At 40.6% G+C, this 244,217-nt stretch overlaps 14 protein-coding genes and 2 long non-coding RNA genes across 28 annotated transcripts; 10 read left to right on the forward strand and 6 right to left on the reverse strand.

The window, feature by feature from the left end:
• Window positions 1–1,075: 1,075 nt before the first annotated feature.
• Window positions 1,076–12,298, reverse strand: popdc2 (popeye domain containing 2). 2 transcript variants are annotated; one of them, XM_037110598.1, is made up of 4 exons: window positions 11,396–12,298; window positions 7,814–7,922; window positions 6,247–6,832; window positions 1,076–2,393 (listed from the first exon to the last, which is right to left on the reverse strand). In XM_037110598.1, the coding sequence occupies exons 1-3, from the start codon at window positions 11,887–11,889 to the stop codon at window positions 6,296–6,298; spliced, it is 1,140 nt and encodes a 379-aa protein (XP_036966493.1). In that variant the 5' UTR covers window positions 11,890–12,298; the 3' UTR covers window positions 1,076–2,393; window positions 6,247–6,295. The 2 variants fall into 2 exon arrangements, with proteins under 2 accessions (XP_036966493.1, XP_036966494.1); XM_037110599.1 differs by having other exon boundaries at window positions 6,388–6,832; window positions 11,396–12,295.
• Window positions 12,299–13,997: 1,699 nt separating this feature from the next.
• LOC119025469 (cytochrome c oxidase copper chaperone) lies at window positions 13,998–16,626 on the reverse strand. The gene is made up of 4 exons (XM_037109043.1): window positions 16,480–16,626; window positions 15,423–15,547; window positions 15,231–15,335; window positions 13,998–14,169 (listed from the first exon to the last, which is right to left on the reverse strand). The coding sequence occupies exons 2-3, from the start codon at window positions 15,533–15,535 to the stop codon at window positions 15,251–15,253; spliced, it is 198 nt and encodes a 65-aa protein (XP_036964938.1). The 5' UTR covers window positions 15,536–15,547; window positions 16,480–16,626; the 3' UTR covers window positions 13,998–14,169; window positions 15,231–15,250.
• A 5,724-nt stretch (window positions 16,627–22,350) lies between these two features.
• hcn5 (hyperpolarization activated cyclic nucleotide-gated potassium channel 5) lies at window positions 22,351–31,659 on the forward strand. The gene is made up of 10 exons (XM_037109037.1): window positions 22,351–22,765; window positions 23,741–23,927; window positions 24,569–24,673; window positions 24,960–25,097; window positions 27,262–27,423; window positions 27,674–27,767; window positions 27,896–28,023; window positions 29,086–29,232; window positions 29,418–29,655; window positions 31,245–31,659. The coding sequence occupies exons 1-10, from the start codon at window positions 22,581–22,583 to the stop codon at window positions 31,415–31,417; spliced, it is 1,557 nt and encodes a 518-aa protein (XP_036964932.1). The 5' UTR covers window positions 22,351–22,580; the 3' UTR covers window positions 31,418–31,659.
• Window positions 31,660–33,741: 2,082 nt separating this feature from the next.
• On the reverse strand, window positions 33,742–43,756 carry LOC119025468. Of its 4 annotated transcripts, none has more exons than XM_037109040.1 (5): window positions 43,634–43,756; window positions 41,524–41,593; window positions 41,164–41,353; window positions 38,883–39,086; window positions 33,742–34,649 (listed from the first exon to the last, which is right to left on the reverse strand). In XM_037109040.1, the coding sequence occupies exons 2-5, from the start codon at window positions 41,574–41,576 to the stop codon at window positions 33,894–33,896; spliced, it is 1,203 nt and encodes a 400-aa protein (XP_036964935.1). In that variant the 5' UTR covers window positions 41,577–41,593; window positions 43,634–43,756; the 3' UTR covers window positions 33,742–33,893. The 4 variants fall into 4 exon arrangements, with proteins under 4 accessions (XP_036964935.1, XP_036964933.1, XP_036964937.1 ...); XM_037109038.1 differs by lacking the exon at window positions 43,634–43,756 and adding an exon at window positions 42,787–42,857; XM_037109042.1 differs by lacking the exon at window positions 43,634–43,756 and adding an exon at window positions 42,731–42,753.
• Window positions 43,724–51,148, forward strand: ska3 (spindle and kinetochore associated complex subunit 3). Its single transcript, XM_037109033.1, has 11 exons — window positions 43,724–43,972; window positions 44,077–44,138; window positions 44,672–44,843; window positions 44,978–45,416; window positions 45,547–45,608; window positions 46,247–46,437; window positions 46,672–46,875; window positions 47,133–47,324; window positions 47,497–47,576; window positions 48,222–48,361; window positions 50,345–51,148. The coding sequence occupies exons 1-11, from the start codon at window positions 43,855–43,857 to the stop codon at window positions 50,500–50,502; spliced, it is 1,818 nt and encodes a 605-aa protein (XP_036964928.1). The 5' UTR covers window positions 43,724–43,854; the 3' UTR covers window positions 50,503–51,148.
• A 307-nt stretch (window positions 51,149–51,455) lies between these two features.
• Window positions 51,456–61,921, forward strand: LOC119025465. 3 transcript variants are annotated; one of them, XM_037109035.1, is made up of 2 exons: window positions 51,456–53,169; window positions 55,587–61,921. In XM_037109035.1, exon 2 carries the CDS (start codon window positions 55,661–55,663, stop codon window positions 56,942–56,944), a length of 1,284 nt encoding a protein of 427 aa, XP_036964930.1. In that variant the 5' UTR covers window positions 51,456–53,169; window positions 55,587–55,660; the 3' UTR covers window positions 56,945–61,921. The 3 variants fall into 3 exon arrangements, with proteins under 3 accessions (XP_036964930.1, XP_036964929.1, XP_036964931.1); XM_037109034.1 differs by having other exon boundaries at window positions 51,456–52,401; XM_037109036.1 differs by having other exon boundaries at window positions 51,456–51,914.
• Window positions 61,922–62,377: 456 nt separating this feature from the next.
• Window positions 62,378–94,715, forward strand: lats2 (large tumor suppressor kinase 2). Its single transcript, XM_037109754.1, has 9 exons — window positions 62,378–62,618; window positions 68,758–69,478; window positions 81,598–81,730; window positions 81,899–83,499; window positions 85,185–85,412; window positions 85,637–85,991; window positions 87,115–87,297; window positions 88,345–88,451; window positions 89,622–94,715. Exons 2-9 carry the CDS (start codon window positions 69,113–69,115, stop codon window positions 90,183–90,185), a joined length of 3,537 nt encoding a protein of 1,178 aa, XP_036965649.1. The 5' UTR covers window positions 62,378–62,618; window positions 68,758–69,112; the 3' UTR covers window positions 90,186–94,715.
• Window positions 94,716–96,629: 1,914 nt separating this feature from the next.
• On the forward strand, window positions 96,630–153,701 carry xpo4 (exportin 4). Its single transcript, XM_037108735.1, has 24 exons — window positions 96,630–96,719; window positions 102,150–102,255; window positions 103,009–103,150; window positions 104,033–104,171; window positions 107,216–107,332; window positions 107,505–107,658; window positions 117,408–117,520; window positions 130,250–130,407; window positions 137,971–138,145; window positions 138,345–138,521; window positions 138,817–138,959; window positions 139,227–139,372; window positions 140,532–140,709; window positions 145,117–145,276; window positions 145,455–145,624; window positions 146,378–146,552; window positions 147,901–148,107; window positions 148,385–148,471; window positions 148,922–149,102; window positions 149,239–149,360; window positions 149,472–149,602; window positions 149,982–150,099; window positions 150,772–150,864; window positions 151,945–153,701. The coding sequence occupies exons 1-24, from the start codon at window positions 96,630–96,632 to the stop codon at window positions 152,140–152,142; spliced, it is 3,480 nt and encodes a 1,159-aa protein (XP_036964630.1). The 3' UTR covers window positions 152,143–153,701.
• Window positions 153,702–154,775: 1,074 nt separating this feature from the next.
• On the forward strand, window positions 154,776–158,721 carry eef1akmt1 (EEF1A lysine methyltransferase 1). Of its 2 annotated transcripts, none has more exons than XM_037108738.1 (5): window positions 154,776–154,925; window positions 156,163–156,355; window positions 156,594–156,676; window positions 156,833–157,122; window positions 157,608–158,721. In XM_037108738.1, exons 2-5 carry the CDS (start codon window positions 156,209–156,211, stop codon window positions 157,739–157,741), a joined length of 654 nt encoding a protein of 217 aa, XP_036964633.1. In that variant the 5' UTR covers window positions 154,776–154,925; window positions 156,163–156,208; the 3' UTR covers window positions 157,742–158,721. The 2 variants fall into 2 exon arrangements, with proteins under 2 accessions (XP_036964633.1, XP_036964634.1); XM_037108739.1 differs by lacking the exon at window positions 154,776–154,925 and adding an exon at window positions 154,933–155,073.
• On the reverse strand, window positions 158,432–161,158 carry il17d (interleukin 17d). Its single transcript, XM_037108740.1, has 2 exons — window positions 160,108–161,158; window positions 158,432–160,003 (listed from the first exon to the last, which is right to left on the reverse strand). Exons 1-2 carry the CDS (start codon window positions 160,428–160,430, stop codon window positions 159,685–159,687), a joined length of 642 nt encoding a protein of 213 aa, XP_036964635.1. The 5' UTR covers window positions 160,431–161,158; the 3' UTR covers window positions 158,432–159,684.
• Window positions 161,159–161,415: 257 nt separating this feature from the next.
• ift88 (intraflagellar transport 88 homolog) lies at window positions 161,416–185,126 on the reverse strand. Its single transcript, XM_037108736.1, has 24 exons — window positions 184,968–185,126; window positions 184,660–184,722; window positions 184,472–184,531; window positions 184,175–184,228; window positions 183,796–183,859; window positions 183,388–183,457; window positions 182,931–183,021; window positions 181,919–182,023; window positions 180,671–180,773; window positions 179,851–180,197; window positions 178,864–178,934; window positions 178,570–178,656; window positions 178,189–178,288; window positions 175,558–175,644; window positions 175,168–175,354; window positions 174,410–174,518; window positions 174,095–174,245; window positions 173,878–173,993; window positions 173,368–173,420; window positions 172,971–173,036; window positions 172,758–172,864; window positions 169,644–169,716; window positions 163,819–163,926; window positions 161,416–162,332 (listed from the first exon to the last, which is right to left on the reverse strand). Exons 1-24 carry the CDS (start codon window positions 185,046–185,048, stop codon window positions 162,211–162,213), a joined length of 2,475 nt encoding a protein of 824 aa, XP_036964631.1. The 5' UTR covers window positions 185,049–185,126; the 3' UTR covers window positions 161,416–162,210.
• LOC119025314 lies at window positions 184,159–184,595 on the forward strand. Its single transcript, XR_005076779.1, has 2 exons — window positions 184,159–184,241; window positions 184,338–184,595. It is a non-coding gene; the product is annotated as an uncharacterized LOC119025314 (long non-coding RNA).
• A 106-nt stretch (window positions 185,127–185,232) lies between the features above and the next one.
• Window positions 185,233–216,065, forward strand: cryl1 (crystallin, lambda 1). 2 transcript variants are annotated; one of them, XR_005076930.1, is made up of 10 exons: window positions 185,233–185,573; window positions 186,405–186,512; window positions 188,225–188,351; window positions 191,672–191,833; window positions 194,121–194,216; window positions 194,717–194,815; window positions 205,152–205,212; window positions 207,826–207,934; window positions 212,480–212,586; window positions 214,931–214,966. XR_005076930.1 is itself a non-coding variant. In XM_037109804.1 (9 exons), exons 1-9 carry the CDS (start codon window positions 185,533–185,535, stop codon window positions 215,033–215,035), a joined length of 954 nt encoding a protein of 317 aa, XP_036965699.1. In that variant the 5' UTR covers window positions 185,235–185,532; the 3' UTR covers window positions 215,036–216,065. The 2 variants fall into 2 exon arrangements, 1 of the variants encoding a protein (XP_036965699.1); XM_037109804.1 differs by lacking the exon at window positions 205,152–205,212 and having other exon boundaries at window positions 185,235–185,573; window positions 214,931–216,065.
• Window positions 216,066–218,501: 2,436 nt separating this feature from the next.
• Window positions 218,502–223,446, forward strand: gjb8 (gap junction protein beta 8). Its single transcript, XM_037110849.1, has 2 exons — window positions 218,502–218,645; window positions 220,475–223,446. Exon 2 carries the CDS (start codon window positions 220,508–220,510, stop codon window positions 221,315–221,317), a length of 810 nt encoding a protein of 269 aa, XP_036966744.1. The 5' UTR covers window positions 218,502–218,645; window positions 220,475–220,507; the 3' UTR covers window positions 221,318–223,446.
• Window positions 223,447–225,238: 1,792 nt separating this feature from the next.
• Window positions 225,239–232,025, forward strand: LOC119026419 (gap junction alpha-3 protein-like). 4 transcript variants are annotated; one of them, XM_037110798.1, is made up of 3 exons: window positions 225,239–225,595; window positions 226,178–226,239; window positions 227,584–232,025. In XM_037110798.1, exon 3 carries the CDS (start codon window positions 227,619–227,621, stop codon window positions 229,044–229,046), a length of 1,428 nt encoding a protein of 475 aa, XP_036966693.1. In that variant the 5' UTR covers window positions 225,239–225,595; window positions 226,178–226,239; window positions 227,584–227,618; the 3' UTR covers window positions 229,047–232,025. The 4 variants fall into 4 exon arrangements, with proteins under 4 accessions (XP_036966693.1, XP_036966694.1, XP_036966696.1 ...); XM_037110799.1 differs by having other exon boundaries at window positions 225,239–226,239; XM_037110801.1 differs by lacking the exon at window positions 226,178–226,239.
• Window positions 232,026–232,425: 400 nt separating this feature from the next.
• Window positions 232,426–236,078, reverse strand: LOC119026420. Of its 2 annotated transcripts, none has more exons than XR_005077143.1 (3): window positions 235,678–236,078; window positions 234,311–234,365; window positions 232,426–232,856 (listed from the first exon to the last, which is right to left on the reverse strand). It is a non-coding gene; the product is annotated as an uncharacterized LOC119026420 (long non-coding RNA). The 2 variants fall into 2 exon arrangements; XR_005077144.1 differs by lacking the exon at window positions 232,426–232,856 and adding an exon at window positions 232,875–234,044.
• Window positions 236,079–244,217: the final 8,139 nt, after the last annotated feature.

The following is a 244,217-nucleotide window of genomic DNA, read 5'->3' on the forward strand; positions in this document are numbered from 1 at the left end:
GTGCTGTGGAATCTGGCACACATTATAACAGCATCCAGTATGGGGCCTGTGTGTGAAATATGGGTAAAATTATCCAGGGGTCCCTTCTTAGCCTTGGGCTTAGAAAACGAAGTGTGAAAAGCCGTTTCGTTGCAGTTGGTGCAGGGCTGAATGGGCAGAGCACTCCGTCATCCATCCCCTCTCAGTTTCCCTGATCATCAGGCGGTTGTAGCTCAGCAGGTAGAGCAGGTCATCCAGTAACAGGAAGGTTGCTGCTTCGAATCCAAGACTCCCTGCTGTCCAAGACCCCATGGCAGCCTATGCCATCAGTGTGTGAGTGAATGGATGGATGTAAAGCGCTTTGAGCCGTCAGTAGGCTGGAAAAGCGCTGTAGGAATGCAAGTCCATTTACCATTATCAGATGGAGGGATCTGTATTTCGGTATGTTGTCATAAGCAAACGCTGAATGTGTTTTCAAGGCATGTTTTGTTTGATTTGTATTTTAATTAAATGATTTATTAGCAAGTTATGTTAACCTTACACTAGATCTATTGCAGACTGGTGCTTCTGGCTGAGGTTAGTAACAGATTGACATGAGTAAGGTAGCTGACCGTGATATTAATCCAACTTCACTAGCTGTGGGTAACATGATCCACAGATATTGACACGGTCACCCAGTTTAAGGTCATCACAACATGTTAATTTAATCGCTGCAGAGGTTTCTTCATTCATAATAACAATACATCATGATTAAGATGTTAAAAGTTTGTCTGCTCTTTTTTGATAGCCATAATGTATAGCTTTGTTGTTTTATAGCTTAAGCTTTTTTTTTTTATAGCACAATTAATAATCAGGGGGGCAAAACAACAAATAAACTACAGCACCCATTTGGAGAAATGATTAAGTTATCATCAAGTCTTTAGCCTATACTCTGAAGGGTGAGCTTTCATTTTGTAGTGGCAGTAGTGTGCAGTCTGCTTGTCCATGCATCTCCCATAGACTACAATAGAACACCATAGTGTGTCGGTTCTATTAATGGATGCTGCATAAGCTAAGTGTTTAAGTGGAAGCCAACAGTAACAGAAAACAAACTACATTTTCACTGCACACAAAGAGCTTTATGGAGAAATCTTGGCCCCAAGAAAATACTTTTTTTAAAACATTTACTTCTTCATTTTAGTCCCATGTCTCTATTTGGAAATCAATGAACAGACAAATAACACAATTCACAGTATACATGTGTGTATTAAATACTAAGTTAATTACAAAAATGAAAAAAAAAAGTGGTTTACAGGCATCCAATATCATCAACAACGAAGTGAGTGGTTGTCCTTGGATTTGGTATCATGCTCTGAAATTCAGTATGACAAGCTCACCTCTAAGGTTTCTGACAGTGAACCAAGTCCTGGTGCATTCAGATAAATCCACAAAAACATGCCCAACAACACATGAAAGTTCAACTGAAAGAAATCTACACAGCCAGGTTGCAAGTTTTGTACCCAAGTTGCTCATCCACTGGTTTGGAAAGTTCTGTAAAATATGCAAATACAAATGTTTTCCAGATCTTTGAATGGTTTAAGAATTGGTTTTGTATTTCAAGCAGTTGTTACAGCCAGAAGAACGTGTAGTAACATTACGGGGTCAAGTCAATTAGTCTTTGTGGGAAAAGTTTAAAGTCAAATTTCACAACAAATCACATGAAGTCAAGTCCAAATCAAACAATCGTAGCTGTAACATCAAATATAAGTGAGATGAAACACAAATTCATCTGTTTCTGTATCACAGAATCCATTCTTATAACATGACATGAAATAACATTTCGTAACATTTAATGTGCTGGTAAGTAACGAGGTGAAGGCTGTCCCTGTCCTCAGTGTTCCAGTGCCATTAACATGATGGTTTCATTAATGTTGGATACAGAATCTGTAAGTCCATGTGTAACTGGACAGATGCTTGTCTCTGATAGCAGCTGCAGAAACACACTACACAATGTAAATGTCCTTTAAACATTTTATTTTTTCACATAGTTGCTAAATTATAGATTTTGCAAATGCAATCCGCTAAATTATCTGTTTATTCAATCGGAATAGATTCGGCAGGTCTGCCTGTCTGTGAGGGCAATTAGTCTCACTGCTGCTCAGAGACCAAGTGAAATGATTATGGTGATAAACATCAGCCTCCAATATTGATTGCTAATATTGGCTGTCTTGTTACTTGAAGTGAGGTGAGAACAGGGACAGGGAGCGAGGAGACAGTGTCCTAACAAGTGACATGTGACACATTCATACTGCTATACTGTAAATGATATAGTGTTTCCAGGAGGGACTCTTCTCACAGTTTGGGAGTGTCGGTGGGAGCCAGCGGCGCTCTGCCCCTCTGGAAACGAGGTGGCAGGGTCCTGTCACTGTCGCCTCCTGCAGAGTCAACATGGAAGCTTAGGTTAGGAACGTCACGATCACACATCAGGCTCACAGTGTCTTCATACCGATATCTCAATATCGTGACAGCCAAGGAAACCAAGAGGGGTATTACAGTGCAACTTCAACAGATCTGTGTCTGTTTTCTTTCTGCACAGCACAGTTTCTCTTCCCCTGAGATTAGTTACAGAAATAAGTGAACAAAGTATGATATGCTTCACAGCTAAGTATTCATTCATTTTACAATTCAGCATCATTGGTTTAGGAGATGTGTTATATTAAAAACAAAGCCCATTTGTCAGTTAAAAACACACAACACAATGATTTCCAAAAAACGAAAGAAACACCAAATATTGACTCTCTCTTACTGTTTAGAATGTGCTGATGGTGCAAATAGCTGCTCTTAAGTGACACCCTGCTCTTTAACTCCATGGGCCTGATGCCAAAGCTAACCAGCTGTTACTTATAGTTTAGATGATTTAAAACACTTTCTGCTGACATTCAACTGTAACTGCTCACAGTATGCTGGTTATTAATAATAATCATACTAATAATAATTCATTTTATTTATATAGCGCTTTTCAATGACCCAATGTCGCTTACAGAGTGACACATATGGACCAAGAAAAGCACAGAATATCATAGTTATCTGTGTTTGATAGAGAGCTTTTCATCCAAGATTGATGTTGAGACATATTATAGGGGAATTCAAATATTTCTGAACGTGGGCCCCACTGTCTTCATGTTTTGGTGTGTAAATAATTCATACAAGTTTCAGGGATTGGTCCAGCTGGCAGCCGCAACTTGGCTGCAACGGCTGCAGTGTAATCCTTTGGGGCAACTCCAACCAGGCTGAGGTTGTTATTCTAAGTGTCTGACAACATGGAAACAATTAATTTTGTTTTACAATAACATCTTTTTTGTAACCAGAGAAGAGTCTCGCTCTGAAATCTAACAAGATGAGTGGCGACAGTTGAAGCCTCACCTAGATCATCACAATCAGTTCCTCAAGGTAAACTCTGTACTCTCCTCTCCAACTCTTACTCGTGTGTTTGCTGTCATCTTCCTGCAACAACACCTCTCACGAGAGTTCAGAGCGAGACTTGTGACAAAAAGGTCTCTCTCTGGAGGAATCGTTTCTGTAATGATGTCAGACACTTAGAATGACAACCTCAGCCTGCCAGTGCCAAAAACAAGCACCTTTAGCACACATAACTTTGACAGTTGGAGTTGTTCCAAAAGGATTACATGGCAGCATTTGTAGCTGTGTTGCAGCTGCCAGCCGAGGCGGTCGGCTGGACCCATTCCAAAAGCTTGGGTAAGTATGAATCATTTACACACCCGAACTTGTAGATAATGGCCCAGGTTTAAAAATACAGCAATTCCCTTTTCAGGATATTTCTTGACTCATGTTGTGGGGATTGGCTGTGTTGCCTTCTCGTGCAGTTCTACCCTTTCTATTCCACTCGGTCAGAGTCACTGGCCTGTGGACTGAGACTTTTATATCACTGTCCAGGATAGATTCGACCTCCCGCTTTACAACCGCCCTGCAACCCAACCCGACACTGACCCCACTATCCAGCTATGAAATATGATCCTCCAACTATGATTGGCCGAATGCTGTTTGTGAGACGGTAGGAGGGCAGGCTGGGCTGCAGGGGGGATGAACAGATGAGCAGACAGACAGACAGACAGACACGGGATTATTAGCATTGAACTGAATTATTTGGACATCCCCTGAATTTCCAAGCTCTAATCCTGATCAGATAGGAACACAGCTGCTGCCCTACCGACCTCCTGCTGTCTGCGCTACAGTATCGAACTGATACACGCAAACACGCACAAAGGGCAGGCACACACAGTACCCAATCAGCTGTCTGATGAGCACACTGAGCTCATTTGCCATTAAACTGCTTCATCTGAGTGAACAAATTTAATTCTGCTACTGTACCAAAGACAACTGTAAGCTTGTGAGTGTCAGCGCCAAAGCAAACACTAATACAGAGCAGCTGGCAAGGGAAGGAATTTTAATCTTAAAGTATGGTTTGAAAATAGAATAATAATCCAGATATCCCAAAAGCTGACAAGGCCAGCGGCAAATAATTCTGGCTGCCATTTAATGTCAGTCTGTAGCTACAAATAGTCCAGTTGTTCACTGAGCACCATTTAATCAAAACAGTGTTTTGCAGAGTCATTTTTGCAAGTTAACAATATGTGTGTTTACATTGTACATTGATCATAACGTGTTTTTTTTTTTTGTTTTTTTTTTTTTTTTTTACAAAATTCAGTTCTGTTAATTGTTACATGAGTATTTGAAGTTTTATTGTGTTGAACATGAAAAAACAGTCCCGTCACAGGCTGTTATGTAACATGAGCGTTTGATCATATCACATGATTCTCATCAGCAGATGGGGTTTGCCCAGTTGTCACGGATCTGCAGATGTTCATATTTTTATGTATTTATTTATGAGCACATTTGTGGATCGTGTGTTCCAAGTTCCGGCACAAAGAGTTAGGGTTAACCCTAACCCTTTGTACTAGAACTTGGAACACATGATCCAGATTTCAAAGTAAAAAAAAACCCCATTATGTAAAACACTTTGAGTGTGTTAAAATATATCCTTCATTATTATTCACTCATTAAAATGAAAGAACACTGTAGGCTGAATCATTTTGGCCTTTTTTCAATTTAAGAATATTAGTCAAAACAGTGCCTTACATATGAGTTTACTTCATTTAGTTTCAATAATTAGGTCAAACTCTGCTTTGTGTGGAACCAGTTGTTATGTTGAAGTGGCAAGAGACAACTTTCCCACCACCCAGCATTTCCAAGTGGTATCGCCATCTGCACAGTTGTTGCACTGACAGTTAAACATGAGTTTATTTAATCATTTAGTCTGTAATATAAATGTAAAAGCAGACAGAGGCTGACAGAGGTGGTGCCAGGCTGCCAACCCGACGGGATCGCCAGTTAACCTTCTTATTCCCGGGATATCGTGCCTGGTGGCAGACAACATTTTATGGTGATAGTGAGATTTATAGGAAAGCAAACTCAACGCTGATGATTTCATTATTTTACAGCAATGACATTATGTAATTAACTTAATAATGATACATTACAGCATAAAACTAAACTAAACTTGAGAAAAGAGGTTAAATAAACCTGAATTATTCAGTTGAATCAAAATTGCTCCATCACATGCATCAACATTACAAACAAAATGGATTTCCTTCACATTTTCTCATGTTAAAGAGTGCAATCTTCAGTTCACACACACACAGAAAAATGCAGTTGTTCCTGCTGGAGCAACTTTGTTTCAGTATTTAGAATAATAACAATATGTTAAGAGCTCGAGGGGAATCTTTTTAATTGTGACTGAACTCTGTACAGTAAATTCATCCAACTCATCATTTCAAGTTAAAACTTGTGTTTTTAGGTTTGTCTGAAAATAAAAAACAAACAAAATCTTAAGTTTAACTAACTTACAATAACAAAATAACACTTGCATATATATGTTAAGTTATAAAGGTTTAAGTAGCTTTATGCATATGTGCTGGGTAGTTTAATCTACAGTGTGTTATTTTATGTTTTCAGATAATCTGATGTGTTGTGTTTAATGTCATAATTCTGTGGTTACTAGAAATTACAGCTGTCTTAAATCTGTATGTTAATGTAAATGATACGTGGAGGGGAAAAATATTCACATCAGTGCTGTACTGCCTTCAGCCATATAGCCCAGACCTCTACTGTATCTTGCTATGATGTCAGGTTAGTAAGAATTGTGCACCGCAAGCCACCCATGCACACACACCACCCCCATGCCAGTCTCCACCCAGGTGAGGTACTTACATGTAGCTTAAGTGGTGACCCAGTGTGTTAGCTCCAGCACCCTGCCCCTCTACCTCAAATAATCCCTCTCATTGCCATAATCCATTAAGGAGCCCGCCACATCAGCAAAGTCCTCCAGGACCAGGCTGGTGGAGTCCTCACCAGAGGGCAGCTCCGGGTCCGACGCCCAGGGGTGCTGGTAGCGGTCGTGCTGGGGGGCCTGGGGTTCATCCGCAGTGGTCTTTCTTGGTCCCTGCAGGAGGGGCTGAGACTGGGCTGGATCGGACCTCTGGTAGGCCGGTGCTGCATCTTCCACCTGCTGTTCAGTCTGCTGCTCCTTGGCGGGGCCGCCGTCGCTGCCGCTGCCGCCCTCACTGCCCTGCGAGGAGGGGGCCAGCACATGGTAGAGGCTGGGAAGGCGAATGTCCAGGAGCACGCCGCTCTTAATGTAGAGCTTGTTGTTGAGGTTGTAGAGCTTCTCAGCGATGTCATAGCCCAGCATGACGGAGAAGAGACGGGCGATGTAGCGTTCCTTTGATATAAGCATGTAGAGTCGCCGACGCCGCCAAGAGATGTAGCGGGAGTCTTCTTCTGCTGTCAGGGTCACCTGGGGAGTATGAATGAAACACCTGAATATCAACGCCTCAAAGGTACTAGGGCACTCATGTACACCTTCAACCATACAGATCACAGTATTTCCATATGGACAGTTGGAGACGTCAATGCAAAAGGAAATGCTCGCTCATAACTTTGTCTAGGGAAATGTCAAAATATTCATCATTTGCCCATAATGTCATGTTGAAGGAATAGTTTGACATTTTGGGAAGTTCTCGTATTTGCTTTTGGGGGGGAGGGGGTTGTTGAGGGTTGGATGAGAAGATCAATACCACTCATCTATCAATCAAGCGTGAGGCTGTAGCTAGAGGGTGGTTAGCTTAGATTAGCATAAAGACTGAGAGCTGGGGGGGGATGTAAACCTGGTTCTGTCCAAACTTTTAGAAATCTGCCGCTATCTACTAGAATCTATGTATATATACAGAATATATCTATATACTATCTGAGGACTGGATATTTTGCACTGGAATTTATTATAGTAATATGAAGATCTTCAGGTTTTAGACTGTTGTTCCAGTGATATAAAATATTTGCATTAATCACCTCTGGCTATTGGAAATGAAAACAGTCATTTGCTTCAATTTTCTGATGCTTTATAGACAAAGTTTAAATGGTGGATAAATGTTGATGAAAACAATCATCAGCTGCAGCTTGACCTTTGTTTGTACACCTCACTGATCCAGCAGCCAGCACAGCCTTCTTGTTTGCAAACCCTGCATGTCCACCGTGACCTCCGGGCCTCGTTCCTACTTTAACCGAGCTAATCTTTAGCAACAGGATATGTGAAAGACAAGAGGACAGCTGCTTTCCCTTGTTCATCTTATCGGCCAGAAGCGGAGTCCAATAGAAGTCCACAAAAGACAACCTGATATACAACCGGGGTTTCTTGTTTCAAATCGAACAATGACTGTACCACAAGGTTTAACATTTTACTGCCAGAGTTCGCAGCTGACTGAACTGCCGAAACCCATACCTGAAACTTTCCCTCTTCGTTTGGCCTGAGAGACTCCCACTCCGGAGAGTCGAGGAACTGGTGGCGGTGGATGTAGTGCAGGAACTGGCCCTCCAAAGACACATTGATCCTAAAAAAGGAATAGAGAGTAAGATACGAGGTTAAAGGGAGAGACAGGGATTAAGTAGTGATAATGAGAGCCGGGAGGGAGCTGGAGGTCACTTTGCCAGTGCCAGTCCAAGATCTTGGAGGTAAATATTAACATGAATATCTCTGCTAGAGAAGCCGTGAACAGACTGAAGGGTTCCTTCAAGTTTCGCCTTCAGCCAGGATCCCCTCTGCACACAGGAATCATCGTTTAAGACATTCCTCCCAGAGAGGGAAGCTTTATTTGAAAAGAACGACTTCCGCAGAGTGAGATGACCCAGCACACTAAACACTGAGCCGTCATTGGATTACGTCAAAGACTTATCCTTATTTCAACTTGAGCTGAATGTTGTCATATCAGGGCTGCTTCGTGTCATTCAAGCTGACATCGACAGAGAGAAATACATAGAAAAGCAGCTGCTCATACAGCTGGATTCGCACCAACAAAGGATACCACTGTTGCTGCTGCATGCTGCTCCGTCTCCTCAGACAGAGTGCCTCTGAGGAGGGTTTGGTGCTCTGCGTAACCAAACAATAAACCCTGACAGCACTCTTTATGAACGGTCCAGTTTGTGCGAGAGTACGCTTCAATATTTATGAATGCACTCTAGTGAGTTCCTCACGTCATGTACAAGCAGTGCGCTTTTGACGTCTTGACATTGCGCACAAAACTCATGTATCATATCATGTTCAAAAGACGGGGTTTTCATCATAAAGCAAGCAAAGGAAACAAAATGTATTAGTCTGGCTTTAATAAGGCGCCCCTAGTGGCTGGTATTCATATAAATACTTGGTATAGTGTTAGTTCACTATCTTTGTAGCAGTTTAAAACTAGGCTACTACAGGACTATATTTAGACTCTTCATGGGTGTTAATTAATAGCTATTTTTCTGTGTAGTGTGGTAGGTATTAATTACCCTGTGTGGCATGGGGAGGAATTTCCACTGGAAAGTCCTGTGCATAAAATGCCACTGTACTGATGATACGGTACTTTGTGGCACTAGCACTATATGACCAAAAGTGAACACCCCTGTCTTTAGTTTTTTTGGGCTGCTTGTCTCATTTGCACCCCAAAATGTGTGTGCCTGTGGAGAATACACATGATAACGCTATATATGAAATATACACAAAAGCACTGTATGGGCTTCCTCTTGTGGTAAGCAGCTGTCCGACTACTCAATTCATCCTCAGCATTCCACCATGAAATTTAAGTATAAGTATCTGAACAGTAGTCGGTATTATATATAACTATAAAGAAATGGCCAATCTTGCGACAGATAGTTGTGTTTGCCTCTGTTGGTCGTTGAGGTACAAGTATTAAATTGAGAGTGTTGAAAACTACTTGTGGTATGTTCAAAGGTGTATCTTAATGCTAAAGTTGCGATATGACAATAACCTTGCTCATACAGCCAGTTCCATCAAGAAGCCCTGTCACGAGTTTGGTGTGAAAGATCCCTGACCTCAACTCCATCCAACAACTTTAGGATGAACTGGAGCGTCAACTGAAACCACACTTTGGTGTCCAAAATCAGTGTTGAGCATCACTAATGCTCTTGTGTCTGAAACGGGAGCAAATCCCTGCAGCCAGATTCAAAATCTGATGATCAGTCTTCCGAGCACAGCGGAGCAGATTAATGCCCGTGGTTCTGGAACGAGATGTCCCAACTATCACGTGTCCACATACTTTTGGCCATGTAGTGCAGTCACTCCAAACAGGAGGCTGTGTTGATTAATGAAAAATGACTTCAGTAACATGTTTAGTAGTGGCACATACAACAGTCATGAAAGTCTTTAAAACTGAAAGAAAAATGATGCACATTGACAAACATATCCAAAGAGCCAAAAATCAAGAACTGTGCTGAAAAAAAAAAAACATTATTATCTTTTTGTTTGTTTCTTGTCCCACATTTGGCCTGAACACTGAGCTGGTCTCAGCGTGGCCAACATTTAATTTAAGGTAAGAGGACCACAGCGTCCACTCCTCTCCAAAGTACAAAGATATCATTTGACCAGCTGGCAGCGTGCAGAGGCACGGCACGATGGTGAGTCACGGACAAAAATACTTTGTTTACAACATTTCTCTTGTGTAGCCTCCAGGACTGTGAAATCTAATGCAGTTCCACTTTGAGGATGTTTGGATGAAGAGGATACATTTCCTGTGACGGTTACACTCTGCCAACAGCATGAAAGAGACAGAAATAGGGACCCAGCTCCACAGTTAAAATAGAGGATTTGTTTAAAGCAGTGGGTGCTAGTTTGTCTATCACTAAAAGAAGAATTTAAACCAATAAATACTACAAAAATGCCTCTGGACAAATTAGTGACCACCGTCTGATTAAGTCTTACATTCTGTGATACTAGAACCTGCAACAACATGCTATCAGCTGTGTCCAGATTTCCTGATGAGGCGTAATATACTAGGCTTGATAACTATATACAATATATATTATTATCTTGATATGAGACTACATATGATTGTGGATATTGTTGTAAGTGTTGTCTTTTTCTGGTTTTAAAGGCTGTATAACCATAAAGAGACGTCATTTTCAGACTGTACTACTTGTACTAGCAGTTACCCACTCAGTCATTATATGCACATTACTGATGATGATTGAGCACAAATGTCAAAGTGCCAGTATTCATCATTGCAGTATTGTCTCAGTATCAGTATCAAGGTATCTGGTCAAAAATACAGTGTTGCTTCATTTTGTTGCTCAGTCTAGTCCTAATCACGCAGGCAGAGGGGGCCACAACCAACCTGACAAAAGGCTGTAAGGGTGCAGATAAAATTACCTTTATCTAACAAATATATCATTTTAAAAAAAGATAAATAGAAAAACTTACAGAAAAACATGTTTTGGTGACCTCCAATGCTTTAGCTTGTCACCAAAGTGTACAGGGTGTCAGTACAGGGTATCACTGGTGTGGTTCTCTGCAGCTATGATCAATGTTTAGATTTTAACAATGGATCAAATGACATCATATGTAGTGTGAAAGATATTGTCCACAGGGATAATACCCACAGATAATTATATCCTGACCCTGAGCATTTAAGCATCTTTCAGCTTGTCGTTTTGGTTTTACAGCCACAGCTTGACTGGTTTGACTTACTGCACTCTACCTGCTCGGCACTGGATGAGGGACAAAATGAGTGACTAGATAGTGGACACAGTGACAAGTTTTAAGAATAACTATTGTAACTGTACAGAAATATCTTCTCGCTGATGAGCTTGTTTTCAAAGGTCATATAGAAGCTTCAGTACTAAACTGAAACTTTAATCACCAGTTTAAAGTTCCACGTAGTACGTTTGAGTATGTTTACATTGTGGTATCACCACTACTTCTCGAGTGTGTTGATCGTGTATCGTTGGAGACAGTAAGTGGTGCTGGCTTGCATTATGTAGTACAGGTGTGTAGATGTGCACACACACATGCCCAAACGCACACAGTCCCCACCTCCCAGACAGCAGAAAGGAGAGCTGGTCGATGGGCGTCTTGCCCTCCACTGCATACGTCTCCCCTGCTTTCAGCTCCACCACCTTGTTCTCAAAGGCACCTGAGATCTCCTTGAACACCTGGATGGGCACGCCCAGCGGCAGGTACACCGCCTGGTAGAGGGAGGTCAGCTCATCGCTCCTTATGCCCTCCTGGTGCAGCCGGTAAAGGAGGTGGCAGATCTGAGCGAAGCACACCAGCAGCAGAAGCAGGTTCCAGGTGAAGACGTCCAGGCCGCACATTGTCATCCAACCCCACAGGGTCAGGCACCCAAAGGCGGGGGCCAGGAAGCCAAAGATGAAGAGGCACCCGTAGGCCCCACTGCCTCCCATGTAGCCCAGGAACAAGATGGTGTTGCCCAAATGGTATATAGCCCCCTCTGTGTTATTAGTCCAGCCATCGCAGAGAGGGGCAAAGAACAAGCTGTCCACCAGAGTCACGTTCTCAGTACTCATGGTTGAAACTCTTCAACTGACAAGTGGTAGAGAGGCTGCTGATGCACAAAAGACCAAAAAAAGACTTCTTATCTAACTGAACTTGGTGCTATTTCAGTACCATCAACAGTTGCCACTCGAAGTTTTGTTTGAGTAGAAGGTCGATGAAAAATAAACAACTAATACTGACCAAAAATGTCAGAAGTAAATGTTTGTTCCCTTGGCTTGCAGCAGAAAAATTCTTCAATGTGAAGAAGTTCTCACGGCTCTGTTTGTTATAGAAACACAGCTGGAATGGGCTTCTTTTCTCATTATGCGTCCCTTCCCCTCTCCTCAGGCTTCTCCCACCGTCGCTCCCTCCAGAGTCGTCTTGCCGTTTCTGTCGGTGGGCTTTTCTGCCGATTTCCCTCAGCCACCGGCCTGCACTGTAGAGCCAACAGCTGGAAGAGAAGGGACAAGGGAGGAGGGGGGCGTTGATAGAGCCCTAGAAGGATAACCATGTTTGGAATTGAAACCCAAGGAGGAAAGAGTTGTGGACAGAAAGCAGGCCTGCTACTTAACATAACAGAAAGAGAGAGGGAGAGAGGCAGGAAACGGGAGGGAGGAGAGGGACTATGACAAATATCTCTGAGAGTGTCACACACCAGAAAAAAAAAAAAAAAAAAAAAGAAGCAATCCCGAGCTACAACACAGCTTCACCTATCTTCACCCAAACTTCATAAGTTCAGTTTACTCTCAGGGGAGTCGCTCAGCTGGTGCATATTTAGAGACACTGAAATAAGTAGGATGACAGCGCAGGTCAGATTTCAGGTATAAACACCGACCACCACCACCACCGCCTCACATATCAGACTGTCCTCTCAGCCAGGATGACTCACGGCTCACAGGGAAAAGTCCATCTCCGCTCATCAGAAATCTCCCTTCTCTTGCTCTTGCTTTTTCTTTTATTATTAGAGCAAGACAATAAACAGACATGTAATAATGGCAAACATACTGTCAAAAGAAAAATACAAAGATATAAATGTATATTAAGCAAATTTGCGCCCATTTCAGGAAGCAAAATAGTTACACTAATGAGGCAACAGGAGCAAAAGTAAAGATGTCATTTTGGAATATGACTATGGTATAAGTGAAAATCAAATAGTAGTTGGGACAAATCTTTTAGAATCTGATATTAAATGAACTTCAGTAAAAACAAGTTGGCAAAAAATGTAGAGAAACTTAAAATGTAGATGCATGTTTACATTGTACACTAAGGTTGACCAATTATCCACCTGGCAGATTGTAGGATTGGATATTCATATTTTTTTCTGATTAATGGAGAAAGTTTTTATTTAACTTTTTTGATCCAATTGCCAATAAATTCATTGTATTAAAAAAAAAAGTCAAAGTCAAAATAATTAAAATCCTTATTTTGCTCTGATGCGGCATGTAATCTGCAAAGTAACAACTAAAGTTATCAGATAAATATAGTGGAGTAAAGGTATATTTGCCTCCACAATACAGTGGAGGTATGAAGTAACAGAATAGGGAACTGAAGTGAAGAATAAATATCTCAAAATTGTACAGAAGTACAATATTTAAGTAAATGTACTTAGTTACATTCCATCAATGTTTATATGAAGCAGTATTCTTCTGGGAATGGCTGAAGTTGGCAGACTTAAAAGGGAGAAAGATACATGAGCTGTGTGTGATAACTAAAAAACATTTTGCTGAGTTCATTAATTTGCTTGATTAATTCATTGATCTTGTAGCATGAACTCATAGTTTTGAATTTAAGAGCAAAAGTCATTCTTTGGACCAGCATACCCAATGAGAAATTTAAAATGTCACTTAAAGCTGGCAGCATGAAAAAGGTGGACCAGTTCACACTTCTGCAGAGTTGAAGCTTAGCATTTCAGGCAGCTTTGTGAATGTGGCAAACTAGATGTCCACTGCCAGGCACACTTCAGTACAAGTGACACACTACAGCGGAAGAATGCAGATATGCCAAGTATTGACTTTGCAGGGGCAGAAGTTATTTTTAAGCCTAAGTGCATACCAGGGACAGCAACTGTGGCAAGCAGCCGTTCACTGAGAGAATGGGACTGTCAAGAACATTAAGATGAAGACAAATATTGACCAATGAGAAGTTATTGCATAGGACTTTTATTCAGTTTCAAACAGTTTAAATCACACATTTTCAAATTCTGAAGACTTTAAAAGAGTGCTTCATCGCAACAGTTCCCTTCCAGGTGGAGGTATAAATAAGAGGGAATGAAGGGAATGTCCAGGGTTGTTTTTCACTTTCACAGCAATACACTGCAGGAGAGAGAGAGAGAGGGAGAAACAGTGAGCAGGTCATTACTAGTGAACTGGGACAGAAATTAAGGAGCAATTGAGAACCACACCGATGTTTCACAAAAAAAAAAAAAAAAAAAAAAAAAAAGTTAAAGACCAAAGATCATATTTAAGGCCAAGGCCTGGTTTTATAATTCAGCAACAGGAAAATCATTATTTAGCATGGGACAAACACAGCAAAGTATTAAGTTCATATTTCCTGCTTAACAGCCAGACCCTTAACCTGCTGAAACATGAGCCACAAGGCTTCGGGCATCTTTTATGTGTAGTCATGCAGGCACAAGACAGTTGCTCCACCCCCTCTTCACCACACACCCCACCCATCTCTGCCCAGCATTACATGTTCTAGTCTGAAAGTGCAGTTTGCGCACAATGAGATCAGTTATAGCTGAGAGAGACAAGTGACCCAGCAGGAAGAAAACTGAAGCAATGAACGACCTGGTGAACACAAATCAGGTGTTGGGCATTTACATAGTTCACATAAAGGGCAGGTACTCATTAACACACCAGACTGACTCAATACAAGTGGGGCCTTAGGTTGTCAGAATGCATTTGGCTGCGGCCCACCAACCAAGTAGTGTCTCAGTCTTTTCCTGTAAAAGAGCGTTCAAGCTTCCTGTTCCCAGTTTTAAAAAAAACTGGATAAGCAGTGAAAGTCAAGTTAGTTGTCACACCAGAATTAGGATGTTTGAATGCTCACAGGCCATTGTAAACAAAATGCATCCCTTTTATTACCCCATGTGTATCATGTCAAAGGGGAAATCTTTCATTTGAGCCAATTAGACTGTCAGACAATTATATGCAAAGTGAAGGTCAGATTAATGTTAAGGCCAATAGGAAATACAGCAAGTCTCATTTAAAAAGCAAAAACTTTGCATTGCTGATTTTCCCTCAAGCATAAGCGCACCGATGGTCCAGTTTGTACTCAACTGAACATCTCAGCACCAGCTCAGGATACAGCAAAGACACTGAAGACAAGCTAATAATCAGCTACCAATGTGTGGAGTGCATGTGATACTTACCACACAAAAAGGGAGTATTTTTAAATCTTGAAGCCAAGCGCCCTCATACACTCCTTATGTGCCTCAATCAGGTCTGTGCACATTCCCTCTCCCTTTTCAATGATGCTACAGGAAACAAGGGGAAAAGAAACATAAAGCAAATATTCTCACTTGTGACAAGCAGAGGGTTTCAGATTCTGATCAAGTACTTACCAAGCATCCCTGACTTTCTTAGTCTCCGGACAAGCGCAGCATGGCTTTAGGGGCTTCTTCTCAGCGCCCTCAACAGCAGCAGGCTCCGCGCTGGCAGCAGACACAGTCGGCATCTTCTGGCTGAACTGGAGAAATTACATCATTTTAACAAATTTGGCATCAGAGCACAATACCTGCGCTTGTCCAGTCACAGGTGTTTCCAATTGTCTGAGTGGACAAGCACTTGTCATGGAGGAAATGCACAGGTGCAAATATGCAAGTGATTTCAATGTTGTTGCTTAAGTTTCAAGGCCCTGTTCTAGGTAAGTGGCATCGTTGATGTTAAACATTTTGCAATGACAGTAAAAGTGCAAATGTAACAAGTGATGAGTCAAATATCACGCTATGAAGGCTAATAAGTTAAATACAGAGCCTGCCAATTTTTCATGCAGAGAAAGCCAATTACAATCACCTGTGATTGATTAAAGCTTCTTGGTCTCCTATTTAACTGGAGTTTAAACTTTTTTAGTTGATCGATTAATCAGGAAGTTAATCGTTTCATTCAAGTCAGTTAGGCAAACATGATCATTCACTGGCTTCCAAGCCAAGCCTGCAACTATGACGTCCTTAATCAGTCTGCAGATCATAATTACTTGAAGCGGTTGCATTATAACCATAGACTGACACGGAAGGAGGCTGAACCAATGTACTGTTATCCAAGATGATCGTAGCAATACATCGACACACACCAAGCAGCACAAAACAAGTCAATGACAGCACGAGCGCTGAAATATATGTAATGTTTGAGTTTTAGAAACGCGGAAGCAGCGGAACAAACCTGAACAAAAGCGTGTAGCAGATGTGGTTAGCTAGCTTTAGGTAACAGTTTGGAGGCATTGCATAATGCTCACGCTGGCTAACATAAAGTTAGCTAACGATGGCTAACAGTGACGCGCTACAAACGCCAACATGAGCTGTGTCGCGGCTAAATAAAACAGGTTGTTTAATTAACAGAAAAATTAAACGAATGGCTTTGAAAACCTGCTGACTCTCGCACTTTCTGTGTTATGTAACTTACTTGTATTGGGGTTGGCGGCGCACACTCACAGGCTGTTCACCTTCAAAAGGAAAGCAACATGGTGAGGGTGAGCTCACGTGTGCTTTTATACAATATCACGTGATTACAGATGTCAGCGGGGGCTTCTGGGTAATGTAGTATTTTGAAAGAAAAGGCTGTTGACAAGGAAGCTAATACATTAGCAGACGAGACAAGACCCTCTATGGACAAATGGTAAGGCTGTTAAACGCATATTGTGATATTTATTAGTCATATATTATATATGAGTCTTTATGCTGAATGTCACCGTCAAAGTTTATTTTTGACCATGAAAAGAAACAGTGGTCCTCTAACTTATTCAAACTAGCTAAACACTAAGAGACAAGTTCAAGTTGTTTTTATCTCAGACTTGCTATCACACTCTCGTTTTTGGTCATATTTTTCTAATTCAAAGTGATAACAGGCAAATAAATGTGTCCAAATGTCAGAAATACAAGCCTAAGGGAAATAATTTTTTTTTAAAAGACAGTTTATTGAGAAAAAAAAAAATCCTGTTTTTTGCATTTCTTTATTTTGATTAGCAAAAAAACTTTTAAAAGTGGCATTATTTTTTGTAAGTTGTGGTAAGTTCAATACAGTAGGCCTATATAGGTCAGAAAACACATAGTAACAAGGTAGTTTAATATGTCAACAATATCTTGACATCACATAGCACCAGGACTTACCAAAAAAAACTCAACCAAAAGTCTTTACTTGCATCGTTTCCCATTTAATGATGACGGTTGATTTGTAGAGCACATGAGGGTCAGTTTCAGCGTGCCTTGACGCAATTACTCAAATGCTCACTTCCATGCCTACCCAACCAATAAACACACAGCCACACATTTTCTCTGACCTATAAAAAATTCATACAATGAAAATTCATCATCCCACTCACAAAAAATGATGAAGTTGCTGCTGCTGCTGCTGCTGTGGCTGCTGCTGCACCATTATTCATGTATCATAATATGGAAATTCGTATAAACTTTTTTTAAACTGCCAGATGAACTGGGACTGAATTCCTCACTCGCTCCCCTGTTGTTACAGGTTACTTTACTGTGGTGTATAATGGTAGTGATATGGTTACTTTACAGACTAAGATTTCACATCAAAACATATGAACAAATATAATAAGAAATGTAATAAGAAGATTATGAGCCGAATGATGGATTGATGGTTTTAGCCCTCCATTATGTTTACATGTCGGGTCTGTCAAACATCTCACATGGCTTCAGAAATACTTTGTTAATATCACATTAATTGATAATTAATCATTTAATTTATTTAAAAAAGCTTTGTATTACTTTTTCACATATGCAGTAGTACTCCCCAAGACCATAAACAAATTTTAATGTGTAACATTATTTGAGTGGCATTACCCTTTAACAATCTAATAGTCACAGTAAAATGAGTATTTTAATTTTGACATTGTATACATTTTCATTCAGTGGTGTGCGCAGACTTTTTGAAGGGCAGGGGCGAAAAGAAGGGCACTTTATCGCGCATTTTGGCTCCCAAGAGGGCAGTTTATCATGTTTTAACCAGCCAAGGGGCGGTTTAGTGTGTTTTGCCAACCAAGAGGGCACTTTGGCATGCTTTTTTGGCTCCCAAGAGGGCACTTTAGCACATGTTTTGGCTCTCAGGAGGGCACTTTAGCATGCGTTTTTTTAACAATTGGGCCACAAGGGGGGGACAACAGTGTCACACCACTGTTTACATTTGTTGGTATCATTTCAATCATTTTCATTACGTAGGCTTTTGGATGCATGCTCTACTTGTTATTGAGTATTTCTACATTGTGGACCAGGTATTTTTACTGCATGAATCTGAGTACGCATTCCACCAGTGGTTACACATTAAAGTACAAAGTGATGAATGGTGAAACACATCTTAATCCTACTTTTCTGTTTGCCCTGTTTTGCTGAAACATCAACACCATCATCATTCTCAAAAGCATATTTTATTATATTTTATCTTATTTAACTGTTCAGTGTCCTTGTTGTAGGGTGTTTGGTTTAGTCTTAGTCAGCAGAGAAGTACTGCTAATATGACGTTGCGTCAGTGTTTTGTACAGCGTAACAACAAAAGTACAAAACTATTGACATTTCTAGCTTTTACTTATAGCTTTTGCTTTTGCTTATATTATGTATGTATGTTCACATTCTAACTTTTCCACTGGTTGTCACACAGGTCAGTATACTAGCATAATAAATTGACTGTAATAGTGTTGCAACCTATTCAGTTTGAATATGTATAATTTTCAGCATTGACTAATATGTCCAATATTTTTTAGAATAAGTATTTAGTCTATTAAATAATACATCATTTCAGTGTCCTAAAGCACAAGAAATTTAGTTTAAAGGTATAAAAAAAAGATCAGCAAATATTCCCATTTGAGAGTACTGAAACAGAAAAAAAATTACTTTTAGAATCACTTTTGTTTTTTATAAAATCACTTGTCAATTGTTTGTAATCAACTAATTAATGTATCAAATGTATCAATTGTTTCAGCACCATGTCTTGTGTGTTCCTGGGAAATATATGTGTCCATGTGCTTATATTGTACTGATAATCAAAAGACAAAGAACTGTATGATTTGAAAATTTGAACATCAGCCACCACACAGAATTATTATTTTTCCTGCACTGTCAGATTTGATATAATATTCTGTGCTGTGAAATATAGGTGCTGGTGGGTAGAATAAACCCAGTGACTTGGGAGTTTTGTAATAAGTATGTTGATCTTCTTTCCTACAGTACTGAAGGTATGTGTTTGTTTTCACATGTCTTCTGGGTCTATAGTGCGTCAGCACAGCAATGCAGTGCGTAAGCAAAAGCACTGAATCACCTATTCTAGTTTGAGGGCCAGCTGTGTGCTAGATAAAACAGCCAGTAAGCATATTGTTAATTTGCTCTGTACTGTGTGACAGATATGCACCTCCATCTGAAACACACTTAGCTGCATTCACTGTTGTGCTTTTCACAGGATTATAATCCATAACGTGTGGTAGCTAAAAATAGTTAATGCCAAATATACAAGTGGCATTGAAATTGTCTTCAATTGACTGGATGATGTGAATCTGTCTTTGTGTTGGTGTCCCCTGTAGAAATCTGCCCCCTGAAGGAGGAGAGGTGAAGGGCCACAGTGCTGTCCGTCTGCCTCCACCTCCTCCTGTGTGCACAAAGCCTCCAGCAGCATCTAAGAAAGCAGAAAGTTAAGCTCTCTGTCAGCTTTCCCTTGATCAGCATTTTCTATTCCCCCATGTACTGTATATCCAGATAAACCTCTGCTGTTGTTAGAACGCAGTACTTGTCACATACCAACAGTGAAGTATATTCGCTCAAGCACTGTACAAATTCGATGTCCTCGTACTCAACTTGAGTATTTCCATTTTATGCAACTTTCATATTCATGTCAGAGTCAAATATTTTACTTCTTACTGCACCACATTTCTCACAGCTTTAGTTACCAGTTACTTTTCAAAACTACTTTTTGGAATTTCATCCAGTGAAAACCACATATCTTCAAATTTTGTGCTTTTAAATTGATCTGAGGATCAGAAGGATCAAAGTGTTCCTCTATGTGTTAAGAAAACCGTCCTACCTCTTTAGCAGAATAAACCTTTTAGAATCCCTCTTGGATTAGCCGGAAAATGCAACACGACGTTGACAGCAACTCTGTAAATGTATGATGATTTTAAAGAATTTGGTGCGTTGCTGTGGATTACCAGCATAGCCTAGCCAACAGTGTATAAAAAAAGTAAAAATGAGCTCCACTTTAAACATCTTCAGCAGTAAAATGACACATACACTTTAATGCAGCATTAATATTAATGTATTAACATCTAATTTAATAGTAAAACACTGACAGGGAACATTTAACTGCACAATATTAGTATTTTACTGATAAAACGTACATACTTTACCTTAAATAAGCTGTTGACTGCATGACTTTTACTTACAGTGGAGCATATGGAGCCAGTAATTAAAGGTGGTGATGGAAAGTAACTAAGTACTCAGTAACGTACTCATGGTCTGTGTTTTCTGGGACTTTACACTTCCACTCCATTCATTTATAACTTTAGTAACTAGTTACTCATAAGATTACATTCATCAAAGCCAAATTAGTGCATGTTTAATTTATCTTATTTTATCACCAATCAGATTTTTAAAAAAAAACACTGATTCCAACAATTGTGAAAGTACTAAATATTGGATCTGATAATTGGCCAGGCAGTTATCGATCGACCCATAGTATACAATTTGTGCATACATGTAAATGTATATATAAATATTTTACTTTACTTTTACTTTTGATAATTTTGTACATTTATTAACAGATACTTTAAGACTTTTACATGAGTACGAGTATGAGTGACACTTGGACCAAAGTAGTATTTTAACATTACACCTCAACTAACTCAAGTATGGCCTCTGGGTACTTTATACAACACTGCATATTATGTTACACGCAACAAGGCAGACAGACCTGTGACTGCAGTTCGAATCTGTGTTTTGTAAGTGTGAAACGACTGGTTAGGTTTGACCAGGGGAAAGCAGCGTTTCCACATTTGCAAACACCAGTAGCCAGTGGTTTTGAAGGAGAACTTGGGACTTTCTAGCTGTGTTTGTGGAGATAAAACTGGGTGTTTTTAAGGAGACATTTTGACATCAGACGTGTTTGTAGCGACAGTAAACAGATATTCAAAGCCAATTCATGATATTTTCCTAACAGAAACCAAGTAGTTTTTGTGCCTAAACCAAACCAGAGAATAAACATGACAATATGATTAGAAGGATTAGAAAAATCAACATAAACAAATACGAGCATTCATTCATTTGTGTTTTGCAGAAACATACTTAGCTAAGATTTATTCTGGCGATCGGGTTGGTTTTTTTTTCCATCATGCAAAGTAATGGAAGGCAGCAGCGCCAAAAAAAAAGAAAAAAGTGACCAATATTATTGGACAGCATTGTAGCATCATCAATAAACTGGGATTACCAACGTTTTGTGTAACAACCAAAGTCACATCATCAACCACGCAGAATGGCCTGAGACAGCGCTGATTGTTTGTTCAACAAAACACACCTTTTCCAAAACCAACTGATTTGACCCCAAACTCCTCCAAACTGTCTAACAAGGGAAAAATGCTTAAGTTTTTAAAAAAAAAAAAAAAAAAGCAACAATCCCGTTAGATGTCTCGCCACATTATTTGAAACCCTTCCTGCACTCAGCTGCCAGTTGTTCACCTTACCTACTAACATGACCCCTCACTTAATCCCATCAGCTGCTATAAGCTCAGCTCCTGTAATATCAGTGCGTTATTCTTTTTGTTGGACTTTCCAAGAAAAATGTTAATATATCTCGTTCAATAACATCCCAATCACCTGTAGTCTAATCCTTGGAATGAAATGTTTCAGCTTCAGTGTGTGGTCATTGAAGTGGAATGTGCAAACAAACAACACAGGAGCTGGCTCAGAGCTGCAAGCATATGTAAAGCATCAGGTAACACAGTACAGTGTTTAATTACATCCCTCGTAGAGATGGCCCAGACTGAACTTGTCCCCGGCATAGTGCACTGCCAGATGTCATTGTCGTGTCACATGACAATAATTGTGATCCCATCCACACACACGCACACACACAAACAGACACACACGCACAGACACACACATGCCATCATCTTCAGTATTAATGCGAGCTGGACCTTACCCTCCTGACGTGGCTTGATTCATGTGGGGATGAGACACAGATACTGAATAGTTGATGAGCTGGGAGAAAAAGAAAAGGAGTGGAGGGACGGGGTGGGGGCAGAAATAGAGAGAGGCTGACGGAGAGAGAGGGAGGGAGGGAGGGAGGGAGTAGAAAGGCGGGTATCCACTCGCCTCACTCCACGCAGCTTCAATAAGCCCGAGGTTGGGAGCCTTGATGGAAAATTACCTTGTGACCAAGAGGGGAGGTCAGGACTGGTAGAGTCAGACTCCACTTGTCCAGAGCAGAAGAAGCAGCAGCAGCAGCAGCAGCGGCGGCAGCAGCAGAGGGAGCATGGCCTGTGGCTGATCATAGGGGAACCAGGTCGGACCATGGAGAAACTAAAAGGTCCCACCGCGGGATGCACCACAGCCACCTGTGGATGGAGAGCCTTGCTTCTCCCGCAGCTGAACAGACAGTCCCTGTATGTGTACGGCAGCGAGATGGCCGTGGAGAAGGAGTGCATGCGGCAGCTGGAGAGCGGAGTCTTTGTCATCCACCCGTTCAGCCTCATAAGGTACTCAATATGTTTTGATAGATTCAGGCCAGTCCTGTACTGAGACACCACTTCCCGTGTTAGCCTGTTTCTTTAAAAGTTGTGTAGTCGCAGCAAGTTTTTAAGGTGAAGTATTGTCTGATCTCTCATCTCCAAAGTCAGTCAGTTATTAGTAGAAAGATAATCTGCAACTATTATCGTGATCAATTAAGAAATAGCAAACATTTCTAGCTCCAACTTGTTAACAGATTTGCTGTTTTTGTTCTCTTTTTCTGCAGTAAACCTAATATTTTTAGGTTTTGGGGTGGTATTTAGGGAGAAACAAGGAGCTTGATGGCAGCAGTTTGTTAGTAAAATTGTTTGGGGGCATTTAACAGTATTTTCTGACATTCTATAGACTAAATGAGAAATCAGAAGATGAATTATTAATGAACCATAGGCTGCAGCATCACTCCCTTTCCTTGCATTGATAACTGGTATTAAGCATATGTCAACAATGTAATAATTTATAAGGATTTAAAAAAAAAAAAAAAAAAAAAACCTTTACAAATGTGAAAAGAATGAGAAAATATAATAAGTCAAATGTAAAGAGCATGTAAATATTGAGTCACTGGGAAGATTCTAAAGACGATAGCAGAGGATAGGAAAGAAAAAAGTAGGTGATAAAAATGACTTCTTTAAGTGAAATGCTGACACAGATGGCTGGTTGTGCAGTATTGCTATTAATAGTTTTGTAAGGTGATCAGATGAAGTGAAAACAGAGAGGGAATCAACAATCAGGATCAGAGAGCAGAGTTATTTGAGCCTGGCAATCGAACCCCGGCTGAGAAGATGTGCAGTTACAGTATCAGTATTTAGTTTGCATAAATCAGCATGCCTTACCGGCTGCAGCATGACTGTCTAATGAGTCCTTCTGGCAAAGCAGTCGAGACTTTCCACTACAAACCTACATGGAGAGCAAGATCTGAGGCACACATATGTTTTGTGACCCTGTAGGAGTTACTACATCATGTGCATGATGGCTATCACATTTCTGAACCTGATTGGGATCCCCATGGAGATAGCGTTTCTGGACGGCCACAGCGGGCTGGCTTGGGAGGGATTTAACGTGTTTTCAGACACGCTGTTCCTGATAGATGTGGCTCTGAATTTCCGAATGGGCATCATAACAGAGGACGGCGAGGTGAGAGTGGCTGTACTCTATTTTTTTTTTTCAGATACAATCTGAAGCACCGTAATCCCTGCGCAGACAAGCACACACAATCCATCTCTGTCCCATCTGTAATCTACTCAATACACGAAAGGCTAGATTAGCAATCCTCCCTCCCCCCTGCTCCTGGACACGGGCAAAATTGGCACCTGCTGTTTGATTTTATAACCGGGATTACGATGTATTGGATGAATGAGAAGTCTAACATTTCCAATTAAGAGCAGACTATATCCTGTTTGTTTTCATCTGCTCATGCTTTGCGACTGCTATCTCGCCAATCACAAATGGCCCATCTGTGATGTTCTCCCTGTCCGTGATGTTTACTCTGGGCTGCACAAACATCTGGTTTCACCAGATTTATTCTCACTCGCTTTCTGCCGCTTTAAAATATTCATGTCCGAGGTTCTGCAACAATTCAACAAAGCTGTCAGATTAATGTTGATTTTATCTGAGCACACTGCTACTCATATGACACCACTGTCTTCCTTAACTTTTCAACAAACTCCAAAAAACACTAGTTCAGTTCAAGTGTTAAATTATACATGTGATGGTGGCACGTGCTGCGCAGCATCTTCATCCATCTGCTCAATCTGCTGCTCTGCTCTCTTTCACAGGAAGCTATTCTGGATATCAAGCGGATTCGAGTCAGTTACCTGAGGACATGGTTCATACCGGACGTTATAGCAGCTTTCCCAATCGGCTACATTCTGCTGTTTGCGGTAATAATGAACAGACTGTTGAAGCAGCAGCAAACAGCCGGTGTGCTGCAGTTCATGTCAAAACAGTTATGCACTTGGATTCACTTTATTTCTTCACGGTTTATTATTAGAAAGCACTCAGAGCAGTAAGACGCTGTTTTATAGAGGGTAACTACTGAGGAAAAGGCAACACAGTAAACTCATCAAATGTTCTGTGATGTGAATTCAGTGATAAGGAGATTAGATAAATCAAATCAAACAAAATTCATATCACTGATAACTGAGCCTCTGTAACTTATTATCCCAGGACTTACAATACCACAACGACGACAACCCCTCCAAGACCAACAAGATGATGAGGATACTGATGTTTGTGCGGATCCTCAGCTTGATCAGACTCGCGCGAGTGTCCAGACTGGTCAGGTTTTTCAACGAGGTGGAGAAAGTAAGTTTAAACGCTAGATAGTCTTCAAAGCTCTCCTTTGAAATTCAATCGACCTTTCTCCTGCCTGCAGATCCCTTACCAGACCTGGTTCCGATGACTCATCTGACTTTGAAACACCTACAATGTCATTTGTTAAACAAGAGCCGATACTATCGGCAATGCATTTGTTTCATTTTTTGACTTTTAACAGAATTTGCCTTTTTCTAATTGCATGTATATTGTGCTCAAACAACAGAGGTGTGGCAAAATAGAAAGGCATAGGAAACCTCATACCAGTTATGATGATGTTCACAGTAATCTCATAATGAAACACAATATCCCGAAACAAATCTCCATATTGCATAATGTATGTGGTGTGTAACTCCAAGCCTTTGAGCAGCTACTAGTGGCTGAAACAAATACTTTCTGGTGTTATTATTGGTGAAGTTGATGCTCTCACTTTGGACAATTGAAATGTTTTTTATCCTCACTGATTTATTGATTGAAGATATAAACCTGTTTACTGAATTGATCCTCTTTGTCCCATGAGGTACATAAGGCCACAGAGAGTTCCTTACATCATTTTTTGTCTTAGGCAAAAGGTTAAGCCTCCCCCAAAGAAAAGTTCATCTTGGCTAGCTTGTTCAGTTCAGTTCCAGGTCATTCTTGGTTCTCCAGGTTTTTTTTTTTTCCTTGATTCCATCTGGACACAATCTGCCTCCATCACATGGTCCAGCTGTCGCAGTTGGATTGGCCTTAATTCAGTGATGATGTTCACAGTTTTGGTTTTAAATTACAATTCCAAGTTTTTGATTTTATCGGGCCAGAACACATCAACCTGATGCTCTACACCAAGATCGACATGACATTGCTGTCACACAGATGCCCCTTTTACACTGTATTGCTTGGACTTCCACATGTTGGGGAAACACACTGTTGACTCTCTCCAGTCTTACAGTGATGTCCTTAGTGTTAGTGAAGTCCCTATTTCTTTGCTGCCTAAACAAGTTCTCAACAAAGTCAAGTGCCGAAATCATTTCCTAAGACTGGTTCAGTGTGGTATGAATATACAGCACCAGTGTTTTGGAGATGTTGATATTACTGTTTGTTTACTTGGATGCAACTAATCTGTTCACTTGCTTTTATTTAAAGCACCATTATATAGAATTAGCATTTTGTGTGAGTGCACCACCACTGTGGTAAATACAAACCCTGGATCTGTCAGATGTAATGTAGGTGCTAACTACAAACTAAACTCATAACCTCATAACAACGTTGTCTTAGAAACTTGTATGTTGAAGTAAACAACATGTCCAGGTGTTGCATAAATATGGTGAACGCTCACTCAATCCAGAGTAATGCACACAGCACGTACTGTACGTAGAAACTGTGCTTTTAAACGACCCATCGGGACAGCTGCAAGGTTGCGATGACACAAGTACACAGTCACTGCCCACGGACCCCAGTAGAGCCCTGTTTGCTGAAATATTGAGATCCAGAAACAGTGGGCAGTGAGAGCTGACCAATCAGAGCAGACTAGGCTGCTGGGTAGGGGGCCCTTAAAGAGACAGAGTAAGTATTAAAACAGAGTATTCAGACAAGATGAATAGAGGTGCTGCAGTGAACATGTAAACATTTTCTGGTAGAAAACAAATCTCCATCATCGTTTTAAGACCAGCGTCCCACCTCCATTTGACCAGCTGTACTTACATACTGTACTACTGTCTGTGTAATCATGGGTCATTTCCATCATTCCAGGCACTGTCATTTTCTGATTTCCCTGAAGATGAAGTGGTTTAGATCATGTGGCTAAATAGTTGCCTTGTTACAGCCTGTCCGATCATCTGCCCATGTTTCTTACCCCATCTGACTCTGCTGTGATGATGTTGTTGGGATCCCAGATCCCAGCATTTAATTTGGTGAATATAATATTATCACCATGTCACCAAGGCTGAGAACATGGCTGTTGTACTGAGAACAGCAAGAACAACCTTAAAGAAATCAACAGTTAAGGAAGTGATCTTTATTGACTGTCATAATCTGGTGCTGTTAATGTCCCTGTGTGCCAGTGAGTGAGTGAATGAATATATTTTTGCAGAATATACAATACAGGCTGATCCTAAGCCAGGTTAAAACCAGTATGCTGCTTTAATGCACGTGTTTTCTTGTCATGTTTTCCTGACAGGTGTCAAATGCAAACTTGGAAGTGGTCCGTCTGTTCTTCCGCATCTTGTCTCTGTTCATGATGATTTTCCTCCTGTGTCACTGGAACGGCTGCATCCAATACTTCGTTCCTATGCTGGAGGAGTTTCCAACCGACTGCTGGGTCCGGAAAGAAAACCTGATGGTGAAATTTATTTCACAAAACTTTACACTCGAACTCAAGACATTATTTCAGTTATTTTACATGCATCAGTCGTGTACTTGTTCACAGTATATAATTGCTGTAGTGCATATAAAAAAGAGTTACTGCTGTTATGAACATCTATACCACATGTTGTAGTTTAAGTTCTTGTAAAGATTTCTTGTTGGTGCTGTTGCTGTTGGGAGGCTCCAGATCTACAAAAAGTCTCACTAACGATGCAAAACATTTCCAGAACGCCACAGTGATCGTGAAGTACTCTTGGGGAGTTTTCCGAGCTCTCTCTCAGATGATTGCCCTCTCTTATGGCTCCATGGATGCACCAACGAGTGAGAATTATAGATTTTCTTTTTCCATCACTAAAAAAAGCACAGGTGTATCAAATTCTCCCCTCAAAGCTATAAATACCTGACATTTCACACTAAACAAGGTTGTGTGTCGGTGTCTCTCTCTCCAGATTATGTTGAAATGTGGATCGTCATGGTCAGCATGGTGTCCGGGTGTCTGATGTACACAGTCCTCGTGGCCAACGCAACAACCATGATCGCTAACATCGACCCAGCGGCCAAGGAGTACAAGAGCAAGGTCATGACACTTTCATTCTTCCGAAAATACAGCTCATTACAGATCAAGTTACTTTACTCAGTGGGACAGAAATAGGTCATGAGCTGATGTTGGTTTTACAGCAAGATCTGTATTATTTTTATATATTTCAATTTTGCAACCCATCAGATATTGTCTGATTATAATTAGTCAGCGGGGCCAATGTTTCAGTGTGGGCGGTGGATATCACATTATATAATATAAATAAATATGTATATATATATATATATATATATATGATATCGTCCATGTGCTGGTCATTGTTTATAATCTGATTAGCAATAGCTGATCATTATAAACGGATATCTGCATTTGAATTTCAGTGTCTAATGCTTTGTCTTCCGACTATCAAGATAGTTTACTGGCTGCAGTTTCTGTGGTAGTAACATAACTTGATTGCTGTGAATGCAGATAATATAAAATAGAATAAAGAATAATAAAAAGCGTAATTGTTGTCAGATGATAGGCGTTTTCTCTCCACATTGACTGTTAACCTGCATGCAACCCAAGCACAAACCACAAACGGACACCAGAAAGCTTCTGATACAAAAATGTTGTCCCTTTACTTGGTGATTCTGCATTCACATGCAGATATCTTTTTATAGAAATTAGTCATAATTCAATTTTTTGATTTTAGATTTTTCATGCTTATTTTTTTCTAAGTTCTTATTAATATATTTAATTGTTTATTTATTCAAACAATAATTTACCATTTAGTCTTTCATAAAAAGAGTACCATGTTGGAAAGCACATGGCAAAAACTCCTACACAGTTGCCACTACAATGATAAATATGTTGTTGCATACTATATACTGTAACATTCACTTCAACTGTAGCTCTTTTTCTTGAACATGTTATCTTTGGCCTCAGGTCGAGGCTTTGGTACGCATGCCTGTCAGTTTTCTAGGATTCATTAATCTGGGCGCTGGGCATGCACAGTTACACAGTTGTAGAACTATGCAATTAAGATACATGATAAAATATGGAGCTTGTGTATTATGTGATGAGAGATAGATCCCCTGAAATCATTGTGGCTCTCTACAGATGAGCCGTTTGGAGCACTACATGGCCTTCATGAAGCTCCCACCGGAGCTGCAGCTCCGTATCAGCAACTACTACCAGGCTCGCTACGGAGGGAAGTGGTTTCAAGAGAAGGACGTCATGGACACAGTGTCGTCAGCGCTTAAAGAGGTACAGCTGTGGTTCATCTGAGAGGAGGTTCTGCTTGGAGCTTAATACTGTTGAATTTAAGCCTTTGTTCATCTTATTGCTCTTTTTAGGCAACATGTCATATAATAATCATATGTTTACTGCTTTTCTGCCCTTGTATTTTCAAAATAACATTTGTAACATGATATGTTTTTATTTATTTTCAGCAAATCCTGATGGTGATGTGCAGCCGACTGCTAAGAAACGTGCCGTTGTTTCAGAACAGAGACGAGAACTTTATCAACGCCGTCCTCCTCAAGCTGGAGTACGAGGTTTTCTTGGAGGGAGACGCCATCGTCCGACAGAACGTCCCCGGTGACCGCATGTTCTTCATTGACCACGGGCAGGTCCTCATGGAGACCGAGTCCTACGACAGGGAGCTATGTGATGGAGACTATTTTGGAGGTGGGTTGGATTCACATTAGAGACTTTCAGAAACATCGTTCAGGGATTTGAAAAGTGATATCCAGACAACAAGAGCTAAAGTGTGAGAAGAGAGGGCCCAGTCAGCTGTATAGCGGAATTTTGCCTCTAGAAAAATACTAACAAACCAGGATGAAATCCTATTTTTGACCTCATATTCAGCCACTTATAGAAAACTCTCAGTAACGTCTGTATTACCTGAAGCAAAGTACATCGAGAACACAACAATGCTGTTTAACTGTTATATAATGTACTGAATGCACAGACACAATCAAAAGGTGCTACAGGCTAATTATGTAATTATGCTTATGTTGTATTTTTAAATGTATTTAGGTTCATCATGACCCACAACATTTTTTAAGGAGAAGGTACAATAAATACTCTGGGATTAGATAACTTTGAATTTGAATTTTACCACAAAAAAAAGTCATTTAAGCATGTAAACCTATACTACTATTCAAAATCCAAAATAAAATCATTAAGCTGAAAATGACTTTTAAACAATGGAAAACAGGTCAAAAAGTCCTCTCAAATCACAAAAAAACATTTGTTCTTCCATTTCTTTTAAGAAACAGTGTCCCTGTGATCCATAGAACTGTGAACTGCTTTCTGCTTTCATCAAACCAATCAAACCTCTTCAACAGCCCTGCTATCTAAAGGTGATTCAAATGAGTGTTCCAAGATGAAAACTATTTCAGAGAGGTGTCGACACATGTAACAACAGGGCTAATGGAGAGCATTGTATGCTTCCTTTTCTCTTAAGGAAATCAGGCCAAACTCCTATTAAGAACCTGTTAATATTCTGTCATATAAAACCATATAACAGTTGTACTCGAACGATCCAGGCTTCTCTGTAAATAGTTTTCACTGAACTGCTCTAGACCAGCTGACAGCTTGTTCACCAGAGTGTTATTAGAGTAACAGACAGCAGTTTCCAGGGAAAGATGTTGTTGTTGTTATTTTTGGCACTGTGATCCCAACAAACACTCCATTGCATTGGAAAAACTAGTAAAAAATTCTGCATTTAATTAGTTTGCATCAACTATATTGTAATTGAAAGGTAATATTACCACTGTGAATTTCTGGATTTAGATTTTATGTTTAGTGTGAAGGCTTCTATGTTTGCTCCAGGAACTACATGGTGCTGCATCCTACAGGGCCTGTTCAGATCACCACATCCAGCCCATGTATCTTAATAGAATAAGGACAGTGATGATTCATTGTTTAGTAGTCATTGTTTTTTCACATCATACATTCAAGCCCATTATGGACATACCCGCAAGCATCTGTTTTTTTGCATTAGTTGAGCAAGTCATAAAATCAGAGTCAAACTAAATGAATCTATCTTCTCCAATTTGGAGGATTTACTTAATTCTCAGGCTTTAAGTGGGAACGGGTCCTAATCTTTTTGGCAGCAAACCTTGCAGCATTTAGAGCTAAGCAGGCTTCCCGAAACAACTCAGCTCAGTCTGGTTATTTAATTTAGGATTAATTGTCAGATCTCATCCCCGTTATTTGGATTTACTCACTCATTAACCATGCTTTTGTGGTTCCCTCTGTGTGTCCTACAGAGACATGCATGCTAACCAAAGGCAAACATCTGGCCACAGTGAAGGCACTGACCGACTGCCAGTGCTTCTCTCTGTCCTGGGACGACTTTCAGAACGTGCTGGAGGGCTTCCCAGATGTCAAGAAGGACTTAGAAAAAATGATGCAGCTCAACTCTGATGGTGGACTAGTGTAAGACCAAGGACAGTGCTTGGACATTTTTGCTGTATGGAACGGACAGGAGATGTGGATATTTCTGGGACATTTTACAGAAAGACTGATTCCTAATGTGGATACGTGTTGGACACTTGATTAATGAGATGGACAGTTTTAGAGCTTTGAATATTTTCATTCTGACTGGGAATTTTTCTGTATACTGATTCATCAGTTATTAGCAATAAACAAGACTGTAATATTAAAGACGGGTCAAACATTTGATAGCTTGTTGATTTTGCAATTTAGCATTGATTTGTTTGGACGGTCAATGCCAATCTCAGTGACAAATTAAGAAAGATGCAGCAAACCTTAAAGGAAATTCTAATTTCATAAAACTTGGGCTTTATTTTTGTTGTTTTATTTTTACATATTTTTACACATTTATTTTAGACATTATGCTCACTGAATTCATTGCTGAGATCTGAGAACACTTGTCTTGTAAAGGGGCTAGATTCGCAAGATCACATCATCTTGCAAATCATAGTGGTTCAGCCAATCAGCGTCCTTTGAGGAAATACTGGCAGCTACAGCATTGTTTAGCAAGAGACACGTTTGGTAAAAGTTTGATTTACTAACTGGCTCTGCTGGTGGCAGCACTCTCTGCTGATTTGGATCGGTTGAAGTTAGCCTGTGATAACAGACGGTTCGCCCAATAACCTGCCGAGAATTTTTTTGAAAGTGCCTGCCATTTTCCACACTTCATAGTGGCACCTTACCAGATGTTCCTATGTAACAAACCATCTGCTGCGTCTGATGAGCATGAGCAGTCACAATCACCCAAGAACTTATTGAAACAAAAGGCAGGAAAATGATTCCCCATCTGTTTAATCATCCATCCACATTATGAAAACTGACCTCTGGTTCAACTTAACAGTAACTCTACAGCACTCAGCATATTTTGCCTGTGCAATGAAGAATGTCACCACATGTCCGATTGTCCAGCTTCTTGTGTTCTATCCCTGTTCTGACTCTGCTGTGGCCACCGTAGTGGCTCGGTGATGCTCCCTCTACGTGAAGCATCGTTGCCTGCCATCCTTCTATACTTCCATCCCAGTTCCATCCCACCCAGAGTCTAATCGGTCTTGAACCTTCGCTACCATCTAACTCCAGCTCCTGCCAGCTGTTCTATTGTAACTGTTTGTCGCTGTGGCCGAGCAAAGTAACATCATACATGTGTTAAAAACTTCTCACCAACTCACATAACCTCTCCTCAGGAAGTTACACAATTTTTTAAAACCTTGTCCCTCTGTCCTGTAGTCGTGTGTCAGCTGAATAATTGGCTGCGCTGCCCCATCCGAGAGTACCAAGTTACTGCTCCAGTGGTCTGTACCAATGACCTTTCAGAAATTTGCAGGAATATGGGCAAAACAAGGATGTTGCATTAAACACTGGATACAGTGTTGGAGGCAGAGCCCCATTCGTTCCTATAGAAGCTGCTCACTTCTAGGCTATGAAAATACCCACATCTTCCACATTGTGGGGCCCAGACTTCTGCCAAGCAAGCCAGCTTCTGGTCTGTCATCCAGCTAACTTGTCTAGAGATTTAATCTTGTGGCTCTTTTAAATTTTATTGGACCAAATGGCTTAAATTATGACTGTGAAAGGAGTCACTTCACCGGGGTTGTGACGCTCAATAACATGAACCATCGTTTTACAGACACTTCTTTTGCAGTGTGCATCATCAGTGCGTCCTGTGACGTTGTAATTACACAGTCTGGCCACTATGAAGGTTGGCTTCAAAGCATGGTGCTGTTCCCGAGGGCTTGGGACGAAATGACTGCTGAGTGCGGACAGGAAGCTCCATCTGTATTTGTTTGCATGTCTAACGTTGAGCATAAATAGCTTCAGCCACCCTGTTCTCAGACCTCAGCAAGCAGAGGCTGTTCTTACGCACAACTAGATGCTAACATTGGCATGCTAACATGTTTGTGTGGATTGTTTCAGCAGTTGCAACGTTCACCATGCTCATGATCTCAGTTTAGCACGTAAGCATGCTGAGATTGACACATCTGTACAACGCAGCACAGCTTATTAATCATCAAACCACTTTTGACAAAGTGACATTTTTACCTCATAATGGCGCTAGATAAAGAGTCATACAGTTTATCCCTTTGGAGCCCATGAATGTACAAATTTCATGCAATGCATCCAGTAATTGCTGAGATAGTTCAGGCCGGCTGTCTGACCAACTGACCGATGGTATCCTCCCTGCTGCACTGCCACTGGCTTCTCTAGGGATGTCTTAGATAAGACCCAAGCTGTAGTTTTGCCGATGATATAATAAAAACTCATGTATGTCATTGCTCCTTTCCCCCAAAATGACGTTTATTTGTAAGCAATATTACACAAGACATGTCAATGCCACTGTGAGAGCAACAAAAATAAAGCCGATACTCCAATATGATAATGAAACATCTGTGTGAGAACAGCGTGTTGTTTTCTCCCCCCCTCCTCTTTCATCCAAACACACACACGGTGCCCGAGGCCAGCCGGTGTTTGTACTCGTAGAGGTAGTAAGAGGCTGGAGGGAAGTTGCACTTCATCTCCATCCTGCCCGGCACCACATGAACCGCCACACCGGATCCCAGCCCTTCCTGCAGCTTCTTCAGCATGCGTGAGGCCAGGTAACGCCGCGCCCTGCCCGGGTCTTCCTCAATGGAGGCATACACCTCAGGTGGTGGGTTGGGGATCTTCCACTCCAGGTCCACGATGAGCTGGTGGATGCGACTCTTGTCCAGTGAAGTCGGTGTGTCGCGGTAGCACGCCACCACGTGGGGAATCGGTGGTTCAGATGCCACAGAAAGGAAATTGTTGAGCGGCTGTTTTTCCGGCACTTCTTCCTTATCTCCCTTATCTGCCTTTTCCTCTTGTGGCTCCTCCTCCTCCTTCTCGTCATCCATGGCTCCCACAGCAGGGTGGAGCATCACCGCCCAGCGCAGCCAGTCGTAGTTCTTCTCCAGGGTCTTCAGGATGTTCGACGCTGCCTCCTCAGGAGGTGCACGGTCCTGCACGGCCTGGTGGAGCTGCTGCCGTACATCTTCCTCCGCCTGCTGCAGAAAGTAGCCTAAGCAGCGGCCTCCTGTGTTCTTCATCTTCCTGTAGAGGGCACCCATGCGGTCAGACCAGGTCTTCATCAGGAGAGCCTGGTCTCTGCCTGTCAGAGAAGCCTGCGTGAAGAGGCACAGCAGACCGGTACCCAGGACAAAGTTAACCTGTGGAGAGTAAAAGAAGAAAGCATGAGCTAACGTTAATGAGGGCTGCATTCTATGCTGGTTCACTGGAACAGCTAACTGGGATGCTTAATGAAACTGAGCCATCATTAATGTTCTTTATACAGATCAAAATTGGGCATATGAGGATATTTTAATGTTTCACTTGATTGTTTATTCTGTGACTTTTATTAAAAAAGGTCTTTAAGGCTCCCTTTAAATTAACGACTTTCTTCGCAAAGTGTGATTCCACCCTGCTCAGATTATAAAGTATTATAATTAGGAATCCTGCATATTTAAAGGATATTTTACCACACAAATAATAAAATACCATACACTGCAATTTCTTTCTTTTTTTACGCTAGAGAGCAGCTTAAATTGAACCCTCTGGTGAGCCAACTTTGGCTCCACTGTCGTCAGCCCTGATCTGAAATATTACATAACCAGGATTGGCCTCTGGTTGACTTAGCCCATGGTTGTCTAATCAAAAAAAAAAATAAATCAGTGCAGACACACTAATGAAGAAATAAAGTCATACAGTGCGTAGCTGTTCTACCAGACAGCACTGGGCAGCCCTGATTTAGAACATGTGTTTAAGCCTGCGTGAGTACCAGATGGGTTGTTTTATCACATGAGTGCTTTTCAAATAGTGTTGAGTAAAATTAAAGCTGGGCTTCACAAAATTTCAGACTGTCCATTCAAAAGTAGTCATTTATTTTAATAAACGGTTTAAGTAATCAGAAACCCCGCTGTGCCTTTTTGACCAAGTAGTCTGAGGACAGGAGCCTCGGGTTCCATTAGCACAGCGCCATTTTGGTTTCAATGACATCAGAAGAATAACAGAAAATATGCAAAAAAAGACTAACATGCTTTGTTTCGGATCGGCCATTTTGCGTGCAGCATAACCAATAACTTGTGTTACTCTTTAAAAGTTGTGTTGCACTACTGTGTGAAATTTGAAATCAAATCGATTCATGTGTACAAAGTGGACAAAGTAGTGTTTTTGTCGCGTTATTGTTCTGCTTTTGTACGAAGCCAGCGAAACCCATCGGTCTGACAACCGGTCATTATTTACAGTCTGATTAGCAAGTTGAGACACCAGAATTGAGTTGGAGAGGCTGTACATGAGTGCAGATACATTTTTGAAAAGCTTAATGTGTGTTGTCAGGTGGCGACCTGTAGTAGCTTCAAAGGAGGAAATGAGGAGAGGGGGAAGAAAGAGTGAAAACTCTGTATACGGAGGAGGTCTGTTCATGTCAAACATGAAACCAGACGTTTGTGTTGAGTTTGTTTAACTTACTAACAAAGTGAAGTAATGTTACATATATATTATAATTATAGTATTTAATGCAGGTACGTTTGTAACAGAGAGTGATTTCAATCCAAACCGGATGTTTTTTTGAAACCTTACCAAAACTGCGACAGACAGGATGGAGGTCTGATACACTGCAACAGCCATGGTGTTTTTGGAACGGTGACATAATGTTGTTGTAGGAGTCACTGAAAATCAACATTTCAGTCGTGTTGGTCTGACAATTTGTTGGTTTACCTGCCTGTTTAAATGCAATCGGTCATTACTATTTGGACTACAAATGGAACCCAGAAAACTTCCACTCGTCCCCTGACAGCTGCATTCATGTGTCATTCCTCTGCTGTCTCCACTCTGATATTTAGAGTTTATAGAGTGGTGTCGTGATGACATTTGGAGGCTAACCTGGAAGCAGGCATCTCCCCTGTTCCCTCGACAAAAGAAAAGTATAATTTGTATCTACAGTGGACCTGTAAAGACGGACTAGTGGGCAGATGAGTTTCTGTGTTTGCTGTGATGACTTATTGTCACACGTTTAGAGCTTTATAGTTAAACTGTGGCACATTAATCACATATTTGATGTCATAGAGCAAAACGTGTAGATATCTTCAGCCTGTGGTAATGTCGCACCACAGGCGATACTGTGACCTGGGTACGTCAGCGTAAAATCACCTACCAATGGTAAATGAGTCTTTTCTGAACAGAATGTGTGTCGCTGACAGCATTATATATATATATGAAAAGTTCAGATTTCAGGTTTTGGCGTTCCCTTCCTGTGGGCAGCGCCAAATCATGTCATTTTTAACGTTTTTGTTTTTTTTTTGCATCTTAGAATTTCAGCTGATAAAACAGTGGTAGTTTGTATCAGAATTATGCTTAACGCAGCTCTAAAGAATTATTTATGACACTGTGTTGTCTTCAGCTGTACATCAACCCATCTGGGATTTTCACTGACTATGCTGAACATTAAAGTGTTTCTAAATCGCGTCCTTACCACAGTGCAGAGCCTGGTTCTAACTGCTCTGGCGCGTTCTCTTAAACTCTTGGCTCTGAGCGACTGTCCAAGCTCCCCTCTGTGCTCAAAAGAAACCGCACACAGGAGATCCGGGTGTGATACACAGAGCCTGTCACTGTCTGTGGATCTGTAGGTGAAGCTACGGACGATCTCGGCAGTTATTCTTGCTCTGTATTCCTTTATCATGGAACGCATTTTGTCGGATTTACAAAAGACGCCATTTCATGTCCTCTTGTGCCAGCGGGGAGAGAAAGAGCCCAGTACGACACATAAACGTATCGCCTGCAACATATTTACACATGATACGTTCTTCAAGGTTAAAGAAACATGGCTGCGGTTCCTTTGTTTAACAAGGTCAGGCTCTCCAGTGTGGACACATGATTCACAGCGGTGACTTTGATTCCTGGTCAGGGTTAGGCAGGTCCTTCTCTTCAAGTGAAACCTTCTGCTGTGCACTGTAGATTCCTCAGCTTGTTACAGAGTATAAAGTATTAGTTTGGTTCTATCAAAGTGTTCAGTGCACAGTTTCACTGTGATCGACTGTGACTGCACAGTGAGGGCACATTTAGGAATTACTTGCGCCTCCGTGAAAGCGCTGGGCTTTAATTTAAGTCAGAGTATTTATGCAAATCAGGTCGGCGGGCAAACAAGTCCTTGAACGGCGAACTACACAAACAAATCGTCCGTTCGGCTCCGGTTTCAAGCAGAAATCACTTCAGCATTAAGGCTAATCCACCGAGGCTGGCTCCCTCGCATCCTAAAGCCCCTTGATGAGTGAACTCTGGACCTGTTCGAGTTTCTAGGATGTAAACCCTGCCTGTCTTCTCTGAAGTAACAACAACAGCGGCTGTGTTGAAGACAACCTCTGCACACACTGTTTAGGCCGCCCTCAAAACAATCGTACGTGTTGCGTGTAACATGGGCTAAACGCTGGTCCAACCTCGGTCATGGCTGCGAATGTGTTTAAAAGATGATTGCGTAATTAGTTTTACGTAACAAACAGCCCTGTTCCTGCTGCAGAGTCTGTCAAGGTCCACTTCTAACCGCGGATGGTCATTGCGTGTCATGCTCAAGGGCACCGGGGCAGATGGACGAATGGACACATGGTTTTTCATTTGAAGTGACATCGACATTTGTTGTTTATTTTTCTACATGAGAAACAGGAAAGGAACGTTCTATTTAAAACTCTGCAGAAAGAGGAAATGCTCGCACTCACGTTGGCTTTCGTGGGTCTCAAACATTTTAGTGACGTCACAGTTATGTAATGTCGTTTCGCATAGAATACAGTCTTTCCGTTTTAAGTTTGAAGTCAGAGAGGCTCCGCCATCGCAGAGCTCTGTTGTTTCTCCTTTTAGTGGATAACAAATGTTTGTACCAACGGTGCAGGCAAAGGGGAATTTGCCAACTCAGCTTGCAGAAAGACAACAGAAGGTCACAGCTCTGCTGAATTAAAGATTCAGTTTGTTTCCGCTGCATGAGGATAAACGCGGCATGCTTCATTTCCCTCAAGACCGCCATGTTTTTCTGTCAGATTCAACTTTTTGGTTTTGAAAATGAATTATTAATCTTGTGCAGCTGTGCTCCTGAGTGACTGTTTCATATAAACTTCCACACGGAGATTGAGTATATTTGCATTATTTTAATGAAATGCCATCTGAAAAGCTTCTTAACAGATTAGTTACAGCTCCTGTTCTAAAATAGTGTCTTGTATTAATATCCATTTTCTTTATGGGTGTGTGTGTGCATGCATGTGTGCGTGCATGTACGTCCTCTGCTGATGTTAAGCAGGGGTTCGTGCCTCTGTATACTGACATGTTTAATGAGAGGAAATTAAACTCTGGGGACCCCTGCAGGGAGATTTGTCACTACACCCACCCCCCCACCCCACCCTGTGCCCTGCACCTTCACAAACCTTGACGCAGAACTCCCTCAGCTCCCAGCGTTTGGGCTTGCGGCTCAGTATGACCTCCTCCAGCAGCGTGGGCTGGTCGGTCAGCGCCGACACTCCCATCAGGCGGTTGTAGAGCGCCGTCAGCTGCCTCTCCAGCCGGTAGTCCTGCACGTACTGCAGGAACACCTCTGTCTCCTTCTTGGTGAAGTCTGACTGGGCCCTCACCTGAAAAAACAAGCAGGGCGAGAGGAGTTTAACTTGAGATGAAGAGGTCAAGCGAGCGGACTCAGTCACACATTCAGAGAGTCGTTTTATTTCTAAAAATGAAGAAAAAGGCAAGTCGAAACTGCATCATCAAAAGCTACATTATTCATTCAGCATACTAAACGAATGCGAAATTACTTCATCACAAATGTGTCATGTTAAAATATTTAAAGTTATTCTAAGAAGAAACAGAATTAACAAATATCTATCATTTGTTACTCCTTTCTAACTTTGTTCAAACAACCTACAACCATGGTCAGAATATTAGACAAAGCCCCCCCACCCACATCTCATTTTGCATCTCTTTGTGGTTGTCTTACATCTCTCTGAGTCTTTTTGTGTCTTTGTTCAGCCTGAAACCATTCAGTGCCTTATAAACCAACAGCAGGATTTTGAACTCTAAAATTTGACCAACAGGAAGCGAGTGTAAAGATCTAAGAAGCGGAGTGATGTGATCTAGTTGTTTGGTTCTTGAAAGGACTCGAGCAGCAGCATTCTGAATCAGCTGCAGCTGTCTGATGGATAGACAGCTTTACAGCTTCCACAGCTTCGAGATAAATGCATGGAGTTTTTCCAAATCCTGCCGAGACAGAAGTCCTTTTATCCTGGATATATTCTTAAGGTGATAGTAAGCTGACTTTATAATTGTCTTGGTGTGGTTGCTGAAACTCAGGTCTGAGTTCATGATTACACCGAGGTCTCTGGCTTGGTTTGTAGTTTTCTAAGTTACAAACTGAAACTGAGCAGAGCCTGTTAGTTGTTCTTCCGTGGCTCCAAATATGTCCAAAACACAACATTTCAATAAATATTTACTGTTTGGGTTTATTTGAAGCATTTCTATAAACTATCACAGTGAGAATATGTATACGGATGATTGTCTTTTGCTAGGTAGGTTTCACTGCCCACCATATTTTTATCCTCTTACCAATTCATATGATATCAAACAACAAATGTCACGGCCTCTCGAGACGAGGCTCACAAGACATCTTCACTGTGCCAGGATTCACACTTTCTTTTGTATTCTCACTCCAGAAACAACTTGTTTTGTTTTGGGGGGTTTTTTTTTCAGATTCTGTTGCTTGAAAAACCTATGTTATGAAATGGTGGCTGTATTTAGCTCATCTGAGAGATTTGTACTGATAAACACAGCAGTTCCTATTAGCATTATGGAATAATTACACCGGGGGGAAAAAAGGCACAAGCCAGTTCATATTCAGTCCGGTGAAACTAAACAGATGCTTCAATATATCTGTATTTAGGCCTACATAATACGCTTAACATGATGAGTTCAGCCACAGGTCAGTGGAAGTCACACAGCTGTTCAGGAAAATTGGCCGAGCACTTGTTACTCTTCAAGGTCAGCTCCACCTTCAGAGTCCTTTGACCACGTTGATCTAGAAAAAAAATGACCCGATCTGGTTGCCGGAGTTGAATACGTTCTATATTCACGTCCTCTCTTCTCTCAGCTATCCATCTGTCAGCAGGCAGCAGGCCACAGATCAGCGTTCAGTTTTAATTGCAACCGAAATCTTTCGCCTTTTATTTCTCATCCAATTTGATGTGGGAGTTAGAGAGTCTATCTCAAAGCTGTTCGAGGACTGTCTCAAAATTTGGATACTGGCATCTGTGTTTTTTAAACAAGACACATGTAACAAGGTAGAAGCCATGTGTCAGTCACTAGTCAAAAGAGGGACTGCAAGTTGAGAATGTATCTTAAATATATTTACTTTCCAAATACAACAAAAGTTGCTTTCACCTTCAAGAGGGTCAGGACACCTAAGTATGATGATGCATTTAGTGTGATGGTAGGTGTTTATAGGAGTGTTTTCCATTTGTGTCTTTAGAGCAGATGTCCAAAACATGCATAACTAGAGAAGTGTTGTTTTAAAGTATTCACATGAGGAGAAATTAATAAAAGAGTCAGCTGTTACCATACAAGTTAGAGCTCATGTCTTCAATACCCTCCAAAACACATCAGCAAGTTGTTGGCTCTGCTAAATATAACTGCATGTTTGAGCTCCGGGGACAGTGTCCTCACCGCGGTGCCCAGCTGGTAGTAGACCACGGCCAGATCGTCCTCCAGCCGGTGGACCTCCTGGTCGTCCAGCAGGCCGTGACCTGATGCTCCCAGCTCCTGGTCGATGCTGTCCAGGTTCTTCTTGGCCACCTCGGTCTCCTCTGCTGTGGCACTGCCACCCAAATAAGAGCAGATCCCTTGGACCTGGACCCTGAGCATCACATACACACACACCACTGATTCACTTTATAAAGACTTCTGACATGCTACAATTTCACCAGATAGGGCTCTTCATATAAAGGAGTGTGCATTTAAATGAAGCATTATGTAGAAATGAATGAGATATTCACATGCACAATCTGGTATAAAGGAAAAACTGACCTCACAGTTTGCATGTAGCCCACAGGCTCCAAAACCTTTCCAAACATCGCCATGGTTCCTGAGCTGCGGTCTGAATAATAAGCAATGGAGAAAGGGAACAGTGAACCCCACAATCCGGACAACAGATAATACTGAAATTCGTATAAATCTTGTAAGACAATCAACTTGAGACCAAATAACACCTGTGCATTTCTTATTACAACTCACCTCAGTTGTTCAGTGTGCACTCTTGTACTGACCTTCACAGATTGTCCAATATTTATACACTCTCCTGAACAACCAGTTAATCTGATAAGAGTTCTCCACCCACAGCTCTCTTTGCAAATGAGACGAGGATGGAGCATGAAAAAACGATGCATTTAAGGGGTAAATATAGAGCTAGCTTTATTCTACAGTCTGACTGTGGAGACGTATATATCCTCACATGACCATGTAATCTGTAGGGGTGTAAGACAAAAAAATGCAGCCTTTATGATCAGTCTTGCCATTCAGTGTTGACTTTATTTACAGGTTCATTTTGATTAATGATGAAAAATCTCAATTGATTACACCTAAAATTCTAAATATTAAAAGAGCACTATGTAGTTTTGGAGAAGAAATTTAAACTCAGAATTTTAATATTTACGGTATAAATGCATGCACCATTAAACACAATTAAAAATTGAAACTACAAATTGATATCATGAAATGGAAAATTGCAAAGTCAAAAGGGAGGGAGGAAAAGTGAAAATTTTATTTATTTATTTTATTTATAAAATGTTAGCAATTTATCTTTAAACTAGATAATGCAGGATTTTTCTGAGAAAATACGATAGACTGACACCAAATTAATGTATTTCAATCATCACTCATGATCTACTAGAGGTGTGTGGTCACGTCTGTCTGCAGAGACCCTGCCCTCCACCTGCATTTTCTTATATTTTCATTATTTTGCTGTGTTTGGAGGCTTCAGGGTGTTGGCCTGTGAGTGGTGGTGTGCACCCCCCCAGCCAATAACACTGCCAGTTCAGGACGCAGCAACCGGGTCGTCGCTCTTCTCTGCTCTCAGTCCGTCATAAAGAGCTTCAGGTCTGTGTTTCTGTTTGACCGAGGGTGGGACGAGCTACACAGACACAAACACAAACAGGTACTCTCTCTCTCTCTCTCTCTCTCTCTCTCTCACTTGAGCTATTCATAATATCAGTACTTCTTGTCAGTTTTTAATTACCATTTTCCGTTTAACATTAATTTGTGGCCTGATTATCTTGAATACTAATATACCACCTGCTGCCGCCATTTGAAAAGCCTGCATTCAAGAGCACAAAGCGACAGTTCCCATTTCATTGACTTTCCTCCGGTTCTGCCAAGGTGTTGTTCAAAGCCAATACACACTCGATCTGATGTCAATTTACCTGACCTGTGTTGCTTGCTGAAGAGCTCCATCTCCTGGCAGCAGGGCCTCCTATATTTACTTCTCAAAGTATAGTGGTTATTTACCTGACATGTGGAGACAACGGTAAATAGTAAAAATTGTAAATATATTGTACTTATATAGCACCTTTCTAGTTTTAGCAACCACACAAGTGCTTAACAACACAAATCAGCTTTCACCCATTCACACACACATTCATACCCTGGTGACAGAGGCCAGAGACCTGCAATTAAAGCAGAGAGGAACATGACAGAAACTGCTTTGTATGTCCACTCAAATACCACAGTGCAAACCAAACCTCCACCCTTCACCTGCCGAAAAACAAAATGTTTGTTCCCTGTTTAAACCTGAAACTAGTGCAATTACGCAAGTGCAGGCTTATCAGTGTGTGGAGTCTTGAAGCATGGTAAGGAGAATGAAAGAAACAAGTGATATGGAAGCAGCTAAGAGAAAAGGTTCAAGGGAAGAGAAAATTAGGTAGGAAGCATGAGGAATATTGTTTTTTGTTCTAGTAAAGACTAGATTTAGTTGTAAGTATTTTGGCCATGGTGGTTGCCTGTGTTGCTGAATGGAAAGGAAATCTGAGAGAATAAAAAAGAGCTGTTAATGTTGTGAGAAACTAGTTTTTGAATTGTTGGTGTAGGAGAGGCTTTCATTTTTTTTATTATTATGAATGTGACAACGGTTGGGAAACTTTACTTTTTAAAATCTGGATTAGATGGTTTCTTTTCTTTCCTGTAGATGGCGATAATGTGGTATCTTGCGACACCAACGAAGAAGAGGAAGCCGCTTCCGCTTCTGGCGCCAAAATCAAAAAGCATCTTCCTGTTGGAGGAGAGCCGAGGAGGTAAACAAACGCCAGTGTGAGTGTAGGATTGGGTTTGAGAGGATTGCTGTATAGTTTGGACTCTTACCTGAAAATGGACCCGACGTCACGGTTCTTTAACAAGCTGAGAAAGCTGGCGGTGACTCTGGAGTCAGAAACTAACAAGCTCCAGCACACATTTGACAACCGAAACAAAGACGACGATGACAGCGGTGAGTGACACACTGATAAACCAGCCTGATGGTGCGACACTGTTCAGCATGTATATAATAATGGACAGTGCCCAGGTGTCAATACGAGTTTCTTGTCATTGCAGAAGCCACAGCGAGAGGGATGAGAGCGTTACACGAACTGAGCTCTGAAGTCGGAACCCTAAAGGTACGGTTACGTCATGACCTGTGCACCAAACTCTGTTCATTAAACTGATAAGTTACTTTATGGGAGCTTGGTTTGACGGCATAAACAAACGTGACGCTGACAACTTATTACAACACACTGGCTGTCTACTCACCTGCAGTCTAACACTATAACAATATGGTTATTTAGAATAGAATATGGATCTTTTTAATGACTGCTACCAGAGTTTAACCAACACATTCATTATTATTCTTAAGGTTAGCAGCAGTGGTAGTTGTCGTTGGACTTTTAGGTAAATACATTGTTTGTTGCAGTAAAATAAATGGCATAGATTGTTTGTAAAGAATACATATTTCCTCCTAAAGCATGTGTATATATATATATATATATATATATATATATATATATATATATATATATGTATATGTATATATGTATATATGTATATATATGCCATGTCTATTTTAAGGCCATAGCCACATGTACTTTAAATCTGGTAGCTTGTTAACTTTTGAAAGGAGGGCAATTATCATTTCTGGTCTGTCCTCACACAGGGGCAGCTACAGGAACAGCTGGCTCAGCAGAAAGCACGGGATAATGAGGTGAGCAGCTTCATTAAGGCCTGTAGAGTGATGCAGCAGAGGGTCACTCAGGACATTCAGGCAATGAGGGAACTCTGCGAGAAATATGGTTACCAACCTCCCCGAGACACCCAGGCACAAACCAGTAAGTAATGAATGTAGCTGTCACACACAGTCAGCCTATTTGTGAAGGTTAAATCTAACTAAAAGAAAATCAGATGCATTAAAAAAAAGATTTTTTATTATTTTTTTTTTTTTTATTGTGACTCACCTACACAGGGGCCACAGGTCAGCAGTCAGATGCTGGAAATGAGGCAGCAGATGAGTTAGAAGAAGGAGAAGGGGAAAGCCAGGAGGAGGTCGGAGATGATCCCTCTTTATCACCTCCTAAAGCAGGACCGCCTCCCGTCACTGACGTTCTGCGAACCCCGCAGCTCTCTGACTTCGGCCTGTCTGAGATGCATCTGAAGAGAGCTCTGGCTGGGGCGGAGTGGTGCTCTGAAGTGCCCCCTATGCCGGAGATGAGGCTCCCTCCCCCATCACTCAACATGCCTGCATCTCCACCTATGCCCATAACTCCTAAATGTGCCCTGCGGATGGATGAGGAGGAGGTGCAGACACCCCAGATGCATGACTTTGGCATCTCAGAGCACACTATGTGTCTGCTCAACGACTTCACTATGGATCTGTTACAGAAGAAAATTGACAAGCCTCCAAGGTAGAGCATAATGTGCTTTACAGAATCCATACAGTATATGACATTTATTGACCCCTTCTGGCAACATGCAGCAGTACTGTAAGAAATCTTTCAAGAGCTGAGTCTTATTATGTGTATTCTTCTTAAACAGACCATCACAAGACATACCTGCACCACCAGTGAACTCACTAATGGAGAGTTTGCAGGCTAAAGGTATGGAATTATCACAGCTCATGGTTTTGCCAGCCAGGAATATAAGCAAATTTTTCTGTTCCTCTGATCTCTATCCATCCTCTTTTTGTTGTTAAATTCAGCTTAACCAAGGACCAGGTGCCTCATCACAGAAACTTCCTAAGCCTGAAATACAATCTTAACTCAGTTTAGGTAGTTTAATTCCAGTTTATGTATTACAGAAACATGTTAGAACTGAAGAATTTCTTTCTTGTTATGAGGCCCCAGTTTCAGCTTAAAACATTCTTTGGGTTTTATTTTCATTTTGTTCTTCTTCTGCATTTACAAACTGCTCCTGGGTCTTTTTGTAATTGGCTAAATGTTTTATTAACTCTATTACATGACATTGAGAAATTAGTTAACAAGACTATAAAAAGGCCTTGTGACAGCAATCTTTTCCCCATTTTATCTGAATGCTCTTAAGTATGAGAAATGCATATTAAATGTACTAAAAACATGAATAAAACATGAGTATTATGACACAGCTGCTTTTAGAGGATTTTCAGAAAACCATAATCATAAAACAACATTAAACATAATACCACTAATACATTTACATAAATGCCACATCCTCCTTGCAAAAAATATGTTATTCTATCCCTTTATATCACATTGTCCAGACAACTTGGAGTCCCCCGAGCTGCCTGTGTTTTGCACCCCTGGGCTTAAAATAAAAAAGACAAACGTTCACTGCTCGCCACCCACACAAGGAAATGGTGACCACAAACCCTCCACAAGCAACCAGCCAACCACCCCAGAGGTTCCAGTTTTTCAAACCCCATATGTGAACCGAATGGTCAGCACCAAAAAGGTACAATCAATGTGTGCACGTGGAACATTTACTTGATGATACAACTTCTCTCTTAACTGTGGGTCTTAATAGTCAAATGTCCCCCCTGGGTGATCAATAAGAATGATCTAATCATCAAGTTGGTTTTAAGATATACTATTGTGAATAAAATGTGTTTCTTTATTTACTTATCCAGACTGGCTGATCAGAGAAAATTTTAGCTCAGATTTTGTGCCTTTCTGCATGTCTTCACAGAGTGCTCGGCAGCCTGACCCCATCAACATACAAATGGACGACAATAGCCAAACTTTCAAATTTCAGACGTCTCCTCGTAACGGATCGATCAACTCCAAGCGCTCCTGGGAATATGATGTGCCAGAGATGTCCGTGTTGGGTGTGGAGGACCAGATGCCAGAGATGCCAAAGCTAGAGTTTGCTTTGGACAATTATTTACAAAATGTAAGACTAAAATTCACCACTGTTTTGTCTGAGGGTTTTGTAATTTCTAAAGTAAAGTATGCCAAATCACTGTGTGATTAAATGTGGTTTACAGACCATCAGGATACTCTAGTGGAAAATTCAGTCAGTAAATGGCAAAATAAGAAGTCAATAATGACTTTTGACTTCTGTTTAATGATACAAAGACTTCATATTTAAAGATAAACTCCTTTATTTACTGTTTGCCTGCAGTTTTACTTGTCTTATATTCACTCCAGAAAAGTTCCAAAATGCTGAAGAAGACCAGTGAGCTTGAAAAGGTGACTAAGGAGCCCACTGTTAATAGTCTGGAGCTGGACGGACCAACCCAGGAGTTCAATTTAGGGACACCTTGTCTCAGGATGGACTTTGGAGACCCCAGCACACCAGAGATGCCAGAACTCAGCTCTGTTACACAGGACATCTGTAAAGTGTGTACCTCGAGTTTTTAGATTGATTTACATGCCTTCAAGTTACTTGACCAAAGTAAATCAACTTGTCTGACATATTACCTAAAACCCCCAAACAACTTTACAATATGTCAGATTCAACTTTCCTGCCATACTCCTTCAGTGTTTTTGTGATTCTTCTTTTCTTTTGTAGCTTGTGTCTCAGGCTCAGTTGAAAAAGCATGCCATGGCCATTGTGCATCCAAATGTCAAGGCTGACAAATATAAAAGCAGGTAAAGTATCGCAGAAAAACACTTATATCTAACCAGGGACTGACCCATTTTGAAGAAACATTCAGTGTAGAAGGCAAAACCTTTGCTAAAGAAATGTTTGTAGAATCTCCCCACTAAAGTTGCAAGACTCAATGCTCTTATTGTGACATGCTCAGGGATACAAAAAGTAAAACCGGCAGTGAATTGAAGAAGTAACTGTGCAGGAATATCGTGATCATAAATTGAATAAAGTATATATAAATGCAAGATGAAACCATTTACCCAAGGCTTAAAGATCCACCTGCGGCCAGACAGTGAGGAAGTTGTCGTCCCAGTTACATACAGTGGGATGTTTAGTTCTCAGGTCCTTCTCTTTGTGAAGATCAGACAAGATCAGACTGCTTCTGAGTCGAAGAAAAGAATAATAATTATGACATTCAGGGATATTTACTTATATTTACTTCTTTTTTTTAACATTTTGGGATAGAGGGATAGTTTTGTCAATCCTGTCTGTTTCAAATAAGAATAGATGTTTATTTCTTTCTACATAGTGATTTTATTTGTGCTGTCCTGAAAATCATACGTCTTTTTTTTTAATGTTGTTATTGTTTAATTAATTTTTTTCCCAGTCAGGATTTTAATTGTGCCATATCCTCTCCCATCCAGTCCTCCTGCCAATGCCGTGAGTGTGTCCGTAGTATCGGAGACTGAGTTCCAGAGTTTACCCAGCTACCTGAGGCAGATGACTCTGCACAACCTCAACCAGACAATACACAACATCAACAAATTCATAGCAGAGTGGCCAGGTCAGTGCTACAGTTCACTGATGATTGAAGTTAATTAATTAGTATATTGAAATTATATTTATGTACTCAAGTACAATTTACAGGTACTTTTGCAAAACTTGAGTGCAGTACTTGAGTACATGTACTTTGTTTACATTCCACCCCTGCTTGCTACTAAACCACTCATCTTCTGCCAAGCTGGCTAGGACTGCATCTCACCACCTAGGTCTTAGGTAACAATAAAATGTTAAATAAACACTCATTACTTGTCTCAGATGCAAACCACCGAGAGATGCTTGTCTTTCAGTCTGCGTTACTGACTGACATGATTGTACTATAGCTTCCTAGCTACCTACCTTTGCTAATATTAGCAAGCAGATGTCATATAAGCATGAATAACAGGGTAGTTGGGACAGGCTTAACATTACATTGAAAAGGGAAAATAATGGTGTCATTGCTTATTAATGTTCCAAAATCTATTTCACTCACAAACCATATCGATGCATATCAGGACACATATATGGTGATACCAACCTTTTTTTTTATCTGTAATATGCACATGTAAGGACCATATCGGCCAATGAAATCAAAAGAGAGATAAATTGGTCGTCTCTAGTTTCCACTTGCATAAGCTCTAATTGAACACAACCAGGTCTTCAATCTTGGTTATGTTTGCACTATGGAACACAGTGTTGTATAGTCCTTAGTACTGACTGACTGTAGGCATATGGTATTAAATGCAGTGGGCTGCCCACGTCACTCAGTGGCCAGTGCTCCTCCACAGCCGGAGTCAAGCCGTAACCATGAAAGTAGAATACGCAGTATCTCATGTAGTTCATTACTTTAAAAGAATCCGATAGCAACACATGACTATTTAAAAGGAGTTAATTTACACCACAGGGCTGTATCACATGGTATCTGTGATATCACACTCACCGGTGTAAACTCACTGCACTCATACTCAAACTCCAGTTGTAGTAACAGGCATTAACCACATCAACTGGATCAATAAACTACTAATGCAACCTGTGATGGCCCAAAGAGGGCCACCTACACTTGGTTACAACCTTTAACTATAGTGCAGGGGGTAGGGTGGGTTGTCCAATAATCAGAATGTCGCTGATTCAAATCCCCAGCTGTTGAAGTATCCTTGAGCAAGATACTGAACCCCAAACTGCACCTTGAATAGCTAGGCTCAAGTGGCGAGGTCATTTTACCTTGGGATTTGGTTTACATCTAACAACAGTGCAGTGCAAGAAGAATGCATGTGGTCTTGTAGATTGCTGTATTTTCTTCCATATGGTGCATGCTATAAGTGGTATCATATTATTAACTTAGTGACTGACAATGAGTGGCCCAAAGGTGCCAGACAGCAAGTAAATGCTGCCACTGAAATAAAAACTGTGACACCATTATAAAATAAGACTGAACAAATGTAATTATTACAAATTAGAAAAGGATGACACACAGTGGATAAGATTTACTTTTGTATGATGGCAATAGTTGACCATAATAAATTGCAGTTAAAACTTTTTTTTTATCTCAAATTACAAACTGTCACGTAATGGCTATAATTAGTGGGGTACTGACAGATAATGGCCCAACAAGGACATCTGGAGTAGATAAGTGGTCCTGCTGTCAGGTGCGCTGCTATGGAACTGTCTCAGCAGATGTTGCCCATAGCAACAGAACGTACACCAGAAATTGGTAGTAATTTGAATGGTTTCCCAGTTTGACATTTATTTGGTTTTATTATGCCTTCTAAAAGAAAATGACCTCCTCTTACTCAAAACCCAGTCAAGACACCAAAAACAAGGGGATGCCTCTAGCTGAAGCACATGAAAGCAGATATTTGTTTTTATTCTGCTGGTATACCCACAAACGAGCTCATGAACAAGAAATACGAAAAGAACCAAAACAATATAGGTCCTGTTAAGAGCACTTTTAAGCAGCTGTCTGATTCATCTAACCAGTCACTGTTCTGTTCTGTGGTGCCCTCTGCAGGAGAAAAGACAGAGCTTCGGATGGAGGAGCTGAGGAGGATTACCAATGTTGGAACCAAGACCCCTGTGTACCTCCTCTGTCTGACCGAGCTCAAGAGGATGACGCATGTGGGAGGGGCCAGGGACACCTCTGTATACAAACTGTGCACACGCAGCTAAAGTTTTGAATTTGAGTTTGTCCGATTGTCCAAGCATAGTCACCTTTGGACTCAAAAACCTGCCTGTACCTCCATCTTTGACTTACTGACATGCAGATCAGTGGTTAATCAATATATCAACACTGCAAAAAAAGAACACTTAACAAGATAAATCTTGACTGATAACTTTACCAGAAAAAGTAGGCATGCAAATTGTTGTATTTGGATTGTAAATAGTTCTGATGCATGGCTAGTCAATAATTTGTCCTCCTTAAGTGTTATTCTGGTTTTACACTGACCTGTATATGGAAAAATCATAACACATTCCTGCATTTAATGTATGAATGAGCTCATTAAAGACTATTGATAGTGTAACATATTAAAAACACATTAACATATTAATTTATTGCATACTAAAAGTTCAAAGGGCTCAGTGTAAGTGTGTGACCTGAACTCTATGCAGAAAAAGCCCTCTGTGGCCCCAGTACAATTGACTTCCAGCAACCAGAGGGGACCCTGACTTTAAACATTCTGCCATATAGATACGTAAATATGCACACAATAGTTGAAGCAACAGATATTTGATATTTGGAAATGTGAACTTCTACAACTCAGTGATGACTAGGCAGCCTCCATCCATGAATAAAGATCATGTTGTACATTGGAAAGCCTCAGAGCAGCTGCTAATCTATTATGTAGTAGAGGTTATTTTATTAACCTCTGTTTACAGTCTTAATTGCTATATGACATAGCAGCAAGACTGTCCTTTGATGGGCCCCGCTGAGGACGCTGGTGCAGAACATGAACAGACTATATAAACTTTGGTCTTTAAAGGGGCACTGTGTAGTTTTGGAGAAAAACTTCAAAATCTGAATTTTAATATTTACAATATAACTGAGGTAACAATACAAACTCAGACATTTTGAATCCTCAGTAACTTAATAAACAAGCTGTTCTCAGAGGAAAATAAGGTCCCAGAGCACTGTTTGAAGCTAGAAAGTTGGCAGGGTCTGCCACGTAAAATAAAACAGTATGAAAATGTATCATCCTTTAAGGTCACATTGTTTATTCAGTTTAGTGTGTTTAGGCATAAAAATCTAGGCAATGGAGATCTTTTTCATCTGCTTAAAATGTATTTCACCTTAAATAAAGTAATTATACAGCTGCAAAATTGATAAAAATCTAACATTAAAAAAACTTACATTCCTCCTTGCATTGCATTCAAAGTTGTGTTGGTGCTTTAGTTAATGAGCAGAATCACTGCTGTGTGCTGTGACTGAAAGCCAGATATCTGTAAAGTCGTTAGCTCCACTCGGGTCCAGCGCTGTCATCATCAGGTAACCAGGGTAACGTCAGCGAGTTGTAGCATCCAGCTAATCATCTACGTTATGCTAGCCGAACCGCTGTGCTAATATTTCCTGCCCCCGTGACCTCGTAAGTCCTCAGACTCCTGAAACCAAACATGCTTCACATTAGAGGTGTTTTCACGGTATCTGCGTTGGTTAACTTTTATTCCACACCGTGTGATCTGATGCAGCACCGCGTGAGTGAAGATCGCATATCAGTGACGTCGCCCTAATGTTATCCAGTTAGATCGCTGGATGCAAACGACCGTTGATGACGCTACAGCAGGTTTTTTTTTTTCGTTTTTTTTTCTCCCACCCACTGGTCGTCCACCATTTTGGGAGTCAAAACAGCCAACAAATAGCAGCGCACACCTCCACGCTTCTCCGTAGCCTTACTATGGTTCACACATGTGTGGTGGCAGGCTGTAGGAACAGAAGGACACCGGGCACCACCTTATCTTTCTACCGTTTCCCCCGGGACCCCGACAGGAAGCAGCGCTGGATAGCTGCTGTGAATCGAGAGGGCTGGGTGCCGAACGACGGCAGTCGGCTGTGTAGTACTCACTTCATCTCAGGTACCGTGTGAGTGCAGAGCAGGGCTGGAACAAGAAGTATCTCACGGTTTGTTGTGATCCGGGTCAGACCAATGTTGCTGGAACTTCACATAGAGATATTTCATTAGAGATTCGACATGCGCTTTATTCGGTTTTGATATGGGTACATTAGTAGTAAATATGTAATTTAGAGGGTACAGTGGCGTCACTGTGGCGTAATTACAATGGGTGGTACATTTCATATGTGAATGTTTTCGTAACTATCAAGTTGTGCTCATTATCGATTCCAGTTATTATTATTTTATTAGTCAGTAATTAACTCTAAAGTTATCAGAACCGAAGTGACGTCATGAACTTAGCCAAGCTTACGTTGGCGACCAACGAAAAACCTCAAAGCGGTTACTTCAAGTAAGAAAACCAAAATGTACTTGCAGCTGTGAGCTCTAAAGTATAACGATTAATTGATAATCGAACTTGATGCAAAAGGTATTTGTATTTCATTAGTGCAAATATCCGTGACTGTGTCAGTTCTGCTTTCAGTTTATTCGGGCAGAGGACGTTAAAAAGCTGTGTGGTTAAAGGTGGATGATTGCGTCACACTCCAGACAAATAGGGGGCAGCAAATCAGCGGTCTAGCAGCTGACTGTATTTTCTCTAAGCATCCGTGACTGTAGCTGCCAATCGCTAGTTAGCTCAGTTTGCCATGCAGTTAGCCGACTAGAGGAGGAGGGGGCCGCCTGGAGGTGTCATGGCACTATAACTGGAGCTGGACAAGCAGGCAGCAGAATGGTTTGAACTGAAACTCTTACACATTGCACTTTTTTTTAAATACTTTAAAGGATTCATAGCCCAAACATATTGAAAATGTGTTCTTGTTATGATCATACCTCTTTATGTCACAGTTTACCATGTCTGGTGTATGCCAGCTTTTAGAATCACAGTTTTATTTGCTGCTGTGGCTGTATTATTGTTGTGTTCTGATTCATAACATGAAGATATTTCGATCAGGGGTAGACCGATTGCTGGCCCTGGATGATTATCAGGGCCGATATTCAGCATTTTCTGATTCTCTGTATCTGTGATTTATTATTATTATTATTATTATTATTATTATTATTATTGTTGTTGTTGTTATTATTACTATTATTTGGCAGATTGGCAATAAAAATGTACAAATTTAAAAATCTGTTACTTTGGTTCTGATGCAGCATTCTCTCGCACAATGTCCACAACACTATCAGATTGGTAACACATCACAATGAATAGCCTATAAACACTGAGTAATCCGAATCTGCTAGTAACTAGTAACTAAATGTATGAAACTGGAGCGGAAGAAGAAACATAAAGCAGCAGAAAAAGCGATTAGCCAAACGTTGTCATTGTATTTTTCAATAATGCATTATATCGATTTTTAAGCCGTTAACCAATAATTACCTGCCTCTCCAGATATGTTTACCAATGTTTTCACACTTTTGTATTTAAAAAAAAAAAGTTAACCAACTCTAGTTTATTTACACCAAAAGGTACAAAAGATTAAGAAGTAATGAGAAAATATGGATGATTTAATATCCAGATAAGATGTACTATACCTTTACTGATTTGAAATTCTGTTTGACACAGCAGCACAAGGGAATAAACAGTGTGCCAACAACAAGAGGGAGCAGCAGCGTGTGGTAGGAATCGACTAAGAGAAGAACAAAAATCTACTCAATTAGATGAGATGAGATGAAATAGAATAGAAATACAATATACACCAACCCAGAGGATCTTTGGTAAATTGCAATTGTGTTGTCTTCCTCTGAAACTGTAAAAAATCGACCACGCCAGCAACACCATGTTCATCTCTCGTCTCTTACCACTGACTGTACTATGCTTGTCAAGTCAATGAACGCAATTTGGCTTCATGTTATTGGTTCTCTTTATCAACAATAATTTCACTGATAACCACATACAGCCAAGAATATACATTTCCCAATATCGGGCAGATACTTTATCTGGCCCTATGTATCCTGCATCCCTGAATTTGTCTTGATTCAAAGTAGGGATGCACCGATCCAACTTTCTCAGTCCCAATACCGATGCCTGGGCTTTGTGTATCTGTTGATGCCAGATACCGATCCGATACCGTTGTTGAATTAATAATAAACTGTATACCTTCCACCATGTGGAAGAGACTAAAGGCACAAACTAAGACAAAATAATCAAAGGGTTACCAAACATTGTAAACATGTAAATAAAATGTGAATTCTTATTTATTTGTGCATTCAAATAAAAAACACAATGTAATCAAACTACCTAAAATAAATGAAATGTAGCCGCAGAAACAAAACAGTGTATTGATTGAACATACAATAGTAATCACACAGTAATCAAACATTGTAAACAGGTAATAATTATATTAAGTGCAAAGTCCCGTAAACAGGAATTCAAATTAAAACATAGCAGCTGAACCTGAGAATAAACTAATAAAAAGTTGGTCAAACAACAACTTTTGCTCTTCCCGCATGCAGCACACATGCTGCTGATGAATGATGTGCTGTGACGGAGGAGAAAAAAAAAACCTGAATCGTCCCGTGGATCTGTTAATTTTTCCAACTCCCGATCCAGCTATTTTGTCAATATCGGGGCCGATATCCGATCTTGATATCGGATTGGTGCACCCCTAATTCAGAGTGAAGAGGAAGCTGTGCAGGAGTTTTTGTGTAACTGAGAACAAGAAGTTGTGTGAGAGTTAATCTAATGACTCTGTCCTGTTACGATTAGTTCTGTGTCACACTACTGCCTGTTTCATCAGTATGCTGTTAGGGTTAGGATTAGTGAGATTGCGTAAGATTGCGTTGCTGCAAGATCATACTTGTGTATAGTAACTTATCAAACAGGGGGCTTTAATTTTCCATCAGAACAGGCTATAATTTGTCACACCCACAAGAACCCTCATTATACAGATCCTTATCCTAAAACCAGCTCCTAAAAGTCTGTTGCTATTTTAGCTGCTATCAGACTGCTCACTTTGCTCTTTTTGGGTGGGACAATGTACCAGCTTACACAGGGGAAAAAACATGGCTGCTTGCCCACATCAGTTTGTCCTGAACTTCTACTGACTGGAGTAGACTGGGGTAGTGCCATAAACAGACAAGTCATTTGTTATTTTTTTCAGATTTTAATATCTCCTCCCCATTTATTGCTTTATTTTCTGCTTTATGCAGGTAAACAGGTGAAGAATCCACGTTCGCCAGATTATGTTCCTTCTGTGTTCACGACAGCTCCCTTGTCCCCAGAGATGAAAGAGCCAGGTGCCTTGGAGGTCCTGGACAAGCAGGAAGCACGTGTGGAGGCAGCCAACGCCTTGTTGTTCCTGCAGGGCCAGGGTCGGTCTGTGGTGGGGGAGCAGGGCCAAGAAGAGCATCCAGTGGAGAAGGAGCAGGAAGCCATAGTGGAGGAAAGCGCATCTTCTTCCCTCAGCACTGATGAAGATGATGACGAGGATGATGAATCTATGAGTGACTGCAAGAAGGGAAGGTTCGCTCAGACGTCTGATGCACCTGTTAACTTTGACGACATCCTGAAAGCCCTGAAGAAGGAGAACCAGGCCCTCAGGGAGTCTGTGGAGAAAATGTCTCTTTCTGAGAGCTCCTTGAGGAACGATGCAGAGAAAGTAAAATTTTACACCGGTTTACCCAACTACTTCGTCCTGGAGACAGTCATGTGGCTGCTGGCACCTCACATGGACTCGATGAAAAACGTTAAGCTCTCCAAGTTCCAGCAGTTGCTGCTGACACTGATGCGACTCCGTCTGGACCTCCGCAACCAAGACCTGGCCTACCGCTTTGGTGTGAAAGTCGGCACAGTAACCAGGACAGTGCACCAGATGGTGAGTATCATGTCTGCCAATCTGGTGCCGACGGCCGTCTTCTGGCCCTCTCGAGCCGAGCTCCGGAAAAACCTGCCAGCAGCTCTGCGCGCCTCCCACCCCGACTGCGCTGTCATCATAGACTGTTTCACTGTGCCCTTTGAGGAGCCGGTTTCCCGGGGCAACCAGCAGCAGCAGCAGCAGCATAGGGTGGTGGCAAGCTCACAGGGGGCAGGGATAAGTTATAATGTGTTAAAGTATCTAATTGGTGTGGCTCCACAAGGTGTCGTCACCTTTGTTTCTAGGGGCGTGCTTGGAAACGTCAGTGACAAAAGCCTGGCTGAAGGCTGTGGCCTTCTGTGCAAGCTCCTCCCAGGCGATGTCGTGTTGGCAAGTCGGGATCTTGACATTGCAGATTCTGTGGCTGCTCGAGGAGCCCTGTTTAAAATCGCCGGCCGTTACCAAGGAACAGCGTACGAGGGCTCGGAGGGCTCACCGCCTGCTGATTGTTCCCCTGAGACAGTGAGTGTGCAGAGGCATGTGGACAGGGTGCTCTCCATGGTGAAGCAGAGGTACGCCATGCTCACAGGCCCAGTCGAGAGCCCCTTCACCACGGCCTCTGAGCGCACGTCCAACGTCTCGACCTTTGATAAGATTGTGCAAGTTGCCTGTGCCTTAAACAACCTGTGCATCTCTGCTGCTCCACTAGAGTGACTCATAGACATGCCTAGTTCTCCTTAATGCTGTCAGGCATTTAAGTTCCCTTTACTGCTTTGGACCTAATTCCATGTTCTCCCTGTGTCAACACTACATGGTTACTGTAGAAAAATTGATTTATCCTAATCCACTTCAATTTACACATCCAGTGTATGTGTTTGGCTGTCATCTAGGCCGGTGTTTACTCGGAGATAAGAGCACTTCTCGCAAATCCACAAACCACATTGCTAAGATGTGATGTCATCAAGTTATGCAACTCAGCTGGCAAAGAATGGCAGGCCTGCAACGGATGTTATTTTCTTTAATGTGGGCTTTGAATGACAACTGTGTGATTACAATGTACCTTTAGCCATTTACAAATACTGAGGTATGTAAACTGTTTGGGTGGTTCAGACGACTTTCCCACTAATCCAATCCTGTGCCATGCTGGAGTCTGCAGTTTTGGGGTTTTTTTTAGAGCAGCTGACTTCACTGATTACTCCATAAACATGCTCTTTTGTTGCTTTCCTGCTCACAAATCAAGAACAATACCAAGTCAAATAAAACAGGTGAAAATAAGAACAGCATGCATGGGAGAGCAGCACACAGATAAGAGTTTTTTCTGCCCATTCGCCATGCAGGATAGAAACACATCATGGTTAATGAGGGCTTTGAGGGATTACTGGGTGTAAACCAACCCCCTTTTTTGGGCACTTTAACACGTTTTTGCCTGCCAGCTAGATTTTATAACAATAGAATACAATCACTATGGGATGATTAGCTACCTGTTACCACCCACAGAACAACTTTACTACCATATGGCCGGGGCCTGGTGTTAATTTATCTGCTGTGTTCGCTGACTTCATAGAAACAATTTCCAGGAGTTTTTTCAACAACAGCTTCCTGGTTTACTGCAAGGAACATGAAAAAGAGGGAAGCGTCAATACGTCACTGAATCTCGCTTTGGGGCCAGTCTGGTGACAGCTGTGTTGATGTCAGGCGGAGATCCATGGAGAAACACACTTCAACCCAACATAACTCCATCGTATGACTTCTGATGAAGAAATGTCTTCAGGAAAAGGAAAGAACACACTTCAGAGAGGAGTTTACTACCTGTTGTGTTTTATTTTCTGGGGACATTTCTTCATCAGAAGTCATACGATGTAGATATGTTGTTTTTTAGTGTTTCTCTATGCATCTCCCATAGACTTAAATACAGCTGGCAGCGCAGCCTAACCCCAAAGAAAGATTCAATGGCATAATGACCCTTCCTTCCTTTTAGGTTCCTTGGTTTACTGCTGCTTGGTTGTGGATTGACAGGAAGCCTTGCTGGTATTAATGACTTTACACAAAATAGACATCCCTTCTTGTAGAAACTTGTCTTAAAATGACTGAAATGGGCCAAAAAACAATAAAAACTACTTCACCACAGGTCAGGATTAACTATAATACTGAACTGATCGAATGTCAGGCCAGGTGGATCCACTCAGTTGTTCCCATCTAGGCTGTATAATTAACAATGATGTCAATATTTACCACGCCACACTAGTGTTTCAAGATGTCTGCAGGATAAGTATTCCAGTTCAGTGTTTTGCCAATATGCCTTCCTATTTCATACAAAGTTTTAGATTAGGGGTGGGTGAAAAACATCTATTCAAGTTCTATCTATCTTCACTGAAGCATAATATTATATGAATATAATATGAAGATATCCATCAAATGAGTACAGCATCTAGTTGGCTACTGTTGTCATTTTCATGCAGCGAGGGCATGCTAGTGTATGTCAAGTTTGGAAACAGAAGTTGGGGCATATTAAATCACAATCCCTCCCGTCCATCTGAAAAGTGTATGTGGACACCTTCAGGACTGATGTATGCTAAAAAGTGACAGATTGCCCACTCCTGCTCGAGATCTCAAAAAGACGTTCTGTTGTCCTCCCTGTTTCCAGGTTCCAGTTCCGTAAATCTGTTTTTGTCTATTCTCACACAGCAGGGAGCAGGACAAACTCATAATGTGTTCTCAAAGAAAAACTTGATAGTCAGGCATTTGTGTGCTCAAATCAAGCCCCATTCTCTTCTACATGCTTCTGCAATTCTCTACAGTCACACTGAATCAAAGTATCATTACAGGTGATTGAAAGAGGTGTGTTATAAAAGCAGAGCTTTCCCAAAGGCCACCAGTGATTTTTTTTCCCCCCTACAAAGACACTGAAGTGTTGTTGATGAGGTTTAATGAACACTCGTGTCCACTTTAGCATCCAGAGAATGTACATTTACTTTGTGACTGTGTAATTCTCGTTGACTCTGTTCAGTACGTTCACTTCTAAATGACTTTAGCTGTTTTGGACCATGAGTACATACCACAGAGATGTTTCTGTTAGAGTACAGGGCTGGAGGCTATTTTAATGAAGCATTACCCAGCCACTTAAATGCATTTTTGATGTTTTTAACAGATTGCCAAATTTAGCTAAGATATGGGCTTACATATAGTCACATAAACTGAGGAATCTCTGTTGATCTGCATTGTATCTTGAGAAAACATCTGATGATGATTGAAGAGTTATGTGCGTAAAACAAGACCCTGCTTATTGAAACAAGTCTTTTGCTGTCCTGCATTGCTGGTGCCTTAGTTTGTAAAGCTGGTACTGCTGTTACAAATCAGCCTGTGTTTTCTACAAATATTTATTTTTACATCGTACAATATCCTTTAGACCCTTCCTGGTTGGTTAGTAAGCTTAACGTGCAAAAATAGTCGGCACTCAAATGTTAAATCAAAGCATCTCTTATCATAATTGATTTGTGTGTACAGTAGATGTTCCCATCAATTGTTGTTTATATTAATCACCCATGTATCATTTAGTGTGGATAAATTCCAAATGATGTGATTAAGTAATGATGTGTGGATTGTTAGTCTCTCTTAGGGGGGGTTAAACATTTCAACAGTGGTTTGTGCTTTTGGCTCAGGGTCCAGAATTAATTTAGAACGGTCTTTCACATGATGGGAATCTTGTTACAACAGAGACTGGACAGGCTCAGTTCTGGTACCACATGTTGCTTCACAAGCTGTGTGAAGTTCAGATAGGTCTGCTACGACAGCCTGAAGTGATGTGCCTTCTGTTCTCAGGCCGCTGGATGTTCCCCTCCAGGGAAGGCTGTGTGTCTTTCCTGACCATTTATGTTTTGTCATGAGCTCATAATGTATGCTCTTGGGTTTCCTACCACTGCTCACAAAATCAGCCAATGAGGATATTTCTCTTCTGATGTAAAATGTAATCCCCAAAACTACATAGTGCACCTTTAAAGGGCAACTCCACCAATTTCCCACATTAAAGCATGATGACAGGTTTGGGAGAGTACCACTGTGTGTGAGTTAGTGAAAGCTGCACGTAATCTGATTAATTGTCTCCAGTGAAGTCACTCTGCGGCTAAGTTGCATTGTGGGTAATGTAGTTGCCAGCTTTTAAAAAGCAGTCCACTGGTCTAAAATTGCACTCCTATTATGGATGGTTTAAAAACACCATCAAGTGATACAGCAGGAACAAAGATATGCCTTTTTATTCCACACATTCAAAAGGGGGGCTCTTACAATATACACAATGTAACTTAGCCACTGAGTGACATCACTGGAAGAAATGTATCAGATTACATGCAGCTTCCTTTGGAGCCACAAAGAGCTTTGTGCTACCTTTTTCACATGGGTGTAGTACTCCCTCAGCCCTGTAAACACACTTTAATGTGCAAAATGTGTGGAGTTACCCTTTACAGGACCTCTTTCAATTTGTCCTATTGCTGCTTCTGAGAGCATAAAAGGCAAAGTTAATGTATACTAGAGGATTGTTACCAGATGAGACCTGCCAAATATTAGTGTTAGGAAACCTTTGTGAGATGAACGGTGATTGAATCTCTGTCACGATCTAACAGAAATGACATGATGTTTCTTTCTTTTCTTTTTTTTTCATAAGAGAGTTATTGATGGTGATGATCCTTCCAGAAAGCTGTCAATGATGGATGTTACATTTTCATTTAATTCAACTCTAAAGTAAACACAGAGCTTCTATGCTGAGGTGAACACAGCAAGTTAAGACAAACTGGTCAATGTCCATGTTCTGTGTGTTTTTTCTCTGTCTTTCTTGCACCTCACACTACACCCGTCTTGCCATGCTGTTTGCCTTTATTGATATGGGTGCATGTGCTTCCATGATAGATGTGTAACCTCTAAGGGTTTCATTTCTTCCTCTGTTTTTCCCATGATTGCCTCTGTGACTAAAAATTAAAGTTTGGGAAATGCAACAACTTTCTGATTCTTTCTCAATACTGTGTGAATTTTGTGTGTGTGTTTTTTTTTTTAACATACTTATGTGGGTGTTTATATGTATTTAGACAGACCCTGTGGAACTTCTGTGTTCTATGTTTGCAGAGCCTTCACAAAGAAATCCACAGGCCAATGTCGTTAAACAACTTCAATAAATCGTTTACAGGCTTGTATAGACAACCGAGAGATGAGAATGGTCTCATTTTTGATATCACCTTAAGATATTATGAATAAAGATACATGTAAAGTGCTACACATTCTTACATAGAGCCCATTAAGTTTCACTGTACATGTGCTCTGTCCCCAGTTGTATCCATGTGATGACAAATTGTAAAGAACAGGTCAATATTTGCATTCACACTGATTTGTGGTCTTTGGCTCATTGGTTGAGTTTCCTTCCAAGGCCAGAGAGGAGTGACTGAATGTACTGATATTTTCTGATGTATCAAGGAGAGAAATGCATTGGAGGAAGCCCCTCCTAGAATATGTGCGGTCAGAGAGGAGGAAATATGAAGACGTCTCACTCTGTTTTCTTTTTTAAAGTCACTGTAAAGAGTTTGAGAATGTAAGCCGTTGGTGCCCTCAGCGGCCTTGTGCAACTTGTGCCAATTTAAAAGATGATGTGTATTCACATAAAAACATTACTTGCAATGTCTGTAAACTATGGGATCCTTGTGTTGTTGATTTTTTTTTTTTGTTGTTTGTTTTTTTTTAAATCAGGATCTGTCCTTTGGGTTGTCTGAGGTATAAAAATGACTTTAAGAGTTGAAAAATGATGATAAAACTTCATCAAAACAAATGAATTGAATTCAAACTTGTCATTCCAGTAAAATTTGTCAATCATTTAAAAAATGTCAGCATAGTGTTGGTTATTAACATAAAGAGCACAGAATAAAATGCACACGCTCATGTTAGCTAGCAAATAAGTAGGCTAAGCACACAGTTACGGTCGCATTTCTCTCCATCAAATCTTGATGAAACTGCACTTTACTGATCCCCATATCACATTTAATGAAACATGTCTGCTCAGTTAATTGGCTGAACCCAATCAACAGTTGTTTCTGACTTCAACAGAGCCATCGAGTGGATCATCGTTTCAGTAGACGATCTTTGGCTCCCTGCTGACGTGCGTCGGTCCGTCACGTGACCCGTGGAATGTTAACAATGCAGCGAGTGTCCAACTTTGTGCTGCATTTCTGATCCTGCTGGAGTCTGGGGAGAAAATGGAGGCTCATTTCATCATATTTCCCCACTTCGTCTGTCTTCACTGAGCTCTTCAGCTCCGTCGACGCGCTCCGTAACCGAGAAAGGAACTTTAAAAGTTGTCGTTTGACGGGATTTACTCTCCAATCTGAGTTATTCTTGCTGCTTCTATCACATGGTAAGTTGAGACTCACTTTTTTTGGGGAGGGGAGTGGTGCTGTAATTTATTTCCACGACTTGTTGCTGAGGAAAAAGTTCCGTCACGGGAGTGTTAAAGTGAGGGGTATGGAGAAGGGAATGTTCCTTTCCTCTCACTTTGAGCCTCTTTGGGTCTAACAGGGGAACCTCAGTTCTCCCTGCAGAGGAATGTGGAGCTCCTCGCAGCCCCCAGCCCAGCCCGGGTACACTTGTGAAGGCCACAGGACGTTAAAACACGGCTGGCTCTCTGAACGGTTTCATGTCCATGGCCCCCAGGCAGAGGCTGTAAACTACACAGACACCATTTTGTAACGGTTTTAAAGCTTTGGCACAGATGTGGAGGGTCAACAGAACAGTCTGTTTTATACAGTACTCAGTGGTGGTGTGCTAGGGTTAGGGCTAGTTATGCTGAAATTGCAAAGTTTTTGCTTCAGACCCCAACTGAAGGACCTCTGTCTCCATGTTGGGGGCCACTGAGCTGTAGCAAATGGGACCCAGGAGCTCTCCAGCTGTACGCAGATTTAATTTATCACAACACCCTGTGCTCATTTTAATGTTTTAGTAGAGCAACACTTTGTGCATAGCTCTGTAATAAACATACAATTGTGACGTAGTTAAAAGCAAGCTGCAAACAGACATAAATATCTCCAAACAAACCCTGGATAGTTTTTGAAGGGGATGAATAGGGCTAAAAGTGCAGAGGTTCCCAGGATGCAAGTATGCAGATCATTTTTTTAAATGAGCTATTTTCACTCTGTCCAAGGCTGAAAGTCTGCATGGTTAGGCACTGATGTAAACATGTGTTTCATTCAGGTGTGCTACTGCTCTGCTCTAACACAACTTCTCTCTCTCTCTGGTTGACACACTCTTACTACATTTACTACAAGCTGAACTTGGTCAGTTCAATCATCAGTTCAGGTGTTCGGCTTGTTAAGAATCAGCCTGGCAGCAGGGAGATGGTGCCTACAGAAAATCCTGGTCAGTCCCAAGTTGTGAAATCTTAACACAGTTTAACGGAGACACTTAACGTTCCTGACAGTGTGTTTCCTAATGTGAGAGGACACACTTTTCAAACAATTAGGCCTCATGTTGTGGTTGTGCAACGGTAGGTTGTCAGGTATGAGGCCACAGCTGGATTTCATTCTGTCACAGGCAGCGCTAAGGCATCTGTCAGGAAAGAACCACAGGGATGACTGTGGTGGGAAATCGCCAGCCAGATGCTGGCAGATGTTGGCTGTGGTCATTTAAGCTGTGCTGTGTGTTTTATTGTACGCCAGCAGGTAAACTAGAAAACTAAACAAACCAAATAGGTGGAGAGATAGCAAAGAAGTGTGGTGATGTTGGGGATGAGACAGACGCTTGTGGATGTAATGCAATGCAAGGGTTGCACAAAGACAATTTTGTTTGTTGACTATTTTCTTGATTTACTGATTAGCTGTTTGGTCAATAATATGTCAGAAAATTGTCAAAAATGTTGATCTGAGTTTCCGAGAGCCAACTATGGCATCCTCAAATGTCTTGTTTTGTTGACCTAAAGATATACAGTTTACAGACCTAGAGGAGGAAGATATCAGAAAATATTCACATTTAAGGAGCTTTAGTTCTTAAAAAAGATACACAAGGGTGCAAACGTTGAAGGTGGATTGACCTTCTTTTCTGTTAAGATAGGCTCAGAATGAAATGTTTCTACAGTTCTTCCTGTTTTTAAATCTACTCACACATTTGGAGAAATCCTAGTCTATACACTCTCTCATACTGACACATGCTCTCTCTCTCAACGGCAGTGAGTTTTCTACAACTTTTAATGTTGTCTCAAAGAATATGTGAGCTGCAGTCCATGCCACTAGCTTTTCCCTCATCTCAGTTGTTTATTTTATCTATACACTACACCAGCTTCACAGTTGCCCTTTAGGAAGCTCATTTCTTTCCCCTCTTGCCGATTATCTCCCGAATGCAGCAGAGATGCTACATGAGATCTATCAAGCAGAGGAGAAGTTATCAGGGCAAGACTGATAACATCTGGCAGCAGCCAGGAAAGGTTAGATATGATCTGTGATTTGTTAATGTTATAGAGCATTCTGTGTTGAATACTGGTCGACCAAGATCTCAGAACACATTTCCTCAGATTTTATCTCCAACATTTTGTCAGAATTGGGGGGAAAAAAAGAGTGACAGTACAATTTTGGAAAAGAGGAGGAAGTCAGAGTTGAGCTGGTGTGTGCTGACTCACCTGCGCAAGACAGTTTGATGGGCTCAGAGATCTGTCCATGAAGACACAACCCAAAACTTGCATCCCTTTTCCCTTTCACTTGAGTGAAGTCAGATTTTTCTTGAAGTCAATATGAAGTCATTTGAGGAACTGCAGGTTACAATTTAGGTTCATTTGGTTTGTTGAAGGTTATTTAACTTATTTCCCTGTTTCATGGAGTTGTTAAAGGGACATTCATATGAAAACCCTCACTACTTTGTGAAAATTGTTAAAACAAGTATGTCTTGACCCACTTGCACACATGTTTTAATTACGTACTAAGTAGAATTTGAACACTTGATGAAGATGGAGTACATTTCTTGGCACGAGGTGTGGATATTTTATGCTGAACGTTTCTGCCCATTTCGGGTGGAATGTGGTCCTGAGTCAGTGGTTAGGTCCAAGTAGAGATAAGGCTTCGGTACGAATTGGTGAAGATTAGGGTTAAGTATTGGAGAATGCTGGGTGTTTTGGGCTGTGTGTCTGAGCAGAGATTTGCAATTTATTTTCACGTTTTAATTCTGGTGAAAAATAGATAAATAAAAAAAGACCTGCCCTAATACCCCCCTAAAGCCAGTTTCCAGACAGAGATGATCCATAGTTCTTCTTTTTTTTTGTGGGGGTTTATTTTGGTCAGCATAGTCTGTCTCATGATTCAACAGTGCGATGAGTTTACTTGTAGTTACTTGTGGAATGGAATGCTCATTGGTCAGACATGGTGCCTAAAGCATCACAGGAATGGAGGCAAGAGATCCCAGTGATGGGGCAACATTCATACAGCTTGGCACACTTGGCCCTGCCCTTACCCCACCACCCACCAATATAAAAAAAAAAAAAAACAACAACAACAAAAACATGTTTTTGTCTATACAAAGTTTTATCTGTCCAAACAGTGAGGGCTGTGTCTTTCTTAGAAATGGCCCAAAGGGATACAGTCTGCCAGAGAGGGGGTGGGTGCGGGTGTAGTTCAACAGATTCTTATGTGTGGATCCTTTGATGTGAATGCCATGATCCCTGTTCTGTTCTGCATCTCCTGGAAAGTAGCTCTGGGCAGTATAATTGAGATTATTATCACACTATTAATAAGAAAGTATTTTTTAAAAATCTAAATACAGAATTTAACAACGTGGTAAGTGAATGCGAAAATCACATGAAACAGTAATTTTTTTCCCACTGCAAATTCCCATTTGAAAGCTTTCCATTAAAGATATCCTCAGTGGTCCTTAACACAAACACACAGAGGTTATGTCTTCACCTGTGTTGGTTGGTCTGGATGGAGGATGGGTTTCAGCTCATAATGGACACCATTCAAATTTGGTGCTGATCCGGTTAAAGGGACAGATCCAGGAATGTTTTCTTTGTTTCTTTGATATTGCAATATAGGGTGGGTTTTTTTTGACATTTTCTCTGGGAATAATGAAGCATGTTTAGGTGGCTGTTATCTATGAGTGAGTACAGTTTGATGCAGATCTGAGATCAAGCGAGCTGAAATCATGGTTGTCGAGGTATGCGCTCTACTGAGTGCCAGTCTTCAGTTGGTCTATGTTATGACCCATGTCAGTTTGGCATGGTGGATAGCACTAAATGCCACAAAATCCATGAGCTTCAGATGTCCTTTGCTAAGAGAAAAGCCTGTCAGAGGTACAAACCAAAACATTTAAATGTTGGAATTATGTAGTTTCTGAATTCATCCAAAATTGACCCAAAAAACCCCCAAAATATTTAAGCTGCTGAATATTCCCCCCCCCGGATGACGGTGTGCTGCTACACTACAGATTTCTGGGGAGAACCCTGAGTTGTCTGATGTCTATCTGTATGCGTATTGTAGTTCGCACCACTTTACGATTCAGTCTACAACAGGACGATACTTAACCTTCTTCCACATTGTGCCACTGGTACAATTAAGATAAACCAGCACTGTACTTCATGTCAGCTAATTCTCGCTGCTGAAGCAAACACAGCCATGGGTTAAAACGATTAAAATATTTTTTTGAAATGAATGACCACAGCTAGTTTTTGTCTGAAGTACATGGGAATGGTGTAAACATGAAATGTTTTCTGAAATAGAATTTAGAAGATTTGGTGGAGGAAACACCTTCAAGTTGTCAGTCATGTTATGTGTCAAGATGATAGTTGCTCACATAATCAGCTACATTTCCTTTACTAATCTACCTGCCAGTCAGACTCTTTGTAATACAACCAGATCAATTAACGGTTGATTCATGCTTTACAAAATGGTTGAATAGCAGTCAAGAATTTCAAAGCACAGCCATGTTGAAACCTGCCAAAAGGCTGATTCTGGCAGTATTTTCATGAAGGTAACAAACCAGATTGGTATCTGAAGCCCAGACATCACCTGCCAGCCAAACTGAAATTTTCTCTTTCTCTTCTTCGGCTGACAAAGATATCTGTGGCATGTGAGCTGCTCATAAACATAAACATGCTAACATTGTGAGCATGTTAGCATTTGGCTCAAAGCATCTCTGTCCCTAAGTATAGCCTCAGAGCCGCTAACGCTGCAGAAGATTCACAGTCTTGCTTTCATCTGTGTTTCTGTCACTGGGGAGTTTTATTGTCTGTGGATGGTCGACATCTTTTCCATCCTGGCAGCGTTAAATTCCTGTGGGATACACTGACTCATCGGTTTTTAATAGTGTGAGTGATGATGGTAAAGATGCTGAATAGTGGCGATCAGCAGTTTTCGCAGATATGTATGTAAGGTGTAACTTGTGCCAGAGTCGGTCAGTGTTTGATACAAATGTTGTGGTTACTATCCTTAATAAAATCGCTCCCTGTCATATCTCCCTCTGTATTGATCGCAGCAAAAACCTTCCTAACGCCTCACATCTCATCCTGTCTCCCCCGATATAAGTGTTTGACACTGAACTGCGGCTCCTCACGTGAGCCTCCTGACAGTAACATGTGCATTCACTCCAAACGTCATACCATCTGCCCCAGAGGAGTATTGCTGTTGTGGTAGAATTCAGAGTATGTTCCTGCAGATAAGACTGTCAAACGGTGTTAAATGTCTGATCACAGGGGAGCATCACAGGCAGAGAGGCTGAGGCAGGGAGGGCTGCTGACTTGTTTTGACCCCATGCTGGAGCCCTGCGCTCTCACATGGGTGTTTACCAATGACCACGTAGCAAAAGTATGCAGTGACGGGGGCTGACTCTTGCAACCGCAGCTATGCATTGATGGGGAGGTGTTTCATGACCCCCAGCATTCCTGAATTATGCATTAGGTATGCACCAGCACTAATACTGAATCTGACTCAGGTTAAACCGGTCTCAAACTGGTTTCATGTGATGTGATGTCTTATTTTGTCAACATTACTGAAAATCTGTCAAAACATTTTTTGACAGTTTTTGAAGTTGAGGTTATGCTATCACCTGAATTTGTCATCCACCTCTGATGTAACACCACAGAAAAACAGTATGAAACCCTATAGTGGGTCGGTTTTTCAGCACATTTATTCTTCATAAAAGCCTGCTGTATCCCAGTAACCTTTGATACTTGTTGACATTAAATGGACAGTGAAAATCCACTCATAATATCCACTGTATATGATGCTTACATGAAATTTAAACAATGTGACACATCAATATTGGTATGTTGATCTATACCATGCTGCAGTCCACTGATACCATGGTAGTTCTTGCTTTTAATTGCTAACTTATTTAAAATTCCTCATCCTTTTACCTTCTGTAATTCTGGTTCATTTCCACCCACTTGTTTTTTTAATTGCAAGAACAGCTCTCCTGTGCTTAAGATGTAAACTGCCTAGCTTTAATTTTAGAAAAGGAAAAAAAACATGCCTACTATGCATGACCACAGTCTCCATGCTCTAACTCCATATCTTCCTCCACAGGCGAAGATTGGCAGCATCATGGTTTGGCTCCGTGATGCCCTCGTGACCAGCTGCATTTCCTGGAATAAGCTGGAACCTGAGCCTTGAAAGCCACACCATGGAATGCCTGTAGTACCACACTTCACCTTCATCCAGCCCACCAGCATCGGCAAGAATCACAAACACAAAGAGAGTGAAAAATAAATAAGGGACACGGGGGAGGACTCCCACATCTGTGCCTCCAATCTGCTCCTGGAGAATCTTTATCTATTTAGGTCAGCCAGCTTGAAGGGATCTTTTGGAGGGTGTAGGGTGGGAGTGCCAGTTGTGTGCGTTTCCCTTTTTAGAGTAGGTGCCTGCGCTGGGCACTGAGGCCATGAGGCCCAAGACTTTCCCAGCTGCCCCGTATGTGGGCAACACACGCCAGAGACTTCAGGAGATCAAGGAGGGTCTGAAGCAGCCGGCTAAGTTGGTGAGCCAGGCACTTCATGGGAGCAGCTCCCGGACAGAGGGCGGCAGAGGGGCCGACTGCAAGAGTGGGAAAGACACAGCCAGTCGACAGCAACAACTCCGACCACCACAGAAGTTCACCAACTACCAGAATGCCTTGCGGGAAATCCGCAAGTCTCTCATGCCCTTTGCCAATGAGTCAGGTCCGTCTTCTGGGTCAGGACACCCTGCGGGCGCTGGGGAGGTCAACAGGCAGATGCTTCAAGATCTGGTCAATGCTGGCTGTGACCAGGTAAGCCAGTGAGAATGTGTGTGTGTGTGTGTGTGTGTGTGTGTGTGTGTGTGTGTGTGTGTGTGTGTGTGTGTGTGTGTGTGTGTGTGTTTATGTGTTTGTATCTTGACTGTTTCCTGTAGGAGTGTGTGGTCTGGTCCTGGGTCTGAAAATGTGTTTGGATATTTCACATTATATAATGTGATAACTTGTGATAAAATGTGATAATATTTTATGATATCTATGCTGTTCTGTAAGTTCTAATACAGGGTTCTTTACAAGTCTTGAAAGTTTGGAAATGCGTAACGTTAAGTGTTAATGCTTGAATTCAATAATACTTCTTGGAAAAAAAAGCAACATTTTCAGAATAAGCACCCGTGTACGCCAGAAATCTCTCTTGATTTGAAACCCTGTTGTCCTATCTTTTATCCATAAACATAGTCTCAGCCGAAGTGCCAGAAAATGTACAATGTAGTGAAAGTTCATACAATGGTAAAGGGAAGTTCCGAAAAATAGTTATTTTTTGAATAAATCATAATCTCCATTAAACATCAGTAAAACATAGATTAATGAAGATGTGGATTGATGAGAATCTCCTCATCAAGACAAGCAACAAATGTCAACTCAGTTGAACACAAACAAAGTCAACTCTTTCACGGCTGCAAGCTTATTAAAGGAGAATTCTGGTGTTTTAAACCTGTGCTGTACATTTATACGTTTTGGTGTGAAAATTATTCATACTACAAAAGTTTGGGAATTTTTCCAATAAGTTAAACCAATGGAAAATTGCTCTGAAATCTCACGAGAGGTGAGTTATTGTTGCAGGAAGAGGTGTGTGTGTGTGTGTGTGTGTGGAGAGAATTTGTTTCCAGTCATTGCTGTATCTTAAAATGATTTGACAATGTAGATGAGCCATCTACTGTAACAGCTCACCTTGCATTGGTCTCTTTCTGGAGGAATCGTTTCTGTAATGGTGTCAGACAATTACAATAACAGCCTCAGCCTGTGAGTGGTGAAGAATAACATTGCAGCTATTGCAGCTGTGCCAGAGACACCAAAATATGTAAGACATAGGGCTCAGGTTTTAATTCCATTTTGAAATTATCAGGAAGCAGTTGAGACTTCTGTCAGTGTTGATGGGTAAGTTTAATTTCATTTCCATACAAACAAAATTAGTGACATTTAGGAGTCATGACTGTTGAGATAAAGTTGCTATTGTGGTTTATTTTTCGATTCTATTTGTTACATTCTTGTACTGCAGCACATTGTGCCAGTATATTTTACACTTCTGCTCTGTGAATATGTGAGACATTGACAAGAAGCAGAGAGACAGGGGGTACATTGTAGTGTGTATGAATATGTTACTATTGTGTGTGTCTTGGCAAGTGTTGCCCTGTCACTGTGAAAGCCACTTCACTCAGATGTCTGAAGCCGCTCTGCCTCCTTCGGTCAGGAATTTTTAATGAAAGCAGTCAGGAGTGCTGTACACTCATAGATGCAATACAATACAAGTCCTCCCTGCCAAGTGTACAGCATTGCGGTTACATAACACGCGACTGAGCGTTGAAATGTTGTAACATCAGGTGGGTTTCCCAACTGGGCTGTTCGATGTTCACTCCCACTGTCCCACTGGAGAAATGCAAGAGCGCCATCGAACATCTCTGGAGAGTGTTTCCGTGGGAAATTAGCGCGTCCTGTCCACTTACCCATAAGTCTCGGAAACCACTGGGTGAAGGCATCATGAGGATGCTGTTAATCAAGGGTCACTTCACTTCCTGTGAGCTGAAGGAGAGTTGACATAAAACCTAAAACATTACGTCTCAAAACTTTTATTTTATTCATCTAAAATATTTAAAACATAGATTTTGAAAGTTACGTCTGCAAGGACTTTTTGCTGTTAATCACTGAACGTGTACAAGTATGCACAACTGCAATTCATTGCACCTGTTACATAGGGGGAAGTTAAATTGGTTGTGTGCCACCTTGTTGTTTAATTGGAGCTGCAACTAAGGGCACTTTCAGTCAGACACTACCAAAAACAATGGAAGGAGGGTTGCGTTGGTGTGGATTTGTTGCTACAGTGTATGATTGGAAGATGAAATATGAGCCAGGAAGTCCACTTAAAGCGTATTAAATGATGTGACGCTGCAGAGATCCATCCTGGTTCAGGATGAATGATGAAGATGAATGAGAAAGCGTGTGTTTTTGGGTTTATTGCCACTGTATGTACCTCCCTACATCACTCGGGTAATACACACACATGCTTCCTCCATGGGTGTCCTCATTTTACTTAGTCTTTCACTGAGGTTGATCAGGGCTTCTCTGGAGATTCAAAAGTTTTCTAGTTACGCCTCTAGAACCATAACTTAATTGATAAAATTCTCCCAGCAGGTAGTCATTCATCTTGGCCTCAACCAAAACCCAGCATTCCATGTAGTGCTGATAACTAAATAATAATAACTAAATAATACCTAGCATCCTGCTCATGTAGGCAGCAGTAGCATTATTAAATGCCGAATTTAAGTAGACAAGAGCTGCTAGCATAGGCAGCTAGGTCAACGATGCTGGTGATTAGTTATCTATGTTAGATTAAGCACTGGTCATCAAGGATGGTGTCTTTGCTTTCTTATGTTTTCCAGAAACTCACGTTTTTGGGGTGCAAAATGATACAGGGCAGCATTGTTTCCAGGAGCTGGAGTAGTGTGGACACTAGCCTGTGTTTTTCAACAAAAATGGACTAGTTTGTATCAGTGTTGTCACCACACTGGATTTTTTTACTTCAATACACTACCTTGAAAAATAAATATGTTGGATATCCTGGGGGAAAATTGCAGCAACATTAAAGGGAGTAAAATTTCAGATTTTTATTAAATTATAGATATTTTAAGGCTTGTGTAATGTGTATTGGGAACAACAGCATTTAAGCATTATTTACTTCTGTAGGAGACAGAGAAGAAGTGTTCATGGTAGTGATGGACAATATACATCAGAACAGGACAAGAGAGACAAACCTGTTGTTGCCTGTGTGGGTGGACAACTGCGCCTCTTTATAACAAACAAAACGGTGAAATTATCAGTTACCTCGTCAATATCAGTCTTGAGAATAAGTTATTTATTGGATATCCATATCGTGCCTCTGCATCCTGGAAATGACTCCAAGTAAAGTGAATGAGCCTAAAATGAAATTGAGGAATAGCAGCATTTTATCACAAAACGCAGCTGGTGCAGTGTGGATTTGGTACACCAGTGGTTAAACAGCCCCGGGACAGGCCCTGTGATGGAGCTCGGCATGTGAAGAATGCTCAGCTCAAGCCAATGCACGGAATGATGAAGAAATCCTCCCTGCTCCAGTTAAGTTATGAGGCTGCCCCCGCAGGGAGAAGCTTTGGGGCTGAGCCAAATCGATTCCAACTTATCAGCCAAGACCTGCTGTTTATTGGGTGTTTGTTGACTGGAGGCCCTTTGCTCTGCGTCTTACATGCCTGGATAATCTGCATAAGTTCACTGTGACAGTTGCTTCATACTTTTAGGCTTCATGTTTCTTTTAAGGTCAGTAGTCACTTAGAGAAAAACACACTGTGGGACTGATTCAGTGATTTGCCCAGTAACATTTCAGCAGTCCCAGAGGAGGAGTGAGAGGAAGGCTGGAGTTTAGTCACACTCTTTGCAGATTTTAATATGCAAGAATGATTTTGATTTTGATGTAGAATCTTGGTTGTAACGATCAATAAGGTGGCCTGAGAAGTTGTACTCCGTATTGTTCAGTTTGTCATTTACTGAGTGATAGTTTCATTCATACATACAGACAAGAATCCCTTTGGTCCCAGAGGCATCGCATGGAAACTCTCTGCATATTCCAAACACATTTTCTATCGTCCCTGGAACGACTGGGCACTGTTAGTCTCCAGCCCACGTCTGTGACCCAAAGAGATCACATTATTCAATATTATTTATATATATAAGATATGATATATGATATAAAAAATATATTCCACTGAATGAATTTAGGTTTGAAGCAGAAATTCGTCTTTTCTTTTTCCAGAGTTCATTTTAGAAATTGAGTCATCAGCGATGACAATCCAATAATGTCATAAGATATCAGTCATAGGGGCCATTCTTCTGCAGAATGAGTGCTGTTAAACATTTTGCTGTTAATACCTCTATAATTTTACTTAAGTAAGGTTTTTGAATGAAGAACTTTTACTTGTAATGTAGCACTTTTAGACTGTTGAACTGGTACTTTTACGCTGATTGGGTGCCTGTGACAGCAGCGGTGTGGAGCTGTTGCTCTGTTCTCTGGATGGTTAATAGTATGTTAGCAGACAAATGGTAAACATCAGATAGACAACATGAGGATCAATGTGCGGAAAGAAAAAAAAAACGAGTTTAAAGTATCCAAAGTGCTTTTACAAGCTCAGACAAGAAACATGGCTTGACTTCTGAGGACTTTGGGGATTATATGATTTATTTTGAGAGGTGGTTGGAATTTTCCCAAACGGGAAATAAAAAACATAAAAAAATACATCTAACAGCAAAATTGAATACACTGAATTAATCCTAAACTGGAAAGATTTTCTCTCATCTTTCAAATTAATATCTTTTATTGACCCTGAAGTCATTAAAGTTCACAGAAGTGATGTAAAATATGAGGTATTTCATTTTCATGAGAAATTGTTTTCATTGTCTGTACAGCGGTGTCTCAACACCTATACTGAAAAAAACATACGGTTCTAATGTCAGCCTTCAAGTATATAACCTAGTGTGTATCCAAGTACATAAAGAAAATGACTCTTAGAATGGCAGGAGAGGATGGGAGTGGATTTTAAACACTGATGCTCCTCCTCTGCATTTCTAGCATCTGTTTGAGATAATAGAGGAAACTGTGAAAAACCTTTAGGCTACAATGGCAGCCATTTCCTCAGCAAGTTGACCTCCATTGCTGCCAGCATTGTAAATGAACCAGAGCAGCACTGGCCCAGTCAATACAAACAGGAAGTGAACATTCAATGGCAGCAGGGTGGAACAGTTCCTTCTGCTGCAGTCGAGTCGCCACCCCACGTCGCCTCTCCTTCCCCCCGTCTCTGCTCAGTCAGACTCAACGTCTTTGTCCCCCTTGGTCTCTGTACATGTATTTGTGTTTGTTTTGCCATACATACAAGGAATGCACATTTTAGATAATTGTTTTGATTCATTAATGTTCAAACCTTGACAAACGATTATTAATAACTGAAGTAAATTCCATTAAAAACAGGGGTAATAAAGAATCCAATACTCACTTTAGCAATGTTATAGACACAAAACAAATCCCAGATCATGAGATTACAGAGCAGGTTGTCTACATGAGGATATTCAGTATGAACAAAAGTGCAACATAATCGATATTGATAAGAGAATTTAACTTCTCTTATTTCTTGCAAACAAACTGTGATGCTTATTGAATCTGAATAATGTCTGAACAGTGCAGAAAGTAAATTCATTAAATTCAGGTTCATTTACATTTCAGACATACTAAAAATGCTTTTAGTATAAGTTTAAATTCTTTCCTCTTCTTTCCCTTGAACAACGAACACTGACAAAGGCTTACTGATCACCTGCTTCGCAAAACCTGATGTTGTCTGACAAAAGCTGAACTTGCAAATACTACAGCAAATGGCTAACTGACTGCCCGCATGCAGAGATGGTTTATGGATGCATAAGAGGAAAAAGCAAGTCAGTAGTCAATGCATAGCAAACAAACTAGGCAGCCATTTTCCATCAACAATCTGTTTCCTCTTACAATGATGTGAGAATTTTGAGAGTACTGTATGTATGAATGATGAAATGAGTTGCCAACTATTTTGATTAATGATTACACATTTAAGCAAAAATATCAAACATTTGCAGCTTTTTACCCCTTAGATATAAAATTTGCTGCTTCGCTTTGTCATCAATGATGGTGAATGAAGAGTCTTTGGGCTTTGGACTGTTGGTTGGACAAAAGAAGCCATTTAAAGACATCACTTTAGGTTCTCTGAAATTGTGACAATCATTTTTCAGTGTTTCATGCTCTCATAGTAATTTTTTATGAAAATAACCACATAGTTTAGTTTTCCTTGCTCTGGGGTAGTGGAGGCAGAGGTTAAATGAGAAGTAAACTGCCTTATATGGGGGAAATTGATGATTCAGCAGGCTAAACAGCCAATCAGACAGCTCACTCTGCTGTTGCTCTGGATGTCGTACAGTTCTGGCTGTGTCACTGTGATGGCCTATTCCAGTGCCATCAAGGCTGCCATAGCTCAGTTTCTTTGTCCTTAAACACCCCTCACCTAATATCTCCTTCACCTCTTCTGCAGGCAGCCCTGTTTTCAGCCCAGCTCTTATCAGGTAGCCTCATCGTCCTCCTCCTATCCGTCTCTCCTGTCTTCTCCAGCTGCAAATATAGAGCAATGTGGCCCGTTACATAATCACTTTTTTAAAGGAGGAAATGTTTTGGAGGGGGGAGCGTGGGTGGGGGGGGTCAGCATGCCACGCATTGAGATGACAGGGAAAGAAAGGAAATGAAGAGAAGGAGGGGTGTGTTCAGCACTTTCCTTCCCTAAACTCCTCGGCCATCATCACAGGCCTTCTGCTGTATGTATGGTACAAACTGTGGCCAGGAAGGAGTGCTAAGGATATGAAACTTCAACGTGTGAGCGAGCAAACACTGCGGTGTTTATGTAATGATGAGGCAAACAGGACGTGACAGTGTGTGTTAGTGTTTATGGTTTGTGTGTTGGGGAAAGGACGTGGCTTTCCTCGGCTCACACTGTAATAATTTTAACCTCGCTTAAGCATTGTTGTACATATTGCTACCATGGATGAGGAAGACAGCACAGGTTTTATGGCTCTCTGTGTGGAAATGATGCATGGACGTCCCTCTTGGCATGTCCATCCATCTGGCTCCTGAACATCCGCCCATATGGCTTTGATTTTAAGGGTCCCATTCTGGAATGTCTTTTCGAATTGGGTCAAAGAGACGGCTACTATCAAAAAAAACTTGTGACTGTTGCTTTTAGGCAAAGAAATAGTGTGTGTTTGTTTGTGAGTAACTCAGTCAGTGTTTGCTCGTTGTGTCAGTCTGCCAGAACAGTTGTGTGTCCATGTGTAGAGTTTTTACGCTGGTGATTATGCGTTTGGGATAACTCGGCGGCTTGCGGCCGCCAGCCATTATGACAAGGGTACAAATGTGGCCTGGGTATTTTCGACAGACACAGAGAAAGAAGGAGAGATGGGAGAAAGACTATCCAGAATGCAAATAGCTTGAATTCCTGCTTCCTGGGCTGAGGAATGTGAGCAAGGAACATCTGTCGCCATGACAGCCGGGGTCACCAGGCCTGCCTCCACCCAGTACACACACACACACACACACACACACACACACACACACACACACACACACACACACACACACACACACACACGCCGCTGTTTATACTTTGTTTCCTGTGTGTGTGTGTGTGTGTGTGGATGGTCAGTCTCTGGCTCAGGGAGATAGTTATGTGTTCATGCGGATACAGTGGGAGTAAACCAAAGCAGGCGTGTGCACGTCTCATGCAGTAGTGTATTTACACCTATACAGATGCACTGTGATGGACACCACACAGACACACACATGTTACACAAGGCATTGAAAGTGTGTGGCCTTGGCATTTCCTGGCTTTGAGACCTGACTGTGCCCACAGTTGCTGTTTGATAAAGTTGGACAGTATGTGAGAAACCATAGGTGTTGCATTTCCTTTTATTCTTCTGGCAACAGTTTTGAGTTAGTTACAACATGTCTGAGTGACATACAGTATGCCATTGTTGCATAGCAAGCCAGGCAGGTAAATTTTAAAGCATGTTTTAAACACAGGCCTGATTCGAAGTTCTTCAAGACAAATACATTATAACAACAGTTTCAACATATTCTATCTCTGGGGGTGTCCTATAGATTTTTTTTGTATAAATGGAGTGAAAGCAATAATGAAAATACCTGCAGTTTCATATAATAAGAATAGCAAGAACTGCGACCTCCAAAGTGAACATACAGTTAAATCATCACCTCTCTGAAACAGGTTCAACATAAACAAACATTGTAACCTCCATGAAGGAAGGATTGTAAATCATTTACAGTGCAGTGATGGTCCACTATTAAGTTGTTCCAGATACACTAATGACAAAGAGTGCACCATTAAAAATTATTTAAGAGCTTAAGAAAGGCAGCTGAAGTTGATGCACAATGACAATCATCAGGAAGTTGTTTCCATACATCCATAGCTTGGCAGATAATTGCATTTTAATTATTTTGGCCCCGACTTGGTGCACCTCTATCTGCCTACTAGACCAGGCAGCTGAGTGATTTATAAAACAGCAACAGTACTTTTATATCTTCTAAAATGGTCTTGAAGCAGTTGTTAAAATTTAAGAGCAGGAACAGTGTGTTCAGTTCTCCTGGTTCTTATAAGAAATCTGGCAACGGCCGTCTGATGTGCACTAGTTGTTTATTGGTCTTTTTGGAAAGAGCAGTGGAGAGGCCATTACAAGAGTCCATAAATAAAAGTACATATGTTATGTTAAGAGTAACATTTTTTTTTTTATATTTATGGTTTAAAAATACAACTTTATGATTACCGCTGTAGTGCTATAATGTGAGTCTTGGTTTAAAACATTAAAACAATGAGCTAACAGCATCAACAGAGCCTGAAGACAGAGTTGATGTGTCAACGTTGTCATACAATTTAAGATTACTTTTTTGGATGTAAAAATTATCAACAGGTACTCTAATGAGTTATTTGTTTATTACTACTTACTACTGAATTAATATCGAAGCATTTAAATCAATATTGAATCAAATCAATATTGAATCGAATTGTGACCTAAAGAATTGAAATCGAATCGTGAGGTTCTTAACAATACCCAGCCCTAATGCCAACCAGCTAGCGCTGGATTCAAATCAGTGTTTCAGTTCTTACTGTGCTTCTAGGGGGGACTGAAGTGTCAGCTTTAAAAGGCAGAAGACATTCCTGCATGTGGCCAGCAGGGGCACCAGAAAGCGTCTCTGAGAGCAGCCGGGCAGAGGTCTAAGTTGAAATGTCTTTGCAGTGAGGTCATATATACCATTTGAGGGGATTTCCTCAACTAGGTGTGGGTCGCTCAGTTGGAGAGGGAAAGTCAATGTTCTGTTGTGTTTATCTCACTCACTGCAATACTGTTTGTTTACATGTTTACTTTTGTTAAAAGGGCAGGAATTTGATCAAGGCAGTTCTTCACGGTCTTGTTTCCCGACCTTTTTGATTTGCAGGTGGGGTCAGATGAACTTAATGTGTACATCTAGTTTAAATAGAAAATACAGGGCAGTCTTTTCATGAAAATTGAAGTGATTTTTAAGTGCTAGTTTTTGCTAATTGATATTAGCCCACAGACACTAAATAGAGATAAACAGAAACATTTTGTCATATAATGACAAACATTGATTGAAATGTCAGTGTAGTAATGTGTGTGACTATATTCAGCCTGATGTAAGACAGATTGTCCTTGCGCATCATATACCAAGCAGGGGTGGACCGATTTTCGGACAATTAACTGGGTCAATATTCAGAATTATTCTGATTATTGCCATCTGTTGTTTTTTTGCGTCAGATCACTAATAACAAAAAAACATTTAAAAATGCACTACTTTGGCTCCCTGTGTGCAGTTATCACACTGTGGTCTCACTTAGAGTCCCGCCCACAATAGTATCTGATTTAGTTATTTTGCCGATTCAGATTGTTCTGTTTTGCTAAGCTACTACTAGTTACATTTAACAAAAGTTATCGAATAAAGGTAGTAGAGTAGAAGTATAGAGAAGCAGAAAATGAAAAACTCAAGTAATGTACCTCAAAATTGTGCTTGCATATAGTACTTGAGTAAATTGTAGTTGATACATTTCATCACTGGTTATTCTTAGTTTTGACACAGTTTTGTTTTTACTGCAATTCTGTATCAGTTCCAGGCCCCTCTGGGTATCTGGCTCCTTGATTACTTATTATCAGCATCACCATTGGCCCTAAAATACTCATACCAACCGATCCCTAACACAAAGTGTGAGTGTGAGATATAACACAGAAGTTCACTATCTGTGCTATTTGACTAACTGTCAGTTTAGCTTTTGTTTCCCTTTTCTCTCATCTTGATATAAATCCCAACATTTTAACCTTTAAATCAGATCCACAATTGGTGGTGTCTGTGTCTTGCTACAACCTCAGGACATGTGAAGGTGTCTTGGTTGGAGGCGGGGGAGTGAATGGATTTCCCATTTAACCCATGAGCTGGAAAGCTTTTAAGATCTCCTGCTTTAGATTAACACAAAAACCAAAGGAATGATCGGCACTGTTTAATAAAAGGCCGTAAATACAACTAAAGGAATGCTCTGCATTTTTTCCTCCTTCGCATTTGTGTCGCTGTCTCTTAATCATAAATTACATGGCAGCTGATGAACAGAAAATGTCAAAGTGGTTAACCAACATTTTTCACATAGGTGACCTACATACCTCTTGGCTTTAACAGTGGCCCACCTGTTTGAGCCAGGGATGAGTTGCCCATGCATGATTGAAGAGGGAGATGAGGCAACCACCAAATAATACAATGGAATGCCATTTTACATAAAGAGGATGGAAAATGCAGTCTTCTCGGTGCAAGATGTTCAAGAGCAGTTGAAAACAAAAGACAATCTCTCTTTGATTATATGTTTTTATATCTTATATTAACTGAATCAGTTAGCACAGTTTGTAATGTCTGCCACTAGAGGTCTCTTAGTCAAAACAAAAGACATAAGTAGCGTGGGATCATGGGAGTTGTTGTCTTTACAGTTGAACAACTACCTATGCTGATGAAAATCTATCCTAAGTGTCTCAGGCAGAAACATTTTAATCTGTAGTGTTTAGTCACATTCACCAACTTTATTCCACACTCTGACTCTCTCCTTGCAGTGATAGCAATAAGCAACCAAATGAAGCACACCATAACACTGAAAAATTTCCCTCTCTTTGAGCATGTATTTGAAACATTGGGGATGATGTCACACGACTCAACAAAATTTAGACAAAGGTCAAGCCATTTTTAGACATTTTAATGCAAAAATGTTAATATCATATGTATGCTACCAAATTCCCATGACCTTTTACACTATATCCATCTGGTATTGCTTGTCCTCTGTGTTTGGTCCTCTGACAAGATACCATAGCTCCATCTGTGCTTTTTAATCAGCACAATTTGTGTGACTGAGACTGTGACTGAAAGTAAAGGTGACGTAATATTCCTGGCAAATAGATCATTACTCTGAAACAAGTGCTGAGTCTTAACCCATGCCGTAACCATACTGAAATGAACCAAACCCAAGCAAGGAAGGACATATGTTGTTACACTAAGCTTTGGAGAATGGTTGTAGTGATATACAGTTTGTGCAGTTAATGCAGAAACACCAGTGTTGTCCCAGTGAAGCTGGTCTGGAAGTGCCACAGAGGTAGATAGGACCACACCCTGCTACTGGCCTACCACAACTGAATCATTCACATGAAATAATTGCCTCCATTATAAAACATGTAGTGATACGCTTATGCTCAGAGTTTTTGTTGAACGCTGACTAAAGATCTGTACACTCACTGTTTCTGCTTTGACCATTTCTCAAGTTTCAGTTTGTTTTCTCCAATGATCTTTTTCACTTTAAAACATAAAGCAACAAGCATTTGAAATATATTCTACCATCACCATTTATTTAAAATACTCCTATATCCATAATTAATCATTTCAATTTCTAGTGGCCATTTAACCTCTTTTGGTGGCATGTATTTGTGTGTTGTTGTGACAAGCACAGGAAGTAAATGGTATGTAACTACAAGCAGAGATGATGCAGGTGCTTGATCACCTACTGAGCCTTTTTTTTTAATATGTTTTCTCTCATGTTTTGTGACATCTTTCAGGGCAGTTTATCTGCCTGTGTTTGTGTGTATTTGTTTGTTGTGTATTTGTGTACGTTTCTTTAAAGCTTGTGTTTTTGAGAATGAAAAGCAGGCTCCGATTGTCTGGATAGATTTTTGTTTTTACTTCTTGATCAAACAGTTCCTGATTTCATTTAAACAAGTCTGTTCATGTGTGTGCTTCACAGGAGATGGCAGTGCGGGCGCTGAAGCAGACAGGAAGTAGGAATATTGAAGCAGCCTTAGAGTACATCAGCAAAATGGGATACCTTGACCCCCGCAATGAACTCATCGTCCGTGTCATCAAGCAGACTTCACCAGGTACATACAACCTCAATGAATTGACTTTAGCCAGTGTATTTTTATATGCTCTTAATTTCTCTAGTACTGTATGTGCTTCTTGATCTGGTTACATTTTGGGACAGAAAGTTACATTGGATTGCTATAATTGCTTGATATATTGAGTAACCTCACTTCTTGTCCTTTCAGGAAAAGCTGGCATGCCAAACTCATTGGACCACCGACCTCCATTAGAGGCCTCAGGTGAAGCAGGTGCCATGCCTCCATACCACCAGATGGGGGCTCCTATGTATGATGGGCCAGCTGGATACGGCCCTGAGGGTGAGATGCCCAGACCCTACATGAGCGCTCCGCCTGTAATGAACTACATGATGCCCCCGGCTAGTGCAGCACAGGGCCCTGCCATGGGAAACCCAATGGGACGACCTCCCAGTATGGGGACCTATCCAGCAGTAATGGCCCCCCAGGGCAACCCTGCCAATACCATGTACCCTCCAGGGGCCCAGCAGAAGGGCTACCCTGGTGGTATGGAGCAGCATGGGCCCATGATGAGCTACAACGTCCCTGGCCAGCCTCTGCCGCTCCAGCCTCAGCCACCAGGGGGACCAGTCCCAGGCCCCCATTATGACTACGGCCACGCCAGGCCACACATGATGGAGCCTGCAGGCTATGGAGTCAAGAGGACCGCCTCCTTCCAGAACAAGATGGCACCGCCCCCCATGGCACCCCCAGACAACTATGTCAACATGCAAGGGAAAGGTGCCATGGGCCAGAACGGTCCAGGAGGAGGAGGGGGAGGCTACCCTGCTAACCTGTACCTGCCCACTCATTCCCACCCACGGCAGGCCAGCCCCACCTCCCACCAGGTTCACATGATGTCTCGTTCCCCTGGTGCGGTGGCAGCAATGGGTCCTGACTTCTCTGATATGCCTCAGGGCTTGATGGCGCCATCCAGGGCCAGCCTCAACCTTGATCTGTATGAGCACCACTGGGCAGGGCCTCCAGGTCCTGATGGGGCCCCTCCAGCGAGGCCGCCCCAACCCCAGGGCCCATTCAGGGGGGAGGTGCGTGTCCCCAGCAGAACCAACTCCTTCAACAGTCGCTCTGCAGGGCCAAATGGTGTCCGGCCAGCTATGACTGCACCCCCCACAGCTGGCAAACAGGACCCCTCCATGGGCCCTCCGAACACCATCACGGCTGTAACATCCCCACCCATCCAGCAGCCGGTCAAGAGTATCCGTGTGATGAGGCCAGAGCCCAAGACGGCTGTGGGACCATGTCACCCCAGCTGGATGACTGCTCAGGCCCAGGACGCAGGTGAGCCTCTGGCCTACATGCCAGAGGAGCCCTACCCTCTGGAGCCTGCTCAGGAGCCACGCTGTCCACCACCCCCTTACCCCAAAAACCTGCTCATGTCTGGTCCAGCTGGTGAGACAGGGGCCCTGGAAGGAGCCGGAGCCATGTGTGGAGCAGCAGACCTCAGCAACCCTGCAGCCAGAAGCACACATGGCGGCAGTGGAGGGAGCGGCAAGGCCGAGGAAAGCCAACAGGTGAAAGAGAAGACAAAGATGAGTAAGGGAGAAAAAACAGTGAAAGACAAGAAGCAGATCCAGACGTCACCTGTTCCTGTGAGGAAGAACGGACGTGATGAGGAGAAGAGAGAGTCACGCATCAAGACCTACTCACCCTTCGCTTTCAAGTTCTACATGGAGCAGCACATAGAGAATGTGATGAAGACCTACCAGCAAAAACTGAACCGCAGGCTTCAGCTAGAGCAAGAGATGTCCAAGGTAAGACAGCCCTTGAATATAGTCACTGCTGGTAGCCGCACAGCTACACTGCTGCAGACATAAAACAAGAATGGTGCTCAGTAGAGCACATACTTTAACCAAAACCTAGCAGTCACCTTTAGAAATAAAAATCACCATATCTCGCAATGTTAAAGACATTTAGAAAATATTCCTGTTATCAGATCTGCACCAAAAGTGAATGGGGTTTGTTCTGGGCTGGGAGCCATCTTCGAACTAAGTTTCATTGAAACATCCACAGTAGTTTTTGTGTGAGCCTGCTGACAAACAAACAAACATGAGTGAACATATTACATCCTAAGCAGAGGTAATAAACATAACACAATTAAAGTGAAGACAGTGAAAAATAATGCTCAACATTTAAAAACTTCCTTTCATCAGAGTTATTTAGAGTCATTTTAAATGTGTCCAGGGAGACCAGCTCCTGGTGATGGAGGCAATTTTTTCACTGATTCCAGGCAGACGGAGCAACAAATGACTCTTTTCCATGTTCAGAACAGACTTCTGAGACAGATTTTAGAAATAAGTCCAGGGGGCAAAGACACTACCTTCTTGTGCTTTTCTGCAGACTGTAGTTTTATAGATTGGATGGAAACAATGCTCCGATCGATGATGCCTTGCATATCCTGTAATTTTCTCCACTGTTGTTACTCTATAAAGCTTTTTTAAAAAATACCTTATTTACCTTTTGGCTTCACTGGAAAGCTTCTTTTAATAAGAAATAACAGAGCAGTTTTCCATGTTTAAGCCCAGTTACCACGAATTGTGTAAACTGTGTATTATTCCAGACTACTCTCCAAACAATATGTATATAATGAGGTGTTGAGAGTGAGTTCATAACTTCCCAGCAGCTGTTATTATTGTAAAAATAAGTTGCAAGTTTTAAAGTGCTTGAGATATGTTATCTTAGGAAACATGGCTGTTATGTTTATTTTTGTGTCAAACTAAGATTATGTAAGTATTGACTATTTGGCAAGCCAAGCGGCAACATTCCTCTTTTTGATAAAAACAGCCAAGTTTACATCATTATGTGGTGGTTTTCAACAGAGCAGACATCCATCAGTTCCCAGACATCCTGGACTGACTCAACTGAAGCATACTTTATTGCAGCAATTGGTTCATTGTTTTGGATCTTTGAAAGTTCATAGTGCTGAAAGAAAATGTCTGTAGGCTGAAAATACATAAAGAAACTTAGCAACATGCTTAAAAAAACTGTCAGGATAAATGTATAAGCAATTTGTAGTTATTGGTCAACTGCTGGTGAAGTGTTTGTCTGTATATGAGATGGGAGTGATACTGAGTTGTACGGAGGATGTCCAAGACGTTCGTCATCCAGAGAATTCTCCCTCAGGACTTTGTTTTAGACAACAAGACCTTTGTCCTGGAATGAGAAGTCAGTGAGTTCACACTTGTGTTTGCATGATCCTGTCCTGAGTCATGACTTTGGCCTCTGCCCTTTTGACCCACTTTAAAGTGATTGAAAGGTATTTTTTGAAGAGAAAAAAGAAACACAGCTTGAACCAGACAGTTAGGTAACAGAAATGGTTCAATTTGACAGCAGAGGTCAGGGCACGGGGTTCACCTCATGCTGCATTCCAAGGTCATTAATAGTCGACATTATTTGATCCAGTCATCATCTTTCTTCACTCCCTGTCCTTCCTGCTCAGGCTGGCCTATCGGAAGCAGAGCAAGAACAAATGAGGAAGATGCTGAACCAGAAAGAGTCCAACTACAACAGGCTACGTCGAGCGAAAATGGACAAGTCCATGTTTGTCAAAATCAAGACGTTGGGCATTGGTGCCTTTGGTGAAGTGTGTCTTACACGTAAGGTGGACACTGGTGCACTTTACGCCATGAAAACGCTGCGCAAGAAAGATGTCCTCAACCGCAACCAGGTGAATTAATTTGTTGTTTTTCATGTAGTTCACAGTACTACTGTTTTGAAGATGTCTCTAGTTAAATCCTGTGGACTTGTGCCTGTTACACAGAGGCATTCTTCTCTTTTTTATGTTTAATGAGGCAGGGCCTTTTTGCACCTTTGTGACAATATTTCTGCAATTTGAACCAAAGATAACATGTTGTAAAACAAACTAGTTCAAATGAGCACTTTTTGGTTCAGGTGGCCCATGTGAAAGCAGAGCGAGACATCCTGGCTGAGGCAGACAACGAGTGGGTGGTGCGTCTCTATTACTCCTTCCAGGATCGTGACAGCCTCTATTTTGTCATGGACTACATCCCTGGAGGAGACATGATGAGCCTGCTCATCCGAATGGGCGTCTTCCCCGAACCACTGGCACGCTTCTACGTGGCGGAGCTGACACTGGCCATCGAGAGCGTCCACAAGATGGGCTTCATCCACCGCGACATCAAGCCCGACAACATTCTTATCGACCTGGATGGACACATCAAGCTGACGGACTTTGGTCTGTGCACGGGCTTCCGCTGGACACACAACTCCAAGTATTACCAGAAAGGTGAATGCTGTTCTGGTGATGATTCTGTGAGGGTGCAATGGATTTTGTAAAATGCAACTTTGCAACATGTAGAAATATACTGTATAATTCAGTGCACTGATGAAAGTGCTATTCACAGATTCTTATTAAAATTACATCTCACTGACTTCTTATGGAAAATCAGATTTCATATAGAACTTTCAGATCTCCAGCTAATCCAGGCAGCGTGCTATGTTTAACACAGGGCTTAAAGTATTCTGGCACCGCGTGTGGCGTTTGGCTGCAGGAGAAAAAAAATGTCCTATATTAAAAAAGAAAACAAAACCTCTTGATAGCATTTCAGAGTTCATGAGTTCATCTGCCAATGATATGATAGGAACACAACTATCCCTCTCTCAAACTAACATTATTAGCCAATCAGAAGTAGAAGGGGGCAGGTCTTGGAAAAATGTGCTTCAACCAAGATTTATGCTGCATAGATACCCGTGCAGAGATGTCACAGAGGAGAGTCGGATGGAGAGTAAGTTCATGAAGCCTGGGGAAGATGCCATCCTAATTGATAAAGGATTTCAAATAAATGGTGCTGGGTGGGGATAGAAGAAATAGGGAAAGATGGTAAGCCTTTTGGTCGCTGGTGCAAGTAGTCAAGAGAAGCAGGCGCTTGCTTCTGCACTTTGTGCTCGAGAAAGCTAATATATGCAACTAGCGGTAAAACAAGTGCTACCTTGTCACAAATCAGACCCTGCTTATAGAGCAGCTGTTCACACTCTCCAACACATAACACGATTACGGGAGTAACAGCCACAGCTGACGTACAGGCATCAATGACTGACCGTGTGTGAGAGACTTGAAAATACGCATGTGCATGTTCATCGCAGAACACGATTTTTCTTGCAGGCTCTCCCAACCCCTGGTAAATTAATTGCAAAATAATACAATATTTGAAGACAAAATTGCTCTGACAAAACTGTCAATGGAGTAAACACCTTGCAACATGTAAATGAATATAGCCAATGCCTCAGCACTTAACGCTGGAAATGAAAGATGTCCTGATAGTCGTCTCCCCCCACACACACAAAAGGTTCAGGATTTTTCTTTGCTTTAACCCCTGTTAACAGCTTTGTTCCCCTTCTCCTGTTATCAGGGAGCCACGTCAGACAGGACAGTATGGAGCCCAGTGACTTCTGGGACGATGTGTCGAACTGTCGCTGTGGTGACCGTCTGATGACACTGGAGCAGCGCGCCAACCGGCAGCATCAGCGCTGCCTGGCTCATTCACTGGTGGGAACACCAAACTACATTGCACCGGAGGTGTTGCTGCGCAAAGGTGGGTGAAAATAGGATGGATAACTGCTGCACAACCATTTATTTTATATCTAACCACCACAATATAAGAGTTTAGACACTGCTGCTTTGTGTAAAGTCACTGTTTTGATTAGCTCGTGGTTGGAAAGAGAGTACATGTAATGGCTGGAAGGGGTGAAGTTTACAGAATGTAAAGGTAATCATGATAGAAAATTAGCATCTTTTTAACAATAACTTCTCTATCAACAAAATAGTTATTTGTTTAGTCTGGATAAGTTATTTTCTTTGAAATTCAAAGACAAGTCAAGGAACTTTCTTTTTATCTCATAATTCTGACGCCTTCCCTGGACAAAAGATGAAGAGTAAAAAAAAAGTAAACTTTGTTTTAGCGCTGTACCACCAGACTACAGACTGGCTTCTAACCTCACGCCATCCTCAGCATTCCGCCATGAAAAAAATATCTTTAAATTTGAATGATTTGTCTGACCCAGAGGACTTGGAATCCAATATGTTGATCTGCATTAACAATAACTGTTCTAATTATATAGAATCTGTGATGGTCGTGTTTGCTTATGTCTAGTTATTTTAGATGGATTACATTAAATGAGATTGTTTCATAATCATTTAGAAGTTCCCTGTCAGTACAGATGTCAGAGTAAAACAAACCAGGTTAAAATTGATTTTTTTTTTTCATTTTAAATTGTGACAAAAGTGTGTGCCAAATATGTTTTATTATTTATTTATATTATTAGGTATTGGGTTTCTCTTTTCCTGTAAATCAAAAATAGAATACTTAGATAACCTGTCCATAAATACTTGTGCGCAGACACATTTTTTGTTGAAGAAAACTGCAGCCTTGTTTTTTCCTACATTTGAAATTTCTCGTACTATGTATTTAAAGGACCACAAGTCCTACGGTGTTGATCCCGGTGTAATGTTAACATCTCTAGCCAGGCTTCATTGTTTGAGTGTGTACTTCATACACAGACTTATACTGAAATATGCTGTATGTTTGTCTCACAAATGAGAGGACCTACAGATGAATCTGACACTTGTGTCTTCTGTGCAGGTTACACCCAGCTGTGTGACTGGTGGAGCGTGGGAGTGATCTTGTTTGAGATGCTGGTGGGACAGCCACCCTTCCTGGCCCCAACACCTACAGAGACTCAGATCAAGGTCAGTGGAAAAGAAAAATACTGTACACTTTGACTGATAAATGAAATTACTGACTAATAAGTGAATGTTAGCCTGGTGTCCCTGGATCAGTTCGGTTGCAGTAGGCCAGGTCAGTTAAACAGTGCCACGTTGAATCTGTTGTCCTACATCTCTCTAGGCAACTCCAAGGTATGAATGAGACTTTTGACATCATCTTTTTAGCCTATTACCAAATCTCTGCAGGGTTTCCTTCTTTTTTACTTTTACTTTAGTTTGTTTGGCCAGGTGAGAGTATGGCCATTTGAAATGGCACCACAGTGGGAGTCCCCAAATAACAACACAGAGACACAACTTTGAATCTGATGAGACAGGAGAAAAACTGTGTAGTTTGTTAGGAATGAGAATGCAGTCTGAGCCAATGACAGTAATTGACTTAATTTATATGGGGTCACGCTTAAAAGACAGATGTCACTCCTCATGCATTACAGATATGGCTGGTCACTATTTACCTGGCTGGGGCTATAGGCCTCAGTGCCTGTTTCTGCTTGACATGGAAACCTTTGACTCCATCCATAGAAGACTGTTAACTTTACTCAATAATTGAATCAGAAAAAGGTGAACACACTTCATCCAGCAGCTCAGCACAAACACCTCATCTGTCTCTGTTCTCCCCAAGCACCAAAGATCCTCTAGAAAACAAAACAAACCTTCGACTAGGAAAGAAACTTACAATTAGCATAAATGCTTAACATACATTATATGCTATATCCATTATACAATATATGGATATATTGTATCCATTATACAACATATCCATTGTACAATATATACAAAAACGAATATAAAAAAATGGCCTCAATGTTCTTGCTGCTTACCACCTCCTGTTTTGTTGTCTTGTGGCCATCTTCTGTGGTTGACCAGTATAGCTGACAATGGCTAGTACTGTGGTCATGGATAGCCACTGTACCGTACACTGTACATGCACCACTTTTGAGCAGCCACCACTGAGATAGCCAAGAAGAACAAAGACTGCTTTACTTACAGTAGGACGTACATGAATAACAGCAGGGGAATGAGGGGTCTGAATAAACTTACAGTCTTGAGTATAGATCATACAGATCGATTATTTAAGTATGATATTGTAACTGTAGTAACCTCTATTGGTGTGTATCATGTCTCTCCCCTTTGCAGGTCATTAACTGGGAGAGCACCCTGCAGGTGCCTGCCCAGGTCAAACTGAGCCCAGAGGCAGTTGACATCATAGGCCGTCTCTGCTGTTCCGCAGAGGATCGTCTGGGTGCTAATGGTGCCGGCGAGATCAAGGCCCACCCCTTCTTCACCCAGATGGACTTCTCCAGCAATCTGCGGCAGCAACCGGCCCCGTACCGGCCCAAGATCGCCCATCCGATGGACACATCGAACTTCGACCCTGTTGAGGAGGAGGGCGGCCCCGGGGCATGGAGCGACAGCGGGGACAGCACCCGGGCACTGGACTTGCTCTGCTCCCCGCATGGGAAGCACCCAGAGCACGCTTTCTACGAATTCACCTTCCGTAGATTCTTCGATGATAACGGATGTCCCTTCCGCTACCCTAAGCCACCTGAGTCCAGTGAGGTGCTGCCAGGCATCACTGGAGCCACCTGCATGGGTCCAGAAGAGGAGGACGAGCAAGAAGAAGAAGAGGAGGAAGAGGAAGATGATGATGACGAGGAGGAGGGAGAGCAGGGTGAGGGATGTGAGCCAGTGTATGTCTAGAGCTGCAGACTGACAGGCTCTGTGTGTCTGTTACTGCAACTAATCATTCAGCTCATGGCCCTCCCACCTGTCACTGCTCTTCCTCTGTGTATGAGTCTGTGTGTATTTATGCATATCTGGCATGTGTGATTGTTAAATTGCAGGAACAGGACTGACGAACATCGCCACCTTGTGGAGCCTAAAGTCCGATCCACAGTGGCTTTAAATACAAAACTACCCTGATCTGGGACCAAGAACCGACATTCTGTGTGTGACTGACTGCATCAAGGGTGAAGCATATGTAGAGGTTAAAGGAGAGAATTAATATTCTCGGGAATGTAAGGATGTCTGATCGCAGACAAGATTCCTAGTTAGAGGACTGCTTCTGGTTCTTCCAGCGGTTCCTTGTCCCATTCCTTCCACCCTTGGTCTTACGGACGGAGCTACTTCCTGTTTTACCAGAGCTGCTTTACACTCGAATATTGGACACGGCAATGTGAAGAGTGGAACTGGTTTACTCGTTGATCGTGGGGTCGCAGGTGGGGGTTTAGGGGCTGAATATGCAACATGCCTCTTTCACAGCTGCTGCAAAATAAGCTACAAAGACACATGCATGCACATGCACACACTCACGCTCACGTATTCAGCACAGATCGAGCTCTGTTATAAAGGGTGTAAAAGGCTTCGGTCTCTGCAGGTGGAACTCATTGTCCATATTTAGGTTTCAAGGAGTTGGCTCAGACTAGATGGGCGAACAAATTAGGGCTGCGACTAACAATTATTATCATTGTCGATAAATCTTTTGATTAATTGTTCAGTTGTTTGGTCTTTAAAATGTGAAAATGGTGAAAAATGTCGATGGGTGTTTCCCAAAGTCCAAGACGGCGTACTCAAATGTCTTGTTTTGTCCACAACCCAAAGAGTTTCAGTTTACTGTCAAAGAGGAGGAAAGAAACCAGAATCAGAGAATTTTGCCTTTTTTTTCTTAAAGAAAATACTCAATTAAATCATTCAGGTTCATTTAAAAGTTGCTATCTCACTGATTAATTGTTGCAGCAATTGAACAATTTCTCCCAGTTTCACAGAATGACACAAGTACACATAGACAAATATTTTGCAGACATCTTAGGTAAAAGAAAAATGTGTCATCTGATAGATTTGAGCTTTCAATTTTTGCAGATTTCTATGTCTGCAGTTTATATTTCGGCCTTTGTAGCAGATCAAATATCAGAAAAGTAGAGTCAGATCAACCAGACAAAGTATTTTTGGTTGCACCATCTGTCTTGCATATCAACAGCTGCTACATTTTGTGCCAACATGGAGCCAGTCATTCTTCCCTCAGAGGTTGTTGTTTCAGATATCTGTGTGTTCATGAAATGCTTCCTCTACCCTGACTGACCATTTCAGAGGTCACCTCCAAAAAAATCCTCAACCTACTGTACATAGGCACAAAGAGTGTATATAAGGTTTGGATTGGGCTCTAAAAATCAGGTCCAATCGTGTTTTAGACTGATCCAAGACTGAACCACTGTAGCATGCATTGAGCCCAAGCCTTATTAAAACCAGATATTCACTGTTGGCCTGACATGCAGTGAATTTCTGCTCATAAATGACAGGACGAGTTGGATCAGATGAAAAATCTTCCTGCCATGCAATGATACTTTGTTTACGGGGGACAGATTGCATACTTGTTAGTAAAACACATAGTTTATGTTTAGTAAAAGAACAGATGTATAGAATTAAACCGAACCTGATTTAAGAAAATTCAGATAAAGTCAGACAAGGGCAGGAGTGAAGCTGTCGGGTCTGATGGGGCTTTGTTGGTTTCTGACTGAGAATCAAAGCTCTAACACACACACACACACACACACACACACACACACACAAAGATGCACATTTTACAGCTATTTTGCAAAGATGAGTCCCACAGTTGCATTGTAACTTAACCAGCCTCCTCTGTCTTCTGGAGGCAGTCATGAAAACACAAAGCAACATGTTCTTACAACAGCAAACATGTGATAGTATGACTGACTATGTGCAATACAAAAAAATACATTATATTTAGTTTTCTAAACACTTAATATCCTTTTGAACGTTTAGTACTGTAATGTACAAATATATTGGTTTATATATATTTTCTCTTTTCAGTTACAACATGCTGCTTAATATTGTGGTTAATATTATTTTTTACATTATTATTGTAATTGTTCTTACATGTGTACCTGTTTTCTTTTGTTGGGCTTAAAGAAGTGTTGGCTTCAGTGCCAAGTGTGCTTGGGTTTTGAAAGTAACGAGCCATGTGCCTTTCTAATTGAATGTTGGAGCGTGCGTCGAAGGAATCAATGGTTACGATCAGTGTTTGCAGAACATCGATGGTAGGCTCTTCACCTGCTGCAGCCAGGCTGGTCCTGACTGCAGGAGAGGAGGGTGTAAAGGGGTCTGGTTCAGGAAGAGATGGGACAGAGTAGATAAAAATTAGAGGAAGACGAGGAATGAGGCAGGTTGGATTCAGGAAATGTAATTTGGAAAAAAGAATGAATAGCTTTCTCTATTTTACAAAACTTCAACAAAGAATTAGTGTTTGGTACATTTTCTTTATTTATCCGACATGACCACAAGTTTAAGTGTTGATTAACTCTTTTTACTACAGACCTGTGCCATGTTCTGCTGCCCAGCAGACGACACTATCGTCCAGTACCTTCTTGCTTATTGACAATCAGTAAATGGTAACTGCTCTCTGTCTCAAACCGAACTGTTTGGTCAATTCCGACCAAACTCTTCCAACAGTATTCAGAATTTGACGTAATGACTGGGAATGCTAAAGGAGTCTGAACTTTTAAGTGATTCTCTGATGCAGATTGATGGAAAATGTGTGGATCAGACTTGTTACAAGAGCTTTTTTTTTTTTTTACTTTGCTTGACAATGTATTGAAAGGTTTTTTTTTCTTCTGTAAATGTGCCTTGTGTTCTAAAGTGAGCATCTAAAAAGATTGCATTCTTATTATCATCTCTCTCTCACAAACTTCTTTTACCTGTTTTTGTTATCATTATTCTCGATTTGGGGAAGTTGACTGAGCGCACTCTGTTTCACACACTGGCTTTGTTTACATGCACTAACAATAATTGTCTTTTTCTTATCAGCAGCAGGTAAGTAGACTGAGATGAGGCAGAAATTGAGGGACAGTAGGCAAAACCATGAATTATAACTCCTGACATCAAAGACTGATGAGCTGTATAATCTGAAGGTGGTTTTTTTTCTCTTTATCTCTTAAAGGGGCAATTTGTACAATATAAGCAGAACTTGTTAAAAAAAACATTACCAACAGATTGCAGAAACACAGAAACAATATCAAGTCCCTACAAAGAAGCCTAAAATAGCTACAGCAGAGTATAGTGAGCAGAAGTTGTCAGTTACTTTGGTGATATGCTGCCCCCTGTATTTCTGCAGCAACCTTTACATGCTTTTACACACCACCCTTTAAAGTCACATGAAAATACTAATCAGATGTAATTTTCTATAACTCAGTGTATTTGCAGTTGCAACATATCGTTGTAGGAAAGGCAAACAGGGTTTTCACCGCTGTACAGTGCTGAAACTCAGGTCATGTTCAATTTATAAAGCTGCTGTTTTCTCAATTACGAGGTGTTTAAATTTAAATTGTTTATTTTTTTCTATTCGTATAACAGACTGACAGATTTGTTGCTTAGATACAGAAAAAAGCTAACATGATCATTATATGAAAGAGCCTATTTTTGCTCTTTGTCCTGTTTTTAATGGTGGATTTAACTGGACTAAAGTCAGTATTCTGCATGAAAACAGAGCCAGTGCTGCCTGTGAGCTGCTCACTGTCTTTTACAAAGCAGCACCACTGGAAGACAAATGGATAAAGTGCCCTGTTCAAGGGCTCTGTCGTTAAAATGAAAGCTGGCAGGTGCTGCTCTCTCACTCTTCCCCATTCAGTGTTTCCACAGCTGGTCCAGACATCAGACCAGACTTCCTTTCATATCTCTAAACCTCTGTTAGGCTGCGTTGCCATCGACCAGGACTGACCGCTTCATGAAAAATAGCTTTATATCGAGAGCCGCAGCTCTCTGCAGAGTGTGTGAGTTCCACAAAGTGTGTGAGGTGTTTCCTGGATGTGTTTTTTGCTTTTGGTTTCCCAGGTTAGAGAGTGACGACTGACAATCTTTAACTGACTTGATATGCTTTCGATCTGATTTCTTCATGAGACTTACTTGTGTATCCTTTTAATTTTGTATTTCTACTCTGAGGAGCCTCTTTTTGTCTTTGATGCTCCTTAATGTATGATGCAATTCTGTTACTTTGAATTTATATTTATACAGATATACATATTTTTTGTATCTTTTCCCCCCTTTTTCAATTTCCCTTGTGCTAATGTTCAAACATCCATGTCTACGCAGTATTATAGATGATGTAATGTGGACAGCTATCTCTTTTTTTACATTTATGTATGAACTGAGAATTTGTAAAAATGCTTTCACAGTCCTTGTGTGTAAAATGTATGTATAAATTAAATTAACCAACGTGGACTTGTGTTTTGTTTTTGTTCATTAATTTTTGAATGGAATGTGATTGATTAACTTTATAATAATTTTTAACTCTTATTTTTAGTCTTATTCACAGCTCGAGTGTTAGCATACATGTCAAATTAGATTTTTTTTTTTTTTTTTTTGTATTGAATTACATCTTTGTTGGCTTTAATCCCTGCAAGTAAATCAATCTGAATTCAGTTCACTCCTGTTTATTTAAGAAAAGATTTCTGCACTTTAATGAAGTGCAATGATTGAAGTTAGGGACTGATAATTAGGGGAAGATAAATAGTTACTTACAAAAGTCTAATACATCTTACTTTTCTTGATGGGGAAAAATGGGGTGCTGAACTTGACTGAAGAGCACGGAAACAAAAAATTAGGCCGACAGATTATTGGGAATTCAAATCTCATTCTATTTTTGACATTTGAAACAAGCTCATTTCACTGTATTTTATCTCACTGAGGCTGACATACCTTCAGTGGTTGGTCCTTTGAATAAGTAGCAAAGTAGCAAAACCACAACATGAAGCTACTTAACGGGCACTATTTGGTTTTAGAAAAGAAATTTAGAAACCTAAAAAGGTAGTTTTGACAATATTGAGGTAAAAATACAAACTCAGAAATATGTTCTCAGAGGGAAATAAGTCTTTCCAAAAACTATTGAGTGCTCCTTTAACTTCTTGCCTATGACATGTTGATTCATCACCAAGATGTGAATATATTATTAAAATTATAACTAGTGCATTAATATGAAGGCAGCATTATAATGTTGTACTCAGGCGAGACTGTTATATACAAATGTGTGGTTCATTTCTTCACATCATATTTCTATCAACTCTTGTATGTAAAGGTGTAATCTGCAAACTATAGCTATAAATTAAATGTTTAAAAAATGCTGAAGAATAATGAAGCAAATATCAGAAGGAAATATGTGTTATTACATAAATTGCAAGTTCTCTTTCATGCTGCTTCTTACAGAGTCTTTGGTCTTGAGCTATAATTAAATCTTTCTGGGAAGGTATTTCAGTGCAAATAAACGTCATATTTCCATCAGGATATAAATGCTTATAATCCTTTTTTTCTTTTTTTTTAATGTTAAAAAGGGGACATTACACCTACATATAACTGATTTCACACTTTTGGGGGACCTATGGTTCTCAGCAAGGAAGTGTATAGTATTTAAATGAATTGAATGGGACCCTTACAGTTGACATGTGGTACAATGAAATAAGAAGGATTTTTATCCCTAGAAAGTGTGCCTGCAGTCCTGAGAGGCAGTGACAGGAACATTAGTCGCATATGGAATCATTTCTTTAATCTTGTACCACAGGCTGTTGGAAATAGCTTGATTTACCACCAAATCTTTAATTATATAGTAAGAATGTGTTATTGTAAATGTGATCTGTGTTGATGGGATTGGTAGGGAGGGGAGAGGAGGTGCTGTCAGTATACTTTTGTTTGTCTTTTATGAATGATGTAAGTGGGTTCACTTTAAAATCACAATAAAGAATACTATGAGACAAAAGAAGTAGAAGAACTTAAAATTAGACAGTGAAGTAGTCTGATGCTTTCCTCTACTTCTCTGTATATTATTATTATTATTATTATTATTATTATTATTATTATTATTATTGATATGATTAGGCTACTGATGGTAATATTTTCTTCATTAAATGGTCAGTATAAAAAGTTTGCACAATAACTTATAAGGAACTTTTATTTGAACTCAGTCAGTGTTGGATCTAATGCTTTTATGTGATATTTGGATATTTATCCAGGACATACAAATCCTGACTTGACCCTTGTGTAAATATGTGTTAGCCTGGATTACATAACCCACTGGCAGCACGCTGAGATTGTCGGGTTGAACCCTGCCGGGTACCAGCGCTGTAATCCCACAATGCAGAGCGCATGGCGCGTCATTGGAGAGGGACGATGATGGCGGCGGTCGGTGCACCAGAAGTGATCACACAGCTGGAAAGCGCTGCCAAAGTTTTAATGGTGAGAAATTCCACGTTGTTTTGTAGCCGTGGGGAGGGCGACACGTATCTGTTAACTTTGCCTCGGGTGGGGTTTGGTGGTTGAAGACTCCCGCGGTTGTTTGCTTCTTCCCGGTTTTTGTTGATAATGTGTTCAGTTTTCACCGGAGGAGCGCTGTGAGAGCGATGCGTGGCGCCCTGCCTTACCATACCTTACCCCGGCTCTCTCCATCCCGTCCAAATCCGCTCACCGTCGATAACATTCCCCGTGTCTTCATTTCCGTCCTTCCTCTCATGAACCGCCGCCACCACCCTCGTATGTAACCCCGGGTCTGGACTCTTTCCAGCGCGGCTCAGTTGTCCAGAAACTTCAGCGGCTCGTGTCGCGGTGCTCTCAGCCGTTAACGTTCCATCAAGTTGTGCTGCCCTCAGCGGGGCAGCTGGAGCATCTCGCTGCTGTTAGTTTCTCATGTACACGCTGTTGAGCCGCTCGCTTTGTAGCTTTAGCTTCTCCTGTACCTCTTAAACTACTCGTTTAGAGCCAGCGTTTACCTCTTTGCCCTGCCTCAGCACCCGCCAACATGCTCTGTTACAAAACATGGTGAAAACACACAAGCTAGGAGCAAGTGGCTAACCATGTGCATGTCAGCAGTCTGTGAGAGAAACATCAGCTAGCTAGAGCCTGATACTGCTCTCTGCCATTTTGCTACCCCTTGTTATGGTTTTTAAACTGGACGTAATGGACTCTGTTGTCCTGTTCAACTGTGATACTCTGGTATTAGTGTCTTCATGTGAACACGACAGCAGCCATGCAACTGCTTCACCCTCACATTTACTCAGCAGGTGTCTTCTGCATGGATGTTAACTGTGTCTGGCATTGTTGGTGTGAATGTGCAGACAGTATGTCGGACTAACCATGGCTGTAACAAGAAGCTGCATCATGTATTGACTAAATATAAAACACATTCATACAGTTGTCAGTCTGACACCATGTCTGTTACAGGCTGATTATTACATGATGAAGCACAGCTTTTGATTTATGTTATCTACTTTGACAGGCAGCCACTTGGAAAAAACTTCAACTCTGTTGTGTCTTTCTGAATCTCAGATCAGATATTGTACTCATTCACACGCTGTACTAACTCTTTCCCTTTTTGTAGATTGTTTTGTATTAGGGGTCAACCAATATGGCCTTTTCAGGGCTGATTTATACATTAGTAATCAAAGAGACTTAAAACCCACATTCATTTACAGTAAAAATACAACCTATGTGTCAAAATGAGAAAAAAAACAAACAGTTTAGTTTTTCTGCTATTTTATGCTTCCTCTCCTAGATTCAATTGATAGTTACTAGTTACTTTGCAGTTTCAGATTATTAAGTGTTTATTTGCAGTTCATTATGAAGTGTTACCTATCAGATATTACTTTAGGTGACACATTGTGTTAGAGGGTGCTGCATCAGCCAAAGTAGCACATTTTTAAATCTGATTATTTTATCAGCAATCTGACAGAAAACTCACAGACACTGATAATTGGAAAAATGCTGAATATCTGTCCTGATAATCAGCCATGCCAATACCCCTATTTTATAGCCTCTTTTCCTCAGTTTATAGTGTAGGGACAGATATAAAAATAAGTCTAGTGGCCAAGATTACTTAAATCCCAGCTAAAATTGAACAGCGGTGGCATGTGTTACTCAGTCACATGGGTGCCACAGAAAGTTGAATTTATAGCAATACATTTAAAAAGAACCTTCTTTGCACTCCTGCTGTATTCTGTCAATAATCTTTTGTAACATTTTCAATAAAGGTTAGCATTTTGTGAATCAGCACTTGCTTATAATATATAATAGCATATTATACAATTGTCAGAATGATTTTATACTGGTGTCCTTAAGATCCAGTTTGACTTTTTTATATAGTCCATTGTGTTTACATCAGCTAACCTCTGTGCAGGGCTCAAAGTTAGCTCCAGCCATTAGTCCTGGGCAATGTGCAAAATTTTATTTCACCCAAATATCATGATAGACGATATCAGCGTCCTACATCATGGACAACATGTAGCCTCATTTGGATCCCTTGGCTCGCCATTCACTCACACTTTATACCGGAAATATTGCCAAACTGATGAGCTGGCGTTTTTCTTGGGAACCAAACTTGTATGGTACAGAGCTGCATGCATGCTGCTACATCAGGCCAATTAAAGTCTGCACCTTTTTTGTACCCAGCCTGTATGTGATTGCCATACAAAGTGTAGTAATTTGTATTATTCCTTATAAGGCTCTTATTCATACAAACTTTAGTTTAGCAGGATATTGTTAACATGTTGAAAATATGAGGTACATTCTCAGATAAATACATCATTGGTCTTGTCATAGTAGTTGTATTTATTAGAGAAATCATTGTAAAATAACATTAAATTCCAACATTTCAAATTCTCACATGGTTAAGATTAATTCCTCCTTAAAATTTCAACCAGCATGGTCTCAGTTGTCTAGCCTTTTTTGAAAATTTTATATCTATGGCTCATTAGCCCAGCGTTTATTCTGGCTTGTCCAGTTCTTGGAGCTGCATGGTACATTGAAAAAAAAAGTTGTGATTATTTTGACAAAATATAAATCATCACAACTTTTACTTTCACTGAAAAAACCTATTAAAGTCCTGCTGATGTGACCTCTGTTGTGGTCTGTAATATTGGGAGAACAAATTTCTATGCATGGCATCTCTACATTACTGTAATACCTCTTTATAATTCTGTTTGTCACACATTTGAACTCCAAAAATTGCTGCTATTAGAATTAGAGGATTTTAGAGCAGTAGGACGAGAGCCTGGTTGTAGCTTCCCTGTGAAGGTGTTCAGGACAGAAAGAAACCAACAACAACGACCAAAACATTCCAGTGGTTTCCCAGACTGGCTTCAGACATTTTGTATAACAAGTTCTGGTTGACTCTCTTGTGAGTAAAATGACTCGTTTGGTTATGAAAATGTGCACCATGTTTGACTGTGTAGGTGAAATGAACAATTCTGCAAGTTAATACTGTCAACACTATTGGATATGCTACTGTCAATATTTACATGACAGTTTATAGTCAGGTGAACCTCAATTAATTTAGCTTTGATTTGAAATAAAACTCAGTGTCATCAGTGCCAAACATACAAATGGGCTGTAGTTATTCCTCACTGTAATAAACAGCAGTGGATCAAAACTTAGAATAAAATGATTTATCTTTTCTATGTCACCCACAATGAACTCCTAAGGGACTGATTTTATTTATTTATTTTACATTGGATCAATACAGCGGTCCCTTTAGAGGTGATGTATTAATTGATTTTCTCTATTTTTTGCCACTCTGAGGCACCCACATCATTGTCATAATCTCACCATGTGAAATAGGGCTGTCAGGACATTGGATTTTCACTACATTGCTGTCCTGGCCATTTAAATTCACGATAACGAGATTATTATACTATATATAGATTTTTTATTTTTTATTTTTTAAATATTGGCAATCAGATCTATATTTAACATGGTTTGCTGTGTTTCATCTGTTTTTTGGTGAATAAAATACCCTCAAAATAAAAGTGTTAGTAGGTGGAAAGAAACAAACTGTTGAAAATAAATGTACAAAAAGAACATTACTATCAACTACTCAATTACTGGAGAAAAGGCTACTAGATTAACTCAAACAAAAGATGCACTAAGGCCAATCACTGGGTTATTCATACAATATTATCATATTTGTGTTATAAACACAGTATCAGTATTGAATTTTGTAATATGTTTATTGTGAATATAATGATATTGCAACACCCTGATATAAAAAGTTAACTGTAGTAAATTATTATAATTACTAAAAGTTTATTGCAAACAGAAAACAGTTGATGTTTGAACACCCAGCAAACACAGAGCCACACTGCTGAACTACAGTGCATTCAGAAAGTATTCAGATGCCTTCACTTTTTCCACATTTTGTAATGTTGCAGATATGTAGATATATGTGTCACTAAATCCGATATGTTCATCAGCTGCACACTTTTTCTTGTCTGCTTGTTATGGTGCTGGACATGTGGTGCACTGTGGGATTATCAGAACATTTTTTGTTTATCAGCCACAACAGAGAGCTGTTTATGATGCAGATGAGCGCAACGAGATTGAACAGAAACAGTTAAGTGGTGGGATGTCAAATCAAAACAGTCAGGTCATAAATCTGTTGGTTTGTCACCAAAAGCAACATCTATTGATCTGTTTAACATTACATTTATATAGTATTATTTGTCGTATGGTGTGTCTGCCATCTCATCACAGTATATAATGTGCCTTGAAGAGAGAGTGTGTGTGTGTGTGTGTGTGTGTGTGTGTGTGTGCATGTCTGTGTTTCGATAAAAGGGTCTTTCTTTCTGTGCTGCCTTCAGCCGCAGAGCTGCTTTTACTGCAATTAGGCCTGGAATGTGACTTTCTTGCAGAGCTGTATCATGGCGACACTCCTCAATAAAAGTGTGTGTGTGTGTGTGTGTGTGTGTGTGTGTGTGTGTGTGTGTGTGTGTGTGTGTGTGTGTGTGTGTGTGTGTGTGTGTGTGTGTGTGTGTGTGTGTGTGTGTGTGTGTGTGTGTGTGTACACATGTTGTGCTTTCTCACTTGGACTCAGTGTATTTTAAGCAGTAGTGCCTTTATTGTTGTTCAGGCGGGTTTACTTAGATGTTCTTGGTATTTCTGATATAAAGTTGAGTACAATATTAATATCAGGGTGTTTGACAGTTATAGTCCTTGTATAGTGCTTGCTCTCCTGGGTGCAAATCTGTACAACTGCAATATATTAATGCAGCAGCAATATCAATATGAAGGATATCATCTCTTGATTTGACCAAATTAAGTGTATACTGAACAGTGTTGGTGATACCTAAGATATATATATATAGATATAGATATAGATATAGATATAGATATAGATATGTTTTGTCTTAAAATGCGACTGCTGCTGAAAAGCACTCTTATTAAAACCTTTTTCATATTTTAAGGCGTGTTGTTGTTACTCCATGAGATTATGTAGCTAAACCTGCATCTTTGTGAAACCCATAATTTTGGAGAAAATCTCCAAGAAAACACAAAACTAAGTGAATCCTTTTTTCTTCTGTAGTTGATGTTGGCAGTAAAATCTATAAATGTATGTCACATGTACAGTGTTTACACTAGACACATGCACATTTTAAAGCATATGATAATATGTTTCTGTCAGGGTCTGTAGCATGGTGCGTACAGGTTTGCCACCCATTTTCATCACTCATTGACTTTATGATATTCCACCAAACACCATCTTTTAAATCACAAATATAAACTTGAATTAGGTCTCTTTTTAAAGTTTGGGAACTCAATTTTACTATATTTTGTACTGTGAAGAACTAAGCCCTATCTGTCTATACCTATGGTCTGTGTGTGTTTTTTTTTTTTTTACAGGCACCGCCGTCCATGGTCAGCACAGAACAGAGGCAGCATGCTGAACACATATTTCTCTCCTTCAGGAAATCCAAATCCCCTTTTGCCATCTGCAAGCACATCTTAGGTAACTCTTGATTTTAGCATTTAGCCTGCACAGCTTATTTTACCTATGTGGTCGTATTTGAGGTTGGTGATTTGGCCTTAAAACAATATCATGACTTGTTAATCACAATCCACAATTTAATTTGCAATCGTTTTTCTTGCAATGCCCTGAAGACTCTAGACAGATTTTTAATAGCCTGTGAATTGCTCCAACACGATGATGGTTCTTTTTTTTGGCGCAAGCTCCTCATCTGTGATGTCAGTTCACACTGCAATGTTTACAATACATCAGTGAGGTTATGCAAAGTTTGGAGACGGAGGTAATAGGACATTAAAGAAGTTTAAAAAAAAAGTGTCTTGACCTGATCTCATCTGGTCTCGGTGAGAGATGGGGCACACCCTGTACAGGTTGCCAGTCTGTCACGGGGCTTACAAAGACACAGACAACCATTCATGCTGACACCCACACCTGGGGCAATCTAGGATTGGATCTGTTAAAACAGTAAACAGCACTTTTTTTTTTCAGTGACTAGTTGGTAAAGAATGCAGGTTACTGCTAAAGTGGGATTACTGCCAAGCATGTAAAGTCCTTCATTGTGCCATTACATTGAAACTGCATTTCGTAGCATTTACATTAACATTAAAGTGCAGGCAAATTGTACTGGCTCACAAAGAAACCAGCAGTATATTTTCAACCATGAATTCTCTTGTTTCCCACTTTATCTTTCTTCATCCTTATATTTCTCATCTCTTACCACCATTCTTCCCTCTCCAGAGACCAGTAAGGTGGACTATGTGCTGTTCCAGGCAGCCACGGCCGTCATGGAGGCGGTGGTGCGGGAGTGGATCCTGCTGGAAAAGACCAGCATCGAGTCTCTGCGGGCATTTCTCCTCACCTACGTCTTACAGAGACCCAAGTAAGAGAGAAGGAGAGAGGCATAATTAAACCTGTGTGTTTCTTCTCAAGGTATTGGTGAGTGGTAGGATTCACAAGAACATCGATTGACCTTACCTCCTGTTACAAAAGTCTAAAGCACAAAAACATTGATGGTGTAACTATGTAATTCAGGAGCCATTAATATTTATCAGTAAAACTTTTAAATCCCCCAGATATATTATGGTCTTTTTGATGAGCCAAATATAAAAGATATAAACCAAGCATGTACTGTAAGCAGTTGTTCATTTGTTTGGTTGATTATTTGTGCAAGTATGCCATTTCAGATTGTTTTTCTCTCAATAACTAGATTACTGAAATGATCTGTAGTTGTTTTCTTAAATTGAACAGCATTTTATTTTTACACAATTTGATCTAGTGACACATGCTTTTATATGTATAATAAGACAGTGGAATCAGATACATTGAATGTCTTGGTTGATGTTCGTAAGCTCTTGTTTCTTCATTCCTGTGTCTACTGGTATAAACATAAGAGAAGAAGAGCACACAGTAATTTGATATGTGTATAAGTGACAGAACCTGGAATCTACCAAGGTTTCTGACCTGCTGTAGTGACAGCTTACCAAAACCATGTTCAACAAACAAGCTTGAAGAATGTCTGTTTGCTTTTGTTTGATTAGGCAGTGGGGTTTTTGTAATAAAAAAAAAAAAAAGTACACAAAATGTAATAAAGTTAGCTTTTTCAAGGGATGCAGGCCAAAGAAAATAAGCTGCAGCCATGATTGCAACCTCAGACACTTCTATTTCACTTTTGTGTATCTTGCTGTTCTCAGTCCCTGCTGATCAGTTAATCTCATGTCTGTTTTACTTCCTGTAAGTTACTCTGGATCTGTGTTTCCTCCAGCCTGCAGAAGTATGTCCGTGAGCAGATCCTGTTGGCTGTGGCAGTCATTGTGAAGAGGGGCTCTCTAGACAAAAGTATCAACTGTAAAAGCATCTTTCATGAGGTCGGACAGCTCATCAGCAGCGGGAACCCCACCGTGGTGAGAATAACATGCTGATGTATTTATACGTTATGTATTTCAATCCATGAATCCTAATCACAGTCAGCAAATAAATGATCATTGTTCATGTCATTGTTCATGTCATTGTTCATGTCATTGTTCAGTGGTCAAATGCATCCTGAATGAGGAAAACAAGTGACATTGTTTGCAGCGATCCTACAGCATCAGAAACCACGTGTGTCTCTACATTAACATAAGCATTTGCACACGAGGAACAGCTGATAAACTTAATTATCTAAAACTCTTGACTCGCCCGCAGGATCGGTTAGTGTTTCATGTTAATTTGTGTCCAAAGGTCACACAGTCCAGATTCCGACAGTAAGATAGTTTGCCATGAAACAGCTGTCCTGAGATTCTGACATTGTGTTCACTGAAATGTTGAAATTAACTTAATGCATCCTCTCCGATCATAAAATCAGAGTGGACGTTTTGTGAACCTGCCTGTGTAGGTGCATCTTACTGTCTGAATAATGCGCTCTTTAAAAAAGCAGGAAACAGACTCTGCCTTTGACGTAAGACCAGATTCTAGTTGGTCTATGGCGCTTCGCTTTCTGCTGCCTCAATATATCCACAATCAGTGTGCCTGACCCCACACCTCACTTTAGGACTCACATGCCCAGAGCGGTCAGGTGGCCGCAAGTACATTTGCTATTTACACAACATTTGTGCTGGGCATGAAAACAAGAAATGCATCAGTTCTGACATTTGCGCTGTCCTGTGTGCCGCTTTGTGCCGGATGCAAGATAGATAAAAATGCTTAGCAGAATAGACAGTTTTTTCTGTTTTAACTGCGTGAAGACCGATAATTGGTTGAATGCATTCTCAGTAGCTGTAAAGAGATTGTAGAAGACAGTTGTATTCACTTCTTAATACTTTCTCTCTTTCCCTAAAAAAACTATGCTACATTTCAGAAAAAAATGTATGTACTTCTACAGTAATAACTACAGGAGCACTAAGTTTGTCGGTACAAATGGTAAAACTGGAAAATAAATATTATTTATAAAATGTGTGCTGCTGTGTTAGACGTTATCTTTGTAAGTTCACATTAAAATAGTGGTGAAAACATTGAGGTTTGACAGTTGAAGGGATTTGTGACTATTTGTGACTCTTGCAGTAAACTGTCTTGCATCCAAACCAAAGACGGTCAGTGTCATTGATCAAGTCATGGTTTTGTGTTTTGTTTTTTTCCTCAGTAAACTGTACTGTTCAGTTTATACTGAAGACAGAAACAGACTCAAAACAGACACCCAAGATTCAGTTGCAGATGAATAGTAAAACTGGTGCAGTGTATTTCAGACACATTTAAAGCATGAGATAGAACTGGGTTAAAGCTTTGTTATTTATTGTATTTTTGACTTGATGAGCCACATTTGTGTCCTGGTTACAAACTTCCCGCATGGAAATCTGGCTCACACTACAGACAACTCAGTGTGAAAATAAAGAATGGCACAAAAGCCGTTTTGGGAAACGCTCCAGGCATGTCAGTAGAAGAAAGTGTAATAGTGAGTGCCTGTGTTCATTGCTAATGCACACAAATCGATTTTGTGTATCAATGTTGTTAAAGGGCATTTTTTCATTTTTCATTATAACCTAATATGCTATGAACTGTTCAGGTGAAGTTACAAATCTGAAGATAGGTTATTATGAGATGTGCTGTTGATGACCCAGGAAACATTTAAGAAGCAAAATATTTGTAAAAATTAGCTTGAAATTGTCTCTGTGCTCCTCTGTATTATAAAACAAGCTCTCGCTGATACCAGTAGGTGGCACTATTTCCTTAGGTTCCCAAACCAAACCCTGAACCACAGAGGGGCAACTGTGTACCATGGATGCTTAAAAGCACAAGTTAAATCTTAAACACAGACTACAGCAGGTTTATCTCACTGATAAGGATCCAGAGAACCAGACAAGGGTTTGTGTTCCGTAAAGTCGCCTCAGGACCTGTTTGTTTGGGCTGAAATTCTGCAACTATAGTCTTAATGAACGACAATCATCTTAAAGTCTTCAGAGTCACGACCACTGACGCCAAAGTCCTTTCACAGTTGGAAACTATTTGACACATTTCCTGTAAAAATGCCATGCATTCATGTTTTAAAAAATGTCTTGAAATTCATCATTTAACATGAGATAGTTAGCTGGTTAAGACAGATGTTGGCCTTTAATATTCTTAGTAGAAAACTTGAGAATGGGCTGAGTAAGCCAAGGGGGCTCATTCTGTTCGGTGTACCGGTATAATTCATTTATAGTCATTTATAGTCATAAGTCATTTATAATTTATCAAATGAAAAAAATAGTAAATTCATTATCAACTTTTATCCTTTATCCTTGGGGAACAACTGTGTTGTTGATTTAACCATCTGGTTTTCTGAGAATTAATTTTATGATAATTTACCATTTGATAACCCATGAGGTTTACACTGTCATACCACTGATCGCTTGTCCATCCATCAATCCATCCATAGGTCGTAAGAGTTGTCATTTTTAAAAACAGTGGTGCGCCAGAACAGAAATATTTATGCTTTCTCTGTATTTCACATTACTTACCAACAATATGAAGTACACAGTATACACTATTGCACTATTGCACTTTTGCAATAAGTGTTAAAGGAAGATCAACAGACTTTACTGTTTTATACAGTAAACAATGTGACAGAAACTACTCTCACTTATTTTGTTTTCTGACATCTTCACTGAGCTGTCTCACCACTAACCACAGCTTGCTATAATGGTTTGCAGCTGTGAGCGTTTCCTTTGTGCGTTGCTTTGTACATCAACATCACACTCAGAAATCAAGCTGCACGCTCCCTGTTTCAGTTTACATAATTTTGTTGTTTTTCCAATGTATCACTGACACATTCAGAACTCTCTTGGATTAAGTATGTAGTATTTCATTTGGACAGTGTACCAGTCTCTCCTTGGAAGAACATTCAGGCTCCCTCGTTGGATCTGTAGCCTTGTTTGACCTCAGTATTACTTCTTGTGTAACATTTGACTTGTGCGATCACACAACTCTCTCTTCTTAGCAAACGCTGGCCTGCTCCATCCTCACCGCCCTGCTCAGTGAGTTCTCCAGCTCCAGTAAGACCAGCAGCATCGGCCTCAGCATGGAGTTTCACGGCAGCTGCAAGCGTGTGTTCCAGGTTTGTTCCCGAGGTTTCCACCTATTCTGTGTCTTCATGAAGCAGCGATTATTTTTCTCCATTCTTTTTTTCTCATTAACTCACAGTTAACTGCTTTTTCTATCATGCATTACTTTTTCTTTCGAAATTCATACATCTCTCTCTTGTTTTTGAATCTCTCCGTCACTTACAGGAGGAGGGCCTGCGTCAGATCTTTATGTTGACCATGGAGGTGCTGCAGGAGTTCAGCCGCAGAGAAAACCTAAATGCGCAGATGTCGTCTGTCTTCCAGCGCTACTTGACTCTGGCCAACCAGGTCCTCAGCTGGAACTTCCTGCCACCAAATTATATCCTTTCTTCGTCAGAGGTTGAGAGGGATTAAGACACCTGGTGAGGTTAGGACAATGAATTTGACTGTTTCTCCAACTTGACACATGATTGGATAAATTCTGGAGAGGGTCAGTCCTAGTTACCAACATAACTACACACGTGAAATATTTACCACTAGTTGGGGACAAAATAAAATCTTAAAATTTAAACAATCCCACTGGTGTTTTATGTGTAGTTTACTCATTACTTGTATCATTTGGGGATTTTAATAAGCATTTATTTGCTGAAATCTGGCACCATGAGATTGTAACAATCAACGTTCCAGCGGAATTCAGTTGTATAAGAAAACAAAAGCAGTTTAGTTGCTGATCAAAAATTAAAAGTAAGGTTGTAAAAAGGTTTGTAGGAAATGTAACTAGGTATGTCAAATAATTTTGTTTTCTACCTTTAAAACAACTGCAGAGCTGTTAGTTTTATTACAGGTTTGATGAAGAGGGTCGTGTTGGGGTTGTAAATGAAAGTCATTAGATGGTCCTCACACAGTGTGTCGACCTCTTATATACTTATTTTTGTGACTATAAATGAGTGTATATAAGTATGCATTGTCCCTATACTGGCTCATTCTGTGTGTGTGTGTGTTTGTGTGTGGCATTACAAATATGTGAAACCCAGGACTGCATATCTGTCAGTCAGTTTGCTTTATAGTTATCTCTTGTACACACGTCCATATTGTCTCTGCAGTTGGCCGCATTGTTGAGCGATCTTGGGTCTTTGTGTGTGTCTGTGTGTTTGTGCATGCACGGGCGGGCTCATTACAGCCTAAATCCCGACCAGCCTGGCATCCTTTCTGCTGGTCTGAGGGGATCTGGAGTGGCGCTTGCTGCCAGCCAGGGCCATGTATCACTTTCAAAGAGGTGTCTGTGGGTCCATCTCCGTATCATTCCAGTGGCCCACCACCCCCGCCTTGGCTTGTTGAGGCTCCCCTTGGTATGCCTGGCACGCTCGGTTTGATATGTGTGTGTGTGTTCTCAAAGATGCACTTTGAAGTCCCCTCTGTGTGTGTGTGTGTGTTCTTAAAGGCACATTTTCAGTCAGTCCTCTGTGTCAGTATAAGGTTTTGCAATTAGTTTTTTTACAGTTTAATTTTTGTTTGGTCTATATGAAGCTAAGAAAACACTTACAGGGCTAGTTCAACCCCCTTAACATTCATTTTCTTTTAACTAGATGTTAGACTCTCACTCTCAGAAGGGCTGGGAAAAATGACTGTAAAACAATATTGTGATATTTGTAGGCCATATCGCTTTTGCTAGGACTGTGCACAAAATCAATCAATCAATATCAAGATGTTTTGACCAAATTTCTCAATATCAATACTATGACTGTTGCTTTCACAGAGTACAAACACAATGAGGTTTTTGATCAACAGTCATTAGTAATGTGTTCATAATGCTTGAGCAGGTGAAGAAAAGTATTAGAACAAGTTGAATGGTCTGGTAAAGAAAATATTTAGAAAATGACATCACTTTAATGTAAGGCAGCCTTTAAAACTAGGAAAAGATGAAATTTATGTTATTTATCACCAAATGAAGATATTCAAAATCTAACTCCATGTATAGCCTTGTTGCCCAGCCCTGGCTTTTACACTGTTCACTTTACCTTAAATGTAAATCAATTTACTTTTATAGTTGTTTTGATTTTCAAACTATGGCTGTCTGCAACGGAAATCCCCTTTAAAAAATCATTAAGTTTCTGGAAGTGAATGTAAAGCAAAGATAGCTGGATCACTGATGATGAAATAAGGTCTCCCAGTTGCACTAGTTGCATGTAAATAGAGCTGTAGATCTCTGCTTCCTTCTTGTTGAGTTGTTAAAAATGTTGAATGGATGTCTCAGGCCATAGAAATAGCACAAGAATTCTCAAATCAAGAGGCATTCTCCTTGAAACTCTGTGCATGTGAGTGTGTGTAAACCTACAAGTGTGTTGGCTGTTGTTGAAAAGGAGAACAGATTGATGAAGAGCATCGGGAGGCCTGATTGAGTGCGGCCGCCTGTCTGCAAGTGTCACAGCACGCCTCTGCCTGTGTGATGTGTTGCAAATGTCCAGTTTGCCAGTGTGGGTATCAGGGGGCCTCTCCTTAATTGCATGGCTGACAGCCACCACCTTTCAAACACGAATACACACACTCCTCGACCGGCTCAAAGACCCTTTTTAAAAAGCCTCCCTCCCTTTGACGAACCGAGCGGCATGCATGTCATCTGTCCTCGCCGTCGTCTGAACCTCTCGGCCCTTCAGCTCCGGTGTCATCTGTTGGAGGCACGCTCCCCGGGCGTCGGTACGACACTGTGTCACTCCACACAGGGCTTGACTCCGGCCAGGGTCGCGGTCAGGCCTCCAGGCTGCGACGGCAGTCAGGTGCTGTAAATGGCTGTCCGAGCTGACAGATAGATCACCCTCCGTCCCTGCCGCCTCCAATCAGCTGAATCAGTCTGCATATCTGGGTCCTCTTGATATAGTTGAGATGCATTTGCTATATGCGGGAATCTCTAAATTCATGTGTTGTTTGTGTTGCTCTAAAAGCCAGTGGCGCTTTGGTCCCCTTTAGTTTTCTTCCATCTGTTCTTTTCTTCAGTGCAGAGGAATGTGTGAATTTCACGGTGTATCAGCTCACTAAAACTCACATTAAAGCATGGCCTTCCACACCTCTTTGACCAAGTTACTTATACACTTAATCATAACAGTGACAGACAAAAGACAGACCTGTTTGTTTGTTTGTTTGTTTGTTTTTAGTTTTAGCTTACAAAATTAACTGTATTAACTTCTCTGAGCAACAGTGGCCCCCAGCAGCCTTGTACAGAGATACTCTTGTGCTCAAGAGATGACTGACATCAGTATTCTCATTAACTCCTCAGTCTATTTATTGGCATTTTGGCCCTCAGGTTAAGGTTAGGATTTTAGGATTTGGAGTGTGTAAGCTGATGCTGGATGTTTGCCTTGGCCCTGACCTGTATGGAGAATCTTCAACTACTGCTGTCTAAACACAGGTTGGAGGGTCCGTCGAAAGATGAGTAATATGCCAATTGACACTGTGATGGGCATGTATCTTCTGAGTCATGTGAAATTTAAAGTAGATACTTTCCTGTTAGACTGAATACTTCCTTTAAAAATTATATGGACTATATTGAGATAGAGAATAACGTTGTTGTATTTCTGCAGTGATTCAAACATTTGGTGGCATAATTGATATATCTATGGTTAATTTAAGTTGTGGGAGAATTAATGACAACTGCTGTCTAAACACAAGTAGGGCCAAACAGTAGAGGGAAATGTGAAAGGAAAGGGAGGGGTTGGGGGCGGGGGGGGTCAGTGTGGAGGTATTTCTGGACTGTTATTTCACATGGCGAGGCTGTAGGGGAGACTTAAGGCAGGATATATCACTTAAACCCTACCACGCGCCTTAGCATAGCGCTGCGCTCTTCGCAAGGCCGCTGCCAGACGCTCAGCCAGTCCTCCTGAGCAGCGGGTCCATCCTCAGTCAGGATCAACCATAATGAATAGAGGATACACAAGAAGCTCGCTAATCCACAACCATCAGCCACGAAGGTCGTTCAGGCCTGCAAAATGATCAGATTGTTGAGATTATCTACTTTAAGTGGTCATGAAAATACTATCGAATAGATCTGTGAAGTGCTGATGAAAGAGGTGCTGAGAATGTGATATATGAAGTCGGGTTTAATTTTGTCGTAGAGAGGCTTAATAAAGTTTACCATGGGTTGCAAAATTTAGCTTATTTATTACACACGCTACAAAAACATTCAGTTGGGAGATAATATTTTCACTCATGTCCGATTGGTAGATTTATCAGCAGGATTACACAAAAACTACAGCAGAGATTTCCACTAAACCTGGGTGGAGGATGGGTCTGAGACCAGGACCTTTTTAACCTTTGGTGTAGATCCAGGTAAAGTGACAGATCCAGGAACTTTGTCCCACTTTCTCTATCATAACATCATAAACGATTAGTGGGAGTGATACTTTTGCATGAAATTTTCATTTTTTCTGAGGAAAGAAAGAAAAATCATGATGAGGTGGCATATTTTGGAGTTTATGTTTTTTTATACATCTGGAGAACAAGATTTGTGAGTCAGGACATCTCTGCCATGCTACAGCAATTCATTACCTTCTGTAGTGTCACAAATGTTACCTTTGTCAACGAACTACAGCTTCAGCAAATTGGATCTTACACGTCGCCATTGTCATCATTTTAATATTTTTGATTAATTGTGCAGCCCAGATTATTTGGATGATACTGAATAGCCTCTGCTGTACTGTTCTCTGCTAGTTAGAAACAGGCTAACAGGCTAAACTAAGACACAGAACATAGTAAATATCATTCCTGCTAAATGTTAGCGTCAACACACACAAAATGACAACACAAACATGCTGACGTTAGCATTTATCACAAAGTATATGCTATGTATAGCCTCACAGAGCTGCAAGCATGGTTGCTGACTTTTATTCCTGCTAATAGAAGGGTGGTGACAAAGAGACACAAATCAAATCTGTAAAGGCGCTGACTAAGATGTCTGAAAATCTTGTTGGAGTATAATTAATAGCTAGTCAATCTTTGTTAGCATGTGGTAACAAAATGAGCAAACCCTGAAAGATGATGAAATGAAAATGTTGTTGTTGACATATTGTTGTTTGGTTTTGTGGTGCACATAATTCATCCTCTCTTGTATATCCAGAAAGGCTCAGCCCACATTTGCTGTTTTGTAGTCATGTGGTTAGTTTATGCTTAGCAACGCTCACTGAATTATAGCCCATGAAGGAAAGAATGAGGGTTTTTTTATTGCAGCTATGTTCCTGCTGACTCTTTGAAGAAGAGAGCATCCACTGATGCACAGTACCTGGGCGAAGGTTCACATGCTAGACCATAAATTCTGGACAGCCAGGTGTCTGTCACCGATTTGGAGCTGATAATAGTCTGCTTGCTTTGCTCACAATAAATGGAATCAGGGCAGAACATGAATCTTGAAATTCTGGTTGTTTCAGTGCCAAAGGAACTGGTGGATCAGACAAACTTACCAGCAGCAGCTTTACTGGCATTTGACTGCTTGCTGCTGTTAATTACAGTATCACAATCAGTGTTAATGTGTCCGTCTGGCTGCGAATTTGGCAAATGCGTGTGAGAACCAGGGGTGTGTGAATCTCTTCACTCGTGTTTGATTGAGCCTCTTGCGGTCAGTACGTTTGGTGTGTGTTAGGCCTGTCGATTGTGTTCCTGTGTGTGTGCCTGCTTATCTGTCAGTCCGTCTTGTCTTTCCAGTGGAAAATTGACGTGTCACATTAGTTATTCTTGAGCCTGCTGGAAGGGTTGAGATAGTAGCAGGTGATGTCTTTTAAAAACCCACCAAACCACAGCCACATGTCCTAGTCACTCCGCGCACATTACTCATCCTGGAGGCATGTACAACACACACACACACACACACACACACACACAAGCGGTCCATCTTTTTCTTTTTTTGAAGCGGAGTGGATAGCACGGTAAATTCACTTGTCAACTCAGCGAGTACATTTTTCTCAGAATCAAGAGCGAACACTTTATAATCAGTTCAGCTCAGTTGTTAACTTTTTCATGACAGTAATAGTGAGAACGGCAAGAAAACAGTCAGGATTTCTATGACACAATGGTGATTATGCATGTAGTGTGTGTTTATTTAAGAATAGATAATAATAACAGGTGAAAGTCCCCATTAAACAGAAATACCTTAATACAGGTTAATCACCTCTATGTGCTCAGTGTGTCTTTAATGAAGAAGTAAGTAGTGGGGTTCTATCAAAAAGTTTGAACTCTTTTTTTTGTGACTGTCTATTCATGAACACTTTTCACATTATAAGGACAGTAAGCAAAACACATACATGAAACTAAAAAACGCAAACATATATGAGTGATCGGTAAGTCAAGGCAGAATGTAAAATAGTTCTGAAAAATCAGTCTCACTGGCTAAATTGCAGCCAGGACATTTTCTTGGGTTTCCTTTGGTTACCATCTTAGCCAGTCAGGGATATTTCTAAGGTAGAGAGGAGGAATGTTGTACTGATTTTCTGATGTACAGAGTTTTTGAGACGATTGTTGCCACTTCTCTCCAGAATGTCTGAATACAGGAACAAGACCAGAAAGCATGAGCACCTTAGACCATGATCTCAACACAATCCCTCCAAGTCTCAAATATGACATGTATTCTAGGTGTACATCTCTACTGATATTTTCATTGTATTTTATTTTTTTTTTTACAAATATTCTTAAAGTTGTTGTAACTTGTGTTGCCTGGATGTAGATCATTTTTTAAAATCTTAATCGTGTCACATAATGTCAAACCAAGTTTACGGCTGTGTCCGGCTGTGTAAAATAGTTGAAGTAGCTGTGTAGTTATCATTCCTGAGGTCTCTTGTGAGTTTGACTCAGTCATATGATCTTTAGGAGGGTTTGTACAACCTCTGTCACTGAGGTGGTCCCTCCCTGTGGAGACGTCCTCCGTCTGCAGGACTTGGTTAGTCAGTCCCACTTGATGCAGGATCCAAAATCCACCACTGCTAATTTCTTCTCTTGCGCCTCTCTTTGTCCTTGTGTTACATTTGTCTGTCTTGTGACGAAGGGATTTGCAAGATAAAAGCTAGCTATGTGAAGTATTTATTTAGTTTTATGCAACCGGCATCAAGATTCAGAAGTACTTCAGAGTTAGATTTCAGAAGTACTTTAATGCAAGTGAAAGAGGGAAACAAACCAGAAAAAAAAGAAAAGAAAAAAAGAAACTCAGGATGTTTTCACAGTAATAAAAAGTTCCACCCTGGCATGAAAAAAATAAACATGAACTTGGTCATACTGCAGCACCCTCCTCACTTATTCCGATCTCTTTCTCATTCCTTCTTGCTTCAGAAAGGTTCAGTTAGAGGTCTTCTGCCTCACCACGACTATTTTTAACGAGGCCTTAAAGCCAAGCACTGGACACATACACACTCACACACACAATCTCTCAGACCCTTAGACAGGTGCCAACTTTTGTGCCGAAAAGTGTGGTGTGTTGTGGTGGGGTGTGTGCATGGGGAGTGACTGTGGGCTGGTGTTGGAGGAATGTGTGACCTCGCCGGCCTCTGCCGCTGTTTGGCTTTGATCAAACATTCCTCTAGAAGTTTCCTCCTTCTGCTGTCACAGAGCCACGGGCCAGTGATACGGCTCTGTGTGTGTGTGTGTTTTTATGTGTTTTGTGTGTGTGTGTATGACAGATGACAGAGAAGGAGGTTGTCATTTTCTATTATTTCTGTTTTTCAAGCAAAAGGAAACTCTTTCAGTCTAGAATGTTGAAAGAAAACTACTACTACTATTATTATTATTATTATTATTATTATTATTATTATTATTATTGTAATTATTATCATTATTATTAGAGATTCCACAGTTTCCAAATATACCAAATAACTCCATGTCAGAAACATACAACGTATAAAATGATTCAGGATATCTAAAATATTTCAGTTGGATTTGAATGCGAAACCATAAAACACGTGTTTTGAATCTGAGCCGAATAATTAATCCATTGTTGGTCAGAAGATTTTGTGTTGCACCTATTTTGATAAGCAATTAATCGTCTTTTATTGAGAGTCAGATGAGGGATTATTGGGCCCTTTTCACGCTGGACAGAAAACACACCGACACCCGCCAACATCTGGCTTTTGTCTTTAATGTAATTTGTTCATTCACTTCTGCTTCAACTGTCATAGATGTTTATCAGCTCCAGCTCAGATTGGCTGTGATGTGATCACAACACCTGGGTGGACACTAGTTTTCTCCACTCGTCAGGCGTGACGCTGTGACGTGTGTTGAGGTCAGGGACACTTGCTTGTTCATACTTTTCCAAACATTTCTGTTGCGCTTGCAGAAGAGACTGAAGTTAAAGATATTAAAACAGTAACAACAGTTACATTAGGGGTGGCTCCCTTGTCACTACACAACATATAACTGCGCTGTTACGGCCCCTTGGGCCTCTCATCCAGGTTCTGCTGTAACGTGATTATTTCTGTTCTGTTTTCCCAGCACAATCGTGAAGATGAACATGACACACAAGAAAAAGCTAAGCTTGTCTCCTGGTAATGTGAAATAGGTCAGTCGCCTGCTTTTTAGCAGGTTTACCCATGATTAAAAAAACTGTACCAATTTTAATTTTGATGTGAAAGTGGTATTAGAGTGGGGCTAAAAGGTGTGTGGTAAAAGTGAAGAGAGATTGTCTGTTTGTATTTCCGAAATATAAAGTCAGGAAAAAAGTGACATTCCAGAGAGGCAAAGTTGGACAAAAACAGCAGAAGAATAACCTCATGTGTTTGGGTATATTTATTTGTAATACTGGCAAATCTGCTGACTTGTTTCAGCGTGAAGTCTTCATCAGGAGACTGTGTATGTTGGACTCGGATGAGAAGAGAAGCGCTGAAACCTTGATTGGGTTGTATTCGTTAAGATGCTTTGATTTGTGTGTGTGTGTGTGTGTGTGTGTGTGTGTTGAAAGGAGGAGTGAGAAAATCCTGGTGTGGGAGAGTAGAAGGAGCTGTAACGAGGGTTGTTCTCAGTGAGCTCAGGAAAAGGCACGCTGTGGGTGTGTTTGGGAGACTTGAATGAGGACAGGAAGTGTTGTGGCTGTGTGAGGAGAAAGTGTGTGTTGTGGGTTTGTGAAAAAAGCTTGTTGTGGGTGCAGAGAAAGTCTTAAATAAGGAGACTGTGTGTGTGTTGTGGGGGCACGGAGAAAGAGAGACTTGTTTGGGAGGAACGAGCAAAGGGACGTTTGGAAAGCTGTTAAGATGAAAAGGTTTTTATAGTTTTTAAACAGTGTGGTTGTGTTGTGGGTTTGGACAACGTTTTAAATCAAGAGAAAGTGTTGTGTGTAGTCAAGGAGAGACAGCATCTTGTTAGGATAAATTAAGATAAGACATTTGGAAAGTGGTCTAGAGGGAAAATGGTGTTAGTAGTCAAAAGAGAAACGTTTGTTATGGTAGTCTTAGGTGAAGAATGTGTGCTACGGGGCAAAGAGACCGTCTTGCTTTGGTCTTGGAAAGCACTCAGGAGAAGGGATGTAGTGATTGGCCAACAGAAAGGAAAGGGGGTGTTTCAGGGCAGTAAGGAGTCTTAAGGACGTCTTGTAGAGGAGTGGACAAAGAGGCTACACGGAGTCTCGATTGGCTGCAGTGAGAGTGTGTCTTGAGGAAGCAGAGGAGAGAAATCTGAGTGTGCACAGCGAAGGAGTGCTGGTAGGAAGGGAGGTGAAGAAGAGGACAAGAAAAGAGGAGGGTGAAGACCGGAACGAGGCAAAGAGTTGGGGGGGAAAAGGGAAAACAGGCAGGAGGAGAGGAAAAGTGGACAAGAGGGTGAGAAAGAAGGCAGGGTTTTGTTTTTGGGTGAACACTGTGGCAGATGACGAGCTGACGAGGTAGAAAGAGAAGAAAGGGAGGACAAGACAAAAAAGCAACCACAGAGGGGAGGGTGAGAAAAAGAAAAAGGTTTTGTGGAATTAAGATTAACAGAGTTAATGAGAGGGAGAGCAGGCTAACAAGTTTCTGCTGCCAGACACATGAAACCAAAGACTCACACACAGAGACCAAAATACCCATTGAGAGGGAGCTTAGTGACAGGAGCTCGTGTTTTTGAGTGTGCCGCTCCTCCTCTTCCTCCTCCTCCTCCTCTTCATGCTGGTGTTGGCCTTAACTGTAGTCGGGTCACTGGGGCGCCACTACATCGCCATGTTTGAGGCCACACAGAACGTCACGCTCAAGCCCACGGAGTCCTGGAGGGAAGCACTGCTGGACACCCGTGTCATGGACCTCTTCTTCACAGTGAGTAGCCCTCCATCACTGATGTTTTCATCCATCTCAGAGTTTCTGCAAGTTTAAAAAAATGTCTTGCGTTGCTTGATTCACACCTTAAAATTCCTGCAGCTTGTTTGAATGTTTAGTTTTTGGTTTATCCAAAGTACAGGCCTTCATGTCTCACATATTTCCATCAGAGTTTCCTTGTGTCCTGCTTTACCCTCTCTACGTCTTTTTTTTCATCTTTTTCCTGACCTTAAGATGGTGGGTTATTTAAGATCAACAAAGGGAGAGTTTGACTTTTAATGTTGGGCAGAGAACTCTCACTTGACCTTGTCTTTTTGGAGCACGCTGAGTTTTTACGAGTTCCGTGGGTTTTTTCAGATGCACCATTAAATTGATTTACGGCTCCTTTGCAGTGGGGTTGTGTTATTGTTTTACTGTCCAAAGGACTGCCCAGTAAAGCGAATGTGTATTTTTGTGCCGTGACTGACTTGGTTGTTTAAAGAGACGGCCCATGCTGGTTAAGCAAACGGCGTGGAAGAGGAGTGTGGAACAAACGGGTCAGCTGGTCTTCCATCCAGACCGTCTGGCTGCCCATCACCAGATACTGCTCCACTGCTCTGCCTCTCAGCTGCCTACTGCCATTTACTGATCCCCCTCCTGTAGCCTTTTACCTGTTTCACCACCACCTACATGACTCTGCAGCTACACCCTGACACTGTCACACCACACTAACCTTACTCTACAAACTGCATGCACATTAAATGCACATGCTCACTTCGCCCTTTGTGCCCTGACACACTAAGCATCGAATAGCAATGGGCATTGTCGGCTAGTTCAGCATGCTGAGACTTAGGTGATTTTGCTTAGCTTAGTGAATCAGGGATTTGTGCATCATCTTACTATCATTTAATGTTAAGTTTATTTTCTGGGTAGATTTCCCTGAAGATCATCGGTCACTTGATATTGGTCATAGTCTTGACACATACAGGTGCTGGAATCCTTGAAAGCACTTAAATTTTAGTGTGTTGTCGAAGATTTGAAATTGTTAGGAATGATGGAAATTGCTTGGAATTTGAACTACTTTGAAAATACGTGGCTCAGTCAGGTTATAGAATGGCAAATCTGCTTCCAGACAGGTGACACATTTTAAACCATGAAGCTTCAATATTTTTCTTTAATCTGTCATCCTGCTGTAGAATGCTATCAAAGAACATAATGTTGGTTGTTTGCGCAATGTGATTTGATATGATGAAGATAAATAATCATTTTGAGTGTATTCATATAGGAAAAATTGTGATTTAACATGGCTACAATGTGCTAGAAAGCATAATATGCCACTTGGAAATGCTTGAAAAGTGGTTTACTTTGACTTGACGGAAAAGATGTAGGAAGCTGGAGTCTTTTAAAGGACGGTGAAACGGGAAACCATGATCAGAACTAAAGAGAGTCTTTTCTGACACCGTTTGTTTGAAGTCGTCTTAGTATTGCTTCTTTTACACAAAATAAGTGCTTTGAATGGAATTTGTAATAGATTTATCCAAAAATTACAACCTAGTTGATGGCTGTGAAACTGTTTTTTGCTCATTTACAAAAGCTCACTGGCTGGATTAGTGCTTGTTATCTAACACCGGGTCATTTTATACGAAAGAAGTGATGCATAATGAGTTCTTAGATTTGCGATCATTTATTTCAGGCTTTTCATGTCTGTTGTTACACTTGAAAAAGAGCCTTGAAAACCCATTTCACTAATTTCATCCTGAGCTATTTTGAATTTCTGTTTCCTTTTAATACTTAGTGACCTGATTGTTTTCAGTAGAATTGCCTTTAGGGATGGAAATGAAGAACCAGCTTGAAATTGTCCAATCCATCTGAATCTTGTGTCTTTGAGGTAATCAATTCCTTTTATCAATGCCAGCATGTTTTTTATTGACAGAAGTTATGATGTCAAATTAAGAACCTGACCAATATATCAGTATGCTGATATTGGCCTATATATTAGTCTCAGTGTGTATGTTGTCAATATTGACCAATATGACTATAACTATAATTATGCTTGGGTTAATTTATGATTATTACATTTTGCATGAAGTTTACATTTTCAGTGCGCTTATATCATTTTGGCCAAAGTTTGTCATTAAACAGTATAGTATCCTGCCTCAATTACACATTTTTCTCATGTCTGATAATGACATTTGAGGTATCTTTGCAAAAATAATTTATGTATTGGCTGATAAATTGATATCAGAAGTTTTTACTCATCATCAAGCTCTAGCAAACTCAGTTCTACACTGCTATGAAACTTACAGCAAGGTGTCATGGCTGAGAGGGAGAAATGGTCCAATAAAATGAACTATGATGACTTAATCACATACATGCATCATCTCTATCTCTAATCACAGTGTAGAAACAGAGCAAAAAAGAGTCGACAGACACTATTTATTTGAAAATTACGTCAACTTTCACTTCATGTTGACGTGCAGTTCAGTGAGACGCACATTTTGATTCAACACATGATTTTCATGTTGTCACTGTGGGGTATTTTGGTTAAATGTGTGCTGTACCCCAGTAGACGCTGTTTCCATCTGATGATTAATGGAGGTTGATGCTGCTCATATTAAAATGAAAATAAACAAAGTTGCATTTAAAGAAAAAAAAAAAATCCAAAAAACAACTTTGAATGAGTTTCCATTTTCATTAAGTACTTCTATAGTGACATTATTTTAATAAACAAAACAAGTAGCTGTTTCGTTTTACAATCTGCAGCCGTTGATTTGCAGTTTTTACAATCTTTCTGACTGATCATCATCCATCTTTTACCAACTATTTTCATGCACCTGAAAAAGTTTTCAGTCTGATTGTCATGACTTTGTACACAAAGCAATCACAGATAACTGTAATTGTCACTTAACAGTGACTGTAATCAGAGGCTTGTTATACACAGAACACACGCCTAATCAGAGATTTGATTGGCCAGTTGCAGCAGTTTGACATGAATAAAAATGTTTGTCATTTTTCAGTCGGTTCTCTTTGCTGCTGGAATCTGCAGGATGTGTTTTGTGTTGGTTTCAGTTTTCATGCCTCAGTCTCATCTCCCGCTCTGGTATTTCTAGTAGCTCAACTGTTTGTTATTGTAAGGCGGCTGTGGCACTGTCAGCTGTCTGTGTGTATCCATGTGTGTGAGTGTGCTGCAGCATCCTCCTGCTTGTGTTAAGTGTATTTTAGTGCGTGTTGGTGCATATCGTCTCTGTGGGATTGTGTCAATTTGAGTTTGTAGAGTGAATGTTTGTGTGTCCGTCTGCATGGATGTGTGTGTGTGTGTGCGTGTGTGTTCGTTCAATTAAATGCGGTCCTCTGCTATCTCAGCTGCTGTCTCCCCTCAGCTGTGAGGGGTAACAGGCTGGCCAGAGTAAGTGTGTGTATGTGTGTGTAGAGGGGGCACTCAGAGACACGCGCCATCAGGGTCACAGTCCACAACAGACCGGTTGCAGGATTAGAGCCCGGCCCCAGGATTAGGGGCCCCTGTTAACAACCACAGTTACCCACCCATCACACACACACACACACACACACACACACACACACACACACTCATCACTGTGGTGAGGGTCTCTGGGGAGTCTCGTCCCTCTGTGGGTGGGTGTCTGTCAGACTCCTATTAACTGGCTCCAGGGCTCCATCACTGATCGTTGAGTTAACAGGAGGCTGCTGTCAGTCTGTTCAGTCTGCCGTTTTGGTTGGTAGTCAGAGACTTCTCATCAAGCATGGCTGCAGCCGTTGATTATTTGCAGTGTAGATGAATCTGTTGTTGATTGTCCCAATTGATTGATTAGTTGATTGGTCTATAAAACATTTGTCATCGTGAGGAAATAATTCACTGTGATGCAACACCTCAAAATGTATCGATCTTCGATACTATGTTCTGTACCATCGGGAAAACTTAACATGTTAGATTTAGCATGACATTGAGGTACAACTTCTCTCTTCCTGGTTGGTAGCATAGAGCAGCAGAATGACTGTAGGGAGCATTAAATAAAATTATATGTCATCATTTTTAAAGAGAAAACTCTTTATATTAAGCCCCTAAAGATAATGTACATGTGTCAAGTCGCTGTCTGAGAGAAAAGATGAGCAGAAATCTGATGGTGAAAATTGTCGATCAGTTTTTCCCAAACACCTGTTCACCTGAAGAAACCTGAGTAAAGAAACTATTATCAGTGATATTTCTGAAACACTTGTTCTGTTTTGACTTCCATGTTTACCACTTCTATGACATATTTTCTGTCCCGCTACACAATACAATTTTTTTAATCAGAATTATCAGTTTTCATTCTTTTAAGAAGACAACTGAAAGTAATGTAGACATTATAGAAAAGTGATGGGGTAAGACATTCTAAACACCTTCCCAGCTGGAGATGTTGTGGTTTATGGTCAGTACCTTTAACCCCAGGCACCAAGGCCGTTAGCGATATTGCCACCTCTCCAGATATCAGCATACGCTGGTGAGTACAACATCATTGCAGATAGAAATTATGGAAAAACTATGAAAATAAGAAGTTGCAACAAACATTTACTTAAGAGGATTTTTAAAAAGTGGGGGTGCTATTTAGGTAAATTTGACAGTAGAATATCTAAAGTAATAGCCTACACTCCTGTAACCAACAAGGTGTTTTAGGTTTTAAATATCAAACATAATTAAAGTCAATAGGGTGGCTTGGGTCAGTCTGAGGGTTCATTGATGATAATTGCAATTGATCTCCAAATCAATTTAAAAAACACAGTAGTCATATCAGTATTAATAGCTATGGGTCTGGACCAGCTGCGAGGTAGGGACGTCCCTGCTGACTGATGGGACAAACACATATTTTGAAAATCGGCTCAATAAGTATGCGATGTGTAGAAGCCATTTTGTTGCTGAAGAGAAGCTTAATCTGCCAAAATGTCATTCCGGTCCCCAAGGTTTTTGTGGAAAAGCATTCATCGCTTTTCCACTTCAGCTGGTGACAGCTACAGCTCTGAGAGTCACGGACTGATAGAAGATGGATGGATAGATTGAGGAGGGGAACGACGGAAAATTGAAAGAGAATGAAAGAAAGAGTTGAGAGAATGAGAAAAGAACAAGGGCAATGTAAGAGAAAGCCAGGAGGCTATAAAACAAGAGGTGCAGGTATGGAGGGGAGTGTTAAAAAAGAAATGGAACAGAGAAATGCAATTCAGACAGAAGGTGAAACATGGATGCAATTTGCAGGAGAGTGAGAGGTTTGGGGATAAATGTGCCGTGGTAGATTGAAAAGGAAGAAGACTCTGGTGATTGTTGGCCTCCTTCAAACGAACCCTCTAGACTTTTGTCGATTTAACACCTCATGGCTGCCGTGCACACTCTCCAGCAACAAAAAAAGGAAGAAGAAAAGGAGGGTGCACAACAAAGCACAAAAACTGAAGTGTCTGTAATTTTGGCTTCAGCTGTGTGTTTTAGTCTGTTTGTGTTTCCCTGGGTTTTAAGTTTCTGTTTGCCTTTGAATGATTAGAGAGCTCCGTGAAATTGTGATTTAGTGTGTGCTCACATGCAGAGACACACACACACACACACACACACACACACACACACACACACACACACACACACACACACACACACTCTCTCTTCCAATACTTTTGGTAACATCTGGTTTATTTCATGGCATCAAATGGGCATGTACACATACACACTGCAGTAACTGCAAATACACGTATTCAAAACCAGCCACATTGTACATGCATTCTGTTGCACTCTTTGTTCGTAACAGAAATATATGTCTGCTCATCTATAAGTAAAAAGATTGATTTCCCCTTTTACATACAAGTAATGCCCTTTGAGTTGTCCATCATCAGGAATTAATGGACAATATGGAGTCCAGAGGCATCCACTGCACAGCTAACTCCATTAATTCCTGATAATGGACACCTTGAAAGGCATTTTTTCCCACTTATACCATGGCGACTTGCCAAAGGAAAAAAAATCATTAAGACCAGTAATGTATTTTTTACTTGTTTTGCAGTCAAAGTATGAAGTTTTTTCACAAACCCTTGGCAACACCTGAGAGTTTGACTGATAAAAAAAAAGAACCCTTTTGGCTCAGTTGTTAGTCAGTATGCGAATGTAATGCGAGAAAGATTCAAAGTCAGTACTATTGTGTACGGTCGACAAACAGTAAATGTAATTTCAGAGCATATTAAACAGCAAGACTAGCTAGCTAACCAACTATGTTACTGTTCCCAAATCAATATAAAAAAACCCAAAACTGGCTGAATTAGTGAGTTGAATAGCAAACAGGATGTTGGAGAATCGCTCCCTGCAGTCAGCAGTGTCTGTCAGCAATCAACAGAGCGACGGAGGCTTACGTTGTCATAATGTACCTGCCAGGAACGTGGAAAAACTGGAGATATTGTGATTTCAGTGGTGGTCTGTGAGGCCATTAAATACATGCGACTTTTCTTCTTTCATTCTTTTCTCTTTGCCAATTAGTGAAAATGACAATGAACGTTATTTCAAGCAATGATTGGATGTGCGCAGTTGTTCAAACTTCTTTTTCGTGTCCTGTGTTCATCTTGCTTTTACTATTGGCGACACTGCCCCTAACAATTATAGGTGGTACTGCGCTGTTTCATCTGTCCCTGTAACCTTTTTAGAAAACATGCTCAAACACAGACCAAATGAACTGAAGGTTTCGATTGAACACGTATAGGTAACAATGAGCATACATGAGCCTGAATACATGAAATTGCACATTTCTTTTGAAGAAGACTAGATGAAATGACCCTAATTGTTGTTGTTTTTTGTTTTTTTTTCAGGAGGTAGCTGGTGCACAAGTTTTTCATTGCGTTGGAATGTAGTGCTTTGAATGAATATGACAATGCCAATAACACCAACCATAACCCAAACCTCAAGTCTTAAACCTAAAAGTGTTTTTGTATAGCCCGTTGCCGGTATTATTGCAAGTGGTGACTAACCACTTTAATGGCACTATTGAAGCTTTGTTAGTGTGATGAAATACACAATTTGGCAAAGACCATTGCTGCTTTTTTGTCTTTTAATAGTTGAATCCCAATTTGTATTTCAACAAAATGAATTCTATGATGATATATATCACTATTGTGTAATATAATTACACATTGCTGTAGAAGCCTCCCCCTAGTCCTCACAAATATAGAAGTACAAGGATGCACACGGCAAAGCATTTTGTGTTTACCCAGTAAACACAATCAGTGTGGAGCACAGGGACTGATGAGGCTGCAGCAGAGGCTGGTTCTCTTCCGACTGGGCCTGCAGGCAGACAGTAACCCAATCTGAGAGAGGGAGAGAGAGCGTGATGGTGGAAAAGAGCATGCGAAAGACAATAAGTTGGAAGCACAGTGTTGATTTAAAAAAACAGAAAGATGAGCCTCTGAACCCCCTGAGGAAACAGACACCAGGCTTTGTCTCCTTCTATAAATATCATTCCTCATTCCCCCTCCCTTTCTCCTTCTCCCGCTCCACTCTACTCTCTTCCTCTCTCCTCTTCTATCCTTTAGCTCGCTCTCATCTCCTCCATCATTTTCCCTTCTTCCCCCTGACTTTACTTTCTTTCTCCTTCCCTAAGTTTTTTTTCTCATTATAGCCTTTTCTCTTCGCTTGACTCTCATCTTCATTACCTCATTGCCCTTTGTTTTCTCCGCAGTTATATTCCTTCTCCTTAATAGGGCTGGCTATTAAACCACAATACTTATTTTGTACAGACCAAAATGTGTTTGCAGAAAGGCTGGCATTCAACAGAATTTTATTGAATCTGAATTCAGCATCAGTTCTGCTTGTTAAATCCTCATTTATTCAAATCCCTCATCAAAGGTTTTTTGTGCTTAGTGTAGGGGAGGGTTGTATATCAATATTATATTGTTTTAAGACTGTATGTGGTGTTAGATTTTGAATATTGTTATATTGTGATATGTCACAAGTATTGTCTTTTGCTGGTTTTAAAGGCTGCATTGCAGTAATGTGATGTCATTTTTGGAACTTCCCAGACTGTTACCTGTTTTAATGCTTACCTTTACTGATTTAGTCCCACAATACTGATGACTATAATTGGTTCATACGTAAATATTCAGCCCAACAATTTTGTTGCAACATGGTTATCCAAGTATTTGGTAAAAAGTATCTTGGTATTTGACTGATTTTGCCTTGTCTAAGCTAGTGGTGTCACCATATTGCAATATTTACAATAATCTGATTTTAAAAGATTAAATATTTGTATTGTGTTAATAGTACTCATATGATAGTATTGTGTGAATAATCCAGGGGTGATGTTGGGCTTTGGGCATCTGGTTGTCTTCTCCTTAGTACTTGTGTAGTTGTTCTTTTTGTATGTTTTTTTTGCAGTTGTGGTTACAGACTCTTTCCACTTCCCTACACTTGCATTTTGAAAACACCCAGCAGAGTTAAAGATAGATTTGATTGCTAGCACTTTTCAACTTTTCAAATTCTTTAAGATATCGTAATAATATTGCTACTGTGAATTTGTTTGGCCACAATAATTGTGTAGTGAAACTCTGATATTGTGACAGCTCCAGTCCAAGTGTTTATTATGGCTTCTGAGGAGATTTAAAAATGTCAAGATATGTATTGAGTTTTGCCATATAGCCCTAAGGTGTTAATTCATTTATTTATTTATTTTGCTCAGACAGCAGATATACCGCAGTCTAATTAATGTCGACAACCTCTTGCAGAATAAAGATGAGATAAGCGTCAAAGTTGATTAGATATGTATGTGACACACTGAAATAACCAGTGCTCCCCGCTTTCTTCTTGGAACATCGTTTTCATGATCTCCTATGATATAAACGCTAAACTGGGAGATTCTGAACTCTTAGATTGAAAGGATGCAATCAGCTGTATTCTTTCACCAGAGGGGAAAACACAGTCTATCCATGAGCATAGATTAAAGTAACAGTGATGTGTTTCTTCCTCTAATAAACCATTTATAGCAGCGCAGACACCAACTTTCAGAAAACGATGAGGGAATATCAGTTTATAAAGGACAGATGATATCACCTGCTGCTAGCGATAAAAAAGGATTTGAAAAGAGTTTTGGAGCTTGGCTATTCTGCAGTAGAGCGTGTAAAAAATGTCAAGTACATGACATCAACACTGAATGAGAGCTGCAACTGACAAAGACAAATTGAGGGCTTTGTGGACATTAACATTGACTCTAGGAAGTAAGAAAGTGGCCAGAAAATATTTTGGACATTTTATAGATTGAATGAATTTGAGAAAAAAATGGCCAGACTTGAGTCATTTTTACTTATTATTAGATCATTTCTGTTGATAAATTTATATACGCATTTATATAAGCTAGGCTTTGTTTCATTTAACATTTAAGAATGCTGTTTTTATTAAATGCAACAGAATGTTTATTTAAAAAACGTATTTATAATACTCATTATATAAGGAATCCAACAAAACATTATTGTTGTGCTGGTGTAAAAAAACAAAACAAACATTCCAAACACACCAAGCCCTACTCAGTTTCTATTTTCTTCCTCCCAGCTTCCTGGTACTCTTGGTATGATGTCAGTCCACTGCCAAAACAAACCTAATAAGCTCCAAATTAACAAGAACAGCAACTAATACTCCACTGATACCAAAGTCACTGATTAATCAGAGTGTAAAATCTGCTGTCATCTGAGCTGCGTGCCCAGAATTTTCCATATTGTTGTATCTTGTTCTCTTTCCTTCCATCCATCTATCCCACTCCTCACATACTGAAACACACACAGACACGGGTGCACACACGCGCACACACACACACACACACACACACACCGGTTGTGTATCTCTAACTATAGTCAGACTCAAGGCGACTGACATAACTGGCATCGCATGGATCATTCACTGGTGCAGCTGCTTTTTCAGACCTCGCGCTGTTCAATCCTCTGGCATTGGACTACAGCTCCCACCCCTCCTTCTCCCTCTCTCTTGCTCACTCACCCGGCACCCCCCTCCTCCTTCCCCTCCTCTTGCTGAGCTCTTCCAGAGGATGACTTCACGCTCTGGAAGAGGGCAGTAGCAGCAGCAGCAAAGACTATGGTGGCTGCGCTACGTTAGCATCTGAGATCTCTTCCCGGCAAGCGTGGCTTACGACCAACCAGGCACCCCAGAGAGAGAAGAGAGGGGAGGAGTGGGGAGAGGCAGCGGGAAAGAATTTAGGGGGGAGGAAGTGAGAAGGGGAGAGGATTTGAGAGGAGGAGGAAGAAGCAAGAGGGAGGTTGAAAGTTTGATTGCTTCTGCGATGGGGCCATGCGCTGGCATAGTGTGCGGAGCCGGTGAAGAGGCACTCAGTCTGGATTTAAGAGGATGACGGTTCAAGAGACCAGAGAAGAAGACGAGAGAGGAAAAGAGCTCGGACTGGCTGAGAAGAGAGCCACAGCTCACAGGAAGAGGGCAGTTGAGCTCCAGACGTCTGCATAGTACCGTCAGTGGAAACCCATGTTGCTGAGAGGCTGTGATGACTCGCAGTGTTATTGCTGCTGCTACCTTGCTGTGTATGTGGGTATCGGTGTGTTCACAACTGAAAAGAACAATGACTCCTCTCTTGCTGGAGTGTAACAGCTCAGCACGGACAAACCCCGAAATCCCACAAGTGAACAGGAGCTCTGAACTGAGATGAGACTGAGCTGATCAGATCTTTTCCATCAGGAGCCGGATCCTCTTACTCTGGGATTGATTGAGGCTGTCTGTGGGTACAGACGAGCTCTGTGATTGTTTGTCTTCAGATACTGTGACCCCAGTTTCAAACAGACGTGCTGAAAATTAATTCATCATTTTGCTTTGCCTTGGTGGTTAGTGGGTTACACAAGTAAGTACTAATCCTGTGTGGTATCAGCTGATCTGTTTTTGAAAGTGGTGACAGGATGACATGGGTTCACCTTTTTCATTCTTTGCCCACCAGGGCGAAGTCAGCACTTGTATGTTGAGTTTCTTTTGTCATGCTGTGTTTTGACGAGTTGACCTGGGTCCCAGTTTCTCTTTTCAGAGACATAAAATGAACAGGCAGGCAATAAATCCCTGCTCATCTGTTTGCAGGGATTTAAAAATCTGAGAAATAAAGGCCTCAGACAGTAATAAAATTTAAAATAATAAGAATTTCATGAACAAAGATCTTGATTATTTGCCCTACCGGCTGCAGATGGTAACATTAGCACTAAGTTTCCTTTTGTTTGTGGTTGTAGACTTTCAGAAGATGTTATTCACCTAGAAACAACAAGTGAGAGTGGTGTAACAGAGTGCTGTAGGGATGACATTTTTTAAAGGCTACCCCCGAAGTCAGCGTCGCCTTGATTCCCTGGACAAAAAGCCTGAGATTTTTTAATTGGGTTATGGATTATTGCAGAAAATAATCAAACACAAATTTATGATACTTACACGTTTTGTTCAGCAAGACAATTTTCACAGATGAACATCACTTTTTTAAATAACAAATCATATCTCTAGAAATAAAAAGCTAATGTTAGGCTATAAATGTATAGCCTCATTTAGACTATTGTTAGCAACTGCCTTTCTTAGACATGTAAATGCTTCCAAATTACATTGTGGGTCATGATGTATATAATGTTGAAGAACAAATAAATAATGTCATTTAGATAAATTAATATCTTCAGCCTGTGATAACCACAGACTCTGTTTGGGTCTGTTTCATTAACCCAAAAATTTAATTTAAAATTGAAATTATTAATTTAATTAATTAATTAAAACCTTTAGCCTTCGAGGCGAGCGAACTAGAAATGCAAAAATTCCAACTAATTTCCAGATTTTAGGACCCATTAATACACCACTCTATTGTGTATGTGCATGTAAATTATTAGAAAAAAGGGGTCCAGAGTTCATACAAAAATCATACGTTTTAATTTAATCATTTGCACACACATTCAAATTTTAAACTGAGTTGTTTAACACTGAATTCAAAAGTCAAAAACTCAAAATACAAAATATGAGTTGAGACCTAGGCTCCATCAAGTACCACAATTAATTCAACAAAGACTGTTTGTGAAAATGGTAGCACAGAGGAGCCAAGGAGACGTGTTTGATTGACCTCATTGTAAAGTGTGCTCAAGTGTCGTTGCTGAATAGGTCACTGCGCGGTAGGTGATCCTGGTCGCTGACCTCCTGTGGAGCCGTTGTGTATTTTCTCAAAGTACAGACCACATGAGGCAAAGCGGTCACCATTTTAAGAGCTTTATATGATTTTATTCTCCTGTTTTCCTTAATCTGTAAACACACATTTTCTTTTTCACCTCTTTCAGCTAATGTTTACAGCCAGGTGTTTTTTTGTGTCAGCTTTTTAGGATTTTTACTGTAAGCTTATTCTAGAATGTCAGCTGGATGCCCGCAGTCATGGGTGAACAAGCCTGGATATGGGTGGTCATGAGAATCAGGGAGGATTTGAGACGCAAGCTCAAACCGCACTACTTTCTCAATTTGGCTGTCACTCTTTATTAGAAAGGGACTAATCAAAAGGGACAAAATGTTACAGGTGGGTAAGAAGACGAGACTGAAAGGATCTGTGCTTTTAGAAAATTGTACAAAATGAGAGTGTGCAGTGGTTCTCACATGGTCTGTCTGACCTTTTCCCAGTGCACTTATTTGCAAGCGTTTTCACCTGCTGGTTCTTTGAGGACTAATTAACACAATGCATGAAATGTTTTCTCCTTCATGAGACACTTGTTTTTTCTCTCGCCTTGCAGGTACACAGGAAGATTCGGGAGGACTCAGACATGGCCCAGGACTCCCTGCAGTGCCTGGCCCAGCTGGCCTCCATGCACGGGCCCATCTTCCCCGATGAGAGTGCCCAGGTGTCCTACCTGGCCCATCTAGTGGAGGGCCTGCTCAGCATGATCAACGGGTCAGTGTGTCACTTTGCTGGAAAACTGAACATACAGTTTGTCGGTGGGCCAGAACTCAACTCAGCTCAGTTCTGGGCTCAATGCTTTGTGGTCAGAGTCGTACTATAGGTACTTGTGCAATTGGTTTAAATCTAGATAGTGGCATTGGCATCTATGGATCGGTCCATTGGTTGGTCGGTCCAGCAATGACAGATTGAAATATCTCAACAAAAATTAGTTGGATTACCATGGAAGCTGGTACAGATCTTCATGTACCCATGTAGAGCCCTCATCAGGTCAAAATGGCATTTTTAGCCAGTTTTAACATGTTTGCATACCAAACATTATACATGCCTTACATTGCCATTTAAGCATGTTCATCGTGAGCTTGTTTGCATTTTACATTTTCATTTAGCTCACACCACTGCTGTGCTCGAGAGCACCCTCACAGAGGCACTAGCCTGACCATATTAGGCCTTTTTCACATGGAATCAGTAGTGTGATAACACCAGTCCTCCCATCCATTGAATGATGGTGGGGTTTGGGCAGATTTAAAAAAAAAAAAAAAAAGCTGTGAAAAAATTAAAACTGAATCAGGTTTGTAGAGATGCAGGCTGACATGATGCAGCAGCATCTTGTAAGCCAGCACTCAGACCAGATGACGATCAGCATCGCTAGCAAGACCCACAGATCAGAGGCAGAGTAGAGTGGGTCATGGCAGGATTTGTTAGGTTAGGTTAGAGTATAGTTGTATTTCCTTCTGCCAGTTGTTCTCCTCTGCGTGAAGCGTCAGCATTTACTAACAAAATATTTGTTACATTTTCATTTAGTATTTCTGTGGTAACTATATTTCTGTGGCAAAGTACAAACAATTATTTTTGCATCCTTTTCAAATGTGGTACCCTAGTTTGCTGGTTACACCCTCACTGATGTTGTTACCTGGTGAACTCAGGCCACAGGCGTGTCTCCTAGTCACTGTGGTTACAACCCTTTCTTTGTTAGGTTTTAGGAATTGAACCAATACAGTGTCTCTTTAAGGGAGCTCATCAGTGAAAGTGAGGGTTTCTACAGTGCTGGCAGCAAGATCAATCTTTCATTATAAGATTAGGCTTTAATTCATTTTTTCAAGTCTGTCTTTAAACAATAATCACAAGCCTAATGTATGTTGACACTTACTGGTTGCTGTAATCATTCTGCCTGTCAATATTTGCTCTGAATAGATTTGTTTTGTTGGTCGCCTGGGGAAAAAATCCAAAATTGAAAATTCTAAAAAATGAAAAGAACCAAACCACAATCTCACCACAGGGACCTGCTTGATTTAAGATCAAGAGAGAAAATATTTTGGTTTCAAGGCAGCAGTTTTGCTCCAGTTGATACCTGCAGTCATTAAGCTGTTTTCATCAGTCACACTAATCTCTCTCATGCATTTTTCTCAAGTCTTTTGTTTAATAATCTACATTACCTTCTAGTAATTTCTACCACTCTGACAGGTGAGGCTTTAGAAACAACAGATGGAACTAATTCGAACCCTCATATTAAAAGCAGCTCCCCCAGAGACACAGGGGTTATTAAACTGCCTCTTCACAATAATAATTGAACTTTCCCTGTGCCAAATGAGTCTTATTGTTCAGGGATGTATTAAAAAGACATTCTGGGCATAACAATTAGATGAAGTCAATGGAAGAAACTGATTTTACAAAACAATAGTTAGCTCTGCTGAGGTGAGTTGCATTACTGAAGTTGATCAGATAAGTCAAAAATCTTTAATCTATGAGAAACCTCAGATGTGGATTCTTTAAAGGCTGCTTTTTGTAAATTTAATCTAAATGTAGAGTTTTATAAAACTTCAGCTGTCCATTTATCTGCACATGTATTAGAGCATTCAAAGCAGGATCGGTAAGCACAGTTACTGTTGTATTACCTTGGCTACTGTCTCAATAGCTGTTGATCTCCCTCCAGTATCTCAAGGATTTAATGTTTCTTATATTCAGAGACTCAACAAGTGATGAAGGCCAATGTCAGCGGGACTGTGACTCATACTGTGCCATTTTTGCTTTATTTACAGGAAGTAATTGCTTGTTGAGTCTGTGTTTTTAATGGTCTCTGATTTTAGCATCTGCACACTCTGTGGGAAATTGGCTGGAGAGGAACGAGCTCGTCTTCCAATTCAGTAACAAATAGAATTAACCAGGAACTTCTGTTTCGCAGTTTCCTGTAAAACGCAATTTATGTGGGAGGTGGGTGGGAGTTGAATTTTGGCCTGTTGACCATACAATTAAGTTAGCTCTTGTTCTTGTTTCAGCATTATTTCATTACTTCATACTTCATCACTCATAAAGCAGCAGATACATCAAAACAGCAATCAGTCTCCTCTGCAATAAACTGTTCCATTTATTTTGTGGAAAATCCCTTTACCCAGCAGTACTGAACCTGCATGCTCTGAGTAAAGGAAATGTTTTTCATTCCTAAAGCTCGGCTCTAAGCCAGTTTTCTTCGATACATCACATTATTTAAACCTTCCTAACATAAAGTTGTTCCACCATCACATGCCACACAGGCATCAATTTGGACTTTATGAGTCAAAACCTAATGCAAGGCTTGTCTTGAGCTGATGTCCAGCAGAAATAGTTTAAACACTCAGTCTTCATTAAATGTAATGTATTTCAAGATATCATTACCTTTAGATTAAATAAGACCAAGTGGAACAAATAGTGGACTCCAAATACAGTCCACTGTACTGCATTTTAACCAGATAATAATTATTCCCGAGGTGATTCATGACTGACATGGTTTCACTGACATCACATTTTAATCGGTGTGGGCAGGTGTGTGGCGTTCCAGAAACAGAGCCACAGGGCCTCCTGAGTCCCTGAGTTTTGTATCTGCTGTTTGTCAGCAGAGGTCATCTCATGAAATAGAGCTTGTGATCTTGTGCTGAAAAACATAACAAGTTTTGTGAGCCCCTGGCTCGCCTCACAGGCGGCTGTTCAAGGCCTATTGATTGTTCCTGTGCAGGGAGATGATGCATTAAAAGATATTGCTGCTCTGTTTTTAGCAGCTGGGTGAGTCTGGGTCCTACTGTATACCCGCAGTTGTTCCCCTGTTTCAAATCTAGGGCAGTGACTAATGATTGTTTTCACTATCGATTAATGTGTTGATTAGTTTCTTGATTAGTCGATTGTTGTTTGGTCTGTAAGCTGTCAGATAATGTTCAAAAAGTGTTTACCAAATCATAACATGGCATCCTCAGATGTCTTGTTTTGTCCACAGCCCGAAGATATTCAGGTAACTTTTACATGGGCATTTTTTCACAGGCACTTTTGGCCGTGCTGAATCAATCTGAGCTGTGCCAAGCAGGCTGCAGTGTGGTCTTGTGACTATGGCTGACCTGTAACAAATGTCCATCTCTCCCTCGAACAATTGTGTGTTCCAAATTGATACTCAGCTCATGTTTGTGCAGGTGACCTGAGAGAGAGACGTTTTTATAGGTCAGTGTGTTGAGCTCTCACTACTTTTGTTACTTCTAACTGAATCTCCTTAGTTTCTCTCGTCCTGTTTGTTCTTTCAAACATCTGCTGTGTTTTACTGTTTCGTCGTGTTCACTTTCAGCTGTTTTGGGAGTCATGATTAGTTACTGTTGATGAAAACACAGTGTTTCCTTCAATGCTGCTTCAAAGCATAGCAGTGATTCTTTGATATTGTTCTTTGATATTGTAGTGCTGCAGGGATCAGGACAAGTGTATCAATGGTTTAAGACACACCATCAAGCAGGGAGACCAGTTGTGGTGGAAATGCAAATACCTAGGCCATCAGATGTGATGGAAAAACAGCCGTGAAGGACTTTAAGATAACGGGAATAAAAATCACATTCAAGAAGCTGGCACCAGCAAATTTTGATGTTTTTTTTTTTTTAATTACTTAAACAGATTAATTGATAACCAATATATTTGGCAATTCCTTTGATAGTTGACAGATTGATTGATCTTAATCTGCAGGTCTGTCTGAGCTGTACTCAATTTAAATGATCCTTTAACATCAGCTGCATATCCAGGCTTGTTCAGCCTTGGATTTTGTATCAAAATCCCTTTTTATTTAATTTGAGTCAAGTCAATTCAGGTTGAGTGCAGTAAGACATTTTAATGTTTTCCATCAAGCTCAGTTCTTCACTTCTTTTCACACTTGATCACTGGAGAGCTCTGATGATTGGATTTTTGTGAACTTAGTCACATTTATTAAACTGAAAGTATGCACATTTCCTATGCCCCTGTCATACTAAAAGGAAAAACTGTCATATTTAAGGGCACTCACTGAAATGTTTTAATTGGTCAGTGAAGGAGCTAATGTTGAAATGCAATTGAGCTGTTAGAACTGCTCAACAATATTCTCACACATTAGACCAAATTCTCATCATCCCATAATGCTCAAGGTTCTTGTTAAAGATGCTTTAACTAACTTTGAGTTGCTTGAATTAATATCTTCACCAACTTTCAGATAAAAAGTGTCTCATATGAATTCCTCTTGTTGTGTTGGTCAGTTGCCTCCAAAGTTACATGAAATGATTGGCTCACAACTACAATACATACTTCAGTCTTGCATCTGATTATAATAACCTATACCTCCCCCAAGTCTGAAAGATGTGGGTGGTGTAATTGCTTTAACAAATCACTTTGAGGAAATTAAATGTCTCTTTTTGGGGCTCAAAAGTAACTAAATTGTCTGCAAATGGTTCGAAATGCACCTACCAAATTTTTAACAATAATTACAAGTCAACAATTTTTTTTTCCTTCTACAGGCCTAAAGTTGCTCGTTGAATACACGGTAAAATTGTATTGTTCAGTCTTAAAGCCTGAAATGGATTTGCCCTATTTAAGAAACCATGGTCCCTGAAAAAGTGGAATGAACCTACATTTAAAGCACTCTGCAACCTCTTTGTTCTGCTCTAAAGGAGACCTGCTAGGCTTTTAAAGAGAGAGGAGTTTAAACAGAGTATTCCAGGCAGAGGGGGAATACAGTGCTGCAGCACTTGGCAGTATTAGAGTTTTGGGCATGAAGACATATAAACCCATTCTACTGGTAACCCAAAATAATATTAGAATCCTGAAAATGAGCAGAATGTTACTGCTCAAAACTTTTGGTGGATACAGTAAATTGAATGTAATGAATATATTGAATGGATTTAAATTAAGGCATTGTGTTTGAAATTTTGAACTGAGTGTGGGAATAGATACCAAAACATTTTGTGTGTGTGTGTGTGTGTGTGTGTTTGGTGTGTTCGTGTGTGTTCGTGTGACTGAAAGAGTGAGATGAATATCTGGGGCCACCAAGTACAGAAAAAGTATTTTCTGTTCAATTGTGGGTGTGTCTGTAGTCAAAGTGCTTCTGATCTGAATTACGGGCCACATGCACATGTATAAATAACTGAAACAGACACACTTGAATGTGCACACCAGCTTGTTGTCAGACCATGTGATTCAGTAAATGGGGGTCTCTCTCACTCTCCCTCGCTCTCACTCTCTCTCCCTCTCTCTCTCTGCCCTCCTCTCCTGCTCTGTCTGTAATCACCTATTCTTGGAGCTTTTTTCCAATTGCCTCATCGGAAAACCATGCGGAGAGGGATGGCCGATCTGCAGTGATTGAACAGTTCTGCTCGCAATTTAACTCCATCTGATAGGGGTTAGCTAGGCCTCTCACAGTGTTCCTCTCTGACTGCGACTGGCTGTGGAGAGGTGTGTCGGTTCAAACACGAATGCAGAATTAAGACTTGTTTTATTTTGGTGCAGCAAAGGCAACATAACAAGACAAACATATAGACATTTTAGAAGTGGTTTTGGTGTTGAAAGGGAAGCGTCAGTAAGATGACATATTTAGACTTTCATCTTATTATTAAGCGCAAATGTAGAAAACTCTTAAAAGTTCTTAAGGGCAGATGCTGTGACTGGGGCATGTTTTAAGTCAATTTTTAGCTAGTCACAAATATATCTGTATCAGCGTATATGTCGGCTGGGAATGATCAGCAAATCCAAAATATATGTTCAAGATCAAACTCTAGGAGGGCGCTGACATATTAATTAACTTCTTCAAGCTGCCCGGCTCTGTACACACATAGGTAACAGTTTTTAAAATACCAAGTTTTGTAGATCCTTATTAGAAATGTTTAGATATTTTATGTATTTATGGAAAAGGCAAATGTGGGAATTTTTGCCACTATCCTGTAGAGCTGCAACTATAAGGACAAACTGCCTGTAAAGTATGTTTTGAATTGGAAAGTCCCACTCTCATTTTTGGATAAATCCCAAGCCTTTCCAGTGTGGTTTTCTTGATTCTGACTTGTTTTGTTCTCAGTTTTATTGTCCATCTGGAGTTTTTCCCTCCACTTTGTTCTTCTTACGACTCCCTCGCAAATTTAATGTTTCTTTTTATTTCTGAAACATCTGCCTGCACACAGTTTTGTCATGGTGTAATGCAGTCCTGAGAGATTGATGGAAGCTGTGATTTTATGAAGGTAGATCAAGAATTCTTAATGAATCATATGGTGTTTTAAATTATAGATTCAGATTAAACTTTGTGCAGACATTCATGGACTTGAGGAAAAGTCAGAGGATCACTAAAGTCAACAGGCTTCATTCTCTCAATTGTCATCAGCAGTTAGAAGTATAGACTGTAGACATAATCAAATGTTTTATTACTGTAGTCTTTATTGCTGTCTAGCAGTGACTTATATTTGCCTTGCTGACTCACATGCTCGCAGACTTGACGTGATGACAGGGAACACGTCATGTTACCTACAACTGATGTCCGCAAGTCTAGAGGGTTGAAATTTGGATTTAGCCTCAATTTTGTTTAACTATTCAATGGTTTTCTTGCACTTTGAGTCTTAAAATGTTTTCAAAAAAATGGGTGTGTTTCATCTTTGTATAGTCTTATGATTGCACCGTGGTTAGATGTGTCCACATGTTTTGAGTTCAGCTTACAAGCCACTTTTCTATCTGGTTTTGAAATTTGACAACATTTGATGAAAATATGATTGTAACGTGTCCAGGCCTGTCACTTCATGCTTCATGGTATGATCCAATGATAAAAGTCTCTTGGAAGCCAGTGTAATTACAGCCATTCTTTCTGTCATCTTGTGCTCTGTATACTATACCATGAGGCAGAAATACCAAAAATATAACCTCTGATGCAGCTGTGGAAAACTGCTCAGGGGTCAAGTTGCCCACGAGTTTTGGTTAAGGATCAATTTTCATGCCTGTTTCCAAACCTCACCAGTGAGTAAACTGTAGTGACCCCAGTTTAGCCTCTGCCTCATTCTTGAGAGTGGAAAGTGTCCTCCCTCAGGCCAAAACACTTAACCTTAACTGTCAAGAGAAGGAAATCATATTTTCCTGAGTACAATGTGACTGGCAGATCGTCCCAGCTTCCATTTAGCCGGTGTTATTTTTTTCACCCTGATTCTTCCAAACAGCATTAATCATTTTATTGATTAAAAAAAAAAAAAAAAAAAGATTACTCCATTGCATGACTATGAGCTATGTCAGTCGCTCCGATCTTATCTTTAGATCACATTTTATTATCTTCATTCCCAGGATTGAGATTGAGGACTCAGAGGCCGTGGGCATCTCCAATATCATCTCCAATCTGATTACCATGTTCCCTCGAAGTACTTTAACAGCACTGCCCAGCGACCTCTTCACATCCTTCATCAACTGCCTCACGCTTCTCACCTGCTCGTTTGGACGCAGTGCCGCCCTAGAGGAGGTGGTGAGTAATAACACCTTCACCTACTTCTCAAAAATCTGACAGTACTGACTGAATTCAGGTACAACTTGTAATGTTGCCTTGAGACTGTTGTTTCCCAGCTGCAATTTTCTTTATCAACCACAAAGTTCAGATCCTGTCAGATCCTCAACTGTGACAGTGAAAGTAAAATGATGATCTTGTTTTTTCTTTCTGTGCTCAGCTGGATAAGGATGACATGGTTTATATGGAGGCCTACGACAAGCTGCTGGAGTCGTGGTTGACGCTCGTTCAGGACGAGGAGCATTTTCCTCGCGGTTGTTTCGTCCAGCCGGCAATCCAAGTCTTTAACTCATACATCCAGTGTCACTTGGCTGCTCCTGACGGCACCCGGAACCTGGTGAGACTTTGCCCCATTTTTGCATTCATAAGCAAGTTTCACTTCTCATCAATGATAAAAAGACTGTATTGTGAAGAGGGGAGTCAGTTCATAAGCAGCAAACATTTATTTTAACTATTTTGCTGTTTAGTGTACATGTACAATACTGAACATTTGAATTGTGTTTAGTTGGATTTCCACACCAAAATAAACATTGCCATGTCCACTCTCCATCCCTCTCACAATGTACATCTTTTCTTCGACATTTCTGTGTAATTCATAAACCCTGAATAACACTCAGCCCCCCTCCCTTCAGTCAGCGAATGGCATATCGTCTCATGAAGAGGAGGAGATCAACGAGCTGCAGGAAGACGACAGAGAGCTGTTCTCGGACCAACTGTCGAGCATTGGCATGCTGGGACGTGTAGCTGCGGACCACTGTATCCCCCTGCTCACAACGTAAACTTTAACGCTTTTACTTACTTTACAATTTGTTAAATTCTTACACACATTTGTTTTCACAGTTTTGGTATTTATACTATGATAAAAACATGTCAAATGATTTTATCTCAGTGTGGCTGACCTTTTATAAAAACCTATACATAATATGCCTTATTATAAATTCATTGGAGATATCAGTGATTTTGGTTATTGGATTTCAGAAGATCACAGAAACTCTGTGTGTGTTTCCCATGTTGACATTACCCTTCTGACACCCTTCTGTAGCCTGCTGGAGGACCGGGTGACACGGCTGCATGGTCAACTGCAAAGGACCCAGCAGCACCTCATGGCCTCATCTGATCCCGGATCAGTGGATCGCAAAGTTCTGGATGACCTCTATGAGGACATTCACTGGCTTATACTGGTCACAGGTCAGCAGCAGGACATAGAACTGATTTGTGTCTCTTTTTTAAGGATACAAAGAGGACATTTTGGGGTTTGAAACACAAAGAAGGGTTGGGAAGCCAATCGTGTTTGAGGACAGCAGAGTTGTCTGGGCCCTGAGTGCACATCAGTCTGTATATTTAGGATTGTATTGCTCATCAGCACTTACCCTCTCCACACTGCATGAATTAGATGTATTTGAATGTACACACACGTATAAGAATAAGAATATTCCTTTAAAACAAACCTTGCAGTAATACAGGCCCCAAACATATATATGGTTTGTTAATATATCATGTAGCTCTGCAGAGTTCAGTTACACATGTTTAACTTTGAGGTGTTTTAATTGCCTCACTAAGCTCATTGTTAAGGGGTTTGCTTTTTTTTTTTTTAAACAAATGCACACATAGTACTGAGGGCCCTTTGAAAAAGTTTGTTAAAAGCTGTATGATGTTCTTATATATGAGAATATGGCAGTTTTATAGTGTTCACAAATGACTTTTCCAGTGTAGTATATTCCACTTAACTGACTTAATTTGTCACAAAACAGAAGAGAACTCCACCCAGTTCTGTGGGTTTGTGTAAATTAAATATCGACTGCATCAGCATCATTGAAGGCGTGCAAAGCAGTTTTGCAGATTCCTAAGCATTTACTTACCAATTAAGCTGGGTGGAGGACTGGGGGAGTAAGTAAAACCCTAAAACTGGCTTGGTTGTGTGGTTGACAAAATAATTTATACCCCACCATTGGAGTAGTTAGGTTGTTAAGTTGCACCTGTTCATGTTGTCAGAGCCAATAATGGTTTCATAATGTATTCTGATACAAAGCTGGATACCAGAGCTGCAACTAACCATTATTTTCCACAGTAATCAATTCATTATTTTATCTATGAAATGTATAAAAAAGTGAATTGTGTCCATTGAAGGTGACGCCTTCAGATTGCTTGGTTTTACCTGGCAAACAGTCCAAAGCCTGAAGATATTGTATTTACTATCTTACAAGACAAAGAAAACATGCAAATAATCAAACATGAGAGTGGAAACAACAACAAAAAAATTGTACTGTAGTATTTGATCCAAAGTTTTGCAAAACTCTAAAATCAACAAAGTGAATAGGCTGTAACATGCCATCTGTTCATTCTTTAGGGTATGTACTAGCAGACGACCCTCAGGGTGAAACCCCACTGATCCCCTCTGAGGTGATGGAGTTTTCCATCAAACACTCAACAGAAGTGGACATCAACACAACACTGCAGATCCTGGGGTCACCAGGAGAGAAGGCCTCATCCATACCAGGCTGCAACCGCACAGACTCTGTCATCAGGTACTGTTGAGTTGAGTCAAAAGTTGACATAAAGCTTTTAATTATTTTTTTTTACAGGCCCCATGTCTAGGACTTTTTCTTTTAGATGCTTCTGAAAAATCGAAATGTCCACTGAGGAATCCAGTGCTTTATTTCAAAAATCTGCTGAGAATTGTTTGACTTCTGACTTCTGAAAATTTAATATAAAATACATATAAAACTAGTTGGGATTAAATTGACCAGAAAATATTTAGTGTTCCATAGAAACCCAACATTTTAAAGTCTTCTTTGAGTATCAAATTTCAAGGAATTGAGATTTTGGCCCTTAAAAGACTGAAACTTTAAAGATTTTGTATTGCAGAGTTTTTCTTTTTGATTTTTGTTACTAAACAACAAACTGGCTGTTGGAAGGTTCCTGAGCTTATGAGCAACGTGTCTATCCTTTGATAGGTTTTGCTTTGTGGGCACTGAGATTGCCAGACTGAAGTTGTCAGCCCTAACACAATGCTGGCATTCAGCTCAAGAACTGGAAGGTTGAGAGCTTAAATCTCCAAACTGTCTAAGAAAATCTGTGCAGGTGGGGTAAAAGAGGACATACATTAGCTGCTTTTCTGTGGCTGAACTGTGAAGGCCTCAGGTTTTAATTTGTGTGACAGAAGGAATGTTCAGCAAAGCGTCTGTGAAAAACGGTATGCAGGACTGGTTTGAAATGTATTTTTGACACTGTACAATAAGGCTGACTCAAGGCCGAGACAAGCTGCTGCCTGATACAGAAGTACAGAGGAGATGACACTTCTTTGTTCCCCTGGATGTTGTGACAGTCCATCTCACTTTACCAGCCAGACCTCCATAAACCTCACCCAGAATAGACCCCCTCACTGTCCCAGTCTAGTGGACTCCTAAGTGTTGTCACAGTTATTGTCCTATAAAGCTAAAGGTGGGTAACTTCCTTCACATTCACACTAAGACACTGTCTTTATTTGTATCTGTATGACAAACGCTTAAACCTTCTCAAGCAAACACACACATGATAAAACATGCTTTAATAAAACTGTCGCTGCTATAACGTGGGCTCACTTTCACATAAACCGTGTAAAGATGAGACGCGTGGAGGTGTGTCCTTCACACTCTTGAACCTGAGCGTCAGCCCTTAAAAAGACCAAAAATAAGTGGATTTGGTAACTCTTCATGAACTCGTAAATACAAACATTTAGTTGCAAACTTAGTTATTCAAGGTTGATTTATTTGTCATTTTACACAGAAGGTAGCACACAAAATAAATACCTTTTATGAAAGTGGAGAAAGTAAAGCTTGATCAGGGAAAACAAGCAATTTGAAGATCAAGCATCAGTTGGATGTGCTGTAACAGCAGGGTGGCCTCCATTGATCAGACTTGGCTGACTCTCTGAGGTACATGGGGTCTGCTGCAGGGTTGGTGTTGGATCATTTGAGTCCTGGGGTCGAGGAGTGGGGGCCACCATGGAACAGACTTGTTCTGAGACGTCCCGCAGATGCTTGATGATATTTGGATCAGGGAAATTCGGAGGACAGGTTGATGAGCTCTTTCACATTGCAGGGACAATTCCTGAGTAGTCTTTGTGGTAAGACGCATCGTCCTGACATCGAGGAGTGACGTTTCCATAATGGAGTGTCCTTGGTGTACAACAGCGTTTGGGTGGGTGGAGCGTGTGGCATCCACATGAATGCCAGGACCTAAGGATTCCAGCATTGTAACAAGATGATAAATGTTGTTCAGTTCACGTTAGTCCTTCTAATGTGGCTGGTCAATGTAAGTTGAAAAAGGAAAATATCAAATGTGTGGAAGAGCCACATTTCCTTTGCCAAACTGTTTCTCTTGTTGTTGTTGTTGTTGAAATGGACATGGCATTTGCTGTGCAGTTGGAATATCTTGACATTTTCTTCTGTAGCACAGCTCAAATTGATCAAAATGTAACGTCAGGGCAGGGGACACAGTTTTTAATCAATAAAAAATACTGACTGATTATTTCCCTGAGGACTGAGATTTATTACTTTCAAGAACAATTTTCAGCCAGCGCTTTCTGATGGAGCAGAAATGTGTGTTCATGACTGCTACATCTTATTTAAAACACACACCTCTCTTATTGCTGCATTGCATTCTTCTTTGTTTCTGTTGCTATGGCATTAGAAATAGTTGTCAACACATAATAGGTGTTGCACAGTGGGTTTCTCTGTCTTGGTTGGTCGGCATCAGTACAAAATGATGGCTTTAAAAATACACAACACATATAAAGAAATGGACTTGGGGATGCAAAGTGTCTAGTTTCTCTTGTCAGACGAGATTTATTTTTCATAAATTGCTGAGCAGCCTGACAGTCTACAACTGCCGTGTTCAAAACCTTGTGCAGTTCAGAACTGTTGGCACTGCACTCTCTGGATGTTCGTCTGTTTGAGGGCAACCGTGTATGTGTGTGCGCGTGTGTGCATGCAGATAATCACTGTGACGACAATAGATAGTCACAGCAGCCGGTGAAATTGTTTGTTGAAGGTCATTGAGCCCCTGTGTTTTCTAGTTTGTTCAATATGTAGAGGTGTGTGTGTGTGAAGAGGGATGACAGCAATGACAGAGGATTGCAGAGACGAGTGGCCGATGGCATCAGGTTCCCTAACAGCGAGCTGACGACCCCGGCCCCGTAAATGTCAACTTGGTTTTGTTTTCTGCAGACAATGTGAAACTGTGGCTGTCCTCCACTGAGGGGGACGGAGCCATAAGCTGCTTTAAGCCCTTTGTCTCTCTGTCCTTTATATACTGTGTGAGTGTGAGTAAAAGAGGGGGCTTCTGAAGTCCAAGTACACACACACACACACACACACACACACACACACACACACACACACACACACACACACACACACACACACAAGGGCATCATGTTGATAACTATCTGCTCAGTTAACTATGATACAGATACCCCAACAACAAAATAATAATACCACAGTCACATTTCTTCTGTAGCAGTGAATTAAATGTGTCCTATTACTGTCTCCTCTGCATAAGAGCCTCGTCCTTGCCATGCACTTCTGATCAAATACTCATTTTTCCGTGCTATCTTCATTAAAAACATGTGTCCACACAGCTGGTGTGGCATCATTGTTTTCAGTCAGCTCCACCTGCACCGTCAGCTGCAATTTATCTGCCGAGCTCTTAGTCATTTTTTGTTTTGTTTTAATCCACCCAAAACCATGATTACATGGTGATTAAGGTCCTGTTTGTGAGAAAAGTTGATTTTTGAGTCTCTGACATTACGTGGACGCTTGCAGCCCTCTTGATGCAGAAACTACTATGCAAATTGTAAGATCTTTCTGCAATTGAGTTGGCTGCTTTAATGATCAATTCTATCAATTATTGATAATATATGAAATACATTGGAAGTATATTCATTAGGATTATTATTTGTAGGCTACATTAGGAATTAAAAGAACAGATAAAGTGAACACCAAGTTACTTTAGTTAACTGGCCCAATAAAGTCCAACCCATACTGAGATTAAAATATAATGAAATCAGCTTGTATCAGGGGTCTTTGTGCATTTTTTAAATTAATGTGTTAATGAAATACAATTTCTCATTCCAGTGTTTTTGATTTTATTTTGATCTATTTTATGAGCGAATATTTATAATTTGTGACAAGATACTTTGTGATGTATCTGTGCCGTCTCTTCTTTTTGGTTAATACATTTTTAGTTGTTTTAATTACTGATTTCCCTAGCAGACACTATAAATTTAACTTTATTCTGCGTCAGTGCTACAGTCAAATAATGGATTAAAGAAATAGTTGTCAACCATTAACTATTGATCCATTTTAGTAATTTTTTAAAGGAAAATAGTCTAAATTCTCTGATTCCAGCTTCCTAAATGTGAATACTTTTTACGTTGTCTATGCCAGTAGACTGAGGATCTTTGGGTTATAGATAAAAGAAGACAATTGAGGACGTCATTTTGGGCTTTGGGAAACACTAATTGACATTTGTCACCATTTTCCAGTATTTATAGACCAAACAACTCATTGATTCTGTGCTACTCTGCATCCTTTGCTTTGTGATGTTGAGGCTGCAGTGATACAAAAGTTGTGTGCATTGCTGGAATATAAAGTTGCTCACTCCCAGCTTCTGTTGTATTGTCTCTCTGCTGAGCTCTGTATTATGTTTTAACCTTGTTTGTATAATTGAATCTATTTAAGTCTTAATTTCTCTCTCATTCTTACTTTTCACCTTCTCTTCTCAACAAATACCCCCCTTCTCTTGCCTTTGTTTTTTATTTCCACCAATCTTTCACTTTTCTACTTGTTTTGCCTTCTCTCTCTCCTTTATTTGTTATCTTCCTTTTTTACAGGTTTCTTCTTACAGGTCAGCTTTAAATCCAACTGCCCTGTCTTATATTCCTGTCACAGGCTGCTGTCAGCGGTGTTGCGGACGTCAGAAGTTGAATCCCGGGCAACGAGAGCGAGCCTGACGGAGCTTCTGAGCCCACAAATGGGGAAAGACATCATGTGGTTCCTCAGACGTTGGTCCAAGACGTACCTGCTGGTGGATGAGAAGCTCTATGAGCAGGTTTTAGCCTCTCATACCTCTACATAACATCATACATATAAAGCTCACTTCCTGCATGGCTTTGATCACCACGTCCCATCGCTGTCAGCAGACATCTCACTGCACGCTGCAGTTTGTCTTTGTAACATCTTTCCCACACAGTAGCCATAAAACAGATGTGTGTCCTGTCTCTCCTCAGATCAGCATCCCCCTGAGCACAGCGTTCGGTGCAGACACAGAGGGAGCCCAGTGGATTGTGGGATATCTTCTAGAAAAGGTGATCAACAACCTTTCTGTGTGGAGCTCAGAGACCGAACTGGCAAACGACACGGTGGAGCTGCTGGTGACACTGGTGGAGAAGAGAGAGAGGTGAGCACAGTGGTGTAGGACTGCAATAATGAGTGGACAGACAGAAAGTAATTAGCACCAACTTTTATATTCAGTTCATTGTTTTGAAAAAAAAAAGAAAAATCTTCATATTTCAGGTACTCCTTGCTCTGTTGTAGTTGTAAAATAAGTATCATTGTTTTGGATTAATGGTCAAACAAAACAAGACATTAGGCGATGGTACTTTGGGAAGTCGTGGTGGGCATTTTTCACCATTTCCTAACATTTTATAGACCAAGTGGTTAATCCAGCAGACTTTTATTGCATAGTGTAAGTCAAGCTACAAAATGAAACCTACCCTTCCAATAATGTCACTGATACTATTTGTATTTGTTTCACACTTTTGATATTTGATAGAACAAAATGAAAATCATTGATTTGTGATGTGATTAGTTACAACTCATGATGTTTTCACTTTGAAATGCTTTCAAATCGTGAGGTGAAAGGTGTTGTGTTTGCTCCAAACATTCGAGAAACACATTTTATTTATTTGTTTATTTTTAGTCAAAATTAAAAGTTGGAATTTGACTTAAGTGTACTGAAAAAATTTCACCGGACAGCAGCAACGTGCAGCTTGAATATTTGAATATAACATTGCTCTTATTCAGAGTGGTTTGGAAGCACAGTACTGAGGCTATTTGAGTAGATAATTGATAAGTGCAGGTGTTTCAGGATCACATCAGATCCTACCACAGTACACACTCTAACAGACACTGTGCCTCTCTGTGTGTTCAGGGCCAACATCGTGGTGCAGTGTGAGAGCTGGTGGAACCTGGCGAAGCAGTTTGCCAGCCGCAGCCCTCCCCTCCACCTGCTGTCCAGCTCCGTGCAGAGGTCTCTGATGAAAGCTCTCGTGCTGGGAGGCTTTGCACACATGGACGCTGACGCCAAGCAGCAATACTGGGCTGAGGTAAAGAAAAAAAGAAAATGATCAGTCAATTAATAAAGTAGACATTTAGCAGAAAATTATAGTTTGAGACAGTAAGGGTTAGGTAAAAAGCAACATCACTGAGAAGAGGTGGGAAAGAAATCACAGTTCTGTGATGTTATGCTGAGAAAATCTCATACATTGTATCTCTTACCTCCAGGTTAGTCAATAAAAACATGAACGGTATAATTATGACCAGGGCCAAATACAGAACATCTTAATTTTTGTCTGTTGCACTTGCCGTAGTTAATTGTACACAGCATTCCTTTGTAGTGCAGAATTGTTACCAACATTTCATATTTCAGTTTTGCCTAAAATGAAGTGTTTCAGCTGAACGGGTTTGGTTCCATCATCTGTCTGCTCCTTGTCTTGCCCCTTTGGATCCTGGTGTAGCAAGTTTAGTCCAGCCATTACTTTTATAAGACTGTTATTGTAACTAACAATAAAAATATGAAAATAGTATAATCTTTTAATGCTTAAGTTAACCTGTTTCACATCTGATGATAAATACAATATGTATTATTTCTGTATTTTTGTTGGCATTAAATCTCCACCAGAGTCACGTCTTGTCCATGTTGTGAGAAATACACAAAAACTAGTCACCTCTGTTCAGAGTTAAATCTCTGTGGACTTCAAGTCAGAACCGAGGAGTAGCAGTGAGGGATGAAGTCGATGATATTCCCCCGTTGAGCCTTTTTCCCGTGTGTATAACATGATCCTTTTTTATGATCCTGGAGGCCTTTGTCTTAATAGGCTGACAGTAGTAAATGGGGGTGCAAAGCCACAATGACTCCAGAGTAATTACGGGGGGTGGACAAGTGAGACGGCAGCTGTTGGCTCCTGCAGCTGCTTCGTCTGAACTCGGATGGCTCGGTTGGAGGAGGAAGAGGAGAGATGGACACAGCAACTGATCAAACACTCCTTGATTACATCTCCACATTCCTCCTCTCTCCTCACATGTACCATCAAATCACTTTTGTCCCGGTTACTCGTGTAACTCAGATTTAGTTCCTACATGGTGTACATCAGTAATGACTCCAGACAAATCAGTTATAGGACTACAGTAGTTACCCTCTGATTTAAAACAGAAAATAATAATAATATTGAGACGTGCTTCTTAAAATGAGCATGATGTATTTTCAGTCCTGCTAGAAGAACAACAAAAAAGTTTCATTTAACTAATTAGCTGCAAAATTAAGTGACACTAGCCACTTTAATGTCTTGGGGACGTCTTTTATCATCACAGAAGAATCTGCAGTTTGTCCCATGTGAACACACCTTAAAGAAATTTGTCAAGGCAGCAGTCCATAAAGTCTCTTTGTCCTTCCAGGTGCTCCACCCTCTCCAGCAGCGTTTCCTCAACCTCATCAACCAGGAGAACTTCGCTCAGATCAGCCAGGAGGAAGCTGTCAAACAGGAGATCGTGGCCACGTTAGAGGCGCTGTGCGGCATCGCAGAGGCAACGCAGATCGACAACGTGGTCTCGCTCTTCTCTTTTCTCATGGACTTCCTGTCCAGCTGCATCGGCCTCATGGAGGTAAGAGAACGTCGGGAAGGTGAAGCCAGTCTCCGTAAAGATAGCCTGTACTTTGTAGATCTAATCTGTGACAACATTATGATAGGAATGATCTGATGAGATAGATTTGAACTCAAAAGACAAACCAACCACACAGTTGGAATTGTAATCAGTAAAATGAATAACACTGAAATGGTCGTAAAACTTTGGTCAGCGTTTGTCACTTTGTCATCTAAATATTTAGCAAATCGTTTGTCATATATCCTCTGATCACTGACTTCATGCTGTTGTTGCTCAGGTCTACAGCAACACGCCAGAGACGATCAACCTCATCATCGAGGTTTTTGTTGAAGTGGCTCACAAACAGATCTGTTACCTGGGAGAGGTGAGTGACACGTCTTCCTCTGTTTGACCTGCAGACGATAATGTTTTCAGTTGCAGGTACTGTGGTAAAGATTTGGTTCCTGCCAGAGCAGCTGGTAGTTTACACTTAAGTGTATGTACAAGACACAAGCTGCCGGTGTTTAACTCGTAGCTGATGAAGGTGTCTCAGACATATGTTGCTCTGCTTCCTTTGGGATGTTCTGTCAGTAGATGGTAGATGGCAAATTAATGTGATTCAAGAGATGGATGGGATGCAAGATTTGTTATTTGTTATTTGTTGGCACAAATGGCGTTGTTTTATAGGATACTGCCGGAAGGATAACATAATGGTGAAGACTTTAATTAGTTCTCAGGATGTACTTCAGTCCAACTGTGGTAGAAAACAGACTGTCTGTACTTGTTGGAGTCGGAAATGTTAACTGTCACTCCTGCCTCCTCCCTCCTCATCCAGACCAAGTCCATGAAGCTGTACGAGGCGTGTCTGACGCTGCTGCAGGTCTACTCCAAAAACAACCAGAGCAGGAAGCGAAGCGACGCCACAGCTGAGGAGGACCAGTACCAGGACCTGCTGCTCATCATGGAGCTGCTCACGAACCTGCTCTCCAAAGAGTTCATCGACTTTAGCGACACCGGTGAGCTGACTGTGTCTTTTATCATCAATTAATGGTGAAATCTGTAGCCAGTTAGGCTAGAAGACTGCTCTGAAGCTTCAGTCATGTGGCTTCAGTTGTTAATGATCAAATTTCTTCAAACTGCTGTGTGTTCCAGATGACGTGTTTAGAAATCAAGACCAAGGAACGCCTGCGTCCAATCGGACAGTATCGGCAGCAGATGTGGTTCTCTATGGTGTCAACATTGTTCTTCCACTCATGTCTCAGGACCTGCTCAAGGTGAAACTGCACAACAATGTGTTTCAGTGTTTAGTCTATAGATTCAGACTGGATTTGTTATGGTGACGTGCTCTGTGGGCTAATACTGATCTTGTCCCTGTTGTTTTCCAGTTCCCCTCTTTGTGTAACCAGTATTACAAGCTCATCACCTTCATCTGTGAGATCTTTCCAGAAAAGATCCCACAGCTGCCCGAAGACCTCTTCAAAAGCCTCATGTTCTCCCTCGAGCTGGGAATGACCTCGTATCCTCCTACTGCGCGTGTGTGTGTGCATCTCTCTGATCAGACAGTGTCACTTTTAAAATCCCTCATTCTGGCCCGGCTGAAACTAGAAAAATCTATTTAGTAGAAATGTTATTTCACACTGTGAAGATGCAGGTACTTGGACCAAAAGCTAATTGTTTTTAATGGAGAAGTTTGGTTCCAGTGAGTCCTGCTTAGCCCAAGATGTGGATAAAACACATTTTTACAAAGATATTTTAAAGCCAGAATCTCAAAATGTGCTGCAGCAGACAGGAGTGCTACCTACTGATACCCACTGACCTCTCAAGCTGCCAGTTTATCTGATGCAGCCGCGGAGGACAGAAAGAAGCCGATTGTTCTCCTTAACATCTGTGTTCAGGATGAGTTCAGAGATCAGCCAGCTGTGTTTGGAAGCTCTGTCACCTCTGGCTGAGCAGTGTGCGAAAAACCAGGAGAAGGACACGCCCCTCTTCATCGCCACCCGTCACTTCCTCAAGGTACAACACACACCTGGCTCGATTTCAACACCATTTAACATGATAATGGAATGATTGTGTTTGCCAAAGAAATATATACAAAACATAATATAGATTTAACAGATTACATTTGAGCAACAACAGATCTGTGAGCATATTTAACTCTGGAGGGGAAAAAGGTGAAGAAAAACAACTTGAGTCACATAAATGTAAATGACAACCGAGAACACTACGTATTGATAAATGACAGGGAATGAAATTCACTGATGTGAATCTTTGTGTATCTTTAAGGCATAGTTTGCATCTAATTTTTACACCTAATTCTTTGCATGTTTTTAAAAAACGAAGTGTATGGTGTCAGGATGCTAGTAGGAGCTACGTTCTTAGCATTTAGACAGAGCAAGACTGAATGTTTCACTCTAGCTTAGTCTTTGTGTTAAGCTAATTGGCTGCAGCTTCATATCAACCATACACACATGAGAGTGGAATCTTATCCAACTGTCAAAAGCCATTTCCCAAAACATGGAACTATTTCTGTTAAAGTGTGTTAAGAAAGGCTGGAATTAAATCAGCAGCAGCGATGTGCTGTTTTACTTTCTAATCCATGTTGCTGAAAAACAAATATTGATGGAGACTTTTGCTGCCTAACAATTTTCTTTCTCACTCTGTGTGCCTCATCGTCTGAACCTCCAGTTGGTGTTTGACATGCTGGTCCTGCAAAAACACAACACAGAGATGACGGTGGCTGCAGGAGAAGCTTTCTACACACTCGTGTGCCTGCACCAGGTGAGTGAACAACACAGAGCACCTGTCAGCAGCAGGATGCTCCAGTGGTTCCACCTGCTGATGTACCAGAGGAAAAAAACTGTCCATCTAATGAAAATAATATCACTATGCGAGAGATATCAGCTCATAGAAAGCTGACTTGTGTTCGGGTCTTTTACATATATATTTATATAAAAAGACAGTTTCCTGACGGTCCATTTCATGAACAGAATTCCAAGCAGTGACTTTGCTCCTTCTACCTTAACTATAAAGAATCTGTCCAAAGATAATTTTATGTCCAATGTCCTCACAAGAAAAGCTGTCCTTGTATGATTGATCTAGGTTTTAATATGACTAAATGTCCTGTTTCGACAGCAAGTAGTTTATAAAACTTATTTGGAGCAAATTTGAGTTTTTTCTGAGATTAATAAACAGCTTGTTTCAGCAGAATGATCTTATGAATCAAGTGGGTATACTGTGGAACATTTTCATGAACTTATATAAGTTGATAAACATAAAAAAGATCTGTTTTCATAAGTTACAGCTGATGTGCTCTCATCAGCAGCAGGAGGCAGACACATTTAGTGAATTTCACTAAAAGCCCCCTAGTGGTCAGTTTGCATCATAATACAGAACTCAGTGTCACACTACATAAAAGTCAGTTCTCCTGTAATGTAAACAGACTAGACAAACAAATAAATATAAGCAATAATAAGAAATGACTTATATTAATAACTGAAATCAATAATAATAAAAAATGGAAAATTGCATTTATATATCATATTAAAGGGAGATTTGTAAGAAACGTTGATTTTTTTTTTAGTCTCGTTCCCAACCCAAGTTCTGTAGAGGATTTTGATTATTTATTTAGAAAGGCATTATTCTTGTGTCAGTCGACAGTACAGAGATGACAAGAAGTGAGGGGGACCACAATATGAAAAGCTCAAAATATTTTACAGTTGAAAAATGAATTTGTTGCCGCTTTTGGACAAACAATGTTGTGTTGTACCAAAACTTCTCAGCTGATGACGTTGGCTCGTCTGTCAACTACTCTGATTTGACCCTGAGTTGATCTGTTGGTCTGTTTCTCCTCTCTGTCAGGCGGAGTACTCAGAACTGGTGGAGACTCTGCTCTCCTCACAGAGAGACGCCGTCATCTACCAGCGGCTGGCTGACGCCTTCAACAAGCTGACAGCCAGCAGCACGCCGCCCACCATGGACCGCAAGCAGAAAGTGGCCTTCCTCAAGAGCCTGGAGGAGTTTGTGGCCAATGTGGGCGGCCTGCTCTGCATGAAATAACCACTGGAAACCGACTCCGCCTCCAGTCATCGTTTTGAAAAGCAACCAATCAAAAAAAACAAAACCACCTGCTTCATCCCTAAGAACTATGGGTAGAAGAGACGGCTCGAAGCCTGTGAGGAACTCTGTCTCTCTGCCTGCAGGGATCCATCTCATGCCTGAATGTCGAACATGTTGTCGCCTCCTCGGATTTCTTTTTCGTTTTGTTTTCCTTCCCATCCATGTCACCCCAGGCCCCGCCCTTCCATCACAATTGACGGACTTGATGACGATGATGTGGTTACCATGGAGACAAAAAACTGCAGAGCAGATGGACTCAGCCTGAGGATCCTGCCCTGCTCACTGAAATGACAGAGCACTGGCCATCATGGCGACGAGAGGTGGAGCGGCAGCTGATGTCAACGACCTCGTGTACCTGGAGGCTGCCAGAGCACATGCAGACACACACACACACACACACACACACACACACACAGTGACTGAGGGTAAAACATGTCGCTGTTAGTGGAAATTTAATACATTTTTCCTTTTTTTCCAGAGTGAGGTTTTGTAGTTCAGGGTGTTAGAGGGGCCATTTTGTTTCAAGAATGCCATGTTGACCCCCTCCTACCCAATGTACACACACATACACACTTCATATTAACAGTTTCCGTTCTTAGGCACACACACACACACGCATATATGCCACCCCAATCCTTCCCAGAGTGCCTTTTGTTTTGTTGATTGTCCTGTGTGTGCGTGTGTGAATCGTGTCATACATCAACTGATAACAAACAACAACTGTGCCTGTCATTCGCCAAGAATACGGCAGATGCACACACACACACACACACACACACACACACACACACACACACACACACACACACACACACACACACAAAACGCACATGCACACACATGCAAAATGTTGCCATGACAACAAAGGTTTGTCTGGCCTGGCTGTCTTTGGGGTTGCTGAACCACACAGCACAGGAGGACGTTTTTTGTTGGCGATGACAGAAAACCAAAATCGAAATATAATGTTTTCAAATCAGAACCTGACAAATGTTTGTTCAAAAAACAACAAAAAAAAACCATGACTGAAATGTTTTTATAAGCCAGTTGATGGCAGAAAGAGTCGATTGAGTTCAACATTGTATGAATTCAGCTGGGGGGAGCAACGTTCATGTGTTGACCTTTGCAGTTTGATATTTTTTCTCTATTTGGATTGTAGTATTACGTTGCGGCTCCCCTTCCATCCAGACAGATGAAGGCCCAAGATGGATCGGGCCTCTAAAGTTTAGCAGATCAATTTCAGTAGTATTTTTCTACAGCAGCAGATCCACCCTATCTCTCTTCAACACACACACACTGGATTGAAGCAAAGACTGTTTGAGTTGAAGGACAGCAATAACAAACCAAATAAAAAGGAACAGAGCCACTTGTTGAAGCATTATGTTGGAGACAGACTCCTCCTCGTTCAGAGCACTATCCTGGTTATTGTAGAATGGCTGTTTTGTTAATGAAGTGTAAAAGTGTACATAAACTTATTGTATAAAACCTTTTTGGCCTCTTCATTTCCCTTCATTGTGTCTGTTGTCTTTTGTCTACTTCAGTGATAAATAAAGTTATTGGATATTATTTTTTAATATACTTTATTTTCAAAAGAACATTCAAATACAAAAACAAAAAAACTGTTGAACCAACATCAACAAAGGTCACCTTTGTATACAAGCAGTTGCACTGATGGATATACAGTCAGTACATAGTAAATATTCAGTGAGTATTTTTCCTGGTACCTCAGGAATTTATCAGTCTGCAAATGTAATAAAAAAGTTGGATCCCTTGAATAGTGGTAACAGTATCTACCCAGTCAGTCTGTGCTGGAGGTTCGTAACCTGTACTAGCTGGCAGCTAACGTATCTGTCTTTAGCAGGTATTTATTTTCAGCCAAAATATGAGCGTCACTGTTGCTCAAATAAATTGTAGAAAAAGGGCTGTCAATCCCATCACCACATACGTTTTGTGTTGCTTCTGTCACCTCCTGCTGATATGACCGAATGGCTGGGCAGCCCAACAATATGTGGATATGACCTGCCAGCTCTTTCACATTTCCTCCAGCATAGACCTCTTTCCATCACACCTGCCTGTACACTTTTTAGCTTGAGGGTTACAAAATATCTGATCAGATACCTCCAACAGAGCTCTCTACAAGGCCTGATCTTGTGGAAGATGATTGGATCTGCCAGACATATTGGTAGCTGTTATTCAAGATAAGCAGGCACTGGAGAAAAAATATAATCTGTCTAGCTCATGAAATGAATAATTGAGGCGCTGTGCTGTCCTGACAGGTGTATCTATTTTTTAATCCCATTTAGAGATACAAGGTTAGCCTCAGTTTAATCCAACACAGTTAAACAGAACAACAATCCACACTCTCCATAATTACTGGACTGATGACAGGACTGGTGCATTACACAGCAGCGCTCCATTTAATAGAATAGATTGTTTTGCTTGTTCTGTGAGCGCTGCACAGTTTTTTTAAAATGCCAATTGTTGTTCAGATGAGAAATAAATTTACGTATCAGCTTTATCTGGGTGTACCTAATAAACTGGCAGCACTGACAAACCATAGTCTATCCATGTATGTCTATGAGAGAAACAGCCTGATAGACACTTTTGTTCCTCCTCAAGAGCCATACTTTCTAGAGCGACGTCATCAAGCTGCGACTTCTCACGTGTTCACAACACGGCAGCGGTAAAGTAACGCGCTCGTCGGGATCGGGAGAAGTTTCTGACAGGTCTGCTCATTTTACCTCTTGTCATTTTGTGTCATTCAGTCCTCACACTCTCCTCAGCAGATGTACGTGATGCGTTCTTGTTCTGATAACATGAAAATGTCGGGGATAACGGAGGAGTGTCAACCAGGGGTGTTTGTAGTTTTCAAACGTAAGTTACGGTTTCTGTGTCCATCAGATTTAAACTAATACACGTTTAAAGTTAGACAAGGTAAATTAAATTAAAACGTAAAGAATAATCGTGGTTGTAGAATTAGAAGAAGACAAATCCACTGTAGACGACAGAGAGGTCTCATGGAGGGTTTCTGACCTTTAAATATATGAACGCTGACTGATGAAAAGATGGCCTTGTTTTATATGCAGAAGCAGCTGAAAGAGTTGGAAAAGTGGGAGAGGGTATGAATTTTTGAATGGGTTTCAAAAGTTGAATAAAAGCAATAATATTTAAATATGGTGGGAAAAGAGATCTCAGTCTTAGTGACATTGCCTAATGAAATTTAAAAAAAAAAGGTCATAACAATGATAAATGCAAATAACTCAAAACATAAATGAATGAAGGATTTACTATGACACTGTAGTGTAGGATAGGAAAAAGTAAAAGAAGTAAAAACGAAAACAATTGGTCTTAGGCTCATCCATTCTATTTTTTTCTAAGTCATCATTAGAATAGACAGATAGAAAGATAATTAGATACAATTAAACTATGCACAGTGTCTTTAACTAGAAAGAACACTTTTGAGTTGAGCCTGATCGGTGTGTTCTGGCCTGGAGTCAACATGGTGATATGTGTCATTTGGAACTGTTGTTTTTTTTGTTGTTGTTGTTGTTTTTGTTAGAGGCTTCACAAAAATCACTGAAAGCAATATCACCATATTAAAATACTTTCCACATGGAAAAATATAAAGAACATGACATGTAAAATAACCAAGGTGATGTTCAGTGCAGTGACCTGTATCACTGTATGTCATGCTTTTTTTTTTTTTTTAAATAAGTAAAACATCTTTGAATATGTTAAACAAAATCTTTACCCACCATTTTCTTGGAAAAATGTATTTGGACAAGAGATAAACTACAGCACAGTATGATGATGTCATCACTGTATAATTGTATGAGAAGTCAGTAAACAATCATTCCTAGTTGCTGCCCTGTTATTGAGGTGCTGCACACCTGGAGTACCAGGTGAGACGTATCACATCACCAGCTGAGATGAACCAGTAACCATGTTTATTTTTACTTTTAGTTTCAGGTTTTCTGCTCCAGCGTTCTGATCGCCTCCTCTGTCAGCCATGAGCGACAGTGACGACGACGTCCCCACGCTGTCAGCTCACACTCTGGCCGCCCTGCAGGAGTTTTACAATGAGACCAAGACCGCCCAGGATCACGGCACCACGCCGTCAGACCAGTTCGCTGTGGGAGCGGTGGAGGAGGACTGGGTGAGTTCACTGGGCTTAGTGAGCCGAGACAGAAACACTTAACGCTGCACTGGATCGGTGATTCATTAAGTATTGATGCAGTGAAGTGAAGTGGAGACACTGAGGATGAGATTTAGAAACTGCTGAAGCATCAGTCAGATGTGTTTTCTTTCTTTCTTTTTTTTAACAATTGTCACAAGGAATTATTTGTATGTATTTAGTGTGTGTGTGTGTGTGTGTGTGTGTGTGTTTCCGTCAGAGGATGAGCCAGTTCTGGTACAGTGATGAGACAGCGGCCAAATTAGCAGAGGAGGTCATACGTGAAGCTGGAGAGGGAGGCAGGTAAAACCACGCACACAAACACACAGAGAAGAAATTCAAACTCAGAATCAATGCCGTAATAAAACAAACTCAGAAATATGAACAGTTCAACATTTAAGCTTCATCTCCAATATGAGCGTTAGGTCTCTTTATGTTTCATGCTTCTTTCGCACGTAGGATAGCGTGTGTGAGTGCGCCCAGTGTGTACCAGAAGCTGAAGCAGGGGGTGGTGGACGGCTCGGACCGGGTGTCCTCCGTCGTGTTGGAGTACGACCGCCGCTTCGCAGCCTACGGCGACGACTTCATCTTCTACGACTACAATGAGCCGCTGTCCTTTGCGGCCAGCGTGGCTCCTCAGAGCTTCGACATCGTCCTCGCCGACCCGCCGTACCTCTCTGAGGAGTGTCTGAGCAAAGTGGCCCAAACCATCAAGTACCTGAGCAAAGGCAAAGTGCTGCTGTGCACAGGTGAGAGGGAGGAGGGGCTCAGTCTGCATCGGTCAGATTTTGTTATTATATTAAGTCACAGAGATGAGCACCTGTTTCACTTTATGATGAATCAGTCAGTAATTCAGCAACATTGCTAAAGTTTAGAGAGACTTTTTTTAACTGCCTGGTTAAAAATAAATCTGCTGTGAGATTAAAAAAAAGGTTTTTACCTCGTCTACAAAGTTGCGGGTTAATTTCCGAAAGAACCCAACATGAACCAATGTTTATTTTCTTCACAGGTTGGGACGGATTGTTCTTATAAAGAAACAAATGATTAACTCTTTCACAAAAAAGTTATTATAACACGAGAAACAAGATCTGGGTTCAAGAGATGTGTTAGATATGGTGTACATGTTTGTCTACACATAAAGGCTTTAAACTGATATCACTGGGGTTGAACCTACACTAAGTCAGCAGCAGAAACGTTTTGAGTGTCCTGTGACGTCTGATCTTTGTGTCCGCAGGAGCCATCATGGAGGATCTGGCCAAAAATCTCCTGGACGCAAAAATGTGCGACTTCCTGCCGAAGCACAACAAAAACTTGTCGAATGAGTTCCGCTGTTTTGTCAACTATCCGTCTCGCCTGCTGTCCTGCTGAGGAGCTGAGCGTCTGTCGGAACAACAGCCGGGGGGACGGAGGACGTCACACAGATGTTCCAGCACCACGTCTCACAGCTCGTACTGTTCAGGACTGAAGCGAAACATGAAGAAAGTGGACGTGTTCAGTGTCAGTTTTATCTCTGAACGGTCACAGGTGGACTCGAAAACAATTATTTAATCCATGAGACGTTAATTTTGGTCAGTAGCGTGAGTCGAACTAAAGTACCTTTAAGTTCTAAAGATGGAAAATCACTCGGTCTGCTGTTAGTTACTGATTAGCAGCAGGGCAGAGAGTTTCAGTCTGGCAGAATATTTGTCATAAGACTGTCTTTAATTTAGATTTTTCTGAAGCTGCATCCTCGCTGAATGCACGCCGGGAGATGAGCCCACGACATGATGTAGACCAGTACAAGATGAAGAGTTTGTGGCATCACATCCAAGTTGAACAAACAAGCAACAGAGAGGTAAAGAGAGAGAGACAAACTATATTTAACGGGAGTCTTCACACAGATGTGCTGCTGCTCTACCAGAGGAGACACCAGAGTGGCGAGGAGCTGAGCCACAGAATAAAAAACCTTTAGTTTCATTTGATTCCTCGTTGGAGGAGCAGCAGCTGGTGAATGTCTAACAAGAGCAAAGATGCAGGAAGAATAAATACACATTTAAAAAAAAAAAAGGAAAAGATATCTCATACTGTAGGCATGTTTATTCTCCTAACCCCTTACACGATGAGATGACCACGAACAGCTGAGAGGATTTCTGGGATATTACAGATGTTTTCAGTTCCTGTCTGCTAAAAATGCTAAATGTGACGGGGAAATAAACAAGTGCTCAGTCTTGTACAGTCACTGTGAGAGACGTGCTGACTCTGCACGCTGATGTGCTGAATGTGACCGCTCAGTTGTTTCGCTGGAGACTTTTTACAGTCACAAATAAAGTCACCTGGAGCACTTGTTGTTTGGGTGACAAGTTGTTGAATTTGGGTGCAGTTTCTCCTGGTGATCAGAGCGAAAGGCTCAACCTGCAGTTGTGTGTTCACATCAGCAGGAGGCAGCAGAGATCAGGCCCTTGGTAATGAAGCTTCACTCCACTGTCAACATCTGTTTGCTTTAGTTTAAACGGTCAAACTGCAGATAAACATGTTCTACATACAGCTGTATCCATCTGTGCAGATAGTAATGATTTATATGTCCGTAAAATAAACTGAGATTTCTGCCTCCAATCACGTTCTATGGTGGAAAACCTTGATTTGCATGAATTTCTCAAAAATGTGAGCAAATAAAATCCAAAGTATCTGCAGGACAGGGAGCACAATCACCATGAAGCACAGCAGAGAGGTCAAAGAGTTAGATACTTCTATACTCTCCTCCACAGTCACCTCACCTCATGTATGTGACGTCACAGGAAGCTCTGTGGGATGATATATATCTGTAATATATCTCAGCATGCATGATGTGCATGCTGAGATATATGAGATACAGATATCTTCTGAAACTACCACATTCTAACCGAAATGCAAAACCTTGACTGATGGTCCCAGACTTTTGGCTGAATCGACCCCTTCACATGTCGTGTTGCACTTCAGAGTTTCATCTAGTCATCTCTAGCTCTTCAGGCCTCTACGACAGTTGCAGACTGAGTTTTTCTCTAGTTTGTGTGATTTTTGTGTCCTTGTACAACTTTTTTGTCCATTCAATGTTTATATCCAAACCGCATCATGACACCGAGACAAAGCGGACCGAATAAAAGTCTTATTTTAAGACTCATTTTCTTCCAGATGATGAACTTTGAGTCAGCCTGCAGGAGTTCTGTCTGATCATCGCGATCTTCAAACGTGTTTTTGGGGACAGTTTCTCTCTTTGGATTGTTTAAAGTGTTAGTGTGGCGAGATGCAAACTTCTAATCGTGGATCAGCTGTAGAAGTCCGCAGCTCTGCTCCCTTCAGACTTTGTTCCCTGCAGAGAGCTGGCCGGCTTTGGCCCCTGCTCTCTGCAGGCTCTGGTTGCTGGTCCTGCCGTCCCGCTCCTTCTCCAGCAGCGGCACGCAGGTGCACCCCACCGCGATGGACACGTAGATCTCTGCGTACGAGTGTCGGCCGCCGAGGCAGGAGCCGGTTCTCCTCAGGATGACAGACGGAGCGTAGACCGGAGTGCTGCGGTACAGCTCGCTCTCCTCGCCGTGCGGGCCGAGCAGGCAGCCCTTACACAGGCAGTACGCCTCCGGGATGTGGCGGGGATACCTGCCGGGGTCGTAGGAGATCCTGGCAAAAGGAATTCAACAGATTGACGTGTCTCTCAGATCAGAATACAAACTAGATAAGCCCCAAAACTCCTGCCCGCTATGGTATGATGCACCTGCTCTCACCTGTAGGCCCAGGGCGACATGCTGAGCAGGTTGACCGGGAGGCGGGTCTTCCTGTCGGCAGGGGACCGCGCGCTGGTCGGGCACGTCAGGTTGAGTTTGTCCTGCGGCTCCAGCTGCAGGGCGTGATGGAAAGCGCTCATCACTCCCACCGAGAGGCGCCCGAACATCTGCTCCAGGATCTCCTCCGGCAGGTCCAGGCAAGCCCGAGCCCTGCCGGCCTTCTTCCGTACCCGAGCTGCCCCGGCCGGCCAGCCCAGCAGCAGCAGCAGCAGCAGCAGCACGGCCAGGTGCAGCAGCAGCAGGACGCGGATCCGCGGAGGCATCGTGACAAAATGTGCCAAAACTGAGGAGGTCTCCCTGCGCGCCGCTGTCGGCTTTCTTATAAAATGACGTGTAGATCGCCAGAGCACAAGAGAGCCTCGTTCAGGAGACCTTCCTCTGTTACAGGTCACTCTCCTCTGTTAGAATCCGCTGAACTGTGGGAGGTGTTGGAGAGGCAGCGGCAGGCAGGCAGTCCTCAGTCCTGGCCGGGAGACCGAGGCGGAGGCGCGCCGCCAGAGAAACCGCGGAAACATCTTGGCACAACGCGTGCACAGGTCGCCAGGATTAATAATGACTAAAGGATCATAAATTATTACCGAGCTGGGAGAGAAGCACCTGCTGCTTTCTGTTTAAGACGCGGAAAAAAGGCCACCGTGACCGTCTTCCTTTTGCTTTTCTCCACCGAGCTGTGCGTAAAAATCCGAGAGGAGCGTTTTTTACGCGCAGGAACAGTCTGATCCACACGCAGAGCGGGTCTGAATCAGACTGAAGGCACTGACAGACACAAGTCGCGTCATAAACCCTGGGCCCCGGTGACAGAGGAGGTTCCTGAGAGCAGCTCCTGGCGGCAGCGGGAAGCGCAGACTGCTGGCTTCACACCAGAGTCTGCTGCACTCTGAGATCAACCGGGTCCAACTTCTTCTGTCTGCTCTGCATTAACCAAGACACTGTGACGTCAGGCCACAACAGCGCAAATAGATTAAACCATTAAAAAAAGACTAAAATCACATGTTGGTGTGTTTTTTTTTTTTAAATTTCCCAGTCATGTGATCAACTGAGAATTTTTCAGAAAGATTCATGTGAGACAACGAGTTTCAGTCTTTGCACATAAAAAGCCACTCAGTGGTTCCTTTAATGCAGGTTACCCTCCACTAAAGCTTCAGTTTAACCTGCTGCCTCACCAGGGACAACATCACATCAGTAACTCAGACCTCAGTGTGTTTTCTGTGCCACACAGCACACTCAGAATGACACTGTCCACATTTTTGTTTGAGTAGATAAAATATTATTTTCTTTTAATTACATTGGTGAATAAGCAAAGAAACGCACAGAGTAGAAGAAAATAAATATATTGCTACAAATATACATACAGAAATCGGAGAGTAACAAAACAGGACCTAGACTGGATGGATTACACAAGTTTTGTCATGTTGATGGATTTTCCAGACGAGGAAAAAAAAAACAGAACAGTGAAACGTTTTTTTTTTTATTGTTTTGGCTCTGTGTCCCGACACTGAATCTAAGATGAAGAGGTGACAGCGAGGTTGAACTGCAGAATTAGAGTTTTAAAGATGTTTCAGGGCGTTTACACCCATATCGGGTGAACAGCGAAGAACATGTAGTCCGTTCATCTTTGGGAGGAACATCATGTCCTCAAAGTGTTTCTGTAACGTCTGCACACTTATCACACATCAGCACTTTGACCTCACTGTGATTCATTTTCAATCCACAGAGCAGAAGTACAGAGCCAAAACAGAGCCGTCCAAATAGTTTCACACTACACATTCAGCACATCTATGTACATACTGTAGGCCAAAGTAACTCAGATGTAAGGCAAAGATGATCAATCTGACGGAGTCTAAGACATCTCACTCCTACACTAAAAACTGAACCCTCAGTGAAAAATCCTCTTTATTCTGTAACATTTGTTTTGTGCTGAGGAGCAACAAGACTTTAAGTGATTTGGTTCTGTGGTGAAACGTTGTGCTCTTGCCTTTGAAAAGGTAACAAAAGAAGGAAATGTTCCAACAACTCAGTGAAGAGGGCAGAGGGTCGGAGCTGTCACTCCGGCAGCAGGTCGTCTCCCAGCTCTTCATCTGCAAAGTCGTCATCCTCCCCGCGCTTCTTGGCTCCCGTCTTTGGTCTCTCCATCTGAGGGCCCAGCGGGTCAACATATGAAGCGTCTGCAAATGAGAAGATGATTTTATTGACCATACAAGTTAAAGAGCATTTCTATGTACGCTCTTAAAGATCTACAAATGTGGTGTAAAGCAGCAGCAAATGAACACCATGCTGTTAAGGGCAACTTAACGTCTGCTATCTGAGGTGCTGATGACTAAGACAAGTAACTTGGCACATTTAACTACCTGTAAGCCCTTCTTCATATCAAAAATATATCATTCACAGAGTGTGAGTGGTATTTCAGTATTGCTGTATTATAGCTGCTGTATCTTAAGTATGAGGACAGAGAAGGGGGAGGACGGTGGTCGTTATCATGACAGAAGTATACGGTCGAAAATAAAAAACACAATAAAAGGTTGAATAAACTGTGTAGTGTTAGGGTTCGTCCTGCTGCCTCTGGATACATCCAGCCCAGCCCAGGAACAGGCAGTAAGAATAACTGGAATAATGATTTGAAATCAGCCAACCTTCTCGCTGATGGTCTCATTTACTTGTGCAGGTCATACAGAGATGTCAGTGTTACATTGAGAACTGTTTCAAAACCAGTTAATAACTCTTTGTAGTACGTTCAACCTGCTGTTAGGCTCCTATGTGGATGGGAAGTCCTCATCCATCTACAATCATCCCTTAAAGCATCTTCAGCAACTATGTTTCTCGGAGACATCTCTTAATCTTCGAAAGAATCTTCCTAACTTTGAGAGGTTTTTGGGAAACAAGGTTCTGATCTGTCTGAAGAATTTCAGTTATCCAGGTACAAAGTGTCTTTTATGCCTTTTCATTTATTTTTTCCTGTTCTTGTGTGTTTTATATAGTTTTGTATGCCTGTAAGATCTTTGAAACTTAAAAACATCAAAGTCCACAGCAACAGACGCTCCTCTCTACCACAGAAAACACTGCTCCTGAAATGCCGCGTCAGTAGTCCCGCCTTTAATTCTGTGACTTTCTGACATCACACTACATCACCATGTCACATATTTGCGTGATGTATGCCTGGCGCCGTGGTTGGGAGGCAACAACTTATTCAGTGCAGCTGCTCTGTTGTTGTTAGCGGTGCTGGCTCAGGCACATGTTAGCTGACCAATTAGAGAGGCCTAGGTATTTGGGAAGGGGATCTTAAAGAGACAGGAGCTAAAACAGTGTCTTGAGGAATACAGAGCTGCAGCACAATTGACAGACTTTTTAGTACTAAAGCATATAAACCTGTTCTTAAATGATTAACCTAAAAATGAGCAGAATCTCATTAAAGTGTTATTTAATTGTTTGAAAATGCAACAAAAAGATACACACTCTGATTGTGTTTTGTCATTCTTTGTGCTTACAACTGTTAACAGCGACTAAAACTGCGTTTTTTTTATGGCCAATTATGGAAAAAAAAGTGAAACTCAAGAAAAAAAGGGATAAAAAAGAATATCAGTGGAGGGTTTATATCATGTAACTGATTTCAGAGGAGAAGTGAAAGTGCAACAGAGGAAAAAACTGTTTGCTCACCTATTTCTTTGGGGCTGCTGGCCTCATAGGGCTCATTGGAACCAGGAAGTGACCTCATCTTGGCGCTCAGTCGCTCTCCTTTAGTGCTGCTGCTGCTGTGGCTGCTATCTGCACAGAACACACAAACACACACTCTGATGAGCAAACGTACTGAATTATTATCCTTTAAAAGCATCAGCCATAAAACTGCAAGGCTCTTGCACATTTTGAATTTCAAAATTATGTTTTGTTAACGCTTCTTAACATTATCAAACTGTACGTTGTAGACACTGTAAGCTGAAATGGAAGCCATGCGGTTATCCAGCTCCATCCTGAACAATTTCAGACACAACCAGACGGAGTCACAGCTTCACAGAGGTCAAACTGAAGACAAGTTCGTTTTCTCACATTCTGAAAAGTCAACATGGTGGAGATGTGAGAGTTTCATCTCACACAGACTGTAAGTTATGAATGTGTGTGTGTGTGTGTGTGTGTGTGTGTGTGTGTGTGTGTGTGTGTGTGTGTGTGTGTGTGTGTTTATTCTGTACTTTCATGATTCAAAATGATTCAACAATTCATTTGAAACTTTGTAAAATAACATAAAAGCAGCACCACACTGATTTAAACCAGACAGGTCACTGAATTTAAATGAGGTGAAATGCTCCACACAAGGCAGAGATCCATTTTCTCTTGTTATCCTCCTTAACATCAGGGTAGTTTGATGCATCTCACACTAATAATTCCTGTCATCCAACAACTGTTTGAACTGTAATATACTGAGGTTCCCTGGAAGGATTATTTTTAAGGTACCAAAAGTATTCCAAAATAATACATACAAAGTATTACGGGTGGTTAATCAGCCCAATTCAATTCTGATTATTGAAGTCTCGATTTGATTACAAATCGATTTTCGATTATTAATGATTATCGATTCGATTTTCGATTATTAACGATTCGATTTTCAGTTATTAATGATTATTGATCTTCTATTTAACGTCAGTCAGCCGCTGAATTAGTTTACTTCTCTTTTGAGTAACACCTCACAGCACCTTGTATAGTGTAACTGTAATATCAAAATGATTATTTTTGACTTTGTTTTAAATGTAGTCTTTCACTGTTAAAAGAAAGCTGCCAAGCTCAGCAGCCAGACTCATGTTAGAAGCATTGATGGTGACGAGAACCAGGTCGTGTTTCTCTATTCCCCACTCATCTGCTGTAGCTCTCTCTGAAGCACGTAGGACATTAGCTGCCATTAACTGCTGACATAATGAGCTGTAACAGTCACGTATGAGACTGCAGCTCTGGATGTCCAGGCATCGCAGGTCATTGCATTGCACGGAAAGCTTTGTCTCCTTGTAAAGATTTGGAATCGATTTAAGCGTGAAAAAGCTTCTGGATGGAATAACATATCTTGGCTCCAGACTGTGGACCATGTAGCAGAAGCCAGTAAGAGCAGGACTCCAGTTTGTATAACAATTTTTAAAAAAAAGAAGCTTTTTTTAAATCAGTCTTTGGAAATATAACAATCAACTCATAATCGTCAATATCATAATCGTGATTAATCAATAATTGATTTTTTTCACCGTCCCTACAAAGTATTGATATAGATCAATAAAAAACTATGTTCATTACTTGTGTGGTTGCATCTTGCAATGATAATGTGCAGTTGTGACAGAATCATTTGGGAACCACAGGCTCTAAGTGACAAGTAATATGCTTCAGCTCAGCCTCACACCAATCCATCTGAATTTCTAGTGAACATTTTTTTTTTCCACCAAATCTTAAATCATAATCGCCCCCACAGCAATGTGGTAATTGCTTTACGACAACGAAAACCGTGACAATATTGCATGCTACACGAGTGTCTTTAAGCTCAGCTCAGATCCCTCATCATCTTAGACACAGAGCTGCTACTGCTCACTCTTCAACATGTAATAAAGAAAGTGTGTGTGTGCGCGCGTGTGTGTGTGTGTGTGTGTGTGCGCGCTTGTTACAGGCTCAGATGACAGGCTGACAGAGCGATCTACTGCACTGAAGGACAGACATGATTACAGACAGCAGCAGCCCACATCTGGCTGCCAGGTAGCCTTGGAAACTGACGAGCACAGAGACAGAAAGCTGGAAAACAGGAAGGAGGAGGAGGCCCCATATTCTACCTTCCTTCAGTCCCAAACATCGCACACAAGGCCCTCACATACTGCTGGCAAACTGAAACCTCTGCCTTTTCTCATTTTTCTTTTCTTTTCGTGATGTTTTTTTTTTTCCTTTATAAAACACAAGTGGGAGACATGGAAAAAGAGCGATGACACAACAGGTTGGACGCCAGACTTTAAATCAATTGTGCCTAACAGTTTCCACAAAAAAAAGTTTCAAAGCAGTTTTTTTCTCAGCAGCACAGAAGCATTAATATTTCTGTGAAGGTTGACAACAACATCGATGAGTCAACTTTAAGGCTTTTGCAACTCACATTCCAGCCCAAACTTGTTCGGAAAAACACTAGAAGATCTTAAAGGGTCAAATGTAACGACAACAAATGCTGACAAACAGCTGTTTATTGATATCAACACTGCAACTCTAGACTTAATTTGTTGGGCAGAGAGAACAAGAACACAAAAGTTAACAGTTAACAGTTAAGAGAAAGAAGAGAAATAAGGCAATTGTGGAAAACATTTAGGCACATGCCAGATCCTGCACCTCTGTCTTGCTCTGTGACAGTCATTTGACCAGTTTCACATGTAAGAATACTGCAGGTCTGAATGCATGAGAAAACAGACAGCACCGACACACACTCAACTTACAGTGCTGCAAATACGCAGACTTTACAGAAAAGAGGGAAAACTCTCAGGTGCTCTTGAGGTTTTCTCAAATAACTGACAGAGGTTTGGGTGATCCCTCCTCCTCCTCCTCCTCATTGCAAACACTGACCGCAGTCCAACATCACAGCTGCCTGACAGCCAAGATTTCTGGAGCAGTTTCAGGTGTTTTGATGGAAACACTATACTTACGTTTCATAACTTGAGTGTTTATCCACGGAAAACTGTTCTAAGGGCTTAATTCTGCTCTGCCAGAGCACAATGCTCAAAACTTCACTCAGATCATATTCAGTATTAAAAGGATTTGTTTTAATTTCAAGTATGATGCACTATAAAAAACATAATACAAAAGGTGAGGACTCTGGTATAAAGACAGTGAAACTGTGTGCGTTTTTCCATGTTTCTATTAAAATGTGCATCATTGGCTGAGGGACCAAATGTGCCACATAAGTAGTTTTGCACATCAACACATTTAGCATTTCTCATGGAAAGTGAAAGACGCATTGCACACTGCACACCTCCAAATTTTAAATGTAGCAGTGACATTTTTAGGCAAACCTGCTGTTCATCAGACTCTAATGAAGAGAGATAGAGATACTAAGACTTTAGATGACAAGCAGTCAACTTCACAGACACACAGTCACTGTCTGGTGAAGAGCAGGTTGGCTCAAAATATCACATCCTTAGTGCATTTAATAATTTGGAATATGTGAGCCCTGCAGTGTGTGAGCTGTCTTTCTCTTTTCATATTTTGCTTTTGCTTCGACTCGACGGACACCTTTCACATATTATCTAATCCGCCTAATCAAACAGCTGATAACTGACTTTTTGAGAAACACAGTTACTATAAAAATAAATAGCCATGAGATAAATGCAGGAGGTTTATGTGATTGATTAACAGATTGATTGAGTACAGTTGCTAACATGGTTCCCAAATCTAAATATTGAATGTTGTCAATTCTTGTGGAGACTAATACTACAAATACTGATTCTCACTTTCATACTTGAGATGTTGGTTAAGCTGCAGAGTGTTCACAGATGTTCGAAACCCACTCTGGACAGCAACAAATGGGAAATTATTTTAAAGAAACACGAAAGTTCTACTTTTTTTTAAAAAAAAAAAAGCTCTTGTTGTCCAAGTGTTCTGAAGTTACAGACTTACAGCTTTTTGAGTGATAATCTTACATACCTCTCCCTGAGTCCAACAGCGGACTAAGTTGTTTTGACTCAGGTTGAGATTCTGGACAGCAAAGAGGAAGCAGCGTGAGAGTACAGATAGAGAGAGCCAGAGAAGCAGAGCAGCAGAAAAACAAAAACAAAGAAAGAGAAAAGAAAAGATTACAGAGTCAGACTGAAAAGAATTCTGCACAAACAGAGAGAAATATAAATAGCACAGAGAGAAGCGGTGACACTAGCGTCGGTGCATTTGTGAGAACTAATTTGTATGCATTTTATAACCCTCTCACCTGCTTTAACATCCATCTCTGACGTGCCGTAAGAAAGTAAAAGAAGGGTTTGGGGTTTAGATAAACAACTTAAAGCATCACAACCAATATCCAACAACGCAGTGGAACACACGTGCTGGAGGGTGTTGTAAAAAGCTTGACAGATAAGTTTGCTCTGGCAGTACAAAACACAGTGAAACAGTAAAAGCACACAAGTTTAAGGTTTTCTAATCTGATCTGTCAGGACACAGGGGAGTAATCACAGTGCTGGCCGAGTGGAGCAGCAGGCACATTAACAGGTGCCTGATGTATGTATCTAACTACACTACAGGACGTTTAACTGCCCAAGCGAGCAGAGCTGGGTCTCGTTACAGTTTTTGGCAACTTTCTAGTTTGTCTGGACTGCATTTAAAATCTGCTGATGAGCCAGCTTTCCAGCGTTGGAGCCAGTCTTCAATATGTGTCTGTATTTGTTGTGGATGTGTAGTGAAGGGAAGCTGAGACTGTGAAAGTGTGTCTTATCCAGTTTCTGCTGTTACTTTCAGCATTTACAGGTTACCTAAACAGTCTTAACTTAGAAAGACATGAGGCTGGATGTAGAAATTAATTCAACCAAGAAGGACCGTTATTCTGTTCTGGAGATCCATCAAGGATTAGTTCCTTTTAAGGACTTCAAAATAATCAGAATATGACTCTGGTCGTGACTCAGTGTGGTGTATCGAGGTATACCCATGATGGTGGCCTTCTTAGGGGAGCTGAGGACAGGTGTGGAGACGCCTGCTGCCCAGCAGCATGTGTGAGCAACAGGTAGAGGAGAGAAGGAAGTGATGACATGATGATAATGAGCTGAACAGCACTGATGAGCCTTTAAACTCTGACTCCAATTAAAACCACCAGACATAAATACAGTAAATGACCTGAGCATGTTTATGTATCTGCTGGAAAGATAACTAGTTTCAGTACTGATGTCAAAACAAAACTTTTATAAAGCCTTACTGTGAGGAGTAGAAACTAAAAGATCTAACTAAATAAACAAGCTGTCTTTGTTTTCATGACTGAATCAACTGAATGACAAACTGACCCTAAAGGACAACACAGTTCATACTGTTTTACTTTGTTTAGACCCTGCCACCTTCAAGCTTCAAACAGTATTCTGAGACCTTATTTTCACTCTGAGAACAGATAATGGAAAAAAAACACATTCATCGTTAATGCATCATTAATATTGTAAATATCAAAATTAAGTCTGATTTTCTTTCTCTATACTTCACAATGCCCTTTTGAGAAAGAGGCAAAAATATTCAAAGATAAGAAGTTAACACAAGCAGCAGTGCAAGAACTTTTCTAATAGTGTCTTAAAAAGAAACAGAATGGCTCAGTTCTAGCTTTTCATGTTGAAGTTTTCAAAACTTCTGCTATGAGCACATTTAAAACTAAAAGAGCATTGAGGTCTGGAACACAGCCCTACTTGCACTAACAATATATGCACTCATGCTGGTGTTAGGGACCGTGTATATACAGAAGGTGTTACAAAAGGTGGAGTAATGTTTCACCTTCCAAACATTTTCAGAACTACACGTTGACTCACCAGCGCTCCCGGCGCTGCCCTCTCTGCCTTCTCGGCGACTTCTGGCACTGCCGTCACGCCCCGACTTTACCCTCTGCAATAAGAGAAAAGGAAGGGGGAGGGACGGGGACATCAAAATCAAATTATAGACAAAATCAAAATTTAAAATGTAATAAAAGCATGCACTCCAAATGAACGGGCAGACACATTTCACCCTTAATTTTCTGATCCCGGTAATTCTTCCCAAGACTGAGCCTGTGAACTCTTCACCTCTCTCTTTATTCAGCTTCCCCTCTGTGTCACATACCTTATGCTAGTTTTATTGGCAAGAAAAAAACGTCTAATTAAAAGCTAACCAGAAACATTTTAAAGAAAATTCCACTGGAATTTGACAGTGTATAAATGTCACATTTAAAGAAGTCTGACATTTCCAGTTTGCGCTGAATAAACTCGAGGAGTGCAGGGCAGAGGCACGACTACAATGAGCAGTAAGCAACATGATGGATAAATATAAGAGAACATGGATATGGGTATTTCCATTGTGAAGTTAGACATTTAACATAAACACAACATAAGCTAGAGAAGTAATTTAATCTTCTTCACATTAGTTTTTGGTTCTAATCATTCTCTTACTCATCACTACATACACTCAGCAGTTATATCCATAAGATCAGCTGTCTTCTGCTGTCAGTTTGGAGAATAAGAGAATAATGAGTCAACCCTCTGGCTCTGTCTGGGTCTCTGTCGGACTGTTTCTCTGCTCCAACAGCATCTCTGGGCTCATTTAAAAGCAGCTGCTTGTCATTTGATAAAATCATCTTCCTCATCTGTTCCTGGCACTGATGAATATCACCACAGGACCAAGGCACACTGCTCCGTTACTTTGAATCTCCCCCTCTTTAAAACTTGACTGACCCCAAAAACACTGACAGATCAAAGGCCCGTCATGAATTTTGAACTTGGAACTTAAGTTTTTGAGTCACCATCAATAGCAGATATTGCATCCTTTAACATAACATTGTACAGCTGAATTAATTTAAAGCAGCTACAAGGAACCTTGATTCTTTGATTTTGGCGCCCCCTGTGGACAAAAGAGTTACGAAGACCATGTCTTCCTGTGGTAAAGATCTGGATCTGCCTAATGCAAGAATTTGTTTTGGAAACAGGTGAAAGAACAGGCAACATATTATTAATACTATTTTTCTTTTTTTAAACACAGTTGTTTGCAGGATGCATGGCAGTGAAATAATGTTTCCATTTGTGGTTACATAAGACTAAGGGCGCATTCACACTTAGCCCAGTTGCTCTGACTGTGCAGAAGCACGACTGTCCCTCCTTCCCATGGATGGCCTGCACTCCCATTGCTCCGACCGCAGGAACATCACAGAGAACATGACTGTTACTTTAATGACATTGCACCTATTTTGTGTCATTTCGGTCATAGACAGCCCTCTCACATTCCAGGATTTCTTGATTATACAGTGCAGCGTAATACATGATTATAGTTCATGTCCACGTTGCGCACCTATGTTTGTGTTCGTCAATGTGCAACTGTATCTTGCCGAAGCACAACTCTTCCGACTGTTCCAGGGCCAAGAAAGTAAGTAAGGTACGGAGCTCTCATACTTATCAAACAAACAGGACCTCTAGGACATGCTTGGGCATGGTACGGATTGCTTAACGTGAGAGCGCCCTCAGTGCCACTTATACACCTGAGTTACATGAAGTCCTGCAGCGTACAGTTTCAGTTGCTTGGTAATAGTTATTCTGTTGATCTTAAGCATACATTGTCAACAATCTCTTTACATCCTTGCTATTACAATCCCTTTGGAGTAACAGAAAGGCCAAAACCATAAATCACTAATAAGACAACAGACATGACAGAATGATCTGTGATCCTGGAATAACCATTTAAAAGGGTAACTCTTGGATATGACTACTAGATATGTAAGTAAGTCTTTTGTGCCTCCAGAGGGCGATGTGGGAAGTCTGATAAATGTCCTCAAGTAATGTCACTTGTGGCACAATCAGATGGGACTACAATATATGTAATTCCTGCTTTTGGCTAAGTGCTTATCCAAGAAATGTTTTATCAGATTTCGAGCAAGAATGCGTGGGGAAAAAATGATGATATCTCTGGTTATGCTGCATCGCCCTAAATCCTTTTTATTTAAACTGTCAATCATGAATTGGACAATTTGAATGCTGTGCAATGCAAAAAAATGGTGTACTCTTTCAAGACAAAAATGACAAGACATGAAAATGAGAATACAAAAGTGAACTAAAGAGTATGTTAGTTTGCGGTATATTCAATCACATCTTGCAGGATAATATTCAGGCTGACTCATTTTCACACATGTCTAAACCAACCGATCTAGAGACATGCACATGTCCAGTTATTCTAACAAGTAAAACACAGGCTTCATTTCCACAATCAGAGAATCCAACAAAAATTATCCAGTCTGGCTACAATCAAACCACTTAACTTATCCATTCAGCTGTCACAGGTGACACTGAACAACTCAAACAACTGCATGTCACATCAGACATGGGGACAACTTTCCAAACACAACAATGGTTTTAAATGAGCCAGAATAACTGAAAACCAGGTGTGAAACAGCTGTATAGCATCTGCTTTCCTCTGAATATTTCATGGAAAATCAACAGAAGAGAAAAACAGCTGGTTTTTTTTTCATGCATTTCTGGAGCTGCAGTGAACACTGACCCTTTTTATGGCAAAAGGACACATAAATGTTTTCAATCAGAGCGTTGTTGTCCAGGCACTGAGGACAGGACGCCGAGACATTGGTGAGGAAAAGATGATGAATGAAAGCTCACGAAAGGTCTGAAACATATGACTGCAAAGCAGGCAGGTCATTCACGAGGCTGCATACTGTCTTTGAAAGAGTGTAGCTGCTTTTTTATGCTATCATATTGTATTTTTGTCAGTGGCATAACGATGCCCTAACTCACTGCTATTGTTTTTTCCATACTATAAGATACCATAAGATATACTCTGTTTATTCCAAACAAAGTGCAAATGTGAAAAAACACATAACTTCCTCTGTCTATCAAATTCCCGGGATAGCAAGTAAAAAGAAAACTGAAAAGGTGTGACAACCTTTATAGACATACCTGTTCTCTGATCTCCTTCATCTTCTCCACCTTCTTCAGCTTGGTGGTGTATTCTTGCACTTCCTTCAATCCCATGTCCGTGCACAGCCTCACCAAGAAACGCAGGCCTGGACAAACACAAAGATCATTATTTTCCTCACAATTGGATCAATGGATCATCTACAGTTGGTGAAGAGTTCTGTTGAAAACTGTCTAACAAATAGGATGAATTACATTCAACGTTTTCTGGAAACTTGCGGTGAATGTCTTTATATGTTTCCAGAGCTTTCTGGTAGTTTCCTGTAAAAACAAAAAAAGAAAAAAAGAGAAAAGGATGAGATAAATTCATCGCTAGTCTGTTCAGAAAAAGAAAGAGTAAGTAAATGGTTCTTAAGCTGTTAAGTGTTTCTCAAATGTATCTCCTCACAGTCAGTGAAGGCACGACTGAACTTAAATAAATCACAATAAACCTTCATCAAGCTGCTTGCTAGTGGCTCATGGAGACAACATGTTTGGGAGGTGCAATGTGGCGTAAATCATTTATTCTGGTGTTCAGTATCAAAGTGGCAGCAACCAGGTGGTAACATACAACTTAACTGCCATGAAAGCTTGAGAACAGAAACATTCTCACCACTTCTCCTGTAGCAGCTCGCCACCATTAGCTGCCACTTCACCTGGGTTGGTCTGAAAAACACAGCAGGAAAATATCCAGTCAATAAGAACGCACAACCCTGCACTTAACTTTTTAATACTAAGTCTCTTTGTTCTTTACCAGAGAGGTTAAAAGCTCTGAATTCAGCTGGAAGGAAAACAAAAGCAAATCATCTGTCCACTTATTTTAATAAAGTAATAACTTCCAGATGAGAACAAGCCACACTGTTGACGAAAGAAGACTAAAACCACATAAAAATAAGATGAAATAAGATTCCAAACAATTAATCATTTCAGAAAAATTTTGAACTAAACATTTCCTAGATAATTCTCAAAATGAAAAGTTCTTGGGATTTGACTGCACTGAAAACATACTACCAATTTCTCTGGCATTATGTTGGAGATGAGCAGCAAGTTTCTTAGATATGATCAGTTTTACACAGATCTTTCTGATTTGTTACATATCATGCCATTTTCTTTCTTTACTTACTGTATGAGTGTGGCTCTTTCAAAATACTGAATGGCCTTCTCACAGAACTGTGTCTCGATGTAGTAAGCCCCGAGCCACTCAATCACATCGATGTTGGAGGGGAAGTACCTGAAGGACTGGACAGCAACATCAGTACACTTAAAGGTGACCAAACACCAAATGTTAAGCCAATTCATTTGTCCATAGACAGAAAAACATTTAGTTATTCTCCTTGTACCTCGTAGTAGTGCTGGAAAGCCTGAGACTTGTCACCCTCGCTATCATACAGCTCTCCCAGTTTGGCCAGTGTCTGAGGATCAGTGGGAGTCACACTGACGACCTGCATCAGCCACTCGATTGCCTGCTGGGGATCTTCCAAAAGCTCATAGATGAAGCCAGTGAGTCAAGGACCAACAGAAGCTCACAGGTTTGAATCCCTACATTAATCTTCCCAGCAACATCTACTGAAAATTGAAGCAGTTAACCCATTTGACACAGACTAAACACATACATAATAATGAACAACAAATCACATTTCTTATCATTAGGATACAGGTGTGCCAGCTGGTACATGACTTGTGCACTGTTCCTCAGAATGGCATGGAGCTTCAGGAAGCAGTCCAGAGCCTCCTCCAGACGATTCAGCCTCTTATATGTTAGACCTGGTACAAAAAGATAGGAGCCATGAACTGTATATCAACTTGGATCCTTAGCCAAGTCAATTGATACTCTCAGGTATTCCCCTAAAACAAAGGTGATAACTGAAGTCCATACAGAGTGCTTCATTTACTGTGAGTGGACATTTCTAACATCAGCTGCTCCAAACTTCTTAGATGCTTCCCGATTCTCTGGAAAGATTATGAATGATGCAAGAACACCAGTAATCAGAAATAAATCAGAATTCTCAATATAATAGACATAATAGATGTAAAAATGTGCATTGTGTTTACACTCTAAACTTAGATGAGTTAAATCTCATCTAAACTCTAAAACAAGTTTTTGGTGATGACAGATGACTGTGAGCCTAAATAATGGAAGTAAATTCATCTGCCTATCTTCATGATGGATGTTTACAACTATACTATGCTTTAGAAATGACACGAAAATCAGAACTTGTGATGCACATACATACACACACACACGCACTGACAATTGTTTTATAATCACAGTGTAAGCCTGTGAATCAGACTCATGAATTGAACTTTGACCACCTTTAATTGAGATAACTGCTGCCTTTCTGACAGTGACTCAACATTTTAGTTAATATCTGCATCATACAACACTGTGCTGTATCGTGGAGATGGATGTTACCCAGGTTGTACAGGGCCTCAGTGCAGGAGGAATCGTTTCTCAGCGCTTCTTTGTAGAACTCTGCAGCCTTCTCATAGTCTTGCTTGGCAAACACTGTGTTGCCCTTGTTGTTTAGTGCTGCTGGGTTGTAGCGATCAGCGTTCATGGCGAGGTCAGCGTATCGATCAGCTTGATCAAAATCTTTTTCCTGCAACAAGTGGGAGGATTAGAGGGGAAGCATCTACTGGTGACAGCAAACACCCACAGAGCCAATCTGTCATTGATCACTTGAACAATTTCTTGGCAAAAATAGCTGATTTTAATTACACATCACACTTGAGGGAATCTTTTCTCAATACTGGATGTATGTTATTCGGAGAAGCTTTTGACTGGTCAGTGAGAGGATCTTACCAGGTAGTACAGGAAGGAGAGGTTGGTGGCTGCTGCACTCTTCACCCTACTGTCCTTCTTCTCAAAAGTCTTGAGAGTTTCCACAGCCTGACAAAACATAACAAAAGGTGGTCAAGATAAATGTTACACAGCAATTCTGCCAATCTCCCCAGTGCATCACACGTACAGACAAAAAAAACCTATTTTTATATACACCTTAATTTTTAGAATTCCATACATTTTCCTGATGAAACCATGATGGGATCTGAAGCTTCAGGTGTTCATTATGAATAATGGAATCAATGTTTTTTTATTTCAGCAAATTTGACAATGTGTCAAATGTGTAGTTAAATGTATGTTTTGAAAAAATACAGTATATAAAACAGACCAGAAGGACTACGAACACAAAGTAAATCCAAGCATTATTATTAAGTTTAGTTAGTTTAGTTTAAAGACAAAGTCAGTGGCAGGATGCTGCAATAGTTTATCTAATGAGCTCAAGATAACTCAGACACAAGAGTACATGCGTATAATGACGCATTCAACTACTGGTAGTTCAGATGTACACAGAGCTCCAACGTGTTCAATATTAAAGAAACACATAGAGGATTATGAATTAATCACATGAATACATTGTCTTATTTTGCGAAACAACTGAAATAATTTCTGTCTTTTTTGTTTATGAAGCAGGTCCTGGTGCTATAATTACTGTGAAAATATCAAATCACTCAATCCATAGAGAAATGCACAGCCCTGTATTCAGAAACACTGCCTTTAAAAAAGCTATCAGGACTCCTGTAAGGTTGTGATGTAACAGCTATACAGTCACTGCCAGCAGATTTGAGGCTGTGGCCTGTGAGAGCTGACCAACTAGAGCAGACTGGGCTTTTTGGAAGCTTTTTAAATTAGGTACGAAAACGGAGCATTCACACAGAGGATGAATATAATATAATTAAACTAGAAAAATGCTAACATTTTCTAGCAGGCACCAATAATCTGTATGGAATGAGTATGATCCTGAAAATGGGCATTAATATGTGACCTATAAGAAATTACTTAAGCCAGAACTTGCTAATGGAATGGAATGTTGCTTCATCCCTCTTCTTTTCATATTGATTCAGGATAACGTTGCTATTGTTGTTAATCCAGCCAACAGGAACACAGTGGCTTGATTTGGGAGTTTTTGAGCTTACTTGTTTAAGAGAGGCAGGGGATATATGACTGGCTGAAGGGTGAGATGGTGGTTATTATTTTTTAAAACTGTATGTTTAATTTATTCAATATTGCAAATTTGGAGTTCCATAAATATAGTGTCAAGAAAGTTGGTTGGTGAAGTTTATAGAATTGGAAAAGTGTGATTAGTGTTCTACTATTGGCCTCAGAGACGCTCCTCTCAGCTCAGAGCTCAGTGGTATTTGCTTAATGAACGAACCATGATTATAATTTCCTTTCTGCCCTCAGATTTTCCTTTCTGGTCTGTGGGTTTTAAACCAGTAACTGCTTCTCCACCTTGTCTTGGCATCGCCGTTATTTGGAAAAGGCATGCTTAAGGAAGAACATGTTGGGGAAAATAACAGCACAATCTAAATGTGAACATGGAAATAGAAGACACACATACCTCAACCTTAGGCATGCAGATGGGAAAGAAACAAGACAAAAGCAAGACAAAATGGAGGGCAATGAGAAGTGGAAAGATTGATGCTGCACACTCATGAAACAGCCTTAACTGGAGAAAACAGACAGATATAAACATCCCTAGGCAATAACTGTATGGAGACACAATGTTGTTAAAAAGATGGAAAAAAAAACAAGGATAACAAAGACCAGATCATCCACATGTTATATATGTTTAAAAGGGAAATACCACTCACTTTGAGTGCAACTGCTACCCTGAGACACACAGTTTTTCTGAGCTTTAACTAGAGTACCTTTTCAGGTTCAGAATTGTGAACACTATTATACAACAGTCACAATAAAACATTTTTTTTTTTAAAAACAGGTACAGCAAATATGTTCGAAACAAACATTTCATGTAAATCCTCAAAACTAAAATCTCAATCACATATTATCTATATACAAAGGCATAAGGCAGTACATTAGAGACTTAGCACAGTCTGGCTCTAGATGTTGATCTAGATGTTGAAGTCAAAGGAGTGCAATAAAAAATATATATATATTTGTAAAGAAGCAAGAAAGATTGTGGAAATACAGTAAAGAAGAATATATAAATGAAAACAAGAATTAAGGAGTAAAAATAAACCAATTACATATAAAGAAACTAGTAAAAAGGTAAAATGTGATGACAACTGAAAAGTATAATGAAGAATGATTGTCAGCAATGCAGTTTATTTTTCTTCTTTATTTCTTTCTTCAGAAAGAAAGAAATGTGAAAATAAACTTAATTGCTGACAATTATTCATTGTTATATATTTCAGTTGTCTTTATATTTTACCATTTTACTATTTCATTATTCTTTTACAGATGTATTCTTTACTATGGCAAACCTGAAACTGCTCTAAGTGTTGTGACAGTGTGATGTAAGCTTTTTAGTTGCCCTTCCTTTGCTGTTACTGTGGCAACAAGCATAGCCAAAGCAGCGACAAGCTTTAATTGAGTGGTATTGCCCTTTATATTGTTAAGACAAACATTCACCTGGTTGAAGTCTTTCTGTCTGAGGTAGGTGATGGCCTTGTTTATCTCGAGATCATTGGCGAGCTCAACATACTGAGAACTCTTCACCATATCCACACACCTACAGAGAAACAACCATACATGTGCACAGTGTAATACTCATAACTGCATTATGTCACATCATATCATGCTACTGCAAATAAAATACATGGCATACATTTGTTTTATCTAAATTTGACCAAAACACCAGGTGCATGAGAGCTGCTCTGTAGCTTTTGTTTGATTTTGTAAGTAAATATGTCTAAGTTTCAAGATGATACTTGATGTTTATCTGTGGCTGCACACTGTATGCCCTCTGGTGTTAAAATGTTTGGATGAAAAACAAACACATCAGTGACAAACCAGTCAAATCCAGTTGCAAAAGAGGTTTCAATGGCCGGAGCAATGAGCTTGGCTGCAGTCATGATGTACTTCTCAGTCAGGACTTTTCTATGGACAGTAAACAGGGAGAAAACAGGAGAGAGATTTAGAAATGAATGGTACAAAATCCAAATATTTGAAAAAACAAAAAAACAACACTGTACTCTGATGCAGTGTGTTGTGTTTTGGTGGAGGAGAGGAGAAAGTCAAAGGTGTTTTGTTATTGAACACAACCTATGTGGCTTATGTGTTTGTGTGATGTGTCATTTTTCTCACAGATCTCTCTCCATCTGGTGAAGTTTGTCATTCTTGATGGCCTCGATGACCATATTTGAGTTGGTGTCATCCTGAGAAAGATGACAGGACAAGGTTCACATTAAGATGGTCCAGGAACCACATTTAACAATCCTGAGCACTTTGTTTTAAATATTATCCATTTGCATATGGTGTGTTTTGACATATACAAGAGAGAGCAGTAGTTCTAAACATTTGACAAGCTGCCATTAGGTTTCTCTTAGTCAAAGTAAGGTTTTATGAAACAAAACTGAGATTTTGTGCAGTTTTCTGCAGCTGTCAGCAGAGTTAAATCTCATTGAGATGCATTTTCAGCCAGGTAACAACTATGTGTGAGGCTTTTTGGACATTATGAATTATTGAAGACAGTAAGAGATATGTAATTCCTAAAAATTGTTCTGCACTAGATTATGTCAATACTGAACTGATGCAGATAATTGATTGAAGCATCGCTTGCAACAAGACAAAAAAGCTACAGTAAGAAGTTGATGTAAAGCAGATCTCCCAAAAAAATGTTAAAATCTCCTCAACAGCAAAATCGTCTCTTCTGAAAGCAAAGGAAGATGTTTAACTGTAATTGTAAAAGTGGGACCATTTAGATGAATAAAAATTCTAAACAATTAGCTTAAACATGAAATAAGATCATATCTGATCATTTGTTCTTAGCTATGTTGTTGTTTTTGTCCTACTATCATATGAGTGTGAAAAAAAATACTAAAAAGTTTGAGAACTGAAAAAATATTTAGTTGCCAGACTTTAGTGACTCCATAAACATCCAGGTTAAGAAAACCACTTGTTATTCTAGGAAAGTTGACATGAGTGATGTAGCTAATAGCTGGACAGATTAAGAACAGAGATCCAACTACAGAAACTACAGACGCATGTGCACACACACAAATAGATAAAGGGCTAATAACCTCTTTATTACATGCTATAAATTAAATTCATATACATATTAGTGTTACTCACATTAGATGGGATGTATTTGTCTTCATCATCAATGCCCAGAGGAACAGAGATGAGCTTCTGAAAGGCCTTCTTCATCCTCTCCCTGTCACCAATAGCATAGTAGCACAGGATGAGGTTGAAACCCGTCTTAATGTTGGGGCTCTCACTCATGATGTGCTCGAAAGACGTTATGGCATCGGAGTATTGGCCCATACGGACAAAGACCACGCCAATATTCTGCATTATCTTGATTCTCATTTCCTTGTGAGCGTTTGAGATCTGATCCAGTGCCATTCGGTAGAACTTGATGGCTTTAGGGTAGTTCTTCTGCTTGACATAGATGTTGGCCATGTTGACTTTCAAACGGCCTGAAGAGCAGCACAGACATAATTTAGGGGAAAAGCATTGGCGGAGACAAAAGGAAAACAAGACTTAAAAAATGTAAATGATTGGTGATGAAACAAAATAGCCAAAGGGCCAAAGAATCCAGGTTAAGCCTCCAGTCAGGTTTCTACTTCTTATGAGATGCTCAAAGCAATACTAGCTAGTAGTTACCAGTCTGTCTTATTTACCAGTGCAGTTTTTCCTTTCCATGTGCACCAGATTACAACACAATATTTAGGTCACCAAAATGCAGTAGTAAACTTTTTATTAAAACTGTCTCAGTTTTTGAACATATTGTTACCATGTTGATTATTAGTACTTGAGCACTGCACTGTCAAACCAGAATGAAAATTCGAACTTAATACATTTGAAACCAAGAGATTTTTCTTTGTGGATTTGAGGGCAGCAACAGTTTAACTACATCTGTAAGCAATACGAAGCTGAGGGTTCCGCTCACCTGCATTACTGAACATCTTGTTCTTCACAATGACCTGGTAGGTGTTTAAGGCCTCTGGATACATTTCATTGTTCACATACTGGTTGGCAAGGTTGAGCAAAACCTGGTAATGACAGAGATGTTCGATATTTTGAAACCAAATCATGGAAAACAGGCATGGAAGGCAGGAATTGATTCAGAGCATCCAACTCCAAAATTTAACCTGGCTTTGAAGACAGTAGGCTTAACCACTCAGCTGTATCAAGTTGGCAGAGGATCAAACTCCAGATACTGCCAGATGCTTCCTTTACTGTGTTTCCATCTAGCATGAATATATCACTTCATTTGAAAAGACAGACAATTCCCCCTGTTTTCTGAAAACACTTGTTGTGTAAAGAACATATAAACTAAATGTGACATGAGGACTCAAGAATAATAAAAAGGAGAATGCAAGCTTTCATTTACAGCAGCTGTTATTACTTTGCATTCCTAAGCAAATTTGGGCGGTGATATAGGGATGCAGAATAATATGATAAAAACATTTTAAAAATTATACTGTGATTATTTTGTCATATTACGATTCGGATATGAGTGACAATTAATGAGAATTGTTATTTTTGCATCACAGTTTTTAACTTCTACAAAAAAGCTATTGAAAATGTGATGATGTGATATTCGTTGGTGTGTTCCGGAGAACAAGATTTATGAGCCAGAACATCTCTGCAGCACTACAGTACCTCATTATGATGCTGTTTGTCACACACTTTTAACAAAAAACTGCCACTTCTGTCATTGGGATATTTCATTTAGCTATATTATAAACATGAATCAAATATATATTTGGATATATTCCCAATGTCCTAATTTGGTTGTAGTCTGTATAAAGACAAAAAATGCTTTATATTCTGTTAATTTTTTATCATATTTTAACTAATTGTGCAGCTTTAATTTCTTATTCTGTTTGATAATAAACTGGAGTTTGATAGTAAGCGCTTATCTCTAGAGCTGACAAATAGACAAGAATGCAGTGCAGCTAGGGTTAGGGGTTAGGCACAGCTACTATGCAGAATAAATGGCATTTTAAATGAGAATTGCTCGAGCTCTTGCTCTCTCTTTCGTACTTAGCAAAGCAAAAAACAAGAGGTCATTTTTTTCCTTCAGCAACTGTTACAGACCAGGCTTAAAGAGTGGCTTTCCCAATAGGTGGGACTAAAACTTCTTAGGCATATCATTTGATATTCAAACTTAATATTCGCCAGTTTTACTTACAGAGTAGGTGAGGTCTAAATTGATGTGGTCAGCATTGCCAGACTGTTCCCTCTGTCTCACCAGTGCTCTCTCTTTCTTCCCTGCCTCTTTGGCTTTTTCAAGAGCCTGTAGGGACAACTCACATGCACACACAAAGACACAACCACCACACATACACAGGTCAGAAGTTGTGACACCAGTCACGTCAAGTCCCTTGACAAAATGCATCTGCAATAAATGACAAAACCCTTTAAGAGAAAGCATTTGAATGATTCAGCTATAATGGATTTTTGTTGCACTTAATGACAATTACAAACTCAATCTCTTGTTTAATGATGCAATTGTCAACCTTTACATGTTAAGATAAATGAGTGTAAACTCTCCTGGTGCAGACAAATAAACAGGTTTCACATGCCTGCAGGGGGAGACAGAGACCTGAGGAGTGCTCACACAGACTGCTGATAATCATGAGATGGGAGGATGGTTATGGACCGTGGTTGAAATCCCTGCTGCTGTAACATTCCATTACACACACAAAGTTCACTCCACTTTTAGGAGCTCGGTGATCCCTGATAATATATCAATTATAAAATATGTCAGGGGGATTATTACCTTACAATCATGTTGCTGCCATCCACAATGTTCTTGTGTCCAGGGGATAGTTAAGTTAGAACACTGACTGTCATCATTATGTGTACAAGCATGTCCAGACTATAGCATGATATTGCCTGAAGAAAAGGGGTCTAACTGCCAAAGTTGCTGTCAGCCAACAAACAAATACAGTTATAATGTATAAATAAAAACAAAATGATTCAATATATGAAAGTGCACAGGGGTGACAAGAGTTTTATCTGGGGAAAGAATTGCTAGAAAATGTAATTGCCCTTTGACTTCACTCAGCCCAGTGTGCTGGAGTAAAGTGCTGACACAATGAACAAATTAATCACCATTTACTGCCTCACTGGAAGCCAAAGTATCCAAATCCACATAGCCATTATTACTAGCAGTAGGTTAAAGAATGACAGAGTCTGACCAATTGTAAGGCTCCTCTGCTCTGTGCCATGCAGCTCTCTTCTATCAGGTCATTCACTTTCTTTTCCAGGATCTTAATCTTCTCCTCAGGCCTGCAAGACAACACACACAGCAATACAATGGGTGATATTGTTGCTTGAAAGCAAAAGGTTTTTCCAATTCTGCTTCCCAAAACTTGTTTTTTTTTTTTTTTTTAGAGATGGTTCAGTCATGACTGAGTGTTGGAAACATGTTTTTTGTCATATCAATTGCTCATACATTTGCTTTGGACATAAGAATAAGAAATTTTATTATGAATGGATATGCATTTTTAGATCCTAGGTTCAAGATGTGATAGAGTACCTTTAAAAACCTACATGCAGGTACTTCTAACAGGACAGCACTAATCTTGAATGATGCAGGGACAATCTTTAAGAAACACTGGAACAGACAAATCAGTTTAAAGAGTGACAACTCACGTGTCCTCATTCTTTGCTTCAAGGGCAGGTGCAGGACCTCTGGACTGGCCCAGAGGGTCAAAGGTGGAGCCTGAAAATACAAATCATATTTATCATCAGTGTCACAGTAATACTATATTGTTTAAACAATAACAATCGGTCCTTATACATATACATGGAAGTTCATAATTATAAAGAGCTAAATTTCCACTTGTAATGAGCACTTGCCCTGCAAACATTGGTAATGAAGCCATTCAACATTGTTTTAGAATTCAAAAAATGAAACTACATAGTAAAAATTAATTAAATGAGAAGCCACAGAATCACCAGCTAAACCCTAGTCATGTGGTGAATCAAATCAACACCTGTAATTAAATCTCCAAAATAGATGTCATAGAAAATGTTTGCTTGAGCCTCCTTTGAACTCACCGCGGGTCAGGGAGGAGGTGTAACCTGCTGCTCTGACTGCAGTCATTGGTCGGGCTGCACCATCCTGTCACATTTGAAAAAGCAAATAATACAACAAAAAAAAAAACAATACAATATGTCATGATGGTTTGCTTCACATGCTTAATTTTCACCTTTCTGTTTTTTTAAACAAAAACAGAGCCATTATCCACGTTGAGCAGTATGTTAGGATGTATTGAACTTAAGTTACATACATACATGATCGTAAAGAGTAAAACCCATAACAAAACCTACTTTAAATCACTGAACCTCAAATTCTGAGATTAAAAACTGTCAACTAACACGTAATGAAAATTATGGAGGACCCTAAATGCATCATTGATTGATCAATCCAGCTCACCTGCACAGCTCCAGTCACAGGTCTGCCCATCGAAGAGACCATAGGAATCCGCGCCTTCATGAAACAAGTATGAGGTCATTGTGAGCGTTTGTTGTTTCTAATCCTGTAATTTGTTTTTGTGATAAGATCTGTATGTCTTTTTTGTGTCTTTTTTTCCACACAGAGCTCTGAAGAAAGTCTGTGGTGATCAAAGTGTTACACACTGCTCATCCTTTCAAAACTTTTATTAAAACAGAATTAAGTAAGACTCTCATTAACGACAAGACTTCTTGAGCTGCAAGGGTTTGCAAGACTTACTCCAAAGGACGTTGCCAAAGGCCGAGCTCCAATGGCAGTGCCAGGAAATTTGGCAGTCATCTGATTAAATAAAGGATAGTTTTTGATTAGTATTTGTTAATAAATAAGACATCTTTCCTCCCCAGGTCTCTCTCTCTCTCTGTCTCACTCACTCACACACACACACACACAATAAAATCATTACTTACCGGTGGTCTTCTTCCATGACTTGTCCTCACTGCTTGCTGGAAACCCACATCATTCTCCAACTCCTTGAAATCGGTCAACATTAGTCTTAATCCTTCTTTACATACCCAAATGTCCAAAACAGAAGTTAGGCACTGTGACCACTTAAGATAATTAATTTCAATTTCAAAGTATTCGTGTTGTCATTCGCCACCTCTCCAGATACTAGGATCGGTATCGTTAATTGTATCATTAGCTTTACACCTCACTGCAAACAGCATTGAGCTATCGGCCAACTATAGGGCTAGCTAGTTGACGTTAGCATACTCACCTCAGAGTCAAATGTTGGATTATAGTCGTTGTAACCGGAATAAAGATCATCCTCCTCCATGGCCAGGTGCACGTTTTCCATTTCTCTCTCTCCAGAGAGTCTGTATTATACGAAAAAACAGCAACGATGGCTTGTTGTCGTTTTATGAATCAATCCCACAATTCAACGCTGCGTAGGCGGGGCGCTTTCGTCCGCAAACTTCTGATTGGTTAGCTACGTGTCAATCATGAATTGGGGTTAATATAATTGGCTGAATCGCCTTCCATCCGTTGCTAGGATACCAGTGTACGCTAGCCGATTAATCTTTTTATTTCCCGCACACTATTTCATCGTTTATTCTTAAACAGTGTATGTATAACTGGTACAATAGCAGCTTATTAATGGCAGATATGCAGTTTGTATGTGATTTGTTTTTGGCGGGGAAAGTGCAGTGTATTTTATTTGGGGGATCTTTGGTCCTTCTGGGTTACCGTACTAGCATTTAGCAGCGTGACTTCGGAGGGGTGGTGCTCCTGAAGTTAATAGAAGCAGTTTGCTAGAGCTCGAATCTTGACTTGTTATTACAATGAGTACTGCTGACATGAAGATCATTACTGTGATTGGCAGGTGAGCAAGAAAAAAGTTTTACGGTGTTAAAGTTTGCTCCCAGGCTTTAATGCTAACGTTCCTTTTAGAGCATATTGCTTGAACTGACATGAAAGTTAGCATACTGTACTTATAAACTGTTTTTGTGAAAGGGTACTGTATTAGCATGTTTTGCCCTTCTGTTATTTTGCACATGATTTGTGTTTAGTGTTCGCATTATGCGCTGTCATGTAACATACGTTGCATTACCATACGAGACTATTCTGATTGCATCCTCTACATCTCTTGTCGCGGTTCCCTGAGCTCTTGTAGTTTAACATGAGACATTTGCAGCTTTCCTTTAAGTTGTGTATTATGTACTAGCTATAGACAAGCCTCAACCCACTTTGTTAAGTAGCGTAGCAGCTGTACTGAGACTCCGCTATTAGAACCCACTGAAAGTTTACACCTTAACCAGTTTTCTGTACGTTGTTCATTATTTTTGTGCAGCCAGCTGAACTTGGCAGGCCTCTGAGATGGCCTCTCTAGACCAGGAAAGTAAATAAAAGACGTCACAGCTAGACTTTCACTCCTTTTTTCACAAGCTTTCAGAGTAACTCAAAGTATGAACATACACAATTATCTATATTAAGCAAGGCAGAAGATGAAAACCTACTAAAGTGAAGATCCACTGCAGGAATTTGCCGCTGACAAAGCAAAACTTGCAGGGCCATTGCTGTGTGGCTGGCCTCCCTGTGTTGGGAAGGAAGCATAAACTGCTGGCCATTACAAAAACAGACAGACAGAGTAAGGGAGACACTGCAGCATAACGTAAGACGGGATTTTATGTAAGTCCACTCGTGTGTGTTTCAGTGGGCTGATAGGCCGCTCTTGGTCTATGGTGTTTGTCAGTGGAGGCTACACTGTGAAGATCTATGACAACCAACCAGGACAGGCTGCCAAGGCCATCACAGAGATCAGGTCAGTCCCACTACACTATACAGCGATATTTGTCTTGTTATACCTATAGCCTGACAGAGGCAGATAAAAGCATGTTGATTAAATGGATAGTTGTCAGAGGCAGATAAAAGCATGTTGATTAAATGGATAGTTAACCCCCGGACAAAGTAAAACTTATTAGTCTTACCCAGAGAGCAATAGTTTTATGCCTTTGCTGAGGAAATTTATTTGAAATGCATTTAGAACAGCCTATACAAATACAAGAGAGATAAGTGGCATTTGCTTTGTGGTGCTCAGAGCACCCTACCAGTAGGAATCACTGTACAACATCTTTGTGGCATGGTATTTAAGGAAATGCCAAAAACCACTGAGTTCCTGAGATGAGGTTGGGCAACAGCTATTACCTCCAAGCCTCAGCAAAATTATGTGAATGGTACATCTGCTTAAGATTTTCATTGTATTTCCTTGAGCCACCAGTGGCTGTGGCTCAGGGGTCGAGCCAGCATCGTGTTGTATTGGAACATCGCTGGTTCGATTCCCCTGGTCTGCACGTCAAAGTGTCCTTGGGCAAGAAACTGAACCTCAAACTGGTTAATCAGTTATGAAAATAGTTGGCAATTAATTGACAATTCACTGATTAATTGCCGTAGCTCTCTACTTGGACTAAAATGAGAAACAAGGTTCACCCAGTTTTGATGTGTTTAATGACTCTTGACAATCAGCTACTCTTGCGTCGCACACTGGAAATGGTTCTGTGCTATCTACTAGATGTTACCATGCTCTTACATGATTTACATTAGTTCTTATGGCTTTCTATCAACAAGGCTGTGTGGCTGCAAGACATGAAGAGAACATTAAGTAGGACATTTAGACTGTTCCTGTTCTTCCCTCCAGTGCTTGCAGAAAAGACACATGGACATTGCATGATGAGTGACTACCTCTTACTATAGGGCCACATGGACAAACACGTGATTTGTCCTAAAAACATAGCCTAGTCATTGCTAGTTAAACATTGCTGATGAGTGACAAAGGACTTTTAGTGAAAGCTGCTGTGAGAAACACTGTCAGAAAAAAACAACCTATTATAAAGAATACCTACAACCCTTAAAACTAAAACAAACACACACCCTACACCAGGATCTCATTAATGACTTAATTTTATCCTGCTGTGAATAGCTCATCTGCTGCAGATGCCTTTGCTGTACACACTCAGACTCTGGGAGATTCAGTTGTCCGTGTGAACAGTAGAGGGGGTCATTGTACTAGTCTTTCAGTCTTCCTTTGTGTGTGACTTCTCGCTGAACAAGCTGTGAGGACTGTCGCCACCCGAGAGCCCTGTAATTTACTTTACATCTTATGTGTTTTGACAGATACATTTTTTTGTGTATATGACGCTGCCACATCTGACAACCGTCACCCACAATTATGCGCTATCTCGTAAATGTTGGTTTGTGTTTTGGCTGGCAAACCAACCTGACAGCATTCAGGCATCTGACCACAGACAGACAATCTTAAGATATATCCTGAGGATTTCTGGCTCGATTCTCAATCTGTTTACATCGTTTAGATAGTGTTTTTATTGAGCCGTTCAAATCTGCAGCATTTACACTTTGTTGGTGATTCCTTGTGCACTAAAAGAGTAATATTACATGCCATACAGGGCACTGTTTGTTTCATGCTTTCCAGAATGTGTGTGCGTAAGTGTTAACTTCCTTCACGGTGTGTTGGAGCAGGAAGCAGCTGGAGGAGCTGGAGGGAGCCGGCATGCTGAGAGGGGAGCTGACGGCCACACAGCAGCTCGCCCTGCTCAGCAGTTATGATGATATGGCCAAGGCGCTGGAGGGAGCCTTCTTTGTGCAGGTGACACACGACATCATCAAGGGGAACAACAGATAGATCTCTACTGATGTTGTCCGTTTTTATCTTCCTCTTGTTTGCCCATCACACATTTAATACAACGCTTATATCCTAGACGTGGTCAGACTTTGATGAAACTTGGAGACACAAAGCATACTGGGTATTTTCACATGTATATAGTGTTGGAAACAATGGGAACACTATATGGTTTTAATTTATTGGTTCATCAGTGCATTACAACATTGAGTCCAATGCTGGACTGATTGCAGCAACCTCAGTTCATTATGTTCTGACATTTATAAATGAACTGATTATCCTCAAGGGGGCGCACCGTCATTGGTTAAATTGTGTCACCTATTGTATGATACCTTAGACCTCAGAAAAAGTGCTCAGTGCTCAGTCTGTTAGACACCAGCATGCCAGGTATTTATGACATGCAAAGACAACACTTTTAAAGTTATTCTCTTTTTGTTTTGTCTTGTTTACTATAGTACTTATTTTGAGTGAGAAGCAAGAAGTGTCATTGTCATTTTATGTGCAGTGAAGTAATGCATTGACAGTTCTGTGTTCTACAGTAACTAATGCATGTTATTTGTGATATAATGTGACTGTTTACTGTCTCTCTGACATCGTGTTGGTGTTCCTGTAATGGTATAATTAATGTTTCAGAAGGACCATCATTTTATATGAAAGCAACAGTCTGTATCATTTTTACAATATTGTGTTCACGTTTTTTTCACATTTCTTTTTAGTTTTCTGTTGCTTTTGGTCAGGTTTCGGAAAGCATGATTTGGGTTAAAATAGAGCCTTTGTTATGTACATGTTATAAAGGATATCATCTCCCATGTGTTTTTTTTCCGCTGTGACATTACAGAAATGTAACTTGTCATGTACAAGGATGTAACATTAGTCATGATTTTCCAGGAACATCATAATGTTCTAGGAACATCATAATGTTCTAGGAACATCATAATGTTCTAGGAACATCATAATGTTCTAGGAACATCATAAGGTCAACATGGTGATATAACATCATGTGACTGTTAACCATGATCACTTTGAGTTAGCTTGGGTTGTTTTTATCCTCAGTACAATTAAAATTAACTTCTTTTAGGCCGATTATGTGTGATGTGATCTTGCTTTTTAAAACTTACTTATTCATGAGAGATGTAGCTTTGGCCCATCTCCAATCCAAACTTAAATGCGTTTTAGCTAACCTGAATATACCAGAACATTCTGGAAATATTGTTACGTTTCATGAGTCCTTTTATGAACTGTCTGTTAAACAGGGTTTGCCTTTGACAAAAGGTTTGGAAAAGGTTGTCAGGACATGAGCTGCCCTGCAGTTGAAGTCATTATGTGTCATTTTAACAACATATCACTCATCTAGTCTTTGTCACGCATAGAGCACAATCACAGCCTTAACAATGGGTACATGCTTCTCCTAGCTCAGTCATGTGTACCTGAAAATGAACTTTTTAAGCCAGGAACATATCTTGTGTGGCACTCTGACACTGTTGAGGCAGACAACAGAGGGGCAAGCAGGGCCAAAATAAATCAATACTCAAACCTGACAAGGAACAAAAGAGTATTTGTGAGAAACAGGGAAATACATATAATGCTAAGTTTCCCGTTTCACATTGTCATCCCTGTGTTTCCTGATGGCATGGCACCATCCGATGATTTCATCCTCTTATAGATCAAGTTTTATCTAGATGAAACAAGGAAGTACAAGGGTTTGTCTCAGTCAGATTGGTTCCAGAACAGCAAACTCGTGACTGGCATTAATCCATACTAGCATGCCTGTTGGTCTCACACTAGATGTATGGGAATAGTACAGGACATGCCGTTAGATAGTCAACTGGCACTCCTCACATTCCTCATCTCTGTTCGGTCAGTGTGTTCCCACATGGATGTTCTTCTATCAATGTCGTTTCCTTGTTGGAGGAGAGGAGATGTGATCTTCTCAACAGTCAAAATATCGGTTAAAAAATCAAATAACTTAGGAAGTTGCTGAAATTATACATAAAACTGTATAAAACAGAGACTATAGAATAGGATGTGTTTGAGTTTTGTGTAAACTGAAAACATTTTACCTATTCAGTGTTAATGAGTGGAACTTCACATTATCATGCTGGCATTCTGCAGGTATGCTCGCTCAGCCAGTTATTGCAGTTCTACCTACCTGATGAATGTAGGGCCTATTAACACTCCACTAGCGGCTTTTATAGCCACTCCTTTCCAACACTCAACAGAACAGAACACAACAGAACAGTGTAGAACAAATCCTGCGGTGAAGAGATACAAACACAAACTGACTGAAACTGGTTTTTAAAATTTGTTTTCAAATCATTTTCAAAATATTTGTCAGGGTACAAAAGCTACAGTGGTTTGCAGGTTCATGCTCACCAAGAAACAAAAGTGTAATATTTTTGGTTGTGATGATTAACTTTTTCATCTTTGCTTTAATAAAGACAAATAATACATTGTACAAAACAAAAGGGTAATTTCACCCAAACTATAAAAGAAAAACACATTTTCTCACTCACCTTTAGTGGTATACTGATAGTTTTGGATTGATTGTTCAGAGAACATTTTCAGAAGACCACTGGAAGTGGTTTATGTTTTAGATTGGAAGATTGTATTATTTTTTATGATGTTCTTGATGACTCTTGTTTTGATATCCAAAAGAAAACTGGAAGTTGGGGCAGGAGCATATTGTACTGTATGCAGTGTTGTCAAAAGTAAGCGAGAGTCTTACTTAAGTAAAGTTAAAAAAAAAAGACATCATGTTAAATATTAATTTGGTAAAAGTGAAAGTCATCCATACGAAAAGTACTTAAGTGAAAGTGTTTAAGTAGCTGATATTTAATGTATTTAAGTATGAGTACAGCAGAATTTGTTTTAATCTGATTACTGATTGAATACATTAAAAACGTGCTACGTTTGCTTGGATGCAGCATGCAATCTACAAAGTTACTTGAAACATAAATGTAAAGTGCAAGTACATCAATATGGTTCTTATGTACAATACATGAGTAAAGTATAGTTATTTTGATCCCCTCACTGACTTCATGTTACAAAGGTTTTGGCCAGAGATAGTATTTTCGTACTGTGAAAATTAAATATTTGGCAATAGTACATGTATCTCAGTGACTTAGACTGATTGTGTGTGTGTGTGTGTGTGTGTGTGTGTGTGTGTGTGTGTGTGTGTGTGTGTGTGTGTGTGTGTGTGTGTGTGTGTGTGTGTGTGTGTGTGTGTGCGTGTGTGTGTGTGTGTATGAGTCTGTCTGTCCGTCTGTCTGTCTGCACACTTATTCCAGGAATGTGTATTTGAGCAACTTGAGGTAAAGCAGAGCGTCTTCCAAGACATAGAGCGTCTTGTGGGAAAAGATGTCACCTTGAGCAGCTCCACCTCCTGCCTGGTGCCAAGCAGTGTCTTCTCTAAAGTACAGAACAGGAGCCGCTGCCTCGTCTCCCATCCGGTTAGTTTAACTGCGATCCTTGATAAAGTAAAGTATTTACATGTGTCCTGCCCTTATTATACAGCACATTACTGTTTTATGGAATGGAGGCTCCCCTTATTTCATTAATACCTGATTTATCCTGCATCAGTCTGCAACAGAGGGCTTTTATGAGATATAGCCTGTCTTCTGCTGTATTGGAAGCTGATGATATACACGATAGAAGCCATTACCAGTGGTTGGTAGACTTCTAACCACAGCTAAAACAGAGTGGTCCATTTCACTAGGAAAGTACTGTTTTTTGGGGTTTTGGGGTTTTTTTTTCGTTTTTTTTTTTAGTCCATTTTTCTTTGTCAACATCAGGCTTTGGCTCAGGCTGGTGGCTAAGTGGACAGAGTAGCAGGGGACAGGATGATGGTAGGCTGAGGCTTAGGTGGAGGCACAGGTGAGTGAGAGATGGAGGATCCACAGAGGGATCTGGGCTGGTGGTAGAGGTGCAGGAGGCCTGAGCTGCAGGTGTGTGAGAGGCAAGAGCTCCAGCCATCCAGGAAAGCCACGCCCAGCCTCTGCAAAGCACCTCTGAGAAAACTTAAACAAAGCTCAAGCATGCAGTACAGAAAAAAATCCAAATCATCACAGTCTGCTGATTGCTCAGCTCTTGCAGGCCGAGCAGTGTCTGTGTTATTGCTGAGGACGGTGACTGTATAGTTGTGACATCACAACGTTGCAAAAGTCCAGATGGAAAAAAGTCTGAAAACAGGGTGTGCGCATATCTCCACTGATTGACTTAGGTTCACAATATTTATATAGCACCTAGACCTGCTTTATAATGAACAAAAAAAAAATCTCTGCAAAAAATGCACTCTCCGCAATATGGGACCTTTAATATTTACATGGTTATATTGGTGTTTACTTGGCTTATTATACTAAGTGGGTCATAAGTGAGTCAGATTCTTTTCTGGCACTGTGTGTTGACATCCGACATGAGCCACCCTTCAAAGTTAAAATGATGTTAAATGGTTTAGTTACATCTGAACACTGAGCTTAAAAGGGATTACCTGTCACTTGACGAGTCCACTCCACAGTTCTTTTCTGTAAATACTTCTGTGTTGTAGTATTATTATAACATCAGTAGCAGTGTAAGGCAAGCTATGTTTATTTATATTTAACCATTTAGACACAAGGCAATTCAAAGTGATTCACACAAGCCTAAAATTACCTTAAAGGGGCACTGTGTAGTTATAGGTAAGAAAAATTAAACTCAAAAGCAAAAATAAGCAAATAGTAACAGAACTTCAAAAGCTATCCTTTGACTCACAAGAGGCCAGTGCAGTGATTTCAGATAGCAACCAGCTTAATACTGTACCTCTAACCTTCGCCTGCTGTGGCTAGTAAAAGATGCTACACACATGAGAGACTCTCTATAGAGTCAGTGTTTGGTTTGTCCGTTCTGGGCATCTGTACAAAATACTGGACTTTTAACTCAAGTTTAGAACAGACCATATGGTAATACAGATACAGAAGTCTGATTTAGTATGATTAAACTGTAGGTAAGAAAAACAGTAGCACACTGTTATTGTAATATTGTCCTGTGTATTGAAAGATAACAGTCACTGTTTGTGTTCAAAGGTGATGCAGCATACCATAGACTGGTGCAATATAGTGTAGCAAAATACAGATTACATACAGAGCTGGCAACTCATCAAGGGCGTACCCTGCCCTCGCCCAGAGATATAACTGGGATTGGCTCCAGTAACCCCTGCGACCACTTGAAAAAGGGGGGGATATAGCGGTTACATCCCTGCGACCCTCATGGATAAGTGGCAGATAATGAGTTGAGAAAATACAGATTAGTAGAGATGAATGTAAAATGCTTTACTGAGTTATGATATAGTAACGCAAGGCAAGTGTCTTTGTTTAGCACAACTGAGACACAAGGCAATTCAGAGTGCTTTGCAGGGGCATAAAAAGTACTGAATTTAAAGTTGCATTTAAGATACAGTAAAAACAAGTAGGAAGACGTCAAGAACCAAAACAATATAACAAGCTAAAATAGAATGGGTTTAAATGAGACGACACTCGAAAATAAAAGTCACAGTGCAAAGGTAAGGTTTATCATGGGGCAGTTTGGTCAGGTATCTAAAATAAGTATTAGAAAACTGATTGCAGTAACCGTACAGACACACCAGCTATCAAACATTTTACAGACACGTGGCAATTCACTGAGTAAACATAATTAAGGCAAAGCTCCTCTGTGTCAGTAAGGCACCCACTGTGTGATTTTTTAAAATTTCGCTGTGCTTTCCAGGTTAACCCACCCTACTATGTCAAACTGGTAGAGCTGGTACCTCACCCAGAGACAGCAGCGACTGTTATGGACGACACCCATGCATTAATGACCAAGGTAAAGGTCCCAGATTACATAATCCTTGTCTTATACTTACTGGGTATGCAAAAAACAAGTGAAAGTGAATGATGGGAAGCCAAGAACTAGAGTAATAGTTATGTTCTAGCTTGCAAACGTTTTTAACAATTAAGTATTCTAGGTTTAATTATGTAACACCACTGTCTGGGAATCCATTTATGGGTTTCTCAGATCTGGGATGAGTGTGTTACTAGTCCCTGGTTCACCAAACAATCATAACAAACCTATGAGAGAAAATGACTGCAATAATCATGTCACTGTGAAGGATTACATATTCCGAGCAAGTCTCAAATCCTTGCAAGTTGCTGCAATATGACTTTCATGTCTTCCTGAAAGGAAGCAAATCAGTTTAAAAACCAGGGTGTGTAAGGTTGGCAGTAATGTAAAAAAGTAAATCTTTTACGTCAAGTGTAGGATCATAAGTGTTGTCTTTTTGGAGCAATTGCCATTTATGATATGACTGATTTCTCCTGATCCAGGTCGGCCAGGCGCCCGTCTGTCTGAAGAAAGAAATCGATGGCTTTGCTCTCAATAGAGTTCAGGCGGCCATTATCGCAGAGTCCTGGAGGCTGGTCCAGGTCAGTGTCTGGGCCGTTTTATCGCTACTGTTCAATGCTATGATGATCATTGGGTCCTTCCATACCAACTCACTTTGGGCCACCCAGTTTGTGTCACCGATTTTCTTGCAAAAATTTAAGGTTGAAACTACGAAATGTGTTCACACTGTAGCTGTACTCAAAACAATTATCAAGTTATGAATCATTAAAGTTGGCCCTCTGACCTAAATTTAAGACTTTTGTTATTCTGTGAAAAAAAACGGGTCCACAGGTATCAGATGGATAAAAAACCTTGAAGTCAGCATAGTACAAATATCTACTGATGAAATAAAACCACTGAATGTGATACTACAGCCAGTGAAAAGCACAAGAAAGTATAAACAATGAGGCAGTGATGTAACATCTTTGAATTTTGTTCATATATGCAATGTTAATAATTACTCTCACTAACAAAAGCTTCAAGGAAATTAAGATAATCCTTTTTTGGAAAATCTGCAGTCAAAATAACTGTGTAAAGTGTGTTTTTCAGTTCTGAAACTATATTTAAAAAGACCTGTTGCACTCACACATTTTTATGCAGGACCAAGAAAGGTTGGGCGATGTCTGCAGAATATGCATATGACGATGTCAACAGAGAAACATTGCAATCGACAATGACATTGTTGTTTATTAATTTGTGGCAGTGTGTCCCCTCAGTGTTGTCGTAAGTCAGCATTTGTATATTAGCTCACCACTGTAGCTGCTGCTGTTTCCCACCGTTAACTCTGACATGAATCTCCAACTGTCTCACCCTGTTACCACTGACATACATCTCAGACCCTAACCCTCTCGCGCCAGCTTTAAAAGCTTCCTCATCTCTGCACCACATGTCCGTAACTTAGCTTAACCCTTGTCCTACAGCATCTCTGAGGGACGCACATCTTAATTGTGCTCTCTGGTGGGTGGCCTTTTAAATCACAGTGCTACAATGGTTAGGGATTAGTACATGGCTGTCAGCCATAGCTGATTGACAATGGCATCGTTCATCGGCCCAACCCCTAGAACAAGTAACTTTTAGATGTGACTAGATTAATTCTACACAGAGACAAAGTCTGGTTACAAGGAAATGAAAACTAACAGAGATATTTATTTATAAAAAATGTCATGATCTAATGACTTCCTGTTATTAATTTGATGACAGTAATCATTCAGCAACAACTATTTTAATGAATACGTGTTGGAAATTATCGTTAGCGTCTCGTGGATGTTCAGGACAAATGTCAACCCAAACCAATGAACAAAAAGCCATTGTTGAGGATCAGAATACTCATATACGTAATTATAAAAATGCTGAAATTTAGCTCAGAGGGCCAAACTTCAGAAATGTATTGCTTAAAAAAGTATTTGGAGTACAGCTGAATTTAACAGATGTTTGATTTTTTAGTTGTTTTTTTTTTTTGTTGCACTTGGTATAAACCTGGCTTGTAACAAGATGCAGATGCTATGCAAATTGCAGATGCAGTTTCACACTGACATAGAGGAGTGAAACAAAAATCTTGTACAGTTGTTATTCACACTTTCAGTAATGCTCAGAGCATGATAGACAAAACAATGGTTGGTACACAATGTGCACATTGTAATGCTTTCTCTGACCAGGCTGTCTCCTTACTATCTTGTGTAACCTGTTACAAATTTTAAAACCTTTGTAGCTTACTGGCCCAACTTGTTCTTTCCTCAAAAAATGGCTTCCCTCAGAGGCATCTTTGTTTCACTATTATTTGAAGACTTATCCAATGTTATACTTTACTTGCAATCTCAAACCCCCAAGCAGACCTTCTCCACCTCTTCTATGCACATCTCATGATCTCTTCTGTTACTTTTATAGTGCATTAGTAAGCACCAAAGTTCACTCAAGAAGAGGTTACATTTACAGTACCAGATACAGAGTAATCAACTTTCGTAGGAAATAACTCAATACCATCTTGTAATGGGATCACAGCAGCCGCAACACCTGTGAACATGTTCATGTTCTGATCCATGACTGCTTAGTGGTAATTATTACTTCATCATTATAAAGAAGTGCTCATGGGTCAGATCATACCCATCTTTCATTTTGATCCAACTACAACTAAAGTCAAACATGATTCTTCATGAGATATCTACAATTAAACAGATACTATAGTGTGTATGCGAATTTATTATCACAAACACACAAAGTGTCAAGATCTAAATAAATATATTTATTGAAAAGAAAAACAAGATGGGATGTGGAAATATGGAGTCAGTTGTGAGTCATGTAGCATGCATGGATGAATGAAAGTTTGTATGAGTGATGAAATATATGTGAACCTAAAGTAAATTAAGGTGCGGAGGCCATGATGGTGACAAAGCCTCCCAGCAATAGAGTACAGCTTGTCAGCAGCCCATTTAGCATGTGTGGAAATGGTAATACACTTGATTCAGCTGGGTAGCACTAAAGAGCTACTGATTGCAACGTTCGTAATGTGGTAACGAAGTAACGTGCCAAAATGTCAGTACTACTCATGGCTCCATGGTAACAACTGACTCAGTGATGAAACTGTTACAGACCTCTTGCAAATCTCCACAAATCTGGGGTCACCATCTACACACAACTGCCCTTTTACTCCTTTTCTCTAGTTGGTCTGGGTTAAGGTTAGGGGTTAGGGTAAGACTCAAAGCAGCAGAGCAGTACAAGCAGTTGTGCAGCCACATACTGCTTTTGTGTGCAGTTTGAAGCACACCAAAAATATTATCCCCTGGCCCATGCCCTGTATGAATCTACCACCATGTACTACTAAATGTATTCTAGGTCAAACATCATACAGACTTCTTAGTTGGAACCAACTGAACCAAGCGAGTTAATGTTTTGGTAAAGTTGTGCCTTCAGTTCACAGGTCTGAAGATGTTTAAGGCTCTTTGGTAGCCATTTTGATGTGTGATTATACTAGAATGTTTTTGGGCTTAGATCCTGGATCCTAATGGAGGTCATGGTAATTTTAGAACCACAGGTATGTGTGTATGTTTTGTTTTTATTTCAGGACAAGAGCTCCTCAGTCTCAGTGAGGCTTTGTGGCTGAGTAGTGCTGCTGATGGTTTGTAATAGAGACAGAAAAGAGGAAGCCTCTTGGCGGCTCACCACTGCTCCTTCCAGAAAGGAACAATGAAAGTAAATGAGCTTTAGCCTCTGATGACAGGCACCATTACATGATCACTCACAGCAGAAATGGTTAGAATGATAATGAGGACAATGAGTGTGATGACTTTTGTTACCTGAACTGAACTCTAATGAATAGGGCCATTTCATAGTGATTCAGGCTTCAAACATCACTGACATCAGAATTACCCTTCTTATTGACTATTGAGAAAGCAGATGTTTCTGTAGATGACTATAAAGCTTTTTAACAAAATATTCAAAAGTGACACTTTCTTTTGTTTTGTCTCTTTTTCATGAATCTGGCTTTGTTGTTTTTTATTGTACATTTCTGGAATATTTGTTCTATTGTTTCATTATTATGTTCTCCCCGTCAGTAACTTTTGGAGATCCGGTTGTTTTGGCTAAATCATTTTTTTCAACCCCCCTGAATAGAATTCCTCATAAGAGCACACATTTTCCAAATCAAGTGTGGTCTCAAGCACACCTGATGCAATCAGTCAAGGGCTTCATTAGTTGCATCAGGTGTGCTGAAGATAGAACACCTCAAATACCTGGACTGTTGATATAACGTTTCATTGCATGTCAGAAATATGGCCAAGTCAAGAGAATTGTCCAAAACGTCCAGAGAAGAGATCACTGCCTTGCACAAACAAAGAAAAGGATACAAAAAGAAAGCAACGGCACTGAATGTTACTAGAGATACAGTTGGAAGCATAGTTCGCAAGCAGAACAAGAAAGCTATCAATGGCTGCCACCAGAGTCATGAGGAGGTAGGTGGTCAAAAACCCTCAACTGACTGCTAAAGACCTGCAGCAAGACTTGGTGGCAGCAGGCACTGAGGTTTCAGTTTCCTCAGTAAGGCACATACTAAACGCTTAAAGGGCTCCATGCCCAAACTCCTAAACGTACACCACTACTGACCCAAAAGCACCTGAAATGTAGGTTCCAATTTGCTAAAAATTATATAAATTAGCCAAAGAGGTTTTGGGATTCTGTTCTGTGGAGCAATGAAACAAAACTGGAACTTTTCGGGCCTATGGATCAGCGTTTTGTCTGTAGGAGGAAGAATGAAGCATACACTGAAAAGAACACCCTGCCTGCATTGAAGCATGGCGGTGGCTCAGTGAGGCTCTGGGGCTGCTGCGCTTCCTCTGACACTGGAAATCTGCAGCATGTGGAGGGCAAAATGGATCAGGAGTAAAAAGTATCAGGAAATCCTGGGAGAAAATGTCACGCCCTCTGTGAGGAAGCTGAAGCTTGGGCATCATTGGACCTTCCAACAGGTCACTGATCCCAAGCATACTTCAGAGACTACCAATGCTTGGTTTCAGAAGAAGTCCTGATAATAGAGTGGCCATCACAGTCACCTGACTTGAGTCCCATTGGTGGAATTTGACAAAGGTGGTTGCAGCAAGCAGACCCAAGAATATTAGTGACCTGAAGGCCTTTCTCAGGAACGCTGCCAGAAGCTGGTGTCTAGCTGTGCATCACGTTTGCAGCAGGTCATATCAGAAAACGGTGCTCTACTAAGTACTAAAGATGCTTGTCATGAAGGAGTTAGATCTTTTTGAGACTGCAGTAGTTATCAAAAGTGGCACTTTGTGTTGAATTTGGAGAAACCTCATGTAATATTAGTTGTGTTGAGCTATTTAAATTGTTCTTGTTTGATTTGTTTATTGCAAACAGCTGTTGGTTTTTACATTTTGCCAATAAACCTAATTTGTGGTGGGGGCTGATTATTTTGCAACTAAATATGGTGTTTCATGGGCATTACCTATGCTGATTACAAACAATCGGCCTAGCCCCTCGTATTTATTTTATTCCAAGTGGGATACATCAATCAGGACAGCTGGATTATAGCAGATCTGGACAGTAAGAATGTTTGGTGCACCTGGAGTTTACCTCTCGTGTTTTCGTAAGAGAAAATATAAGAGAAATTTAAGAGAATGTTGCTGCATTAGGTATGTTGTATCATACATGTTTTGTTTTGAGGATTGGCGTATCGTCATACCACCGTCATTCTGGGCAGCGTATCACGACAGAATCACATTGTGAGTTTCCCGTGAAGACATTCATCATCAAAAATCTGATGTGTTCAGATGAGAAGTCTTAAAATAAACTCATGACCTACATGATATTATAATCAATGGCTATAATCTGTTTGTCAGAGTCTGTGTTGAATTGCTGATCTTGGATTATGACGCTATTTATTTAAGACAAACCTCCTTTGTGCTGTCTTGTGACTAGATTACAAGATAATCAAAGCTGTAATGAATTAGCCCTGCCCTCTGTGCGGATTAATTACCACTTTAGGTAAGAAATCATCCCATCTCTCGTTCCAGTGCTGACACACAAACACACACACACACACACACACACACACACACACACACACACACACAGGCCATAAAAACCCTGAGAGGGACTTAGATCAGTGTCTCTCTCCCTCTACCTCTTTATTCCATCTCTTTTCTCTGCCAGAGGTGTGTAACAAAAAGCAGCGCTTTCACAACTAAATCAGCATATTGTGCTCTTTGTCCCAGACATTACTGTACTTCTAAGTACCCACAGTAAGTTCTGCTACAGGATGTAACTTTATCAGGTGGATGGACAATGACTCTGATCTCTCTCTCTCTCTCTCTCTCTCTCTCTCTCTCTCTCTCTCTCTCTCTCTCTCTCTCTCTCTCTCACACACAATTGCAGGTACAGGTAGCAACAAAACTCTTTTAAGGAATGTGTATAACTAAATGAAAAAAAAGCAAACAAAGATATTGTGACTGATTGACTTTGCTTAATAAAAAAATATATAAATATATACACACACACACACACACACACACACACACACACACACACACACACACACACACACACACTCCAGAAATGTGTTTTACATTACTCACATGACTTCAAACTCAGATGATATTTTACACTCACAAGAATTTTTACAATAGTTCTCTACAGCATTAGTGAAGGAATGAATGCATGAAGAGAAGGTTTTTCTACTGTTGAGGAATGATGGCTTTCCATTGATTCTCGTGAGTTTATGACAATTTTGAACTTGTTTTGGTCTCATTAAACTATTTCTAATTTTCCCATTATTTTAACAAAGAACACAATATTGTGATACTGAGTCCCTACTGATAAGGTGTGTACAAAAAGCTTAGTTCACTTCTTTTAGATATTTAAATATAATTTAACACTTTCTTAGTCTTGATTCTAGCTATTTTAAAGTAGTGTTGAATTAAAAAATTCTTGGAAGAAAATGGGTTTTAACATGATGATGATGATGATGATGATGATGATTAAAGATTTACCTTCAGTTTCAACCTTTCAAGATAACATAACATGACATGAATGTGGAACAAAAATGGCATTTAAATGGCCTATTTGTAAGGAAGGTTTGGAATGACACTCAAAAATCAACTTTTCTTACCAATGGTACCTTTAAGTGAAGTAAGAATGAATTTGAAAATAGCGTGCAAAAGAAAAAAATAGAACAATCTTTGTAACTACCCATTTGATAAAAATCTGTTCATAATAATCCATGTACCGGTATGTGGGATCTTCTAGGTGATCACATTCACATCTGCTATTTCTAATGGCAAAAAATTTACAAAAATTAATGTCTAATTTTGAAGCGACCAAACCATTATATGAAAAGTGGCTGATCCGATAGCTTTTAAATCAGTGGAGCTAATATTCTGAGGTTTTAAAACTGTCAGAGCTGGCGGGTTAACTGGATTAATTCCTTTACTGCATCCTCAGGGTAACATGCTTGTCTGACACATGCATTCTCTACAATTCTTTCTTTCTGATTACTTGAAAGTGACACACAACTTAGACTTGTGCAGCAGCCTGGGGTAACGTATGTCTAGATGTCATATGATTAAGTACCTATAGCATCAGAATGTCATCAGTCAGCACGCTGCTGGGAGACTTTTCCCAGGCTTTTTAGAAATAAAAATGTATTGACAATAACCAGCACAATGAATTTTACTAAATTCTGTCTATTACAATGACCCTGCAGTAAATAATACCCTTGAGAAACCAAATTAGTTTCATATTAGTCTTTGGACTGTGAGAGAATGTTGATTGTTTGGTATCATTTGTAGCCACTTTAGCAGCTTGACTCTATGGATGACACCACATTTATCCAAACAGAAAAGATAAACTATTTTAATGGAATTTGATTAAATTTGCCACAAAACATTCATGGTTTTGATTCTGACTTTGGTGGTCTTTTCCTCTGACTGCCACCATGACGTCAACATTTGTGGTTTTGAGATGAATATCTTTACTATTGGATTAACTATTGAGTATTATCATTGTCACTCTGGTTAAAGCTGTGGTTTGATCTGATGTGGAAGTACTTTTGCCCACATGATTACATTGTATTTAAAAGGTGCAATATGTAATATGTAATTTTAGTTGAAAAACATCAACAGCATGTGACGTCTTCTTGAGTTAGCATGCTAACCAGCTAGACCTGATCATCCTGTGTCCTAACGCCACTTTGTGCAGCAAGGAGCTATCATCCAATGGCCCCCTTAGTTTCAGCTTGGAAATGTATGCTAGTGGCAAGTTGCTACTTATTATAATAAGTAAACGAAATAAACTCACTAAATGTCAAGAAAGGAAATACTCTTACACCTATTACATTACATTCTATCCCTTCTAAACAGAAGAATACAACTGTACACCATCTGAAGTCAAGTTTCTCTCTTTTACCAAACTAAGACAAGCTCAGTTACCAACACTTCATTCAAAGTCATGTAAACAAAATTAAACCCATAAAAACAGTCTTAGTTTGTCTTTTCACATCATCTGTATGGCTCTTTCCTGCCCCTGCCAGCTGCATCTTGGCGTCACCACAGTAGACTTGTCACAAAACTGACATTTCTGTCTTCGATACAAGACCTTGAAAATAACTGATACTCAGTAGCATGTTCGCAACCACAGGGAAAATTTGAGGGCATAAAATGTGTGTTTTTAATTAAAGATACATTAGTCTGTACTGTTAAGCACAACAGCATTTATTCAGCCCTTTGCTGCATGTCTTTTAAGCTGACCAAATATTTTAGCTCTCTAAATATCCTTCAGTAGACCCTTTCCACAGCGAACATTTCTTAAAGCAATTGCATGTATTTTTCCTTCACAGAAATGAAACAGGAATGTGCCAAGTTTTAAACAGCACTGGGAAGAGATCATTTCTCAAGGTAGAGTTGTATTAAGGGTTTTTGTTGGTTACATTTATGAGATACTTACAAAGTGAGAGCAACAGGTTTTATGAGAAGAAAGCATGGGATGACAGTTTGGATTTAACAACATGTAATTAAAGAGAAAGATTTTTGGAATTTGCTCTGACTCTCCATGGATGACTCTGTCTTCTCAGTCTCATGAGGAGCATGTTGGTTCACTGATGAGCTGAGTGGGCCTGCAGTCAGGTGAAAGCCCTTGTTAGTTCAGTCATTGGCGAACAAAGGAGAATAACAACAGTCACTGGGAATAACATCTCAGCAGCTTTTGACTTCTGAGAATTGAAGCGTACCTGAAGGAAAGCAGAGATTGCTCCTCCCCCTTCTGAGTCTGTACTGGCTGTATCTTAGCATCCATGTATTCACTATGTGATATTTGTGTCTTCACACGGACTTGTGAGCTCAGACTCATATCTACATGACATTCCATAACGTGCGTGGTTCACTCACTTGTGAGGCTCTTGTTGAGTAGAATTAACCCTGAGTGCACCCTTAGGTCTTAGCTGACAAAAATGCCACACTGCTGTTAAAGTGTCAGACTTAGCCCCACAGGAGCTCCAGCTTAGTGCATCTGGAGGCCTCCTGCTGAAGTAAAACTGTTCAAAGCAATGTCAAAATGAAAGGCTAAGTGACTGGAAAGAATGGAGGCAGTAAGTTCACAGGATCAAATGTCAGTCACGCAATGTTTTGTGTATAATGTTACGGAATGAGCAACCTGAGAGTGTTTCCACAGAGCAGATTGATACAGAAATATTGATACTTCCAGTCCCAAAATGTCTCATATGTTTAAAGTCAAGATCTACAGAATCTACAGTAACTCCGTAATTCGGGGTAAATTTGTAATTTATCACCAACCAGGAACACATTAATAAATAGCTAAACTATCCCGAGGATCTAGTTTAAATAACACCAACTTGATAGGAACTGTTTCTCCGTCCAGCTTTCATAATCCTATGTGACCTATGGCTCCATAAATGCACAAAGCGCCACTGACAGACCTGACATGGATGATTGTAGATTGAAAATGCAGCTGTGTGGAGTTTTTATGGCTCTCAGTACAGCAACAATGCTGCATCTGATGTGTTGAAAGAGTTTGAGGCACTGTAGCACACCACAAACCTTAGTAAGCATGCCAGCAACATTTGATCACAATACAATATGTGGAGGTTATACAGCAGAGGTCTGATAAAGAGGAAAAGTAAGAAGCAGCTAGGGAAGGCCATCGTCAGTGTGAGTCCTCTGGTGCCGGCAGTAACTAAACAGGTACGGCGAGGGAGTAATGCTTTTGGGAATGTTTATCACTGACTTTGGGAAGGTGATCCTGATCACCATCACATCTGTCTAGGCCTCTGTCACTCCAATAACAGAAGTACATTAACAGGATAACAATAACAGAATGCCTTTTTATAAAGTTTTGGTAGCGGAGCACTGATGTGCATCAAATGTGTTTTTTCAGTTATCGCTTTCATTGACTACAGATAGTCTAATCTATTTTGCTTGTAGTTAGCAAGCTGTGAAAACACGCTAATGCTATATCTCGGGGTTTTACCACTAACAATCATGATACGGGATGCTGGAAGCAAAAAACAAACAAACAAACAAAAAAACACTTGAGCTTCTGTCAGTCAGGCGGCAATACTCACACTAAGAAAATGTCAGTTGTTTTTTTTTTTTGTTTTTTTTTTTGGCTCCTTTTGTGGATCGTCAACACAATTTAAAAAACAACAACCAACTTGTCCGACAGGACCGTTTTGTTTTTTTCTGCAGGTCCTCTTGGTAAAGTTGATCAACAGGTAAATCGTGATGATTAGTCATAGCTCAGGACGTGGGCTGGGCTCCGATAAAGTCATGATGGATGTTTGAGACATTACCCAACCTGAATGTGTCTCATAAGAAGGCCAATTCATCGTGACAAGTAGGGTTTTTCTATTTTTGTTTCCTGTAGAGACTGAGATCAGCTGTGAATCGTGAGCCGAGATCAGCTGTGAATCGTGAGCCAAGAGCAGGTGAACTTCTTTAGATGAACTAGCCAAACTGAGCTTCACCCGACTGCTCTGTCATGTCTCTGTCAAATTAGGTGATTTACACTGCAGTTGGATTGGAGGATGACGTGAATGCTCGACATACCAGCGTTGACGCTCTGATTGTGTGCTAAGTCTATTTTGAATTTAAATCTCCAATCCATAAAGGATTTGCTACAGCAGAGGCTAATGGGTATCTGATTAAACAAGATATGTGGGGTAAACAGCAGATATCCTAGCCAAAATGCTTTTTTTAAAAATGTATTTATTTTATGTAAAACAGTATCAAACACAGCTGAATTGTTCAGTGAATACCAAAGTTGACAGTGATTGGAATAGTCACCAGTGTTAGCTCTCTAACTTTGTCTCCCTATTATGTCGAAAAAGGACAACTGCTAGTTTTAGAGATATCAGGTTTTGAAGTTTGTAAAGGTTTTATGGGTCAATGTGATTTTTCAAGGAAGATGGTCCACTCAGAAGCAATAACGGATCAGACTTTGTTGCACTTTCTCCCTTTATAATACAGCATCATTACAGTCTTCTCCTCAACTGCAGGATTTACTTTTTAAAATGCAAGCTGCCTTCTCGAAATGCAATTCACAGAAAAGTCCTTACACACACACACGCACACACACACACAGGTGCTTTACCCCTAATTGAGTCATAAGTCACTCTAGGCTGTATTAAGGTGTGAATGTAGAGGGTACATTGCAGAACAGTATGTGATTGCTACATCGTAATGCTTTCACTACTGTACCATCAAGTCATACAATACAGGGATGCACAATGGGTTCACAATGCAGTGACACACACGTATAATTTTCTGATCTAAAAAAATTGTTTGTGCGTGACACATTTTGTGTCACCCAACTGAGACCCTTCAATTACGGTGCCATGATGAGAATGTTTTGGGAACAAGTAGAACAGGTTCAGAGTCATGGGTGACGGAGCACTTCTGAGCCAGATAGCTGCAGCGCGTTCCCAGTGGTCATATTAGCTCAGCCACCAAGGTTAGATTCCAGCCAATTGGCCTTTGTGGTGTATCATACCATTTTGACATGTCACGGCAGAAAAACACAAGCGTGAACAATATTATTACTTATGGCCCCATTTGCTGGCTCACTGAAACACTGTTATGACCTGGTGTGACACTCAAACAGAACAAAGCCTTTCCTACTATGATAAGTCAGGAGACCGATTGTATTAGAGAGGCTGTGATAAATCCATCAGATTTTACATTAACACGCTCCAACAAATGATACGCAACTCCAGTGGGGGTTTCCTTTTCATGACCATTTTGCTCCAATTAAAATGAATCACAACCCACTGTAGCCAACTCATGACAACCAAAGAGTCTTTCGCTAATCATCCAGATCCACCTATTTTAGAAGGAGGCAAAGTTTCACTGGATGCTGTCTGTTGTTATTGGGCACTCGTTTGAATAAACACGTCAGCAACACCAGCTGACTCATTAAGTGAATAGACTTCATTGTTTCACCAGTGTGTTCCCAGTGTCTAAACACTCTCTACAAGAAGGCAGATTCTTTGTCAGTTCAGAGATCTTCATCATTTTGGTGGTGGTCGTCTGTTTATGTGCGCCAAAACAGAAGTGAATCTTTAACAGCTGCGTAAACAAATGTGTGTGTGTTTAAGTGTCACTTAGTCCTACACCCCAAAACTCTGTAATGCAACAGTAATGCAGAAAAGATCAAAACATTAAATGAGACCAGAAGTTCAACATAAGGCTGAAAGTGGCCTTGTGATCCTTACATAAAGGGGACCTTCCCTCAGCCCTCCAAACACACACAAACAGAAAATGGTCCTTGAGTCAGGGCCAGCGTTGGAAAACAGAGCAGCTGAGAAAGCGGCTGGTTGCCTCCAGTGATTACAGTGGAGAAAAGACCCCACCCACCATGTCGCTTTGCTCAGATAACGGGCCCGTTGTTGGACGCAGGACCCAAACAAAGACGACCCTGTCCCTCTCCTCTTGCTCACCCTACTCTCTGTCTCTGTAGCAGAGCTTTGATTTCCTCTGTGGTCGGCCAACAGGTATCTCTAACCCAAAGATACCTGAACCACTCCCTCTGTCTGTCCCTCCATCCATCCATCCCTCCATCCTCAGTTCCTCTCCTCACTGTACTCCCTACATAATCCTGAGGACACACAATTGGCTGATTACTGAAACTTTATATGGTGGGACTAGTCTGATTGGATCAAAGTGAATTTAGCTGGTCCAAAGCCTGGAGGTGAAACGCCATGACTTTGTTGCACTGCCAGGCAAAATATATTCTTACATGTTGAGACTAAACGTTGAGCTGCAGTGTTTGCCAGAAGAGGAGTTGTGTTTGTTTATTTGTTGGTAGCCTGGGCGCCACAAAAACTGCCACCCAGTAATGCAGCGTACTCTTGACAGCTGCCCCTTGTTAGCTTAGATAAAGAAAGTACTTGTCTTTAAAGTTGCTCCCGGGAGATCTAGTCATACATATATACAAGATTTTCACCTTCTTGTAAAAAATACAAAGAGGATATTCAAGTAAACTGACTGAGTGAAATGAGTCCACAGGCCTGCTTATAACTCTTTCTGTCTCACTCCATCAGGATGGCATTATCTCTGTCAAGGACATCGACCTGGTGATGTCAGAGGGGCTAGGAATGCGTTACGCCTTCATAGGTCCAATGGAAACCATGCACCTAAATGCCCCTGAAGGTAATGTTGGACTTTTTGCTCACATAAACGGAGGCCAATATACAACGTAGGGCTTTGGTTTAGAGCAAACTGATTGACAGAAAGGTACAGAGAAAGAAAATGAGAATTTGTTCAATTCATTGGTGATACCATCATTATTTAAGTATAAGTTTAACCTAAATGAAGAACATAAATGCTAATAATGTGAGGTACAATGTGATTTTAAGTGAAATATCTTGAAGCACAGTTCACCCAAAGATGAAAATGCTGTCATTTTCTCCTCACCACCATGCGGATGGAAAGTCAGGTGAAGTTCCGTAGTCCACAAAACATTTCTGGAGCGCCACAGCAAAACAGAGTTGTAGCATTTTCCTACACAACTGAGATCACTTTAACACAATTTGAAATAGTTTTATTCTTGGATGAACTTATCCTGAAAACAAAAATAACTACAGGCTAGAAAAATGGGAGTAGTATGAAAGTATTATTAATGTGTAACACAATTGTCCAGTTTCCCTTCAAGCTCAAGGAGAAGCTACAAATACTGTAAGATGTGATTGATACTCTACTCTAAAATATATGCACTCTATGTACTGTAATATGTAAGCATACCAATGTCCAGTTATCAGTTCAAAAAAATGTTCTTATGTCAGTAGTGAGAGTAGTTCGATGTATGAAAAATGTGAGTCAACAGTGAGATAGCTCGCATGTCTCAGGCCAGCATACATGGACTATACCATGCTGTGGTATTCCTCTGTGTCAGAGACAGACTGAGAGTGAAACCTCAGGGAGATGGAGAATATCAAAGGGGAGTGTGAAACGCAGAGAGTAGCCCTGACTGTGTACACACAGACTCACACTCACACACACACACACACACACACACACACACACACACACACACACACACACACAGAGAGATACACGTACACAGACAGAAAAAGGACGCTCTGGCAGAACAAAGCAGTCTTTTGATGGGTACCAATGAATGCACTCCCTCACACCAGTAATCCAAAACTCACAGAGCCCACATCACGGCCTTCAAACCAGCTGCCAACTCTACCAGTATTTACACTGCTGAAGCTTTCTACTGACTTTTTTTTCTATTCAGGAAACAGGAGTATGATCATGTTCTCAAAAGATTACCAAGACCTACTCCTGATGTGACTTCCCGTCCTTAAATCATTCCAATCAGATACTGCTGCACTCCGGCTCGGTCTCTGTCCCTCTGTCTGCTCAGCCTGAATGGCTTGGCTTTGTTGACCATGTACCTGTACAGGAGTGTTTCTTCCTTTAAAGGAACAATAATCCTTCTAAAAAGCCTTCTGCCTGGGGTCTTGAAGAAGGCTCTGAAATGTTTATAGCTTGCTCTTTTATGTAATCCACTTCGATTCACAGTTAGAGTTGATTCAGTGATCAGTGATCAGTGATCATATGGCTGCTGATGTTTCTCGTTTGTGACCAATAGAAGCAAAAGTTGTTGTATAAGACAAAAGTACAGCCAATTAGGGATGCACCAATCCGATTTTCACTATAGTATTCAAGCCAGGCCCGCCCTGACTCAAAGCAGGTCGCGGTTACGACTCGCGACTGCTGCCAACCTATAATAAGCACCTGTCTCCCTCTCAAATCGATACTCAGCTCATGTCTGAGAGAAAGAAGTTTTTAAAAGTCAGTGTGTTCAGCTCTCAGTACTTTTGTGGCCTATGACTGAATCCCCTTTGTTTCTCTCATCCTGTGTTTTACTGTTTTGTAGCTTTTGCTATCAGCTTTTTAAGGAGTCATGCTTAGTGTTTGCTGATGAAAACACGTTGGTAATGCTGCTTCATCATAAAATATTTTAAATGCTATAAAAAGGGGGGTTATAGTGAAGAAGTTGTAGTAAATTAAACGTGTAACTGAATTAGCTGTGATTCTTCGATTGTATTGCAAGGATTGGGACAAGAGCATCATTGTTTTAATACAAACCTTCAAGCAGGTAGCCTAGTTGTGGTGGAAATGCAAAACCCTGGCCGCACAGATTGAAACCGAGGAGAGCCAGGCCAGCAGATGTGATGGAAAAATGGCACAAGTGTGCGAGTTCATTTTGAAATGTTTAGAAAACGTTGATAATGTTAGTATGAGTGAGTGGTGTGTGGACAGAGGAGAAGATTCTCTGAACACTTTCTGACACTTTTTTGCAGTCAAACTGGGTGACCTTTAGAAACTGTTGTGCTCACTGTAACTCCCATCTGATTACAGATTCTGTCCTTGACAAAGAAGTGAGCTTCAAAGTTCTCACCGCCACCTTTCAAGTATTATTAACTCAAAGCTTAGATGAACTATACCTTTTTTAAAAGCAAAGTGTTTACCAAAAAAACATCAGGGTTCTTATCTGGTAATGTCACATTCATTCATTGCCACACTCACACCTACAAAAACAGGTAACATATGTTGTTCTTCCAGAGCAAAGTGAAGTTTAGTTTTCCAAGTCCTGTGTAATGCAACATGGTTGAAGAGGTGAAAGGCCAGTGGAAAATAAACACATCACTTCAGTTTTAACCTGTCAAAGATGACATGTGCAACCTTTCCTTTCACATATTTTCATATTTTCAAGCTCGGTCATCCGTCCTTGATTGTGATGCATGGAACACAAACATTTAAGTCAGACAGTGGTAGCAGAATAACACTTACATCTTCCTCCCACACAAAGTCTGTGTTTGGTCGAAGGGAGATGGTACATATCACACTGCTGTGTCATATACAGTAAGATTCATGTGAACATTCAAAGGTCATTTTCAGAATAAACATTATATACTGAATAACATTTATTTAAATAATTTAAGGTTCCAGCCACATACTGTAGTCGTCAGCTATTTTGTTTTAAGCGTCTGAATAACTATTGTGGGGAAAAAACTAAAAGCTTTGACCAAATGTTTTTGTGTTTGTTTAATTGAATAATATGTCACATTTTTAAAAATTTGTGTGAAACTTCATTTCATTATGTCTCTGTGTGGTCCGCTCGTACATACCATTCTCGTGAACGCTATGAAAGTCAGGGGGGAATTTCTTCAATTTTGGCACGAAGGTCCACTTGGAATCAAAGATCAACTTCTTAGAATTTTGCTGGACCTCAGAAAACATGATTTTTGGCCATAACTCAAGAATTCATTCACTAGTTATGGATGAAGTAATGAAGGGATGATGACTTTATATCCAAAAGGTCAAAGGTCACATGATAATGGTCTGCAAAAAGTCTAGACAGACATGGATGTAAAATGCAACTTGACTGGTCAGCAGAGGTGTACAACCACAATGCAGTAATTCTAGTTTTCACAGGGCTCCACTCACACTTCACAGAGCTGCCGAGACTCTCTCACGTGCTGTATGTTGCCATTTTCTACATCCAAATTAAAAGACACAGTCAAGTATTTGATACACAAACATTTGGCTGCTTTGGTGCTGAAGGATGTTAATATGAATGTTCCATATAGATATTTAGCAAGTAATCAACTACCAATAGCCCAGCCAGCTTCATGTTGTTGGGTTTTAAAAGAAGAGCAACAGGACAATAATGTTTCTCCATTAATTGTAATCCATCAGCGGCTGAGTTAATGCAACAAGGCTCCAACAGCAGGAGTTGTAGTGCTCTTCTATAGCTGTGTAGGTCACTGAGTAGAGGAAACTCAGAACCGTCATTTATTAACCTTTAACAGATTATTTGAGCAGCGCATAAATCATTCATTAGCCAAGGTGTCCGCTGACTACGTCACAAATAAATCATTAAAGATTAATCAATGAGAGTAATGAGAGAATCATTCCAAGGTCTCACACTGAAAGCAGGGGTTGGTGATGTCACTAGCAATGTATATCAGTTTTTCTTTTTCTTTCTTTTTTTGAAGTGATAGTATTATGTCACCATTAAAAAAAAAAAAAAAAACTCCACTCAAACATGATTCTACCTCTATTTTACCATATACTGTAAAACAACAAAAAGGGGTTCTTGGCTTCAGATTGGAATAAAACATTTATGAGAGTAATGAAGATATTGCTAAACTGGTGTTGCGGCCGAGCAAGACACTTGAGATGGTGACCTAATTGTCATACCACCCTCCCCTAACTGAAAGACAAAAAGAGCTATAAAGAGGACCTGAGAGATATTTACAAGGCGTTCAGCGTGCAGACTGTGCAGGCAGGAGTTTTCTCATTTCTGAACTACTGAAAAAAACTGAAAACATCTTGTAGTTATTCTCTATGATTCTGTGTTGAGTCAACATATACAAAAGACTGAGGCTTATCTAAAAATTGATTTATAGCAAGCTAGCTCACATTATTTCAACCTTAATGATACTTTCGTTGTTGTAGATGTTCTTACAGCTTTAACCACTGAAACATTTGTAGTCTAATGCTGTGTCTTTCAGTCAGTATCCACTGTGCTTTATTTTTAATCTTTTGTTCACTGTAAAAGAAGACCATTTAAATATGCTTTGGACACAATTATATTTGTATTATATTTATCATATTTCATTGATATTGCCCATGTTCTCATTCCTGACCTTCCTACTCTGATCACCTGCCCTCTTTCAGGTTTACAAGACTATATGAAACGTTATGGTGAGGGTATAACGAGGGTCCTGAACTCCTTTGGGCCTGTCCCAGACTTCTCGGGCGAGGGTGCCAAGAGCATCTTTAATGTAAGTGTGATAGCAGCAAATGACACTGAGCCGCACATTCACTTATGGTACCTTGCGATGTACTGTATGAATGTAAAATGTATTTAAAAACTATCCTGATTTAGGATTTCTTCCGAATGATTCAGTCAAATGAACAGAATGTTTGCTGTTGGTGTCTTTAGTTCTGCATGACTGAAAGTCAAAAGGTCCTTCTCACCCAGCACTAAATAGCTCTCTCCTAAGTAGGCATTACTTAGTCACATACTGTCACAGGCTGGTAAAATGTTAGCCACAGAAGGTCATCATATGAGGAGACCTGGGGCCAGAGCAATAAATACTTTAAGGTAAACTAGTTTCAAGAGCAACAGCAGCCGATGCTGTTTTCCTCCACCCAGTCCACGAGTTTGTAGTTCTTCATGAGGGCTTTTTCTCAGTTAAGACATTCCCTTTAAATAATGCTGTTGCAAGCTGACCTGATCAGTTGCATTTACACAGTGTCTTGATTTGTATTCAACAGTTATAAGATTAACAGTGAGAAATATCTACTGTGTCTAAAGCACAAAGACAGCAATAAATACAAGAACAAAATCCCACCACATTAACATCAGCCTTCCTTAGTTTTTAAAGGAATACTCTGCTGAAAACCTGTCAAATACCCCTTTTAGCTTTCCTTTAAACTCAAACCAATACTGTTACATAATTCCTCTGCGTCACCTGCAGTCTTTCAGTGCTAGGCTCAACTCAACTGCTAACACAAGAAGACTTACACTAGAGAACATTCTACCAATTTGAAATGTTTGTCCTCACACTGGAGTCCTTGTCACAGCTTACTTTACTTTTGGCCTGTACATTATCCCCCCATCTCCATTGCTAGCGTGGAGGCAATGCGACCAACATATAGGATGAGAACCCTCAGCAGCGAGCATGACTAACTGTGTTTACCAGAACACATGACAAGTCCAATTGAGAATGTGGGAATCAGACATTGAGTCTCCATGCCACTAGTCTTAGAGCTCACTTACACCAAACAAATGTTATCCAGTGTGTCAGCTGATGAATTTAAAACTACAAGTGATGGCTCTCTAAGTATTTACAGACAAACTAATTTTACTCAAACCAAGGGCGGTTCCAAGATCAGACCTTTAGGGGTCAGGTTTGATTTGAAAAAACATCATACTGTATATCCATCTCGGCTTGGACAATATCCAAAATTTATATCATGATACTGCCCTTCCCAAATATCACGATACGTGATATTATCGCCGGGGTAGGCGGTCAAGTTTTTCCTACACTATATGATTATAGTATTTAATTTTATGTGAATTAGTAGTATGAATATATAAAGGACTGACAGGTTGATATGCTGTTCACTTCTTTACATCTCCCTTTGCAGAAACACATACAACGCTTTTAGGTTGCAAAATAATATTAATCAGGATCTTTAAAATTAGATATATAGTAAGTGTAATAGTGTAATATATTAAAGCAAAACTCTCATCCAAATGCAACATAGGCTTTTTTTCAATGGGTGTGCTTGGGGCAAATTAGCCACAGCATGCAAATCACTATTTTTAAAACACTAAGAAGGCTCGACACAACATGAAACTTTGCTCGTGGTATCACCAGGGTCGCTACACATGAACACCAGCATTGAGAACATTGTTTGTATACACAGAGTTTACTACAAAGAAGGTTTTTGAACAACTCACCTTAGCAGTAGCTTGTTCCGCTAACCGCCGTCATGGCAGCCGAGAAGTATCGAGATATATATATATATATATATATATATATATATATATATATATATATATATATATATATATATATATATATATATATATATATATATATAATATATATATATATATATATATATATATATATATATATATATATATATATATATATATGTCATATATATATATATATATATATATATATATATATATATATATATATATATATATATATATATATATATATGACATATATATATATATATATATATATATATGACATATATATATATATATATATGGTCCAAGAAAATGATTTAAAAAAATAATAATAATCAATAATTATTATTTTGGGGGGGTGTTGAGAGGAATTGTAGGTGTGCTACATTTTTAGACCCTAAAAAGGTCTAACATCACCTATGACACAAACACAAGCAGAAACGTGCAAGGATTAGTTTGTAGTAAAAAAAAAATATATATATATATTATCTTTATATCATTTGAATCGCTAGATTTGAAGTGCTAAAAAAATGTACTGATAATTTATTTTTAATCCTTGCTCCTCAAAGCCGTTAAGTCTTTGCTCTGACTATCTGCCTTTTCTCATGTCTCCTTTCTGATGTCCACAGGAGATGCGTGAGCTGATTCCCAGTGACCAGCAGCATCTGTCAGCCAGGATTCAGAGGAGGGACCAGCTCCTCATGAGTCTAGCCAAACTGAAGAAGGAGCACTAAGGCCTCATTCTGATCAAATCAGCGGTTGTGGCGAAAATGCCAGTCCTCCAGTTCATTTTGGGTGTGAAGTGCATTTAAGCCACAGCAAATGAAGAGTAAAGATGCTAACATAACCTGATGTCACGCTGCAATGGCCAATCACATGAACTGCCGATTAAGACCAGCTGTTCAACAAGCTGTTTACACTATACCTAAAAAATGACTATAAATATAGGCTCCTACTGTAATAATTTCATGTTTTCTTGTTAGTTGACGGTTCTCTGGAAAAGTAGTTGCTCCAAAGCCAAGATCCTGAATCTGGCAATATTCAGGCATATTCATGAACCATGTTATGATGCTCTCCCAGGTGTGTCCTCCTAACACAGCTGCACAACCCTGGGCTAATCGCCACAACACCTGAATTTGGTCTGAACACAGGGTCCGAAAGTGAAGAGCACATTTTGTGTGATTATGACTGCTGCCAGACAATAGGAATCTTATTTCATGATTATCTGTATGACCCCTGCAAAAGCTTTCCTGATCCCTCTTAGATTATCAATTATAATGAAAGCAACAAATGGAAAACTAGAGAAGGCAAGTTTTGAAGAAAGTGAAACAAAGACTGTGAAATTTGATAGGCCGACAGATAAGATTTCAGCAGACAGACACCTCATCTGATAACAGTTTCAGTAATATCAGTGATATTTTGGTTGGGACGAAAAGTTTGGTTGGAGCAATAATTAACATTTGTGGTCTCAAAGTTCCTTTTTTGGATCGCTGAAGCACATTTCACACCACCATTATGGAAGAACTGAGGTTTGCAAATTAAGAAGAAGGAGGATCAGTTTCAATAAAATAATATTCTAAATCTGCTGAATTTGCTATTTTTGTCTGCCATTTGATCTCAGGACTAAGACTGTGGTAAATGAGAGACAGAATTTAAGACGATCATGTCACTAGGTGCTAGAGACCGCATAATGGTCTCCTGTTCAAATTGATTCTGTGAAAAATGTGAAATTGTGTTTTGATCAATAAAAATAATGGAATCACATGTCCATGTCCTCCCACCCCACTATTTCTATCAATGATTAACAATGATAGAGGAAGCAGTTAAGGAGGATTTAAGTTGAATTTTAGTCAAATAAATAAGTGGATGAATCATATACATTCAATTTAGTTTCACTTCATATTTTCCCCTGATCATCCATGCCCCCCAGAGGGGCCCACGCCCCAGTGCCACTGACTTAAGAGAAGGAAAATAAAACTATGAACTATATTAGATGAGACTGAAGTGGCCTCTCCTCCCCCCAGCAGAACAAATCGATGATGTGTGTAGATCTAGTTGGTTACAGATATAGTCCTGGGTCCCAGGAAACAATGAATAAGAACATGTCACGAGTGCCTCTTCAGACCAGCTTTGACATTTCTGCTCTGATCATGTTGCCAATGTCATTTCACAGTGATTTTAAGTCTGCATGACCATCACATGTGTCAAGTTGTCACCACCAAAACAAAAATGTGAAATGTGAATAAAGTATTGATAAATACACAAGAATGTGTACAGTATGTACATATACTGTACATATAGTTTATAATAAATACATTAGGGCTTGACTAATGATTATTTTCATCATTGATGCAATTGATTGATTAATTGTTTGCTCTATCAAAAAAATCTCAGAACATGGTGTAAAATGTTGACCAGGGTTTGCCAAAGCCCAAGATGACGTTCTCAAATGTCTTGTTTTGTCCACAAACCACAGATATTCAGTTCACTGTCATTGATTCCCATTTAAGAAGCTGGAATCAGAGAATTTTGACTGCAAAATTACTCAAACCAGTAAATCAATATTAAAATGATTGATGATTCATTTTTGAACATTATGAAGTTTTCCACAAATGTCACCCTGGACATGTACTAGTACACTTTAGTGGTAACTTTTTATGTATTTTCTAAAATCAAAGTGCTGTATCGTAGGCAATTGACTTGTTTCAGTTTCCTGAAGATGTTCACCACTCATCTAAGAGGCTTCTTTAGTTTTGACTAACTGGGGGGGAGCTGCAGGCTTTTAAACTCTGTGTGGGAGTGTCCTGACAGTCACGAAGGACACTTATGAGCTCTGAGTTTCATAGTCGTTCAGGAGACCTTCATATGGGTTGGTAAAGCTAGATGAGCGTCATTACTGCATTGTAGGTGGTGCTAAGTAATGTCGTAGGACACCTCCTCTTTTCAAACACGGTAGTTCCTGTTAGACATAGATGGATTTCTTTACTCCTCTTTCAAGGAAATTTTAAAAATCCTTCTTGAGAAACCCTACAGTCAAAATAACACAGGAAGTGGGTTTTTTCAGCTCTGAAGCTATGTTTGACAAAAATGTGTGGCACTCAGTTTTTTTCTTCAGGACCGAACAACTTAATGTGACATAACTACATTGATACTACACACAGAATCAGAATTTGGCTGCAAGAAAGTGAAAACTAATGAAGGTATGAATTTGAAATTGACAATGAATTGAAGATGACTTAATGACTGTAACCATTCAGCAACAACTATTTCAAGTATGTGTTGTAAATTATCCTTAGGGACTCAGTAGTAGCAATAGTAAACATCCTGATTAGAAACATCACAAACTGGCACGGCTCATTGCAGCCCAGGACAGGAAGGTGGATTAAAACCACGGGAACATCAGTGAAGTGAGATGTCTGCACCGAGCCCGAAGAGACTGAAAAGCAACACCTGACCAGCCACAGTCTGTTCACCCCGCTGCCATCTTATGTCAGCAGACTCCATTTCTAAACCGCAGTTAGTTACTGTTAGGCTTTGTTAGCAGAGCGGAGAGAGGCATTGAGAGGAGAGAGGAGGCACTGGGGCACGGACATAAAGTCACATCCTAGGGACTGTCATGGAAAATCCTTCACAAGGAAATCCACAGTCCAGCAGCATTAAACAGCATGAGCACATCGTCCACAGGCTTGTATAGACAACTGAGGGAGACGTATGGACAATAAAAAAGTGTTTAATGCATGTAAATGCTACAAATTGTCACATAGAGGGCCTTTAAACACTTCTATTTAGTTACTTAGCTCTACATGAGCTTCAGTTTGTGAAGGAGTGGGATTGTGCTGCCCTGCTGACCAAGATCATGATGACTCTGGAAGCTGTAGTCTGTCTGTGTTGTGATCATTTATGTTCCCTTCAGCTTAATTTTACAAAAAAAAACAAAAAAAAAACTGTGGCTCTTAAGCTCCTCTGCTGAACTTTGAATCAGTTGATGAAAGTTTTCATTTTTCTTGGGAATGCTTCAACAACCTGAAACTTGTGTCTGCTGATTGTGACACTCTCGTCCCCATGCACACACACACACACACACACACACACAGCACACGACACTGTTGACCTGTGGAGTCAGCCTTGCCTCCTTAAGGCTGTCTCTTCCATGGGTGTCAGGGCAGGCCCCACCCTGAAAGGGAGGGGTGATGTCAAAACTCCAAGACACCTGTGCAGTAGGCTTTAAGTCAAAGCCCAGCAGTGGGGACGGTTGTCCTCAGACCACAGAGGAAGGGAGGATTAACCGGGTTTTCCCTTCATGGGACATTATTGAGGCATTTTGGATTATTTCTACAGAGACAGGTGAGTTCTTGGTTTTATCACCTGCGACCTGAGATGTGTGGTCTCACTGCACTTTATCCTGTCTGAGTGTATACTTATGATAAACGTACTGCTGCGTACAGTATCGATAGGCTGATTACACTGTGATGTCGGGCTTAAGTGTGCGGTCCCGCCGTCAGCACGACTCATGTCTGAAAACAACTTTACTTTATCCATCCAGTTCCCAGGGGTCCCATCAGCTGAGCACGATTACAGTGAAGAGCTCAAATGGACTTTTGACAGATCGATTGTTTCTGCTTTAATCTTCGTGGTCATTACTGAGATAATATGAATTTGTCTTTATGGATAGAGAGAGAGGATAAGAGGAGTGTAGTGTGATAAAACTACTACAGGAGAAACGTAACGCGCCTTTTAAATGCAGATCATTACAATGGATTTGGATTACTATTCTAATAGTTATATTAATAATCAGATGATAGTAACAGGGAAGCACACGGCACATCCTGATTTGTGTAAAAAAAAAAAAAAAAAATCGTGCTCCATACGACGCAGTGATGGAATGTTAGTACAAGTATAGTAGAAAGTACTTGTAAAAGTATCACTCTGAGGTATATTTCCATTTCCTGCGACTTTATACTCCCAATCCAGGAAAATGTTTTTCTTTTCACTCCACTTATTTGATAACTTTAGTTACTAGTAGTGAGTTATCGAAATACCATAGTCTGGAATTATTTTACTCTATTGGCAGATTGATTTTGAAAAAAAAAAGGCACCGATTCCAATAATCAGAAAAATATTGAGTCCAATAGTCAGAAGACCCAGCAGACAGTCTATACATATATCTGATTATATGTATAATTTACTTTTAATTGCACTAGTTACACTTCAGGACATTTCTTGTGAGAACATTACTTTTGATACTAAAGTAGCCTACATTTAATATAAGATACTGATACTAATTGTAAGTCTTTTACTCTTTAACTATAGGAATGAATGACTTTCACTTTTAGCAATGTAATAGATCAGAACAATGTCTTTACTTCTGCTTAAGTATGACTTTTCGGTTATTTATTTATTTATTTATTTATTTATTTAACAAAACTGATTCGAGGAAAGTCAATAACCGTCCCATGTTGCCTGCATCATTATCTGGCTGCTTTAAATCAGGCCTAACGTTTTTCCTTGGAGCACCAAAACTAAAACTTATTTGCCAAAGTGGTTAAAGGGCCAAAAGCAAACATCTATTATGTCATGTTAAGTTTCCTTGATCCTACATATTAAAAGACCATTTTTACCCCACAGAAAAATCTAACTATAGTATTATCATCATCATTGTTATTTTATTTATTAAGTTTTAGTCAATTTTCATGGGCCCCTCTTTTGGCCAGCCCTGCTCTACATAACATAACATGAAAAAGCCCAACATAAGACAGTGGTGACAGCTCTGTAAAGTTAGGTGCCCTGGCCTTTGACTTTGCAGGACCTGATCTGTCATGGACGGGGTTCCCCATATCTCACCTGGTAGAGCATGTTCCCATGTACAATGACTGAGTGTTTAGCAGTCGCCCCAACTGCAGCTCTTTGCTACATGTCACCCGTTCCTCTCTCTCTCTACTTCTCCTCTTATACCACCAGCTGTACAATCAATAAAGGCTCCAATAAATCCAAAAAAATCCAAAAAGCCAAGACTAACATAGACCTGGTCCTCTGTGTCTCAGGGTCTGGGACTGTTTTCAGCTCTGCCATTAAAAGTGAATGGAAGTCCCACAAACGACTAGGTACTCTCTCAAATGTCCTTCATCGAAACACTGAATTGTTCGAGGCCGTTGACCTTGTTCTGCCTTCCGCAGGTCGTCTGAGCCTCCGGGGTCCTCTTTGCCACGATGAGTTGGGGGGCACTCTATGCCCAGCTGGGCGGCGTCAACAAACACTCCACCAGTCTTGGAAAGATTTGGCTTTCTGTGCTTTTCATCTTCCGCATCACCATCCTGGTTCTGGCTGCTGAGAGCGTCTGGGGGGACGAGCAGTCAGACTTCACATGCAACACGCAGCAGCCCGGCTGCAAAAATGTCTGCTATGATCACTTCTTTCCTGTGTCACACATCCGCTTGTGGTGCCTGCAGCTCATATTTGTATCCACACCTGCTTTGCTGGTGGCCATGCATGTGGCCTACAGGAAACGTGGGGATAAGAGGACCATGCTGGCCTCCAACGGCACGGACAAGATGACCGATACCGACCTGGAGACGCTGAAGAGGAGGCGTCTGCCGATCACAGGCCCGCTGTGGTGGACCTACACCTGCAGCTTGTTCTTCCGGCTCATCTTTGAGGGCGGCTTCATGTACGCGCTGTACTTTGTCTACGACGGCTTCCAGATGCCCAGGCTAGTGAAGTGCGAGCAGTGGCCCTGCCCCAACAAGGTGGACTGCTTCATCTCCAGGCCGACAGAGAAGACCGTCTTCACCATCTTCATGGTGTCCTCATCGGCCATATGTATGGTGCTGAATGTTGCTGAGCTTTGCTATCTCATCGTCAAGGCGCTAATGAGGTGCTCGTCCAGGTCAAACAAGAGGAGACACAATTACAGCAACACGGACAGCGGGACGAGGGATAACGCCCTCCTTCAGAACAAGAAGAACGAGATGCTGCTGTCCTCCTCCACTGATCCGACCAGCAACAAGACCATGTGTTGAAGGACAGCCGTCTGTGGTGGAGGGTCTCCAGAGGAGAAGATGGGCATGAACTTGTACATCCAACAACCCCCTAGTGGTCATAGTTTATGTCTGAAGTTTGGTAACTAGGCTCTAAACATGAGCATCAGCCAGACTTGTCTCACAGGTTCTGAGGCGTATTTTGAGACGATGAGAACTTAAAATTACCACATAACAGAAACTAGTTTAGCGAGACAGCAGCTCATAATTGGACTGACCTATTTTCTACATTCATTTGTAGGGAAATCACTGTTTGATAGTGATGCTACATACGGCCTCATATTGGCCTCTAAGGCAGTCAGATGTTTTTCCTCGAAGCGAAAATCTGTAATAATCAAAAATGATGAAGATATACAAAGAACCTATGTGTTATTTACAAATGTTACAAATGTGGATCCTCCACATTACGACGCGTCATCTTACTTTCCAGTGGATGGCTGACAGTCATTTAAATTTTTTAATTTATTGCTCACAGTTTGAATTTGCTTGAACGTGCCGAGCATTGCTGGAGTGTCCGACCAGGTTTTAGACCAGAGAAGAATGAGCCTACGCTGACATCTAGTGGTTCTCAGTGGAACCTCTTAGAGCACAAACACCTTCCTGGAATCCTGAATGATCTCTTTAGTGTTCAAGAAGAGGAAGGCGAACATATGAAGTTATGTAAAGTGAAGAAGAAAAGGATCCAAGTGCCTTTTGTTGTTATTATTACATTTTAGTGTCTAGTTTACAAGAGCTGACATTTGATTGATGTTTTGCCGATGAAATTTTATGATCCTGCTGTATTGAATCAATCTGTAGCATGAAGTTAAGTTTAAAGAAATAGTTGAATGACACTAATAATGCTAGTTTTTTATTTTTTTTAATTTTTTGTGTTTATAATGATTGAGAAGTGTGTTGCACAGAATACAATTATGCTGGTATAGAATTTATAAAGCATGGTGAAATCTCACAGCACAGTAGTTTGACAGATTTGATGCTGATCAATCAAATCCGATGTGCTTCGTGCTTTACTTGAACTTAATATATTTGAAATTGAAGTTGTCCACAGGAGCTGAATAACCTCATCACACTGAGAATATTCTTGTTTTCACACACGCATGTAACATTTGTTTTTGCCCCCTGACGATGCTGTTACCCTCCAAACGTGATCACGTTATTCAACTTCAGAAACTGGCAACTGCTCTTGAAGGTTCATCAACAGATTCCTGCACCCAATATTCAAATATTGTTTTCATAGATACACTGACTCAAATGAGTCTCCCTCTCAGTTACCGTCTGGCTAACACTCAGACCGTCCAGAAGTTGTCCTGCTCCTGTGTCATTTGGACTTGTGTTGTTGTTGCGGTGTGTACTGACCCCAGCTGGCTGTATCAGCTTTCAGCGTGTGCCTTAATTTAGCCACCACACTAATCACTGCTCGACCTCTTAACGCGAGGAACTACGGCCGATGTCAAAGTGAAAATGTCTTTGTCCTCCCTCCCTCCAGGAATAGCTGAGTTGGATTAGTCACATCTGTGTGGGTAAAACATAGCCTTGTGTGAACTGAGAATAGTGGTTTGGTGATCAGAAAAGATTGGAGAGGGGTGAGTGACACAAGGTGGACAATCAATTAGATGTGCCAGTTCCCAAATTACATAAGGCTGAGTTGTTGAGTGACATTAACTAACTGGTAATAACGACATGAAGTGTAATGTTGACATGTGTTCACTGGGTGAGAAAGATGCCAAGTCACAGACAAAGCATGACTTTATTATGATTCTAAAAAACGAGTTCTGTTACAGTGACAGTGACATTCCGATGCTACATTTGTGATAGCAGCCATGTGTAATAGACATTGTTTCTAAAAGGGACGAGCCGGATCATTCCAGTCCCAGGACGTTCTTTTTGACATGTTTCTACTCAGATTTCTTCCACAATCAAGGTTTTATAGTCTGCTTTTAACAGCAACAATGTACTAATGAACAGAAGCTTTCTAAGCAAGAAATTAAGAGATTACATGTTTGTGATTGTGTTTTGTACCTAAGAAGTTTTTATTACACTCGCACTTTGATCACATTTTGCTCTTTGAGACTTTTTTCATAAATCAGTAAAAACAAAATGTTGTGCCTCATTGTCTGTTGGCAGTGTTTCTGTTAGTTTGTCTCACACACAGTATAATGCCATGCCTTCCTGCAGCTACCCATTAACCACTGGGACATATGAGGTGAGCTTCCTAAATAAATTATTTGTTTTTAGGTGATGCCCTAACTTTTGAGACTGCTCAGAGAGCCTTGGATCATGCTTTAAGTTTTGTCTTTAACTGCCAGATATCAGTTTTTGAAGGAATATTTTAAACTACAGTTGTAACCACAACATAAATAGACACAGACAATATGTTGATCTAAAACACTGTACTTGTGTAAGCAAGGTAACAGAATTCAGAGGAGGAACAGTCAGTGATTTAATAATATGTTTTGATAGATTTATGGAGTGAGGCAGACAAATGCAACAACCAGAGGGCAGTCCAAACACAAGTCAACAAAGCCAATGGAGAACATGTAAAAAAAAAAAAAAAAATCCACAAAAAATTGTAAGGTCCAGGGAACAAAACAAAGATTTGAAAATTACAGGAAGGAGAAACACAAAGTAAAGACTGCTGCGCTGAGGGGGAGGGGTTACAAGTGACAGCTGATACCAATGACGGGTGTGGCAGAATATTGAAACTTGCAGGAAAACACACAAAGTCAGGAAGTACAACAAAACTTGACATAAAATGTGACTTTCTCAGGTTGAAAATGGATATTTAAGTTGACAAGCATCGTGTGTTGGCCTAATTCATGGCTCAGTTCAAACAGGATAAAGTAATTATTTGTCTTTGGCCTTTAAATACTGTACATTTTACTTGAAGAAGTTTTAAAGGTGGACTTCACGTCTTTACGGGAGGAGAATGAACATTAAAAACATAAAAGGAAATAACTAAACTAAAAACCACATACCAGGACAGCACTGTCTCTCTATTTCATAACTGTAAAGATGTATTGAAAAGTGGCGAACTAGAAGTACACTGGCCTTAACATGTTAACCATATACATGGTTATCATCTCACAAAGTTATTCTGAATTGGTGGCAGTATGTCTGCTGGCTAGAACACATGTTATGCTTTAGCATACCTGCTAGCTTTGTATAACACAGCATCAAGTAATTACACTTCACCTCGACCGTGTCGGTGTCCAGACTGAAACTGGAACTGTGGAAACACTTCATATTTTGCTGAAAGAAAAACAAAACAAAAAACAAAACAGTAAATGGAGTGGAAAAAATGTATCCTTGCAAGTGGCCAACAATGGCGCTCACTGTCATACTCAACTGACATTAACATTAACATCTCCATTATGTTATATTTTTTCAGAAAGCACACATAAAGTGCAAGTGAAGCGTAATAGAGTAGTTTATTCCATGAGCCTGTGAATCTTTCAGTATTTTAGAATGACAGGGAATAGGTGTTTGAATTTCGGTGGGGACACCAGAACAGATCCTTAGGAAATTCAGCCCCACTTTCTGGATTTTGGCTTTATCTTATGCCACATTTTTTTAATCTGGACATCATGACTTTTAAATGGTACTATTTAAAAGGTACTATGGTACTATGTAGAAAAACTTTAGTCTGGAATTTGAAGGGCTGAGGGAAACATTTTCAAGGTTCAGATCATGCTCAGGCTATGGTGCAAAATAAATGAATGAGTAAATACATAAATACTGTGCCAAGGTTTTGGGAACGCTATTACGCACATTTTTGTCAACTTTTGCGCACGTTTTGGACAGGTTTTGGGGAGGTCGGCAGGGGCGTGGTGTGACTCCGGACAGGCTGATGACTCTGTGGATTCACTCATGCATGGTCACACAATGTGACAGTCCAGACATGGCTGGAAACGGGAGGCAGCTCCGTCTAACCAAGCCCCATCTCCGACTCCGAGCGGCCTCCAAAAACTAACCACATCAAGGGAAAACTTTTCCTTGCGCACGTTAGCGGGCCCGGGACTGACAGCCAGACTGAGCGCACGCCTGGAGAAGTTTTGTGCACGCATGAGTTTGAGAGGCAGCAGTTAGAGGAGAGTTTGTTTGAGCCGACAGGGGAGGCGACAAGGTTGCGGGTGGGAGACAGAGGGAGGGTCGCTGCAGCCGCGGGAGGTCCACACGCTTTTCGACGCACTCAAATGATGGCACCAATGATGGCAGAAGGATTTGCTTTTCGTTTTTAAGTATGACATCTCCGGTCTAAAGGTATGATGGCCCAACACTGCTGTATTTAAGTAGGAGTGAAGTTAGCCGAGATAGATGAAGAACGGCGTGTTATCAGGTAATTTAGAGCTGCTTCAGTTTTACCACACAGGAGAGAGACAAAAGCCTCACAAAGCTCAGAGAGTCTGGGGACTCTGGCACACTCTGTATTGTGAGCCTGGCAGGTATGGCTTTGTATTTGAGCCTGTCTGTTACATTCATCACCACCCGACAGAAATGCCGCAAATACCTGTGAAAACTGAGGAAAGCTGATTCAAAGATTGTGTCTAATAATTCAGTCATCACAATGTCAAACACAACTTTCTGTAACCCCAAATACACTCAGCCCATCATGTATACAGGCTACTTCTTCAAATAGAAGCGGTTTCCGTAGACTTATTTTTGGACCAGGCTACAACTAGAGGTTGTTTCCAGATCTGGATACATTTTAATATTTCATCAAACCATGCACAGAGCTTTTGATGTGATATTTTGTTCAGTGTTCGATGAATTGCTTTTGGTCTGCTGACCCCTTTAAACAGCAAGCGGATGAATTATTGTTTGACTACTGCTTTTCTCTTCCAGGTGTCAAACATATTGTGAACCCTAGTCGATGGATTTATTACCTTTAATACAAGAATATTTTAGTAAGTTTCTCCTCTGCTCACTCTGTGTGTGTGTGTGTGTGTGTGTGTGTGTGTGTGTGTCAGTTTGTTGTATGAATATTGTTCGTTCCATGTGGCTACAGAATGCTGTCTAAAAGAATATCAACAGGCATCTATTTGCTCAATACACAATATCTCCTGTCTGTCCCCATAATAGGACAGATGAGGTAAGACAGTAAGTATACAGTTGTTTTACTACATAAACATTCAGTGTCCGTTTTAAATCTGTGACATCTTCACAGATTTAGAGCTGAGAATATTACTCAATGGACAGAAAAGTAATTGACACCGCTGTGTTGTCACTGATCGAGCTCATTTCATGATTTATACAGTCGTTTTTGAACATATTTGGGGTTTTGAATATTGAACAAAACAGGGTATTTGAAGTCATTGACATTGACCCTCAGAAGGTGTAACGATTATTTTTCTGACATTTTAAAGATGATTAGAAAAAAGAAAAAGTGAAAGATTAATCTTTGACATCTATCTAAGTCTTTTCAAACTGGAAAATTCCACTTTCAGAGTTTTAGAAAGTTAAAAACAGCTTCACTCTAACACCGCACCAGAAATAGTCTCACAGGCATTACATGATTAACTCTCCTTATTACAGTAACATTTTTCTGTCTGTTCCCGGTGGCTTTCATTTTACAGTTGAGTGGGAGAGCTGAAGGGAGGGTAGCCTGTATGTGTGTATGTCAGTATTTGTTCCTGTGTGTGTGTGTGTGTGTGTGTGTTCCTGTGTGTGTGTGTGTGTGTGTGTGTGCGTGCGTGTGCGTGTGCGTGTGTCACACCAGAACCCCATCTCTGCTAAATGCTGTTTTCGAACATTATAATGTTGATCTCAGCACATGCCTGCTGGGCAGTGGAGCGAGCAGGTGAGAGAGAGAGAGAGACCAGCCTGACATAGAGGGAGAGGGAGCGAGAGAGAAAGGGAGAGTGAACCGGGGTTCAGTCTAACAGGTGGCCTATACAGTAAATGAGCGGCTAAAAAGCGTCCAGTTGGAGCGAATGCTGTGTTTCGATTTGTTTTCGATATCCGACGCCGACGTGGCAGGTCTTCTATAAAGACCTTGGTCTGCCGAGCGTTTTGATGAAAAAGAGAAATATGTCGGAGTCTAGTCGACACCTCCACTCTCATCCATGTCCTCGTGTCCTCTTGTGTGTTCGTTTGAGTAGAGAGTTTAACCTCAGGGTAAGGCCTTACATGATATTATTCCGACCAACTTTTAAGTACTTTCAACAGATTCCTGAACATTTCTTGGTAACTTTCTCTCTCTGTTTGTCCTCTTTTTGTTTTGCCACTCCTCCTGTCTTCGTCCACTCCAGCCTGTACTTTCTCCATAGGCTAGAAATCTTGAAGCATGGGCGACTGGAGCTTTCTGGGGCGGCTGTTGGAGAACGCTCAGGAGCACTCAACGGTCATCGGCAAAGTCTGGCTGACTGTCCTCTTCATCTTCAGGATCCTGGTGCTGGGGGCCGCAGCTGAAGAGGTCTGGGGCGATGAGCAGTCCGACTTCACCTGCAACACCCAGCAGCCTGGTTGCGAGAACGTTTGCTACGACGAGGCCTTCCCCATCTCGCACATCCGCTTCTGGGTGCTGCAGATCATCTTCGTGTCCACACCAACTCTCATCTACCTGGGCCATGTGCTGCACATCGTCCGCATGGAGGAGAAGCGGAAAGAGAAGGAGGAGGAGACGCGCAAAGCAAACAGGTTCCAAGAGGAGAAAGAACTCCTTTATAGAAATGGTGGAGGAGGAGGAGGAGGAGGCGGCAAGAAGGAAAAGCCGCCAATCAGGGACGAGCATGGCAAAATCCGTATCAGAGGCGCGTTGCTGCGTACCTATGTGTTCAACATTATTTTCAAGACCCTGTTTGAAGTGGGATTCATTTTGGGCCAGTATTTCCTCTATGGCTTCCAGCTGAGGCCCCTGTACAAGTGTGCACGTTGGCCCTGCCCCAACACCGTTGACTGCTTCATATCGAGGCCCACTGAAAAGACCATTTTTATTATATTTATGCTTGTGGTGGCTTGCGTGTCTCTTTTGCTGAATTTGTTAGAGATCTATCACCTTGGATGGAAGAAAGTTAAACAGGGCATGACAAATGAGTTTGCCCCCGACCACGAGTCGCTGCGCCGTGTCGACATTGCAGAGCCTGAGTGTTTGGCCTCGGCCTCCAGAACTGCCCCATCCAGCCTCAGCTACCCTCCCAACTACACGGATGTGACGGCGGGCAGCGGGGCGTTCTTACCGCCCATGGGGCCGGCAGCTGTGCCCTCAGCGGCGGAGTTCAAGATGGATGACCTCCAGCAGGAGCAGTCCCTCCGCCAGCCTTCCCCCTCTTCCCACTACTACATCACCAACAACAACAACCACAGGCTGGCCACACAGCAGAACTGGGCCAACCTGGCCACCGAGCAGCAGACTCGGGAGATGAAGGCCACCTCATCCTCCCCGTCTTCCTCTTCCTCCACCAGCACCAGCAACGAGCAGCAGCAGCAGCAGCCCGTCGACGCCGCGCTGCTCCTTCCCACCAGCAACAACACCAGCAACACCAACATCACCAACACAACCGCTAATGTCGCCTCCAGCAGCAGCAGCGCTGGCACTGTTTCCAACGCAGGCAGCTGGGGCGGGGGGAAGAGCGAGCAGGAGGAAGGCCACGTCACCACTACCACAGCGGAGATGCACGAGCCCCCAGTAACGGTCAGTACAGACCCCCGGCGGCTCAGTCGGGCCAGCAAGAGCAGCAGCATCAGGGCCAGACCAAGTGACCTGGCTGTCTGAATCTCTTCAGCCCTCTCATGTCCCTAAACCCTCCCAGACCAACACCCCGCTTCCCCAACCCCACCCCACACACGGTGATTCTCAGACAAAAAAAAATAAAAATCACAGGCATGCATAAAGCAAAAAAAAAAAAAAAAAAAAGCAAAAAAACAAAAAAGACAAACAAAAAAACCCAGAAGAAGGCAAGGTGACAAGAGACAGGACAGCAGGAGAGCAGGACAGCGTGAACTTGACTTGATCAGGAGCAGTTGTTTATTCAGTGCAATCGGTGAGTTGTAAAGTAGTTGAGGCAAGGTTTGTGTTTTTGGTTGGTCTTAATTTATGCGCACAAAATGTGATCATGCAGTGCTATAAAGTGGGAAGGCTCCGCTCGCAGCGGTGGATGGAGCGAAGGACCTTGTGATGTCACAATTTTGCTTCAAAATGGACACATCTCGCCAACGTGTTCAGTTTGGGGGAAGATCTCATGGTGTTACCCTATCCTATCTTTTTTCTTCTTTTTGTTCTGCCTAAAGGACTCATTATTCCAAATGAAGAGGATCATTTGTTAAAACAATGACTGAATATTCTTTTTATTTCACCTGGAGGAAGCAGTGGTAGCTGGCGGTGTTGTACAGATCAGTTACAGCCAGACATTTTGCTCATATATCTTGTCCATCATATTTATCTGGTTTCACAGTCAATCAAAAACATGACACTTCGTCTTGCACGTCATGTCAACAGGTTGTTCCAGCGTTTGTCCGTAGACCTGGAAGGTCTTTTGCTGCAGTACTTCCTGTATTTTCCGAACAGAACCCTGCTGTGTTAAACATAATTCATCTAGGAAGTCATAACATTATATGTATTTTGTTCCTTGTAGTTGTTCATGCCAGCGTCTGAAACTACAACTCACCGATTCACTGGCTGCATATTTGCATGGCAAAGTCGGCTATCTTGGTCTTACCCATGATCAATTGCAGCGCCTCCCGCAGAGACAATCAATATTGCAATTGAGAGGGAATGGGTAGAAGTGGACAGGGGTGATATTCCCAGAGTCCTCTGAATGAACACACATAGGCGCAGTGTGGACAGGATGTGGGTCAAAGCAGCTGGTAGAAGTAATCCTGTGATGTCAGGAATGCACCTGGGTCTCCACCAACACTGCACTGTCAATAACCCAGAGATCAAAACGTTCCCACCATGCTGTTAGTTTACAAAAGACGAAAAAAAAAGGAGCAGAGTCCCTTGCGCCTTCCTCTGTCAGCGTCGCCTTCAGTCAACACACCTGAAAGGAAAATGAAGACATTGCCTTCAAAGAATCTCAGTAAAGAATAACAATATTCTCCTTGTTCATCCATGTGAACAACCTCCCAAAGCTCTTTGCTTAGACTTGAAACTGCTCAATTTTTAGCTAGATAGTTGGAAGATATTTTTGCCCTCAAACCCACGGCCCCCCACTTTTAATCATCGCACCTAAAGATTGAGAGCAACTTTGGGAGTTAAATGATTTTCACCATCACACATTTCATGTGCTTCTTCATTGGTTTTATTCTGAAAAGTGCTATTTTTTTAAAACTGAATTGAATTTTACTCATAAATTGCATTCTTGTAGTAGTCAGTTTGTGATTGCAAAACAGCTACAATTTAAAAAAAAAAAAAAAAAGACAAAATGACTGGCGTTGCGTTTAAAACGCCAAGGTGCAGTCGACCTTGACGGCTTCTATTTTGTTGTGTTCACCTTGATTCTTAGAGATCTTTAGAAGCCCAAACTTTTAACTCAATTCATCCGCAGCCGCAGTCCCCTGTCTCTGTTGTTTTACTGTGCTGTTTGGTTCATTCACAATCCAGGCACTCACTTTCAAAAAGCTTTTCTTTTCTTCTTTAACTTTGCAACGACCTTAATCCACTGTATTACCTGTGAGTTGCAAGTACACTGTGAAAACTCAACCATCTGCATTGGACATAGGGCACAGGGCATACGATTGAGCACTACTATGTTTGTGCAAAGTATTCAATAGGAACAATACTTTTCCAGCAGTTAATGTGCAGGTTCATAGGAGTATCTGTACCCATATAGGTTTATGATGTTCAGTGCCGTATTTTACTTCAGTTGCTTAAATGACATTTAGTGCAAACAGAAGCACAAAGAGGAGAATATACACCTACACAACACATAGTAGGTAAAACGTAGCCTTTCCCAATCTGTGTTCCTTGTTCAAAATGACAAAAAAAAACCTTTGTTATCTGCATTTGTTCTTGATCCCTAAAGTTTACATTTTGGTAGTTGATAAAGATTTGCACATTTAGGAAAGAAAATTGCTGTTCTACAATGCTAATATTGGTAGTGATAGAGAGAGAACGAGAGAGTGAGCGAGCGAGAGAGCAAGAGACAGAGCGAGTGTGACCCAAACTGCCAATCTCTATGATCCTCAAAGGAAAAAAAAAATGTCTTAAAACTAAAACGCAGTGGCTCTTCAAAATAAAGGCAGTATTAAAAAAAGAAACTGTTATTTACCTCAAGCTCAGGTAATGATGAGTTTGAGTCTTTAAAAAAAAACAAAACAACAACAGCGAGAGAGAGAAGAAACAGTTGGGGTGTTTTTCTGTGTGTTCACTCGGTGTGTTCTCACAGACTGGTCGGGACTATGGTCAGACGTCAAATCAGACGACCCCACTGTTGACAGAATGTTAGCTGGGTAGCTGGCCCTTCCCTAACCCCGCATACGAAGCCCTGACAGGATGTTTTGTTCGAAGCCCGTCGTCCCCGTGACTCCTCCAAACTCTCTCCTCTTACGTTTCATGCAGAGCATGATTTCTCTGGCTCGTCAGGGAGTAGGAACCATCTCACAATGCTCAGAACAGCAACCTGTTTTCAATGCTGTCTTAAACAAGAGAAGTGCCTTGTGTATGAATGATTCTTTTGTAAGAACAAGTTGATGTAAATGTTAATTTACCTCAAATGTTTACAAAACTGTTACTAAATAAATTTTTTGTACCATATTCGGCGTTCTTGCTTTCAGTTTTGCGAGTCTGCATTGTTGTATGCCTCAAAAAGACAACTACTGTCTATCAAAGACACAGAGAGATAAAATATTAAACTGTCAACACATTAGATGGACAACAAAGGCTGTAAGGCTGCTAGGGCTGACATCTTGTCAGGTTCACTATCGAAAAATCCATCAATACACATCCACACACATCACACGAGGAAATGTGACACAGGACACAAGATGAACTTATCATCATTTAATACATTTTGACAGTACATCAGGACTGTATGAACTGAAAAAATTAAACTGACCTTAAATGACAACACAATTTCCATACTTTGTAAATATTGTAAATATTCAAATTCTGAGTTTGAATTTCTTCTCCAACACTACAAAGTGCTCATTTAATAATTAATGAGTCAGACATACAAAACTATCATTTATTATTTGAATGCAAAGGAAGAGTTGACGAGTCTCACATTAGTTGCTGTGTAGTCTGGTGGTGCGGCAGCAGATACTTGTGTATCTGTTGGCTGGCAGCAGGGTGGACAGACTTTGGCTGGGTGGGAGTTTCTATGCAGATATCTCACGTCACTGATGCCACTGATGCTCTGCAGATGGTACCACTGATGTCCTGGTGGTTTTAGTCACCAGCTGTAGCGCCTTCCTGTCCTGGGCCGTGATGAACCACGCCAGCTTGTTTCTCATCAGAAAGCTTTCTATTGCTTCTCAGTAAAAGCCGACAGTAACTTTTGCACAGTTTAGTTTTTTTTTTTCTTCTTTACCTGTTGATAGCAGTTGACTTTTTTGAGCTGTGGTCAATTCTGAGTCTTCTTTCAGGCTGGTGGAAAGAAAACATCCAAGATATACTTTTAAGTTGTTTATTTATTTGTTTTCTGGAAATTAACACAAATCAGTGTATATTCAATAATACAGCCTTTCAGAAGCATTTTTAATACCAAAAATATTTGTATTGATGTCTAAACTAGAGAAGGTTGGTGACATCTACTTTCACCCCATTCACCTGTAGGATCTCATTTTTTGCTGAAAAATTAATTTCACAGTTTGAAGTGCATAATTTTAAAAGCCATTTTCTCAAAATTAGTTTTCTACACCAAACTTGTTCCTCATTTTATTCCTAAAAGCATTGCAAAAATGTATTTTTACAGTTGACAGTATCATCTGATAATCGAGTACAAAACAGATCAAATTCCCTCCTTCAACTGGATATTCAGTGATTACTGAACCTGGCTTTATCCGATGTTCAGATTTCTGCTCTGGTATGTATGCAAATTAGCAGATATTTAACTTGATAATGGAATTTCATAACTTGGAGTTCTTACCCGGGTATTGTTTTTTTGTGTGTTTTTTATTTCATATACTAGAGGCAGTTAATCTATAATAATCTGCCCACAAAGTAGTTTTTCATCAGCATGTAAGTCTTCTTGATTTGAATGGTTTCTTGTTGCTCTGTTGGGCATCAGCATCAGATGAGCTCCTGGGTGTCTTCGGTATTACTTTCTTTGTAGACTCTTTGACCTCTGACCTCCCAACAGCTCACTCCCTCAATCTGCATTCCGACAGCGAATGTCAGAATGTGATGCTGAGCCAGAGACACACACAGCCAGACCCACTTCATAGCCACATCCAGAAATAATTAAAATAAGACGGACGTGTCAGTGTCGCACCTGAGAGTCAAACATCGATCACAAACTCAGTCTGCGCCATCGCAAGAACTGAGTGAAAATTTTCAACACCGTGCAATACATGATAAAGGTGGGTGAAATTTACGGCTGCTGGGAAAGTTTCTTCTGATCTTTGAGCGCAGGCATCAACGAAGCAACACTGAAAACAAATAACTTATATACATACAAAGAGAAGTATAAGTATAGTATAAGTGAATAAATTATTATATTAACAGTATATGATAAGTAAGCAATGTGAGTGAGAGTGAGATGAAAAGATGACTATAAATCTCCTGGCTGTGCATCAAGTACAGCATTATGCCACCTGAGACCCGGTCACCTAGCTGCACATAAAAACATTGTGAAAAAAATCATGCAAAACACTCCTTCCAACACATCTAAAGTGCACTATTTCATTTTTATCTCATAAATTTGATTTTTACTCTTGTCAGTTAAAATGGAATTAGCTTCGCGTTCTATACACATATGATTATATGTCAAAATATACAAACCCCTCCAGTAAGCCTCACTTTTACAGGCTACAGCATCTCCAAAATGCAGCCAGTAGCTGGCTCATAGAAAAGTTTAGTGAGCATGGGGTCTTACATACCATTTCTTGCAGTGTGGCGTACCATAGCGTGTGCTACTGGTAGATTCTGGCATCTCTATGAAAACACAAAATTGCAGTTTTACAAAAAGTATGACTTTGAATTGTTGGCATACAAGGCCAGTTTGATAGATAACATTTAATCTGACAAACAATGCTTTACAGAGTCAGATGGCTTCCTGGAGGAAATGATTTGTAATATAAGACTTAAGTTGTAAATATAGAAGCCTGACGGATGCCACAGAAAGTCTTAATTGTATAAATGACATATAAAAAAGGACAACCCATTGGTCTGCATATTGGGGATTAATTGGTGTCACAACACAATACTTCTCTGCCATAAAAAACAGTATAGACCAGCACGATATCCATGCTGTTAGTGCTGGTTTGGTGCTGGTTTAGCTGGTGGACCAGCATGATGAAGCTGGTCCACCAGCAAGGTCCCATTAATTATGCTGGCCTATCAGCATAGTCTTGCTGGTGATGTTGCTGATGAAGCTGGTGACCAGCATCCAATCACCAGCATCCAAACACCTGTACCTGAATCCTGTTCAATCAGCGTCTTGTACTGCCACTGCAATATGAAATCTGTTGTTGATTCATCCCATGTTGGTTACCAGCATATCAGCACCAACACACAACATATGCTGATCTTGCTGGTCACCAGCTATGATGGTCTATGTTTTTTCCAGCAGGGTTACTAGCTGAAGTACAACTAACTTGATATTTAACTAGTTATAGTAAGTTAGATGCTAATCTAGCAGACATCTTATTTTTCATCAACCTTGGATTATAAATAAGTGCAAACTGTCATTACAGACGAGTAAACCTTAACTTCTGGCTGGCAACAATATAAAAATATAGCCCCAAAAAATATATCCTGTTAAAAACGAATCATTTTTAAGACATGGCCAGAATTTTAGTTTAAATCATTCAGAAATATTAACTCACATTATCAACAGATAGAAACTACAGTGTTGTTGTTCTGTCAAAGATGTCTTAGTAATGCAAAGCATTGCAGAGATGTTTATTGAAGTTCACATGCTAACCAGCTAGCCCCGGCCTGTTCTGTCTCATAATACCACTTTGTACCTCAAGAGTGGATAGTCTGACAGTCCCCATAGTTTAAACTTAAAGATGTTACAGCCACAGGTATGCAGCTTAGTATACAAATTAAACTAAATAAACTCACAAAATGTCAACAAAGGAAATATTCTTACACCTATTTGCTTCACTGTAACAGAAATACAACTGTACGCCTTCTGAATTCAAATTTGTCTCTTTTACTGAACTAATACAAGTTTAATCACCTCATTAACTCATCCAAAACACACTTCATTCAAACTCCACATGAATAAAATAAAACTCACCAAAACAGTCCTGGTTTGTCTTTCCACAATCACCTCTGGTTTTGTTGAAATAAATCCTCAATTCAAAAAGTAAGATGGTACTCTTCTCCGGGTCTACATGTGTTTTTTGTCTAGCTTTATCTAGCTACACAGCATGCTAAACTAGGCTACTTGCTAGTGGCAGCTAGCAGTGAAGCTAGACACGACAGCCAAATAAAGAGTAGCTGATATAATTGTGCCTCCAGTAGCACAACATACGCTGGTCTATGCTGGTTTTTGCGGCAGGGCTGTGTCCAGTATTGGGCTTTCACAGCCAGCTTCACTCGTCCTCATTTCTGCAGTATGAAATAAGTTGTGGACACGGTTACCAGGGTGGGATGTTGGTTCTGGTGTGTTGGTGCTGGTATGCTGGTGACCAGCATGGCATGTGTCAACAACTTATTTCATATTGCAGAGTATGACGAGGAGTGAAGTTGGCTGTGAAAGCCCAATACAGGTCTCAGAGTCAGTCAAGTTGTCACAGTACACCAGGTTAATTGAACGCGAGCTTCAAACCTGCAAGATTTTGGGGGTCATTTGAGGGCACTTGAAACAAACTGTAAATACTGCACTAAATATGAAAAAATATAAATGCAACACTTTGTTTGTTGGTCCCATTTTTCTCACACGTTTTTATTTTGTATGTACACAAAATAATTACTTCTTTCAGATGTTGAGCACACATTTGTTAAAATCCAATAAGATAAGTCATCCACCTGACAAGTGTGGCAAATCAAGATTTTGACTGAACAGGATTCAGGCACAGGTGTTCCCTGCCCAGCATGCTGCTTATTGGATGTAGGTGTCCAGCTGGTTCTGGTATGCTGGTGACCAGCTTCATCAGCAACTTCACCAGCACGACTATGTTGATAGGCCAGCATAATTAATGGGACCTTGCTGGTGGACCAGCATGATGAAGCTGGTCCACCAGCTAAACCAGCACCAAACCAGCAACAGTGCCACTGTCACCGAGTACTTGCTCATTGGAGAAATGTTGTGTCTCTGTAAATAAAAACCAAGGACTGTGGTCTGGACCTGCTACTTCAGTCCTATGGGAGAATATTGAAATGTTGTTTAGCTGTGAAACTCCTGGAATGTTTTTGGACTACTAAACTTCACCCGATTTCCGCTGGCATGGGGTGGAGTAGATAATACACTTTGATTTCTGGTAGAACTGTTCCTTTAATGAGATAAGCCCAGAATGAACCATGCAGTTTGCAGAGCTGTGAAGCTAAAACGATATTTTGAACATGGGCTGAAAGAGGCTGGAAAATAAAAGAAGCTGCAGTGTTGGTGAGTTTCTGTCTTTCCACGATCGTGGCACTAAAACCATTTTCAAGGTTTCACACTTCACAGAATCGATGATGTCAGTGTTAAAACCATGATTGAAGCAGGTTAAAATAGTTCTGTCCAACCTGAGGGGTCAGTAAATAACAGCACGAGGATTTGGAAGCATTACTTTGCACAGGATATTTGGCATTGAGTCTAACAACAGAGTACAGTACATGAGTGCTGGGCTCTTGGGTCCAGTGGCTGAAGAGTGATGGGAGATAGTTGATCTGTTGGCACGACTGACTGGAGGCCTCAGCCTGTCACTCAGTTAGCAGACTTGTTTCCACTGCCAAACAGAGCTCAATGCTTTTCACTTTCTACCCGTCACCAAAGCAGTCCTTTAATTCACATCTTCCTCCTTTTTCCTGGTAGATTGTGTTTACTGGAATTTTTTGAAAGTAAGTACATTTTCTTTCTAGTCCTGCACCTGGCGGCTGGTTTTGGTCATTTGAACTTGGACACACTTGTCTGGTTAGAAGGGTAACTGATGGTGAGGTCAAGTTCAGAGGTCACACAGCGGTGCAGACTTTACACACGTCTATAGCTGTAAATGACAGTAGCTCTCATGTCCAGGTGGAAGAGTCTGACAGCCGGAGTAAAATAGCATTAAACAAATAACATTTTCACTGGAAGATGAATAAAACACACAACACTACAAAAGCAGTGGTTTTAACCTTTAAATGGCTATTGCCTGTTTTTGTCTCTGTCTGCTTCAACAGCAGTTTTGAGATTTGAGCAGTTGAAACGTACAGATTGTGTAGATTAAACATAGGAAAATACTTTCACTGAAATGTTTGAAAGCACTGGAGATATTTGTCTACATTCAGCTCATGTGAATAACCACAAATCCATCACAAATAGCACATACATTCAAAATATTAAGTAGAATTTAACATATAAGATGATGACCTATTAAGAAAGTAAAGACATAAGTTCCAGTGTCCTGATAGTGGTTTCGGTGGTGTTTTTATGTGGCCCCTGTAAAGCACCACTTGGCCCCGTGGTGGAAAAGTGACAGCCACAGAAAGAGAGCGTCTGCCACTGAGTCACCAGTCTTCAGCTCGGAGCAGACAGGAGGCTATATTTAGCCTTTAATCACCTAACAAATTCACACTCAGCCCACAGCACAAATACCTCAGGCCCTCTTTATGTATTTCAGGAGTGTGATGAATTTGTTTCTGGGAGGCCTGACCACTGGCTCATGGAAAAACAGTGATTTGTTTGACAGAAACTTTTTCCAGACGGTTAAATATCTGACTGCATTGGACAACACTCAGATCACAAAGCTTTTTTACAATAACAATTAACAATAATCAGGAACATCCAGTCAGCACAATCAAAATTTAATAGAAAAGCGGAAAAATATTGTTCAAAATCGCCCTAAGAAACACGATGGAGGAGGGAAGGTATCAAAATCCAAACATTAGGATGAAAGGATGCTTTGCCTTTGTATTTTTAGAGCACATTTATTTCCTTTTAACTGAGTCCAGTGCCATGGTCAGGATTTCATGAAAGCTGAGGTCACAGGTCTTAAAGGGGAACTCCACCAGTCATCTATATTAAAGTGTGTTTACATGTCTTGGGGAGTACTACTGCACATGTTGTGGCTCCAGAGGAAGTGGCATGAAATTGCCCAAAGTGATGTCACTCAGTGGCTAAATTGCATTGTGGGTAATGTCATGGGCTAAGTATTAAAAAGCAGTCCACTTGTCTACTATTACACCTAGAGATGCATGATAATTATGGGGCCAATCAATTATTTGGCCAGTAATTGTCATGACAACGGGAAATCTGAATGATTATTTATTATTCTGATAATGAAATTATAGCTGATAATTCCCCCAATACAGTAGGTGGTGCTCTGCCACGTAAATGTTGGTTTGCTATCTGCCACTGGAGGCAAAGAGGGAGAGTAGAATGACAACAGCAACAGTTCAAACATGTCGTTGGCCATAAGTTAACAATAAATGTTTTTTATTGATTCATGGTTGCAAGAGGCAGGTAACTATCAGATTATTATTATCAGTAATTATCAGTAATTATAACAGACTCATTCTGGAGAAACAACTATTAAGGAACAATACGAACAAACCAGAGATGTCACCCTCTTTATTCCACACGTTCATCTTCATTTTTAAACCAAGTGACATCACTGGAGGCCATTTATCAGATTAAATGCAGCTCCCTCTGGAGCCTCAACAGACTTTTTCATGTAAGCAGCAGTGCTCCCAAGACCTGTAAACACACTTTAATGTGTAAGATTAGTGGAGTTACCCTTTAACAATGTTTTAAAATCTAATGTTGAGATTCAGGACTTAATAGTTATGGCCATTCCAACATATGGTTTGGAGAGCTCACCTGAGACAAAAACCTCAGACTCACATCACATACAGGGAAGACTGAGTGAAAAAAGGGAGAAAACCATAAAATGACAGGAGTTGATAATAACGCTTCCGCATAAAAGAATAAAACTTATAATGATGATTAGTGAAGAGAAGGCAGACATGATGAATCTTGTGTCCCTTTTGTCTGTAATCTGATGTTATACATTTCAATAACGCCTATATTTTACGATTCGATTTTGTATTACTTTTTAATAAAAACAGACCAGTTTCAACTTAATGAATAAGAACTATCGGAGCTCACTCAGATCCAGCGCTTTGTTCAACACCAGCAAACTGGTCAGAAAGTGACTTGTGAACTTCAAAAATCCCAAAGAAATCATCCCAGAAAGGTGAGGATCAGGTAGCGTCGTGAGACAGGAAAGGTTCTTGTTTGACCATGACTTGGCAAAAAATGCCACAAAAATTCAAAAGTAAGTAGAAGGAATCTCATCTAGACAGTGAACCCAGACACATTTTGAATGCAGTTCACTAGCAAGGCTCTTCCTACACACACAACATAGCTGTTAGTACTGTAAATGATGTAATGTTGCAGCATTTGTACAGTGTGTGGTCATGTGGGGCGGCTTGTTTTGACTGTCTGTCTGTTGAAAGAGGGAGGGGGGCTGCACAGGGACAGAAAAGCCTTATGAGAGAATGACGTGAGGAGAGGTCGGCTCTGCAGGGACACCTACAGGTCGGCTGAGGGTATGGGCACAGCGTCAACAATGCACCTGACTGACTTCACCTGAGTGCTGAATGCACTGGGTGGGCACACTCATCACGATCCTGTAGGTCTTAGCTAGAAACCAATAAGGACATGAAGTGTTATCTCCATCTGTCGACCATCTTTTTGGTCCTGATATCTGGCTGCTGCTGGGTGAAGGACTGCAGCTTTACCGACATGCGTTGCCATTAAACTACAATCACAGCAGTATGTTTTCAGCATGTTTGCCATCAGGGCCCCTCGACTTTGGAACGACCTGCCTGAGGAGATAAGGCTCGCAGAATCAGAAGCTTCTTTTGAATCACCTCGTAAAATGTTCCTTCATCGACTTGCTTTTATCTGAAGTCATCATATAAACAGATCTTTCATATTTCTATCTTTTCTTTCCTTTAACTGCTCCGAGCCTATTTGTCTGTTTTTATTTCCTCTCATGTGTTTCTCACCATCTGTCAAAGCTTTTATTTGTTTATATTTGTATACATATATATATATATATTTCTTATTTTGTTATTATGTTGTCCTCTCATTTTTTACTGCTCTCTTTATCTGTTCTTAATTCTGCTGATGTGGTGTCATCTTCCTATTGTCCTTTATTGATTTGACTCTTTTATGTATTTCTTTATTTGCATTAATTTAATCTTTCTTTCTTCTTCTGTGATTTTGTTTTTACTTGTCATCAGTCACAATGATTTGTGTATTTTTACATTTTCTGTTGTTCCCTCTTGTTTGAACTCACCTTAGTCTCGGCTTCCTTGTGTTTGGCTCGACTGCTGAGTGTTTCTTCTGTGGTACTGTCATTCTGAGTGTCTTGCCCCTGCTTAATACTTTGTCACCTAACAGTGACAAAATATTCTGCAACACCCTATTGTGTTTTAGCAGCCAAAGATCCCAGCTCAACAAACCTGTAATACTGTTCAGTCCAACATCCAACATTACTCCTGCAGGACGATCGGAATAGGAGGAGCGGAAGTCCTGACAAGGAAATGGAGAGAGGAGACTGTTTACTGACTTCAAAGGGGAAGCGTGTGTGTGTGTGTGTGTGTGTGTGTGTGTGTGTGTGTGTGTGTGTGTGTGTGTGTGTGTGTGTGTGTGTGTGTGTGTGTGTGTGTGTGTGTGACTGGCTGATGTGTCAGGGGGGCGTTTTGGAAGAAGATGAGTTTGGTGGCTCTGTGTTGAAGGGATCTCTGCACTCACTGCTTCACTATAGCTCTCCAAATAGGGTCAGGCCATCCTAAATTTAACCTAATCCAAGCCCCCCAACTCTCCCTCACTACCAGTCAGAGCCAAGGTTACACTCTTCTGTGTGTGTGTGTGTGTCTCTGTGTGTCTGCAGAGGGGTAGACGGTTCAGATATTCCAGTATTCTCTTCCTACGTTTGGAAGAAGACTTACGCAACATTGCAGAGACAAGGATCAGTGGACATTTTTGGTGCATTTCGCATCAGCAGCATTCAATAAATGAGTGAAAACAGAAGTATCCAACGGGATGAAAATGAGAATAACTGGGGGGAATATCTGTGTTGCACTTCAGCCCACCTCCCAGCCTCACTCTTTCCCGTCCCTCAGCCGGTCCTGCGCCGCATATTGAGGCACACAACCTGAGAAATGCAGTTGTCATCCATTCCTGCCCTCTTGTCCTCTGTGCAGCTGTACACTGCCACTGCACACACCCAGACCACACACATCTACACACACACACACACACACACACACATACACACACACACGCACACACACACTGGCTCTTCCCTCCCAGTCGCTGTTGTTTTATCATTAAATGGCGACATTAGTTCATATCATGTGATTCGAAGAGGATTCATTGCACATTAGAGGCCCTAATCGCCACCTATAGTCTACCCCCCGGGCCTCGCCCACATGACCCTGCTGAGCACAGCGCTTTCTTTATGCCCCCTGAAAGAGCTGGGGATTGAGCCCAAACAAAAAAAACCCCACGAGGGTGAAAAAATGTTTTTACACCCCTCGCAGGCCTGGCTGTGTGGGCGAACGGGGCCGTTTTAGCTTTAGATCAATGGGACAAGTTACTGGAGTCTGGCCAACTCTGACAGATAGCACAGAAAGAAAAAAGCTTGCCTCTTCAAAAAATTGGGTTTTGTCACTGTGTTTTGTACCTCCACCCATCCAACACCCCCCCACCCCCCCAAAAAATGTGAGGTGAAATGGGTGAGTGTTTTCCTCAAAGCCTCCAAAAGATTTGAGTTTTCAGGCTTTGCTTCTTCTATGCTGAGGGTGAGAGGGCGAGGCTGGGGGTGGGGAGGAGCAGGTGGGGTGTGCATGGGCTTATGGGAGGAGAGGGGAGGCTACCTCGCGCCAGCTGCAGACGCGAACCTTGTCAGACGTGGGTTCGCAACACGGAAGCTCAACAAAGCTCCAGCTCTTCCTGCGGCTCATGATGGGTGTTATAGTTTAAAAACACGTCTGGTGCTGATGATGGTGGCCCTGATAAACCAGGAGCTCACAAACACTCAGCCAGTCCCCAGGGAGGAGTTCACAGCGAGGGCGTAGCGCCCCCCATTGGGAGAGACAGGACAGTGCTGTTTTCCGCTCAGACACGGGCCAGATGCAGCCTCGTCCGTGGTCTTTCTCATGGGTTGTCTGCTGTAAATTGTCTGCTTTCATTACAGGACAGAGCTGTTGATGTTTTCATTTTTGTCAACAAATGGAAAGATCAAACTCATCAATGAATTAATCTGCCCATGTAAGAAGCATCTACTGTTGTCCAAAAAACATTGCACTGGGTGAAATGTTTATTTAATACCATGATCACACACTCTGTAGTCTTTTAGGTCGATTGAAGTGCCAGATGTGTATAGATCTGCTGCTGAAAATACTCACCAACAAATGTGCTGCTTACACCTGTCTGAGTAACATTTGCTTAAACTACAGTAATCAGCTATCATAGAGACTTACTACCTTTACTACCCAGGCTGTCTTTTAAAGAATAATGTGTATGTGTGTAAGAAAGGGCCAGAATTTCAGTTTAAAGGCAAAATGTGTTAGAATAAGCAGACAATTTCAGTCATCACAGAAGGCCCTCTCTAGAGCCAGTCTTTTGTTTGTCCTTCCTGGGCTACCGTAGACACTACAACATGGTGCACTCCAGGAGAGAAGACCCTCTGTAGGGAAAAAGCTTCCGGTTGTTATACAACAATGAAAACATACCATATTATATAATGTTATACACATTTCTGCCCCTGAATCCTAAACACTGAACTTAAAGTAATAGTTGTGGTCTCCTGATGTGGGGTTGTATGAGGTATTTATCTCCAGTCAGTGTGTTACCTGCAGTAGAGGACCGTCAGCTCTCCATCTGTGTGGAGAAGCAGCATGTAGCACTGACAGGGAAGAAGAGCAATGTACTGCTGAACAGCACAGACAGCAAGACGTGTTTCAGCCACCTAAAAGAAGGCGCTCCTAAAATACACATAGATCCATTTAAGTGTACACTGTATTTTGAACATTTTTGGCTTTACATTGATGTCAGACAGTCCTGTAATACAGTGTGTGACAGACAGCAAAGGAAAGGGCTGTCTCACTCAGACTCAGAATCGTAATACTTACATTAGAATATTAATGAAGTAATGATAGAAAGTGAGAAATGTGCATTTTACCACAAGTGAATAAACAAGCTGTTTTCACAGCTCTGTTTGGAGCTAGAAAGGTGGCAGGGTCCGCCACACATAAACAAAGTGAAACAGTATGAAGCTGTGTTGTCCTTTGATTATCATTTAGTTTGTCTGGGAAGAAAAATAATGAAGATAAAAGTTTCTTACTCAAAACTACGTTGCGCACCTTTAAAGATCCACTTTGTTAGAAAGTTGATTATTGAGTCAAGTACTGATGCTTTGGGTTGAAGAACAACCCGACATTTCAGAAAAAAAAGTCATTAAAAGACTTTTACTGTGCTGAATTGGCGGCTATGTTGGTGTGGGAGACGTGTGTTTAGTGGGACGATGCAGATGACTGGGAGGTGTAAAAGAAAACTACTTGATATTTTGGTTACCGTTACGACAAACAACGACTTTACTGACTTGAAAAAATGTTCTTTTTAATTCACAAAAACCA

The sequence above is a fragment of the Acanthopagrus latus genome, chromosome 9 (genome assembly GCF_904848185.1).
Source record: "Acanthopagrus latus isolate v.2019 chromosome 9, fAcaLat1.1, whole genome shotgun sequence".
Lineage (NCBI taxonomy): Eukaryota > Metazoa > Chordata > Actinopteri > Spariformes > Sparidae > Acanthopagrus > Acanthopagrus latus.

Coding starts and splice junctions, on each gene's coding strand:
- xpo4 (XM_037108735.1), top strand. CDS start 96,630: ATGGCGCGTCATTGGAGAGGGACGATGATGGCGGCGGTCGGTGCACCA. Junction 104,172..107,215: donor GCAGCGGGAACCCCACCGTG/GTGAGAATAACA, acceptor CTCTCTTCTTAG/CAAACGCTGGCCTGCTCCAT. Junction 146,553..147,900: donor AGCAGCAATACTGGGCTGAG/GTAAAGAAAAAA, acceptor TTGTCCTTCCAG/GTGCTCCACCCTCTCCAGCA.
- gjb8 (XM_037110849.1), top strand. CDS start 220,508: ATGAGTTGGGGGGCACTCTATGCCCAGCTGGGCGGCGTCAACAAACAC.
- eef1akmt1 (XM_037108738.1), top strand. CDS start 156,209: ATGAGCGACAGTGACGACGACGTCCCCACGCTGTCAGCTCACACTCTG. Junction 156,356..156,593: donor GAGCGGTGGAGGAGGACTGG/GTGAGTTCACTG, acceptor TGTTTCCGTCAG/AGGATGAGCCAGTTCTGGTA. Junction 157,123..157,607: donor CAAAGTGCTGCTGTGCACAG/GTGAGAGGGAGG, acceptor TTGTGTCCGCAG/GAGCCATCATGGAGGATCTG.
- LOC119025465 (XM_037109034.1), top strand. CDS start 52,098: ATGACGCTACAGCAGGTTTTTTTTTTTCGTTTTTTTTTCTCCCACCCA. Junction 52,402..55,586: donor TAGTACTCACTTCATCTCAG/GTACCGTGTGAG, acceptor TGCTTTATGCAG/GTAAACAGGTGAAGAATCCA.
- LOC119025468 (XM_037109038.1), bottom strand. CDS start 42,814: ATGCAGGCTTTTCAAATGGCGGCAGCAG. Junction 41,354..41,523: donor GGCTACATGCAAACTGTGAG/GTCAGTTTTTCC, acceptor TGTGATGCTCAG/GGTCCAGGTCCAAGGGATCT. Junction 34,650..38,882: donor TGAGGGAGTTCTGCGTCAAG/GTTTGTGAAGGT, acceptor TACTCTCCACAG/GTTAACTTTGTCCTGGGTAC.
- ift88 (XM_037108736.1), bottom strand. CDS start 185,048: ATGGAAAACGTGCACCTGGCCATGGAGGAGGATGATCTTTATTCCGGT. Junction 175,645..178,188: donor GACAGAAAGACTTCAACCAG/GTGAATGTTTGT, acceptor ATGTTTTGTCAG/GCTGTGGAAACTCTCAAGAC. Junction 175,355..175,557: donor TCTCCTTCCTGTACTACCTG/GTAAGATCCTCT, acceptor CACTTGTTGCAG/GAAAAAGATTTTGATCAAGC.
- LOC119026419 (XM_037110799.1), top strand. CDS start 227,619: ATGGGCGACTGGAGCTTTCTGGGGCGGCTGTTGGAGAACGCTCAGGAG.
- hcn5 (XM_037109037.1), top strand. CDS start 22,581: ATGGAGAAACTAAAAGGTCCCACCGCGGGATGCACCACAGCCACCTGT. Junction 23,928..24,568: donor TCATAACAGAGGACGGCGAG/GTGAGAGTGGCT, acceptor TCTCTTTCACAG/GAAGCTATTCTGGATATCAA. Junction 27,424..27,673: donor TCCGGAAAGAAAACCTGATG/GTGAAATTTATT, acceptor AAACATTTCCAG/AACGCCACAGTGATCGTGAA.
- lats2 (XM_037109754.1), top strand. CDS start 69,113: ATGAGGCCCAAGACTTTCCCAGCTGCCCCGTATGTGGGCAACACACGC. Junction 81,731..81,898: donor CATCAAGCAGACTTCACCAG/GTACATACAACC, acceptor TTGTCCTTTCAG/GAAAAGCTGGCATGCCAAAC. Junction 83,500..85,184: donor TAGAGCAAGAGATGTCCAAG/GTAAGACAGCCC, acceptor CTTCCTGCTCAG/GCTGGCCTATCGGAAGCAGA.
- popdc2 (XM_037110598.1), bottom strand. CDS start 11,889: ATGAGTACTGAGAACGTGACTCTGGTGGACAGCTTGTTCTTTGCCCCT. Junction 7,923..11,395: donor TCCTTTCTGCTGTCTGGGAG/GTGGGGACTGTG, acceptor TTCCTTTTTTAG/GATCAATGTGTCTTTGGAGG. Junction 6,833..7,813: donor ACGAAGAGGGAAAGTTTCAG/GTATGGGTTTCG, acceptor CATACTCCCCAG/GTGACCCTGACAGCAGAAGA.
- il17d (XM_037108740.1), bottom strand. CDS start 160,430: ATGCCTCCGCGGATCCGCGTCCTGCTGCTGCTGCACCTGGCCGTGCTG. Junction 160,004..160,107: donor ATGTCGCCCTGGGCCTACAG/GTGAGAGCAGGT, acceptor TCCTTTTGCCAG/GATCTCCTACGACCCCGGCA.
- ska3 (XM_037109033.1), top strand. CDS start 43,855: ATGGACCCGACGTCACGGTTCTTTAACAAGCTGAGAAAGCTGGCGGTG. Junction 44,844..44,977: donor AGACACCCAGGCACAAACCA/GTAAGTAATGAA, acceptor TCACCTACACAG/GGGCCACAGGTCAGCAGTCA. Junction 48,362..50,344: donor ATTCATAGCAGAGTGGCCAG/GTCAGTGCTACA, acceptor TGCCCTCTGCAG/GAGAAAAGACAGAGCTTCGG.
- LOC119025469 (XM_037109043.1), bottom strand. CDS start 15,535: ATGCCGACTGTGTCTGCTGCCAGCGCGGAGCCTGCTGCTGTTGAGGGC. Junction 15,336..15,422: donor AAGAAAGTCAGGGATGCTTG/GTAAGTACTTGA, acceptor TGTTTCCTGTAG/CATCATTGAAAAGGGAGAGG.
- cryl1 (XM_037109804.1), top strand. CDS start 185,533: ATGAGTACTGCTGACATGAAGATCATTACTGTGATTGGCAG. Junction 191,834..194,120: donor GCTGCCTCGTCTCCCATCCG/GTTAGTTTAACT, acceptor TGTGCTTTCCAG/GTTAACCCACCCTACTATGT. Junction 194,816..207,825: donor AGTCCTGGAGGCTGGTCCAG/GTCAGTGTCTGG, acceptor TCACTCCATCAG/GATGGCATTATCTCTGTCAA.